The 288,358-nt window shown below is 42.2% G+C and overlaps 4 protein-coding genes, 2 non-coding genes and 1 pseudogene across 12 annotated transcripts; 2 read left to right on the top strand and 5 right to left on the bottom strand.

Annotated features, from left to right (window-relative positions):
• Positions 1-113,494: 113,494 nt before the first annotated feature.
• Positions 113,495-122,741, bottom strand: TM2D3 (TM2 domain containing 3). 2 transcript variants are annotated; one of them, XM_033188809.1, is made up of 6 exons: positions 122,592-122,741; positions 122,037-122,114; positions 120,342-120,499; positions 117,046-117,220; positions 115,401-115,476; positions 113,495-114,246 (listed from the first exon to the last, which is right to left on the bottom strand). In XM_033188809.1, the coding sequence occupies exons 1-6, from the start codon at positions 122,680-122,682 to the stop codon at positions 114,081-114,083; spliced, it is 744 nt and encodes a 247-aa protein (XP_033044700.1). In that variant the 5' UTR covers positions 122,683-122,741; the 3' UTR covers positions 113,495-114,080. The 2 variants fall into 2 exon arrangements, with proteins under 2 accessions (XP_033044700.1, XP_033044702.1); XM_033188811.1 differs by lacking the exon at positions 122,037-122,114 and having other exon boundaries at positions 122,592-122,739.
• Positions 118,542-118,648, bottom strand: LOC117071693. Its single transcript, XR_004432449.1, has one exon. It is a non-coding gene; the product is annotated as a U6 spliceosomal RNA (small nuclear RNA).
• A 1,550-nt stretch (positions 122,742-124,291) lies between the features above and the next one.
• On the bottom strand, positions 124,292-213,033 carry TARS3 (threonyl-tRNA synthetase 3). 5 transcript variants are annotated; one of them, XM_033188806.1, is made up of 19 exons: positions 211,523-213,023; positions 210,524-210,595; positions 208,348-208,541; positions 202,081-202,204; positions 199,100-199,221; positions 196,004-196,121; positions 186,302-186,366; positions 184,489-184,567; positions 182,885-183,031; positions 181,706-181,804; positions 168,944-169,110; positions 167,129-167,291; positions 153,880-154,017; positions 149,629-149,706; positions 149,445-149,545; positions 131,046-131,150; positions 127,269-127,341; positions 126,405-126,519; positions 124,292-125,100 (listed from the first exon to the last, which is right to left on the bottom strand). In XM_033188806.1, exons 1-19 carry the CDS (start codon positions 211,817-211,819, stop codon positions 124,952-124,954), a joined length of 2,406 nt encoding a protein of 801 aa, XP_033044697.1. In that variant the 5' UTR covers positions 211,820-213,023; the 3' UTR covers positions 124,292-124,951. The 5 variants fall into 5 exon arrangements, 3 of the variants coding, with proteins under 3 accessions (XP_033044697.1, XP_033044698.1, XP_033044699.1); XR_004431773.1 differs by lacking the exon at positions 124,292-125,100 and adding an exon at positions 128,830-128,931 and having other exon boundaries at positions 126,503-126,519; positions 211,523-213,032; XR_004431772.1 differs by lacking the exon at positions 127,269-127,341 and having other exon boundaries at positions 211,523-213,033.
• LOC117071936 lies at positions 166,553-166,652 on the top strand. Its single transcript, XR_004432657.1, has one exon. It is a non-coding gene; the product is annotated as a small nucleolar RNA U13 (small nucleolar RNA).
• A 12,072-nt stretch (positions 213,034-225,105) lies between the features above and the next one.
• Positions 225,106-234,284, bottom strand: LOC117070114 (putative ubiquitin-conjugating enzyme E2Q2-like protein). Its single transcript, XM_033188805.1, is given in 3 exon segments — positions 225,106-225,343; positions 233,919-233,973; positions 233,975-234,284. Coding segments are annotated over 3 exon segments (285 nt in total). The 5' UTR covers positions 234,043-234,284; the 3' UTR covers positions 225,106-225,181.
• LOC117070113 lies at positions 227,075-228,787 on the top strand (annotated as a pseudogene). The gene has a single exon (XR_004431771.1). The product of XR_004431771.1 is annotated as a transmembrane protein 98-like (transcript).
• Positions 234,285-255,861: 21,577 nt separating the features above from the next.
• LOC117071068 (WASP homolog-associated protein with actin, membranes and microtubules-like) lies at positions 255,862-256,575 on the bottom strand. The gene is made up of 2 exons (XM_033190854.1): positions 256,185-256,575; positions 255,862-256,106 (listed from the first exon to the last, which is right to left on the bottom strand). The coding sequence occupies exons 1-2, from the start codon at positions 256,573-256,575 to the stop codon at positions 255,862-255,864; spliced, it is 636 nt and encodes a 211-aa protein (XP_033046745.1).
• Positions 256,576-288,358: the final 31,783 nt, after the last annotated feature.

Genomic DNA, 288,358 nt, shown 5'->3' with positions numbered 1-288,358 from the left:
GTGCAACTTTGTGCCAATGTATTTGAATTGAGGCTGCTGGGCCTGCAGGTGACAAGGCGCCACTTCCCCAGAGACATCTTTCAGCGTTCCCGCGGCATCAGGAGAATGCACGGCAGCAGAGGAGAAAGAGGAGCAAGGAAGGGCTGGGGAAACTGCTCAAATAGAGAGGTGTGGAAGGCAGTGTCTCCATGAGATGTCAGGGCCTTGGAAGAAAGGACACTCTGATTGGAGGGGCTGAGCGGGAGGAGGGGACACTAAATACCAATGGCAACCATGGAATTATGTGTGTGAAGTGCTGCCAGCCACAGGGCTCAGCCACGCAGCTGGGTGGGAGGGTGTGTGAGAGGGTCCTGCTTAGACAGCACCATCACCACCCCTAGGAGCTGGGCTTGGATCTGACAAGAGTCTGTTTCCTAGACGATGAGCAGTTCCCGGGGCTGGCCACTGAGGATCTGGGTCACACAGGCCACTGTCCTCCCCTTATGAAGGTTGCAGTCAAGTTAGGAAGATGACAGGTAATGGGGTCCACACCACATAGCATGGTGTGGCATGTGTCAACACATTTGCCGACAGAACCAGTGCATGAATGAATGCATGGGGGCACAGAGCACCTCTCCTGTCTTGCCTGAGGTGTCCCCAGGAGCAAGCCTGAAAGCCAGCTGGGCCACCCTGTGAGACCAGGGCCCACTGGAGCCCTTCCATGAGGAAGACTCAGCTGGGCGTCTGCACTAGCCGAGAAGCCATGGTACTGCTGGGCTCCTGGGCCCGCTGGGGGAGTGGGCTGCCAAGCACCCAGTGAGCTGCAGCTTAAACAGTGATGACATTTTGTCATCTCTGTCAACACAACAAGAACTTGGGAGGCAGGCAGGCCCCCGCCATGCACAGTGCCCAGTACTGTCACCAGAACCTCTCCTTTATCCTTCTCCTCTGTCGCATCAGCTGCTAGTGGCTCCTCCTTCCCTGGCAGTCACAACACAGCCACCTCGTTCTATGCATCATGGCCTCAAACTGTTCCTCCCTGCTCATCAGGGAGGGAAAAGCCAATGTTCCCTGTGTCTCATTGGCCATAAGGTCACCTGCCCTGCAGGGTGCTGAGACAGGGAGTCTGGTCACAGGGGGCTGTTGGAACCCTCCCTCCTCAGAGCTTTGCAGGTTGAAGGGATGCGATTAGACTCTGTCGACACATCTGAGAGCTCCAACGTGTGCAACAGAGAGCCAGACTCTGTCTCAAAAGAAAAAAAATCAATCTATCCACCGTTGTAACTTTAGTCAATATGCCTATTCCATCACTTCTTCATTTGTCATCCTTTAACAGTATCTACTGATTCTGTACTACTAAAAAATGAGAATTTCACTCATTTACCACCACCCCCCACCTCCTCTCAGTCGTGATTTTCAGTTTTCACATTTGTTACATTTGCACCTATAACTATAGACTTGAACATTTACTGCTTTTCCATCCAGTTGAGACTGCCGAATCTTCAGCACACAGTGGAGGCCCCTGAAGCCCTGTCCCATCCTGTGTCTCCCCTCCCCTCTTCCCCTTCTCTTCCTCCATCTGATGGGTTTTTCTTTTGCAGCGCCAAGGATGGCATAATATTCTGTTTGATAAGCATAATTAAGTTTTCTGTTCTTTGTTAAGTTTTATCTGTGTTGAAAACAAGTCAATGGCATTCGCATTTTTACAACTTTGTAAGTACCATTCATGGCAGCCAAGTGGTTTCCTTCTCTGTGGATGACGGCTTTCCTGGGGCCACATGAGAGAATGACTTCAGTGTCAAGACTGAATGTATTCTGTCTCTCATAAACTTTCTTCTTGCTCAAAACCATAACATGGCCGGGCACAGTGGCTTATGCCTGTAATCCCAGCACTTCGGGAGGCCGAGGCAGGCGGATCATGAGGTCAGGATATCGAGACCATCCTGGCTAACACAGCAAAACCCCATCTCTACTAAAATCACAAAAAATTAGCTGGGTTTGGTGGCACGTGTCTGTAGTCCCAGCTACTCAGGAGGCTGAGGCAGGAAAATTGATTGAACCTGGGAGATGGAGGTTGCAGTGAGCCAAGATCATGCCACTGTACTCCAGCCTGGGGGACAGAGCGAGACTCTGTCTCAAAACAGAAAACCATAACATATTTTTAGTTTTTTCATGATTAGACTGTGGCTTTCATAGACAACTTTTTGATATTCCCCCCTCCCAGATGTTTGAATTACCTTTCATTTTTCTCGTGGACAAAGAATAACTGCCTCTTGATTGCGCTTCTCCATCTTGAAATCTGTGCTGTTTATTTATCTGTCGACATAGCTTCTAACTTGTCACTCTATACTCTAATTTGTAACTGCCAGGGCTGGAAGCCTATGAACTATATTCCCAGCTTCTCTTGATGCGAGTTTCTGGCCAATGAGAGGCACTGGAGGCCGGAAGGCTGGATCATGGGAGAAAGCATGTCCCCTTCTCCAGCTCTGGGAGCAGCTGGCAGCTGAGAGTGACTACAATCTGCAGATTGGTGGTGGGTGTCACAATAGTGGTGGAGCTACTGATGTTTAGGCTCCGAAGCAGCAGCCAGAGGGCAAATCCTGGTTTCTGGATGAGAGACAATCATGCTCATGAGCTCCCATAGCTCCACTTTCCATTTCATTCTCCAGTCCTATAGGCGGTTAGTGGCCTCCTGTAGCTGCTGCTCTCTGGGTGTTATGGAATGAATGTTTGTGTCCTTCCAGATTTTTATGTCAAAGCTCTACCCCCCAGTGCAACTATATTTGGAGACAGGGCCTTTAAAGGTAATTAAAATTAAATGAGGCCGGATGTGGTGGCTCAAGCCTGTAATTCTAGCACTTTATGAGGCCGAGGCGGAAGGATCACCTGAGGTCAGGGATTTGAGACCAGCCTGGCCAACATGGTGAAACCCCGTTTCTACTAAAAATACAAAAAATAGCCAGGCATGGTGGCGCATGCCTGTAATCCCAGCTACTGGGGAGGCTGAGGCAGGAGAATCGCTTGAACCCAGGAGGTAGAGGTTGCAGTGAGCCAAGATCATGCCACTGCACAGCAGCCTGGGTGACAGAGTGAGACTCTGTCTCAAAAAAAAAAAAAAAAATTAAATGACAATCTGGTAGTTTGTTAATTTTTTTTCAAAAGAGCCTTTTTTTTTTTTTTTTTTTTTTGGCGTGAGATTGTAATCACTGTATGCCTGGGGTGGGAAGGCTGACTGACAAGGCAGCTTTCTCCACAGACTTCCAGCAACAGTCCTGCCCTGGCTGCACTCCTCTCCCCCAGGCCTCCAGGCCACCAGCTTGCAGCCTGTGCTCCTCTGGGGTTCAGGAGGGATTCCCCGCTCCCTCACTCCCAGCCTTGCCCTGACAGTGATCTGAGTTGCAGAGTTTGGCTTTCTCCTCCATCCTCACCTGTCCATTTGCCCTCCAGCTCGCAGAATCATTTTCTCAAAATTTTCAACTGCTAATGACCCTGTCACCAGGCCACCCGGCAGGGAAGCCCACTTGTCCCTTACCAATAGGCCCATGGCATTTTGGAGGCTTTTCTGGTCTCCTGAGACAAGACAGCTGCCCGGCTTGTAGCCAGGACTGTGCCTGTAGCCCACCTGCTGTAAGCTCACGCCTGCAGGCACTGAGTTTTACCAGCAAGATCTAAGTTGAACTGGGGAGAGTGAGATGCAGACAGCCCCTCCCCCGGCCCTAGGCGGAGCACAAGACTCGCTGCAGGCTCGTGAACTGTGCCACCTGCCCTCCTGAGGCCATGTTCTTCTCACAGGGGGTTGCCCTGTGGCCTCACCTGGGCCAGATGGGAATTGCAAACTTGAAACCACTACTGCTTTTCCCTGTTTTTATTTTAAAAAGGATATTAAAAGAACATATCTTTTAAAAATTAAAGTGAATTGAAGTTCATTTTCATTTTATCCTGAGAACTTCACAGTAGCTCTTGAAATACATGAAAATGACTTTAAATGAGTTTTGTTTTGAGACGATCTCAGTAGCTCTGAGGACATGCATAGCTGTCTTGGAGTCTCACAAAACTCGGCTGGAAATCTCTGGCCCCACGTGGAGGAAGATAATTCTCTGTTTCTACCTGAGGCTTTCCTTAGGCTCCTGGTCAGGAAGGGAGAAGAGACCCCGGGCAAGGGGTGAAGAAGTGGGGGTGGGAGAGGCTTGTCCCTTCCTCTGGACGACAGAATCCATTTCTAGAGGGAATTTCAATGGTGTTTCCAACCCCAGGTCTCAACCAGGAAGGAGGAATCTAAACAAACTCACATGCCAGTGGCTCCCCTCATAGTGACAATTTGAGGCCAGATTCACTGAAGTTTTCACAGCTGAGTCTAGGTAAAGTTGTGGGGGTTTTTGTTGTTGTTGTTTTGTTCTTTTTTTTGAGATAGAGTCTCACTCTGTCACCCAGGCTGGAGTGCAGTGGCGTGATCTCCGCTCACTGCAGCCTCCACCTCCCGGGTTCAAGTGATTCTCCTGCCTCAGCCACCCAAGTGGTGTGAGCCACCATACCCAGCTAATTTTTGTATTTTTAGTAGAGACAGGGTTTTACCATGTTGCTCAGGCTGGTCTTAAACTCCTGAGCACAAGCAATCTACCCACCTCAGCCTCCCAAAATGCTGGGATTACAGGCGTGAGCCACCGAGCCCAGCCAAAGCTGTGGTTTTAAGCAGAGTGTTCCAAAGTCCAGTGGTTAAGACCAAATGTCACACAGAGACAGAAGCCTCCCACACAGCCCCAACTCCCAGCAGCCACGGTGTTCCAGGTCCTCCAAAGTCAGCTTCTCCTCCAGGAGGCCCCTGAACTCCCCGGCCGTGGGGCTGAGGCCGCACAGCCCTGTGTGATTCATCTGCCATCGGGGCCCTTCGTCCTCTTCTGAGCTTCACAGTTAGCCCAGGGAAGAAAACAGGCGTGTCTTCCACAAACCCTGAAGGGAATGGAAAGTGCCAACAGTGAGAAGGACTTAGACGTAAAGGATATACACAGTGTCACGGCATTTCCACAACCCTCTGGACACAGGAGTACACATGTGTGCACACATAGATGGGGGCGAGGGGTGGGGTGCAGGCCCCAGCTGTTCACACCTAACCAAGTGCATGTGAGGCAGCAACACTTAAAGGCCACTTGCTTCCTGCAGCATCTGAATGGAGCAGGAGCCTGCCCGGGCATCTCCACGCAGCCTGGCTCAGCACCCAGGACTGAATGCATCCCTCAGCGTTTACATTTTTTAGTGCTATTCACTGAGCAACAGAGAGACAGTGATAGAGACAGGAAAGGACAGAGACAAAGAGAGCAATGGGTGGAGAAAAAGCAAGTAAGCAGGGAAGTTGGACATTTCACACGACGCAGTCACCAGGGAGGCAAGAACACTCACAGAACAGTTTGAGCCAAAGAGTCACTCAGGGACAGGAACAGCAATTACTTCAATATTTAAAGCAGACACCCTGTGAGTGGCTGTGGAGGCGGCTCTTTGTTAATATTTAACACGAGCTGGGCAGTCGCCGGGAAAACAACTGTTTACGGGAGAGATTAACCAATATTCACCACTGCTCAAAGCTGTGGGGAGGCTTCAGGGGACAGGCAGCTGCCGGTATTTCTAGATTACAGCAGCTCAAGGCCACAGAGCTGGGGAGGCTCACGGTGTCCCCAGGGTGCAAGAAAACTGTAAACAGGCAGTTCGAGGTCACCTACCCTGCTTCAGAACCATGGTTTGCAGGAAACCCAGCCCTGCAGCTGGGCCTGGGTGGTGGCTGCTGGCCGGCCAGCCAGCACCTCGCTGGACAGCTGTGTCTCATAGCCCCAGGCTGGGCTGTCCTTCAGGCCCATGTACAGTCCCAAGCAGACTCCTTGTATACTCCCTGCGTGAAGTCGGGGGCAGGTGCTTGAAAGTAGAGGGGCTCCTACTGATGGAAAGTGTCACCAGCCTGCTTGCAAATCCTCCAGCTCACACTTGGGCTTGTAGGGACACCAGTGAGGACAAGCTGCCTATTTTCAGGGGCTGTGAGATGTGAGTGTTGTTCATGACAGCTTTCTCCTCTGTGTGCCAAACCTTTAAGAGCCTGGCCATTTTCACCCAGCCGCATAGCCTGGATGAATCAGGCCTCACTCCCCTGTACTTACTTCCAAACATTCGATCACTCCCAACACCCTCCACCCAGGCCTCATAGAACAACATACAGATCACGCTTGGGCCCAACTGGATGTGGAATCCCAGCTCAGGACCAAGCAATGCTGCTGCCCTAAATTCTGATGCTGTCTCCACAATGCCCTAGACCCGTGACCCTGGGCACTTCCTGGCATACCACTGCCCACTCTGCCCACACCACAGCTGACTTTGACTCTCTAATGGCTCTTCAAATAGTTCTTTGCACACCTGGCTATTTATTGTAAACGGAGAAGTACTGAACAGCACGTGCTGCTCTGAGGACTCTGTACAAGAATTGGGGCTCTGCATATGAATCTTTGCTAAAATGGATTTAGTTTATTAGAGCCAGTGTTTGGGTATTTAGGTTTCACAGCATAAATATATTTTTCTCTACTCTGAGACCAATGGCACAAGGCTGTCTAAGGCATTAGAAGAACAGTCCTAAATCTTTCTGTGTTCACAGCATAATTCTGAATACTAGAAATCTAGAGGAATGCTTGAAGAGGTTTTTAAAAAAATTAAACAACATTAAAGCAGTCAGCAATGATTTCCATCTCAGCAAAACAGGGGCCCCCAGGGTCTAGAAACGTCTGTGGCCATTGAACAGTCACTTGGTCATTCTTGTGGATGCTTTTTTTTGAGATGGAGTCTTGCTCTGCCACCCAGGCGGGAGTGCAGTGGCGTGATCTCGGCTCACTGCAACCCCTGCCTCCCAAGTTCAAGTGACTCTCCCACTTCAGCCTCCCAAGTAGCTGGGATTATAGGCATTAGCCACCACGCTTGGCTACTTTTTGTATTTTTAGTAGAGATGGGGTTTCACTATGTTGACCAGGCTGGTCATGAACTCCTGACTTCAAGTAATCCACCACCTCTGCCTCCCAAAGTGCTGGGATTACAGGCGTGAGTCATCACGCCTAGCCTTGTGGTTGCTTTTTATTTTGTGGTTGTCCACCATCAGGACAGTCTTTTAACATTTGAGAAGTGAACTGTCTTGGTGGGAGGCAAAACCCTGCTTCCTTCTACAGAAGCCTAAAAGGCCAGGAATGTGCATTTCCTGACACCTGGGTGAGGGGAGCAGGGCTCTGCAGTCACATGCGCAGGAAGCACGGAGACTTCAGAGTCCATCCCTCCATTCCCAAGTGGCCAGAGCAGTGCCTCAGTGTCCTGTGTGCAAGAAGTGGCTAGCACGTGCTCAGCACCAACAGTGTCCTAACCACATGTCCTGGGGCTGTAGCTGTGGCCACTCGGCACCTACAGGTCCCTGACCCTTCTCCACAGTGATTCAGCAGGCAGTTGTCTGTGAGCCACTTGATACCCTTTTGCAATATTCCCCCCTTCTGATGATTAACCAGAAGTGCTTTGCAGGCGGGAAGCCTGGTGTGCACAGTCAGGGTCTGCCCTGTGCTGCTGCTTGAGGACTGTCTCCTGTCCTGACAGTGCTCTTCAAAGCTGCCGCGGGCCTGCTTGATGTACTGCTCACTTCTGACCTCTTTGCCCATGCAAGGCACACCCTGCCCTGCCCTGCCTCCCACCCCCTTCCTCCTTGGCATTCTGATGGACTCAGTGGTCCCCAAAATTGCACACATCAATTAAACCAGCAGCATGCTCATGGAGGGTGGGTGGCACCCAGAGTGCTGCTGTGTGCCAGCTGTCAATCACCATGGGCTGGAATGCCGATTACAAGCCTGGAAGGGGTATAGCAAACTCAGGGTTTAGCCACAGTGTACAAACAGCTTTTCCACCTTTCCTTTCCTGAAGGCCACAGCAGGGCCTGCTCTGCTCCCTGAGGCAGCAGTCCTCATGCTTAGCCAAATGACTAGGCTCACTCGCAGTTACTGCAGGGCCACTGTGTCCCTGGCTGAGCCTCGTACCCCAGAGAATTGGTCAGAGAAGAAGGCAGCTTAGAGAGGGTCACGTTGGCCTGTAAGCTTGAGCCCCTGCACTGGTGGAGATTAAGTCCTCGTTACCTGGTGGTATTGGGGCTTAAAATTAAAACCAAGTTCAGTTACTGAAACATAGAGAAAGGGCCACTTTTATGGTCCTGAGGTCGGAAGTGAGGTTTACCCCCCGGAGATCTGAAGGATCGTCCACTGGGCTTCCCCAAAGGGGCATTGTGCCATTTCTCCTGGCTAAGAGAGGTCTCCCCCTTCCCAATTCCCATCATTATTCTCACTCAGCAGAACCTATCTGAGCACCTACTGTGTGCATGAGCCCAGCGTGGGTGGGCCACGGGCCAGCCAGGATGGGATGAGTGTCCAGGGCAGCTGGGATTTGGACTCCACTCCGCCAGGCCACACAGGGGAAGGGGAAGCCCAGACAGCTGTCAGGATATTCGTGGGAGCCGGGGGTTTGGGAGGGCTGTTGGGTGTGCTGGGGCACCGGCTAGGCTGTGGGATGGTGACTCTCCTGCCGCCTTGGGAGGCTACCCTGAGATCACCTGTCACCCCACTGCCTGCTGCTCATTCCTGATGCTGCACTCTGGCCTTGGGCAGGGAGCGCTGTCTGCCATGTGCTGTGGTCCATAACCCCTTTGCCTGTTTAGTTTTCTTTTGTGCCCATCCCCCTCAGTGTTCTAGTATTTTAATGTGTGTCCTTTTATTTGCTTGTGTCCCAGTATAAGACACTATTCTATTTTGGTTTTTAAAAGTATTTCTTTACTACATTGAAACTTCTTAATTTTATTTTTATTGTGGTAAAATATATGTCACATGAAATTTACCATTTTAAATATTTTTATACGTACAGTTCAGTGGCATTAAGTATGTTCACACTGTTGTACAACCATCACCACTATCCACCTCCAGAACTTTTTCATCTTCTCAGTCTGAAACTGTTGCCATTAAACACTAACTCCTCATCCCACCTCCACTCAACCCCTAGAAGCCACCATTCTTTTTTTCTTTTTCATTTCTTTTTTTTCTTTTTCTTTTTTTTTGAGATGCAGTTTCGCTCTTGTTGCCCAGGCTGGAGTGCAATGGCATGGTCTCAGCTCACTGCAACCTCCACCTCCCAGCTTCAAGCAATTCTCTTGCCTCAGCATCCCAAGTAGCTGGCATTACAGGCACCCGCCACCACACCCAGCTGATTTTTGTGTTCTTTTTAGTAGAAACGGGGGTTTCACCATGTTGGTCTGGCTGGTCTCGAACTCCTGACCTCAGGTGATCCCCCTGCCTTGGCCTCCCCAAGTGCTGGGATTACAAGCGTGAGCCACCTTGCCCGGCCCCCACCGTTCTGCTTTCTGTCCCAGTAATTTTGACAACTCCACGCACCTCACATACATGGAATCACGGAGTATTTGTCCTTTTGTGCCTGGCTTATTTCACTCAGCATAAGGTCCTCAAGGTCTGTCCATGTTGTAGCACCTGTCAGAATCTCCTTCCTTTTCGAGGCTGAATCATATTCCCTTGCCTGCATAGACCACGTTTTGCTTATCCACTTATTCCTTGTCACTCAGTACTGTTTTGTACTCTTGACTTACATAAGGACTATTTCACTCTTGGCCTTGATGGGTTTCTATGTTCACTCAGCACCAGAACCACATAGTAGGTTCCTACGTCTCTGTGCACATCTAGGTTGTTGCTTCTAATGGGGGCCTGGCATCCCGGGTGACTTACCCTCTTACCCATGACACAAGCCCCCAGCCTGGGACGTTCCTGCTGCAAGCCTCAGTGTGCAGGTCTCATTTATCATTATTTGTATTTCCGTATTTTATGTTTCCAACCCTTCATGTTTCCATTTGGCTCTTTATGGTTCCTCTGTCTGCTTTCTATTATTAATACTGCCCCTTAGCTGAGAATACTTATTACACTTAGTTTAGATTCCGATCTGCCTGGTGCTCCTGCTCCACAGGTGACTGTGGCTCAGTGTGTTTTTTCCCTGTGAGAGAGAAATGCTCTGGGGCCTGCATTTGCCTTGGTCTTAGATGCATGTCCTCCTGGGGGCATCTGCAGTCCTGTTTGGGGACAGGTAATGGGGAAGGTGCTGAAGCTCAGGCCCGGGTGTCTGTGGCGCCCCCTGAAGGGGGTTATGAGATGGGGGATGAGCCCTGAGACTATGAGATTGCTTCTGTTGCCAGAACTTTCCCTAACTCACAGTTGTAGGTGGTCCTGAGAAGAGGTGGGTTTTCCAGGTTTCAGCCCACCTGCTCTGGGGAGCAGAGGGGAGCAGCCAGGAGGGGTGCCCGAGGAAGGCTGCCCGAGGAAGGCTGATATGAATGTACCCAGCCTCTACCCATGCAAGCCTGGGAATGGACCCTCACCAACACAAGGTGGCCAGGCTGGGAATGCTGCTGTCCTGGAGGAACAGAATAAAGTGGGGTGGACACAGGAGCAGGACTGCCAAGCTCTCCCCACCACTGCTCCCTGCCCTGGCCCTGGGGATGCTCCCACCCACACCCCTCAGGGGTCCCAGTGGCCCCAGGCTTCCCTGGGGCTCTGTGGTTTCATGCTCCCTCTCCCCAGTGTGTCTCCAGGGTCAAGCTGGGCAGGGGTGCAGCTCATACTTTCACTGAAGCCTGTGGCTCTTCCAGTACCTCCACCGATTCTAAGCCCATGGTGGATGCTGATGGGATCCCTGTGGACCACCTGTACTTTCTGTTCATCCAAATGGTGGAAGGAAGGAAAGAAGGAAGGAAGCAAGGACTCCCCATTGAGCCCAGCTTTAGCACTCTTGGGAGGGCCTTCCATACACTGGGCCTCTTCATCCCCTCATTCCTGGCTCTGTCCTCTTCTGAAAACTTATTTCCTCCATCAGTTCCCACCTACCTGGCAGGCAAAGGACAGCCAGACCTGGGTAAAGTTACCTAACGTGAGTCTGCTTAAATGGAGAGCAAATTTCACAGTCAATAGTGAAACAAAACAAATGGTTTGACTGGAACCTAAGTAAACAATGAAGCACATTTGTGAAAATTTATATATTATATAATATATAAATATATTGTGAAAAATTGTATTTAAATAAATTACTTGATATGCAACTCTGAACCAATTCTTAGAATGAAAGATGAAAGGAAGCTATTGTTAATTAGTTTTTTTGGCATAATTTTATATGCTCGTACAAAATTAATAGCAAATACTTAATACCACTTACTATGTGCCAGACACCATAGATGTGCATCTACACTCTTCTAATGCTCACAGCACTCACCGAGACAAATCCTATTTCTATCTCCGTTGCACAGATGAGAAAGCTGAAGCACAGAGAGCTTCCTTGCCTTGCCAGGTCACACAGCCAGTGTTAGGAGGGCTGGGGTCTGAGCACTTACCCCCTGGGCTCTGCTGTGTCCTTTAAGTTTCTGACTTCGGCATCCGATCATGAATAGGGTCATCTCGCAAAGCCCTAAAGTCTTTGTGGGGTTTCCCCAGGCCCTCTCTGAACACTGTGTCTTGGAAGCTGTTCCCTTTGGAAGTACTCATTGGGCCAGGCACCATCTTTGTCACTTCTCTCCTCTTTGGCTGTAACTGACCTGCCTCCTGGACTTGCTTTTCGTGTGTGACCCCGGCAACTCTGCCCACTCTGCACTTTGCTTTTCAATGGATTCTCCCAGGTTACACTGTGTTCTTCCATGCATGAGATCCAAGAGTCATCTACTATAGATCGACTCTGACGCTGAGTAATGGGCAGGACGGGAGCTTAGAGATGCTGGAGTGGGACTGACTTTATAGGTCGTTTACTTCCTCACTGAGCCGGCTTTGTGTCTGCTCTGATCGGGGCCCCACGGAGGCAGCCACAGCCCCCCGTTTCCATGGAGAGGACATTCTGTTACATTGAACAGAGGGACACACACACACACAGATAAGAAGGGAAACAAAGCAGGTAAAGAGTAAGGAAGTGCCCAGGGTGGGCTGAGGGGTTGCAATTTAAATAGTTGGGCCAGAGAAAACATCTCCAAGATGGAGAAATCCGAGTAAACATTGAAGAAACCCAGGAAGGGGGACCCCGAGGGAACAGCAGGCCCTGGAGTCGGGGTGAGGGGAGGAAGAGCTGAAACTGGAAGCAGAGAAGCAGAAGGCGAGGGCACTGGGGTGACAGGGCTGGATCTCGCAGCCTTGCCACAGCATCAACACTTTGGCTTTGTCTCTCATGGGACAGGGAGTTGGCGGATGGTAGGGCCTTCAAACAGCAAAGGGACATGTGGCTTGTACGTGAAAGGGCCACCCTTTCTGCGTGTTGAGGCAAGACTGCAGGGGCACGTGTGCATGCAGGGAGGTGAGGCCAGGCCACTTGCAATGTTCCAGGCAGGAGGTGGTGACCACAGAGCCCGGGGTGGTGGCAATCATGGGGGCAACAGTGGTCCCATGGAGGGCGCACTTCCATGTCCTAGAGTAATGGTGTGGAAGGAGGGGAGCCAAGAGGACTCAAATGCATGGCCCATGCAATGGAACTGCCATTCTCTGGGGCAGGCAAGACAAGGTGGAGCAGGGGCCGGAGACCCGAGGGGCCCAGGTGTGCAGGAGAGGCCAGTGGGAGACGTGTGGGGTTGTTTGCACAGATGGTATTTCAGGCCAGGAGAACTCTGGGCTTGTGGGTAGAGGGAGTGTTGATGATATGGGAAGTGGCTCCCATGGAGTCCCCGGTGCTCAATGGGGAGAGGAGGAGGGAGAGACCAGCAGCCAGAGAAGCCCAAGGCAGGCAGAGACAAGGATGAGGACCAGACCGGTGCTGGGTGGAGCAGCCTGGAGGCGAGTGCTGGCCTTGCCAGAGCCGCTGGGAGGTGTGCAGGGGGTGAAAGCCAGGCTGCTTTTTACAGAGGAAGGAAGAAGAGGACTCGGAGACAGCAGGATAGACAGCCTATCAAGGAATTTTCCGGAAAGAGAAAGAGAGAAATAGGGCAGTAACTGGGGTGGGGGGTGGGGGGTTGGTAGGGAGTGACTCAAGGGAGGATTTCTTGTTTGATGTTTGTCTTTTAAGACATGAAAAAAGAGAAAATAACCATGTGTTTCTAGCCGATGGCCGTGGCCCAGGGGGAAGGTTAGGAGGGCTGTCCTCCAGAAGCAGGATCTGGGGCCAGGAGGAGGCACTGGTCTTGGGGGACAGCAGGGGCGGCGGTGGACGGCGCAACCCAGACACAAGGGGAAGGGCAGAGCCTTGGGGTTCACAGGCAGCAGTGGGGGTATGGGGACTTCTCCCATGGCCTCTGCTTTCCCAGAGCAGAAGGGGCAGGCTCATCAGTAGAGAGAGAGGAGGAGGCAGGAAGGGACCCGCCCCGAACCCCAAATAGCTTGCTCACTCTGTGGGGTATGTTGTGACTGCCATGCTCTCTTTCCACAAGAAGGTGTCCCAAGTGGACCCTAGACCAGGCATGGTGGGTGGCTGGAGAAGGGGTAGCCTGGAGTCCACAGCCTCCCCTGCCACTGGGAGGTCCCACGGAGCAGCCTCCTGCTAGGCGGGCCCAAGGCCAGTACAGAGCTGTAGGAGCAGTGTGGGGACAGAACCGGGGAAGGTGGTGGAGAAAGAACCCCAGTCGGGTGGTGGGTGGTCCTCAGCTCACCACTGTCCTGGGGCCAGTGATTTGGCCACCAGGCCCCAGCTTCATTGTCTGGGTCTTTCTCGCAGGGCAGTAGTAAGGAGTTCTATGAGCTAACAGGAGTGGCATGCCTGTCATTTCTCATCTCCCTGATGTGAATCAATTTCTCCAAGTCCCTCACCTAACAAAGCAGAAATGGTGACTTGAAGTCACACCCGGGGCTCTTAATCTTGCATGTCTGTCCCCCCTCATCTGCTGCTGCCTACATGGAACCCTCCTAGAGCCGTGCTGTAATGGGGCATAAGGCCCAGGGAGCCTCGCAAGCAGATCTTTCCTGTGTGGAGCCAAGGATGCAGCAGCAGATGTGCTCGTGGCAAGGTGTCCCTCCTGGGAGGCAGCTCTTCAGGGTTTGGCAGAGGAGAGGAGTGCAGTGATCACCCAGCACTGCCCTAAGTTATGCAGGCATCCAGGAGCGATAATGGTTCCATGGGCAGGCAGAGGCCCAGAAGCACTTGGCAAGCTAGCTGGTCCCATCTCTGGATCCCAAGACATTCCCTTCTGCTGTTATTCCCAGCTGAGGAAGGCCACCGGGATCAGTCAATCACTTGTGTTCCTAAAAGGTGCTGCCTGCAGGTGCCCTTCTGACAAATGTGCAGGCCCACAGTGAAACTCTGCAGGCTTTGCCTTCTGCTTCTGGGAATGGCACTCTCATCCTATCCTGGAGTTACTGCCCGGGTTCCCCTCTCATGCTGGCCCCACCTGTGTCCCAAGCACAAAACTCCCTCTCCCTTGCCATCTCATGGCTGAATGATCAGGTGGGAGCTTCTGAGGGCTGCCTTTCCATGCCATTTAATAGGGAAGGGGCTTTCTCTCCAATTTTTCTTGCTTCCCATTTAGCATGGTCTTTCCATTTACACAATGTGTTCTCCAATCTTGGATAGCTTCTGTTCTTATTTAAACTTTTTAAAAAGTGATTCAAACTCAACATACAAATGAAGAATGCAGCTGAAACTGGGAGACGTGAGGAGTAGCTTTTTTTTTTTTTCAAGTCAGTGCAAATATTTTTGGAATTTAATTTTCCTTAGAAAAAAAACGCCTTGCAGACAGAGCGTCTGCATCCTGTGTTTGAGCACCAGTGGCCTCTGGTGTCTTTATTTGTAAACTCAACATGATGATATATGACCCCACAAACCCTGACTTCCCCCCTAGCAAAATTAGAACAGTGGCTCCTCTCTTCCTCCTGCCAGTCTTTCCCCTCTCCTTCCCCCTCTCTTCCTCAGGCCTCTACCCTTTCCTCCCTTTCATCTTCTTGTTTGGTTGTAGGCAAATATGATGACACCCTTATAGGAAACACTTAGAACTAACAGACAAGGAGAGTCTATAAAGCAAGCCCGTGACACTTAATTGCAAAGTACATTTCAGCCCAGACATTCTGAAGGGACACAGACAGGTGAGAAATGCCATCCACTCAGAGAAAGCAGAGATACAGGAAAGCAGTGTGAAAGGCAGGCCACCATGCCACCACATATGTTCAACCTCTGGGACACGGTCTTCCTACTGGACAAATGGGTAAACAAATCTCCTTTCCAAGTCATTCAGGCCAATCCCAGGAGGATCAAGCCATATATATGCCTTGTGGAGGGCCCATCTTCCCTTGTGACCAGTGTTGTCTGGCCTGCAGCTGGCCCCATTACTGTCCCCAGGAAACCCAAGGTTGGGGGTGAAGGCAGCCAACTGTTTTCATGAGGTGGGTCACAGTGACAGGGCCCTTGGGCAGAGCCATGGTATATGATCATTTGATTTTCCCTCATGAATGTTGTAAAACCCTTAAAGGCCCAATACCACAAGTTATTGGTTAAATAAATGATGATATTTCCATATGTATGTGAACCATACAGCTATTCAAAGTGAGTACTGGCATGGTTAACTATTAATAATGCATGTGGGAAAAACACAGGCTGGAAAACTCATCTTTAGTGATAAAAGTCAGAGAGTGTGCAAGGGTGGGGAAGAGGGTGGATGTTGACTAGGAAGGGGCATAAGGAGCCCTCCAGATGCCAGAAATGTTCTCTGTCTTGATGGGTAGGGGGATACAAAGGATTATAGACTTATCAAATCATTGGGCTGTATACTTGAGATTCGAGCCCTGCATTGTGTGAATGTTATACCTCAATAAAAGAGAAGTTGTATGTGTAGCATGACAATATTCTGAAACTTTAACATGGCAGATTGTATTTTCCCAAAATGGCCATAGCAGTATTTCTGGTCCTGAGCGCATTTGCAGAACTCTGCCACTCTCTGTCTGAAGGTGGAGTGTCTCTTCCCTCCCCTTGAGCCTGGCAGGTCTTTGCATCTTTCAGCTAATATGAGGTGGTAAAAGAGATGCCCATTACTCCTGAAGTTAGGTCAGAAAAGCTGTTTTTGCCTGGCTCTCTCTATCTCTTGGGACACTTGCCCTCAGAACCCAATCACCATGTTGTGAGGAAGCCCTGGCCACTTGAAGAGGCCAACAGCAGCAACTGGCCACCAACTCGTACCACTGACCTGAATGAGGCTTCAGATGATACTGAGCCTCCAAATGTCTCTCCTGAGACTGCAGACATTACTGGGCAGAGAAGAACCTTTCCCATTATGCACATCCAAATTCCTCTCATGGATAATAAACGGTTGCTTTATGCCACTCTGTCTTGGAGGTAATTTGTTACACAGCTATTGCAACTGGAAGTGTGTGTGCGCATGTGCATGCATGCTTATGCCTACACACAGGAAGATTTCTGAATATCTTGACAGAGGAATTGAAGTTGCTATTCATTTGTTTTCTCCTATTCTCTAATGTTTCTCCAATAAGCTGGTACTATTCATGTAATAAAAATAAAACTTAAACAACGTGAATAAATGTCTCAAATGGAAACAGGACCGCAGCGGTGATTCAAGCGTACTGCGCCGGGTCAGCCTGTGCCCTGCTGCCCTCCAGGCGCTGGGGCAAGTCCATGGAAGTGTTGAGAAGGACGGGATGAGCTCTGGCTGAGAGGACGCTGCTGCAACACCGCTTCCCGCTGGAGTGGCTTCTGCATCTGTGTTTGTTGAACAGCAAGCAGGCTTTGTGGAGGGGATTTGGGTGCATGTGTCTGTGCCTGCAGAGGTGGAAGGGGTCCCCTGCTAGGCCAATAATGCATTCCGGCCAATAATGCATTCCTGGTGAAACTTTTTCTCTCCAAACAGATTCCAAAAATCACATTAATTAAGGGGTAGCCTTGAACGCTACCTCTAAGAACAGTATTAAAATATTCACATAAATGCCCACATCTTGAGTTTTAGGAATGCAAATCACCAGGTGATGATTCAAAGAGACTTCAACACAAAATACAGTGTGTTCAACATGCCCCTGGCCATGAAATAATAAGAGTCAGGTCCAGGGCCTGCCTTACAGTATCTGGAGAAGCAATGGGCCCTCGCCACTGATTCCTGAAACCAGGGTGGTGTCTTGTACGGACCCTTTATTATCCCTGTCCCTGCCTCCCATTTCCTAAAGCTCCCTCTAGCATCCCACCATCTGCAGTGTTCAAAGGTCGAATAGCCACTGAAAGCTTAAGAACCAAGGAAGCCTCTGCTTAGGATCCACGCTTTAGTAGGAACAGAGGAACTTGAAACCCCTTTGTCTTTCTATGCTCCGTTGCACTCCATCATTTACCCAGGTTGGAATTTCCAAACAATCTGAGCCAATCAAGGTGGGTTTGCTTCTTGACCTAAGCACTTGGAATGAGGCATGGAGCCTGGGAGAATCACCATACTTTGGTTTCCGAGTACTTGGGTTCTTTTGTTTTTGTTTTGTAGAGATGAGGGTCTCACTATGTTTCCCAGGCTGGTCTTGAACTGTCCTGAAGTGATCCTCCTGCCTTGGCCTCCCCAAATGCTGGGATTAGACATGAGCCACCATGCCTAGCCTATTTAAAAAGTGGGTGTCTACCCGGGTTTCCCAAGGTAGATTGCAGGGAATGATGTGTGGGTGCTGGAGACAGCCCATCAGCAAGTCCACCTCCAACCCGATGCTAGGAGTGCTATTCACCAGAGGCCGCCAGGGGATAATAGTGCAGAGGGCCCAGGGTCATGGCTCTCCAACTAGGAGGACAAGTGCTGCCACAGAGAAGGTCCGGAGCCAGCCCTGGGGATCTGGCCTGGAGACAGGTGGCATCACATTCCATTTGTTGGGGCTGGTCTGGGAGTGGAGCACAGGTCTCCTAGGTGCGTCAGGGATCAGGGACCCCACGGAGGAGCAGGGAAGCTGGAGCTTTCTGTAGGTCAAAGGCCAGTGCAGGGGCTGAGAATGCAGGTATGAGCAGCCAAAGTCTAGGGAGGTGCCACTCCCTGGGCAGGAACTAGAAAGCCAGAGTGAACCCAAACTGGCCTAGGCTGCTGGGGGTGCCGGGGGCACGTGGAGGGGAGGAGGGGTCCAGGAACAGCTGCAGGAGTCAGCTGAGGATACTTGTCCCCACACCCACCATGCACCTTGCATACCACGGAAGTCTGGTGCCTACAACAAGCAGAGCTCCCAGGGCAGCCCAGGGTCTCTGTGAACAGACAGAAAGAGATCCAGGCTACTCTTTGGGGGCGAAGAGGGCATGGCCCTTGGCACAGAGAGACCACCAGGACCCTGGGAGCCTGGAGGCTGCGAGCAGGGTTGGGGGTCTCTGAGATAAGACCACCCAGATGCTCCCGGGCCCTTCCCGAGGGGAGACCAGGTGAGGTTTTCCATGTCAGTGCAGTCACCTGTGGGCAAGGGTGTGACAGGGCCGCATATGGACTCTGGGTAAGGTTTTGATGGACAGAATAAAAGAAAGAGCACTTCCTTTGAGCTGTAGGGTGGAAATGGCATGGAGGCAGGAGAGCACAGGTCTTACCTGGGCCAGCGCACGGTAGGATGAGGCCCACCGACCTAGGTTCATCTAAGCCTCCAGGCCTCCAGTGCTGTTTTCCCTGCACTCTCAAGCTCCCTTCCATCCTAGTCTTCCTCCCAGGCCCCCTCGCTGTCCTGTCTGCCCCTCCTCCTGCCAGACACTAGGTCTTCACGGGAATCCCCAGGACCGCACTTTCCCCAGAATTGGGGGAACTCCAGCGGCCCCCAAAGAGCCCCTATAGCCCACACTCCCAGGCTCCCAGGCTTGCAGTGGGAGGCCCAGCTCTGCAGTTGTTAGCCCCTGGGTCCTGGCCATGTTCTCTGTCCCCACACACAGCTGAGGGACTTCATTTTGCTCTTTCTCCTGCCTGAGGCTGAAGGACTTCCCCTAACCCCCCACTCAACCCCAACACTGCTCTCCCAGTCTTCCCCTGCCGTCTCCAGCACCTAAAACCACCGTCCTCAGGTAGGGAGACCCACTTGGGCAGACTTTTGTTTGGTGGTTGCTGTCTGCAGCCATGAGGGAGGAGGGATCCTGGGAGCCTAGGCTGGGGGGATTCTAGGGGCTGTAGTCCTCACTGCCCTTGGGCATGTCCTGCCTGTTGTCCCTCAGGGTGTAATTTTCCCTGTAATGAGGCCTGCCCCAGGGAATATCTATATCTGGAGTGTGTCTGGGAGTGGGTGGTATTCAGAGGGGGTGGCACTGCTGTCAGTGTGGACTCCTCACACTGAATTCTGGAGGGACTCTGCCTATAGGAGTGGAGGGCATGGGGGCAATCCCCATCCTTTCTCCTTCCGCTTCCCTTGCTCTCCTGCCTTCAGTACGTTCCTTATATTATCCTAGGAAGCAGGCAATGGCTTATCCTAGCCACAAGCAATGGCTAACATCTATCAGACACATATGGTGTGCCAGGCCCTTTTCCTAACATTGACGCACTTCCCACAGGGAGAACCTGCTACCTTAGTCCTTCTACAGCTGAGGAGGTGGAGGTACAGGCAGGGCGGGTGAGCTGCTCAGCCAGCAGGTGGGACAGGTGGGATCTGAGCCAGGCAGGCCGGCTGCAGAGCCCAAGCACCAAACCAAGACCCCAGACCGCCTGGGGCTTAGTGCATGGCATTTCTTATTTTACTCTAAAGGAAAACATCTAGACGTCATGGTAAACCACCTTTTATTGTATGGGGTTCTGAGCAGGCTCCTGTCTCCGAGGTCCTCAACAGCTGAGCCAATACAGTCCATGTTCCACAGCAATGGAGGATTACAACAATGACCCGGAACCCAGGTGACCCAGGCTTCAGGAAAGCTAACGTTCATGTCCCTGGACTGATGAAAACAAGGAAGGCTTCACTTTAGAAAGCATTGTTCACAGCACTGCTTGCAGCCAGTAGGACTTCCCAAGGATGTCCTCAGTCAACACAGAACTGGCACTGCCCAGGAGTCCCCCTGCCCCGTGCATGCAGGGTCTCACCAGTTCTGTCCCCACACCACATCCTCCAGCTCTGCTCATGCTCCCAATAGGAACAGGTGGCCCAGAGCCCTCTGCTGCCCGGAAAGATGGTTGGGGAGCTTTAATTCCCACCCCAGTCTCCTGGGTCTGATGCCTTCCAGTCCACCCCGCCTCCCACCCATCCGTGTGACCTCAGCCTGTGGCTCCTCGCCTCTGCTGCTCACCACGCCATGGCCACTGTGGCCAGAAGCCAGTCCCCCAGTGTCATGGACCTCCCTGCCCACAGAGACCGTCTGGACGGCCAGTTCTGAGCAGCCATATGTGTGGGTGGAAAGGAGTCTGAAGGCAAAGCCAGTCTCCAAATAACAATATGGAAAAAATGTTAAAGAGACGAGCACTAACCTAGGATCGCTGCAAACCTCATTCATTAAAATAAGGAGGAAGGAAAATTGGCATGGGAATAAGGAAAATTACAGGGTGTTTCCTGCGAGGAATATGGGACATCCTTGGAAATTTCTTGAGGCATAATAAATTTACCGTTCCTTTTCTTAAAAAGAAAATATTGCTATGGCTCACCTGTCCCTCCTTCCCCTCCCCAAAACAGTTATTTATGGGTGTAAAATATTCCTTGTTTCAAGCAATGTAAGAGAACAAATATTGCTGTGAGAAACTCCCCAAGCAGTGAAGAATTTGGCACACAGTCAGGATCTGAGGTTTGGCTATTTGCTTTTAGCCATTAATTGCTGTAGAAAGCCTTTGAAAAAAGCCCTGTACCTGGGAGTCTCCTGCTATAAAAGACCATTTAGAACCAGTGGGAAGCCGGTCTTTAAGTTCTTGTCGACAGAGACTACAGTCTCCAAGCAGGAACTCCCAATTACATATTTACTTGATAAAGATATAGGGGCTACCTGGGGGGTAATTCAATGTGAAAATCCCTCTTTGAACCTATCACTGTGGGATGCCCGAATTTGGCCATAGAGCTGCTACATTTGTGACCACAAGGGAGTCCAAAGAGAATCGTGGGATTGAGAAGAACAGAAAGGTTTCTTTCTCCCCCTCCTTCACTAAGAATGCTTTGACCTACTCTCTTATTGTAAAAATTATTAATTAAATGCCCAAACACAGCCACTTTGGCACAGGAAACTATTTAGAAGGCAAACACCGAAATTAAGCCCAGACACAAACTCATTCTCCTGCAGAAGATGCTACTGATGCACCTTTTGCGTGAGACTGTGAGGAAACTGGGTTTCTGAGACTGTATATGCCAGGCATGTTGCTTGGCATAGGATGTAGTCTGGGTTAAGACAATCCTCTTGCAAAAGCAGCATTCCTTTTGCCTACTGTGGTGATGGTCCTTGAGATGGAAAGAAGAGTGGAAATGGGGATGCCTGTCCACTCTGAACCTGGTTCGTTTCTCTTCTCCGCAGGATTTGTGGTGTTGATTCTGTTTCTTCTCTTATCCCTGCATTTATTAGAGTCCTTAACCCTCCAGAACCTGGCACCCACCTTGTGTGAGGACCCAACCTTTGTGGTCAGGATTGCAGCACCCCGAGCCCACCTTGAGACCCACAGGTTTAACTGTGAAGTGGCTCCCATCGGCAGGGGACCTGGTGTTGGAGTCCTTAATAAGGAGTGAGCCCTGAAGTCTGGAGACATTGCAATTGCCCAGGTCACTGGGTGAACCTGTAACCAAGAGATTGCTGGCCAAAAACTCATCAACAGCTTGTGTTTTCCAATTTCCATCTCTCATATCCATAGGGCAATGTTTAATGCATAAGGTCCAAGTGAACGTTTGCACTAAGAATATTCTGTTGAGTAAATACAAACAGCCATTAAACATATAAAGTAAAGCCCCACCTCACTAGGCATCAGGGAAAGGTCACAATTAAAGCTTCTCCCATTCTGAAGCTAGCAAGTGGCAAAGATACAAAGATAAATTGTCTTTGGTATAGACGGTGACACCCAGTGTTGGTGGGATGTGGAGAAAGAGGTTCTCTTGCCCACAACTAAGAGCAAACATGGATGCCATGTTTCCAGAGGGCATCTTGGCACTGTTTTCAAAAGTATTAAAAATATGTGAAACAATGTGTACTTCCAACAATATTGGACTAACTTATTTCAGATCACCCTCCTATCAAGAACAACTAGAAAAGCTGTAGACAAATACATAAATCACCTGCTTGAAATCGTGGGAAAAGCCCCAGGACAGTGAGCACTCGAAAGGCCCAGGTCCTGGAGAGAAGAGAAACACAGTAGGATTAGCTGGAAGTTTGGTGCCTATTTCTCTCTCAAGGCAGTTGCTGGTTCTCTCTCAGCTGCAGCTGAGAGGTTGAGAAGCTGAGCAGCAAGCAGAGATGGAGGGGCTGAAAGAGCAGGTGGAACTACTGACAATCTCATAAAACAAGGGAACAAAAATTGGCATAGAGGGTATGCAAAGGAGGAGTCAAAGGTAGATACCCCCAGCCTTCATTTCAGAGGCCCAAAGAGCTACCTAGAGTGACCAACCATCCTGGTTCGTCTGTGACCGTCCTGGTTTTAGCACTGAAGGTCCCCTGTCCCAGGAATCCCCTCAGTCCAAGGCAATCCAGGGTTCTTGGTAACTGCTGTGGTTTGAGTGTCCCCTCCAAAACTCATGCTGAAATTGAACTGCCATTGTGACGGCATTAGGAGGCAGGGTCAGATGGGACATTTAAGAGCTGATTTGGTCATGGGTCTCCGCCCTCATGAATGGATTAATGGACTATGGCTTGTCATAGGAGTGGGTTAGTTATTTTGAGAGTGGGTCTGTTATAAAAGCCAATTTGACTCTCTGTTGTGCACCCCACTTACCCTGTGTACCCCACTTATCCTGTGATGCCTTCTGTCATGGTACAAGACAGAAAAAAAGGTCCTCAGCAGATGCAGCCCTTTGACCTTAGAATTTCCAGCCTCCAGAACTATAAGAAATAGATTTAGTTTTATTATAAATTACCCATTCTATGTTTTTGATTATAGCAATGGAGAACAGATGAAGATGGTCACCCTAAATATACCCTGGGGACTAACGTTGACACCCAGGTTCAAATCCTCTCAGGCCCGAATTAAGTTAGGTGATCTGCCCTTCCTTGATTATGACCAGAAGTAAAAGTAAATATTCTCTACGAAAAGATACCACCCAGGGTCTTGAGTCTTTTCTGCAATTTTTATACACAATAGCTAACACTCCATCAAAACTAACTAGGTATGAAAAATGATAAGGTTGGAGCAAGAGGGAAAAAATAAACAATAGAAAAAATCCTCTGGAGATTCTGATATTGGTGTTATCAGGCTTTTAAAAACTAAAATAACTGAGATTAGTATATTCCATAAGGTAGGTATTTTCAGTAGCATCCTGGAAGCAATAAATGGAAATTTTAGAACTTAAAAATATGATACTAAACTTAAGGGAATAGGTAAGTTTAACTACAGATTAGACATAGCTGAAGAAAATAAGTAATTGTGAAAATAGTTAGAAAAATATATCTAGTCTGAAGCACAAGGAGAAAAAAAATGAAAAATACAGAAAAGAGTTTAAGAGAAAATATGTAATTAGAGTCCAAGAAGGAGAGAGGAGAGAGAATAAAAGTAATATTTGAAGAGACAATAGCTGAGAGATGACAAAAATTATGAAAAACAGAAATGTACAGATTTCGGAAGAGCTGTAAAGCACAAACAGTACACATTAAAAAAAACACACCTAGACACATAACAGTAAAACTCCTGGAAACCAAAAAGAAAACTCCAAAAGCAGTCATAGAAAAAACAGCCATATTTCCTTCAAAGAAAACAATGAAAGCTAATGGACAATGGAACCATATGTTCAAAGCACTGAAAGTAAATTGCTTCCAACATATAATTATATACACAGCAAGAATATCCTTCAAAAGTGAGGGTGATGAGAAGACATTTTCAGACAAGTGAAAACTAGAAGAATTATTCACCAGAGCACCTGCACTAAAGAAACTAGCGAAAGAGTTCCTTAGGCAGAAGGAAAATGATCCTAGATGAAAGCACAGAGATGCAGGGAAGAATGAAGAGAAATACAAAGATTTAATATGCAGGTAAATCTATATCAAGACCGATTATACAAAATGACAATAATAATGTTTTGGGAATACTATATGGCATGTTGTAATGATGAAAGACCAATTCACCAGGAAGACAGTAATTCTAAATTAGCCTCAAAATTGTGAAGAAAAAAATTGACAAAACTAAAATGAAAAATAGACAAATCCACCATTATCCTGGGAGATTTTTAACACAACTTTCTAACTGAAAAAACAAGTAGACAAAAAAAAGTTAGCAAGGATACAGAAAATTCAAACAACACCTTTAACAAACTTGACTTAATAGATATCTGCAGAACTCTCCACCCACAAATTGCAGAACGTGCCTTCTTTTTAATTGCACATGGAACATTGGCCAAATTTGACCATATTCTGGGAAATGATACAAACCTTAATACATTTCTAATGACTGAAATCATGCAGACTGTGTTCTTCCACTACATTAAAATTAAGCCAGCAATCAAAACTAGGAATCCCCAAATATTTTTAACTTAAGTTATATGTTGCTAAATAACCCCTGGGTCAAAAAGAAACTCAAATAAAATTTCAAAAATATTTTGAACTGAATGATGAATATGGGATATAAAACCTTGAGATGAAACTAAGCTATACTGAAATGGATATGTGAGAGAAGTAAAGAGGCTAAAATTTAATGAGCCAAGATAAATACGAAATGATTCCACTTATATGATGTACTTAGATTGGTCAAATTAATAGAGATGGAAAGTAGAATGGTGATTGTCGGGGGCTGGTGGGGGCAAAGGAGTTAGTATTTCGTGGGTACAGAGTTTCAGTTTTGCAAGATAAAGAGTTCTGGAGATGGATGGTAGTGATGGCTGCATAACACTATGAATGTACTTACTGTTACTGAACCCTACACTTCAAAATGGTTAAGATGATACATTTTATGTGTATTTGACAATTAGCATTTTTTAAATTAATGAGCTGAGCATCCATCTCAAGGAAATGGGAAAATAACAAATTAAACCTAAAGAAAATAAAAGGAAAGGGGTAAAAAATATAATAGCAGAAATTAATGAAATAGAAAGCAAATGTGCAAATAGAGGTGTTAAATAAAGTTAAAGTTTCTTTTTGAAATGAGTAATACAGTTGGTAGTCAGTTGGGTTTCCTGGGCGGCAGATTCTGAGATGAAGAGCACAATGCTGAAAGGTTATGAGGGAGTGTTCTTGGAATCCAAGGAAAGGGAAGAGAAGAGAAAAGAAAGGTAAGAAACCAGGATTGGGTAGAGGAAGAGGTTGAGCTGTAACTCAGCCTCAAAGGATGCCTCGGCCAGCTACTCAGGGAGGACGGAAGCTGACATGACCCTTGAGAGTCATCCCAAGTCGGGGGGGCCAGGGGCAGACCTTTATATCCCATAGTGAGCAGTCATCCTGCAGGCTGCCCTGGAAAGGACACATGACATTGGGCGTCACCAGCATTCTCAGCAGCTGGGGCAATGAACACCTCATTTCTGAAGGGGGATTCTGGTAGCTCTTCACCTTACGAGCAGGGGATGAAGAAAGAAGTCGCAGATTGCCAGTATCAGGAAAGCAATGAGGGACAGTGGAAGGTGTTACAGACCACTGAAAAGAAAGCAAGAGGATTTTGTGGACATATTCAGGCCTATCTGCTTGAAAATTCAGATGAAATGAACAAATCCTCTCACCCAAGCAACTTTTGAAAATGAACATGAGAATAGAAAATCTGAATAATTTTATATCTATTAAATGTTATAATTAGAAAACCTTCCTATAAAGAAAACTCCAGGCCCGGATGACTTTAGTGCATTCTTCCAAATACTTAAGGTAGAAATAATACTAATCTTATAAAAACTCTTCCAGAGAATAGAAAACAAGGAAACGCTGCCCCGCTTATCATGAGGCAAGCATAACTTTGATACCAAAATCTGAGAAGGTCATTACAAAAAAGTAAAATGGCAGGTCAATCATTCTCACAAACATAGGTGTAAATATCTGAAACAAAATATATTAGTTAAGCAAACCCAAGATATATAAAAAGGTATTCCAGGAATATGAAGTTGGTTTAATGTTCAGAAAGCAATGGAATTCAGCACATTAACAGAATAAAGAAGGAAGTCCTATAGTAATTATATTACTGGATGAAAAAAAGGGTGTGGTAAAATCCAACACCTGTTCATAATGGAAACTACAGAAGCTGTGAATGGAAGGGGATTCCTTAATCATGGAGGCATGAAAGGAAAATAAATCTCCCCAAAATCACTAAGCCAAAGGCAAAAGTCAAGCTAGGAACTGCCTCCCATTCTAGTCCTAAATAAGATAGCTACAAAGATTAACAAAAATTACCTACCTCCCTCACCATTTGCCCACAAGGAAATTCCTTGTGGACAAAGAACAGGCAGAACTCAAGTCATCTGTCTGCTCACGTGAGACAAATGCATGTCTGATTGCTTCCTCTTCCCTATGGTTTCACTAAGCCAGACTAAAGCATAAGTCTGTACAGTGTACATTCAGTATACTATTCCTGTACAGTGCACATTCAGTGAAAGGCTAATCAGAAACTCAAAAGAATGCAACCATTTGTCTCTTATCTACCTATGACCTGGAAGCCCCCTCCCTGTTTCGAGTTGTCCTGTCTTTCCAGAACGAACCAATGTACATCTTACATATAATGATTGATGTCTCATGTCTCCCTAAAATGTGTAAAACCAAGCTGTGCCCCAACCACCTTCAGCACAGGTTATCAGGATCTCCTGTGCTGGGTCACGGGTGTGTCCTTAGCCTTGGCAAAATAAACTTTCTAAATTGATTGAGACCTTTCTCAGACACCTTTTGGGCTACAAAGGGTATCTACACAAAAACCCCTATAACAAGCATCATACTTAACCATGAAATAGTGAACGTTTCTCCCTTGAGACCAGAAGACACAATTCAGACTAGAAAGAGAAAAATCCACGGATGACCTCCTGGCTTCAAGGGAGAGAGATTCTTCTGGACTTTGGAAGGGCACCTGGGCATGTGAGTGTTGGAGATAAGTCCTCTAGCCTCAGAAGAGGGTGCAGAGGATTTTTGAAAGGTGGTCAGGTGGTGTTATCACAGCTGAGATGAAGGGAATGAGCTCTGGGCAGACTTTGACCACTCTCTCCTTACTCAGCATGGCTGGCCTTTTGGAGTAGGGAGCGCCTGAACCCCAGGATGTTGTTGGAGCTCGAGGCCTGGGACAGAAGAGGTACACAGGAGTGTGCCTTGTGGAAATGGTGACCCTGAGGTAGCATAGCTGCCCAGGCTAAGTCGGGACCATAAAGGCCTGAGCTCCAGGCAAGGCTCTTGTGGTTGAGCTCAGCACCAGGCAGTACTGCCACTTAGGTGTGTCTGCAGGTCCAGGCAGGTGGTGGCAGACCAGTACCCTACAGCAGCACTACGTGGTCTCACAAAGCAGCCCCATGCCGGGCCTGAGCAGTTCCTAGGGCACTCCCACAAGCCCCTGTGGCTTTTGTTGGACCCTGAGGTAGGCAGCAGGCCTCCTGAGTGATCTGCATCCCATACCCATGTGGGTAGTACCAGTGGGGGCAAGGCAATTCAGAGGCAAGTCAAGCATTATGCATCTTTAATTAGAATCAAGAGAGATCGGATATTGTGCTGCTAAATTCTGCCAGCGGGGCTAACTATAAAACCCCATGGCTGCTCATGGACCCTCTGAAACCAGGAGAGGAGGGAGGCTAGTGCTGGAGCAATCTCTGCCATGGGACTTGAGGCCCCATTATCCCCTCAGAGGAACAGCCTGAGTGCAGCCACTCCATCCTCAGGGTGTTGGGGACACTGGGACCCTCCAGTTCCCAAGCACTTGCACCATGGTGAGGTGACCGTTTGCAGACAGGGTTGCTTTTGCAGGAGCTTAAACTCCAGGAGAACGGGCAGTGGTCTGAATGCCTGGGCACCCCGGCACCCAGCAGTGACTGAGCTGTGGCTTGAAGGAGAGGGAGTGGATGCCGAGAATAAAGGATGGGTGCAGTTTTTAGTTCTCTCCTCTCGTGAACTTGTGAGCCAAGGAGAGTCCTCGAGGGGATACTCTCCTTCTGCCTGGCATGCCGTTGTGGCATTTTGGCCTCCAGAGGAGTAAGAGAGAACGGTCTTTCTCCCAGGGGTTCCCCTGCCCAGGGTTTAGAAAAATCAATACAATTGATTAAAGAAAGATGGCGGCAGAGGGATGCTTCATCTTTCTTCCTCCCTGACCCAGGAACCCACAGCAGAAGCTCAAAAGACGAAGGCTCCCGGCCCCTCCCTCAACACCAGCCTCCCCAGCGGGACCCTTGCTCTCCAGCACACACCCAGGGGGCTCTGGTTCCATCGCAGCCTCTCCTTACTATCCCATTTTGTAGTCTTCGGGGATGTGCCTTTTCATAAGCTTTCCCTTAAATCTAAAGCATTACAAGATCATGGTAGAAAACATTTTAAATGTGGAGAAGCTGCAAGTAAGCTAAAGAATAAATTCCTCACAATACTTTTTTTTGCTATTTCTCCTTCCAGAGATTTTTCCTGTGTGTGTGTGTGTGTGTGTGTATATGTATAAAATCCCTATGCTTTGCTTTTTTTTGTTTTTTTTTTTTAGAAAAATGGACTTATTCCCTACATACAGTTGTATATTTTGTGTCTTTCATTCAATAGCATGAAAACTCCACATTATTCAATATTCTTAACACTTTTGGCAGCACAGTATTTTATATTTGGAATTATAAACAATCAGGCTAGTACCCTATTGTTGGGCATTTAAATTGAAAACTGTTCTGAAAATTCTTTTGCCCTTGACCCTAAATTATTCCGTTCTTTCCTGTGATAGTTCTAAAAATTATCTTGTTGTGAACACTCTGATTAGTTCACTATTCTGATCGTACTGTGCACCCATCTCCACCTCCCAGGTTCAAGTGATTCTCGTGCCTCAACCTCCCAAGCAGCTGGAATTACAGGTGTGTGCCACCATGTCCAGCCAATTTTTGTATTTTTTGTAGAGAGGGGGTTTTGCCATGTTGGCCAGCTGGTCTTGAACTCCTGACCTCATGTGGTCCTCCTGCCTCGGCCTCCCAAAATGCTGGGATTACAGGTGTGAGCCATTTGCTCAGCCAACAGCACAGATTTACTATTTTACAGTGCAACAGATCAAAAGACATGGGTCTCAGTGGAATAAAGTCAAGGCCTTGGCAGGCTGTGCTGTCTCTGGCGGTTCTGGAGGAGAATCCACACCCTTGTCTTTTCCAGTTTCTAGAGGCTGCCCTCATTCCTTGGCTCCTGGCCCCTTCCTCCACCTTCCAAGTCTCTCTGTGCCTCTCCTCCACAGTCCCATCCTCCTATGACCACAACTGAGAAAGGATCTCCAGTTTTAAGGATTGTGCGATTGGATTGTTTTCGCCTGAAAAATCCAGGATCACCACCCCATCTCAAGCTCCTTAACTTCAATCGTGTCTGCAAAGCCCACTTTGCAACATGGCATGACTTAGTCACTGTCTCTGGGAATAAGGATGGGGGCAGTATCTTTGGGGGACCATGATTCCACTTCCCACAATGCTAATAACTCCCATTTATCAGGCAGCTGCTATTATTGTCAGGGTTGAACTGGGCACTTCACAGGGATTATCTCATTTTACCCCAGCCCCAAATCCACAAGGCGGATACTATGGTTATCCTCACTTGGCAGATGAAGAAAGTGAGGCAGAGAGCAGTAGTTTGCAAGCCAAGGCTAGTCCGCATGAGTAACACAACTCAGCAAAAACTATGAGCCTTCTTGGTTTGTTTATTTAAAGACAACATTGAAACCTTAATATAGACCTGGAATTTTCTGAGGAATTGCTATTTGTAAATGCTGAGCCAGCCAAGTCTGTTTTTACTCCTCAGTGTTTGCTAAGTGTCATGAAGTCCTCAGGTGGAAGCTGTGGGGTTGGGCCCATGTAGCTGCCTCCCACCGCTGAGGCAGGGGCTCGAGCCGCTATTTGCCAAGGATGACATACTTCTCATGGAACCAGATGTGGTTCTGTGTGACTTGCAGATCCCAGTGGCACTTGTGGAAGCTGTTAGGTTGTGTCCTTGGGCCCTTGTAAAAAACTTTTTCATAAAAAAATTTTCAAAAAAATGTTTTAAAAAGAACTGAGCGACTCCACTCCCACCTCGCTGGCGTGAGGCGGTCATATTCAGCCGGAGAGGAGGCTTCTTCTATGGAGTGGAGGTGAAGCACATTGCCGTGACCACAGCACAACAGAGCCTGGAACTCGGTCCTGGGAAGGGACTACTTTCTGTTCTCAGATGCCAAGTCGCCACCCAGCAGGGCAATACAGGAAACATAGTAGGGTCAAGTCCTTCAGGGCCCTCTGGGGCAAGTGGACTTTCTCTTCCCCAGAGGAGCCACAGCGAGGTCCCGTTAGCATCTCTGAAAGGAGTGTTGTCAGATTCAAGTGGAATAAAAACAGGACTCCCAGTTAAATTTTTTTTTTTTTTTTTTTTGAGACAGTTTTGCTCCTGTTTCCCAGGTTGGAGTGCAGTGGCGCGATTTCGGCTCACTGTAGCCTCCGCCTCCTGGGTTCAAGCGATTCTCCTGCCTTGGCCTCCCGAGTAGCTGGGATTACAGGCACCTGCCACCATGCGCGGCTAATTTTCTTTTGTATTTTTAGTAGAGACAGGGTTTCACCCTGTTGGCCAGGGTGGTTTTGAACTCCTGACCTCATGTGATTCACCCGCTTCGGCCTCCTAAAGTGCTGGGATTACAGGCATGAGCCACTGCGCCCAGCTATATTTGATGTGGATTGTATTTCAGAGAAACAATTAACAATTTTTAGTGTATGTTTCCAAAAATGCATGGCTTCATATTTACAAAAAATATTATTTGTTGTTTGTCTGAAATTTAAATTTAACCAGGCATCCTGTATTTTATCTGGCAGCCCTACTCAGGAGGCAAGATACACGTTTCTAATTCAGGCCCCAAATTCAGGGAATCCAAGCCTTGTGGTTTAGCCTCCCTGACTCAAGGGAAAATAGTTCCATGCCCTCTGTGTCTCACAATGTTCTTTTGTCTCTTCCCTCTCTGCTGCCAATCTAAATTTGTTATGATCAAACTCACACCTTGCCTTGCCTCCTCCTCCAGGAAGTCTCTCCTGATTGCACTTCACCCTTTTAGTTCAAGGCTGAGGGAGGCCTCTGGTGCTTCCAGGACTGTGCACTATCCCAGGCTTACTTACTGTCTGGTGAAAGAGGCAGATGTAAACAGAAATATTCAGAGGATGTGAAAATGCATTAAAAGATGTAGCAGGATATTTGGGTGGGAAAGGAAATGATTTGATTTATTTATTTATTTATTTATTTTTGAGACAGAGTTTTACTCTGGTCGTCCAGGTTGGAGTGCAATGGTGAGATCTCGGCTCACTGCAGCCTCCTGGGTTCAAGTGATTCTCCTGCCTCAGCCTCCAGAGTAGCTGGGATTACAGGCTCCTGCCACTATGCCCAGCTAATTTTTTGTATTTTTAGTAGAGATGGGGTTTCACTATGTTGGCCTGCTGGTCTCGAACTGCTGGCCTCAGGCGATTTGCCTGCCTTGGCCTCCCAAAGTGCTAGGATTACAAGCGTGAGCCACCAAACCCAGCTGGAAATGATTATTTAAAAACACCTGTCCACTGCCACCTTTGATGCAGAGTATCATCCTTTCTGTGAGTCAGATCTCTACCTGTTTTTCAGAGACAGTAGGAGGAAGAGAGAAGGAACAAGGGATTCCTCAGAGCTTCTGCTGTACCCTCAACTCCTCTAGAAGCTATCCCTACTTTAGCTGAGCATCCATTGGTGAGTATTTACATATATGAGGGTAGGTGCAGTGAGTAGTGGGGGTGAAATTTCTCTGCTTAAACAAGCCAGGGACTTCGCAGGTGTGGGGAGACTGGAAAGCAGTTAGAAAACTTGAGGAGTGCAAAGATTATTAGAAAACTTGAGAGCAGTTAGAAAACTTGAGGAGTGCAGAGTCACAGGCTGGGTGGCCAAGCAAGGTTCCAAGCGGCAGAGCCACCAGGGCCTTGGGGCATAGAGGGGTCTGGGTTCCAGGTTCCAGCTACCTTGGTCCACAGCATCACCCCTCCTCTGCTCACAGCTTCAACAAAGCCTGCTCTAGAGCGCAGGTCTCCTGTGCGTGAGGTACCTCCAATAAAGAAGGCTGGATTGCACTGCCAGGGCCACACAGAGCAGGTCCTGCCAGTGACAGGAGGAATCACTGAATCCAGACTAAGAATAGGAGCCCTTGTAAGAAATCAGGCACCGACAGACATCTTGAGGAAAGCGTGGAGAAATCCTTGTCAGCAGCTCTGGAGGAAATGTGTTAGTTTTTATCGCTGGTCCTAACTTCCCCAGGTTTGGAAACTGAACAAGACTAAAATTCCTTGGGGTTTAAACATTTGACTTGACATAGCTTTTTTTTTTTTTTTTTCCTGGCTAGGAAGTATTTACATTTGAAATAGAGAATTCAGTCTGATAGCCCAACTACTAGTCATCTAAGAGGTTGCCAGAAACCAGTGTCCTAACAAATGTGTTAATAGGACAAGCCCAGGACTTAATTGAGAGGACAGAGCTGGAATTCTGAGGACAACCAATGATGACATCGTTCTTTATGTGCCCACACGAATGGCCCAAGTGCTAGCCTGGTGATGGGCCTGGCCGAGGAGGACGTGTGATTTGGGGTCATTAAGAACTCCTCACAGATCCTGGAAATGCAGTATGTTTTTAAGTGGATTGCTTTACCAGTGAGCATTAAAAGTGTTTGAGGATGCTACACATACCTGATGAATGATCGTGCCCGTGCCGTGAAGAAGCAAGGCAGAAACTTCCACTCAACTGGGTCTGGTGCTCAGAGGCAGGCAGGACGGCCATGTGTACCCAAAGCAGCCTCTTGGTGGGAATCCCACCGGCACCTTAGTATGTGTGTCACTCACTTGGTGTGTGTGTCACTCACTTTGAGGCCTCTAGGGTTCTCCAGAAAGGTAAGTGCCCCTGCCTGTGTGTCCATCTGGGAAAAACTGTTTCTGCTTCTTGAGGAGTTCACGCACCCTAACTCTATCATCTGGGTTTGGAGCGGATGCCTCTTGGAGCGGTCACTCCTGTTCTTCGCCTTCTCCTGGATTCTGCCAGCCACTATGGGCTCGTGAATAGAAGCCAAGCCTCACAACTACATGAGAGAAAGCATTAGTCCTGGCCAGACAGCGGGGCTCCTATCAGATTTTAAGTGATGAAGTCCCAGCTACTGGCAAATTCTCTTTGCCCAGCTATGCATTAAAAAGCTGTAGCCACTTTCATGGAGGAACTGGTGGCCAGATATCTTCGGCTTTAAAAATATTCCGCCTTTTACCTGTAATCCCAGCACTTTGGGAGGTCAAGGTGGGTGGATCACCTGAAGCCAGGAGTTCAAGACAAGCCTGGTCAACATGGTGAAACCCCGTCTATACTAAAAATATAAAAATTAGCCAGGTGTGGTGGTGGGCACCTGTAGTCCCAGCTACTTGGGAGGCTGAGATAGGAGAATTGCTTGAACCTGGGAGGTGGAGGTTGCAGTGAGCCGAGATCATGCCACTGCGCTCCAGCCTGGGTGACAAGAGCAAAACTCTGTCTCAATATACATATATTCCTCCTCCTGAACATTGCAATGTCACAAAAAGCCAACTTCAGGGATTATCCTCTTGTGACCCCCAAAGACAAATATTCTTAGGAGAGTATTTTCTGCCTGAATCTTGGTCCTTCTTTTGTGGGTGTATTAGGGACATTGGAAACACAAATTCTTGAATCCGTGCAGAGCCCTGCAAGCTGGGCAGGAAATGCTTAGGATTTACTTCAGGTTCACTGTGGTTGTTATTTATGCACTGCAAACCTCCAAAAAAAGTTGTCTGGCCTCATTCAACCAACCAACCAGCTATTTTTGAAAACCGCAGAGCAATGGATGATTGTGTCGCACAAGTTTCTGTGGACGCACCAACAGGTGGGAGCAAACCAGGGCACACTACCATCAGCCATTATTGAAATGTTTCCTGGAGCATTTGGATTCTGGCTATGGCCCCAAAGCCAAGGACAACAGGATTGAAGTACCTACCACACTTATAAAAGAGCACGGAGCCACTAGCCACCAGAAACCCACTCTCAGGCTTACTAAGAAGTCTAAACTGGTTTTGCAACTCTTACCCAGTGGCCCAGCCAATCAGCTGTAAAGAATGTGTGAGGAATTAAGAGAAATGGGGCAAGAAGGGGTCTTGAGGGGAGCAGTAGGTCGTCACGCAGTGGGAGTGCCAAGAGGTGTCCCTCGAACCAGGTGACGTGATGCCAAGAGATACTCTTAGAAATCAGGGTGCTGCCAGAGGGGACACGGCTGTGTGCTCACCCTGTGCAATTAGCTGGACAGTCCCTGGTGACGATGTTCCCGAGAGATATTTGGCGAATGTTTGAAAGTAGAAATGAGCAGAAATAATGATGCCTGCTCCTCTCCTAGAAACCTCTGAGGATGGGAGACTGGCTGGAGCAGCCAAGTATCAAGGAGACCTGCCAGGTGCAGAGAGTAAAGGAAGTTGTTAGTCAAGGTCCCAGCAGAAATTCACCCTACATGGTTAAAATAAAGAGATTTATAAAAATTGAGTTTATTGAGACAAAATCTATACAAAATGAAATTCATTCTTTTAAGGGGCCCCATTCAAGGAATTTTGTCAAATATTTCCAGTAGTGTGGCCACTATCACAAACAAGATCTAGAACATTTACATCACCCCCAAAAAAGCTCTAGTAGACACACCAAAGTTTTCTCCAAAATGTCCACACCATGCTACACTGCCTCTAGCAGTGCAGGGGAGTTTTGGTTGCTCCACATCCTCACCAACACTTGGAATGGCCACCATGTTTATTTTAGTCATTCCAGTGAGTGTGCGACTATCTTTCATAGGTTTTCACTTGTATTTTCCTGATGGCCAACAAAGCTTAACTCTTTTGCATGAGACACATGCAGGAAGATATTCTGATGTGTTCTTTCGGGAGGTATCTATTCAAGTCTTCAGTTCCTTGTATGTTGGGTTGCCTTTTCTTCATTGATGTGTAGGAGTTACATAAATATTCTGAATCTGAGTCTTTTGTCAGATGTATATATTGCCAATAGCTAGTGCTGATATCCCACTCTGTGTGTTGCCTTTTGAAGAATATTCCTGAAAGCACCCCTTCAGGTGGGGTGTTAAGGGACCCAGGGACTAGTATTAGCAGGGAGCCACTCCCACTCATGTTTGAAGGGGAAACAGGATGAATTGTTGTCTTGTGAGCCCAGTGAGGACTGGTGGTGGGGAGGTTGGGCAGCCCAGCCAGGGCTGTGGATGTGGGGGTCACACTCTGGCCAGATGCAGCCCTGCAGCAGAGACAGGGGGTGAGGAAGGCCTCAGACTCCTCTTTCTCTCCATCCTCCACTCCCCCGCTGGGACCTCTATTGGCTAAGCCCAGAAGTCATCCAGGAAGAAAGCTGAAAGATGCAGTCCCTGGGAGTCAGCCTCCTGGGACAGAGAAAGACAAAGATGGGAAGGCATGGATCAGGAGAAGGGTACAACGGAGAATCCCCAGCAAAGAGGGACTGCAAGAGATTATCCAAATAATATGTCTCCTAGGTTAAGAAACTACACAGGGTGCACGTCCCCATGGGGCCTCTGAAGAAACCACAAAACATGGTCCTGACGAGAGCCAGCGTTTGAGTGGTTGCTACATGAGAACTACAGCCGCAGAACTAGTTAAGTTAAAAGGGAAAAGATTTCTTGCTTACTTCCTCTAATCCCCCATCCCCCTGTCCTGCCTGTAAGGGCAAGAAGAGGGAGGGAAAGAGAGAACTAGGAAAATAACACACCTTGCCCCTTCCCTACCCCTGGCCCAGACACAAGCCCAGCCTGTGCTGGGGGCTGTGGGAGGGGGAGTTTGACATGGATGTCAGATTCAAATCGACTCTTTAATACATAAAAGTGAGCCATTCTCACAAGAAGCAGCCTTTTTCTTGACTAAAAATGCCTGCAAACAGGTGAGCCGGCTAGTTGAGTTGTCATAAGGGGCAGGGAAGGCTGACAGGAGTAGTCTCACCTGAAGCTGGGATGTAAGGAAGATCAAGCAGTTTCCTGTCTGCTTCTCACTGAGTTCAGACTTTCCCACAGCCAGTTTTAAATCATCACTCAAATCCCTCTTTCCTCTACAAGCACGAGGCTACATATTTTTCATTCATTGTCTTAGTAACCATCATGACCACTCTACAGTTCAGTACTATTACTATCCCTGCTTTACAGATGAGGAAATTAAGGCAGAGAAAGGTTAAGTGACTTGTCCAAGTCCACACCAACCTGCTGTCAAGTCCAGCAAATCTGATTCTAGAGCCTAAGCTAAAGGCTCTGTGCACACTCTCCATGCCTCACACAGCAGCTGAGAGGTGTAGAGTTGTGACGTTGTCTATCTGGTTAGGAACCTCAGAGGCTAGGCTGGTCCCCAGAGTCCATTCAGGCTGGTGGGCAGCTAAGAAGTGGGGGCTTACAGAGCATCAACCACAGCTGATTGAGGGTTGGGGGAGACCCCACATCCCCAGGGGATTGGAGGAAGACCAGGGCCTCCTCATGCAACCCACACTATAGCAGCAAAACCCCCCTGCAGTTCATGTTGCCACCCCTAGCTTTCAGGTGGAGCAGGGACTGGTCCAGGGAGCCCTCCCAGACCCTCCCTGTGGGGTGCACAGTCACATCCACAGAACCCCAGTCTGTAGAGCTCTGCATGTGGCTTATCAGGCATCAGGGACTTCTGGGGCCAAGACTGGGAAGAGTTGGGGTGCAACTCCCAGTGGCCAGTGCTCAGGGAAGTCACGCAGGGAAGTCCTGGGAGGCCTAGGCTGCCTCATGGAGAAGCTGCATGGATGAGCAGGGGACAGGCACACAAAGTTCTGGGGCCTAGGAGAACAGAGGGGGAATCATTACCATGTGGTCGGGCTGCACAGGCTCTGTAGCAGAGGAATAGGGAGATGCAACCAGTAACGGAGGTGGAAGCCAGAAAGGCACCAGGTGTAAGCTGGGGGACAAAGGAGCAAGCAGACAACAAGGGCAATGTCATGGGGAGGCAAGAGGCACAGGAGGTTTGAATTGCCTCCTGCCTGTGATGTGCTGCCTGGTGGACTCCGCTGCCCTGGAGCTCCATGCAGGGGCCAGCACTCATGTCCTGAGAGTGCGGGCGGCTCACAGCACAGAGGACTTCCACTGTGTGACCACACCACAGAGGTGGCCACGCATGAATGGCCTCATCACTTAGATTAGCTACTGAGAGGGCCTCACTTCCTCCACCCACAGAAGCCAGAGCGCAGCTAAATCAGCAAGGTTTCTTACTCCTGTGCTGCCATTCACCCAGAGGGCCCTGTTTTGGACATGTATCATCTGTGTTTGAATGCAGCCCAGAACCCAGTCCCAACTCAGTCTCACCTTTGTAGGCAGTCAGATTGTCTCCAGGAAGCCCTGGCCTCCCAGAACTTCCCTGAGCACTAGCTGCTGGATGCTGCACCATACCTCTTCCCAATCTTGGCCCCAGAAGTCCCTGATACCAGCAAGCCACACACAGAGCCCTCCAGACCAGGGCTTGTCTTGGGGTATGGTTGTGCACCCCACAGGGAACCCACCAATCCATAACACATAACAGGCCCCTGTCCTGTTCACAAAGATGTGTAACTTGGTAAAACACCATGTGGAAGTAAACACCACTATTGCAGTGACGTGGCCACGAGTCCAGTAGGGAAACCGTTTTCCACGCTCTTCCTCTGTGGACACCATCTGGTTACTCATCCTCCTCGGATGTGACTAGGGATTGGAGGCTACAGCTTCTGGAGATCACGTGTCTTTCTTTTTTGCTGGTGAATTCGGACAACATCTACTCTGCTACAGGCTTCAGCCCATCTATTTGCCAGAATTCACCTCAAGAAATCAAGAACAAAGTGTCATCTCTCACTTCGAAATGTTCTTGGAGGCACGTGGTTTCCAGGCCAATGGCCTGCGGAGCAACAAGCCGGAGTCTGATTGTGATTACCGCTTGCACCCGTGACTCTCCATCTGCGAGAAAGACACAAGGCAGTGGTGGGGAACACAAGGAGGATGTGAAAGACCTCCACCGGAAAGGGATGAAAGAGCAGGTTCCGAGCTGATGGACGGGACAACAGCTGCATTTCAACAAGGAAAGACACCTCTTGCTCCATACTCCACTCCTCCTCCTGCAGGGGCAGGGATCCCGCTCCCCACAGTGTCCAGGTCCTCCTCGCCACCTGGTGTGATGCCAGCATCCTCTATGGGGGGGTCCTACTATGATGCCAGTGACAGGCCCACCTCCTCCTGAGGGTGATGCCAGGGGACCCGCTCCTGCAATGAGGCCACCCATGGGATGTCACATGCCAGTGTTACCTGGGCCCTCAGGATGAGCCCTCCCACCCATCGCATGGTGGTGCCCATGCAGCCCAGAATAAGTAAGCCAGACAGATTAGAACAGTGGAGAGATCTCGTCATATCAGTTTTTTATTTGTTCTTCTCCGGGAGACCATGGTGCTATGATGCTGGGTGTTTCCTTAGCAGCATAAGGAAAACCTGCTCCCCTTTCCTATCAGAGAATAGTTTTGGAGGGGAGAAGTGAGACCAAAAAAGTACAGTTTTCATTTGTATTGTGAAATGTGAACATAAAATTGCCAACTCTTTTAGTTTTTTTAAAAGAAAGTTCTTGGAAAAGCAAATAAAAACCACAGTGAGATACCACTTCACATCCACTAGGATGGCTATAATTTTAAAAACAAAAAGTAAGTGTTGACAAGGTTGTGGAGAAATTGGAACCCTCGTACTTTGCTGGCAGAAATGTGAAATGGCTCAGTCACTGTGGAAAATAGTATGGTGGTTCCTCAAAAAGTTAAATATAGAGTTCCCATATGTCACAGCAATTCCACTCCTAGGAATATACTCCAAAGAATTGAAAACAGATACTCAAACACGTACCCCATGTTCACAGCAGCACTAATCCCAACAGCCAACGTGTGGAGTCAACCCAAATGTCTGTCAGCTCATGAATGGATAAGCAAACATGATTTATCCATACAGTGGAATATTACTCAGCCTTAAAAAGGACTGAAGCACTAATACATGCTCCAGCATGCAGGGACCTTGGAAACATGATGCTAAGTGAAAGAAGTCAGACACAAATGGCTACATACTGCATGATTCCACTTACAGGAAATGCTCAAAATAGGTAAATCCATAGAGACAACAACTTAGTCTTTGCCCAGGATGGAGGAAAAGGGGAATGGGAAGCAACAGCTTACCAGGTACAGAGTTTCCTTTTGGGTGATAAAAATCTTCTGGGCTTAGATAGAGGCGACGGTTGCACAACATTGCACATGTACCAAATGCTACTAAATTGTTCACATTAAAATGGTTAATTTTATGTTCTGTGAATTTCAAGTTGTCAAGTAGTGGGGTTGAATCTGGAGACCTAAGGTCACTTGGGATCTCTAAGTATTATTTTCTTAGCCTTTCTTCTTCTTTTTTGTTTTTTTTCCTCGAGATGGAAATTTTGCTCTTGTTGCCAAGGCTGGAGTGCAATGGCACGATCTCGGCTCACTGCAAACTCTGCCTCCCGGGCTCAAGTGATTCTCCTGCCTCAGCCTCCTGAGTAGCTGAGATTACAGGTGCACACCACCATACCCAGCTAATTTTTGTATTTTTAGCAGAGACAGGGTTTCACCATGTTGGCCAGGCTGATCTCAAACTCCTGACCTCAAGTGATCCACCCGCCTCAGCCTCCCAAAGTGCTGGGATTAAGACGTGAGCCACCACACCCAGCCAGCCTTTCCTCTTGAGATATAAACTGGGTGCTGAATTAGAGTCAATCATTGCTATTTTTCCAATGGGTTGTTGTATATAAATAATCTGGGATATTTTATTAAAAATTCAGGGTTATAAAACTTGCATAGAAGGATTCTATAATTATCAGGCCTGGAACAAAAAAAGAGTCTTGGTGTCCCAGTAGAATGCTGAGTGGCCAGGGCGGCACCACCAATGGCTACCAAAAGGCCCGCTGGAGGCCAGCATCAGTTCTGTCTGACCGCAGGTCCTGAGGGTATGGGACCGTTGGAAAGGAGGTTTCTCTAGAGGACACCAGTGTCCAGACGAGGTTCTAGAGGGTCTGAAGGAGCACACTGGTGCCTTTGCTCTTGTAGGATGCTGTGGAGAAGGATCCCTGTATCTTATGTATAGGTTTAATGATCTCTAGAAGCACCATTGCAAGCCCATTTTACAAATAGGGAAGACAGGAGTGAGGGGGCTTGCCCAGGGCCACTTGGCTAGATACTCAGCCAGGCCAAGCTTGCTCAGCCCTGCCGACTCACTGTCACCATCCTTCACTCCTGATGACCACAGCCTAGAAGGACAGGTTGTGTAACATTCCAAGAAAATCATGCTGCCATGCAGGAAGGAGACAAGGAGACAGACCTAGACTCAGTCAATAGGAGCTGAGGGGTAAAGTTGCTTCAGAAGAATTCTTGGCTTCTTGGTATTGTTTGGTTTGCCCAGAGACTCCACTCCTCTTCTTCTTCTTCTTCTTCTTCTTCTTCTTCTTCTTCTTCTTCTTCTTCTTCTTTCTTCTTCTTCCTCTTCCTCTTCCTCTTCCTCTTCCTCTTCCTCTTCCTCTTCTTCCTCTTCTTCTTCTTCTTCTTCTTCTTCTTTTTTTTTGAGACCGAGTCTCACTCTGTCACCAGGCTGGAGTACTGTGGTGTGATCTCATCTCATGGCAACCTCCAACTCCCTGGTTCAAGGGATTCTATGCCTCAGCCTCCGGAGTAGCTGGGATTACAGACGTGCACCACCACGCTCAGCTAATTTTTGTATTTTTAGTACAGACGGGGTTTCACCATGTTGGCCAGGATGGTCTCGATCTCCTGACCTCATAATTTGCCCACCTCGGCCTCCGAAAGTGCTGGGATTACAGGCGTGAGCCACCGTGCCCAGTCTCCACACCCCACTTCTACCCTCTGCTACTCTCCTGTTTGGAACATTGCTTTCCTCTGTTTCCAATGGTTATCATACGGATGGCTATTTGGTAAGTTCCAGTTCCAACCCATCACTCTCCCAAGGAGGTTGGAACTGGGACTTAGACCCCTGTGGGACCTGGATTCTAACCTGTAGAACTCTAATACTCCTGGAAGCTGTGTTACTCCAAGGTAGCAGCCAGGCAGACAGAGGCAGAGGAAACAAGGAGGTAGAGATGACGTCCTCACCTTCCCACAGTGCCCAGTGCCCAGCTCCGTCCCTAAGGCCCAGCTCCACACTGCCCACAGATTCTGTGGGGTCCCCCAGGATGCTGCTATGGCAGGCCCCACAGACTGGCACCCTCACAACCTACCCAGTGTCTTCCCAGGAATCTAGAGGATGGGAAGCCTCAGTCTGCATTTCCCAGACTCCCTTGCAGAGAAGGTTTCACATGTGACCTGGGTCCCACCAGGCAGAGACACCTGCAGACTTGGGAGTTGGAAATGAGCACGCCAGGGTGGTGGTAACACTCAGGGAGATCAGACTTTCAGCAAGCAGAATGGCCCAGGTGCTTGGCTATTCTGAGTAGCTGGGGTGGAGGGTCTATTGTCCCAAACCGAAGCCAAGGGCAGCAGCAGTGGCAGTGGAGTTTTCAGAAGAGTCCTGTGAGCTAGGCCTGTATTTCTCCTGGCTGTAAGGTCTAAGCTTGGGTCCTTGACCTGTCCAGAAATTAACAAACCACATGACAGGCTGTAATAAATTCCTTTCTCTTAAATAAACTGGAGGGGATCCTGTAGTCTGCAACTAAGAATCCTAATTTATATACTTGCCAATAATAAATTCATCTTGTTGATAATTTGACTTGACTGTCTGTCACTTGCAAACAATATAGTCATAGTACGATAGCCAAAGTAATCATCCAAACTGTTTTTTAAAAAAACTTTAAAATGGATAAAAAGTGTCCTTATCCAAATAACAGATGTCTCCATTTGCAGGCAGCTATGACTGTACCCTCTACATTGAGACATCAAGACATCCTAAATTTCATTTTATAGCTTGGAAATACATGAATATTACAAGTTAACTGACCTGTGGGGAACACTGAATAGTTGGAATTCCATCTAATAAGAGATTTAAAATTAAAATATTTTAAATAAAAATGTTCACACTTGTTGGGTCACTGGTTCCAATATTCTCACTTCAGTCCTGAAGACACAGAGGCCTGGGGTGTTGCTCAAATGCACACAGAGTCAGTAACAGGATTAGAACTAGAAGCCCTATGCTAAGCTTAATACCTAGGTGATGAAATAATCTGTATAACAAACTCCTGTGACATGAGTTTACCTATGTAACAAACCTTCACCTGTACCACCAAACCTAAAATAAAAGTTAAAGAAAATAAAGTAGAAAAAAAAGTAAAGAACAAGAAGCCCTATCACTGAACCCTACACTTGTCTCTCCACCACAGCACAGTGTCTCCGGAGGCAAAGATTTCAGAGCTCATGACTTGGCCAGAAAATACAGAGGAGGAAAAAAAGTCAGGGCCCCATCACATATTTTGTACTTGTGACCATGCTCATGGAATTAGAAGTCAGAAGAGTGGAGCTGTGAATGATGCATCGGGCTGAATTCTCACTTGTAATTCCTCTTCTGTGGGGAACTGGCAATTCAGAGGGGGAGAGCATGAGTTCACGGTCTGTTCCACCCCTCACCGTTGCCAGCAATCCCCACACTGGAGGAGCTGGACCTGGGTTTCTCACGCAGTCCTCCACGTGGACTGGGGACTAATGCGTCTAACAGAAATTTCTGCCAAAAGAGGTTTTGCTTCTTCCCCCAAAACACATGCTCCAATACAGATTTTATTTTATTTAAGCAAAGCATGCGAACAGTCTGTAGCAATTGCCTTAGGTAGAGATGCTCCTAATAGCTGGGAAGGGTGCTGCTGAGATGGACAGGCTGACTGGAATCATGGATTTGTCTTCATGTGGTGTTCTGAAAATAGTGCAGATGCAGAGGAGAGAAGTCTGTTGCTGGGCACCCGCCAAGGTGTTTGAATGAAGCTCTTGGGTTTCTCCATCAACCTAGCTGGTAGTGACTGTTACCAACAGTCAAGAGAAGCCCAGACAACAGAATGCCAGTGGGGACCCACCTGCAGGGGTCTCCTCGGGCTGCATCACCATCAGGGGTTGTATGTCAGGGCACGGCCACGATGTGAAAATTTAAGAGTTTTTAGTACTTACAAGCTCCAGGGGGTACACGACACACCTGGAGGACACACACACACACACACACACACACACACACACAGAAGGAGGTCAGCGAGTGCAGACAGAGAGAGATCAGGGATCTATGGGCCAATGTCTTTACTGGGTCCAGGGCGCTACCCAAATAAGCTTCCCAAGGGAGCTTTAGTTGGTGGGTTAGCAGGCAGGCACAGTTCAGGAGGTCACACTGGGACCCAGAAGTGATCACTTTAAGTCCAGGGGCAAGAATCTGAATCCTTTAAAGGAAGAGGGGATCCCAGCCTGTCAAGAGGGAGAAATGCCTCTAAGTTTTATCTCTGGCCACACACTGGAGCCATTCCAATGAGGGATAGTATTAGAAACTCTGTCGAGAGTGACTGAGCTCTGCTTCTGTTATAAAAAAGTTAAATTTGTATTTAAACATTTTTTTAAATTACTTATTTTTTTTTTAATTGTAGAGGTGTGATCTCACTCTGTTGTACAGGCTGGAGCTCAGTGATGCAATCCTTCCTTACTGCAGTCTTGAACTCCTGGGCTCAAGTGAGTCTCCTGCCTCAGGCTCCTGAGTAACTGGGACTACAGGGTGCCCCACTACATCCAGCTAAGTTTTTTTGTTTTGAAATAAAGCCTGTATTTCTCACTTCGGGCTGGTCTTGAACTCCTGGTCTCAAGGGATCCTCCTGCCTTGGCCTCTCAAAGTGCTGGGATTACAGGCGTGAGCCACTGTGTCTGGCTTAAACTTGTGTTTCAAAAATAGATGCCAAGGCTAAAATTATAAGTACTCACTACACAGGGCCTTACAGGACCCTGAGTGTAAACAAAGTCAGCAACCGGCTTAGAAAGTGGGTCCATTCCTTGCACAAATGCTCCTGAAGGTCCTCTCGGAAGAGAGGCAAAGACTTCGCTGGAATAGAAGAGAGGGGAAACAATTGCTTTTGTCCTGGGCAAATCACTGAAAAACAAGAAGAGCTGTTCCTTATTGGATGTGTCTTCTGGAGATAGATGGCATTGCATAGAGTCAACCAAACAGGAAATGAATCAGTGCTTGAAATAACAGTCACTGCAAAAGATTTTTCTTAATTCCCTTCAGACTCAAGACCAGTAGCAATATCAGTGTCCAGGAGATGCAAGTCCTCTGTTGCGTACGGAGGAATCACATCTCATTCAACTGCATGTTAGAGGGGTCTGGGAATTGGATGTGGGATCTCACGCCTTATTGTGATCCTTAACCACCTATTTATCTTTGCCAGAAAGACCCAGGGTTGCAGAAATGAAGAGCTTTGCTTTGAATGTCCTTTCTCAAATGGATGCTGGTAGCACTGTAGGACCATTTTTCAATAATAAAAATCTGGGAAGTCATACTGCCTCATTTGAGCTTCTTCCCCTCTTGGGGGGGCCTTTCCCCATAGGATTGGACCATCTCCAGCCAGCAAGCTGGGAACATGCTTATGTGTCCAGACCAGGGCAGGAGGGCTGGGGCATGGAGGGGAGCTGCCAAAGGGAAAAGCCACCACACAGGCCACCAGGAAAATGTCCTGATGATCTCTGGCAATGATTAATGTAGTTTCTAAGGGCAGGGCGGGCCTGAGGTGCAGTCCGGGAGGAGGAACATACAATCACAGATTTGTTGCAGGAAGAACAAAAGAAGAAAAGGCAGAACAAGAAGGACAGAAAAGCAATTATGAGAGGCAGAGAAGATCTGCCTTGGGGGAAAGGTGCCTTGATGGCCTTGAGCTCACTACCAGGAGGCCAGCACAGATGCCGTAGGACAGAAAGGCTGGCAAAGTAAGTTCCTTGAATCGGGCAGTTACTGAGCAAACTTAGAACCTACAGAGAGAAGCCCAGGCAAGATAGGGGAAGGCTGACATCTGGGCTAGGGGCAGGCAGGGTGGAAGGGCCACTCCCGGCTCCCTGGTTGCTCAGCGTTTACACATCTACCCTGGCCACATCAGCCTCCCTGCTGGCCTCATAGTTAGGAGGACCACGGTTGAAGTGAGGTGGAACAATTTCCACCTCATAAGTCTGTGCTCAAACTATCAACCAAACGTAAGGGTATGATAAATGCATTTGCAAATATTCATGTCTGCAATATGCTCTTTCATGCATCCTTTCTCACAAAGCAACTGGAGAATATGCCTTATCAAAATTAATGAGTGATATAAACCCAAGAGCATTGAAAACACATGTCTACATAAAAAGTTCCACAAATTCTGTAGCAGCATCATGCGTAATAACCCCAAAGAAGAGACAACCCAAATGTCTATCAACTGATAAATGGGTAAATAAAATGTGGTATATCGATACAAAGGAACAAAGTACTGACACATGCTACAACATAAATGAACCTTGAAAACATTATGCTAAGTGAAAGAAGCCAGCCACAAAAAGTCATGTATTGTATCGTTTCATTTATTCGAAATATCCAGAATAAGCAAACCCATAGAGACAGTGGTTTGCAGGATCTGGGGAGAGGGAGAAATGGAATGTGACTGCTAATGGGTATAGGATTTCTTTCTGGGAAAAGTAAAATGTTATGGTATTACATGGTGGCACAACTCTGTGAATATAATGAAACTACTGAATTACACACTTTGAAGGGGTGAATTTTATAATATATAACTTAGGCTTCAATTAAATGAATTTTCTATTTCAATTTTAGTTAAAAATAAATATGTAAATTGAGAAAGGCAAATTTTGGAGGGTCTTCAACATAAGAGACAGGCAAAGGGAATGCCCAGGATAATATGAACATCCCAGGACAGCTGTGCAGCAGTCTTGGAAAGTAACACTTCAAGATTAGAACAGAAGATAGAGGACTCTGAGAAAGATGTCTCCAATTCAAAAATGAGTTGGTATTGATGAGTTTGAAAATATTCAAAATAATTTTATAATACAATCAGTTTGGTAATAAATTAGTGATTAGTACATAGAAAACTAAACAGAAGGAAAATGAGAAAAACTATTAAATCTAGAAAAGACAAAAAGCTAAACAAGAAAGAAATTATAACTAGAGTACACTATATGACTCAGCTGTGATTAATAGCTGCACAGTTATAATGTAAACACAAATACATACAGAACTAAAAACTGATATACAATATTGGCAAGAGAGGAAGTCTATGGATGTTCCGGCAGAGGAGGTAAAATGGATTATCAGTAGATAATATCTAAAATCAAAAACTCAAAAATATCAGTGTAGTCAAATATAGTATATAGAAATATAGATATAAAAGCCAGAAAATAAAACACAGCTAAAGCGGTTAAAAGCATTTATCTCAGAGGGGTAAATATTAGAAGTTTCATGGATGAGGAAGGAAAAGACTCTTTATTATTAGCCTAGGTAAACTCCTTGATTTTTAAAAATACATAGATAACATTATTAGAAATTTGAATTTTATTTCGTGTCATATAAGAGAATGTGTACTGTCTGTTGAAAGAATAGAAGGTTCTCTCATTCTCATATTTTCTCTCTACCTCTCTTTAACCAAGTTCATGCACAGTAAGTTCTTGACGTCATGGATAGGTTCTTGGAAACTGTGACTTCAAGTGAAAGGATGTCTAATGAAAACAAGTTTTGCATAGGCTGGTTGATATATACAAGAGTTAAGTCTCTATGTATATTTCTGGCCACAAAAACATTACAAACTTCTAAATAAAGACCAAAACACTTCCACTATTAAACACTGAAATAACTGTGAGCTATACATCCATTTAAGATAGATTAATAAAAACAAGCAAGGTAATTATTTACCCAATTATTCCAGATCAGGGTGGTGGGTGACCGGAGCCCGTTCTGACAGCTCAGGGCCAAGGTGGCAACCAGCCCCGGATGGGACACCATCCCTTCGCAGGGCACACTCACACGTGCCCACACTCCCTCACACTGGTACCATTTAGACATGGTGATCACCTCACATGCACTACTTTGGGGTGTGGGAGGAAACCAGAGCACCTGGGAAACCCATGCAGACCTGGGGAGAACGACGTGCAAACTCCACACAGACAGGGTCCCCACCCCGGCTGGGAAGCCACGTTTTTGCCCATCAATATTATAAGGAAACAACATTGAGCAAAACGTTATTCAAGGACCTGCTGTATGATACTTTTCAAAAAATGATACAAGAAAATTTCCTAGAGTTAAAGAAGACAATTATTTTGGTTGATAATTGGTGTCAGAATTTTGACTTTCTATATTTGAAAGAATGAAATAAAAATTGAAAAAAAATTAAAAAGCAGAAATGGCCTACTACTGAACAGCCATTCCTCCCTCCTCCTTTGTAACAGAACCTGATTGTTTTAGGTCTTCCTGTTCCTCGGTGCAGCCCCAGCCCCAGAGCCTGGACCTGTGTTGGTCTACATCCACCATGATAATTCTAATCACAAGCACAGAAAGAGGCACGTGACTCAGTTCTGGCTGATCAGATGTTAGAAAAGTCTCCCAGGAGGGAGTCTGTGATGGATTTCTTGGTTCTTGAAATAAGACACAAGGAAAAGAGAGTTCCCTCTTCTGCTCTGGACATTGCATGGCAAGAATGTGTTGCCTGAACTCACTGCAGCCCTCTGCAGCTAGCTGACATGTTGAGGTTGGCAGAGAGAGACAATAGGGAAAAGATGAGACTTGATGGCAAGGCCCTGGGACTTCACTACTTTGGGAATTCTTATTATATGAACCAATAAACTCCATACTATTTAAGGTGCCATGAATTGGCTGTTCAATTACTTGCCGCTGAAAGCATTCTGAATGACACAGAGATCCACATCTAAACTCACATGATGAATTTTCAGAATAGCCAGGATAAATCTTAAAAAAAAAAAAAAAAAAGAAGAAAATCCTAAAAAGTGTCCAGAGGGGAGAAAGACAGATGGTCCTCAAAGGAATGCGAATGAGATAAGCCAGAGGCTGAGAGCATCGCTGGATACTTGAATACCATGGAGCAGAGCTTTCAGAGACTTAAGGAAAGTGGCTGCAACCTAATCGTTCATCCAAAGTGACCTTCCAGTGTGAGGATACACTACAGAAGTTTCTGGATATGAGGGAATTTTAAAAGTTAACTGCTCATGCATTTTTTGGGAGGAAGTAACTAAAGAGCATACTCCAGCAAAGTAAGGAAATGAACCAAGAAAAGGGACAAGAAAAACTCTAGAAAACAATAGTTTTGAATCCCAAAGAGCCACCAGAAGACCCAGGACTGCATCTGAATAGCAAGCCTGGATATTAACCATTTCACTGGAGTGGGAGTTCAGAAGGCTCTGGAAGGAAGGACCTGTGAGAAACTGGGCTCCTTAGAGACTAGCATGCTTGAGACACTGCAGCAACCTTAAGTTATGACAAACACAAGCAATGTAAGAGGAAGCCATGAAAAGCAAAGGGATGCACAGTCATGTATGACGCACCTGGTCCAAATTAGTCAAGGATTTGGATAGGATTCAAGAATAGGAATGAAATGGACCCTGAGCAATTAGAATTTTAGGAATCAGGAAACTAGGAGGCATTTGTTGGGTAAGGTGAAAGCTTCTTCTCTCCAAAAGAAAAACCAGCTGAACATACAAGATATAATCCAGATTTGCAGCAAACCAAAATATATCTTGATTTTGAGCAATTGACTGTGTGAAACACAATCAATTGAAAATATTTTCCTTTCATGACTCAAGGACACTGACAGTCGAACCACACAGAAGGGTATGTCATTCTAGAGTGTGGCTTGACTCAGCAGTGAATAGAATTTACAGTGAAAATCATGTCAACATGATATTGCTTGTCTCTTGGCTTTTACTTTTGAGAATCAACCTACAAATAAATTCAATATCAATATTCAATACATGATAAATGTTATCAATCTTAACAACATAGAAATGTGTTGACAGAAACTGGGAAGTAGAACTGGGATGAGTAGAGGTAACAATGTCCTCATTCCACCGAGGAAGGAAGCAAGAGACAGACCACAGTCGCTAGAGCAAGAATGAACACAGATAAGATGTTTATATCATTTAAATGTCTCCTTCTGATTTCAGTGGTAATGCTTACAAAGTTTCACCAGTAAATATCATGTTTCCAGTGGCTTGTCTGTTTATTTTTTTTTTTTTCAGGCAGAGTCTCACTCTGTCACCCAGACTGGAGCACGGTGGTGCTGTCTGGGCTCATTGCAAGCTCCACCTCCTGGTTCAAGTGATTCTTCTGCCTCAGCCTCCTGAGTAGCTGGGACTACAGGCACCCGCCACCATGCTCGGCTAATTTTTGTATTTTTTGTAGAGATGGGGTTTCTCCATGTTGGCCAGGTTGGTCTCAAATTCCTAGCCTCAAGTGATCTGCCCACCTCGGCCTCCCAAAGTGCTGGGATTACAGGTATGAGCCACTGCACCCAGCCCCTCTGGCTTGATTTTTAAAAAATTTTTATTTCTGGGAAGTTTTAGTTCTACAGAAAAAATTAAGCAAAAAGAGAGAGCTCCCATCCCTTGCTAATTTCCCCAATTTTTTTTTTTTTTTTTTTTTTTTTGAGACGGAGTCTCGCTCTGTCGCCCAGGCTGGAATGCAGTGGCCGGATCTCAGCTCACTGCAAGCTCTGCCTCCCGGGTTCATGCCATTCTCCTGCCTCAGCCTCCTGAGTAGCTGGGACTACAGGCGCCCGCCACCTCGCCCGGCTAGTTTTTTGTATTTTTTAGTAGAGACGGGGTTTCGCCGTGTTAGCCAGGATGGTCTCGATCTCCTGACCTCATGATCCACCCGTCTCGGCCTCCCAAAGTGCTGGGATTTACAGGCTTGAGCCACCGCGCCTGGCCTCATTTCCCCAATTTTTAACATCTTGCATTAATGAAGGCTTTGTTTGTTTGTTTGTTTGTTTATAATGGGTGAGCCAATATTGACACTGTGGATTGTTTCTTTAGGTTGAGAAAGTTTCCATATATTATTAGCTTTTTGAGTACTTTGATCAGGCTGGGTGTCAGGTTTTTAAACTTAAGAAATGTATCAAGATGAATATATTTCCCCCTAATATGCTAGCGAAGTATGTTAATAGTTTTCAGTGTTGAATAATAACAGTAAAAAAATTGGATTCATTAGTAAATAGTGTTCGGATGTTTTGGAGGAAAAAATAACTTAGATCTACACCTCACACACCACACCCAAAAGCAAATTCCAGGTAGACTAAAGATCTACATGTAAAAATCCAAACCATGAAAGAGTCAGAGGAAAATATAGAAGAATGTTTTTACAATCTTGGGATGGGAAGGCCTTACTAACCAAGATAAAAGGAAAAGATGAGGATATTTTATTATATAAAAATGTAAAATATGTTTCCTACACCCCATCCCACCTCCCAAGCTGCTACTAACAAAAAGGAAAAATATAAAAAGATCACTGGGGCTGGGTGCAGCGGCTCATGCCTGTAATCCCAGCACTTTGGGAGGCCGAGGCAGGTGGATCACAAGGTCAGGAGATTGAGATCATCCTGGCTAACATGGTGAAACCCCGTCTCTACTAAAAATATAAAAAATTAGCTGGGCATGGTGGCGGGCGCCTGTAGTTACAGCTCCTCAGGAGGCTGAGGCAGGAGAATAGCATGAACCCGGAGGTGGAGCTGGCAGTGAGCCAAGATCGCACCACTGTACTCCAGCCTGGGTGACAGTGCAAGACTCCATCTCAAACAACAACAACAACAACAACAAATCAGTGGTAGCCTGGGGTTGGGGGAGGGAGGGATGAACAGGTAGAGCACAGAGGATTTTTAGGACAGTGAGACTATTCTGTATGATACTATAATGATGGATACATGTCAACATTATATGTTTGTCCAAACCCATAGAATGTACAACATTGGCTGGGTGTGTGGCTCATGCCTGTAATCCCAGCACTTTGGGAGGCCAAGGTGGCTGGATCACTTGAGGTCAGGAGTTCGAGACCAGCCTGGCTAACATGGGAAAACCCCATCTCTACTAAAAATTCAAAAATTAGCAGGGCATCATGGCGCACACCTGTAATCCCACTACTTGGGAAGCGGAGGCAGGAGAACCACTTGAACCCAGGAGGTGGAGGTTACAATGAGCTGAGATCGTGCCATTGCACTCTGGCCTAAGGGACAGAGAGAGCGACACTCTGTCTCAAAAAAAGAGAATGTACAACACCAGGGTGAACTCCACGGTAAATGATTGACTCGGGGTGATAATGCTGCCTCAGCACAGGTTCATCAACTGTTACAAATGGACCACTCTGCTGGTGGATGTTGGTAATAGGGGAGGCTATGCCTGTCATGGGAGAGGGTGTATAAGAAATCTCTGCACCTTCTGCTCAATTTTGCTGTGAACCTAAAATTGCTCTAAAAAGTAGTTTATTTTTAAAAAGCTAAAGGACAGGCTGAGATAAAATATTCACCATATATAGTAGACTTAGGATTAGCATGCATAATATATAAAGAGGCTCTGCATATTGGCAAAAGAAGAAACAACTTATTAGAAAATGGATGAAGGTTAGAAAAAGACAATTCACCAAAGAATTCCAACTGCTTGTAAATACGTGAAAAGATGCTCAATATCAAAATGTAAGCAAAACACTGAGAGACCTATCGGAATGCTAAAAATTAAATGGATGGTATGTCTAGAAGGCAACAGAAAAGGGTGAATAGTCAGGGAGAGTCCACCTTGGAAAACGAGGGATGCTGCAGGACTTGCCTTGCTGCTCCTTGAGGCCAGTGCTGGCTGTGGAGGGTGAGTAACAGGTTTGTGTGGTTCTGAGTCTTTCCAGCAAGGAAGACAGGCGGGAAGCTCCAGGTGGTGGAACCACAACTGAGCCCACCATGGCAGTTGAGGGTGACCCAGCATTGGTCAGGGATGGATGACATCCATCTGTCAGGGTGGATGACAAGGGTTGTTTAGGACAATGGGGCCCAGCCCTTCTGAGCAGCCTCCTCTCACAGCCTGATCTTTCTCCCTGTCATCCCCGACCCCATAGCCCTTGCCCCCCTTTCTGAAGGCAGGGAACCCCACACTCCAGCTGTGTCCCAGCTTTCTGCATCCCTGGCCCACCCCATCCCCAACCTCCACCAGAGCAGCAGCAGATAGAGGAAAAGAAAAGGGGCAAAAGGAAAGAGGGATGGGAAAGGAACTCCAGTATCATTTCTTTCCTCTACATTTTGTCCTGCTAAAGACAGTTTTTTAAAAAATAATTAAATCTACCAGTATAAGTTCATTGGGAAAAAAATTAAGGATAAATGGACCATGATGGGTCAATTTAATAATCTATGGTTAATCATACTAGCCCAGCAAGTGACACAACCTTGATTTCATTTCATTTGGAGGCTTTTGGATTGGAAATATGGGTGGTTGGGCTTATCCCTAGACCCAAAACTAATTTTTTTTTTTTTTTTTTTTGAGAGGGAGTCTAGCTTTGTTGCCCAGGCTGGAGTGCAGTGCTGGATCTTGACTCACTGCAACTTCTGCCTCCTGGGTTCAAGAGATTTTCCTGCCTCAACCTCCTAAGTAGCTGGCATAACAGGCACCCACCACCATGCTTGGCTAGTTTTTGTATTTTTAATAGTGACAGGGTTTCACCATATTAGCCAGGCTGGTCTTGAACTCCTGACCTCAGGTGATCCACCTGCCTCATCCTCCCAAAGTGCTGGGATTACAGGCGTGAGCCATCGCACCTGGCCCAGAGCTAATTTTTAATCCAGCAATGAGGAGGGACAGATAAGGATCACCCCAGGGACAGAGGACGCCATTTGCCAGGGACACCACTTGCCTCCATTCTCTGGTTCCTGCCTTTAGCTGCATCCTTGGCAGGGGCCCGGACCCACTCTCCTCACTCCCTGCCCCTCTTCAGGTCCTTCCATGAGCCCTTTCTCTTGGCCTGAACATGTCCTGTTTGACAATAAATAATCTCCATTCCTTCCTTAATCTTTTCTCATGTCTTTTTCTACTTGTTGGTCTAAACTGGCCTGATGTCTCCTCAGGGTCCCCGTGCTGGGCAACCTTCTTAAATGGATATGTTGCCTTCCCGAGTCCCAGAAACAGGAGGGAGGGTCCACACGTCCTGGAGTTGTGTGCCGAACATTGTTTCACAGTCACCTCTCCAGGCTGTCCTCCGTGGATGTCCACACCATCCATTGATCCGCCCTCTCCCTGTCAGCATCACTAAGGCACCTCTAGACCCAGTACAATTCTTCCTCACACAGCACCCTTCAGAGTCCCAAGTCCCCTGGAACATGTCTCTCCCTCAAGTTCGATGACCTCTCCTGCACCATTCTCATGTGCCCCCGTGATGCTTGGAGCTCATGTGCAGTCCCAGAAACCACCCTCAGAGGTGTATGCAGAAAAGGGGTAACTGAAGGCTTAGGTATGCACAAAGTCATCTGGGCTGGAGGTGCAGGCCCTCAGTGTGGCTTTGGAACTGGTCCTCACACTGCAGAACTGGAGCTGCATCTCTGACATGAACAAGAGGTGGGGAGCGGGGAGGAGGATCAGCGGCTGGCTCCCCATGCAGAGCCGCTTTGCGGAGGAAGCTCAGCTGCCTCTCATGCCCAGGATGCTGGCCCCTCAGTCGTGATCCACACCAGCCACACAGACGCCCTCTGCCTGCCTCCCACAAGCATGAGACCGTTGTCTCCACTGCTGCAGAAAACCAAGTGCCTTCTCCACCATCTCTGCTGTCACAGCAGAATGAAAGCAATAGGAGCAAGGCCTCAGTCTCACCTCCCTGTCCAGGTGACATGCATCTGATTGTCAGGCCCTTGCTGACAGCCCAGAGGCAAGTGGGTCTGAGAAATGCAGGTTTGAACTTTCCAGTCCCCAGAGGATATCCCCAAGGATGCCAGAGTGGAGGGAGGCTGGTCAAACATCTGCCACACTCACCACAGTGCCCACCCTGCCAGGACTCACTCCTTTGAATCCATAAATAATTTTGATCATGCCTCCCAGGATGTGTATATATATATGTATATGTGTGTGAGTGTGTGTCCCCTTGTGTAGAGGGTCTGTGTGACTGTGTCAGGAGGGTGAGGGGGAGAGAGAGAGACACACACACAGTGATAGAGACAGGGAGAGAGAGAGAGAGCCCACAAAGGGGCTGTGCATGGGGGAGCCAGTAGTTGACCCCCCTTCCCACTTCTTGATCATGCTTTAAACCTCCTTGAAGACAGGAGAAGGGCTAGACTCACTTGCCTGCGCAGAGCAGGAGGCTCAGTGACTTTTGCTTAATGGTGCAGCTGGAAGTGCTCTGGGGGAAGGAAATCAAAGAATATAAGGAGCCCCAAAGTGGGGAAGGGAGCTGACTTTCACAGACAGCCGCATGGCAGTTCATTTAGATGGGGTCACGTTTTGGCCATCAAAAGAAGCTAGGAAAAATCTTCCTTTCAGAGCTCTTTGAACTTAGGAATCAGAGATAAGGGATGGTCAGACATTATTATTTTGAGTTATTTCTGGTTTCCCACTTAATTCTCACAGGTCTCATGGGTTAGCAACTCATTTTATAGGACAGAAAATGGAAGCTGAACCAGAAGGACTGTCCTGGGATGCTCATGGTAGGTGTGGGCTGAATGGAGTGGCTAAGCCTCTTCCAACACTGTTCAAACACCTGTCTATGGAAGAAGAACTGGGAGTAGGGGGCCAATGCTTCTGTCCCGAGGAACTCCTAACATACACCCCAGATTTAGTATTCGAAAGACTCAGCTATTACTCATGACTCATTTGCAAGTGACAGAATTCCAACTTACAATAGCTTATAAGTTTAGGGGCAGGTGGGGGACTTACTGGTTTGAGTAATGGGGACTTCCAGTGAAGCACAGGGCTTCAGGCATAGCTGGACCCAAGGAGTGGGCAGCCTGTTGCCCAGCAGCTCCAATGAAGGCAATGACTGGCCCAGCTTCGATGGTCTCTCCCCATGCCAAGGAGGGTCAAATTCTCTGACTGCCTGGATCTGAGTCACGTCTCAAACTCTGTCACCAGAGGGTGGGGTCAGTGCTAACTAGAAGGGTTAACCTCCTAAAGACAGCTGGCCAGACAAAAGTCATACTGGCAAGGCCACACCATGCACTCACTAACTTAAGCCCCAACTTGGCCCGACACCAGCAAAGGAGAGAGGAATTCTTTCTGAGGCCAAAAATCCTTTCACGGGGTGGGGCACTCTTCTCTAGTACCCATTTCTCTCCTTAACCTGAACATCACACTCGGCACGTCTGCAGGGACATATTAAAGTATAAAAGCCACAGAAACAAAATTGAAAATAAAATTTATGACCCTTTTTCAAGCCAATATCCTAAAGCTGACCAAGATAGCCAACCAGATGTGGTCCCGTAAATTGCGGGAGAAGTGTAACAGGCACTTCCGTGAAAGCACGCATATACAGGGGGACTCTGCTCATTTTCTAGGTCCCCAGGGAATGGATGAAGAATGTCTCAAAGATCTTGCTTCAGATAGAGAGATGAGGTACACTTGCCAACAATCAGTTCATCTCTTCCTTATTTCTGCTAAACTCATCAAAGCTCATTTGTTTCAGCTCCTTGGGCCACCTCAGCAGGACCGTTATTGCTGCAGAAAAGTTCTGATACAGCCTGAGAACTTCTGTTTCTCTGGCTTAGAGATGCCGGTGGAGAGGCAAATATCTGAGTCAGATTCTGGTCAAGGATGTGCCATTCTTTTTCTTCCTTTTTAAGTCTTTTATTTGCATCCATTTTATGCTGAACTTCTTCCCACACCATAAATATTTGTTTCTTGAGATTCTTCTGGGATATCATTTTCCTCTGTGCAACCTCCTTTTCTGGGTTGGGAACAAAATTTTTTTTTTTTTTCTTGAGTAAGGATCACCTCATGGGAGTTCATGCATGCGTTAATCCCAACGTGAGCTCTGTAAATATGGTGGTGCCAATATCTTGGGTACTTTGTTCACCTAGACATGTTCATTGACCAGAGAATTTACATCTAAGCCCTTAAGTTCAGCATTACTCTCTGTGTTTTTAAGCAGCTGTGGCAAAAATTTCACACTCTTTTGGAGCCACTGACCCTGTGTCCAGCCCTACTGTTGGCCTGGGCACACCTCCCAACTCCTCCATTGGAAGACAGAATGGCGCACATTGCTTCAATGAAGTTATACCTTTCAGACACTTGGTGGTTTTCCAGATATGCACACCTGTGATGGCCTTGCAGTGTTCTTAAAGTGAATACAAATATTTAAACCTCTTGATGTGCATGATTTCGTGGGGGTTTTCTGCATCAAGTGAATAGTAAACCACTTTGACAGGTCACCAGAGACTGCTTACAGGCAGAGTTCCCATTCTCTTCAGATGTAACCTTCTCCTCTGATTGATGGAACAGGGGCCATGGTAAAAGCTGCCCACAAGACCCAGAAATGCATGTGTGAGCACACACGCGCATGCACACACACACACACTCCCCCGTGGAGAGCCTCTCCAACCAGAGCAGAGGGAAGACAGGACAGACTTTTCAAATGGAAGGCTCAGAACATTCCATAGGCAACTTTCCACTATAGCAGGCCTGTTTCGTGTCCAGCTAACACCTTTTCTCTATTGTTTCTTGCTAAGAGAATAGTGTCTGATGACAATGTGCTCAGGAACAAGGAATGAATTATGAGTCCCTCCACCAGTGAGTTGACGGGGAAGGGTAGAGATGAGCATGTGACCAATTCTGGCCAATGAAACTCAAGGATAGGTCTTCTAGGAAATTATGGACTCATTTTTTACCCTGATTAGAGAGGCACAAGGGGGAAAATATTTCTTTTTTGCTGTCTCCTTTTCTCCAGTTTTGTGTGCATGGTGTCAGGCAGAGCTGCTTCAAGCTGCTGCTACTATCAGACCAGAGAATCCCAAAAAGGCCAGCTTAGAACCAGGGGTCCACTGTGAAACCGCTCACCTCTTTGCTTCTTGATAGGTTAGATAATAGTACTTGTATCATGTGAGATGGTGTTATATTCTATTACTTGCTGCTCAGAGCTACCAACAGCTATACTCATGGCTGCTTGTATGACTTGAGACAGAACTGGGAAAAGACGTCACACCATCCTACTTACTTGGAATTCCACTTTTGAAGGTTTTCCACACCTGTTTGGAGCATGCACCATGTAACTGATACATTCTTGCCTTGGGGTCACATCTCCACTTCCATCCAGACATGTTTGGGATAATTCCTGTGGCAGTCACCATGGCCTTGTGTCTAACACTATTTAGCACGACTACATAATTTTGCATTTCTTTTGCTTTTTTTAAAAAATTAAACTTTTTATTTTGAGCTAATTGTAGGTTCCTCTGCAGCTGTAAGAAATAATGCAGAAAGATACAATGAACCCTTTACCCAGTTTCCCCCAGTGGTAGCATCTTGCAAAACTATAGCACAATATCACAACCAGGAAACTGATACTGATAAAGTAAGATACAGAATATTTCCATCTGCACAAGAGTTCCTCATGTTTTTCTTTTACAGCCACACATGCTTCCTTCCAGCCCCCCAACCACCCCCGCTCCCAACGCACTCAGTCCTTAACCCCTGGCAACTGCTAATTCATTATATGTTCTCCATTCATATGATTTTATCATTTCAAGGCTGTTACATAGATGGACTCATATAGTCTGTAACCTTTTTGGGTTTTTCAGTCAGCATAACATTCATCCTGGATATTCATCCTAGTTTTTACATGTATCAGCAGTTCACTCCTTTTTATTTCTGAGTAGTATTGCATAGTATGACCATACCACAATTTGTCTAACCATTCACTCATTGAAGAACATCTGGGTAGTTTCCAGTTGGGGCTGTTATTAATAATGAAGGTATGAACATTCATGTACAAATTATTGTGTAAACATAAGTCTTGATTTCTTCAGGATAAATACCCAGAAACACAGTTGCTGGGTTGTATGGTAGTTGCACGTTTATTTTCTTAAGAAACTGCCAAACTGTTTTCCAGACTGATGGTACGAGTTTATATTTTCACCATCTATGTATAAGTAATCCAGTTTACCTGCATCCTTAGCAACATTTGGTATTGTCTCTGGTTTTTACTTTAGCCATTCTGATAGGTGTGCAATGATACCTCATTTTGGTTTCAATTTGCATTTCCCTGAATGGCTAATGATGTCAAACATCTTTTTATATGCTTATTTGCCACCTGTATGTCTTCTTTGGTGAAATGTCTGTTCATGTGTTTTGCCCATTTTCTAATTAGGGCTTTTTTTTCTTTTTTCTTTCTTTCTCTTTTTTTTCTTTTCTTTTCTTTTTTTTTTTTTTAACTGTTGAGCTTCAAAAGTTCTTTATATATAATAAATACTAGTCCCTTGTCACTTATGTGGTTAGCAATATTTTCTCCTGGCCTGTAACAACTTTTCACCTCTTAACAGGGCCTTTTGTAAGGCAAAAGGTTTTTTCTTCTTTTTTTTTTTTTTAACTTTAGGTTCTGGGATACACCTATCAACCTGTCATCTAGGTTTTGAGCCCCATGTGCACTAGTTATTTGTCCTGGTGCTCTCCCTCCCCTTGCCCCTGACCCCCAACAGGCCCCAGTGTGTGGTGTTCCCCTCCCTGTGTCCATGTGTTCTCATTGTTCAACTCCCACTTATGCGTGAGAAGACGTGGTGTTTGGTTTCCTGTTCCTGTGTTAGTGTGCTGAGGATGCTGGTTTCCAGCTTCATCCATGTCCCTGCAAAGGTCATTAACTCATTATTTTTTATGGCTGGATAGTATTCCATGGTGCATATGTGCCACATTTAGGTTTTATCTTTTTATTAAGTCTAATTTATCAATTTTTCCTTTATGATTTGTGTCTTTGATATTAAGTTGAATAACTCTTTGCCAGACTCTATTTCCTGAGCCAGGCATGGTAGATAGAGCCTGTAGTCCTAACTATTCAGAAGGTTGAGGATGGAGGATTGCTTGATCGAGGCTGCAGCAAGACATGATCACACCACCACACTCCAGCCTGGGTGACAGAGTGAGATTTTGCCTCAAAAAAACAAAAAAGTTTTGCATCCCCAAGATGTTTTCCTATGATATTTTTTCTAAAAGTTTTAGTTTTACATTTATAACTATCATCCATTTCAACTTATTTTCTTGTATAAATGAGAGGTTTAAGTCAAGATTCTATGTTTTTTTAAATGGATGCCTACTTTATCCAGCACCATTTATCAAAAAGGCTATCCTCCCTCCATTGAATTTTTTTTAGAGACAGGGTCTCACTCTGTCACAGCTCACTGCAGCCTCAAACTCCTGGGCTCAAGCAGTCCTCCAGCTTCAGCCTCCCAAGTTGTTGAGATTATAGGTATGGGCTACTGAGCCCAGCCCTCTATTCAATTCTTTTGCATCTTTATCCAAAATCAGTTGGGCATATTTGTGTTGGTCTATTTCTGGATTTCTCTATTTGATTCCATCAAACTATGTGTGTACCTCTCCATCAATACCATAGAGTTTTGTTACTGTATGTCTTGAAGTTGAGTAGGCTGATTCCTCCAGCTCATTCATCCTCCTCAAAATTGTTTCAGGTCTTCTAGTTTCTTTGCTTTTCCTTATACATTTTAGAACATTTTTATCTATGCATAATTTATTTTTTCAAAAACCTTGCTGAGATTTTGATAGAAATTACATTTAGCCAATAAATCAATTTGGAGAGAATAGGCATCTTTACTATGTTCAGTCCTCCAATCCATGAACTTAGTATGTCCCTTGATTTAATTAGAGCTTCTGTCATCAGTATTTTGTTGTTTTTAGCATACAAGTCCTATACATGTTTTATGACATTTATGCCTATTTCTTTTTCTTTTCTTGTGATTATAAATAACACTATATTTTAAGTTTCAGCATCCATGTGAATTAACAGTATAAAGAAATTAAATTGATTTTTGTATGTTGTTCATCTTTCTGTGTCCTTAATAAATGCACTTATTAGTTCTAGAATTTTTTCATATACTTCTTGGTATTTTCTGTTTAGACAATCATATATGCAAATAGGAACATTTTAACCTCCTTTTTGATTTGTATACATTTTATTTCCTTTTATTACCTTATTGTAATGGCTAGGACTTCCCTACTATGTTGAATAAAAGTAAGAGTGGATATTCTCACCTTATTCCCAAACTTAGAGGGAAACTATTCAGTGTTATTATTATTATTCAACTAACCATTAAGTATAATGTTAGCTGTAGGGGTTTTCTTTTTTGGTACGTGGTCTTTCTCCAACAGAGAAAGTTCCTTCTAGTCTTTGTTTTCTGTAAGTTTTTTTAAATCATGAAAAGCTGTTGATTTTTGTCAGATGCTTTTTCTGTACCAGTTGATATGATTATGTGATTTTTTTCCTTCAGCCTGTTAATATGGTGGATTACATTAAATAATTTTTGAATATTGAACCAACCTAGCATCCTTGGAATAAGTTCCACTTGCTCATGATTTAGAATTTTTTCTATACTGATAAATTCTATTTGCTAAGGGTTTGTTAAGAATTTTTATATCTGTATTAAAGGAGGATGTTGATCTTTAGTTTTCCCTTTTTAAAATTATCTTTCTGGCTTTGGTATTAGGGTAATAGAAGCTTTATAAATGAGTGGAGATGTGTTCCTTCCTCTTCTATATTTGGAAAGAGATCATATAGAATTCGTTTTAAATATTATTTAAATGTTTGAAGAACAATCTTCAGTGAAACCATGTGTGTCTGGAGATTCCTTTCTTGGGAATTTTTAGTTTAAAAATTCAATTTCCTGACTTTTGGTTACCAGTGCAACATGTAAAGAGCTTGAAAGTTGTTATTCCCATCTCCACAGTAAACAAAACAATGAAAATACCAAACAACCTGAAAATCAACAACTCTTCTTAGTTCCTTCAGGGAATTGAAGCCACAGGACAAACTGTCACTTTGAAAATTAGAGTGACAGATGAGTATTGAAATTTATAGCTGAAATCACCTTACTTCCCCTGCCAGAACTGTCTAAGAAAACTTAAAGGTAGCTGACTGATTGAGACTGACCACAGACCAGCTTGAGAGCTAAGCTTCTAGAACCCAGCTTAGTGGGCCCCCACATTCTCATGAATTTTACTTCTAGGAGACGTACCAGATTCTCACTGGAAAGACTGGAGAAAATCCCAAAATATTTGGTGATTAAACAAATTATAAATAATACATGGGTCAAAGAAGCCTGAAGAAAAATGTTAAATTATTTTGAACTAAAGGAAAATAAAAACACAACTTATCAAAATTCATAGAATGAAGCAAAAGTAGTTATTGGGGGAAATTTATAGTATTAAATTCATTATCAGAGAAAAGAAAGATCTAAAATCAATAATCTAACCTTTTACCATGGGGAATTAGTAAAAGAAGAGCAAATTAGATTTAAAGTAAAAATAATAAAAGAAATAATAATTAGAGCAGAAATTAGTGAAATTGAAAACAGGAAAAAATAGAGAAAATTGATAAAATCAAAGCTGATTTTTTTTTAAAAGATCAATAAAATTGGTAAGACTCTAACCAGGCTAACCACAAAAAACATATCAGCAATGAATAATATGAATGAATAATATCAGAAATGAAAGACGGATCATCACTACAGAGCCTATGGACACTAACATGATAATAAAGGAATATTATGAACAACTCTATTTAACTTAGATAGAATGGACCAAGTACATGAAAGATATAATCTATCAAAACTCACACATCCAGGCAGTGAGCCTGTAATCCCAGCACTTTGGGAGGCAGAGGCGGGTGGATCAATTGAGGTCAGGAGTTTGAGATCAGCCTGGCCAGCATGGTGAAACCCCATCTCTACTAAAAATACAAATATCAGCCAGGCGGGATGTCAGGCGCCTGTAATCCCAGCTACTTGGGAGGCTGAGGCACAAGAATCTCTTGAACCTGGGAGGCAGAGGTTGCAGTGAGCTGAGATCAAGATTGCACCACTGCACTCCAGCCTGGGCAACAGAGCGAGACGCCATCTCAAAACAAACAAACAAAAAAACAAAAAAACTCACACAAGGAGAAAAGTATAAATAGGCCTATATCTGTTTAAAAAATGGAATTAATAATTAATAACTTTTCCAAACAGAAAGTACCAGGTCCAGGTGGTTTAATAGATGAGTTCTACCAAATATTTGAGGAAGAAAAGATTTCTATAATCTCTTCCCTAAAATAGAAGCAGAAGGAATACTTCCTACTCATTCTATGTGGACAACATTATCATCATAACCAAAACAACAAAAGACATCACAAGAAAGAAAAGCTACAGATCAATATCTTACAGGAACATAGATGCAAAATCCTCAACAAAATATTAGCAAATAGAATCCAACAATGTAGAAAAAGTATATATATTACAACACAATTAAAAATGCTCAGCAGGCCTGGTGCGGTGGCTCACTCCTGTAATCCCAGCACATTGGGAGGCCAAGGCAGGTGGATTACCTGAGGTCAGGAGTTCAAGACCAGCCTGACCAATATGATGAAATCCCATATCTACTAAAAATACAAAAATTAGCCAGGCATGGTGGCATGTGCCTGTAGTCCCAGCTACTCGGGAGACTGAGACAGGAGAATTGCCTGAACCTGGGAGGTGGAGGTTACAGTGAGCTGAGATCGTGCCACTGCTCTCCAGCCTGGGTGACAGAGCGAGACTCTGTAAAACAACAAAACAAAACAAAACTCACAAATGAGGAGGAATAGAGAGAGATGAACTTCCTCAGCTTGATAAAGAACATATTCAAAAAGCCTACAGCTAATATCATACTTAATGGTGAGAAACTAGATGCTTTTCTTCTAAGATTAGAAAAAGACAAAGATGTCTTTCTTTCACAACTCCTATTTACCATTGTACTGAAAGTCCTAAGTAATGCTTACAATAAGATTTTAAAAATAGAATGAAGATAAACTGATTGGGAAAGGAAGGAATAGAACTCTGTTTGTTCACAGATTATGTGATTGTTTATGTAGAAGACATCCAAGAATAACCACAACCACAATATTCCTGGAACTAATAAATGATTACAGCAAGATACAAAGTTAATATACAAAATTCAAAAAAGTGTTGTCCTACATTTCAAAGAATAGTTGGAATGGAGATTAAAAACTCACCATTTATATTAGCACCAAAAATGAAATTCTGAGGTATAAATTTAACGTAATATTAGTAATATCTATATGAGAAAAAACTACAAAGTTTTAATGAAAGAAATCAAAGAATACTAAATAAATGGAGAGATATTCCATGTCCATGGATAGAAAGACTTGATATTGTTAAGATGCTAGTTCTTCTTAACTATACTTTATGTATAGATTTAATGGCAGCGAGTTATTTTGCAGAAATAGACAAAACTGATTCTAAAGTTAATTTGGAGGCCAGGAGTGGTGGCTCACGCCTGTAATCCTAGCACTTTGGGAGGCTGAGGCGGGTGGATCACCTGAGATCAGGAGTTTGAGACCAGCCTGGCCAACACAGTGAAACCCCATCTCTACTAAAAATACAAAAAAAAAAAAATTAGCCAGGCATGGTGGTGACTGCCTGTAATCCCAGCTACTCAGGAGGCTGAGGCAGGAGAATTGCTTGAACCCAGGAGCTGGAGGTTGCAGTGAGCCAAGATCATGCCATTGCACTCCAGCCTGGGCAACATGAGTTACCCTCCATCTCAAAAATAAATAAATAATAAAATTTATACGGAGAGGCAAAAGATGCAGAATAGCCAACACAATATAGAAGAAAAAAACAAAGAGAATTGACACTATCCAACTTCAAATTTTACTAAAAAGCTACAGCAGTCAAGATGGTGTGATATCAGTGAAATAACAGGCAAGCAAATGAATAAAACGAAATACAGAACTCAGAAATAAATTCAATGGAAATAGTTGGAAATATATTCAACCGATCTTTGGCAAAGGGGATCAAAGGCAATTCAATGGAGAAAGGGCAGTCTTTTCAACAAATTATGCTGGAAAAACAACTGGAGACACACACAAAATGAATCTAGACAGAGATCTTACACTCTGTCTAACACAGTGTTTTAGCTTAAACAAAAGCTAACTCAAAATGGATGAGCAAAACCATACAAATTTTAGAATAAACATAGTAGAAAATCTAGGTGACTGGGTTTGGCAGTGACTCTTTAGATATAACACCAAAAGCAAAATCCATGAAAGAAAAGATTTATAAAATTGATTTCATTAAAATTTGAAACTTCTGCTCTGCAAATGACACTGTGAAGAACATAAAAATACAAGCCACAGATAGTGACAGCTGATAAATGACATGCATCGAAAATACACACACAAACAAAAAGAACCTCTTAAAATTCAATAATAAGAGAACAAACAACCCACTCAAAAAGGGGGCAAAGACTCTGAACAGACACTTCACCAAAGATGGTATACAAGCAGCAAATATGCATATGAAAACATGCTCACCATCATATGTCATTAGGGAATCGCAAATTCAAACAACAATGGGGTACAAGTAATCAGTAATTTGGCCAGAATCCAAAATACTGACAACAGCAAATACTGGCAAGGATATGGAGCAATGGGAACTCTCATTCACTGCTGGTGGAAATACAACAAAACACAAATTCGGAAGACAATAGGGCAGCTTCTTTTTTTTTTTTTTTTTTTTTTTTTTTTTTTTTGAGACGGAGTCTCGCTCTGTCGCCCAGGCTGGAGTGCAGTGGCCGGATCTCAGCTCACTACAAGCTCCGCCTCCCGGGTTCACGCCATTCTCCTGCCTCAGCCTCCCGAGTAGCTGGGACTACAGGCGCCCGCCACCTCGCCCGGCTAGTTTTTTTGTATTTTTTAGTAGAGACGGGGTTTCACCGTGTTAGCCAGGATGGTCTCGATCTCCTGACCTCGTGATCCGCCCGTCTCGGCCTCCCAAAGTGCTGGGATTACAGGCTTGAGCCACCGCGCCCGGCCAGGGCAGCTTCTTACAAAGCTAAACATAGTCTTACTATACAATCCAACAATCATGTTCTCTGGTATTTACCCAAATGAATTAAACATTTTGTCTATACAAAAATCTGCCTACAGATGTTTATACCAGGTTTATTCATACTTGCCAAAATTAGGAAACAGAGAAGATGTCCTTCGGTAGGTGAAAGGATAAATAAACTGTGGTACATCTATACAATGTAATATCATGCAGCGTTAAAAAGAAATGAGCTATCAAGCCATGAAAAGACATGGAAGAGACAAAATGATGCATATTACCAAGTGAAAGAAGCCAATCTGAAAGGGCTACATACTGTATGATTTCAACTACATAGCATTCTGGAAAAGGCAAAACACAATGGAGAAAGTTGTTGCCGGCACGGGGGGCGGGGGAGGGGGGAAACTGAAAAGGTGGAGTACAAAATTTTTAGAGCAGTGAAACTATTTTCTATGGTAATGGAACGGTGCATATATGTCATTACACATTTGTCAAGATCCATATATGTAGAATACCAAGAGTAAATTTTAATATGAAGTATGGACTTTGAGTAATAATGATGTCTCAATGTAGGTTCATTGATTGTAACAGATGTACTATTTTGGTGGGTGAGGAGAGGAGATGGTGATAGCAGAGGACGCTGTGGATGTGTTATGGGACAGTAAATATATGAACTCTCTGTACTTGCTACTCAATTTTGCTATGAACATAAACCTGATCGAAAAACGTAAGTTGATTGATTGTTTTTAAAAGGTCAGTTTCTTAATAGTTACAGAGCTATTCAAATTATCTAATTAATATTGGGTGAATCGCTACAGCTGGTACATTTCAAAGAATTGGTCTATTTCATCTCAGTTGTCAAGTTTATGTGTGTAGGATTGTTTGTAATATTCTTTTATTTTCATTTTGATATCTGCAGTCTGTAGTGATATCTACTCTTTGATTGGTATTGATTGATTTTCTATAGATTGGTATTGATTGATATTGGTAATTTGTCTCTTCCTTTGTTAGTCTTGTTAGAGATGTGTCAATTTTATTGATCTTTATTTCATCTTTTTGGATCATTTTTATTGATTATTCAATTGTTTATTTGAAAAAATCTATTCATTTTTTTTTCAAAGAACCAGATTTTGGTTTATTTGATTTTTCTCTATTTTTTTTCTGTCCTCACTTCTATTCATTTGTGCTCTTTAGTATTTCCTTGCTTTTACATGCTTTGGCTTTATTTTGCTCTTTTTTTTCTAGCTTCTGAAGTGAGAGCTTAGATTATTAGGAGACATTTCCTCATTTCTAAAGGAAGCATTTTGTGTTTACTTATTTGCCTGTTAGTTATTTAGCTGCATTCCACAAATTTTAATATGCTGTATTTTCATTTCATTCAGTTCATTGTTTTTAGGTTTTGTTTAAATTTTCCCTGGTAGCTTCCTCTTTGATCCAAGGATTATCTGAGAGTATGTTGTTCAATTTCTGAGTACTTAAACATTTTCACACTATCTTTCTGTTATTGATTTCTAGTTTGATTCTATTGTGTATAGAAAAAAAATTCCTGTATTATTTCAATGTTTTCTTTGCTAAGTTTTTATTTTAATAGGCCAGAATATGATCTATGTGGCTATATGTTCTGTGGGCACTAGAATGATATGTATTATGCTGTTGCGGGGTAGAGTGTTCTACAAATGTTAGAGATCCTGTCAGTTGATGGTGTTATTGAGTTCTTTTATGTCTTTGCTAATTTTTTCTCTAGCTGTTCTATCAATTGTTGAGAAAGGGGTATTGAAATCTCCAAATATAATTGTGGACATGTGTGTTTCTCCTTTTAGTTCTATCAGTTTTTATTTCACATATTTTTGCAGCTCTTTTGTTCGGCACATGCACATTTAGGATTGCCATGTTTTCCTGTTGGATTAACCCTTTTATAACTGTAATTTCCCTCTCTGTCTTTGGTAATTTTATTTTCTCTAAAGTCTACTTTCTTTGCTATCAACATAGCTACTCTCTCTTTTGTTGATATTGCATGCAGTATCTTTTTCCATTCTTTTACTTTCAACCTACCTGTATCATTAATTTGAGGTGAATTTCTCTTTGACAACATATTATTGAGTCGTGTTTTCTCATACACTCTGCCAATTTGTTTCTTAATCAGTCATCACATCATTTACATTTGATGTAATTATTGATATGTTGGGGCTTTTTATTTTTCATTTCCTGTTACTTCTGCTTTTAGTTTCTCTGGTTTCTTTTTTCTTTTATTTCAAAAGGCATTGGGGGAACAGATAGTGTTTGATTACATGAATAAGTTCTTTAGTGGTGATTTCTGAGATTTTGGTGCACCCATTACCTGAGCAGTGTATACTGTACCCAATGTGTAGTTTTTTATCACCCCTCCCACTCTTTCCCCCAAATCCCCAAATTCCATTGTATCATTCTTATGTCTCTGCGTCCCCATAACTTAGCTCCCACTTGTGAGTGAGAACATACAATATTTGGGTTTCCATTCCTGAGTTACTTCACTCAGAATAATGGCCTGCCCTTCCATCCAGGTTGCTGCAAATGCTGAGCATTTCTATGGCTGGGTAGTATTCTATGGCATATATATACCACATCTGCTTTATCCACTTGTTGACTGCTGGACATTTGGGCTGGTTTCATATTTTTGCAATTACAAATTGTGCTGCTATAAACATACGTGTGCAAGTATCTTTTTCGTATAATGACTTCTTTTCCTCTGGGTAGTGGGATTGCTGGATCAAATAGTAGATCTACTTTAGTTCTTTAAGGAATTGCCACACTGTTTTCCATAGTGGTTGCACTAGTTTACATTCTTACCAACAGTGTAAAAATGTTCCCTTTTCACCACATCCATGCCAACGTCTATTATTTTATGATTTTTTATGATTTTTTGATTATGGCCTTTCTTGCAGGAGTAAGGATGACATTGTAGTTTTGATTTGCATTTCCCTGATAATTAGTAATGTTGAGCATTTTTTCATATGTTTGTTGGCAATTTGTATATTGACTTTTGAAAATTGTCTATTCATGTCCTTAACCCACTTTTTGATGGGACTGTTGTTCTTTTTCTTGCTGATTTGTTTGAGTTCCTTGTAGATTCTGGATATTAGTCCTTTGTCAGATGTATGGATTGTGAAGATTTTCTCCTACTCTGTGGATTGTCTGTTTACTCTGCTGATTATTTCTTTTGATGTGCAGAAGCTTTTTAGTTTAATTAAGTCCTATCTATTTATCTTTGTTTTTGTTGTGTTTACTTTTGGGTTCTTGGTCATGAACTCTTTGCCTAAACCAATGTCTAGAAGGGTTTCTCCAGTGTGATCTTCTAGAATTTTTATGGTTTCAGGTCTTAGATTTAAGTCTTCTATCCATCTTGAGTTGATTTTTGTATAAGGTGAGAGATGAGAATCCAGTTGCATTCTTCTACATGTGGCTTGCCAATTATCCCAGCACCTTTTGTTGAATAAGGTGTTCTTTCCCCACTTTATGTTTTTGTTTGCTTTGTCAACGATTAGATAACTGTAAGTATTTGGCTTTATTTCTGTGTTCTCTTTTCTGTTCCATTGATCTATATGTGTGTTTTCATACCAGTACCATGCTGTCTTGGTGACTCTGGCTTTATAGTATAGTTTGAAATCAGGTAATGTAATGCCTCCAGATTTGTTCTTTTTGCTTAGTCTTGCTTTGGCTATGCAGGCTCTTTTTTTGGTTCCATATGAATTTTAGGATTTTTTTTTTTCTAGATCTGTGAAGAATGATGGTGGTATTTTGATAGGAATTGCACTGAATTTGTAGGTTGCTTTTTGCAGTATGGTCATTTTCACAATATTGATTCTACCCACCCATGAGCATAAAATGTGTTTTCACTTGTTTATGTCATCCATTATTTCTTCCAGCAGTGTTTTGTAGTTTTCCTTGTAGAGGTCTTTCGCCTCCTTGGTTAAGTATATTCCCAAGGTTTTCTTTTTGTTTGTTTGTTTTGTTTTGTTTTGTTTGTTTGTTTTTGCAGCTACTGTAAAATGGGTTGAGTTCTTAATTTGATTCTCATCTTGGTCGCTATTGGTGTATAGCAGGGCTACTGATTTGTACTGTGTACATTAATTTTGCATCCTGAAACGTTGTTGAATTCATTACCACTTCTAGGAGCTTTTTGGATGAGTCTTTAGGGTTTTCTAGGTATACAATTATGTCATTAGCAAACAGCGACAGTTTGACTTCCTCTTTACTGATTTCGATGCCCTTTATTTCTTTCTCTTGTATGATTGCTCTGGCTAGGATTCCAGTACTATGTTGAATAGAAGTGGTGAAAGTGGGCATCCTTGTCTTGTTCCAGTTCTCATGGGAAGTGCTTTCAATTTTTCCCACTTCAATATAATGTTGGCTGTGGGTTTGTCATAGATGGCTTTTATTACCTTAGGGTATGTCCCTTCTATGCCCATTTTTCTGAGGGTTTTAACCATAAAAGGACACTGGATTTTGTCAAATGCTTTTTCTGTCTCTTGAGTGACTATGTGCTTATTGTTTTTAATTCTGTTTATGTGGTGTATTACCTTTATTGACTTGTGGATGTTAAACCATTCCTGTATCCCTGCTGTAAAACCCACTTGGTCAAGGTGGACTATCTTTTTCATATGCTGTTGGATTCAGTTAACTAGTATTTTGTTGAGGATTTTTGCATCTCTGTTCATCAGGGATATTTGTCTGTAGTTTTTTTGTTATATATTTTCCTGATTTTGGTATTAGGGTGATACCAGCTTCATAGAATGATTTAGGGAGGGTTCCCTCTTTCTCCATGTTTGGAATATTCTCAATAGGATTGTTACCAATTCTTCTTTGAATGTCTGATTGACAGAATTCTGCTGTGAATCTGTCTGGTCCTGAACCTTTTTTGTTGACAACTTTTTAATTACCATTTCAATCTCACTGCTTGTTATTTGTCTGTTCAGAGTTTCTATTTCTTCCTGGTTTAATCTAGGAGGGTTGTATATTTCCAGGAATTTATTCATCTTCTCTAGGTTTTCTAGTTTATGCACATAAAGATGTTCCTTAGTAGCCTTGAATGATCTTTTGCCTTTCTGTGGTGTCAGTTGTAATATCTCCCCTTATATTTCTAATTGGGCTTATTTGAAATACAAGCCCTTTTCCGTCTTCTTTTCTTGGTTAATATCACTAATGGTCTATCAATTTTATTTATCTTTTCGAAGAACCAGATTTTTGTTTCATTTATTTTTTATTGTGTTGTCTGTTTCAATTTCATTTAGTTCTGCTCTGATCTTGATTATTTATTTTCTTCTGCTGGGTTTGGGTTTGGTTTGTTCTTGTTTCTCTTGCTCCTTGAAGTGTGACCTTGGATTGTTTATTTGTGCTCTTTCATGCTTTTTGATGTAGGCATTTAATGCTATGAACTTTCCTCTTAGCACTGCCTTTGCTGTATCCCAAATGTTTTGATAGGTCGTGTTGCTATTATCACTCAGTACAAAGAGTTTTAAAATTTCCATCTTGATACCATTGTTGACCCAGTGATCATTCAGGAACAGATTATTTAATTTCCATGTATTTGCAGGATTTTGAGGGTATTGAGATATAAGGTATTATTCTATTCATCATGCTATTTGTTGCCTGAATACCTTGTTCTTTTTTTTCATTATGTTGTTGTTTTATAGGTCCTGTGAGATTTATGCTTTAAGGAGATTCTATTTTGGTGTATTTCGAGGATTTGTTTCAAGATTTAGAGTTTCTTTTAGCAGTTCTTCTGTGCTGGCTTGGTAGTGGTGAATTCTCTCAGCATTTGTTTGTCTGAAAAAGACTATCTTTTCTTCATTTATGAATCTTAGTTACATTGGATACAAAATTCTTGGCTGGTAATTGTTTTGTTTAAGGGGGCTAAAGATAGGACCCCATTCCCTTCTAGTTTGTAGCATTTTTGCTGAGAAATATGATAGGTTTTCCTTTATAGATTACCTGATGCTTTTGCCTCACAGCTCTTATGATTTTTTTCCTTCATCTTGACTTTCGATAACCTGATGACTATGTGCCTAGACCAGTATTACCCTAACACCAAAATCAGGACAAGACATAACAACAACAACAACAAAACTACAGACCAATATCCATGATGAACATAGATGGAAAAATCCTCAACAAAATACTAGTTAACTGAATGCAACAGCTTATGAAAAAGATAGTCCACCATGATAAAGTGTTACAGGGATGATTTAATCTCATGATCTTTTTGTGACAAATTTCCCAGGCATTTTTTGAGCTTCTTCTATTTGGATGTCTAGATCTCTAACAAGGCTGGGGAAGTTTTCCTCTATTCCCTCAAATATATTCTCCAAACTTGTAGTTTTCCCTTCTTCCTCTGGAACACCAATCATTCTTAGGTTTAGTCATTTAACATAATCCCAAGCTTCTTGGAACCCTTGATTTTTTTTTTTTAATTCTTTTTTCTTTGTCTTTGTCAGATTGGATTAACTTGAAAGCTTGTCCTTTGGCTCTGAAGTTCTTTCTTCTACTTGTTCAATTCCCTTGTTCAGACTTTCTAGTGCATTTTGCAGTTCTCTAAGTTTGTCCTTCATTTCCAGAGTTATGATTGCTTTTTATTTATGCTATTTCACTGGACATTTTTCCATTATATTCTGTATCTTTTTTTGATTTCTTTAAGTTGGACTTCATCTTTCTCTGGTGCCACCTTGATTGGCTTAATAGTTGACCTTCTAAATTCTTTTTCTGGCACTTCAGAGATTTCATCTTGGTTTGGACCCATTGCTGGTGAGCTAGTGTGATCTTTTGGGGGTGTTAAAGAACCTTGTTTTGTCATATTATTAGAATTGTTTTTCTGGTTCCTTCTCATTTGGGTAGACTATATCAGAGAGAAAATCTGGGACTCAAGGGCTGCTGTTCAGATTATTTTGTCCCATGGAGTACTCCCTTAATGTGCTGCTCTCCCCTTTTCCCTAGAAGTAAGGCTTCCTGAGAGCTAAACTGCAGTGCTTGTTATTTCTCTTCTGAATCTAGTCACCTAGCAGAGCTACTGGGCTCTGGTCTGGTACTGGGGAGTGTCTGCAGAGTCCTGTGATGTGATCCATCTTCAGGTTTTTCAGTCATGCACCTGCTCTGATGGAGGCAGCAGGGGAGTGAAGAGGACTCTGCCAGGGTCTTTGTATTTTTATTAAGGCGCACTGGTTTTGCGATGGTTGGCCTCTTGCCAGGAGGTGGCGCTTTCAAGATCGCATCAGCTACAGTAGTGTAGGGAGGATCAGGAAGTGGATGGGGCCATAGAGCTCCCAAGATATATTATGTCCTTTGTCTTTGGAGTTCCTCTGCTGTCCCATGGAGCCTTCAGCTGCAATCCATCTTCTTCAAAGGGTTTGTGGATTATCTCGGCTTTCCTAGTATGTTCCTGCAGTAGTTCTTGGAGCCAAAGTTGACAATGTGGGTCTCCATACACTCCTCTGTCCATACACTGCTCTGTCCATCTAACTTGCATCCAAGTGCAAGTTAGTCCTGCTTGCTGTCTGCCGTTTTCCCTCCCAGACCCCCAGTATCTCTGCTTTCTTTTTCCTGCCTTCCTGTGAGTTAAGTGAACATTTTTTTAGATTTATATTTTGATTTACCTATAGTGTTATTAAGTGAATCTTTTTTTTTCTCTTTTAGTGAATATCTGTATAGTTTTTTAAGTGGTTTGTTTTGGGTATTAAATTATATATAAATAACTTATCAGTCTACTGATGTCAACATTTTGCCAATTTGAAAGAAGTATGTTAATCTTACCTTCCCTTACATCTCTCTGTCCTATATCATTTATAGTATAAGTAACTATTTCTTCTACAGTACATTTAAAACTTCATCAATGATGTTATAATTTTTATTTCAACTCTCAAACATAATTTAGAAAACTCGAAATGTGAAGAAAAATGTAGTATATTTAACCTAGCTCTCCACTCATTCTATTGTTCTTTCTTCTTTCCTGATGTTCTAAGATTTTGTCTTTTATCTTTTATCTCTTAAACACTTTCTTTGTTTGAGATTTTCCTTTAGCCACTCTCTTATGGTAGGTCTGCTGGCAATAAATTTTCTTGGTTCTCATTTATTTGACAATGACTTGATTTCCCCCTAATTCCTGAAGGATATTTTCTCTAGATATATAATTTTGGGTTGGGACCTAAGAGATCAAAATAGATGCCCCTTTATCAACTAAGATGGACCCCAAGGTTAAGGTGAGTTACCTTCAGGTCGAGGAAAGGCTCAGCTGGCATGGCAACTTTCTAAATTCATACAACCAAAAGAAAATCACACTCTTGCTAAACTCCCTAACAATAGGAGCTATGGGGCAAATTCTCAGGCCCTTCTTAACTTTGATTTACAATCCAGACCACTACAACTTTGAATGAACAGAGGACTGGCCTTACAGACATTATTTCCTGATAAGCAACTGCAGACCTTAAGCCAATTTCAGCGGCTTATAGAGACTGCATACAAATGGTGTTTGCCCCCTATATTTCACCTTTTGATGTAAAGAGCCAGATTCCACTCTATTTTAATGCTAAAAGCCTACCCCAAAGTGAACATGGGGTATGTATTACATATATATTTACCCATTGCACATGTGTCTAACTTCCCTCATTAATATGAACAGATTTTCCTCCAAATCTGCTGAATATGTTTGACTCTATTGTGTGATACAGGCCCTGTAAGACATAAAACCCAACCTTCCCTTTTCCTCTTCAAAGAGAGAGCACCTTCAGTCCACACCAGACTGTCTCTTCCCAGTTTACAAATTGGTATTGCCAGTAAAGTTCTCCTTTCTACCATGTAGCCATCCTGGGTGGTCTTTGCATGACAGCATTGACAGTTCTTTTCTTTCGGCACTTGTTAAATGTTGTGCCACTTCCTTCTAGCTAGCCTCCGTGGTTTCTAATGAGAAATGTTCTCTTTTAGATTTTTTTTCTCTATAGATAAGATGTTTTTCTCTTGCTGCTTTCAAGCTTTTTTTCTTTGTCTTTAGTTTTCACAAGTTTGATTATGATGCATCTTGGCATGGATTTCCTTTAATTTATTCGTTTTGGAGCTCCCTCAGCTTTTTGAATCTGTATTTTGCCAAGTTTCTGTCTTTTGCCAAGTTTGGGTTTTTTTTTTTTTTTTCAGCTGTTATTTCTTCAAGTAATTATTAAGCTACATTCTCTTTCTCTTTCTTTCTGGGATTCTGATGACACAAATGTTAGATCTTCTATTATCTAGTTCTCCAGGTCACTGAAACGATGCTTATTTTTTTCCAGTCTACTTTGTCCCTGTAGTTTAGATTGGGTAATTTCCATTGTTCTGTCTTCAAGTTCACTGTTTTTTTCTTCTGGCCCCTCCATTATGCTGTTGACCCCATCCACTGAGCTTTTTATTCCCAACGCCATATTTTTAAGTTTTTTTTTCTATTTTTTCTTCATGTCTTTTCTTTCTTGAGATTTTCCATTTGTTACTGAGACTTTTTCAGTTTTCACTTGTTTCAAATGTCTTTATAATTGTTCATTGAAGCATTTTTGTCATGGTTGCTTGAAAAATCTTTGTAGGACAATTCTAACATCTCTGTCATCTTAGTGTTAGTGTCTATTGCTTTTTTCATTTAAGTTGAGATTTTCCAGGTTCTTCGTATAGCAAGTGATTTTCAATTGAAACCCAGACACTTTGAGTATTATGTTATGACGGCTTGAATCTTATTTAAACCTTCCATTTTAGCTGGCTTTCTCTGACACTACTCCTGCAAATGAAGAGAAATCACTGCCATGTTATTGTCAAGCCCAGATTCCCTTCTGGCCTTCATTGACACCAAGAAGGGAAAGGACTCCTTGTTACTGCCGGGCAGTGGTGGGAATTCCAGCTGCCTACTAGCCCTGGCTGGGATGGGCAGGAGTGCTTCACCACTGTTCTCCACATGGCCTCTGCTGACACTGCAGGTGGGAGGGGGTGCCTCATAACTGCTTAGCATAGATGAAAGCCCTAGCTTCCTGCACAGCCATCTCTGACACCTCTGCATCATGGGAGCTGGAACACCTTGCTCCAAGCCTGATCAGGGTGGAAGTCTACACTCACCCATTCGGCATGGGTGGAAGGTGCCAAGGTTTTTCTGTAGAGTTTGGTTGGAGCAGCAGTCACTAACTAAATGTTTTCCATCCTTCTAGGCTTCCGCTCTCCTGGTGCTTTGATTAAAGAGAGAAAACTTTTGTTGTTGTTGTTGTTGTCTGTAGCCATTGGTGTTTCCAGTTTGCCTGCTTCTTTAAGCTCCACGTCTGAGATAAGTGATGCAAAAGGAGAGTCCAGGGAACTCATCATAGTCATTCCCTGGGTCCTGAGGTCCCTGGTCCATTGCCTTCTTCCCTCAATCTTTTGGATTCTTCTTATGCTACTTTTATTTATAATAACCCGTGTTTTTCATTGCACTTAGTAAGAGGAGTAGGGATAGCATGTCTATGCCATCTTCCTGGACAATTTGCATTTTCAAGTGTGAATTTTCCTGTTTCTACCCAGGATTGGGCACCTAAGTTGATTGATCACACTACAAAGAGGCTGCTCTTTACCTATATTGCAGATCTCCATGACCACATTATATTGCTTTGCTTCTGAGAAGAAATTGCAGGACAGAAACCATCCAAATTTTACTTTAGAGTTAGGATGTAGAACCATGGTATAAAACCCATGAATACATGAGACAATTTACTGAGAATTTCAGGGTACTAATCAACTCTTTCTGGTTTGATTCTTACACAAGTCTCAGAACAAATTGCTGTATTAAATATTATTATTATCATTATTATTTTGGAGATAGAGGTAGAATTAGAGTGATGCTGAGCATGTTTCGGAACTCCCACTTTCATGGGCCTTTCTGAATCCCTAGTTCACATGGTTACACATTTTATACAATCTGCAAGAATAAGGGATTTTATTTGTAGTTGGTTATGACTACTTTTTGTTGCCATTCTGATATCCTCTCCATTATATGTCCCCTCTTGTTGGGTAGCTTTTTGAAGTGGCTATGAACAGTTTGGGGATTCATTAAGGGGAAGGGAGTGGGGGATACATTTAATTCAGGTTTAATGAGATGTATTTATGTGATTCATACTCACTTCCATCTATAGTTAAATTGTTGGAAGTTATCTGGTATGAAAATGTTTCAAAAATTTCGTTACTGCCCACTGTGTTGACTTGCTGGGCAATGTAACAAGAAAATATTGATGACTAATTGAATAACAAATGTTATCAATTCAAAGTATATTTCAGGCTGGGCACAGTGACTCACGCCTGTAATCCCTGCACTTTGGAAGGCTGAGGTGGGCCAATTGTCTGAGCTCAGGAGTTCAAGACCACCCTGGGCAACATGGTGAAACCCTGTCTCTACTAAAGTACAAAAAATTAGCTGGGCATGGTGGCGCGCGTTTGTAATCCCAGCTACGTGGGAGGCTGAGGTGGGAGAATTGCTTGAGCCCAGGCGGGGGAGGTTGCAGTGAGCTGAGATCACGCCACTGCACTCCAGCCCAGGTGACAGAGTGAGACTCCGTCTCAAAAAACAAACAAACAAACAAACACACAAACAAAAAACGTATATTTCAGATAAGCCATTGCTCAAGAAAACTTGAAATGTCCTGAAATCTCACAGCTCAGATATCTCAGAAACTGGATAAGGATTTCTCTAAACTTGAAATAATCCAAAACTTTACATGACATTTTGTTAATGACAAGGTATGAAGCTGAAAACTTTTCTAAACTATCAATAAAAAATATCAAATTTTAGGCCAGGCGTGGTGGCTCATGCCTGGAATCCCAGCACTTTGGGAGGAGGCTGAGGCAGGCAGATCACATGAGGTCAGGAGATGGAGACTAGCCTGGCTAACATGGTGAAACCCCATTTCTACTAAAAATATAAAAAATTAGCCAGATGTGGTGGCGTATGCCCATAATCCCAGCTACTCGGGAGGCTGAGACAGGAGAATCGTTTGAACCCCGGAGGCAGAGGCTGCAGTGAGCCAAGATCGCGCCATTGCACTCCAGCTTGGGCAACAAGAGCAAAACTTCATCTCAAAAAAAAAAAAAATCAAATTTTAAAGAACAGTGTTAAAGGAAAGCCTCATTTATCTTTTAATTCTCTCTATAGAAAATGCCATTGCAAAATATTGTCAAGAGCATAAGAAAGAAGTGTCCTAGAGGTATGTTGAAGTAGAAAATTAATTTGTAAAATTTTATATTTTTAAGATATTGTGATATTTGAGGTTTAAAATTTATAATTTCTTGGATTTATTTTCTCATTAAATATTCACCTTTGTATGTAGTTTTGTTTGTAAAACTTTATATTTTTTTACTTTGTAGGATCTTTCAACGATAGAAGCGTTGGGCCCCACACAGCTGGATCTGCTCCTGTGCAGGCCTTTCTTCAGGTCTATAGACATCCACGGCACTGGCCAGGGGCCTGGTTGGAACCAATGGAAGCTAATCAATTTGGTGTCAGCAGGAGGGGATTTATTGATTAGTTTGAGAAATCTCACAGTTCTGTCGGGGAGGATTGAAGGACTCAACTCGGGGCGGTGCCTCCGGAACCACAGAATAGTAAAGCCGGCCTTACTGCCCTCAAGGCCACCTGCCTCTGCCATGCTGTTCCTGCATTCTCCACATGGATGCCCACCCTGCGTGGTGCTTCCTGACCCCATTCTGAGCCACAAACTCACACCGTGTCTGATGGGCAGGTGCCAAGTCAGGCTGGGAAAAGATGTCAGTGTGAAAGGCAGGGTTGACAAAATAGGGGGTTGTGAAAACGTCTAGAACACTTGTAAAAAGATGATGGGCCTCCCTACTGACCAATGTCCACTACACCTACTACATAACAAGAATCCTCTGGGTTTCAAGCACAGATGGGTAAATAAGGCAGAGTCCCAACTTCCAGAACACCCAGGAGCGTGGGGCAGACACAGTGGTACCCAGACGCCCCAAAGGAGAGCGTAAGGGTTCCGGCCACAGGCGCCATACTCAGACTGTGATTTATAGGAAGGGAGGACCATGGACTGGCGGTTTTCCAGCTGATTGGTCATGAGAGAGTAGAGTCAAGGGTTGTCCTCACTGGCACCAGGGCAGGCAATCTCCAGCTTAGAGTTACTGTTGCTGCTGTGGCTACTGCCTTGGGAATTCTCAGTTTCTGGTAAATGTTACATTCCATCACATTTGCAAAAAAGAAGAGAGATTTAAAAACCTAAAAATATAATATATACCAAACAGGCTCTTCTTCCCTCACCCACATAGGCACAGAATATAAATTAAGGTGTTCTTTCAGAGTTTCTAAATTTGTATATATCTACAGGATGAAAAAATGAAAGGATAACTAAAATTTTATTTCAAAAATACAATCTCCCAGCAGATGAAACATAAAACATTTGTTAGGAAACATTTGTTCCTTCTGTAATGCAGGATGGGGAGAGAATACACAAAATAATAATGATTATTTCAAATATAAAGACCACGAAGACAGAAATAGGTAGAAAGATGCTGCTGATCCAACTCGATATTGAAACTGTTTTCCCTTGTGCTGGGATATCATCTGCTTTGGAAAAGGGCCAAAGAAAGTGGCATTAGGTTCCATAATATACATGACAGGCCCTGGATACCTATCATGTCTGTTGTTTGGAAATTAAAAGACTAGGGATTTCTGAGACATTCTGATTTTTCAATCAGTCACGCCCAGCAGCCCCTGAAGTCCACCTGCCGGATTCCAGGTTCAGATATTTGGTCTGGAAAATGTGATCACTATAACTTAGAGGTAATCAAGAAGACAATTGATGTGCTGAGTTATTACTCTACACCAGACCCCAAGCATTACTTTTCATGAGGCATCTCACTCCCTCCTCTTTGCCCCACTGGGAGGTGGCTCCAATGACAACCTGGCTTCCCATTTCAGTGAAGAGACAAACACCATCAGAAAGTGCTTCTGCAAGTCTCCACCCACCCCTTTCCGTGCCTGCTCATCTTCCCACCCATCCTTCCCACCTAAAGCCAGCCTTCTGCCTACACACCAGACATTGGCTTCTGCCTGCTCAAGGATGTGTCCAGCAGGTCTTGCTTCTCTCTCCTGCATTATTCATTTCCCCTTTGCCGGATCATTCCCATCAGACACATGGATGAAGCTTAGACACCCTTCCCCCAGTCCTCTCTGGCTACTGTTTCTTGTTCCCCTTTACAGCATAATTGAGGAATGTGAAGGAGCATTATTCTCCAGTCCTCTCCTCCAGCATAAACAGAGCCCACACTACTCAGCTTCCCTCACCCTCCTCATCCCATGGAAATGGCTCTAGTCAAAGTCACTAGATGCCCCTCCACTGGCACTCCTAATGTGAACTCTCAGTCCTTATCTCACATGACTCATTGGCACCATGGGAACCCGTTGGTCTCTGACTCCTATGTAAAGCACTTTCCCCAGGAGGCTCCCAGGACTATGTACTTTTCCAGCTCTCTTCCAGACCCACATCCATTCTTCAGGCTCCTTAGTCTTTCCTCCTCAGCTCCCAGGCCTCTTGATGTCATTGTGTCTTGGCTCAAGTTGGTCATCTTCTCCCCTCAATCGCAGTACCCCTGAGGCCTTCCATCCACCATGGCAGTGAACTTGGAAGTGTGTTCTCCCCAGGCAAGCCTTCAGATGAGACTGCAGCCCCTTCTGACACTTTGACTGCAGCCTTGACAAGTGAGAGACCTTGAGTCAGAAGCAGCAAGCAAAGTCATACCCAGATTCTCACCCAGAAAAACTGAGAGATAATAAATGTTTGTGTTTTTAAAGTTTTAGAGTAATTTATTGCACAGCAATAGATAATACATTCTTCCATGACCTAAGCTTTGCCCTATTTAAGCTTCGAAGCTTTTCCCTAATTCTAGCATTCTGGCATCTAGAGGATAAATCTGTGCCTTCCTCAGTAGGTTCCCAGAATATAAGACAAGTTTGATTTTAGAAAGAAGATAATTTCTTCTGTCTGAGTGTGGTGTTTTATGCCTGTAATCCCAGCACTTTGGGAGGCTGAGGCAGAATAATTGCTTGAGACCAGGAGTTTGAGACCAATCTGGGCAACATAGCGAGATCCTATCTCAAAAAAAAAAAAAAAAAAAAAAACTAAAACTAAAAAGTTAGGCATGGTAGTGTCCACCTGTAGTCCCAGCTATTTAGGAGACAGAGGACTGGGGATCACATGAGCCTAACAGTTCAAAGCTGCAGTGAGCTATGATCAAGCCACTGCACTCCAGCCTGGGCAATAGAGCAAGACCCAGTCTCTATAATTTTTTTTTTTTAAAGAAAGGTGATCACTTTAGATAAGCAACTTTCTCCATGTGTTATGTTATTAGAGATTTAAACTGGACTCAGAGTTCAGCAGAGGGGAGGAATCTGTGTCCACTAATGTCTTGTTTTCTCTTCCTGCATGATTTGCAGCAACTTTGAAAACTCCCTTTTTCTTTGTGTGCCAAAAAGGCTGGCTTCTCAGTCTCATTCCCAAACAGCCTTCTCTGGGTTATGGAAGGACTCAACTTGCCTCTGGAGGAGGGCTACACACAGGTGTCCACCTCCTCACATATCTTGTAGGACCATGGCATGAGGCAGAGCCCTGGCCAAGTACTCCATGAACCAGATCCAGCTGAAGTAATTTTTGCTTTCCAAGATCCAAAATGTATCCAGTTATGGCAACAAAACTTCATCTTAAGTTCCAGTGGGAATGGCTGCTTGGAGTGCTCTGTGGAGAAGGATGTAAAGGCCAAGTTCACACTCTGTGGGAAACAATGCCATGGTCAGTGATCAGCTAGTGATATCTGTCATGATCACAGGAATGGGAAGTGGAGGCAGGTTTTCCACTGATGATGCTCCCTCCATTTCTTACAAAATCTTTTACCTTTGTCCTGAAGGCCTTTTGAATGAGCTCTGCATCCAGTTGAATCTAGGTGTTTTTTAAAACAGAAAGGGCACAATCGGAAATGGCAGCCCAAGGCCCACCCAACCCAGGTTAGGTCCCACTGATCTTGTCAACTGTTCATTCAAGAAAGGAAAGGCAGCTGAGTGCAGCAGCTCACGCCTGTAATCCCAGCACTTTGGGAGGCTGAAGTGGGCAGATCACCTGAGGTCAGGAGTTCGAGACCAGCCTGGCCAGCATAGTGAAACCCCGTCTCTACTAAAAAAATAAAATTAAATTAAAAAATCAGCCGGTCGTGGTGGTGTGGACCTGTAATCCCAGCTACTCAGGAAGCTGAGGCATGAGAATTGCTTGAACCCGGGAGGCAGAGGTTGCAGTGAGCCAAGCCGAGATGGTGCCACTGTACTCTCGCCTGGGCAACAGAGTGAGACTCCTTCTCAAAAAAAAAAAAAAAGGAAGGAAAGGCAGGCTAGATGGGAGGTGCGGGAAGTTAGGCAGGAACCTGCAGGCTTGTGTTGGGTGGGAACATGGGGGTGATAGTAACCTGACATAGACCAGCCATAAGCAGTGAAGACAGAGAGAGCAACAACCCCCCATCGATGGATTGTATTGGGAAGAAATGCAGAAAACTCACAGCTTCATCTTCCGCTGACACACAGGCATCCATGGAGGTGGTTGACCCAGATCCATTTAACCATCTGTGGATGGAGGTAGCTGACCACTGTGGCTGACAGGCTCATCATAGAGCTCGGGGCTGCAAGGTCCACCCTTGGGTACAAAGAACACTTTACCATTTCAGGGGCCTCAGGCTCCCTCTACCTCCCTACTAGAAATAAGTATTAAGCAGTGGTGGGCTGATAAACGCTCAACAGCTGGCCCTCTGGAGGAAAAGATTGTGTGTGTGTGCACGTGTGTGTGTGTCTGTGTGTGTGTGGTGTAGGTACACATATAAATGAGGAGATAATTTATTATAAATGTTACTGATATAAAGAATGAATAACAAAACATAATAAAACATACCGTATCCTTTATTATAAGCTGCATATAGTTGATGGATCCTCACAGAATGCCTTTGTCGAGCTTTTCCAAACTCTTGTATCTGCAGCCTATGTCTGGTTGCATATAATGACTAAGTGTGCTTTACACATAAGGGTTGGCTATTTTCATTTCATTTCATTTTCACGAGGTTGATATTTTCATTTATGTTAACAAGTAAGACAAAAGTGAGACAATGAAGGCAAATATCAGAAGTTCACTTATTCATCAATATCACAAGTATCTACCTTGCTGAATCAATCAGGCCACAGTTTTTAAGTACTGGAAGAATACATCCTCAATTTTTTTGCTTGTCACAATATAGGGGTGCATCAGTGTAGTAGGTTAAATAATGGCCCACAAATAATATATCCAGATCTAAATCTATGAAGCCTATGAATGTATCTTACGTGGCAAAAGGGACTTTGCAGATGCGATTGAGTTAAGGATCTTTAGAAGGAGACATTATCCTGGATTACCTGGGTGGGTCCCAAATGCAATCACAAATGTCCTTATAAGAGAAGGGTAGAGGGAGATCTGACATAGACGAGAAGGCCATGAGAAGACAACATGGAGAGAGTTTTGAAGATGCTAAGCCACTGCCTTTGAAGGCAAAGGAAGAGGCCATGAGCCAAGGAATGCAGCTCTAGAAGCTGGAAAGGCAAGGAAACAGAACTCCCTGGAGCCTCTGGAGGGAGTGGCCCTCATGGCACCCTGGTTCCATCCTAGTGAAACTGATTTCGGACTTCTGATCTCCAAAACTGTAAGAGAACAAATGTGCCTTGTTGTAAACACCAAGTTTTTGGTAATTTGTTACAGCAGCCACAGGAAGCTCACACAGTCAGTTTTCAATTTATTGCATCTCAGCTCTGAATGCAGCTTTCAATATGTGCTTTAGGACAAAGATTGGAACCTTTTAACCATGTCGCCTTTAAAGTGAACATGATGTGAAGCTTTCCAGTAGACGGTGCTGAAAGGACTTTCCTGCAATTTCCAGGTGGCAGGGAAGGGTCAGCCATGTGGAGACTCTATCCCATGGAGTCCACCAGAGACTCAGGGACAGAACACAATGACTCTGTGGCCATGCCTGGTGGTGACTGTCTACACAACAGCTGGTCCCGAACCTCCCCACACAGCCTGCCACTTCCTCTGCAACCTGCCCACCCCCCATGCAACCTCAGCACCCAGAAGGCCTTCTGCCCTGGGGGCACTTGGATTCCCACTGCGGTCCATGCCTTTGGTTACTAATCACCTGCTCCCTGCCTGCCCTCCAGAGGGCAGCCTATTGCGTGTCCGCCAACTCCAAACCAGCTGTAGCTGTGCTCTGGCTAAATTTCATTGCTATCCAGTGGCTGAACCACACCCTCTCCAGCTAAGTCTGAACCCCTAACAACTTCATTTTTACTTTGGTAGCTCCCTCAGCCCTAGGATACTGCATAGAGCTTCTTTTTATCTTACTCTTCTCTTCTTTTTCTCTCTCTTTTTTTTTTTTTTTTTTTTTTGAGATGGGGTCTTGTTCTATTGCCCAAGCTGGAGTGTGGGAGTATGATCTTGGCTCACTGCAACCTGTGCCTCCTGGGTTCAAGTGATTCTCCTGCCTCACCCTCCCAAGTAGCTGGGATTACAGGCACCTGCCACCACGCCCGGCTAATTTTTGTATTTTTAGTCGGGATAGGGTTTCATCATGTTGGTCAGCCTGGTCTGGAACTCCTGACCTCATGATTCTCCCACCTTGGCCTCCCAAAGTGCTGGATTACAGGCTTGAGCCACCGCACCCGGCCTATCTTACTCTTTTATAACAGTTAATAATTTTAACTTAAATTTCCCCTGTTTAACCTACTGTGTGATTTCTGTCTCCCGATTAGACCCAGACTGCTACCAATGACCCCAGACACAACCCACTTGTAAGTTGAATCTGTATTATTAAGAATTTTTAATTACTTTCTTAAGTCTAGAAAATCAGCAAAACAATAAAACCAGCTCTGATTTGCAGTGATTGCCAATTTCCATGGTGTAAATACTCCTATCATGGCCAATCCCAGGCTTTCAATGTGACATAACAGATTGTGGGCCTGGGAAGAGATGCCCAGTAGCCACCATTTTATACTCTTCCCACTGTATTGATATAATAGATGCAAGTAACACTCAAAGCACAGAAAACAGCAAAAGTAGTACAACTCATTAGGAATAGATGTTTGTTAACATATTTGATTATAAGTTCATGTGATTAATTGTGAATAATGCTTTTATTTACAACTGGCTCACAAAATCGGAGACCATTTAACACTTGGTTCTATTGAATGTTACAAGCCAGCTCCAGCACAGCACCGGGATTAAGGGCCCCCCAGCAACAAACCAGGGGGAGCTCCACATTCTTTGGGCAATTGCTGGCCTCCTCTGGCATCAAGACAGGTCTTCGGTTCGGCCTGCGGCATTGGGACAGGATGGTGGAGGAGGGACAGAGGAGAGGGTGCAGACAAGAGTTTCTCTGTTGCAGGCTTCACTGAGCACCTCCCATTGCTCCTGTTTTCTGCCCTGACATTGATGCCCTTTCATTTCCTGGCCTGAGCATGGAGGCAGCAGCCTTCCCCTGGACCCTTTCCAGGATGGTCAGACCTGCCATTTGCCATGCATCTGAGAGTCCTTGTGGTCATGGCTGCTGCTCTTTTGCCCCCAGTTGAGGTCACTGAAGGAGACAGTGAGGGAGTGGCTGTAGGTATGGTGGTTAGGAGTCTAGTCCCGACATTACTCCTGGCTGGTGGAAACACTGTGGGCCAGTCGGTCACATTCCCAGACCTGAGGCCCCACCTGTGCGGTGAGGGTGGGCCTGATGCGACCCTGAGGACTGATGACCCTGAGGCTTCTTCCAGCTCCAGGATGAAGTCCTGCCTCAGGTCCACCTTGATGGCAGGCACAGCGATGCCACCTCCCAGGATCTGGCAGCTGCAGGGGCATCAGCAGGTGCCGCGGTCCTGCTGGGGAAGCCTATCCCTGGGAACTGGCCCCAAACCCTGATCTCAGGACCTGCCATCAGATAGCTCAGCCTTCGCCAAGAGAAAACAAAACGCAGGCAGGTCATCGGATCTTCCTCTTCCACTTTCCCAGGGACCAACCAGCCTCTATAATAGAACCTAGAGGAGACAGTCCCTTCCCAGAGATAAAACCCTTCCCAAGCCCTCCCCGCTACTAGGGAAACGCTAGGCGCTGGGCGGCTGGCAGGGAGCCCCAAGAGCTCTCCGCCAAGGGGGCTGGGCTGGTGGGGCCAAGGTCCCAGAGGCTGCCTGCCCAGAGCCTGTGCTAATGAGGGAAGAGAGCTACACTCTGCTTTGGTGCACATCACGACAGAGGGGACACCTTGGGGTCGGGGGTCAGCATGAGGGATGTCTTCAAGGTTCAGTGTGCAGATAGGACCAACATCTCCCACAAGCAAGATGCTAAGGGAAGACCCCAGAAACAGCAAGTCCAGGACATGTGAGTATGGGGGTGATGCAGAGAGCCTCAAAGTACCCAAAGACAGGGTCTGAAAGACCTGAGGTGAGTGGACACCCCTGGCCTGGGATGCAGCCTGTAGATTGTGGGGCCAGTGACAGTCCCCTCCTCACAGGTGCAGTCCTTCCCTTCCTGCTTCACCCTCTGCACACCCCTCTCCATTCCTGCTGTCATGCTGGGGCCAATGTCCCAGGTCTAACTAGTGAAGCCTTTGCAAGCTCCACGCTGCATTCTTAAAGAGATCCTGCTCAAAAGCAGTGCTCAGAGTGGACTTTCTTAGAAGAGACTCTCTTTTCTCTGACGCCCTTCAACAGTGCCCTGCCCCCACCCCACCCCCTACTTGCTCATTTTATCACCTGCCCCTCCTCCCCACTGTTCCTCCAGGCCTCAACCAAAGGCCCTCCTTCGGGTCATCCTTTCTTCCTTAAAACAGCATCTGATGTCTGACGTAGTTCAAGAAAGCAGTTGCTCAGTGTCGGAGGAGTCCAGTCTGTGGTCTGCCCTGGCCACCCCTAACTGCGTCTCCCTGTGCTTAAACAAAGTGTCACTAAGTCATGAATTCACCGGCCTGTTAGCGGCTTGGCTTCCATATTCCCCCTTTCATGGTCTCACTAGTGAAAGGTAGATGAAAGAGCCGGGCACGGTGGCTCATGCCTGTAATCCCAGCGCTTTGGGAGGCTGAGGTGGGTGGATCATGAGGTCAGGAGATCAAGACCATCCTGGCTAACATGGTGAAACCCTGTCTCTACTAAGATACAAAAAATTAGCCGGGCGTGGTGGTGTGCACCTGTACTCGGGAGGCTGAGGAAGGGGAATCGCTTGAACCTGGGAGGTGGAGGTTGCAGTGAGCAGAGATTGCGCCACTGCACTCCAGCCTGGCGACAGAGCAAGACTCCATCTCAAAAAAAAAAAAAAAAAAATGAAAGAAGAATAAAGCATAAAGCTAAAATCTAACTCGCTAGGTTATTCAGGAGGGAGAGAGGACAGAAATTACAAATAAATATTGATATGTATACATATACTCATACTGTACATAGGCATGTGTGTATACACGTGCATACGACTGTATATTATGCATATACATGTGTGTGCACATGTGTGCAAATGTGTGTATATGTACATATGTATTTATACACACACATATCAACTCCTGTAAATGCACAAGGCTCAACCTGACCTGTCATTAACCAAACACCAGGCAGTGCCTTCCCAGAACATTCTACCCTCAAGGCAGAGTGCCTCCGTGACATGCAAGGCAGGTGGCCAGCTGCAGGCGGCAGGCTAATAGGATGAATGTCTCAGGTTTTCACGACCCTGGTGGCAGGGCAGGCCACTGTGGGCCCTGCTCTCTTCTGACCTTGCTGTCACTTTAGTCACCATAGGTGCTGAGGACTCTCAGTTTGCACTTCCAGCCCAATGGCTCCTGGGCTCTAGACCCAGAGACTCAGCACTGCTCGACATCTGCTCTGGGCCCAAAAGTCCCCTCTACCATCCTCCTGCCACTGTGCATCCAGAAGCCTGGTTGCTCCTAGACACTCCTGCCCCCCACATGCCCATCTCCCACCATCTGCTTGTTTTTCACTCCCGAACAGTCCTTGTGTCCAGCCACTTGTCGGCATCATCACTACCCTGGGTCATACCCACTCTCACTCTCCAATTAGTGCAGCCAGGCTGCTCTTTGCAGAACTTAACTCTCATCCCACCCACTGTGGCTGCCCAGCTCCTAAGGTGGCACTAGGGCCCTGGATGGGCCCTGCAAAGGCTGTGAACCCCAGAGAGCTCCCCCTCTCCTACCCCAAGCTCAGGGTTGGTCCCTCCTCTGTCCTCCAATGCCCCAGCCTCCTCTCTGGGTGACTGCTCTATTACCACCTGACCCCTGTTCCCCAGGGTAGGGACTTTCTTAGGAGAGACTCTCCAGACAGCCAAGCACAATTGGAAACATCACCTCCTCAGATCTTCCAAACTGAGGCTGGGTGAGGCCTCCATTGGGAGCACTTCATTGACAAATGTTTGAAATTCCAAAGATGACCTCCATGGGTGCTAGGGAGGGGACCTGGGGCTTGAGTGAGGCCCTGTAGCCGGGCACCTCCGGATATTGGCTGGGAGGAGACCCAGGGCCGGCTGAGGCCCCAGGTTGCTTTCTGGCCTCTCCTGTGAGTTGGGATCCCACAAAAACCATGGGTGACCCCTGTGCAGGGGCTGGGGCTGCTGGGACTGTGCATGGTCCCCCCAAGCCCGATGAGGTGCATTTCCCAGGCATGGTGGCACCTTCCTGGGGCTGTCCCTTGTGCATGCACTCTTACTCCAGCAGTCTCCGGTTCCTCTAGCTTTCTCTAGTGGCCCTCGGGCTGAGAAACCATGAGAGTGTGTCCAAAGCAGGCAGCAGCCTTAAAGAAATGCCAGCCCACCTCCTCCCCACCAGGTGTCCAAAAGAGCTGCATTTTGGACGCAAGGGTCTGTGCAGCCCTCCCCTCTCTCCTGGCACATCCCAGCTGGGGAGCAGATTTGCCTGTGCAGGTCTGCATGGGGGGGTTGTGCTCCCTGGACCAGCAGTCACTGGTGCAGACACCCAGGCCTGGCATCCCCTGTTCCTAATTCACATGAAGGTACCTTTAGTGTAATGATGGCTCCACCTACTTGCATAAGGACTGAGGCATCAGCCAGGAAAAGACGAAAAGACGTCAGGCTTGGCCAGCTCCATCTGGCAAGACATTCCAGGTCACTGGGGAAAGGGCTTTTCACTAAAGCCTCCAGGGAGCCTTTGAAACATGAGCAGCACAGCTTGGAGACAAACCAACAGAGCATGTGACAGTGAAGAGGCAGCCATGCACATTGTCACCCAAGCCCCAGGCCACAGTGTCTCACGGGAGAGACTTTCCTGTAGCACTGAGTGTTGGCGGTAGGGAAGAGAACAAACTTAATCCTGGGCTGTTATGGGAAGCCCTGATAAGCCCCAGAAATAGCGCACTGGGGACTGCAGGAAGGGTCCCAGTGGCACTGGGGAACCCGAATTTCCACAAATGCTTGCTTCCCACCACCCGGCTTCCTGGTCCCACACGCCTCGCCTGTTGTTCCAGTCTCTGCGCCTGCTCGCATCTCTGGGGAGTCACCCGGTGGGGCTCCCCAGTCCGCGCAGCAGTGTGTCCCTCTGACCCGCAGGGCCCTGCTCTCCCTTCTGTGCTCAGCAGTTGTTTCGGATTGGGAGTCAGGAGGCCATTCCCACACTTGAATCAAGGCTGCAAGAGGAGCTTGAGCAGAAACAGCACATCCTGAGGGCAAGGTGACATGTTCATTGCCCTTGCGCCCTTCCTCCTTCCCCAGGAGCAGGTCTCCTGGCCACTCTGACTGCACGGGGGACTGCTGCCATTTATCAGTCTTCAAATTTGTGCCTGAATCACCTGCTTCCAACTCCTCAAATACAGACTGGCTTAGCTCAGCCCGACTAAGACCAAATTAGGAAGGGTCACTGTATTCCACGGGACTCCACCAGAGCCCAGGGAGCCAGGCAGAGGGCAGGAGGATCAGGCCACCAAAGGTCACCAACACACAAGCCCGTACTGGTGACATCATCATGGATGGAGGAGATGGGCTGGCAGTTTTTAAGGCTGGCCCCCTGCTTGGGACACATTCTGCTGGTTTCTAAGCCTATGGGTCACTGGGGAGAGCTGGAAGGAGCCAGGGACAGCCACAGGGAGGTGCCACCACACCTGGGAAACACCTCGTGGGTCTGGGCTGCAAGTGATCACCCACAGTCTCAGCCCCTGCACAGGGGTTGCTCCTGTTCCTTATGTGGTCCCGACACCCAGGCACCAGGACACACTCTTCCACAGATGCAGGTAAGATAAGAAATCACCCTCAGGACTCTCTTACATGTCTTTTCACACCTGTGCACAAATAAATAGGCAAAAGATCTCCTCCCAACCTGCAGTGACCTCAAAATTCCATACCCAAGACCAGGGTTACTTAAATAATTTGAGCTCTGCAATGGAAACCTACAAAGCCACTAAAAGAAGCAGAGCATGCTGGTGAGCAGCTGTGAGTAGTAGCTGAGATTCATTACAGTTCCGTAGTAGGACTCGGGAAAGTGCTTTTGTGTGTGTAGCAGGCTGTGATGGGGCATGTGGTCCCAGCTGAGGCCCCCACACTGAGAGCAATAAGAGCTGAGTGTCTCACATCTTAAGGATGCCGGTCCATGCACGAGAGCAGATGGTCTATGAGACCTTAACAGGGGCTATCCCATCCAGGCAGACTTGCCAAGAGGTCCCTAAGCCATTTTGAGCCCTTCTAGAAGGGTGAGTTTGATCAGGGAGCTGGTGAGGGAAGAGTCCTTGTAGAGGAAATTCGGGGACAGTTTGACAGGAGCTTTGGGGATGTCAACCTTGCTCCTACCATGGGGAGTGCAGAAGGGGGCTTCCTGCCCACCTCTCCTCACATCCGCCCCACCTCAGCCCAGAACAGAGGCAGGGAGGAGAGCCTTGAGGAGCCTGGCCCTGGAGCTGGGTGCACTGACTGGATCTTACCCTGAGAGGAAGAGGAGGGCTGGCCTAGAGGGGCTGCAGGGGAACAGCAGAGTTGCTCAGCAGGACAAAGGAGACACTGTGGAAGGGGTCTGAGTTCAGGTCATCTTGACTGGCGTCCTCAGCATGGCCCATCATGAGGCAAAACTCTAAACACTGCATCAAAGTCTGGGAAGGGAAGAGGCTGTTTGGTCCTTGGCTAGAGTCCTGCCAGCTGTCCTGTGCCCTCTAAGTATTGCATACACTGTGGACGTAGTGTCCCCTCTGCCTGGTCCTCCTATGTGAAATCCCCTTCCCAGCCAGCCAGCCTCCCAATCTGCCCTCCTGGCCCCACCCTTGAGACTCTATCTGGGGTAGTTCAGCTCTTCTGCAAGACCTGTGTCTGGGCTTCCCTCCACCCCAGCTCAGATCCTCCCAGGGGCCCATGCCCATGTCAGTAGAATGCATGAGGGACGCCCAAGCCCATTTGGTCCCAGGTGCCTCCTTCGAGACAGAGCCGTGCAAGGCCCTGGAAGTCTCCAAAAGGGACGTGGTCACAGGAACCACGCCTTCAAGGGCAGGAACCAGAGGAGGGGCAGGAACCAGAGGAAGAGCAGGCCACATGCCGACTCCGCAGGAATGAATGGACAGAGTTGGGAGGAGAGGGGAGTTTCTTGGAAGTAAACTCTCCCTGACATTGAGATAACTGGTTGAGTGTCCCATCCACAGAGTACGTGCCTGTTAGCAGGGCAGGAGGCCAGAGGGTGCGGACTCGGAAACCTGCCCAAGCTCACGAGGGACTCCACTGCTCACAGAGCAAGCAGCCTGACTTGTTCAGCTTGGAATCTTGGCTGGGACCACCAGGGTCAGCAAAGCAGACCTAGGAGAAGTCCTATATAATATCAGACTATCAGGATCCAATAGAATATGTGTGATATTGAGCTCATTGCATAAAAGCTACAAGTAAACATTGGGTTTAGGCCACTCAGGGAAAAACGACAGAGCCTCATTTCCATGAGGAACTGGCCTCATTTGAAGGCTTTCCACTCCGCCTCTCTCCTCACGTCCCCCGCGCTCCTTTCCTGCTTCATAAACTTTCACCACTGCCATCGACCAAAAAGCAAACAGAGACTTGGAAACCCCATGTACAACATGTACACTGCGATCTGACTGATTGCAATTGGGTAAACTAAAATGTAGCTTACCACCCAGGGGAGGCGTGATGTGTGAGTGCGCATATGCACATTTGAGTGTGACTGCGGGTGAGTGTGTGTGTGTGATGGTGATGACAGAGGATAAGGCGTAGTCCCTTATCCTGTATCTGAGAAGATGCGTGGTTTGTAGAAATAGACAAATCTCTTAATTTCAGGATGAATGGCTCTGGCTGCTGTGAGCCCATTACCCTCAGATCATGCATCATAAAGGAGACCTTGTGGAAAGAGTGAGTTTACTGACTGACATCTCATTAATTCAGCTCTGGCAGGAAACAATGAAATCTAACTTTTCTAGATATCATGAGATACCCCTGTAATCACTCAAGCTTACAAATGAGTGTTTTGTTGGAAACATTTTTATCCTTAACTAAAGTATTCAAAGCACAATTTAATTTTCCTTCAGACTCGGTCCTCGCTGTGGAAGATGGGCCATTCCCTGGGGCTGCAATCAGGATGACTCCAGCAGGGTGCCCACTTGGCCCCTACAGAAAAATGGCTCTAGGTCAACCGCATCTTGCAGCCTGGTATCTACTCGTAATGGTCAGTTGTAACCGTGTGGATGAAGAGATTCACAGTGGCACACGGGGATCAATTACAGCAAAATGGCCAAGGTGAACATCATACTAATCAATTGAACTGCTCTGGCTCAGCTGACACATAATCGATCGTGTCGTAATCCATCTAGTTAAAAGTTTGCAGAAGCGAGGAGAGGGGGCTGGAGCCAGATCCAGGGAAGCAGGAGTTTGCACCCATCTCTTAACCCTGGGCAGCCACAGGTCTATGTTGTGGGGCCAAAGTTATTATATCTGTAAGTTCTGACCGAATTTACACACCACAGCCCTCTTGGAGTTACTGGTTGGCTCTGACCCCACCATATTCCGCGCGAGATTTGATGTGGCAGCCACTTGTTGCCGTGTGCCTGGAGTCCTTACCCTCCAGGCAACCCTCTGAGCTCCACTGGCTGCACTGGGAAACCAGATTTTAAACAGATGGCTGCCTGTCAGGGGTATTTGCAGCTGGCGGGCCATGCTTATCTGCGGAAATGCTGGCATTTGTACTGTTCTGTTTCTGCGGTTGCCTCCAGGACCTGGAAGACCAGTTCTCCCCGACTGCTGATGCTCCTTTAGGGATCTAGACTGAACCAAGAGCCAGGAGCTGCAAAGCTGAGGCCCAAACCCTGGCTCTTGGTGACTGTCACCCTGGAGGGCCTGGTAAGCTGTGGAAATAAAGATAGGTCCTTGCTGCTAATAACAGTAAAAGCACAAAAGGTGGCAAACGTTTTGTGTTTATAAATTAGAGTGGATTATAAATATCATATGAGGAGATCTCGAATTGTGTTTTTACATAGATTGTGTCATTTGCAATCCCATGAGGTAGCTACTGATAATCCCTCCATTTTATAGACGAGAAACTGAGGCCTTGGTTAGCTACAGACCACACTGATGTATCTGAGAGCCTGGGGCCTTGGCTTCCCACCAATTTGCCACGTGCTTCCTAGTGAGCCGCTTCTCCCCACCTCCTTCCACCCCCCCACCCCGTGTCTGTTACTTGCTCACTTGCCTCCTGGTGCAGGAGAGAGAGGGCTGGAGTTACACTGCCCTGCTAGCCAGGACCGTAATCTGCAACTTCTCTCATCAGGGTTACAACCAGAAAAGATTTTTTTAGTGTCTGATTTGATTATCTACTTAACAAAATGCTTTCATGACGATTACATCAAAAATTAGCTGACTTATTTTTTCTCCAAGAATTTCCTTTCCTACATGGCCAACATTAGCCATATCCACGACACACTGTGGCTGACCCCAAAGGGCCAGGCCAGTTAGGAGTGGCGTTTGGCTGCTGGTAGCCAACTGTGGCTTAAACAAGAAAGAATTCTTTTTCTCTCTGGTGGGAAAGAAGGCAGAGCTGGGGTGGAAGCTCCCTGTATCCTTGGGGACAGTATATCTTTCTTGTCTGCCTTTCTGTGACAAACACATCCTTACTCCAACCCAAAGGAAGGAGAGAAGAAACAGGCAGAAAGGACACACACTGCTTCCAAAGGAGTGGTGTGTGTCTGGTCCCATACAAAAAAACAAAACAAAATAAAACAAAACCGGAAGCCACACAAAGCCTCTTTTGGTGATGGATGTTCCGGTGGTTTTGGATTGGTGGGCTTCAAGAAGTGGGACTTCCAGCCCGATTCAGCCAAGATCTCCAGTCCCAGGCATATCAAGTAAAAAGAGGTGAAGATGAGTAGTTGGGAGACTGAGAGGAAAAGGAGCAAATGTGGCTGCTGTGGTGACCCTGATATTGGTGACTGCAGGAGGCAGCTGTGATCCTTGGAGCCGAGGGAGCTCAGAGGAGGTGCTGGCGCTGTACCTCTGAACCCAGTATGCTGAGGCCGGCGGGCAGAGGCCTTGCCATGGCCAGGGCCCTGGCGGTGGCCATGACTGTCCTCTGCTCCCAGAGCAGTGAGGCTCTCCAGGGCACCTGTTTGTGTACCCACAGCCAACAGCTCTGAGCAGTTAGTGGGAAATTATAGCAACCAGTAAAGTCAGAAGCACTGAGGCTTCAGACACACACAAGGGCAGTATCTCCCCAGCTGCTAGCTAAAGACACTGACCTCTTTTGGTGATGGATGTTCTGGTGGTCTTGGGTTGGTGGGCTTCAACAAGTGGGGGTTTTAGCATGAGTCAGCCAAGATCTCCAATCCTGCAGCCTGGGACCCTGACTTGGTAAACACGAACACATCTGACACCCCTTGAGTCACCATCTATAGGAGGTATGTGTGAGTCTGAGTTCCAAATATTTTATCAAGCCCGTGAGTGAAGCAAGCGCTGTCTGTCTGCAGGAAGATGTCTGTGGGGAGAGAGCAGACCTAAATCCAATGAGTCCCTCCTGGAGCCAGCCTCCAAGTCCACCCTCCCCCAACAGATGTCCTCTTGCAAATGAAAAACACTCAAGACATGGAAAGCAGACAGATGATGAGTCTGGTCCTTAGCCCGGACTGATGACAGCTGGCTCTGGGCCAGGTTCTGGACACAGGATTGCGGGCACACAGTTCGGACCCACCCCTGCGGTTCTTGTGGGATGGTCTTGGTCCAAATGCGAGCCCCTCTCAGGCCAAACACCTGCCTACTCCATATTTTCATGTAATAATTTTAATTCATGTAAATGACATTATTTCATCAAGGACAATTGAAGTTATGGTTGGCCACTTTGGGTAATTATTTATTTATTTATTTATTTTTTTGAAATGGAGACTTACTCTGTCCCCCAGACTGGAGTGCAGTGGTGTGATCTCGGCTCACTGCAACCTCCGCCTCCCAGGTTCAAGCAATTCTCCTGCCTCAGCCTCCTGAGTAGCTGCTATTACAGGTACCCACCATCACGCCTGGCTAATTTTTGTATTTTTAGTAGAGACGGGGTTTCACCATGTTGGCCAGGCTGGTCTCAAACTCCTGACCTCAGGTGATCTGCCTGCCTTGGCCTCCCAAAGTGTTGAGATTACAGGTGTGAGCCACCATGTCCAGTCACTTTGGGTAACTTTTAACGTAGACAAAATAGTTATTTTGAGAGGCATCCTAAAACAAATAGAAAAAAAAAAAATCCTGACTATCCAATGGCCTATATTCTTTAGTTGACATAAGGAGACTTCTAAACTCAATTCAGATTCTAATATTATCTACCTAAGTTATTCTACTCAGGTCAGAAAAAAATTTCAGTGACAAACTGAGACTTGTGCAGGGCATTTATATTCTAGGCTTTTCTGACTTCCTCTGACTGATCCATTTCCCAGGAGATGCAAAGCCTTGCTGGATAAAAGCTAAGTGGCATGACCCTGAAAAGGACACAGGGTTAACACATCCTAGAAAACACAAACACACAAACAACAAAATAGAAACTCTTTTGACAGGAACACTTGGCAATATTGCGAACAAAAGAATAACTGGAAAGTAATATCCCATCCTAATTATAGAAAAAAAGAACTCGTGAGTTCTGAGGGACTCTGAAGGGGCTTCCAAGGAAGACTGCAGCTAGCCCCCTCTCACCTTCTTTTCCCCTTCTCTTCCTCTAGCTCTTGAAAGACTCTGGAGGTTAATTATAGCAACTGGTATTTTCTAAAGATGGCCTCTGTGTGGTTTCTAGTTTCATTGCTTTTCCGGAATCTTCCTGCCCTCCTGCCCCCCCATCAGAGCAGGTTCATGTCTACCCCCCTTGGCTTCGGGTGGATCTTTGTAGCTCACTCAATTAATGGACTGTGGTAGAAGTGCTGCAGCATGGCTTCTGGAGCTGGGTTAGAACAGGCAACACAGCTTCCACGTGGCTGGCCAGCGTGCTGGAGGGGAGCCCAAACCAGACCTGTGTGGAGAGACCACATGGAGAAGCCCGTGTGGAGAGGATCCCCAGGCAGATGACTAATGAGCCTTTGGTTGATTCCACCTCCCATCCTCTGAGTCTCCCAGCTGCGGCCCCAGGCATCACAGAACAGAGACAAACCATTCTGCTGTGCCTGTCCAAATGTCTGATGCACAATATCTGTGAAAATATGTGACTGTTTTACACCACTAAGCTTTGAGGTAATTTGTTACACTGCCATAAAACTCAGAACATTAAGTAATGACACAAATGTTCCATCGTGATGTGCATACTCTAGAACTAACTAGCACAGATAAACAGATCTCCCACAAAAGAAAAATAATACATATTACAAGGTCTATTAAAATCAATGGGAGATGCTGTCCTAATTGGTTACAGAGAGTTTATATAAAATTAAAATAGATAATGCAAGAGATTCCAGAGGATAGAGAAAAATATTAACCTTCTCATTACGTGTTGATTCATTTTTATCCAAAGGAAAAAAGTTTAAGTATGACTTTCATTAATGACTTTGGTTACTAGGTTACAAAAGAAGCAGACTATTCACAGCTTTTAAACATGGCTGGAAATGCTTTAAAATCATTCTATAAATATAGAAGAATGTATTTAAAAGTTCATATAATGTTCTTGATAGATGGCTTTGTAGACAAACTAGAGTGAGATGGTGATTTTGAAACATCTCATTTTAAAACATCTCATTTCTGCTTCCATGTGGGATGTAGAAAGCTGCAAAGAATAATAAAAAAATCTGGCTAGTGTACCAAAGTTATAATTTTTCTTGAGTCTATCAAAGATCTAAGATTGCAAGGCAACCAAATAAGCAGAATTCCAAAGAGGGAGCAGGCACTCCAGGGAGACATGAGACACATGACGTTTCTCACCTTTGGCTCACACAGGAAAAACATGAAGCTATCAGATAAAATGTCAGTAAATCATTAAAGTCCAAATGTGGCCTAAGATGTAAGTCTGGAATAACTGGGAAACCCAGGGAGTCACACTCACTCACAAAATCACTGAGGGCCCTCAAGAGACATATTAGGAGTGGGCAGGAAACGGGGGCTGCTCCTTCAGAGGCACAGGTATGTGGGTTGCAGGACAAGATCAGCTGCTGTTGGAGGACAGGAACAAAGCCCCACCCACTTCCCCTGGATCCTTCCTTTCTAAGCAATAAATGCCTTAAGACATTGAGGGAAGTGGACCGCATCCTCCCACACACAGGGCACAGGCAAAAATCCATTGCTCTTATAGAAAGAGTAGAAGAAAAACCTACATGCCTCTGGAACAGGGGAGGAAAACTAGCCCCAAGGACACTGTAGAAAATCCTTTGCTACTGTGGGAAGGGTAGATGCAAAAACTTCCTAGTTCTGGGATAAAATTAAGAAGCTATTCCAGGCCCAGGATCCTATACCAATACCAACCAGAAGTCTGCTACTACTGAGGGAGGGGAGAGCAGGACACTCCTGTCCAAGACCATCACAGTTACAAGGCAGAATTTAATTGCCATAGGAAGGAAGAGCAGAATTGCTGAGACAGCCCCACCCTAAGGTTTATATCTGTCTAAGAATGAGGTTGCAGCAAGATGACAAAGAAACCCCTATCTCACCATAAGCCTAGCACAGAGTAACAAGTAAAGAGAGTCTATCCCTGAAGAGGTGAGAGTATAGATAGAGTCCCTTTGTGGCAAAGGCATGCATGAACAGCTAAAAGGTAAAGGGAGTATCAGGAACACAGAAGAAAACCACCTAACACTCCAGTCCCCAATCTAAGTACAAGATATTATAGAAACATTTCATATTTACAGAAACTTGAAGTCTTAGCAGCACTGAAGATAGCAATAGCAACAAAGTAAACCCAAACCCAGCTCATCTCCTAACTAGATCAACTTAACCTTGTACACTAAAAGTCAGACATAATAGGCATAATAATTTGGAGATGTAAATATTATTTACCTCAGTCTGTATTGTTAACACACAATGTCTGGCATTCAATCAAAAATTACAATTTTCTTAAAAAGCAAGGTAAAACAATCTAGAGATAAAGAAATCAACAGAAATAGATTTGATGACCCAGATAGTTGTAACCATTAGACAGAGATTTTAAAATTACTAAAATAAATATGTTAATGCATCTAATGTAAAAGGGACAACAAACACAAACAAGGAATTTCACTAGCAAGAGGAACACTACAAGAAAAAGTAAAATAGAAATGCTAGAAATTAAATATATGACATCACAGATAAAGAATTCTTTTGACAGGCACATGAGTAGAATGAATACAACTTTGGAAAAATCAACAAATTTGAAAATAGGTCAACAAAAATTATCCAAAGAGAAACACGAAGAAAAAATAATGGCAAAAGCAAAGCAGAGTATTCAAGAGCTGTAGAACATCATCAGATGGGCTAATGTATATGTTATTAGAGTCACAGGAGAAGAAGGAATGAAGAGGAAGAAATATTAGAAGAGAAAATAGTCAAGGATTTTCCAAAAGTAGTAACAGACATTAAACCACAGATCCAAGACTCTCAGAGAACCCTATGCAGAATAAATACCAAAAATAAAAGAAAGGAAAAAGAAAACACCAACACTACCACTAGCAAAAAATCCCACTTAACTGTACACATCAAAAAAGTGGAAGATGAAGAGAAAAGCTTGAATATAGCAGAGAAGAAAGGGAACATTACAAGCAGAAGAGTAAAGATCAGAATTACAGGACACTTCTGATCAGAAACTATGCAAGCCGGCCGGGCGCGGTGGCTCAAGCCTGTAATCCCAGCACTTTGGGAGGCCGAGACGGGCGGATCACAAGGTCAGGAGATCGAGACCATCCTGGCTAACACGGTGAAACCCCGTCTCTACTAAAAATACAAAAAAAAACTAGCCGGGCGAGGTGGCGGCGCCTGTAGTCCCAGCTACTCGGAGGCTGAGGCAGGAGAATGGCGTAAACCCGGGAGGCGGAGCTTGCAGTGAGCTGAGATCCGGCCACTGCACTCCAGCCTGGGCGACAGAGCGAGACTCCGTCTCAAAAAAAAAAAAAAAAAAAAAACTAGCCGGGCGAGGTGGCGGCGCCTGTAGTCCCAGCTACTCGGAGGCTGAGGCAGGAGAATGGCGTAAACCCGGGAGGCGGAGCTTGCAGTGAGCTGAGATCCGGCCACTGCACTCCAGCCTGGGTGGCAGAGCAGACTCCGTCTCAAAAAAAAAAAAAAAAAAAAAAAAAAAAAAAAAAAAAGAAACTATGCAAGCCAAAAGACAATGGAGTGACATTTTTAAAATGCTGAAAGAAAGGGAAAAATATCTCTCAACCCAGAATTCTATATTAAGTAAAAAAAAAAAAAAAAAAAAAAAAAAATATATATATATATATATATATTTTTTTTTGAGACGGAGTCTCGCTCTGTCGCCCAGGCTGGAGTGCTGTGGCCGGATCTCAGCTCACTGCAAGCTCCGCCTCCCGGGTTTAGGCCATTCTCCTGCCTCAGCCTCCCGAGTAGCTGGGACTACAGGCGCCCGCCACCTCACCCGGCTAATTTTTTTTTGTATTTTTAGTAGAGACGGGGTTTCACCGTGTTAGCCAGGATGGTCTCGATCTCCTGACCTCGTGATCCGCCCGTCTCGGCCTCCCAAAGTGCTGGGATTACAGGCTTGAGCCACCGCGCCCGGCCAAAAATATTTTTTAAATTAAGGTAAAATAAAGACATTCTCAAACAAAGTCTGAGACAATTCATTCTTGACTCATTTAAAGAAATTTCTTCAGAGAGAAGGAGTGTTTTATGATCACCTTGAGGAGGATGGGATGGGCCCCTCCTCAATGGAATAGTTTAAATGTCAAGAATGATAAGGCCATATGAACCAAGAAGATATGGAAATGTTTCTTGCTCATGCCATGGGACTTTCTGAAGAGAAAGGGTCAGGTGCAAGTCAGTACAAATGGTGGGAGTGAAGCAGAGTTAATGGATTTGGCTTGTATTGTGAATAGGTGGTGGGACTGAGGAAAAGGTTCAAGCACAAAGGGTGGGGCTTGTGTGGTTCAAACTTCCTGCTGACACCAAGGGAAGAAATATGCAGGTCTCTGTAATTGGAGAAGGAATGAGGTTTGAAAGCTATCAAAGGTCAAACATAAAAACTGGAGTCTTACTCTTTATTGCATGCAATATGAGAGCAGACAGAAGTTTGGATCTACACCAGGGGTGTCCAATCTTTTGGCTTCCCTGGGCCACACTGGAGATAGAATTGTCTTAGGCCACACATAAAATACGCTAACCCTAAGGATAGCTAATGAACTTTAAAAAAAATCACAAAAAAACCTCATAATGTTTTAGGAAAGTTTATGAATTTGTGTTGGGCCACATTCAAAGCCATCCTGGCCCTCATGTGGCCCATGGGACATGGTTGGACAAGCTTGTTTTACACAAAGAAATGCAGAGCATCAGAAATGGTAAAAAATGGAAGTAAGTATAAAAGATTCCTCTCATTTTTATTGGAGTAACCACATTCCATCTTATATGTCCCACTATTTACAACCAAACTGTGGATGAAATTTGTAAGGCAACCATCAGAAGACTGAGAGGCAGAGAACAGAAGGTGAATTGGCCAGGGATTTTGTGACATGAGGAACAGCCAGGTGGTGAGTTCCTTGTTATTATTTCCCTCCCATATATCTTCATTTGAGCACCAGAGAGGCCCACACTCAGAAATACCAACAGGTACAAAAATCAAAGGCTCCAAGGAAAGCTCACTTTCTCTGGGCAAAAGTATTGATAAAGGGCAACCCTGAGAGATAGAACAGATTCGACTCCAGATGACAAGATGGTATCAAAAAAGCAATACCATCCTCCACCCCCACGCAACACTGCAGCTGCAGGGACTGAGAGCAGAGCCCTATCAACCATTCCTGCCTCTCCCCTAATGATCAGGCACCCTTTTTTCTCCCCACTTGGAGTATACGGTCAGGGAGACTGTATTAGTCTGTTCTCATGCTGCTAATAAAGACATACCTGAGACTGGGTAGTTTATAAAGGAAAGAGGTATAACTGACTCACAGCTTAGCATGGCTTAGGAGGCCTCAGGAAATTTACAGTCATGGAAAAAGGGGAAGCACACATGTCCTTCTTCACATGGTGGCATCCGGGAGAAGTGCCAAGCAAAAGGGGGAAAAGTCCCTTATAAAACCATCAGATCTCATGAGAACTCACTCACTATCAGGAAAACAGCAGCATGGGGTAACCGCCCTTATGATTCAATTATCTCCCACTAGGTCCCTCCCATGATATGTGGGGATTATGGAAGCTACAGTTCAAGGTGAGATTTGGGTAGGTACACAGCCAAACCATATCAGAGACTATAGTTGGAGACCTGTTTGGCCATTTCTGTCTTGCTTTAAGGAGAAAGAACTCTTCCTCCTCTATATCAGGACTTTGAGCAAACTTCAGGGTGAAGCCCTTTCAACTGTTCTAATCCTACACTATCATGGGTAGAAGTGGCACCCCTCCATCCGTGTCTATTACTGTGGAGACTGTAGAGTGAATCCTTTCTACTATCCCTCTGCTGCACTAAGCAAATGTTAGCAAAGAGGTGATGCTCCTCTCCCACTCCACTGGTGCATAGTCTGTGACCATCCCCACCATGCACGAAGCAAACAGCAGCATAGAGGCAGCACCTCCTCCCCTCCTAATTAGAGCAGGGGTGAGTAGGATTACAGAGAGCAGATAATCTGTGTATTAATTCCTGGGCAGACCCCCAAGCAGCCTATGTATGCCTAATAAGAATCAACACATTAAAAGATTGGAGAACTGAGCTGCAGTGTCAAATACTGCTATCATTTCACATTGGCCTCTGGGCAACGCATAAGCTGGGAAGACCACGGTAGCAAACTAAATTGGCATTTCAATCACAGCCTACAAAAGTGTATCAGAACATACATTCTGAACCTAAAGAGGTTGATTGCCTGCTGAAAGAAGATTTAAATAGAAACCAGAACTTCATCACACAACACTCAGAATGTCCTAGTTACAATCCACAATTACTCATCATACTATGACCAAGGACATCTCAATTTGAATGCAAAAAGGCAACCAACAGACAGCAACACCAAAATAATACAGATACTATAATTGTCTGACAAAGGTTTTAAGGAACCAGCAGAAAAATGCTCCAGAAAGTAAATAGTAACACTGTGGGAGAAAAAAATAAAAAATAGAAACTTTAAACAAAGGAAAAGAAAACTTACCACAAAATTCAGAAATGAAAAATAAAATATGTGAAGAAAAAGAAACTGTCACTGAATGGGTTGAATAGCAGATGGAGATGACATTAGAATCAATGAATCTGAAGCTAGATCAATACAAATTATCCCATCTAAATAAGGAGAAAATAAGACTTTAAAATGAATAGAATCTCACAAACACGTGGGACAGTAACAAAAAAAAAATCTAAAATTAATGTGATCAGAGACTCAATGGGAAAAGAGAGTGTGGTGCCCAAAAATATTTGAAGAAAAAATGATTGAAAATTTTCCAAATTGGGCAAAAGACATAAGTTGACAAATTCAAGAGATTACGCAAACTCCAAGCAGGATAAATCCAAATAAATCCATGCCCAAATACATAATAATCAAATATCTGAAAACTAAAGATAAATTTAAAACTTTTGGAAAGAGCCAGAAAACAATGATTATTACCTACAGCACTAAAACTATTCAAATGACAGCATATTTCTTAGCAGAAATCATGAAGGCCAGAAGGATGTGTCATAACACTTTTCAAGTGCTGAAAGAAACAGAAAAACTGTCACCCAGAATTCTATGTTCGGCAAAACTAACTTTCAAGTATGAGGATGAAATAAAGGTATTCTCAGATGAAGAAAATCTAAGAAAATTTGTTACCAGCAGAACTGCCTTAAAAATTTTTTTAGCAAGAGGAAGTTCTTCAGACAGAAAAGAAATGATAACAGAAGGAAATGTGGAATGTTTGGAATGAAGATGAGCCACAGAAAGGATATATTACTTTCCTATTGCTTTATAACAAATTACCAGAAACGTGGAAGCTTGAAACAACACAGTGGATGAGTATTCTGGGCATGGCTTAGCTGGATTCTCTGTTTCAGGGTCTCACCAGGTTACAACACAGGTGTTGGTGGGACTGTGTTCCTTTCCGGATCTTGGAGTCTTCTTCCAATCTCATCTTGTTGTTAGAAGAATTCAATTCATGGCCGGGCGCGGTGGCTCAAGCCTGTAATCCCAGCACTTTGGGAGGCCGAGATGGGCGGATCACGAGGTCAGGAGATCGAGACCATCCTGGCTAACACCGTGAAACCCCGTCTCTACTAAAAATACAAAAAAAAAACTAGCCGGGCGAGGTGGCGGGCGCCTGTAGTCCCAGCTACTTGTGAGGCTGAGGCAGGAGAATGGCGTAAACCCGGGAGGCGGAGCTTGCAGTGAGCTGAGATCTGGCCACTGCACTCCAGTCCGGGCGCTACAGAGCGAGACTCTGCCTCAAAAAAAAAAAAAAAAGAAGAAGAAGAAGAATTCAATTCCTTGCAGTTGTAGGAGTGAGGCCCTCAGATCCCACAGGACACTCACAGATTTTGCAATGTGTTCCTAAATAAGCAGTTCCTATCAGACCATCTTTCTTCTTCAAGGACTGCTGTGGTTAGGTGACACCCATCTGCAACAACACAGTGTAATTCAGCACTCCACCCTTTTCAGGGTGATGTCAATGAAGTCCAACAGTGAGCTGAACATGAACCCCCACCTGGACCTGCAGACTATACCCAAAAAGAAGAAAAACTTAAAAGAAAAACAATTAGTTCTTACAACATAATATCCAAAATGTCCAGGATACAATAAAAAATCCATATAACAAGAACTAGGACATTCACAACTTGATTGAGAAAAGATGATCAAAAGGTGCCAACATTGAGATGACTCAGATATTGGGATTATCTGACAAGATTTTTAAAGCAGCTATCATGAAAATGTTTCACCGAGCAATTACTAACACTGTAATACAAATAGAAAGTAGAAAATAAATGGAAGATATGAAAAGGTACCAAGAGAAATTATGTAACAAAAATATAATTGAAATTAAAAACTCACTGGATTTGCTGCCTCAGTAGTGGACAGGAGATGATAGAGGAAAGAAAAATCGATGAACTCAAAAACATATCCATAGAAATGTCCAGTCTGCCAGGCATGGTAGCTCATGCCTGTAATCCCAGCACTTTTGGAGGCCAAGGTGGGTGGATCTCCTGAGGTCAGGAGTTCAAGACCAGCCTGGTCAACATGATGAAACCCCATCTCTACTGAAAATACAAAAATTGGCCAGGCATTGTGGCACTAGCCTTTTGTCTCAGCTACTTGGGAGGCTGAGGCATGAGAATTGCTTGAACCTGGGAAGCAGAGGTTGCAGTATGCTGAGACTGCACCACAGCACTCCAGCCTGAATGACAGAGTAAGACCCAGTTTCAAAAAAAATTTCCAGTCTAAACAAACAGAAAATTGACAAAAACAAATGAACTAAATAAACAGTGCTTCAAGAACCTGTGGGACAGTAACAACAGTAACAAAAAACCTAATGTTTGTATCATTGGAGTCTCAGAAGAAGAGGAAAAGGTGTGGAGTTGAAAAACATATTCAAAAATTGGCTGGAAATCATTTTTCAAAATTTCAATTAGTCCAAAAATAGGCCAAGAAAAGAGAAAAATGAGGACAAGAAACAGATGAAACAAATAAAAAACAATCAACAAAATGGTAGATTTAAATTCAATCATATTACTAGTGACATTAAACATAAATGGTCTAACATCTTCAATTAAAAGTCAGAGATATCAGGGTGTGGTGGCTCACACCTGTAATCTCAGTACTTTGGGAGGCCAAGGCAGGCAGATTGCTTGAGCCCAGGAGTTCGAGACCAGCCTGGGTGACATGACAAAAACCCCATTTCTACAAAAAAATAGAAAAATTTGCCAGGCATGGTAGTGCATGACTGTGATCCCAGCTACTCAGGAGGCTGAGGTGGGAGAATCACTTAAGCCCAGGAAGTTGAGGCTGCAGTGAGCCATGATCATGCCACTGCCCTCCAACCTGGACTACAGAGTGAGACCCTGTCTCAAAAAAAAAAAAAAAAAAAAAAAAAGAGCCAGAGATTGTCAGATTAGTTGAAAAACCAAGACTCAATACATGTGATCTAAAATTAATTTTGTTTAAATATAAAGACATAGATAGATTACAAAAGTAAAACAATGGAAAAAGATATATCAAGCAAAAACTAATAAAAGTGCGAGTGGTTATGCCAATATCAGAAAAAAATAGATTTCAAAACAAAGAATAATAGTAGGGATAAAGAGGGACATTACCTGATAATAAAGGGATAAATTAATCAAGAAGACATCACAGGTTCTTCAAAAAATTAAATATAATTACCATATAAGCCAGCAATTCTACTCCTGGGTGTATTTCCAAAATAATCGAAAATTTGAAAGCAGGGACTCAAGTAGATATTTGTGTATCAGCATTCATAGGAACATTATTCACAATAGTCAAAAAGTAGAAGCAACTCAAGTATCCATCAATAGATGAAGAGAAAAGCAAAATGTGGTATATATGTACAAAAGAATATTATTCAACCTTAAAAAGGAGTGAAATTCTGACATATGCTACAATGTAGATGAACCTTGAAGACATTATGCTAAGTGACACAAAAGGACAAATATTGTATGATTCCACTTATATGGGGTACCTAGAGGAGTCGCATTCATAGAGAAAGAGAATAGGACGTTGGTTGCTAAGGGTAGGAGGTGAGTATTGGGAGTTATTATTTAATAGGGACAGAGTTTCATGCTGGGAAAATGAAAAAGTTCTGGACATGAGTTATGGTGAGAGTTGAACAATAATGCAAATGTGCTTACTGCCACTGAAATGTACACCAAAAAAAATGGCTAAAACAGTACACTTTATGTTATGTAAATTTTGTCACAATTAAAAAGGAAGACATCACAAGCCTAATTGTGTATGTTTAAAATAGTTTCAAAATACATAAGCAAAAATTAATAGAACTGAAAAGAGAGGTCAGGCACAGTGGCTCACACCTGTAATCCCAGCACTTTGGGAGGCTGAAGCAGGTGGATTACTTGAGGCCAGGAGTTCAAGACCAGTCTGGCTAACACGGCACAACCCTGTCTCTATTAAAAATGCAAAAATTATTTAGGTGTGGTGGTGCATGCCTGTAATCCCAGCTACTCCGAAGGCTGAGGCAGGAGAATTGCTTAAGCCTGGTAGGTAGAGGTTGCAGTGAGCTGGGATCACAGCACTGCACTCCAGCCTGGGCGACAGAGCAAGACTCCATCTCAAACAAACAAACAAACAACTGAAAAAAGAAATACAGAAAGCCACCATTAGAGTTGGAGACCACAACATTTCTCTGTCAGTAATTGACAGAATATGAACACAGAATATTGGCAAGGATATAGAAATCCTGAAAAATACTATCAAGGAAATTGATCTAATAGTCACTCATAAAACACATGACCTGGAGGAGTAGAATACACATTATTTTGAAGCGCACATGTAACATTCAGCATGATAGACCGTATCTGAGCCATAAAGCAAATCAACAAATTTAAAATAACTAAAATAATACAAATTTTATTCTCTTACACAGTGAAAACCAATTACAAACTAAGTACAAAAATATATATTGAAAATGTATTTGAGGACATTTTAAAAACAAATAACTAATTTAAACAATTATCTTTAAATGATTTATTTAAAAATTATATTTTGGGCCAGGTGCAGTGGCTCATGCCTGTAATCCCAGCACTTTGGGAGGCCAGGGCAGGAGGATCAGTTGAGCCCAAGAGTTCAAGACTAGCCTGCGCAACACTGTGGGACCCTACCTCTACAAAAAAATTTAAAAATTAGCCCACCATTGTGGTGCACACCTGTGGTCCCAGCTACTCGGGAGGCTGAGGTGGGAGAATCTCTTGAGCCTGGGAGGTGGAGATTGTAGTGAACTGAGATCATGCCACTGCACTCCAGTCTGGGGAACAGATCAAGACCCTGTCTCAGTAATAATAATAATAGTAATAATAATAATAATATAAATCTTTTGACTAAAAGGAATTCAGAAGTGAAATTATAAAATACTCTAAATTGTACACAATAGAATTTGTGAAATGTACATCAAAGTTCAGAGGGAAATTTATAGCATTACTTACAATACTTATATTAGAAAGGGAGAAATGTCTCATATTAATGACCCAAGCATCCATCTATCTATCTATCTATCTATCTATCTATCTATCTAGTGGGAAAAAAGGAATACTGTTTGCAATCTGTGAGCATTTTTTGTATTTAGTGATTAAAATAACAGCCTGGCTACTCTCAGGGCCATTTTCCACTTTCTCAGCATGAACTCACTCTTTCTATCACATTTCTTTTGCTGCGAAATAAATTCTTTGATCAGAAGCAGTTTCGTGTGAAACATTGAATAAAGCTAGAGAAGACAAATTCATGTTCAAAGTAAGTGTCTATTCCAGTGTGGACAAATCAACGTTCCCTGCTTGATGGGAGGGATTCAGTGGAATCATGTCTTTGTGCTTATATTTTTGTGCACAAGAATATGACACGCTTCATGAAAGGAAGAACTCGCTTAGTGCTAAATCCCCAGGGCTTAGGAGGGTGCATGTCATATAGGGGCTCAGTACTTTTGCTGAATGAAGGATACACTTAAGTGTTCTATAGCACAAAGTTTTCGCAGGGGCTTTTCTTCTGTTTCTTGGATTAAATTTTCCTCAAAATGAACTCTTCATCTTTCTTTTGCAGACTGTTTCTTCCTGCCTTTCCAGTCATCTGGGTTTGTCTCTCATTCCCCTTCTATCATATGTATGTGCGGTTGCTGAGCCATTTCTTTTTTTAAAGACCACTTTATTGAGAAGTAATTTATATGCTGTAAAGGTTATCAGCTTAAAGTGTAACTGGCTTTCTTCCCTTAGCACCATGTTTTTGAGGTTTATTCATGTTATGGTGTGTATCAGTTCTTCATTCCTTTACATGATGAAATAGTATTCCATTATATGAATGGACTACATTTTATTTATGCATTATTCATCAGTGGGACATTTGGGTTGTTTCTGCTTTTTTACTATGAATAATGGTGCTGTAAACAAGTTTTTTAGTGTATGTTCTAAAACCTAAAATCACAATAGATAGGCTCTCCATCGGTTTATCTGGGATTAGCAGGGGATTGCAATCCAAGATACCCATGCCACAATGAACCAAGAAACACCTGAAGACCCTGGGGTCAAGGCAAACTTTTAGAAAGACAAAAAGGAGAAAGTTATGTAAGCTGCTTTGAAACAAAAACTATTGACTGTTGAAGCTCATAGCTCCTCATTGGCCACACTGGCTGTTGCTGGGGAGATGTCTTCTCAGAAGCAGCTTAACATGGAATTTTTATGGTTTCCAGAGAGTCCTTGTAATAGTTCTTATTACAGGCACATGTGTATGAGTACTCCTCCTTCAGGGCCTCCTGGGTCCATTTTGCTAGGGTTTGACCTAAGTGACCCCATTTTGGTGCTGACAACTTTCACAACATATCTCCACTTCTCTTGGGTGTATACCTAGAAGAAGTTTTGCCAAGTCACATGGTAACTCTATGTTTAACACTTTTACTAACTGCCAGACTGTTTTCCTGGGTGGCTGCATCACTTTACATCCCCACCAGCAACATATGAAGGTTCCAGTTTCTCCACATTCTCATCAATACTTGTTATTGTGTTTTTTCTTTTGTTTTTTAGAGACAGCGTCTTGCTCTGTGGCTCAGGCTGGAGTGCAGTGGCGCGGTCACAGTGTCGATGAAGAGTCCAATTCTAAAATATTTGAAGAGATTTATTCTGAACCAAATATGAGTGAGGCACAGTATTAAGAGGTCCTAAGAACATGTGCCCACGGTGGTCCGGCTACAGCTTGAATGTATACATTTTAGGGAGACATAAGACACAAATCAATACATGTAAGATGTAGACTGGTTCCATCTGGAAAGGCAGGACAGCTCGAAGCAGGGGCTTCCAGATCACGGGTAACTTCAAGGATTTTCTAACTGGCAATTGGTTGAAAGCATTATTGTCTATAAAGACCTCTAATCAACAGAAGGGTGTGTCTAGGTTATGCTAAGGGATTGTGGAGACCAAGGTTCTTATCATGCAGATGAAGCCTCCAGGTTGTGAGCTTCAGAGAGAGAAGATTGGAAATGTTTCTCAGACTGAAAAAGGTGCCAGATTTGTGACCGATTCTCTGCTGTGTCAGGGAAAAGACCTGGAAAGGGAAGGGGACTCTTTGCAGAATGTAGATTTTCCCAAGAGACAGCTATGCAGGGCCATTTCAAGATATGACAAAGAAACATATTTGGGGTTAAAATATTTTGATTTCTTTATCTGTCATGTGACGTTATGCCAGAGTCAGGGTGGAAAGTAAGCCACATCATATAGGGTTAAATAAATTTGCATTGAGATTTTATGATTTATAGGGTGCAACTCCCCAGTCCCTTAGATAGGAATTTGGGCAAGAGGGAAAAGGTCAGAGTTTAGTCCTCAGTAGCTAACTGGAACTCCACCTCCTGGGCTCAAAGATCGCTCCCACCTCAGCCTCCCAAGTAGCTGGGACTACAGGCACACACCTGGATTTTTTTTTTTTTTTTTTAGAGACAGGTCTCACTATGTTGCGCAGGCTGGCAGGCTGATTAAGAATTCCTTTTACTATAGTCATTCTAGTGGGTGGTGAGTCATTTCATTTTGTTCTTGTGTAAAAGGACAACTTCATAATATGTGAACAAATTCCCTTGGTTTTCTCTTCGAGCATTTTGCAAGTTGTATTTTGTGTTCTATTCTACATTCCGTGACCTGATACCTAGTGGTGAGGCAGGGAAAAGCTCAGCTGAGACTATATCTTTGCTAGAATATCTGGTCTCTGGTTTCTTAACTAGGATTTTCTAAATGTCCTGAATGAAAGTTTCCTTCCCAGGGAGTGATGCAATGACCCGTGGGGGTCACCCTAGGCTTTAGCTCCTTTGTCTGGTTCAGCAGGGAACCCCTGAACCCATCAGAGTCCCTCCTGTTTATTCATGAGCCCTCTCTCACTGGTCTCTTTCCAGCAGCCCTTTTCACTTCCCCCAGCAGTAACAGGAGAAAGATACAGATACCTCTCCTCTCTTCTCCCAATTAACCTGTTTTTCTCACCAGTGAGACCTTTTTTTTTTTTTTTTGAGACAGAGTTTCACTCTTGTTGCCCAGGCTGGAGTGCAATGGTATGATCTCGGCTCACAGCAGCCTCTGTCTCCCAGGTTCAAGCAATTCTCCTGCCTCGGCCTCCCAAGTAGCTGGGATTACAGGCACCTGCCACCATGCACGGCTAATTTTTTTGTATTTTTAGTAAAGATGGGGTTTTGTCATGTTGGCCAGGCTGGTCTCGAACTCCTGGCCCTAGGTGATCTGCCTGCCTCGGACACTCAAAGTGCTGGGACTGCAGGCATGAGCCATTGCGCCTGGCCACCAGTGAGATTTTCTGAGTTTTGCTGAGCCACCAGGGCTATTTGCAGGAGTAATCTTACACACCTGAGCAATAATTTTTTTCCCCTGTATTCACCATTTTTTTTTTTTTGACATTTTTGGCATTTGGCTGTATCCTTTTGCTTGTTTGCTGTGGAGTTTCCTTTGTTTGCTGGTTTTGGGCAGGAAGGAGGTGCTGGCTTTTACTATAGTGTGTTCATCATTTAAGTATTTGAGAAGGGAGATGCTGTAATCCAGCTGCACAATACTGCTTTAAAAATTCTCCGCAATACTGAGAATTGTGTTTAGTTTACTCCCAGCAATTCCTCCTTACTCATTCATCAAACTCCTACTCACTGTGCACCTGCTGTATGGCAGGCAGGGCTCTCAAAGCTGAGCTACAGCAGAGAACCAGAGCCCCACCTTCATGGAGCCTTAGTAAATTATGTCCACATGTCTCCATCAAAGCTTATTTTGCATAAAAATGATGTGTTTATGGAAGATAATTTCAATACTTTACATTTAAGAATTTAGATCAAACTTGCCTAGGTTACAAAATAAACCAATAGGTCTAATGTATAGCATGAGGACCATAGTTATTGTATTATAAATTTGCTGAGTAGATTTTAAGTGCTCTTACCATGAAAAAAAAGTATATAATGTATATACAATAAAAGTTAAAAAAATGTATATACCCTCTAACATTCATGTGACACTTCATACTCTACCAAAAGTGCAGAACAGAGGGGAGGCTTTAGAGCAGGAGTAGAGGAATCTGCCTTCATTTTTCCTGGGTGTTGTTTTTTTTTTCCTTTTAATGCCTATTCTGCTTATGTAGTGCCTTCATTTTTAGGCTTTTTCAATGTTGTATTTGAGAAGCTGCATCAGGTACAGCTCATTTTCCACTCATTGCTTACAGGATGAATTAAAATCATTTGCATATTTCTTAGCTGATGATATGCCCAAAATAAATGCAAGTCTGGCATAAGGTATTAAAAAAAAAAAGTAGAGAGAAATGAAGTTGTGTGGCATAGAGAAGCTATTTTTACATTTTAAAATCTTGAAGCATAAGATCTTTGAAAAAATCTTTTCATAAGCACTATAAACCAGAGTTGTTCCTCAGCAATTTGCAGAAATCAGATCAACATGGTGTTACAAATATTTACTTGAAGCCAATTTCTGTATATTATCTCCCTGCAGCCACCTCAACTGCCAATCCCTGGAATTGTACACAGTCCCTTCCAAATCTTCAAGACACCCGTGGCATTAACTCAGCAAATAAACGAGAGCCTCTGTGTGCAAGGCATTGTTCTAGGGATAATGGAGGTGATAGAAACAACCCAGCACTTTCCCATGAGGCATTACTGGGGTAAATGAAAGAGTGTTGACAAAGCAAGGTAGATTCTTAAGGGGAAATCAGGACAGATGGCAGGCTGTAGTGATAAATTGTGAATATCTAGAGAACTATCAATAGAGGATGGTTGACTGATACGGTTCCCAACCTGTGTGAACAGGATGGCTATCTAATCATATCCCTTGGTCAGAGCCCATAGCTCACACAGGATGGACTATTTGTGTCCTTTCCACCCCAAATTCACATGTGGAAATCCTCACCACCATGATGATGGTATCAGGAGGTGGGACCTTTGGGAGGTGATTAGGTCATGAGGGTGAGCTCTCAGGACTGGGATTAGTGCCCTTATAGAAAAGGCCCCAGAGAGATCTTCCCTGCCTCCACCACGTGAGGATGTGAGATGTTATGAGGAAGAAGGCCCTCACCAGATACCAAATTTACCAGCACCTTCATCTTGGACTTTCTAGCCTCCAGAACCCTTTAACAAATAAATTTCTGTTGTTAAGCCACTCCGTTTATGGTATTGTTATAGCAGTCCCGAAAATCTAAGACAACAGAGGAATAGAATCTGAAGTTCAGACTTCAACATGATATTTTGCTGCCAGCAGAGGCCCATGGGATTTGCTACAAGAGACTGCACCCACATTCCCTGGTGCCCTTTGAAAGTATAGTTTTATTTTGCAGTTTCTTTTTGGGGCTGTGTAGGAGTTCATCGTTCATAAATTTGTTTGTACTGTATTTGAAAATCTCTTCGTATTTCCTGCTAGTTCTGTCTCAGGCCATCCGCTCTATCAAGTCCTTGATCAGAAGCATTCCTGAGTGGCTTACATCCTTTAGGTTCCAAGGGCTATGCCCTTGTGCAAACTTTTTAGGATTTGGGAACAAGTTCATTCATGTCTCCTTTCATGGATTCTGAATCTTTGCGCTTTCCCCTCTCAAACACTGCAGTTTCATTATGTAACTCAGGCCCCAGAGCCACAAAAATGGTTAATCAAGGTGTTAACTATTTTCACCAATGGCAATGCATACTTCCTACTAACTTCCCACTGACTCCCTGGCTCCACCTTGCATGGTTGCTCAACAGGGAAGTATTAGATTCTCTTCTACATAGAGCTACGTAAGGAGACTCAGGGGACATTTTTATTACAGTTAGGAAAGGGGCTGCTTCTTGAAGAAAAGACCCTCATCTAAAGAAACATCTGCTCAATCAACAGTTTCATGGATACAAAAAAGTGTGTATTTGTTCTCAAAAAGAAAGGTCCACATAAACCAGCTTACTCCCATCCTGAAGCACTGCTCATGCTCTGTGACAAGTTCCTCGTAAAACAAGACACAAAAAACCAACCAAACAAAAAAAACAATTTAAGAGTGGCTGTTTCTGGAAATAGAAAGGGGAAGCAAATATAATGGGGATGCGCCACCTAGTGATCAGAGATGGAACTGTCACTCAACTAAGCAAAGGGCTATGCTTCGTAAGAACAGTGAGTGATCACTCAAGTGATTTAATTCACCTTTCAGGTAAACTGAAATCAAAAAAATCATCTGGTGAATGAAATATGCAGATATTTTATAGCTTCTAGATATGATATGTGGTTAACAGTCTTCTGGCTAATACATACAAGTGTTTAAAAAGCAGTAACTCAGATATCCATATGTGAAAGAAAAAATGCTAAAAGTTTTTAAATGTTTCAAAAGCAAACTTGAATAAAAATATTTTTGAATAACTGGGTTTTTCCCCCAATAAAGGCTCTATAACAGATCCATACTCAAAAATATTTACATATTTCCACTGTGTCAATAAAGCAGCCAACTATGACTGTTACAATACCCTGAAAAATAAAAATGTTATTCTTAACAATAAAAGTAAGTTGTAATGATTATTCCAGATTATATTTAATATAGAAAATCAGGCCCACAATATTTCTTAACTTGCAATTTTATTAATTTTTCAGTACTCTTACCTTTTATACACTACTAAGAAAATTTAAACCATAACTAAACATTCTGCAGTTAAATTCAAATTTTCTTATATATATAACAGACCAGACTACATACTTACACTGCAAATCTTACACAAGACTGAAGTTGAGCCAAACAACTTCAATCAGCTAACAATAAAAACACTTTCCACTTCCTGCAATCATAGCTTAAAGGCTTTGCAAGGCAGATTACATTTGAGCTAGAGATACAAGTGATGTAGTTTGACTTGAGCAATACAAAACAAAAGTCATAGGAATTAAATGGATTTTCAATCACTGTAGAATTCATTCTCTTGGCTTAAGTACGTTTTAATTTTTTCACAGAAAAAAATATATTTCAGGCAAATAAAAACAAATTCCAGATTAGCACAGTTCAGTGTTTCATTTATTTTACCTTTATCAAGGCAAACAAAGTACAGATGCTGTACATTAAAAACATAGAAATGTATCACTCACACCACATCAATTCCTATGGACAAAAGGGCTTTTTCTGAGCATTGCTCCTTTCTGAAGCACATAACACAACTAAATGTACAAAGAGCCATCTGCTGGTCCAACGTAGCCAACTCCAATTAGCAGGACGTCTATCAGCGTCCATATTCCCAGACCACCGAAGCTGAAGAGCTTGCCGAGGCCTTCTCGCCACTGGCCCAGGTAGAAACGGTCTGCTCCAAACCCACCGAGGGTGATGCTGTGATGGCAAATAGGATTCCATGAGACCCGTCCACCCCAACTGCGGCCAGTTATGGTTTAATCACTGCGTTACGTCAGATTTGAGAAAGGACTTCCAATGATCACAGCCCTTAATTGGAACACAAGTGACTATTTCACAAATTGACACCACCAAATAATTATGGGCAGGAAGACTGTTTAAATGTCAAAAGTAAACATACAATTTTTAGCCGTACTAAAAAACTTATTTTTGTGAATCTCATTTTCTATCCTGGTGTCCTTTTTTACTTTTCAGTTATGCGTTTCCTGCCAGGCAAGATCCTTCTTTCCTCAGCCCAAATTCTAATGCAGTGGTTCTCAGCAAGGGGCAATTTTGTCCCCTAGGGGACACCTGGCAACATCTGGAGACACACTGTCACAACTGCAGGAGATGGGGGGTTTGCTACTGTCAAGTAGTAGGTAGAGGCCAGTGATGCTGCTAAACATCCTACTATGCACAGGACAGCCCCAAGACAAAAAATCATTCAGCCCAAAATATCAGCAGTGATGAGGCTGAGAAAGCCTGCTCTATGGCTGCAATGCTGCAGGCCTCAGGGTCTCAGGCACGAGCTCAAAACTTCAACTGTAGGCAGCATAACCTTTTCACTAGTCAGGTAACCAGGGTCTCACCTGCTCTTCCCTTTCGTGGGAAGAATTGCTACAATTTCTTAAAGTACTGTGGAGAAGTTTAACAAACAGCACATTTCTATGTAAGAAATATAAGCCTATAATTATCTCAGATGGTGGTAATTTTTAACGTTTTTGTCATTTTCATTTTTCCAGTTTTCAGTGTTCAGCATGTATTACTTTTTATAATAAGTTATTTGAAATTAAAGATATACATCATAAAACTGCCTATTTTAGATAGTCCCCAGCATTTTACTGATTCATGGTACATTCAGAACGGGAAACTCAATGTGCAGGTACCTTGGGAGAAAAGCTAACATGCCTGCCAGTCAGCTCCACGGGGGTACTGGTCTGATCACCTAAACTCTTCCAGCAGTTTCCTAGAATCTAACACACGTGGTAGGATCTGAGAGAAGAATGAAGTGGACTGAGCTCAATGTCTGGAAGATTCCACCAAACCCAAAGAAATCTAAATGGCCTTTTAAACTTATTAGTAACAAAGCTTACCTTAGAGCCAGAGCAGTAGACCACTTATAGCCTCCAGTCCAATTGCAATATAGCATTTTGGGAAAAGTACGGTTACCTTAAAAAAAAAAAAAAAGAAAAGAAAGAAGGAAAGAAAGAAAAATACAGGGTATAAAAATACTCTCAGAAAGACTTAATTATAACAAATGGCCTCAAAATTTAAAATGTGAAAAGTCAACTCTCTTTACAGTAATACATGTTGAAGTGAAGAGTACAAAGCCCTTACCATCTATCTGTACAGATGTAATATTTAAATTAGCTAAGTGAGGATTACAACGTGAAGAACATGAAACGCTCAACTACATATCAAGACTTACAGGGAAGTTACGAGGATACAAGACAGTGTAGTCCTGAGGCATAAAAATCACCCAATAGGAAAAGAAGAGAAAGTCTAGAACCAGAAACATACAGACACTTCATGTATGACAGAGGTAACACACGGATCAACAGGGAAGAGTTGAGACAAGTGGCCATCCATGTGGGGGGACAATTAAAGTTGAATCTACCTCCCACCATCTACCAGGACCAATTCCAGGGGGATTCTAAACTTAAATGTGAAATGTTAAACTTACAGCTTTCAAAAGAAAATGTAGCAAATTGTCTTTATAAACCTGGGGTAGAAAAAGATTTCTTAAAACCACAACAAAAAAAGACTAATAACTTAAAGTAATTATACTTTTAAAGTTTTGTTTATGAAAATATACAATAATGTAAAAAAAAAAAAAATCAAAATCTGGGAGAGGGTTTCAGGGACAGCACAGGTAACATCCAAAATATAAAAGAAGTCTAGACAACTTCAAGACCAAATTTAAGAATAGCAATTCTTGGAGAGAATATGGATCATTAGGAACAGTTACATAGCGCGGGTGGGAATGTAAGTTAATACAGCCATTTAAAGAGTAACACACACTGGAAAGTACATGCTAAAGAAGCTCTTGCACATGTGCCATCAGGAGACAGGCAAAGAAATTTTAAGAGTCACAACAGCAAAAAACAGCACATAACCAAATATATTGGAGAATAAACTGTGATACAATCTTAAAATAGATTATTACACAGAAGTAAAATAAAGAAGTCATATGGATGAATCACAGAGCCATAATGTTGACGGAAATAATCAAGTCCCAGAAGAGGACATAGCCTGAAATCATTTTATACAGTTGTAAAACATGCATTATTGAATATTATATGGTACTATTATTTTATTACATATATACAATAAAACTATAGAAAAAATTTAAAAGGAAGTGAAATAAAAAATTCAAAAGGATGGTTACCTTGGAAGAGGAGGTAGAGCAACCAAGTGAAGGCAAGCACTCAGGTGGCTGCAATGGTATTGGTGCTGTTTTCATTGTTATTTTGGGTAAAAGTCAATTACTGTGTATTACGCTGTATACTTCACATATTTTTCTTATTTTATCAAATATTACATTTAAAAAGAGAATTGCAGTTTTCTGGATGCTTTACTTTAGTATGTTGAGTTTACTGATGATGCTTGGCACATCTAAAAAGCTGCTGATAAACATTTCTAATTAAGTAATTTAACTCTCAAATTTCTGGTTAAAGTCCCTTCAATCAACTTAGAGAAAAACACTTTGTTGACAAATGTCCTTGAACTTGGACTTACCCAAGCAGTGGACATGGTCCCGCACCGTGCAGTTGGCAGGGTAGCGCTGCCGAGGACAGGACACCGTCATGCAGCTGGTGGAATTGGTACACTCATAATCTGTTTCAGGAAGCTGCCAGCAAAATCTGCAAGTCATGTTAATGATGAAGTTCTTTTGGGATTTGAAGTCTTGATCCTATGCAGCAAATTGATGACACAAAACTCATCAATCACAATGGTGTAGTCTGTTAAGATGTCAGTAAGACCACACAGTCACATGGCACAAAATTCCTAAAACGTTTGCATTTTAGGACCTAGAGTAAGTACCAGAAAAAGTTACCAAAACAGTATGTATGCAAAACAAATGTATATGATGTCACCCCATAATCATAAAAATATACACCCAAATATATGTACCTAAGGGGAAAAAAGCTAGATAAATTCACATCAAAACAGCAAAGGTTATTTCAGGGTGATAAATTTCGTAACTTTTGCTTAGCTAAATTTTTCATAGTAAACGTGTACTTTTATAATGCAGACAAGAGGAAAATTTATTTTAGAAAGTCACAATCACGGATGGCTGGAAGGAACTGATGAATGCATTTGTTGAAGGTCACTGAGCTTCAAGTGAGGAGTGGAATCCAGGTTCCTCAACTCCAGCCTGATGCTTCTGTAATGGTTAACACACCGCCTTGCTTCTGAGTTGCCAACCTTCCCTAACATCTCCTACCTTGCACAGCCTGGCAACTCAGGGTTGTTACAGCTGCTCATACCACCAGGGCATGTGGCATGTTTAATCCAGAGGCAGCCCAACTCAGAAACACCACATGATGTGTGGAGGGTCAGTGAGTGTTCACTGGTGGCCAGAGATTTTTTTCATTCCAATTTCAAAAGCCATTATTTTGTATTCTGCTTACAAAAGTACCATGTTCTTTGTATGTTACATATTTGAAGATTATAGACAAAAATCTATAGGTGTTCAGAGCTAACCACTTTTAAACTTCTTTACGTTTCTTCTATGTGTATATTTATAAATTTACTAAAATAGAATTATACTGAAAGCACTTCGTAGTCTTTTTACTGTACCTGACATTACATTGCAATGCATATTTTTCAAAATCATTTTTATGTGGTCAATCATCTCTGGAAGCATCATATATATATATATGTATGCATATATATATACACATACACACACACATTTTTTTTTTCTTTTTTCTTTTTTTGAGATGGAGTCTCGCTCTGCCGCCCAGGCTTGAGTGCAGTGGTGCAATCCCAGCTCACTGCAACCTCCGCCTCCCAGGTTCAAGTGATTCTCCTGCCTCAGCCTCCTGAGTAGCTGGGATTAGAGACGCACATCACCACGCCCAGCTAATTTTTGTATTTTTAGTAGAGATGGGGTTTCACCATGTTGGCCAGGCTGGTCTCAACCTCCTGACCTCAGGTGATTCACCTGCCTCGGCCTGTCAAAGTGCTGGGATTACAGGCATTAGCCACCATGCCCGGCCCATATTTGTTATTTTTTTTAACATTTCACAAATTTGCATGTCAGTTTTGCACAAGAGCCATCCTAATTTTATCTGTATGGTTCCAACTTTGGCACATGCACTGATGAAGCAAGTACTATTAATTTTCTTATCAATGCAAAAACCACTTTTTATGGAAAACATTTAAATATGGGTAAGGCGTCACTTGATTTAGGCAAACAGTTGGATCTGTAAAAATATGTTTACATCTGCCTATTTTCAGTGATGTGCTTAAAACACGTTTTTTAAAATGGTTTTTTAAAAAGCAGGTGACACATGTACACGGTACACATTTCAAGACACAACAGGACAGTGAGAAGTGAGCCGGCCTTGTGTGGCCTGGGCTCTGGGAGCCACTGCCCTCCCCAGGCCAAGTGCCCTCTGTACTTCCAGAGAGAGCTATTCCACACACAGGCAAATTTATGTCATCAACATTTAACGTTCCCCAATACTTTCACTTGATTTTGTATATAAATCAGTACATTATCTCTAGAGCTGTCTAGTTCTTTTTAATGGCTATAATGTGTTTATTCTATTGCATGTGTACCATAAATTAAGCAGTTCTTAGACATTTCACTTCTTTTGAATCTTTTGCTTTAATGAGCAATACAGCTAAAAAATAAGCATACTTATTTGCATCTATATATAATGATATCTATAACATAAATTCCTAGATGTAGAACTGCGAGGTCAATGATTATGTGTGTGTATAAGTTTAACAGATATGGTAAATCACCTGCAAGAGGTTGATCAATTTGATTACCTATTAATAAGATATGAGTATCTGACCCTTATACTCTCATAAACTCAGAGTTAATCAAATTAAAAAAAATTGCCAATCTGAGGGTTAAAAATGTATTATTTGTATTTAATTATAAGAAAATTTATACACGTTTTTCATGTTATAAATCTATTTGTATTTCCTTTCCTATGAACCATCTGCTCATGTCCTAACACTGTTTTTCTACAAGACTGTCATCTTTTCCATGTGGGTTTTTAGGAAGTGTTTGTATATTACTGATATTAGTGTATTATTTGTCACATATGCTAGAAACACTTTTTCCTAGTTTGCCACGTCTTTTGCCTTTATGCTTTTTTCTTTAGGTCATGCAGAAATCTCCAATTTTTAGTAGTCAAATGTATCAACTCTTTCTTTTATGGCTTCTAAACTTTATTTCATACTTAGAAAAATATTCTCCATTTGGGGATTATAACAACAACTATCTCGTGTTTTCTGTGGTACTTCAGGGTTTCATTTTTCACATTACATCTTTGGACTATCTGGAATTTATTCTGGATAAGACAGGCGTTCCACTTAATTTTGTTCAAGAGAGCTACCAGGCATTCTGGCATTTACTGAATCCATCTTCTCACCACAGATGCACAGTGGCCCTTCAAAAGCTCATCTATGGCAGAAAGACATTGCCACCTCCTCTGTATACTAGCTGTCACTACTGAGAACACAGAATCCATCGGAACGAATTAGATTTGCTTCAGATATGCTAGTAGACTGAGATCTTCTCCAGTCCTACAAAGCAACATTCCTGTCAAGCGCATTTCCAGCAGACATCAACTGGCTTGACAGTTATCATTATAACTAAAACAGTAGTGAGCTGATATGGAAGGGTCGATTGGGTTTTTAAACTTATTTCTACTTACATACTCAACAGGGCAATCATAAAAGAATATAAGAATTATTCAGAATTTCTTCCCAATGGTCAAGTCTGAATTGTTCTTCTAACTTGAAGTTTACAGTGAATTTATTTAGAATAAGTAAGCTGCAGTACTTACAACACAGGTAACAGATGGTTTCACTGCACAGTCAAAAGTGACAGGCTTCCCATAGATACAGGAGAAATTTGTTGTGCAGTCTATACAGTCTGCAGGAAGTCTGCTACATAAACCATTGCTTGGACACTTCATCACATAAGGTGGGATTTCAGTACTTTCTGTGAGAGGCAAGAGAGAAGCTTATTCTCCCATAACACTGATTCGAATAACAGAGAACTATCTTCTAAGGTTAAGAGACATGACCATTAGCAAGTAGACACTGCGCTGGAATGAGAGAAGCATGGCACTGGAGTCAGAGACACCTGCAATTAAAGCAGAATTCTGCCAACAGACAGCTGTGTGACCTGGTGAGCACCACACTTGCAAAACATTACTTCATTCCTGCCTCTCAAGTAGCCATGAAAACTAAAGGTGCTCATATACAAATAATGCATAGAAAATTCTGGGTATACATTAAGGGCTTAAAAAAAGACTATCATTTTGTAAGTGGAAAAACTAAAACAGTAGGGTCTGTGCAAACTCTTAGAGGAAGTCTGTGGCAAAACTGGAACTAGAACCCAAATCTCTTCATTTCCAATCCAATGTTCTTTTCATGTGAATTCACTAATTTAGAAATGAAACCACTGACATCCTCAGGGCATCAACTTGAAAATGCCATTATCTCACAAGGGCACTTCGATAAGCCACATTTGCTAATACAATATTTAGTTTCATGCTACCAAAGTTCAAAATACTTCTCTATTTTAATAACATCTTCAGTGAGCTGCAACTTATTTCCAACCAACCTCATCAGTGTGCAATGTATTTTTACCAACTGAGAGGATCAACATTGCAAGTATTCCTGAAAAGAAGGGCTTTTAAAAGCCTGCAAGAGTTAAGAACTCTTGTGCTTTCTCTAAAAAGTAATCTGAGTTTAAAATTAAGTGCACTGCTGTTTTTTACACCCAAATAAGAATCCGTAAAACACCTCTGCCAGTTTCAATTCACTGAAGTAATGTCACTCTAAAGTGATGAAATTAGACTCAAAGCCTCCACCTAGCAAAACAACTAATGCTTGTTTAAAACTAGTCCTACTTTACTCACTGTATTAAGTGAACAACTCTACAAAATACTCTTTTCTTTGATCCCATGACTATGTGGCTGGAAGGTGGACACTTAGAATCACAAAGCAGAAATGACTTTAGGCCGTTAGACCAACCCCATCGCTTTAAAGGTGAGGACCAAGGTCCAAAGGGGATAAATAATTTGTTCAAGATCCCAGTAGCAAAACCAGATCTAGATTTCAAGACTCCATCAGTCCCTCTGTAATCCTTTCATTTCACACAGTCCTGGGGGAGCCTTTAATATCCAACATCAGGAACAGGGTTCTAGAAGTAGAGGAAATTTGCTGAAGGGAAAGAAACACTGACTGAAGGTTATTTTGATGGATGAAGTGGAAAAATAACAGAAATAAGGAGACAAACGAGCGCGCGATTGGAAAAAGAGATGAGGCAGAAACGTCAAAAGGTATCCAAATACCAAGACTATCCACTGAAAATGGCTGTGTATCTGCCCTTAATTCACACCATCTAAAATACAATAAAATATTCAAAAATGGAAAGTGACTTCGTATACTAAAGGACACTTTTATCAAAAACAAAGAGAAACTACTAGATGTAAATACACATATTTGCCAGAATAGAAAATGTCTAGTACCTGCTGCCCTGGGAACTACTGTGAATGTGCGTGTTGGGCCCGGATCCTTTATTGACTGAGCCAGCGCCTGCGATTGCTCTAAATTTAAGGATCGTACAATTAGAGAAACATGTTATCCCGGGACAAGAAAACCTTGTTTTGTGTGGTTAACACGGCGGGTCTACACCAGGTCAATAAGCCGCTCATGAAAACCTCACGGCTTGGCAGCCAGAAAACACAAAAGCTTAGGGACGAAACGTCAACGGGGTAGACACCAGAGACCGAAGGATGGCATCGTGCTCCAGTTCCGCCTTCCCGACCGAGCCCCCAAGCGCTCCATCTCCGTTCCAGGGCCTCTACAGCCGCGATGGGCGGCTCGGTGTCGCTGGAGCGGAAGGACGGCCTCGGGCCAAGCGGCCAGGGCGCTAGAGTCCAGATGCAGCGACATGCCGCCCGGAGCCCGGCACTCGGCCTCCTCCCCGCGTCAGCCTCTGCCCTTGGGCCCGGCCTCCTCGCAGCTCCCAGGGCCCTGCTGCCACTCAGCCCCACCGACGCTGAACCCAGCTTTCGACTCACCACCGCCCGACAGAATGCAGAATTGCGAGAGGAAGAGCAGCACGCGACACAGGGCGCGGAGGCCCCGCAGCGGACGCACCCCACCTGCCATCTTGTAAGTGCGTGCGCACTTCCAGGCCTGGGGGCGGGCCCTGGAGGCGGCGCGCGGGCTGGTGCATGGAAGTAAGCGGGCGGGGCGGAGCGGGCGCGCCTGGGAGCTGGAGCGTGAACTGGACGCAGGCGCGATGCAGCTCCGGACGGTTGCTGTCTGCGCTTTCGCTGACCCCGCGCGGGTCGCGGGTTTTCTTCGGGTTGCGCCCTCCGGGAGGTCCCCGAGGAGTATGCGAGCCTGGGAGGTTGCTCCGTTTCCACGCGACCCTCACGCCCTTGGACGAGGCCTTCACCCCTCCTTCCACTGCAGGAGACCGGTTATGCACAGCCAAAGCAATGAAGTGCAGAGGCGGGCAAATGTGGGAGGCAGGCCGCTCCAGTTTATGGTCGGGTGTCGAGCGCTGGATCCTGTGCGAAGGTTCTGAAGACAGTATCCCTTGGCGTTTCATTCTAAAGACTTATCTACAGTCGGGGAAGCGGCCCCTGGACGACGGGGGCCTGAGGGACCCCTCCCTTGGGGCCAGCGCTCAGGCCTGCCGCTGCTTTCACTTCTGGCCAGCCCTTTGAAGATACGCAGCACTTCTAGAAAGTTCCTCTCAGACCCGGAGAAGCAGGATGGCCCGAGGCGCTGGGAATCGAGGGGAGGGTCCAGAGCACAGCCCTGCCTGGGGAGGTCGGCCGTCTGGGTAGCCGCGCTCAGGCCCCAGCTCATGGAGACCCTTGCCAGTTTCTATCACAGCACACCTAGAAGGAACATGCTGGTGACATGTTCTCTCCTCCCACCCACGTGCTGCAGGATCATTCATTCCGGGGTCTTCTACCACCCCCTCACGTGCATGTTTGCTGAATGATTTTTTAAAAAAATACATGGAAAAGTGCCTGCACATAAGCCCTGAATGTTAGTTTTAAAAATCGTATCACGGCTGGGCGCGGCGGCTGACGCCTGTAATCCCAGCACTTTGGGAAGCCCAGGCAAGAGGATCACAAGGTCAGGAGATCGAAACCATCCTGGCTAACACGGTGAAAGCCTGTCTCTACTAAAAATACAAAAAATTAGCCCGGCGTGGTGGCACACGCCTGTGGTCCCAGCTGCTTGGGAGACTGAGGCAGGAGAATCGCCTGAACCCAGGAGGCTGAGATCGTGCCACTGCACTCAAGCTGGGCAACAGAGCGAGACCACGTCTCAAAAAAAAAAAAAATTGTAAAAAAATCATTTATCACACAATCTGCACCTAAAACAATTGTATCACAACCTGCACGTTATACTACTACACAAGTCTGATATATATTGTTTTGTTTGCCAACTGTTTCACTGTTCACATCCCTCAGGAAGTTAACTAGATGATCAGTATATTGAAAAGAGATAATTTCTTACATTTCTTTTGAATTTCACAGCATATTGCAAACTAAACAATACTTCCTGTTTGGTAGCTGAATTCTCTGTTGACATAATGCCGTTTTAATTCAGTTCTGAGCAAGTAAAGCATTCCTCTCTAAAATCCATTTCAGTATATAAATCCATGGAATGTCATACCATCAAAAGTAATTTAACTCTAGGTGAGCAACTTAATTGTGGTAGAAGCCCACAGCTGAAATACTGGAAACACTGATGCAGTTCATTCGGGAATTTATTTTTTCCTAAAGCTGAACAAAACCTAATTATGAATTAGAAACATTTAAATGGCAACTCTTAACCTATAGTGCAAACACCAGATTCCACAAAACTGAATTCCTTTGTCAGTAATCCAATATTTAGTAGTAGCTGCTGCTTTTGTGGTTGTTGGTTAAAAGTAAGTAATGATTCCAATTTTGAAGATAAAGTTTCAGTGTGAATTTTAGTAAAACAGTCATAAAAATACCTGAGACATACTAGAAAATAAGATTTTCCCTCATGTTACAAAAAAAAAACTCTGCAGACTTTTATTTGAAGCCCATGTTTTGAAAATCAAAAATCTTAGCCCTAACATTTCATAATCATTGCCTAGTGTTTTGTTTCACTTTTTCAATGAATAATATTTCCCCATTTAAATTTCTCAAGGCATTGATTGCTGGAAAATTTCCCACACGTGCCTTCTGATTGTCCCTCATGGACATCAGTGAATTAAACTCGGTACATGTCAGCTACACATTCATTGTCTCCTTTCTCAACTGAGCTCGTGAATGAACCCCCATCAAAGGCTCCAAAGTCTTAGAAGTACTAACATGTTAAGAAAAATACATTTTTAAGGGTCAAAACAAAGTTACACAGAAGCAAATATTAGGGAAGGACTTCAAAAGTCCTCCTCAGCAATGAGTGTCCGTGACTTCTTGAGATTCTTCAGTTTATCAATGGCAGAAGTTACTAAAATCTCTCCATGAATTTTGTTGTCTCTTGTTCGCACGTTTACAGCATTATTTATCTTTTCCTTTTCTCCAACCACTGCAGAAAAGAAAGGTAAAGAAATGTATTTTAAATCAGCAATTTGCCAAACGTTAAGTCAGCAGTCCCATGACAAGTTTTTATCAAGTTTTTATTTGTTGTTAATAAATATCATCTAATGAGCATTAGGTTCATCCTCTGATAGTTAAGTTTCTTGAGGGAAGGAATGACTTCTGATCCCATCTCTCTATTGTCCACTTGAGAGAACAGCTCTTGTGGTCCTAGGGTGCAAATGAGAGCAGGGAGCTCTTACAGAGTCACTGACTCCACCTGGCATACCTGATGAGCCAAGAGGTGGACACCAGACCCATGCGAGTCAGCCAGAATTTTCTGGAATGTGGGTAAAAAGTTTGTTCTCTCTAGTGACCCATATTGTGAGATGATGCAGGAATCTACAGCCATGCTTCTTGCCATACAGAAGGAGGAAACCGGTCTGCAGATAAGCAGAACAAAGCAGATATTCAAGAGAAGCATAAAGAACCAGAGCGAAACAGGAACCAGAAATGGGAAGAAATAGTCCTGGTGAGGGTTGGGCTCCTGATTGCTCTTCTAGTGGTTTGGCTATTTAATTCTACCTTTCATGTCATGGGACACTCCAAGACCCTTCCAATAAATGCTGTCTTTGTCTAAACCAAGTTGAGGTTTCTGTCACCATAAGAAGCCTGATTTAAACACCACAATACCTACTATGATGTCAAACATTATCAATGAAACGCCGTCAATAGAACAACACTATGCATATTTATTTTGCCTTCTACAGACTCTCAACTTACAGGAAATAGCAATACTATGCCTGCAGTTATATCAGTGTTAGTTTCTCTTAATTTTGGAATCATTTTTAAAGCCTAAATTTTAGATTCTGCATCTAATTAGTCATGTGCTAAAAGGACATTTTACTTTTCATCTAAATCTTTTCCTTTGGATCATTTTAAATTTGGGATCTTTTCTTTCCATTAGTTTAAACTTTCTTAATAAGCCAGAAAAGTGAGGGAAAATATTACAGGCCTGTGAGGCTAAAATATAAAGTATATAATTCTACTGATGGGATCATTTTCATAGTTGTTTTCATTGTTGGCTTGCAATACTAACTATTGCTAGTAAAACTATCCCAGAGGATTCAGGTGAAACCTTATAACTCTTCTTCCAGCAAACAATAAAGAATACCTAGGAACAGCTAAGCCAGGAATGCTATGGACTCTTCTTTTTGTATAAGTATTAAGTAGTTGAACCATATTTATTTGGCCTTTTGGAATTGAAGTGAAAAAAAAAAAGCATTTGGAAAAATATATACAAACTTAAATTACCCAAAATAAAATTATACTGAGCCAGCTGTGCATTTCGTATTTTCTTATTTAGTGTACAATTATGATCTAAGTCAACGTCAGCCATAAATCCTTCTTCAAAAAATTCACTGGATACCTAGAAGAAAATGAAACACCTTTATTGTTACATTATGGTACCTAGCCTCCAAAAAGACCCCTGTTGTTCCCCACTCTTGGTATTCACACCCTTGTATAGTTCCTTGCTCACTATACCAGAGAGGGTCTCTGTGACCATAAAGAAGTACGGAAGTGTTGGCACATCATTTCTGAGACTAGTTTATAAAAACCTGCAGCTCCCATCTCTTTCAGATCACTTGCTCTGGGGGAAACCAGCCATCATGCCGTGAGGACAGTCAGGCCACTTGTGAAGAAGCCCAGGTGATAAGGAGCTGTATCCACCAACTGTGAGTGAGCTCTGAGGCCTGCAGCCCTGGCCAACAGCCTGACTGCAGCCATAGGAGATGCTCTGCGCCAGAATCCACCAGCTGAGCTGTTCCCAGTCCCTGACTCATAGGAACTGTGAGATAATAAATGTTTGTTGTTTAAAGCTGCTAAGTTTTGGGGTCACTTGTGATACAGCAACAGATAACATTCTTCCCTAATAGAGCCATGTAGAAATGAATACATATGTTTTAAAATACTAATTTCTCAAAAACATTAAGAAATGAAATAGTTCTGATACAGCTGCAGAGACATGATTCATGTGTTACCACCAACTGCTGAAAACATGGTTTAAGTTAATGTGTCAGTTCTGCAATATTTTAAAGCATGAAGGACATTCCAAATTGATGACCTACACAGAATACATACAAGATTATTATGTACTTTAAACATCTCTGATTTTACCTGAAGTGCATATTTTTCACAAGTTGGCCCCACAGGGATGACCATTACCTGACGAGGAGATAGCCAGAAAGGCCTGAAAAATACATAACATATATATTTTCAAAGTATAATAATGGTTACTTATTACATGATTTTCAAATAACCAAAGATTCTTTTAAAGACTTCACAAGAGGACAGTTTCAGTAGAGCAGCATGGAAGAAAACCAAATTATATAAAAGTTTGAAGGCAGCAAAGTAAACAAAAGGATAATTTTGGAATTTTGATAGCACAAGTGTAGGTAGAATGAGCTGGCAGATAGCCCAAAGGGCTGATCATGCACTTACTGTATGCCCCAGCAACTGCACTCCCGGGCAGTTGTCCCAGAGAAATGAAAGCATATGTTCACACACGATACTGCACACTAATGTCCATAGCAGCTTTAATCAGCAAAAAAAAAAAAAAAAAAAAAAGGAACCAACTCATTTATCTCAAAACAACATGGATTGCTTTCAAGGGAATTCCACTGAGTGAAAAGAAGCCTACTTCAAAAGTTTGTGTACTGTATAAATTCATTTATGTAATATTCTTTATATGACAAAATGATGGAGCTAGAGAACACGTTCATGTGTTGTCTGATAAGAGGACAGGGGTGGGATGGTTTGAGTGTGGGGAAAAAAGGGGAGCAGGAGGGAGCCTTACAAGTTATGGAACTGTCCTGTAACTTGACTGGTGGTATTACACCATCTGTCCATGTGACACAGCTAAATACACATTCACACAAATGAGTGCATGTGAGGCTGGTGAAATCTGAACAAGGTTGGTGGATAGTCTCAGTGTCTAGTTCTTGGTTGTGATACTGTATCTAGTTTTGCAAGATGTTACCATTGGGGAAAACTTGGTAAAGAGTGTGCTGAACCTCTCTGTATAACTTTTTTTTTTTTTTTTTTTTTGAGATGGAGTCTTGCTCACCCAGACTAGAGTGCAGTGGTGCGATCTCGGCTGACTGCAACCTTCGCCTCCTGAGTTCAAGTGATTCTCCTGGCTTAGCCTCCTGAGTAAATGGGATTACAGCCATTGCCACCACACCCAGCTAATTTTTGTATTTTCAGTAGAGATGGGGTTTCACCATGTTGGCCAGGCTGGTCTCGAACTCCTGACCTCAGGTGATCCATCCACCTCAGCCTCCCAAAGTGTTGGGATTACAGGTGTGAGCCACCACGTCCGGCCTCTGTATAACTTCTTACAACGACGTGTGAACCTATGATTATTTCAAAATACAATTTTTCTAAAAAAAAAAAAATGGCAGGGTAGGTATAAGCAATGTCCACTGTGGGGCATGTTTGCCTTTTCCCTGTCATAGTGAGTATTTAGTCTGAAGGTGAAAGGATATGCAAAGAGGACTGTTTCAGATAGCACTTTATGAATGTGCATATTTATATATTTATTCTCAAATTACAAACACAAAATAATACATGATAAATGGTAAAACACAGAAATACAGGTTATATAATGGAAAGTACATGTTTTCTTTTGAGCTCTGTCCTTACCCCATCCTCAGCCCTACTTCCCTAAAGGACTCACATTTTAGCCATCTTTACTTTTGGCTTCTGGGGAGATTTCCCCACAAGCCTAACTGCTGTCTGAAGTCTGGATGTATGAAGTGCAGGGATTATACCTCAGTCTCTGCGACAAAGGAAGGCATGCTCAGTGCACTGGCCCAAACCACCTCCTGTCTCCCACTCCATCTCCTATTTCACTAGTTGTCTTTTTTTTTTTTTAAAACCACTTTCACTGCAACCATTCTAATGCAAGACACCATCATCTCTCACCTATGGTAAACTGTTTAAAACCAACTGGAAAGAAATATAAACATGTAAACTCATACTCAGGTGGCACACATATTCATATCCATACTTTTGGGTTAACTGTAACTTCAATAGCCTAGAAACTCCATGATACCTAACTGTATTTCTCTTTGATCACAAAATATCAGTAATATACACAGACTCTCCAGCTACCCAGGACTTTTGGAAGACACTTTGTTTGGGACACTTCCCACCTTATGTTTCCTGCTCAAAAATTTGCTTCCCCAGCCTTACTGGGCATGAATGCTAGTATGCATGGGTGTGATCTAGGTTCTGCTAATGTATAAACATGGCACTTTGACTTAAGACAGAGTGGAGAAGGATGCACCACATGGAATCCATTCTGGCAAGGAAGGGTGATGCAGAGACATGGAGCTTTTGGAGGAAATGGTTGCAGTGACCCTAGCAGTATCATCCAGTACCCAGTGTCCACAATGGGAGCTGCAGGGACTGCGCCCAGCAATAGTAGCAGTGGGGGCAGTAGTTTCTGAAAAGAGAACTAAATTGCATGAGCAGATGCTCAGCCAATTTCTAAAAATGGAATGGGAGGTAGAAATTTCACAGGTGGTTACTGGTTTGCAGCATTTCCACACACTAGGATGCATCATCACAAGATGTTGTCTGCCAGCTGGTGCCATAACTGCTAGTAAAGCCACTTGCTTCTGAATGCATGGTGATAGTAGTGAATCCCATAATGTCACTGCAATGCTTTACTTATTTGCTATAAAATCTCTTTCATAGTGAGAAGCACTGTTGTGTTTCTGGCAGCACATAAGTATATACTTGGTGCCACTGGCAGAAGCATGGCAGCAAAGAAGAGCAAAGCAAAATCCACAGAGGGTCTCTCTTCAGTGAGAACGAGGCATTGGTCCTTATATGACGAAAGGGATTCAATGTAATCAACCTGCTACAAGACCACTGGCTGTTCCCCCAGGTTATGGTACCATCCTGGGGGATCACAATTAATCACTACTGATGGCAACCAGAATCCTCAGAAGAGATGGAGCCAGATGGAACTTAGTGTGGCAAAGTCCATATTGTTGAGCCCATGCACATCCACCAGTGGCCACTTTGCTCATGAGCCACTAAGCAACAACTAGGGAAAAAGAATAAGCTGATTTTTAACAGAATGGGTCCTCTTGTATTAGAATATTGAAAAATTCCTCAACAGTGGGAGCCTTTTGATGGCAATACCATCTCTGTTGGCCCATTCTGAGTGATCATCCACATTTCTGCTTCCCAAATCTATGTAATTTATTTTTCAGTCTAATTACTTCTAGATCTTTGACCTTGTGGCCAAAGCAATAACTAGAGCCCATGCATCCATGTAGCTCCATACCTCCAGCCATTCTTCCTTCCAGGCAAAAAGGACAAGATGCACCACTCAAAATTCTGCACTTTAGGACACTTCCTTTCCCCACTGTCACCCTAATTGGGCTGTGCTGCTAAGTCATCCTCTTTGAGTTTGTGCCATTTATGAATCAGGTTTACATGTTTTCCTCCTCAGTGGCTGTAGGGAACCCCAAAGGCAAACAATATGGGTTGAAGGAAGGATGGCTGGAGAGCAAGAGGTGGTACCTAGGAGTGTGGGTCACATGTTTTCAAGATAGCAACTAGATCTCTGAAGGGCTTGAAATAGGCAAAAAGATAACTTTAATTCTACCGAGTCCCGCAAAAGGTAAATGGTACATTTTTATGCCACTCTCCCTTAGTTTTTGTTTTCTGATCTGGCAAATGGAATAAGAATTCTTTATTTGTTGTTTGGATACTTGCTAATTATAAGGCAGGAAATGCCCTTTCTTTTGTTACTACTTTTATTTTTTACACATGATTTTTTAAGAATAGAAATATTTTTAAAAAGGAAAAATAAGTAAATTAATAAAAATTAAAAAGAATAATAGACATATAGCTTTTTTTTTTCATATCACTTACCATTTTCCCCCATAGTTTTCTGAAAGAATGGCTATCATTCTTTCCACTGATCCCAAAATGGCTCGATGAATGATCACAGGTCTCTTCTTATCATCCCCATCCTTACTAAAAAATGAAAATTATACGTTTAAGTCTTTTCCTAAGAGTCAGTAACTATCTTCTAGCCTTATATTTTGAGAATAGATTTAGATTAGTGATATCAGATATCTCTCCATTAACCTTATTTGTTCTGTGACTGTCTTGTTTTCTCATTGCTTTGTTTGCTAATCTTTTTTTCTTTTATTTTAAAAACTTTAATTAGAGAACACTGAAACATATACAAAAGTAGAGAGAACAGTATAATGAACTTCCACATACCCTCTCTCAGCTTCACAGAATGTCAACTCCCAGCCAATCTCATCTGATCTAAATGCACCCCCATTCTTGCCACTATCTCCCACATTATAATCTTCATTTTAAAAATGTTCCTGATATGTGTTCTTGAAGTCCACTGGTCAAATTCCCTGAAACCCTCGTGAGGTATACCTTACATTTAATTATTCCCTCTCCCCCTTAGGAAAAAAAATGAAAAAAGCAAATGATGACTTAATTGTAATGAAGTCAGCCATTTCAAGATCTCTGCACAAGTTTCTCAGAAAGATAAATTTCACATTATTGCAACAAATGTAACATGTGACACTTACAAAGTTCTTCTGACAAATTTTTATCTAAAACTTATACCAGCTAGCTACTACTAAAATAAAAAAAACAAATTTAACAAATAAATAATAAAGTAAAACAAACAAATAAAAACAGAGAAACCCATTCATTAAACCTACTTCAAATGAGTTATAACTGGATATCATCACTGCCAGCCATTTCTGCTAAGAGCCATTATAAAATAACTGCAGGCAAAACCCTCTGTCTAGACCCTACAGGAAGCTTTGGGGTGGGGGTGGGCGGCTTGAGTCCATTTCTATGCAGGTATATGAAGAAATTAATCCCACAAATTAAAACCAGTATGAAATATTACTGAATATTACATCATGTTGATTTTGTGTGGGGAAGAAAGAGAAGCAAGCTGATCCTTTCGCAGAGCCTGGGTATCCAAAATTTCTGTCCCATTATCTCTTTTAATCATGTCTAGACTTAAGAAGAGCAAATAGTGACATAAACTATGATTACACATCTATGCTATCAGATAAACGTTGCAATGAATGCCAAATTCCCCCAAAATAACCCCAGTGGATTTGCTTACAATTGGATTAATAGATAAGTTTGAAGAGAATAACTTCACAAATGTTGATTCTTCTCATCCCAAAGTGTGGTATGAATCTTCATTTAAATAACTCTTTTTTATGGTATTTGAGAAAATTTTATAGTGTATGCTTATAAATAACATCTATAGTCATGTGTTGCCTAATGACATTTTGGTCAACAATGGAATGCATATGATGGTGGTCCTATGAGATTATAAAGAAGCTGAAAAATTCTTATCATCTAGTGATTTGTGTTATAAGCACCTACAGCATTCAGTACAGTAACATTCTGTAAAGGTTTGTAGCTAGGAGCAATAGGCTATCCCATATAGCTTAAGTGTGTAGTGCCCTCTTATCATCTAGGTTTGTGTAAGTACACTCTGTGATGTTCACACAACGACACATTTCTCAAAACATATCCCTGTCATGACTATATTTATGGGGACGCATGACTATATTGATATTTATTGTTAAGTTTATTCATATTTTCTATTTTGTTGTTGCTGTTGCTTCTGAAATGATTTTTCCATTGCATTTCCTAGCAGATTATTGCTAATATTATAAAGCCAAATTGATTTTTGCATTTCTACCTTCCTTTATTATTAGTCCCCATTTTCTCCATTTGATTCTGTTGGATTTCTCTATATTTTAACATCTACAAATAATTTTATCTCTTTTTTATCTCTTTTTATCTCTTTCATGTATTTGTAATCCCAGAATAATTTTGAGTAACAATACAAATAGCAGTCATATTCATCTTCTTCCCAACTGTGCTGAGATGTTATTGCTGTTTTCTGATAAAGGCTCTTTATCATGATAAGGAAATTTTTGTTCATTTCACAGGAATGAATGTTAACTTTTATCTGATGCCCTTCTGCATGCTGAATGTAATGACTGACAACAGCACACTCTCATCCATCACTGCTTTTTTAGGGAAAAACCCTTACTCAAGTATGGTGATGACCTTGATGCTTCTCTCTCCTCTTATACATAAGCCTGAGCAAATCACATCAGTTCTTCCTCCAAAATACACTCCCAGTACCCCTACTTTGTTCATCTCTATGCCACCTGGCTCCAACTGTCATCGTTTCTTACCTGATCTGCAATCCACTGCTTTCACCTTTGCTTGCCTACTCACCATTTGCCACACAACACCTATGATGGCTGGCTGGGCTGATTTGTTTCTCCTCCACATCCTCCTTAAATGAAGAGTTTCACTTGCATTCTGATGGCCCTAAAGAATTTTGTTGTAGGACTGATCCTGAAGGTTTGACTTCTTACTAATAGTTGTGACCCTTGTTCCTCCAAAAGGGAGAGATTAGACTTTTCAGAGTTCTACTAACTCCACTGGACCAATCAACAGAAAGTTAGGGGTCAAATCCCAGCTTTTCCATTTTGGCACATGGTGTGACCTATGGGACTTGGCCAGTGGGTGGCGAACACACGGAACAGATCTGAATATCACTATAAAGGCTTCGATAACTGACCTGACACCGAACCACAGCCCACAAAAATGGGTTGGAAATTTCCACCTGAACCTAACCAGGCAGATTCACTGCCAAAACAAGACAACCTCCTTAGGATTTAAAGAAGATACAGCATCTCATAACATAATATTCAAAATGTTCAGGATACAATCCTAAACTACTTAGCGTATGAATCATTGGAAAATTCTCAATTTGTGAGAAGAAAAGACAAACAACAGTCCAGCGCAAGAGAACACAAATGATGGAATTACCAAAGGCTAGAAACAGCCATTATAACTGTACCCTAAAAAGTAGGGTAAACACACCTGGAGTGACTGGAAAGGCTTAAAGTCTCAGCAAGAAATATAAAATATGAGCAACAGACATTGTAGAACTGAAAACTACAATGACAGAAAGTTTTAAAGAGTCATTAGATGGATTCAGTAGCAACAGAGATGATAAAGAGTTGGTGAATTTGAAGATAAGTAAATAGGATGTATCCAATCTGAAAGATATACAATGAAAGACCGAAGGAAGCATAAACAGCCTCAGAAAACTGGAAAAATACCAAAAGGCCTAATATTCAGGTCACCTGAGTCCCAGAAGAAGCGATATAGCAGAAAAGAAATATGGAAAAACAATGGCTGAAAACTATCCAACTTTCACAAACCAATAACTTACAGATCCAAGAAGTTCAAACCTCCACAACATAAACTTGAGTAAGTCCACAGTCAGACACATCACAATCATGTGACACATAAAGGAAAAGTGACTCAAATTACTGCATATTTCTCATCAGAAACCATAAAAGCCAGAAGGATGTGTAACAATATTTTTTGTGTTTTTACTTTGCAAGAAAATATACAACTTAAAAAATAAAATCCCCAAACTAATCAATTCATCAAAAATATTTCAGCCTACAGCCTACAGAAACTGCTACCATTTAGAACTGTACAGCATTATCATCTCAGTGTGTAGTGGCACACATGCAAATAGAATAGACCATATGAGGACACATTACAACTTAGGAACTCAAATTTGTTCAACACTGTAAACAACATATAGTGTAGATGACAGGAAAGCTCTCAGGTAATGTTTATTTCACAAACATGACCTTGGAAGAATTAATAAGATAGCATCTCAGTTATTTACATAAAAATAGAAAAATCAGCTTGAGTTTAAGGTGGCAAATCTTTCTGTAAAACTAGCCAATCTTTCACCCATTGAAGTTTTAAAATTTGCTCTTTGAACAGGGATAATGACATCTTACTGCAAATAATGTAAAACATTTTTTAACTACTCAGGTCATATTTTGTATTAAATTTAATAAAAAGTAAAAGTAAGAAAGCTAAGTTTTTACTTTGGGAAATACTAACATTTATGCATAAGATGAGAACAAGACTTAAAAAAACAACTTGATAGAACTCAGGAACCCCTCCAATAAATGTAAACATTGGAAGACTTCAGAATTTATTTCAAGATCCTCACTAAATCATTGGAGCAGTAATGTTCTAATATTCATCTCATGGTAAGCATCAAAATTGTTCTATATTTTCACTACATAAATTTTATTTCATGTCTACTCTGGAAATGAGATGCAACAAAGGTTAACACAAAAATGGATGTCTCTGTTTTTAAATTAGAAGATGAATGTTCTGGGCCAGGAGCGGTGGCTCACGCCTATAATCCCAGCACTTTGGGAGGCTGAGGTGGGTGGAGTTAAGGAGTTTGAGATCAGCCTAGCCAACATGGTGAAACCCTGACTCCACTAAAAATACAAAGTTTAGCCAGGCATGGCGGTGCATGCTTGTAGTCCCAGTTACTCAGGAGGCTGAGGCAGAAGAATTGCCTGAACCCAGGAGGCGGAGGTTTCGGTGAGCCAAGATTGTGCCACTGCACTCCAGCCTGGGCAACAGAGCAAGACTCCATCTCAAAAAAACAAAAAGAACATGAGTGTTCAAAGTTTGCATTAACCTCAGAAGTATCCTCTTGCCATACTACTAATTGAATATATATTTTTAAACAATATTTTTAAAATATTAAAAGTAAGTAACTATCAACCCAGAATTGTACAATCAAAGAAGAAGGTTATTTTCTTTGAAAGTACAACAAAATAAAGACATTCTCACATGAAATAAAATAAGGCAATTCATCTCCGACCTGCTTTAAATAAACCTTTTTTTCTGTTATATCTTCAGATACATGAGAAATGATACTAGAGGGAACCCTGGAAATCAAGAATGAAACAAGATCAACAGATATGGTAAATATTTGATAAATAATAATGTTCTCCTAAGCTCTTTAAAACAGGTACTATGATTGAAAACAAAAATTATAATATTGCTTATGAGGTTGTTAATGTGTATGACATGTAGTATGTAGTATGCCTTCCAAAATTAATTTTTTTAAATAACAAGACTTGAAAGTCAAAATTATGCCTTGATCCATGGGCTGCAGAATGGATGCTGTATTAGCAGACATGAAAAAACATTAATCTCCTTGTACATCTCCATCAGAGCTCTTGGATGACCAGGTGCATTGTCAATGAACAGTAATCTTTTGAAATAAATCTTTTTTTTTTTTCCCTGAGCAGTAGGTCTCAACAGTAGGTTTAAAACATTCAGTAAACTATGCTGTAAACAGATGTGCTGCCATCTAGGTTTCGTTGTTCCATTTCTAGAACACAGGCAGAGTAGATTTAGCATCATTTGTTAAGGGTTCTAAAATTTTCTGAATGGTAAATGAGCATTGGCTTCAAGTTAAAGTCATGAGCTGCATTAGCTCCTAATAAGAGGGTGACCCTATCCTTTGAAGTTTTGAAGACAGTCATTGACTTTTTCTCTCTAGCTATGAAAGTCCTAGAGGGTATCTTCTAATAGAAGGCTGTTTCATATATATTGAAAATCTGTTGTTTAGTGTTGTCATCTTCATCATTGGTCTTAGCTAGATCTTCTGGATAACTTGCTGCAGTGTGTACATCAGCACTTGTTGCTTCACTTTGCACTTGTTGCTTCACTTTGCACTTGTATATTATGGAGATGGATTTTTTTTGTTTTTTTTTGAGATGGGAGTTTCACTCTTGTTGCCCAGGCTGGAGGGCAATGGCATGATCTTGGCTCACTGCAACTTCTGTCTCCTGGATTCATGCGATTCTCCTGCCTCAGCCTCCCAAGTAGTTGGGATTACAGGCACCCACCACCACACCCAGCTTTTTTTTGTTTGTTTTTTTTTTTGTATTTTTGTATTTTTAGTAGAGACTGGGTTTCACCAACCATACAGGGTTGGCCAGGCTGGTCTCGATCTCCTGACTTCAGGTGATCCACCTGCCTTGGCCTCCCAAAGTGCTGAGATTACAGGCATGAACCAGTGCACCTGGCCCTGGAGACGGCTCTTTTAACTTCATGAACAAACCTCTGCTAGTTTCAAACTTTGCTTCTGCAGCTTCTTCACCTCTCTGTCGTCACAGAATTGAAAAATTAGGGCTTTGCTCTGGATTAGTCTTTGGCTTCAGGGAAACTTACTCCACATCAGCAAGAAGGCTGTTTCACTTCCTTATCATTTGTGTTCACTGGAGTAGCACTTTTAATGTCCGTCAAGAGCTTTTCCTTTGCATTCACAACTTGGGTAACTGGTGCAAGAGACTGAGCTTTTGGCCTGTCTGGGCTTTCAACAGTCCTTCCTCACTAAGCTTAATCATTTCTAGCTTTTGATTTAAGGTGAGAGACTTATGACCCTTCTTTACACCTGAATATTTAAGGGCTGTTGTAGGTTATTAATTAGCCTAATTTCAATGTTATTGTGCCTCAGGGAATAGGGAAGGCTGAGGAGAGGGAGAGAGATTAGGGAGTGGCCAGTGGAGCAGTCAGAACAGACAACATTCATTCAGAAAGTTCACCATTTTAAATTGGCATAGTTCATGGCGCCCCCCCAAAATTACAATTGTAATATCAAATATCACTAATCACCATAACAGATACAATAATAATGAAAAAGTTGAAATACTGCAAAGATTACCTAAATGTGACACAAAGACATGAAGTAAGCCCATGCTGTTGGAAAAATGGCACTGATATACTTGCTCAACACAGGGTTGCCACAAACCTTCAGTTTATAAAAAAATGCAACATCTGTGAAGTGCTATACAGTGAAGCACGATAAAACAAGGTGTGCCTGTATATATATACAGTCATGCACTGCGTAACAGTGTTCTGGCCAACAACAGAGCACATATATGACAGTGGTCCAGTAAGATTATAATGGAGCTAAAAATCTTCCCATTATTCAGGTGTTTGTGGTGATAAAACTACCGCGCTGCCAGCTGTATAAAAGGACAGCACCTACAATTATGTACTGTACATAATACTTGATAATGATAATGAACAACTATGTTACTGGTTTATGTATTTACTACACTGTACTTTTGTTATCTAAGGTAAGTATTCTTTCACTTACTTTAAAAAAAAAAAGTTAGCTGTAAAACAGCCTGAGGCTGGTCTTTCAGGAGGTATTCCAGAAGAAGGCACTATTATCATGGGTGATGACAGCCCCAAGTGTGTTACTGTCCCTGGAACCTTCCAATGGGACAAGAAATGGAGGTGGAAGACAGTGATATTGATAACCTTGGCCTTATGTAGGCCTAGGCTACTAGGCTGATATATGAACTAGGCTGATGTATGTGTTTGTGTCTTAGTTTTCAACAAAAAAAAAAACTTAAAAAGTAAAAAATTTTAAAACTTTTTAATAGAAAAATGTTTATAGAATAAAGATACAAAGAAAATATTTTTGTACAACTGTAATGTATTTGTGTAAGGTGTTATAATAAAAGATTCAAAAGTTTTAAAATGTCAAAAATGTATAAAGTAAAAAAGTTACAGTAAGCTAAGGTTAATTTACTATTGAAGAAAAAAGTTATTTAAATTTAGTGTAGCATAAATGTACAGTGTTTATAAAGTCTACAGTAGCATACACTAATGTCCTCGGCCTTCACATATACTTACAACTTACTCACTGACTCGCCTGGAGCAACTTCCAGTTATGCAAGCTCCATTCATGGTAAGTGTCCTAAACAAGTGTACCATTTTTTATTTTTATTTTTATTTTTTTTTGAGACGGAGTCTCGCTCTGTCGCCCAGGCTGGAGTGCAGTGGCCAGATCTCAGCTCACTGCAAGCTCCGCCTCCTGGGTTCACGCCATTCTCCTGCCTCAGCCTCCCCAGTGGCTGGGACTACAGGCACCGGCCACCTCGCCCGGCTAGTTTTTTTGTATTTTTTTAGTAGAGACGGGGTTTCACCGTGTTCGCCAGGATGGTCTCGATCTCCTGACCTTGTGATCTGCCCGTCTTGGCCTCCCCAAGTGCTGGGATTACAGGCTTGAGCCACCGCGCCCGGCCCCATTTTTTATCTTTTATACCTATTTTTACTGTACCTTTTCTATGTTGAGATATGTTTTGATATATAATTACCTTATCACTGTGTTACAGTTGCCTACAGTATTTAGTACAGTAACATGCTTTACAGGTCTGTAGCCTAGAAACAATAGTCTAGACCATATTAGCCTAGGTATGTAGTAGGCTCTACCACCTGGGTTTGTGTAAGCACGCTGTGTGATGTTCACGCAGTGACACAAATCACCTAAGAATGCATTTCTCTGAACATATCCCTGTTGTTAAGCAACACATGAGTGTATACATAGTAATTCCAGAGCAACCACTAAAAACTATACAGAGATATAGCCAAAAACTTTCAATAGCTAAATAAAGATGAAATACTCAAATATATCCAAATAATACAAAAGAAAGTAGGAAAAGGGAAATAGATGAATGCAAAAGTGAGAGAACAAACAGAACAAATAACAAAATGGTAGGCCTAAATCCAAATATCAATAATTTGGATAATAATAATTTAAAGGAAATTTAATAATTTAAAGGAAATGGTCCCACCCAACATCCAGAGATTGATTTTTTTTATTTTTTCATTAAAAAAATTTTTTTTATTATACTTTATGTTCCAGGGTACATGTGCACAACATGCAGGTTTGTTATATATATATACATGTGCCATGTTGGTGTGCTGCACCCATTAACTCATCATTTACATTAGGCATATCTCCTAATGCTATCCCTCCCCACTCCCCTGACCCCACAACGGGCCCCGGTGTGTGATGTTCCCCTTCCTGTGTGATATTGGTCTAAGATTCTCTTTTTTTGTTGTGTCTCTGCCAGGCTTTGGTATCACGATGATGTTGGCCTCATAAAATGAGTTAGGGAGGATTCCCTCTTTTTCTATTGATTGGAATAATTTCAGAAGGAATGGCACCAGCTCCTCCTTGTACCTCTGGTAGAATTCAGCTGTGACTCCATCTGGTCCTGGAATTTTTTTTGATTGGTAGGTTATTAATTATTGCCTCAATTTCAGAGCCTGTTATTGGTCTATTTAGAAATTCAACTTCTTCCTGGTTTAGTCTTGAGAGAGTGTATGTGTCCAGGAATTTATCCATTTCTTCTAGGTTTTCCAGTTTATTTGCGTAGAGGTGTTTATAGTATTCTCTGATGGTAGTTTGTATTTCTGTGGGGTCAGTGGTGATATCCCCTTCATCATTTTTTATTGCATCTATTTGATTCTTCTCTCTTCTTCTTTATTAGTCTTGCTAGTGTCTATCAATTTTGCTGATCTTGTTAAAAAAAAAAAGCATTCATTGATTTTTTTGAAGGGTTTTTTGTGTCTCTATATCCTTCAGTTCTGCTCTGATCTTAGTTATTTCTTGTTCTTTTAATTGTGATGTTAGGGCATCAATTTTAGATCTTTCCTGCTTTCTCTTGTGGGCATTTAGTGCTATATATTTCCCTCTACACACTGCTTTAAATGTGTCCCAGAGATTCTGGTATGTTGTATCTTTGTTCTTGTTGGTTTCAAAGAATATCTTTATTTCTGCCTTCATTTTGTTATGTACCCAGTAGTCATTCAGGAGCAGGTTGTTCAGTTTCCATGTAGTTGAGCAGTTTTGAGTGAGTTTCTTACTCCTGAGTTCTAGTTTGATTGCACTGTGGTCTGAGAGACAGTTTGTTATAATTTCTGTTCTTTTACACTTGCTGAGGAGTGCTTTATTTCCACCTATGTGGTTAATTCTGGAATAAGTGCAATGTGGTGCTGAGAAGAATGTAAATTCTGTTGATTTGGGGTGGAGAGTTCTGTTGATATCTATTAGGTCTGCTTGGTGCAGAGTTGAAGAGTTCAATTCCTGGATATCATTGTTAGCTTTCTGTCTTGTTGATCTGTCTAGTGTTGACAGTGGGGTGTTAAAGTCTTCCATTATTATTGTATGGGAGTCTAAGTCTCTTTGTAGGTCTCTAAGGACTTGCTTTATGAATCTGGGTGCTCCTGTGTTGGGTGCATATATATTTAGGATAGTTAGCTGTTCTTGTTGAATTGATCCCTTTACCATTATGTAATGGCCTTCTTTGTCTCTTTTCATCTTTGTTGGTTTAAAGTCTGTTTTATCAGAGACTAGGATTGCTACCCTTGCCTTTTTTTGTTTTCCATTTGCTTGGCAGATCTTCCTCCATCCCTTTATTTTGAGCCTATATGTGTCTCTGCAACTGAGATGGGTCTCCTGAATACAGCAAACTGATGGGTCTTGACTTTTTATCCAGTTTGCCAGTCTGTGTCTTTTAATTGGAGCATTTAGTCCATTTACATTTAAGGTTAATATTGTTATGTGTGAACTTGATCCTGTCATTATGATGTTAGCTGGTTATTTTCCTCGTTAGTTGATGCAGTTTCTTCCTAGCCTCGATGGTCTTTACATTTTGGCATGCTTTTGCAGTGGCTGGTACCAGTTGTTCCTTTCCATGTTTAGTGCTTCCTTCAGGAGCTCTTGCAGGGAAGGCCTGGTGGTGACAAAATCTCTCAGCATTTGCTTATCTGTAAAGGATTTTATTTCTCCTTCACTTATGAAACATAGTTTGGCTGGATATGAAATTCTGGGTTGAAAATTATTTTCTTTAAGAATGTTAAATATTGGCCCCCACTCTCTTCTGGCTTGTAGAGTTTCTGCCGAGAGATCTGCTGTTAGTCTGATGGGCTTCCCTTTGTGGGTAACCCAACTTTTCTCTCTGGATGCCCTTAACGTACTTTCCTTCATTTCAACTTTGGTGAATCTGACAATTATGTGTCTTGGAGTTGCTCTTCTCGAGGAGTATCTTTGTGGCGTTCTCTGTATTTCCTGAATTTGAATGTTGGCCTGCCTTGCTAGGTTGGGGAAGTTCTCCTGGATAATATCTTGAAGAGTGTTTTCCAACTAGGTTCCATTCTCCCCATCACTTTCAGGTACACCAATCAGACGTAGATTTGGTCTTTTCACATAGTCCCATGTTTCTTGGAGGCTTTGTTCATTTCTTTTTACTCTTTTTTCTCCAAACTTCTCTTCTCGCTTCATTTCATTCATCTTCAATCACTGATACTCTTTCTTCCAGTTGATCGAGTCAGTTACTGAAGCTTGTGCATTTGTCACGTAGTTCTCGTGTCATGGTTTTCATCTCTATCAGGTCATTTAAGGACTTCTCTACATTGGTTATTCTAGTTAGTCATTCATCAAATCTTTTTTCAAGGTTTTTACTTTCTTTGCACTGGGTTCATAATTCCTCCTCTAGCTCGGAGAAGTTTGATCATCTGAAGCCTTCTTCTCTCAACTCGTCAAAGTCATTCTCCGTCTAGCTTTGTTCCGTTGCTGACGAGGAGCTGTGTTCCTTTGGAGGGGGGAGGCGCTGCAATTTTTAGAATTTCCAGCTTTTCTGCAATGCTTTTTCCCCATCTTTGTGGTTTTATCTACCTTTGGTCTTTGATGATGGTGACGTACAGATGGGGTTTTGGTGTGGATGTCCTTTCTGTTTGTTATTTTCCCTTCTAACACTCAGGACCCTTAGCTGCAGGTCTGTTGGAGTTTGCTCGAGGTCCACTCCAGACCCTGTTTGCCTGGGTATCAGCAGCGGAGGCTGCAGAAGAGTGAATATTCCTGAACAGTAAATGTTGCTGTCTGATTGTTCCTCTGGAAGCTTTGTCTCAGAGGTGTACCCGGCTGTGTGACGTGTGAGGTGTCAGTCTTCCCCTAGTGGGGGATGTCTCCCAGTTAGGCTACTCGGGGGTCAGGGACCCACTTGAGCAGCCAGTCTGTCCATTCTCAGATCTCAAACTCCGTGCTGGGAGAAGCATCACTCTCTTCAAAGCTGTCAGACAGGGACATTTACATCTGCTGAGGTTTCTGCTGCCTTTTGTTTGGCTATGCCCTGTTCTCAGAGGTGGAGTCTGCAGAGGCAGGCAGGCCTCCTTGAACTGTGGTGGGCTCCACCCAGTTCGAGCTTCCTGGCCATTTTGTTTACCTACTTAAGTCTCAGCAATGGCAGGCGCCCCTCCCCCAGTCTTGCTGCTACCTTGCAATTAGATCTCAGACTGCTGTGCTAGCAATGAGGGAGACTCCGTGGGCGTGGGACCCTTTGAGCCAGGTGCGGGATATAATCTCCTCATGTGCCATTTGCTAAGACCCTTGGTAAAGCACAGTATTAGGGTGGGAATGACCCGATTTTCCAGGTGTTGTGTGTCATGGTTTCCCTTGGCTAGGAAAGGGAATTCCCTTCCCCCTGGCGCTTCCCAGGTGTGGCAATGCCTCGCCCTGCTTCGGCTCTCACTCGCTGGGCTGCACCCACTGTCCTGCACCCACTGTCCGACATGCCCCAGTGAGATGAACCCGGTACCTCAGCTGGAAATGCAGGAATCACCTGTCTTCTGTGTCACTCATGCTGGGAGCTGAAGGCTGCAGCTGTTCCTATTCAACCATCTTAAGATTGTTTATCCCAGATTTTGATTTCTAAATATCGTATTGTATTTCTTGGTTCTACAATTTCCATTCCTCATTGGAAAAATGACTGAATCAAAAGCTGGGCCAGGGAACGTACAAGATGAGCATTGAACACCTTACAGTGCCAGTGAGTAAAGCAAGTGCTTTAAAAAAAGGAAAAAGGATGACATATGTTAAAGGGCCACAGGAGCCAACATAAATTACCTCCCAATGGCAAAGGCTGGCATAATTTGAGCAATTAAGATTTTTAATGTAGTATTTTATTATAACCCAAACTATAAAATATTTGCAAGTCATACTTATATAAATTAATAACTGGACAAAAAAACAAATGGAGAAGGGATAAATCTTCTTTATAGAAGAATTATACAAAATATGTGCAGATATTCCCTTCTCCAGAAGGTGAAGCATAAGTGTAAGCTTAAATGTGGGTTGGACTCAATAAAGAGTATGGAAAGGGAAAAACAGTAACTTTACAGGGGGAAGCCTGGCAAACATTATTTTAAGTGATCAAGGTTAACATCACTAGTTATAAATCATATTGTACATGCACTTATGTGATATGATGAGAAGGACCTTACTTCATCTCTGTAGTATTCTTTCCAGAAACCCATAACGCTAGTCTAATCATGAGAAATGTATTAGACAAACTCCAATTGAGGGACAGTCTACAAAACACCTGACCAGTGCTCTTCAAAATTGTCAAGGTGGTGAACAAGGAAGGACTGAGAAACTGTCACGTATCAAAGGAGACTTGGGGATAGGTTGACTAAATGCAAAGTGGTATCCTGAGTTGGATCCTGGAATAGCAAAATGACATTAATGAAAAACATGAAATCCAAGTAAAGCCTGCAGTTCAGTTTATAATAAGGTACCAATATTAGTTTCTTAGTTTAGAAAACATAGCATGATTGTGTAACATGCTAACTTTAGTAAAAACTGAATGGAAGATATATGAGAACTCTCGTACTATCTGTATGACTTTTCTGTCAATCTAAAATTATTCAAAAATTAAAAGCTAAGTTCAAAAAAGTAAGTTTTTCAATGCACCAATTACAAGAAAGATTGTCATAATAGATTTTTAAAAAACCAAGACACAACAATATGCTGTCTAGAAGAAACCCACTTTGCAGATTAAAAGCAAAAGGATGGGAAAAGACATAGATATACCATGTGTGCAAATACAAATCAAAATAAATCTGGCTGTATTAGTGTCAGACAAAGTAGACTTTACAGCAGAAATACCAGGGATAAAGAGGGACACTGCATGTTATGATAATGGAGACAAAAGAGTAAATTCACCAAGAAGATCTAAAAATCCTAAATATGATGCACCTAACAACAGAGCTTCAAAGTACGTGAAGGAAAAACTGAAAGGCAAAAACTACAAGTCCACAATTACCGCTGGAGACTTCCACACTCCTTTCTCAGTCATCAATAGGAAACAGATAAAATCAGTAAGGATGCAGAAGAACTGAACACTATCAACAATCAACAAATCTGACTGACTTTTGCAAAACATTATACCCACGAAGAGCAGAAAACACATTCTCTTCAAGTACACCTGAAATATTCAAACCTGAACACATTTAAGAGCACTGAGACCATACAAAATGTTTTCTGACCTAGTGGGATTGAACTAGAAATAAATAACGAAAGATAACTGCTAAATCATCAAACACCTAAATATTAAAAAACACATTTCAAAACAATCCATCAGTCAAAGAGGAAGTTTCAAGGGAATTAAGAAAATATTCTGAACTGAATAAAAATGAAAACACAAGATATCAAAAGTTGTAAGATATGTCTAAAGCAGTACAGAAGAAAATGTATAGTATAAAATAAGGGACAGCAAATTATGGCTTATGAGCCAATTCCAGCCCATATCCTGTTTCTGTAAATAATTTTTTTTGGAATACAGCCACATTCATTAGTTTATATATTGTCTATAGCTGCTTTCCCACTACAGATGCTTTCCCACCACAATGACAGAGCTGAGTATTTGCAACAAAGATTGTATGGCCTACAAAGCCTAAAATGTTAACAACCTGGCCTTTTATAGACTGTAAGCCTCTGTATTAAATTATATTATAAAAAGAGATAGGCCTCAAGTCAACAATCTAAGTGTCTACCTTAAGAAATCAAAAAAACAAAAGCAAATAAACCCAAAGCAAGCAAAAGGAAGAAAGTAATAAAGAACAGAAATCAATAAAATTGAAAACAAAAATAGAGAAAAATCAGTGAAATTAGAAGTCAGTTATTTGAAAAGATAAATATAATTGATAAATCTCTAACCAAGCTGACTATATATATATATATATAAAACTATATTGTAATATTACTAATATTATGAACGAAAGGGGAGATATTACTATAGGCTCCACAGAAATTAAAAGTATAGTATGGTAACATTATAAACAACTCTATGCATATAATTTTGACAACTTAGATGAAATGGATTAATTCCTTGAAAAGAACAATCTAAATTTTACCAAGAATAAATAGGTAACATGAATGTTCTCTATCTGTTCAAGAAAATAAACTCAGGCTGGGCATGATGGCTCATGCCTGTAATCCCAGCACTTTGGGAGACTGAGGCAGGAGGATTGGTTGAGGCCAGGAGTTTGAGATAAACCTGGGTAACATAATGAGACCCCATTTCTATAAAAAATTAAAATTAGCCGGGCATTGTGGTACATGCCTGTAGTCCCAGGTGCTGGGGGGCTGAGGTGGGAGGATCGCTTGAGCCCAGGAGTGTGAGGCTATGGTTAGCTATCATCACACCACTGCACTCCAGCCTGCGTGCCAAAGCAAGACCCTGTCTCAAAAATATAAAATAAATACAAAAATAAAATAAGTACAATAAAATTTTAAAAAATAAAATAATAAACTCCAAGTTTAAAATCTTCCCAAAAGGAAACCTTCAGTACTAGATCGTTTCAATGACAAATTCTACCAAAATTTGAAAAATAAATACCATCAATTCTGCATAATCTTTTCCAGAAAACAGAACAGTATAGAATACTTCCCAGCTCGTTTTATGGGGCCAGCATACTCAGATACTAAAAGCAGTTAAAGACAGTACAAGAAAAATACAGAGCAATATCCCACATTAACATATGTGCAAATGTTCTCAACAAACTATCAGGAGATTGAATCCAGCAATATATAAAAACAATGACACAGCATGACCAAGTGGATTTTATCTCAGCAAAGTAAGGCTGGTTCAGTATTTAAAGTAAATGCAATCCATCATATTAATAGGCTAAAGAAAAAAAATCACATGATCATATAAATTGATGCAGAAAAAGAATTTAACAAAATTCAACATACATTCATAATAAAAACATAGAAAACTAAAATACAGGGAAACTTTTAAATTTGATAGATAATACCTACAAAGGACCTGCAGCTAACATTACACAGTAATCAATGGTGAAACACCATCTGCTTGTCTAAGAATGGCAACAAGGCAAGCGTGTCTACTCTCATACCTCTCATTCAACATAACACTGGAAGCTCTCACCAGTGTGATAAGGCAAGAGAAGGTCATAAAAGTCATATATCAGAATGAGGATCACTGAGGAAAAAAAGTCATATAAATCAGAAATGATGAGTTAAACTGTCCCTATTTGCAGATGGCATGATTGTCTACATAGAAAATCCCAAGAATTCTTAAAAAAAAAAAAGAAAACTTTCCTAGAACTAGAAAGTAAGTTCAGCAAAGTCTCAGGATACAGGATCAACAGAAAAAATCTACTGTATTTCCTTATACTGGCAATGAACACGTGGATATGAAGATTGAGAATTAAAACCACTTATAATAATCACTCAAATCACCCCGAAGTGAAATACTTGGACATTTCTACACCTACATTTACTTCTGCATCTAACAAGATAGGCATAGGGCTTCAATGTCGAAAGAAGGTCATGGATTAAAATAATTAATGTAGTTAAGATGTCAATTGGAAAAACTATCCAAACTGATCCCTAGATTTAATGCAATTCCAATAAAAATTACCACCAGAATTTTTTGTAGACTGTATTAACAGCCAAACAATTAGAATAGCCAGTGAAAGCAATTCTGAAATAGAAGAATAAAGTATTCACATTACCTAATTTTAAGACTTCCTATAAAGTTACAGTATTCAAAACAGCACAGTATTGACAAAGGGATAATCAGTGGTCCCACAGAACAGAATTTGTAATCTAGAAACAGACACACATACATATGTCCAACTAATTTCTGACAAAGATACAAAGGCAAGTCAATGATGAAATAACGGCCTGTTCTCACATCATCTGATGTGTGAACAATTAGACATTTAGATGCAAACAATGAATCTTGACCTAAATGTCACATCGCACCCAATGAACTCAAATCAGATCTTAGAATTACAAAACTTTTAATATAAAACATAGAAGAAAATCTTCATGACCTGTACTTAGGCAGAGCTTATAGATGTGATGCTAAAGCATGATCCATAAAAGAAAAAATTGAGAAATTAAACTTTATTGAATTTAATAACTCAGGATGAATGGGAAAGTAAAGATATTACAAAAAATGAAAAAGCAAGCTACAGACCAGGGTAAAATATTTGCAAATCACATATTCCTCCAAGGGCTTATATCTAGAATATATAAAGAATTCTCAAAACTCAACAGTAAGAAAACAAATCACTCAATTAAAAATGAGCAAAAAGACTTTGGCAGACATTTAACCAAACAGGATAAATGAATAGCAAACAAGCACATGAAAACATGTTAACATCATTAGCCACTAAAAACATGTAAAATCAAAACATAATTAAATACTACTACACACCTAGTAGAACTGCTTAACAAACAAAACCTGACAATACCAAGTACTGGCAAGGATGTGGAACATCTGGAACTCTTTACACATTGCAGGTGAGAATGCAAAATGGTGCAGCGACTCTGGAAAACAGTTTGGCAATTTCTACAAAGTTAAATATCCGATTATCATATGACCCATTCCCAGGTATTTAACCTAAAGAAATGAAAACTTCTATTCACACAAAAACCTACACACTAATACCTACAGCAGCTCTATTCATAATCACCAAGAACTGGAAGCAACCCAAACACCCTTAAATGAGAGACTGGATCCACAATGGCATACTAGTCAGTGATAAAAAGGAACAAACTAGCAATACATGCAAAACCATGATGAATCCCCACAGCACTGTGCTACGTGAAAGAAGCCAGTCTCAGGAGGCTCTATACTGCATGACTCCATTTACACGACATTCTGGAAACGGCAAAACTATCTTGATGGGGAATGCATTAATGGTAGTCAGGGGTTAGGAGTAGGAGGAATGTGTGACCACAAAGGAGCAGCACAAGAGAATAACAGAATCATAATCATTAAGCTGTACACACACACACACACACACACACACCCCCACACACAGAGTTAATTCTACTCTATTTTTTTTTTTTAAAGAAGTTGGCTTACAGTGATAAAATTGCCTTTTTTTCCTCTGCTTTTTCAAGAAAACATCTCATCCTTAAGACACAGACCCAATGCCAGCATTTTGTGAAGTCTTCCCCTCTGTAACTCAGGGAGAGTCAGCAGCCTGGATCATGTTTTCATGGTACTTTGTTCATATCTCTATGCTCATGTTTAGTTATCTTCCTCCCCCTACTAGACCAGAAAATTCAAGTTGATTCCCAACTGGATTATGATCAGGTAAACAAATATATATTGAGTGTATAGTACATAAACTAGACATTCACTAATGTTTATTTCTGTATTGCTAATACTCAAATGACAAACAATTAGAATATTAGTACTATAATATTTATCACATTCACTCACTCACCTAACATATGTGAGATTAAATCTAATAGGCAGTTGGAAGTCCAGCTGAATTGTAGCACATTGATGGTATCTGCCAATAGCATCCTTGATTTTTATGTCAATCTACAAATTAAATAATGTTTTCTTAGAGAGGGTATTTACTTTTCTTTTAAATTTTACTTAAAAGAAGCATATGGTCTACTTACTTTAGGGCCATAAAATGCTCCATCACCTGGGTTCATTTTCCATGGTTCTCCAAATTCCATCAAGCTATTCTGTAGTTGCTTTTTCAAAAGAAGAAAAAAGATAAAATTATACATTGTATTTTTTTTTACATACAGCTCACAAAAGTTACTATAACTCTTCATTACAGTCTATGTTAGTTCAACATGTATTTATTAAGCATCTTTTACATTCAATAAACTATTGAGCAGGGACTACACAGAGATGATTAAGGTGCCACCTGCTCTCAAGAAACATAAACATTTTAACTGGGGAGAAAAGATCATTTATAAATTGTTCCAGTGAATTTCAGGTAAGCACTAGGGAGGGGACGCTTGGTCCTCTTAACACAGGTCCCCTGTGCCCTACACAACAACCAGCTTCTGCCTCCTGGTGACGGTTCCAAGACCCATTCCTCTTGTAGGTGGGGCCTCCACACATGAAAAAGCAGGAAAGGCCGGGCGCGGTGGCTCAAGCCTGTAATCCCAGCACTTTGGGAGGCCGAGGCGGGCAGATCACGAGGTCAGGAGATCGAGACCATCCTGGCTAACACGGTGAAACCCCGTCTCTATTAAAAAATACAAAAAACTAGCCAGGCGAGGTGGCGGGCGCCTGTAGTCCCAGCTACTCCGGAGGCTGAGGCAGGAGAATGGCGTAAACCCGGGAGGCGGAGCTTGCAGTGAGCTGAGATCCGACCACTGAACTCCAGCCTGGGCGACAGAGCGAGACTCCGTCTCAAAAAAAAAAAAAAAAAAAAAAAAAGCAGGAAAGCCTTGATCTCACTCCCTCTTCCACTCTGAGTCTGGGTGGGTAAGAAGGCCAAGAGGGCAGGCCTCGCTACTTCTTTTTTGCCTTTCCTTCACCTCTGCACATGTCTGGGAGGGTCACTTATAATTTATAGGGGTATGGGAGCATGAGGCTCTACTTTTGTCTCCAGCCTAAGCCACTACATGCCTTCAACTTAGCTTGTAGTGAAGATGTTCCACATTGAAGGTGAGGGTGCAAGTGTGTATTAATGAAAAATTTCCCAGAGTCTTCCAGTATTCCCGTGAATCCAGCTTCCCTGGGAAGTACGTGGGCATTCCTAAGTCCTTGGCCAAAGTACTGCCAAAACACGAGCCAAACTCCCATCATCGCCTCCATCATACTGGTGCCCATGAGGGGGCAGATTTTTGGGAGTGATATGCCTCATGGGGAAATCAAAGCAGTGGCAGTCTTAGGGCCAAAGCTGCCATCATCAAGAAAGCTGACTCCTGGAGTCCTGGAAGCCTTTCCCAGGACCTCAGTCAGGATATGATCTTGAGAGAGATGGAGATTTTATTTCTGGGATCCTGGGAGTGTCCCACATAGGCCTGATCTTACAGAAGCAGCTTCTTTTCTACTTAGGACCAGAGGAAGCCACCCCCATGGAGACATTTCCTGGGCCTGGAGGCCATGCTCCGCTGTTCCACTCTGCTTCTAAAAGGAGAAGGAACACAGGTACCTGTTTCCAGGACAAATGAGGCCCTCCTACAGCAGATACCAAGTGATGGAAAGAATTCTGGGGACTGCAAGAGGCTAAAAAGCCAAGGAAAGGCCAAGTTTTGGAGAAGAGGATAAAGCAGGGGTCACTGCTGTTCCTTGGGCCTTGGAGGACACAGAACAGGAGGGCACAGTAGGAGCTGCCAGAGCCAAAAGAGCATTGGATTCATGCAAGATGTGTCTCTTTCAAACTGTTTCAGACACTTCTGAAGACAAAATATTTAAATGCTCATCTCAGTGATTTCCAGACCAGGGTTAGATATTTGAGAGAAATATCCCAAAAGCAGAAGCAGGTCCATCCAGTCACACCCTTGGGTGACCTCAGGCTTGGTTGCTAAACTATTTACTCCCATCAGTTAAGAAAAGAGCAAAAATGCTGGGACTTCCAGCCTCTCCTCTCCATGCCAGGTCTATACCTGGTCCATCCCTTTTTCAGCTCCCCATACCCCACCAAACTTCAAATGAATAGAGTAATGACAATGATACCAACACCTAACATCTACTGGGCACTTACATGTGCCTGGCATTATGCCTGACACTCCTGTAAATTACTTCATTTAAGTTCACCACACCCTCAGGAAGTAGGTGTTATTGCTACATCACCACCACCATCACCACCACTGTCTCATCATCACCATTTCATGCTTGATCCTGATGCTTAGAGATCTTCTATAATTTCCTCATGGAGATAAAGTACTTTCAGACTTTAAAGTCTGGAGTAAAATGGCTCCAGAGCTGGGCTCTGTGTCCTCATTTCCTCTTCCTGCTTCCACATGGCTGTTAGGTAAACTGAGTCTGCATCCTTCCCAGGGTAGATAGTCTATCTCATTTGGCCCTCTTTGTCCATGCAGTGGATGTGGAAGAAGAGCTTAGGGTGGGCACGGGTCAGTGGGGAGGAGAAGGCCCTCTTTAGAGCTCAAGGCTAAACTGCTTTTGTGCAGCCTCTGCTTGGCTTCTGTACCTATTAATCACGTAAAAGTAATTGTTACACTATTAATCCAGTGCTTCTCTGATTCGTATTTCTTGTATTTGTGTGTTAAGCTCCCATGAGCACAGTAGTCCCCCTTATCTGTGGTTTCATTTTTCTCAGTTTCAGTTACCCGCAGTCGACTGAGGTCTGAAAATATTAAATGGAAAATTCCAGAAATAAACAACTCATAAGTTTTACACCGTGCACTGCTCTGAGCAGCAGGATAAAGCACTATCCTACTCTGTCCTACCTGGGATGTGACTCGTCCTTTTGTCCAGAGTCTCCATGCTGGGTGCACTGCCCACCTGTTAGCCACTTACGAGCTGTCATGTTTCAAATCAACTGTGCAGTATCACAGTGATTACATTCACATCACCCTTATTTTCCTTAACCATGGCCTCAAAGCACAAGAGTTGTGTTACTAGCAATCTGGATATGCCACAGTGAAGCCACAAAATGCTTCCTTTAAGTGAAAAGGTGAAAGTTATCAATTTAATATGGAAAAAAAATCCTATGCTGAAGTTGCTAAGAGCTATGGTTAAAAAAAAAAATCTTCTATCCATTGGGTAAGTTGTGAATTAGTGAAGAAGGAAAAAAAAAATTCATGCTAGTTTTGCTGTTGCACCTCACACTGCAAAAGTTCCAGCCATAGTGCATGAAAAGTGCTTAGTTAAGAAAGCGCATTAAATTCCAGCACTTTGGGAGGCCGAGGTGGGAGGATCAGGAGGTCAGGAGATAGAGACCATCCTGGCTAACATGGTGAAGCCCCGTATCTATTAAAAATAAAAAAAATTAGCCGGGTGTGGTGGTGTGCGCCTGTAGTCCCAGCTACTTGGGAGGCTGAGGCAGGAGAATGGCGTGAACCTGGGAGGTGGAGCTTGCAGTGAGCCGAGATCGCGCCACTGCACTCCAGCCTGAGCAAAAGAGCAAGACTCTGTCTCAAAAAAAAAAAAAAAAAAAAAAAAGAAAGGGCATTAAATTTCTGGGTGAAGGCACGAACAGATAGGTGTCCTAACCTGATTGCCGTCAACTTGGTACCATCCAGGGTTTCAGGCATCCACTTGGGGTCTTATTCTCCATGGATAAGTGGGGACTATTATATTCCAAGGAGAGTACTAACAGGCAGAGCAGGATATCTGGCCATGACACCATCCTCATTTTTAATAAAAGCGAACACAGGAAACACACTATATCCTTTGTTTATTAAGGAAAAAAAGCAATGTGATGAGCTCCTTATCTTGGTTTTGTAAAGCTTAGATGTAACGTCTTTGAGCGTGGGTGTCTTCATAGAGACACAGGGCAGGGCATGACAGGACATGACTATGAAGGGGACTCCAGCATCAAGTATGCACATCTACATCTAGACCATGCAGCCCTGGGACTCTACAGTTGAACTAAGATGACTCAACAGGCAATGGTTTAAAATAAACCTCACAAACCGAGAGTTATAGCAATCAGAGGATTTCTTTAAAAACCTGAACCAGTTCTTAGTGACCAGCACTGAAAGACTATAAGTAAAAGCCAGATATGAACTTTTAAGTGTGAAACAAATGTAAGGTATTATTATTATCACCATCACAAAGAAAACGGGATAACCTCATTCTACAACCTATACATTTATCCCACAATTTCCAGTTTCAAAATTTCTATTACAAATTATTGCATCCTCCTGCAAAGAAGCGCAGCCTCTCAGGTGTTTTCCATACGACTAAAATGAAGAGGAAGTGCAAGGTGTGTCTCTTACCTTCTCAGCCTCATTCCACATCTCAATCTCTCCTAGGAAGTTTTCCGGCCTTGTTGACAAGTTTAATTGAAAGGAGAAGCCAAATGTTGAGTAAACAGATTGCAAAAACTGCAAACACCCCTTTATTTCTTCTTCAATCTGAAATCAAAGCAAATGAAACATTCAAAAAGAACGTCAAATTAAATTCATTTATGTTTTAAAAAATAAATTTCTTCATGCCAGACAGAAATAAAGTATGTTTTTAATGGAGTACAGTTGGTGACCCTGTTTTGGTTGTTCATCCAATCCTGAGTTGAATCTTCATTTGAGTGCTAGGCACATGCGGGCTGGCAGATTCTCCAGGCCAGAGCAGGGAACGGAGGAGTAGGCGAGGGAACTGTACTGTGAAAAGGCAGCGCCACGCACAGGAGAACGGCAAGGAGGGGCTGCCCAGAGGAAGTGAGACTGAGCTGCAGCAGGGGACAAGCAAACGCTCTGCATGGAGTGGTAGCTCAGGAGCTCTGTGAGCAGAGGACACCTTGAGTTGAAGGCTCAGTGGACAGAGGAGCAGACTAAGTCAGGGGGCTGCATGTGATGGGATGAAGGGCAGAGGGGCAGCGTGGTAGGTGAGCAGGCTAGAGGCAGGAAGGGGCCAGAGAAAATTAAGTGCTTTCAAAGCCAGGCGAATGTATGGATTTTTTAGCCTGAGAACAATGGGGAGGCAATGAGGGGTTTTTTTGTTTTGTTTTGTTTAAGCAGGGGACTAACATGACCCAATGTGTTCTTTCTTTCACAGTATGTGGAATGAATTGGCAAGATTAGAAGACAGCCCCGTCAGGAAGCTGGCAGAGTCAATTAGGAGCAAGATGATGGTGGCTTAAACCAGAGAGAAGTACCTGAAATGCAGGGAGTTTTATGGATTTGAGATATCAAGTCTTTCTTTCATTAACTGCGATGGTTAGTTTCTTGTTTTGTTTTGTTTTTTGAGACAGTCTTGCTCTGTCACCCAGGCTGGAATGGAGTGGTGTGATCCTAGCTCACTGCCACCTGCCTCTCGGGTTCAAGCGATTCTTATGCCTCCGTCTCCTGAGTAGCTGGAACTACAGGTGCTCGCCACCATAATCGGCTAATTTTTGTATTTTTTTTTTTTTTTTTTAGTAGAGAAGGGGTTTCGCCATGTTGGCCTGGCTGGTCTTGAACTCCTGGCCTCAAGTGACTCACCCGCCTCAGCCTCCCAAAGTGCTGGGATTACAGGCATGAGCCACTATACCGAGTCTTTTTTTTTTTTTTTTTTTAAGTTCCTGGGTACATGTGCAGGATGTGTAGTTTATTACACAGGTATATGTGTGCCATGGTGGTTTGCTCCACCTATCAACCCATCACCTAGGTATTTAAGCCCAGAATGCATTAGCTATTTATCCTGATGCTCTTCCTCCCCCAGATTCCCTCTGACAGGCCCCAGTGTGTGTTGTTCCCCTCCCTGGGTCCATCTGTTCTCATTGTTCAGTTCCCACTTGTAAGTGAGAACATAGGGCGTTTGGTTTTCTGTTCCTGTGTTAGTTTGCTGAGGATAGTGGCTTGTGATGGCTGCTTTTAAGTGTCAACTTGACTGAGCTAAGAGATACCAGACAGCTGGCCACCTTTACAACATTTATTTCTGGGAATGCCTGTGAGGGTGTTTCTTGAAGAGATGAGCATCTGAATCAGTGGAATAGGTGAACAACTTCCACCCTCCCCAATGTGGGTGGGCCTCATCCAATCTGTTGAGGGCAAGAATAGAACTCAAAGGTAGAGGAAGGGCAAATTCTGTCTCTTTTTGAGTTGGGACATTTATTTTCTCCTGTTCTCAGACATTGGAGCTCCCGGTTCTCAGGCCCACCAACTCTGGAACTTACACCAGCTCCCTCCTCTGCTCATCCCACTGAGGCTTTTGGCCTCAAACTGGGAGTTACACCATCAGCTTTCCTAGTTCTCCAGCCTTTTTTTTTTTTTTTTGAGATGCAGTTTTGCTCTTGTTGCCCAGGCTGGAGTGCAACGGCGCGATCTCAGCTCACCGCAACCTCTGCCTCCCGGGTTCAAGTGATTCTCCTGTCTCAGCCTCCCAAGTACCTGGGATTACAGGCATGCGCCACCACGCCTGGCTAATTTTGTATTTTTAGTAGAGACAGGGTTTCTCCATGTTGGTCAGTCTGGTCTCGAACTCCCAACCTTAGGTGATCCGCCTGCCTCGGCCTCCCAAAGTGCTGGGATTACAGGCATGAGCTACCATGCCTGGCCTTTCTCCAGTTTTTAATTGGCATATCATGGGACTTCTCAGCCTCCAAAATCAAGTGAGCCAATTCCTGTAATAAATCTCCTCATATATCTATATATTCTACTGTCTCTGTTTCTTTGGCGAACACTGACTAATACAAACATAATATAAACAATAACTTCCCACATGCTAAGCACTCTGCAGGATGCAGAGAATTCAGGAAAGAATGAAATTACCAGGAAGTAATAATATGTTTAGGTACAGTGATCAATAGGGCTTATAGATTTCCTGTTATCAGCCAGGTATGTTGGCTCATTCTTGTAATCCCAGAACTTTGGGAGGCCAAGGTGGGTGGATTACCCGAGGTCAGGAGTTTGAGACTAGCCTAGCCAACATGGCTAAACCCCGCCTCTACTAAAAATACACACACGCACACACACACATGAATTAGCCAGGCATGGTGGCGCACACCTGTAATTCCAGCTTCTCAGGGGGCTGAGGCAGAAGCTGGGAGGTGGAGATTGCAGTAAGCAAGATTGCACCATTGCCCTCCAGCTTGGGTGACAACAGCAAAACTCCATCTCAAAAAAAAAAAAAAAAAAAGATTTCCTGTTACCATCCTGCTATTGATTTTTACTTTAATTCCATGGGGTTGGAAAAAACATTTTGTATAATTTCAACTTTTAAACTTGTTGAGGTTTGTTTGATGGCCCAGGATATGATCCACCGTAGTTTAAATGTTTTGTGGGCACTTGAACAGAATATGTGTTCTGCTGTTGTTGGGTGCTCTACACAAGTCAGTTAAGTTGATTGTATAGTGGAGCTCTTCTATATCATTGCTGATTTTCTGCCTAGTTGTTCTGTTCTTTTTTGAGAGAGGGGTGTTGAAGTTTCCAAATATAATTGTGTATTTGTCTATTTCTCCTTTCAATTTATCAGTTTTTGCTTTACATATTTTGCAGCTCTGTTGTATGATGCCCACACATCTAGGATTGCTATGTCTTTGTGGTGGATTGACCCTTTTATCATTATATAATCTCTGTCTTGAAGTCTATTGTATCTGATATTAATATAGTCATCCTAGATTTCTTTTGATTATTTGTATAATATTTTGCCATCCTTTTATTTTCAATCTGACTTCAGTGTTATTAGTTGGAGTGTATTTCTTGTAGGAAGCATATTGTTGGGTCATTTTTTTTTTTTTTTTTTGAGATGGAATATCACTGTTGCCCAGGCTGGAGTGCAGTGGCATGCTCTCGGCTCACTGCAACCTCTGCCTCCCAAGTTCAAGTGATTCTCTTGCCTCAGCATCCTCAATAGCTGGGATTACAGGTGTGCACCAACACACCCAGCTAATTTATGTACTTTTAGTACAGATGGGGTTTCACCATGTTGGTTAGGCTGGTCTTGAACTCCTGACCTCGTGATCTGCCCACTTTGGCCTCCCAAAGTGCTGGGATTACAGGCGTGAGCCACCTCGCCCAGCCTGGGTCATATTTTTTAATCCATTATGTCAATCTCTTTTAATTGGTTTATTTAGACCATTTACACTTAATGTAATATGTTAAGGCTTTACACTGCCTTTTTTGTTTCCTTCTTGTCCTCTCTTGTTATTCATTTCTGTTTTCTTTTTCCTGTCTTCCTATGGATTACTTTAACATTTTTTTGGAATTCAATTCCAATTTGTCTATAGGTTCTCTTAGTGTATCTCTGTCTATAGCTTTGTTTTTCAGTGGTTTTTCTAGGTATTATATAACTTATCAGTCTAGATATTGTCACTTTACCAGCTCAGGTGAAGTACAGAAACTTTTATTACTTTTACCCTTCCCCATTTATAGTATAATTTTCTTAAACATTTCTTCTACATACATTTAGAACATCAGAAAGAGTATGTGATTTTTACTTCAACGATCAAATATAATTTAGAAAACGCAAAAGAAAGAAAATATATTGTATTTACCCGTTTTTATTTTCACAATCTTTTTCTTCCTAAAGTTCCGTGACTCCTCTTTTCATCATTTCCTTTCTGTTTAGAAAAATTCCTATAGCCATTCTTTTGGTGGGTCCAATGTCTTGATTCCCCCTCAATTCCTGAAGGGTATTTTCTATAGACATAGATTTCTGGGTTGAAAATTCCTTTTTCTTTTTTCTGCACTTGAACAGTATTGTGCCACTTCCTTTTGGCCTCCAGGATTTTTTTTTGTTTTTGTTTTTTAATGAGAAATTGCTATCAAATTGTTTTTCTCTTTAAAGGTAATGCATCATTTTTCTCTCTCCTTGCTTGCAAGCTTTTTCTTTGTCTTTAGTTTTCAGTTTACTATGATGTATCTTGGTGTAGGTTTCTTTGAATTTATTCTGAACAGTTTCTTGAATCTGTAGATGTCTTTTGTCAAATTTGGCAAGTTGTCATCTATTATTTCTTTGAGTACTTTTTCACTCCCACCTTCAGTCTCCTCTTCTTTCAAAATTATGATGATATGAATGTCAGATATCTTGTTATATCCCACTGTTCTCAGGCTCTGTTCTTTTCTCTTTCAGTCTGTTTTCTCTCTGTTTTTCAGACTGGGTAATTTCTGTTCTTGTCTTCAAGTCTGTCCTTACCATTCTGCTTATGAATCTATTCACTGAATATTATATTTTTCAGTTCAAAATTGCCATTTGGTTCTTCTTTATATCTTCTATTTCTTTCTGAGATTTTCTGTTTATTTGCTGACTTTGTAATTTTTGTTTGTTTCAAATGTGTTAGTAATTGCTCATTAGTTAGTAATTGCATTTTTATGGCGGTTGCTTTAAAATATCTGTCAGACAATTGTAACATCTATGTTATCTCAGTGTTATTGTTCATAGATTGTCTTTTTAAATTCAAATTGAGATTTTTCTTGTTCTTAGCATGATGAGTGATTTTCAATTTCTTAAACCTGGACATTTTGGATTTTATAATAAGCCGCTGGATCTTAAATGTTGTTTTAGCTGACTTCCACTGATGCTCTTCCAGCAGGGGGAAGACAGTACTGGCCAGTTACTGTCAGGTGGGAAAAGCAGTCCAAGTTTTTGGAAAGGACGGGGAGAGGAATTCCTCATTACTTCTGGGTTGCATGGGTGTTCTAGCTCCCCCTCCATGGCCATTACTGCACACAGAATACATGGGCTCATGACCAATGGGCAGTGAAAAAGTCTTATCTTTCCACTAGATGTCTTCTGATACTACTCAAGCAGGAGTGGAAGAGGCACCTCATTACTTCCAGGGGAGGGTGAAAGTCCAAGCTCCCCACATTGTCTTCACTGACACTGCTGGGTTGGGGTAGGGGGATGGGGATATCCTGTTAATGCAGGAGTAAAAGTCCCAGCTTCCTAATAAGCCTTCTTTTACCCATTCCAACAGGTGTTGGGGTACTTATTTAGAGCCTGGTGAGAGTTAAAATATAAGCTCCTCAATCAGCCTTTGCTGGCATATAAAGGGCCACAGTATTTTTCTGTGGTGTCTGGCTAAAAAAAAGTTTTAGATATTGTCTAAAACTTTTCTATCTTTCTAGGCTGCCCCTTTCCCAGTCCTTTGGCTACAGCAAGCAGACTTCTGTTGGCCTGTTTTATCTATGCCTGTTGGCATTTGTTGGTTGCCAAGTCTGGAATATACGTGGCAAAAAAACAAAACAAAACAAAAACACCTAAGGAACTCACTACCATGTTGTTTCTTAGGTCTTGATGTCCATAGCCAGTGTGCCTTTGTTCTCACCACATTTCAGAGTCTCGTGTTTGTTTTATATATACTATCCAAGGTTTTTACTTGTACTTAGAGGGAAGGATAGGGAAAGCACTTACTTCATCTGCCCCAAAGCAGGTCTTTGTTGCTCATTGTTTAACTGGGTTGTCTGTTTTCTTATTGAGGTTTGAATATGCATTAAGTATTCTGGATTTAAGTCCTTTATTTGATATATGCCTCACAAATATTTTATCCCAGTCTGTGACCTGTCTTTCCTGTGTCTGATCAGTATCTTTTGAAGAGCAGAAGTTTTAAATTTTGGGGAATCCAATTTATCAACTTTTTTCTTTTATGGATTGCCCTTTGGTGTCATATCTGAGAAATCATCACCTATCACCTAATCGCAAAGATTTTCCCCAATTTTTATTCTAGAAGTTTTGTATTTTTGGGTTTTACATTTAGACCTGTGATTCATCTTAATTTTTTCATATGGTATGAGGTATGAATCCTCATACCTCATGTTTTGCATATGGATATACAATCATTCCAGCATCATTTATTGAAAATATTATCTTGCCTCCATTTTATTGCCTTTGAATCTTAATTAAAAATCAGTTGTCCATATATTTGTGTCTATTTCTGGACTCTATTTTGCTGATTTGTCTAACTAGACCAGCATGATTACTGTAGTTTCTAATAATTCTTGAAATCAAGCATAGTGAGCCTTCCAAATTTGTTTTTATTTTTCAAAGTTCTTTTGGCTATTCTAGGTTCTTGTGATTTCTATATGAATTTTAGAATCAGCATGTGAACTCTTACAGTGAAAAAGAAGTCTGCTTGGGTATTGACTGGGATTGTACTGACTTTATAGATTAATTTGGGGATAATTGATATTTTAATAATATTTAGTCTTCCAACCCATGAACAAGGTATATTTCATTTATTTAGGCCTTATTTTTTTTATTATACTTTAATTTCTAGGGTACATGTGCACAACGTGCAGGTTTGTTACATATGTATACATATGCCATGCTGGTGTGCTGCACCCATTAACTTGTTATTTACATTAGGTATATCTCCTAAATCTGTCCCTCCCACCTCCTCCCACCCCACAACAGGCCCCAGTGTGTGATGTTCCCCTTCCCGTGTCCAAGTGTTCTCATTGTTCGATTCCCACCTATGAGTGAGAACATGCGGTGTTTGGTTTTCTGTTCTTGCAACAGTTTGCTGAGAATGATGGTTTCCAGCTGCATCCATGTCCCTGCAACGGACATGAATTCATCCTTTTTTATGGCTGCGTAGTATTCCATGGTATATATGTGCCACATTTTCTTAATCTAGTCTGTCACTGATGGACATTTGGGTTGGTTCCAAGTCTTTGCTATCGTGAATAGTGCCGCAATAAACAAACGTGTGCATGTGTCTTTATAGCAGCATGATTTATAATCCTTTGGGTATATACCCAGTAATGGGATGGATGGATCAAATGGTATTTCTAGTTCTAGATCCTTGAGGAATCACCACCCTGTCTTCCACAATGGTTGAACTAGTTTACAGTCCCACCCACAGTGTAAAAGTGTTCCTATTTCTCCACATCCTCTCCAACACCTGTTGTTTCCTGACTTTTTAATGATCGCCGTTCTAACTGGTGTGAGATGGCATCTCATTGTGGTTTTGATTTTCATTTCTGATGGCCAGTGATGATGAGCATTTTTTCATGTGTCTGTTGGCTGCATAAATGTCTTCTTTCGAGAAGTGTCTGTTCATATCCTTCACCCACTTTTTGAGGGGGTTGTTTTTCTCTTGTAAATTTGTTTGAGTTCTTTGTAGATTCTGGGTATTAGCCCTTTGTCAGATGAGAAGACTGCAAAATTTTTTTCACATTCTGTAGGTTGCCTGTTCACTCTGATGGTAGTTTCTTTTGCTGGGCAGAAGCTCTTTAGTTTAATTAGATCCCATTTGTCAATTTTGGCTTTTGTTGCCATTGCTTTTGGTGTTTTAGACATGAAGTTGTTGCCCATGACTATGTCCTGAATGGTATTACCTAGGTTTTCTTCTAGGGTTTTTATGGTTTTAGGTCTATCATTTAAGTCTTTAATCCATCTTGAATTAATTTTTGTATAAGGTGTAAGGAAGGGATCCAGTTTCAGCTTTCTACATATGGCTAGCCAGTTTTCCCAGTACCATTTATTAAATAGGGAATCCTTTCCCCATTTCTTGTTTTTGTCAGGTTTGTCAAAGAGCAGAAGGTTGTAGATGTCTGGTATTATTTCTGAGGGCTCTGTTCTGTTCCGTTGGTCTAGATCTCTGTTTTGGTACCAGTACCATGCTGTTTTGGTTACTGTAGCCTTGTAGTATAGTTTGAAGTCAGGTAGCGTGATGCCTCCAGCTTTGTTCTTTTGGCTTAGGATTGTCTTGGCAATGCGGGCTCTTTTTTGGTTCCATATGAACTTTAAAGCAGTTTTTTCCAATTCTGTGAAGAAAGTCATTGGTAGCTTGATGGGGATGGCATTGAATCTATAAATTACTTTGGGCAGTATGGCCATTTTCACGATATTGATTCTTCCTATCCACGAGCATGGTATGTTCTTCCATTTGTGTGCTCTTTTATTTCACTGAGCAGTGGTTTGTAGTTCTCCTTGAAGAGGTCCTTTACATCCCTTGAAAGTTGGATTCCTAGGTATTTTATTCTCTTTGAAGCAATTGTGAATGGAAGTTCATTCACGATTTGGCTTTCTGTTTGTCTGTTACTGGTATATAAGAATGCTTGTGATTTTTGCACATTAATTTTGTATCCTGAGACTTTGCTGAAGTTTCTTATCAGCTTAAGGAGATTTTGGGCTGAGACAATGGGGTTTTCTAAATATACAATCATGTCATCTGCAAACAGGGACAATTTGACTTCCTCTTTTCCTAATTGAATACCCTTTATGTCTTTCTCTTGCCTGATTGCCCTGGCCAGAACTTCCAACACTATGTTGAATAGGAGTGGTGAGAGAGGGCATCCCTGTCTTGTGCCAGTTTTCAAAGGGAATGCTTCCAGTTTTTGCCCATTCAGTATGATAATGGCTGTGAGTTTGTCATAAATAGCTCTTATTATTTTGAGATATGTTTCATCAATACCGAATTTATTGAGAGGTTTTAGTATGAAGGGCTGCTGAATTTTGTCAAAGCCCTTTTCTGCATCTATTGAGATAATCATGTGGTTTTTGTCTTTGGTTCTGTTTATATGCTGGATTACATTTATTGATTTGCAGATGTTGAATCAGCCTTGCATCCCAGGGATGAAGCCCACTTGATCATGGTGGATAAGCTTTTTGATGTGCTGCTGGATTCGGTTTGCCAGTATTTTATTGAGAATTTTTGCATCGATGTTCATCAGGGATATTGGTCTAAAATTCTCTTCTTTTGTTGTGTCTCTCCCAGGCTTTGAAGGCCATTCCATAATGGTAAAGTGATCAATTCAACAAGAAGAGATAACTATCCTAAATATATATGCACCCAACACAGGAGCACCCAGATTCATAAAGCAAGTCCTTAGAGACCTACGAAGAGACTTAGACTTCCACACAATAATAATGGGAGACTTTAACACCCCACTGTCAACATTAGACAGATCAACAAGACAGAAAGTTAACAAGGATATCCAGGAATTGAAGTCAGTTCTGCACCAAGCAGACCTACTAGACATCTACAAAACTCTCCACCCCAAATCAACAGAATATACATTCTTCTCAGCACCACATTGCACTTATTCCAAAATTGACCACATAGTTGGAAGTAAAGCACTCCTCAGCAAATGTAAAAGAACAGAAATTATAACAAACTGTCTCTCAGACCACAGGACAATCAAATTAGAACTCAGGACTAAGAAACTCACTCAAAACTGCTCAACTACATGGAAACTGAATAACCTGCTCCTGAATGACTACTGGGTACATAACGAAATGAAGGCAGAAATAAAGATATTCTTTGAAACCAATGAGAACAAAGATACAACATACCAGAATCTCTGGGACACATTTAAAGCAGTGTGTAGAGGGAAATATATAGCACTAAATGCCCATAAGAGAAAGCGGGAAAGATCTAAAATTGACACCCTAACATCACAATTAAAAGAACTAGAGAAGCAAGAGCAAACACATTCAAAAGCTAGCAGGAGGCAAGAAATAACTAAGATCAGAGTAGAACTGAAGGTGATAGAGACACAAAAAACCCTTCAAAAAATCAGTGAATCCAGGAGCTGGTTTTTTCAAACGATCAACAAAACTGATAGACCTCTAGCAAGTCTAATAAAGAAGAAAAGAGAAGAATCAAATAGACGCAATAAAAAATGATAAAAGGGATATCACCACTGATCCCACAGAAATACAAACTACCATCAGAGAATACTATAAACACCTCTTCACAAATAAACTACAAAATCTAGAAGAAATAGATAAATTCATGGACACATACACCCTCCCAAGACTAAACCAGGAAAAAACTGAATCTCTGAATAGACCAATAACAGGCTCTGAAATTGAAGCAATAATTAATATCTTACCAACCAAAAAAGTCCAGGACCAGATGGATTCACAGCCGAATGCTACCAGAGGTAAAAGGAGGAGCTGGTATCATTCCTTCCGAAACTATTCCAATCAAGAGAAAAAGAGGGAATCCTCCCTAACTCATTTTATGAGGCCAGTATTTAGGCCTTCTTTAAATTTATCTCAGCAATGTCTTAATGTTTTCACTGTATAGGTTGTGTACGTATGTATTACTAGCTTGGGCTGCCAGAATAAAAAACCATAGGCTGTGTGGCTTAAATAAGAAGAATTCATTCTTCACAGTTCTGCAGGCCAGGAGATCCAAGATCAATGTGCCAGCTGATTCAGTTCCTTGGTGAGGGCTTTCTTCCCAGTTTGCTGATGGCTGACTTCTCACTGTGTCCTCACATGGCAGAGACAGAAAGGAAGCCTCTGGTATCTCCTTAAAAGGCACTAATCCTATCATGAGGGATCCATCCTCATGATCTCATTTATACCTAATTACTTCCCAAAAGCCCCATTTCCAAACACCATCACATTGGGGGTTAGGACTTCAACATATAAATTTTGGGAGTCACAACTCAGTCCACAGCAACATATTTGTCAGTTTTATCCCAAAGTATTATCATGTTTTGTGATACTATTATAAATTGTTTCTTATTTGCAATTTCTAAGGGTTTATTGTTGAGAAATGCATATAAAATTGATTTTTATATATTGATATTCCATACTACAATTTTTCTAAATTCACCTTACTTCTAATAGCTTTTTGTAGATTCCATCTAATCTCTACATAGATGATTATGTCATTTACAAGAGTTTTAATTCTTTCCAATCTAGGTGTTTTTTATTTTTCTTTCTTAACTTTCTGCATCAGAAAGTACCTGCAGTACAATGATCAGAAAAGTAATGAGAGAGTACTTACCTAATTCCTGATTTTAAGAGTAAAGCATTCAGACTTTCACTAATAAGTATGAGAACCGTAGGTTTTTCATAGAGGCCTTTTATCAGGTTAAGAAAGATCCCTTCCATTTCTAGTTTTGAGAGTTTTTATCAGATATGGATGTAGAATTTGGCCAAATACTTTTTCCTGCATCTACTGAGAAGATCATATGTTTTTTGTCTTTTTGTTTTCTTTTTTTTAGTTTGTGAATGTGGGGAATTACAATATTTCATTTTCTAATGTTAAACTAACTTTTCATTCCTGGGATTCAGTCCATTTGATTAACATGTCCTTCTTAAAAAATTACTAGATTTGACGACTAAAATGTTGTTTAAGTTCTTTGAGATGTTCAGTAGCTTTTTAAAATTTCTTTGTCTTATTTTTCTATCAGTGCAAGATTAGCTTCATTAGCTTCATAAGGTGGTGAAGATTTCCTCCTCTGCAATTTTCTGGAAGAATATCTCCAGATTGGTATTATTCCTTCTTTAATGTTTCGTAGAATTCACTAGTAAAACCATCTTGGCTGGAATTTTCTGTGTAGGAAGGTTTTTAACTATTAATCAAATTTCTGTAGTAGACACAGGGCTATTCAGATGATCTACTTCTTCTTGAGTAAAGTTTAACAGTTTGTGTCCTTCAAGGATTTATCCATTTCATCTAAGCTGTCAAATGTATTAGCATTAAGTTATTCATAAAACTGCCTTATCTTTTTAATACCTACAGAATCTGTAGTGATGACATCTGTCTCATTCCTGACATTTTTATTTGTGTCTTCTGTTTTTCCCCTCATCAGTCTGACTTCTCAGAGAACCAGCTTTTGTTTTATTTATATTCTTCATTTTCTTTTTCTATTTCAATGATTTCTGCTCTGCTCCTTCTTATTTTATTTCTTTTGCTTCCATTACATTGGGTGTAATTTGTTCTTCTTTTTCTATCTTAAGTAAAAGCTAAGTCTTTGATTTTTCTTTTCTAATGCAGGTATTCACTCCTGTAAACATCCCTCTAAATACCACTTAAATGGCATCCCACAAATTTTGATGTGTTTTATTTCATTTGTTATATAAAATTATCTAATTTTCCTTTGGGATTTTGTGTTATCTATTTTTAATTCTATTGTGCTCAGTCAGGATTAGGGTTAAACATTTGGGTTAATTAAACATTTTGTTTTAATTGAATCTCTTTCAACTTATTGAGACTTGTTTTATGGTCCAGAATATGGTCTATCTTAGTAAATATTCTATGTGCAATTTCAAAAAACAAGCACTCTGATCCTTTTGTAGTTCATAAGCGTGATGATTGGGTGTATACACGTGTAAGATGTGCTTCCTTCACACCTTGGTACAACATTAGCATATTACCCATCCAACATGAAGCACATTGGATACAACACTGGCACATTAACCATCCACTATGAAAACCAAAGAATGTATATTCTGCTGCTGTTATATAAACACCAATCAGGTCAAACTGTTTGATATTGACCCTTTGCATGGTAATTTTAACTTGAATTAACACAAAAACTTGAAAAAGTAAATTTTAAGTTCTAGGCAATATTGAAAAACAAAACATCCAGAATTCCACCAAATCCCTTAAAATACTCCACTTAATGGAATTTAGGTTAATAAAATCACTGAAGGCAGCCAAAGAAAACGTAACACATTTCATATCAAGAGGTGATTAACCTGTTGACCTAATTTAGAGAATCACAGCAGGTTAGAGCTGAATGAGATCTCAGAGACTAGACCAAACATCTATGTTTCAGTAACTCTGAAAGAATACAAGATGTGTTCAGGGCATCACACTGAATTTGTGACCACCATGCTTCACTCTGTGTTATTGTTTACCTGCTCCACTGTGCAAAAGATGTGAGCATCATCCTGCTGGAAGCGCCTGACTCTGGTCAAGCCGCTGAGAGTCCCCGACAGTTCATTTCTATGCAGAACTCCAAAATCAGCAAATCTCATAGGCATTTCCCTCCAAGATCGTGGACGATGGGCAAACATTAGACTAGAAAAGATGCAGTAACACACAGCTTTTACACAGCACAGAAAGATTAAATAATTATCTAAATATAAAGAAATTACAATTAAGCCTCAAAATTCATAAACTCATTATTCCAGTTCTTAGATCACCAAGTTAAAGAAAACATTTCTTCCAGAAATTAGTGAACCTTGCATTTACATCACTGCAGCACTCTGAGAAAGAAGCTTGTCTATTATCTCTTCCCAGAAATGCTGTTCCCTTCCCTCATCCACACAGTGAATCACCATTTACTGTTTAATTCATTTCAAAGGCTACTTCTTAAATGAAGCCCTCCTAGACATTTCCCTAGACAGGATTAGGCAGTTTCTCCTCAGGCTCCTGGAACACCTCAAACATGCCATCATTATGGCACTGGTCTTTTTATAACAGATTGTCTACATGCATGGCCCTGCCCACTCTGCTTATGAGCTCCATGAGGGAATGGTTTGTGTCTTAATCACCTCTGCACTTCTAGCTCCAAGCACAAAAACCACTCAGCTATGTTCTCTGTTGAATGAAAGACTTCTTTCGTGCAGAAAGCACTCCTGGCTTCCATATCCCACTGCCTCTAAGCCATTGTGGTCTTGCTTCCTTATTCTGAGGTGTAAAAAGACAAACTTAAATTATAGCTAAAGTGTGAGGCTATAATTTTAAAGGATGCCTTTGAGAAAATGAGTTAAGAAGTTGTTAACGCAAGTGTTTTACAATGCAAAACGCTAGCGTAGCTTCTACCTTCTGCTTAGAAAGAGAAGGTACAGAATGTTTACATGCCAGTATTCCTAAAATTAAAGTTATATGTATTTTTTACATGACATCATCATAAAGTTAAATTTCTACTTGTCTTCACTTAAAAGGGCAAAGAGCTTTCTTCAGTGTTCAGTTATCGGTTTTAATAATTATCTTCTATGTAAATTTACTTGAAACTATGTATGTTGATAATACAAAAACTATGGTTGTTGGGATTTTTTTGGTGGACAATTATGCCTATTCAATTTCAGTTGTAAAATACGTTTGTCTTACAAGGTTGAATTTGCATACCAACTTTATGATAATTAGTCTTTCATAGAATCAAAGACAGCATTGATTGTAAAATATATCTTTATTTTATGTGCTACAAAGAAAGAAAATAACCTATTAATTAAATTATGACATAATGCTAAGATGCCACCAACTATAAGATGCATTTCAACTTCAGAAGTTGAAATGCGGAAGAAAAACGGTATCTTGGAATTAGTGAAATCCAAAAACCCATTGATTATGACCTCATTGATCTTCTTATAATCCACCCAAACAGTATGAAAGAACTAAATATTCTGCAAATATGAACATCTGAAGTGCATTACTATAAGACAAATATTACAAAACTTATAAAATTGACACATAACATTACCCTTTAATCGGCACAAAAAATGCAATGGTTACCAGCTAACATTCCATACCTGCCAAAGATCAAATATATTTTCAAAAGTAAATCCATTCTCTAGAATGAAACAATTTAGTAAAAATTAGTTATCACCACTCTTCAGATTAAAGGGATTCTTTCATTCCACAAAGCAAACTAATAATATTAAAAGCTAACTGTGACGAAGTGTGCTATGTGCTCTCATGAAAAGGTCTGCTTCACTTTTAATACTCACCAGTGACCTGGACAATTCATGGGTTTGAGGGCAAAAGTGTCCTTTTCAATCTCAAAGGTAAACATGTTCTCGCTGTAATGCTGCCAGTGGCCCGAGGCTTCCCAGAGTTTACTGTTGTACATGTTGGGAGAGAGCACCTCCATGAAGTCACGTTTGTGATATTCCTCCTTCAAGATACATGCATTCAACATTAAAATGTGCTAGGACAGATCACAATTCCATGCAAAGTAACACTATGAGCAAATATTTTCAAATTGGGCTCAGGTTCTATATTAATTCATGATTAATGTACCCTCAGTTTTAGGTGTGGTGGTTTCTGGATCTTGAAAGAAAGATTTACATATGCTCAGTATAATTTCTATTGAGTATATTTATTTTATAGTATATAACAGTATATAGTATATAATGTTTTAGTTCTTTGAAAAGTAGTAATTGAAATACAATATATATAGAAACTCACTGTAACTATAAATTCCAAAGTCCTTCTAGATAAACAGCTTTTTTCCTTTTAAGCAGCAGAAAAAATTCATAATTTAATAAGCCTGAATGCCATGTTGCATGTTATAATTTTGATTTATTTAGTTTTAAACAAAAATAAGAATTTTAGTGTATAACGATTTAAGCAGCTGATATCTATTAAGTTGTGAGCTGGCCTCTCTCCCTCCCTACCTATTAACAGCTTCCCTAATTGAATCACTGGAGACAGGAGAAGAGAGTTTTTTCCCAAGCAAAGTTTTAATTTTATTTAAACTTTCTTTAAAAACAAAACAATTAGGTCATCTTTGTTGGGTAAATATTTTATGTACACTTTCCAAAAATGCGTATTCTGCTGTTGTTTTATAAATGTCAATTAGGTCAAATTGTTTTGACAGTATTTGATAGGGACCCTTTGCATGACAATTTTAATTTGGATGAACACAAAAACCTGAATAAGTAAGACTTCTGAGAATCCTTAGATTCTCAACATTTGTAAATCACTTAATGGACATCTGGCACAAATCTAGAATGCCATACATACTTTGAGCAAATTTTAAAAATTTTTCACAGCTAAAAAAACATAAAACATAACATTTTAAGATGACTAACAATGGTTTTATATAACTGAAAGGAATGTTATCTGTCATTCTTCAGCAGGGCATTTTGCCAGTCCATGGTAGACAGCCTGGGTCTCAGCCATTCGGTGAGCTGCTTTACCTACTCTTTGTTTTTACTAAATTAGAAAACGTTAACAGGTAGGGTGTGGTGGCTCACGCCTGTAATCCCAACACTTTGGGAGGCTGAGGTGAGTGGATCGCCTGAGGTCAGGAATTTGAGACCAGTACTTCAGAATGTGTCCTTATTTGGAAGTAGGGTCTTTATAGAGGTAATCAAATTAAAATGAGATCATTAGGGTAGATCCTAATACAATATGGCTGGTCTCTTTATAAAAAGGAGAAGTCTGGACACAGAGACAGATGCACACGAGGGGAAGACAATGTGAAGACACACAGGGAGAACATCACGTGAAAACAGAGGATGGGAATGATGCTTCAACAAGCCAAGGAACACTAAAGATGACTTGCAACCACCAATAGCTAGAAGGTAAGGAAGGATTCCCCCACGGGTTTTAGAGGGAACATAGCCTCGTCAACACCTTGATTTCACACTTCTGGCCTCCAAAACTGGGAGACAATAAATTTCCGTTGTTTTAAGTCACCTAGTTTATGGTATTTTGTTATAATACCCTAGGAAACTAATGCACCTACCAAATAAAACACTGCCCATCTGGGGTGCCGCCAGTATAAGGGGAACATGGAATGAGTGATGGAAAAAGAAGGCTCTGATGTATCAGTTTGGCCCTAGCGTCCATCTACAGAGGCTGGGGCTGAAACAGTTACATTTAGTTATGCCTTTTCCTTGCATTCTTACATGAAGGGCACTCATGGTGGCCAATGTCACAATTCAGATTTAGGTGAAATTGAAATGACATCACCACATGATGATACATTGGCTGATGGGAGCTTGTGGGAGGAAACCAATGTCCTCAATGTCCTCCAAGCAAAAGGTAAGAATGTGCTGAGAGGCACAGGGGATGAGTCGGGCTGGTTACTCTCCATTTGCCACTGCCTGTCTCGCCTCATCTTGGCCCATTTTCCTTCCTTCTCTGCCCTGCACTGGGTCCCCCAAAGCTGACTCCTATTGGCTCCACAGAAGGCTTATTTGCTGTGATTATTTTTTTATTTTACAAAAGATATACTTTTATTTTAAACACAATAGTATAATACGATATGCTTAAGTTATGCTTCATGTGAAAAAAAAATAAGGTGTACAAAGAAAACCTTAACATTTTTCTCTCATTACACTCTTTACCGCCCTGAGATAATGCCAATGGCTTGGTGTTACTGTATTTCAACCCTCTTCTACATGACTGTGCAAACACAAAACACACATACAGGATTTTGTTGTTTTTTGCTTTTATCTAAAAAAAAAAAAAAAGGATACACTATACATTTACTCTGTAACTTCCAGTTTTCAACGGTAAGGTATACTGAACCCCCCTTTAAATTAGTATGCATAGATGTATTTTTGTAGTAACTGCATAGTGCTTTATTGTGTGGACATATCATAAAGTATTTAACCCTTCTACAACTGAGAAACATTAGACTTTTCAGTTTTGAATACTACAAACTATTCTTCGGTAAAGTTTTTCTATGTGATTTTAATTGTATATTTTAGATTCCTCTCTAAGAATATTGCTAGGAGTGTGCATTTTTTTCCACATTAATATTTATTACCAGATTGCTTTAGCAGCAATTTAAACTTTCTCCATAAGTATATGATAAGTGTTTCCTCACATTTCCTTCAGCAATGAAAATTATTTAATGGGTACCAATCTTTTTTTTTTTTGAGACAGAGTCTCGCTCTGTCACCCAGGCTGGAGTGCAGTGGCGTGATCTCAGCTCACTGCAAGCTCCACCTCCTGGGTTCACGCCATTCTTCTGCCTCAGCCTCCTGATTAGCTGGGACAACAGGCACCTGTCACCATGCCCAGCTAATTTTTTTGTATTTTTAGTAGAGACAGGGTTTCACCGTGTTAGCCAGGTGGTCTTGATCTCCTGACCTCGTGATCCGCCTGTCTCATCTTCCCAAAGTGCTGGGATTACAGGCATAAGCCACTGTGCCCGGCTGATGGGTACCAATCTTATAAGTAGAAATATTACCTCAGCATTTATCCTTTTTTTTTTTTTTTTGAAACGAAGTGTTGCTCTGTCTCTCAGGCTGGAGTGCAGAGGTGCAATCTTGGCTCACTGCAACCTCTCCCTCCTAGGTTCAAGGAATTCTCCTGCCTCAGCCTCCTGAGTAGTTGAGATCACAAGTGTGCACCACCTCGCCTGGCTAAGTTTAGTATTTTTAGTAGAGACAGGGTTTCACCATGTTGGCCAGGCTGGTCTCGAACTCCTGGCTTCAGGCGATCCACCCCCATCAGCCTCACACAGTGCTGGGATTACAAGCTTGACCCACTATGCCCAGCCTTTTAAATTTTCAATAAATTTTGTTACATATATTTGAGATTCACAATATGATATTACAGGACACAAATAGTAAAAGGGTTACCTTTTGTGTGTGTGTGACAAGAGCAGTTAAAATCTAATTAACAAAACTCCCTGATAAAATATAATTTTGTTAACTTTAGTCCTTATGTTCTACATGAGATCTCAAACCCTGTTGATCCTAGATATCTGCTATTTTGTATCCTTTGATCTACGTCTCCCCATATCTTCTCCCAGCCCCTGACCATGGTAAGCGCTGTTTAATCCTCTGTGTACGTACCTGAGCTCTCTCCTTTTTTTAGATTCATCAGCTCCCCTGGCTCTTAGGCCTCTGCACTCAGGCTAGAATTGCATCTCCAACTTTCTTGGACCCCCAGATCATGGGATTTCTTGGCCTCCATAATCACACAAGCCAATTCCTCATAATAAATTTCTTCTTATCTGTATCTCCTGTTGCTTCTGTTTCTCTGGAGAATCCTGACATGCTAATATACTTTCTGTATGGTTTCTGATTGGGTTTGACCAATGGTAAATGCAAAAGGATTCAGAGGGCAGTGGAAGAGAGAGGTCTGGATATTTCTTTCCCCTCCATGGTTCTTCCCTACTGTGGGTTTATTCAGGCTGTGGCTGCATTCTACAGTTACAGCTTCTGTTGAGTGGCCTCTCCTCCATGGCTCCAGGCTCTCTGTGGGTTCTGGTATTACTACTCCATTTCCACACTTCTGCAGGCCTAGTGATGGAGAGGAAGGGATTCTTGGCTGTTGGTAATCCCTGGGTGATCTATCATTGCTTGTTAGTTACCTTAGCCAGGCCCTTACCTCCATAAATATTTCCTTCACTAGACTCTCTTCAGTTAAACCCTTGGAGTGCATCTTTCAGGACTTTCCCTGCAGAAGAGCTGAATGTTTTGAGGCCTGCTATGTTCACAAAGACAAGCTTGGTTTAGAAATCCACTGAATCTAAGGTTGTGTGAAGAGGAAGCAAAAATTCCCCAAGTGGGTTATTAATTAACAAGAGGGTTATTAATCCCCAAGTGGGTTATTATTAACAAGTGGGTTATTATTAACAAGAGAAAAAACTACCCTCCCCACTCCATGGTTTCAAGACATGCAACAAGTCAGGCAGATTCCAGGAAATGCAAAAGGTGTGACTGAGACGAGCTTTACGAAAGCAACTCTCATATATAGCTGGTGGGAATGCAAAACGGTAGTCATTTTGGAAAATAGTTTGGCATTTTCTTATAAACCTAAATTTACTATATCTATTCTCACACTGCTAATAAAGACATACCCACGACTCAGTAATTTATGAAGGAAAGAGGTTTAATGGACTTACAGTTCAGCATGGCTGGGGAGGCCTCACAATCATGGTGGAAGGCAAAGGAGAAGCAAAGGCACATCTTAAATGGCAGCAGGCAAAAAACTGTGCAGGGGAACTCCCTTTCATAAAATCATCAGCTCTCAAGAGACTTATTCACTACCACGAGAACAGTATGGGGGAACCACCCCCATGATTCAATTATCTCTACCTGGCCCCACCCCTGATACTTGGGGATTATTACAATTCAAGGTGAAATTTGGGTGGGGACACAGCCAAACCCTATCACCATATGACCCTGAAATCACACTCCTAGGTATTTATTTACTCTAGTAAAATGAAAACCTATGTTCATACAAAAAACAGTACATGAATGATAATGGAAGTTTTCATAATTGCCAAAAACTGAAAACAACCCAAATGCCCCTCAACTGCGGGATGGATACGAAGCAGGAGTATGTTCATATGATGGAATACTGCCCAGGGATAAAAGCGAGGCCCATGGGGGACACTCAACTTGGATGCATCTCAAGGATGTTGTGCTGGGTAAAAGCAGTGTTTAAAGCTTTATAAAATTATGATTCCATTTATATGGCAATATTTTAGGGATGGAGAAAAAAAAATCAGCAGTTCCCTGAGATCGGGGTGGTGGAGGGTTTGATTTTAAAAGGGTGGCATGAGAGAGTTTTGAGGGGTGATGGAAATGTTCTGTATCTTGATTGTTGAGGTGATAACACAGTTCTGTATGTTATCAAAAGGGCGTAAATTTTACTGCATGAGAATTTTTTTTAAAAGATTTTAATTTTAAAAAAAGGTAAGAAAGGTACAGAATCAGCTGACAGATATTTTCCAGAATGCAAGGAAAAAAAAATTCAAGGAGAGTCACAAAAAGATCTATTCATTCACTATCAGTTGTCCACACAGTCAGTAACCAATATACAAACAAAAGTTCACTTCCCTTTACTTAAACCTAAGTGGAAGTCATTTTACCTAAGTCAAAAACTCAGAAATCGTGGAATTTCCCTCAGTGGGAACGGTGTGCACATCCAGCCTATCCTGGCCTCCTACATCCCTTACACAGAAAAGCAGCAGTTCCATTTCTGAGGAAAAGGATGCTTCCTGGTGGAATGCAGCCATATATTCCACTGTGCTCAGCACACCATGTTTCCCCAGCACTCTGGCTACTACTGACTAGACTAGGACTCGGCACCAAGCCAAAGGCTACTGATATTGGACCAGACCACAGCCCCTGAGACAGCCCAGCTGTGACTGACAGTCTGTCCCACAAGCACACCCTCTACTGGCTGGTGACTAACAGAACCAACTGGAACCTCAGGGAGGACCTTGAGGCACATGGAGGAGGGCAGAGAGGAAAAAACACACAGGCAGATAGACTGAAAAAAATTAAGACCCAACAGTATTCTTTTCTCCAGCAACGTACTTTAAATATAGAAACAGAGGCAGAAAATAAAAGGATAGGAAAAGATATATCATGCAAACACTAATGTTAAGAAAGCTGGCTTGCCTATGTCAATACCAAAGTAGACTTAAAAAAAATATTTTTATTACAAAAGGTCAAATAGCCTATGAATCCATTTATATGTGGCACCTATAAATAGTCAATTTCATAGCGAAAAAAACTAGAATGGTGGTTACCAGAGGCTGGGGGAGGCAGGCATGGAAGTTAGTGTTTAGTGGGTACAGAGATTAAGTGTAGGATGATGACAAAGTCCTGGAGAGTTTCAGATTTGCAAGATGAAAAGAGTTCTGGAGGTGGACCATGATGGTTGCATAACAACATGAATGCACTTAGTGAGAATGAATTGCACACTTACAAATAGTTAAAATGGTAAATTTTTATATTATGTGTATTTTACCACAAAATGGCTTTATTGAGGTATAATTTACATGCCATAAAATTCACCAATTTTAAGTGTACAATTCAGTAACTTTTGACAAATATATACAGTCATGCAACTTCTGCCACAATCAAGATATGGAACATTTCTACACTCCAGGAAGTTCCCTCCTGACCCTTTAGAGTCAATCCCCTCTCCCCACCCACTGGACTCCTGATCATCTTTCTGTCACTACAGTTTTGGCATTTCTGAAATGTCATATAATGGGATGGTGCCTTGTGTATTCTCTGTCTTCTTTGGCTTAGTACAATGCTTTTGAGGTTCCTCCTTCATGTGTATATCAGTATCTCACTGCTTTTAAACGCTGAGTAGTATTCCACAGCATGGACTTAAGACATTGTATTTATCCTTTCACAAGTTGAATTTGGGGTTGTTTCGGGTTTTGTGCTATTATAAATAACGCTTCTATGAACATCCAAATACAAGTCTCTGTGTAGATGTGGGTGTATGTCTTTATTTCTCTTGGGATAATTAGAAGTGGGGGCCAGGTGTGGTGGCTCACGTCTGTAATCCCAACACTTTGGGAGGCTGAGGCGGGTGGATAACCTGAGGTTGGGAGTTTGAGACCAGCCCGACCAACATGGAGAAACCCCATCTCTATTAAAAATACAAAAATATTAGCTGGGTGTGGTGGTGCATGCCTATAATCCCGGCTACTCGGGAGGCTGAGGCAGGAGAATTGCCTGAACCTGGGAGGCGGAGGCTGCGGTGAGTTGAGATCATGCCATGGCACTCCAGCCTGGGCGACAAGGGCAAAACTCCGCCTCAGAAAATAGAAAAAAAAAAAGGCCAGGCGCAGTTGCTCATGCCTGTAATCCTAGCACTTTGGGAGGCCGAGGCAGGCAGATCACGAGGTAAGGAGATCAAGACCATCCTGGCTAACATGGTGAAACCCCATCTCTACTAAAAATACAAAAAATTAGTCAGGCGTGGTGGTGGGCACCTGTAGTTTCAGCTACTCGGGAGGCTGAGGCAGGAGAATGCATGAATGCAGGAGGCGGAGCTTGCCGTGAGCTGAGATCATGTCACTGCACTCCAGCCTGGGTGACAGAGCAAGACTCTGTCTCACAAAAAAAAAAAAATAAGCGGGATTGATGGTTCACATGTTACGTGCATGTTTATCTTTATAAGAAATGCCAAACTGCTACGAAGTAGCTCTACCATTTTACATTCCTACCAGCAATAAGGGTTATACTTGCTCCACATTCTTGCCAATGCCTGATGTTTTTAGTCTTTCTACGATGGGAAGGGGACATTCTTTAATCAATAACCCTGGCATGAGACTCTACCAGAATACAGTCATGTAAGGGACCCAATCCAAGAACCACCCACCTGGCATGAGACTCTACCTGAATACAGTCATGTAAGGGACCCAATCCAAGAACCACCCAGAGGAGCCTAAAATTTGGAACTAGGAGAGACAGTAATGATGAAATGGCAGTTTTAAACTATTAAGTTCTGGGATACTTTGCTATGTTGCAACAGCCATCCAGAACAGAATTTTGCACTGGATGTCGGTACTGCTATAACTGAGAAATAAAAATAAAATCCTAAGCGCCCCAACTGACTGAACAGACACCCTCTTGGCCAAGGACCCCAGAGAAACCTTAAAAACTGAGATACTGGTAGTGACAGGAGGTTGGACATGCCTAATTATACCCACTCTGTCACTAACAACCATTAGGCTTTCTTTCTTAAAAGTTAAGCCCTTTCGAAAGACTTGCTCCACCACTGATTTACACAACTGACCAGCATTCCTTCCTGATAAAAGATCACTAACCGTGTACTGGTTCTGGTTGGTTTATAAAGGCCGCACATGGGATGCCTCTGTGTCCTCCATTTGACCTTTTGGTTATACAAACTAATTTTAATGCATTAAGTCTTCACCCCAAAGTGAACAAGGGATGCATGTAGCATGCATGTTTGCTTACTATGTATGTACATGTACCCCACTTTGTGAATATTCATAGCTCTTCTTATAACCTGTTAAATATTTATACTTGGCCAATCTCATCAGCATAAATTCCTGTCTTACTCTTCCCTCCCTTGAAATGCCTGCTTCTGGTTTCTGGCAGAAGCTACACTTCCCAGCCTGCAGGATTTCAGGCTGCAACCCTTCAGAAGAAATGAAGGTCTCCTTTATGATTTTACGAACCTCATGATTCTTCAGTTGACATAACAATAACCTGAAACATGTAGCTTTGGGGCCAGGTGGTGGGCAGAAGCTAGAAGGGATTCTTATTACAAGGTGCCAGAAACAGATGGTGGGTAACACTGTCACCAGAAGTAACACGGAAAACAGAAAGGGTACCCAAAGAACTCATGGATTTAGCTGGGGAGATGTCCAGGCAGAATGTAGAAAGTGACAACTGATTTCTGGTTCCCTATGGTAAAATACAAGAAAAGAGGTATAAACCAAAGGTGAAACTAATTAACTTTTTAAGCCAAGTTTAGAGGAAATATAAAGCCACCAGGACCTGCTGGGTTCAAAAATGAAACTTCTTATCCTTATACTGTCCCAAAAAAGACTCAGGAGGCTTCAGGACATGGATCAAATTCAGATTATAATCATCAAAGCATAACCTTAGGGTAAAGACCTTAAGGTTGGGGCTGTAAGATACTCTGTGAAAACCTCAGAATGATCTACTATAAGAGCACCTAGTAAGCCTTCTGAAAGTCTTAGGCTTTGTAGACTCTTTCCGTTAAACACAAAGGCTTTGAAGACTCTGCTGTGTACTGTTGTCTCACAGTAGCCTCCTAGGTAAAGAAGGATCTGTGTCAGAAATATGTGGATGTGGCTTTTATCTAACCATGTTGATGATAAATTTATATAAAAGGCCTCACAAAGTTTTTAAAGGAATTGTACTAGCTTAGATTGAAAGCACAAAACGAAATGAGGGCTTTGGACCCCCTCAGCCTTCTAGAGGAAGGAATCAGGTTGAGAACAAAGCTACTCCAGGCCAGGTGCGGTGGCTCACGCCTGTAATCCCAGCACTTTGGGAGGCCGAGGCAGGTGGATCGCAAGGTCAGGAGATTGAGAGCATCCTGGCTAACATAGTGAAACCCTGTCTCTACTAAAAATACAAAAAATTAACCTGGCGTAGTGGCGGGCACCTGTGATCCTAGCTGCTTGGCAGGCTGAGGTAGGAGAATGGCGTGAATCTGAGAGGCAGGAGGTTACAATGAGCCAAGATCACACCAATGCACTCCAACCTGGGCGACAGAGCGAGACTCTGTCTCAAAAATAAATAAATAAATAAAATTTTAAAAAAAGAAGAAGAAGAAGAAAGCTACCCCAAGGCACACATGGGTCATTTCTTGTGGAAGAGAAAGGAAGATTCAGAGGGCAGAATCACAGCTAGGCAGAGCAAAACTGGATCTTCATCAAAGTGTATCTTTCGACCCTGGGGCAGTGATGACTGGTAGATACCAGAATTTCTACAGACGGTGACTACTACTATGTGCCTCCTACTCTCCCCCACTCCTTTTTGAATAACACTATCCACTGCATTATTTTATAATGTGGATATTTTATCACCATTTTATAATGTGAGGGAGATGGGAGGATGAGGTGGCTGATAGATAACTTGTGATTTTAGTTCACAGGTCTTAAAATATAGAGGAAATGTACTTGATAATCTATTCCCAAGAAACTGCACCCGAGGAGCCTCATCTGCATCTAGGCCTGATTCAGATGACATCTTGGATTTCTGAGCCAATGTAGTAATTAGATGAGCCTTGGAATTATTTGTTAAGAATAGAACACTTTGGAAGAGTAGAATGGGCTTTCCTACAGTCCTTTGGGGCTGAAAAGACATAGACCCACCAGCCAGTAAATTGGAAACCCAACGGGGTCATGGCCTAGAAACAGGAATGAAAAGTAGGTTGAATCTTAATTAAATGGAAGCCAGCCCTAACCCAGTGCAATCTCTGACTGAATTGAATGATCAGTCTTCAATACTGGCAGAGGGTGAATGCTCCAGTTGGAGATAGCATCACCTAGAGCCTCTACACTTAAATTAAATATAATATTTGGCATACAATATTAATAGATATGGGAAGAGACACGACTGTAATAACAAAAAACCAACAGAAAAAACAGCTGAGTTCCCTAAAAGGTTTTATTCATGGTAAGGCCAATTCCTTCAGACAAAGGTATCTAGAAATTCAAAGTTCTCAGTGTCGTCTGTGTCTGTCAAATATTCCCATTCCAAGCCTCAGGGACCCATGCCTTCCCAACCACTGCCCTTACCTTAGAATAAGAGATCATTGGATTTGTGTATTTAAATGGCTTTACAATTTGGTGACCCACACAATCAGGCCCTGCTCCTGTTCATCAGCCACATCTGTCTTGCATCTATAAAAAATAAGAGATCCCCTTAATGCCACCGTAAAGGCCTTCTGTTCATTCTCCATCTACTGTACTCCCAACTTGAGAGTACAAGGTACCAGGGGCCATGTTGATTTTTCAGAAAAGATAGCACATCCAAATCAGCAGCTGTGATGGTCATCACTACCTGTCTAAATCTAAATCTCTGATAATCTTCAGTGATTCTTCAAGTCTCTCCCCCTACCCTCTGATCTCCTACCGCCTCACATTGGCCAGCCCCTACTGGAAGATGGGTACCCCAGGTGATAGAATCCATAGAGGTCAGCCTCCAGGAGCACAGCGCAAGAAGAAAAGGAAGGAGAACAAGACTGGAGAAGCAAACAGAGAATAACCAGCACAGGCCACATGCCATATATTCTTTTCTCAGAAAGTTACTGAAGACAGTGATCTCCAAATGAGAATTAAAGATAAGCAATGAAGAGATAGACAGGGATCAGGAAAAGGAACTCCACATAGGAAGAGACATGAGGGGAGTGGCCAAGATGACGACGAAAAGAAGTCCTAAGATATCAGTTTGCAAGAATCTTAGTAGCAAGTTAATTCTGGAGTAGGACCAAATTTGAAGAAAAATGTACTGAGCAATTACCTGAATCATTGCAGAACATGTTGCAAGCAGATTTGTAGTTTTTGAGAGAAATCTGAGCATGAATTAGTGGTAGGCACATAAAAAACTAAGTAAATGAAAAATTTAGGTAATGATTATAGGAAAGACAAAACAGTGCAAGAATGGAAATGTAATCCTAGTAGTCCACCTGGATCACCTCTGAACACTATCTACACAGTCCTTATCATGTAAATACTAAAGACCTTCCCATCTACGAACTTGTATTACAAGTAGGTATTTTGCTCTATTGGTTTTTTTCCTCTTTCCTCTGGAGCTGCCAAATCACCTGGGAGTCATGCTATAAGCAAAGGGAAGCACCAGTGGCCCATGGAGCACATTTGGAGAAGCAATGCTTCATGGTTTAACACTCTGTGCCAGAGACGACACTTTCTCCTTTCTTTTTCACAGGGAGTGCCACACTTAGTCTAATGCTTACCTTTATATTCTACATGCTTTAGAAACTAATATGGGCAAAAAGTGAATTTTATGAAATCCAGGAATGTATTCAGGGAAAACAGAAATTATCTCCATGTTATTATTAGAAGGCACAATCTAGTATCTCACTTTTTTTTTTTTTTTGAGACAGAGTCTTGCTCTGTCACCAGGCTGGAGTGCAGTGGCACAATCCCGGTTCACTGCAACCTCTGTCTCCCGCGTTCCAGCAATTCTCCTGCCAGCCTCCTGAGTAGCTGGGATTACAGGCGTGTACCACCATACTCGGCTAATTTTTGTATTTTTAGTAGAGACAGGGTTTCACCATGTTGGTCAGGCTGGTCTCGAACTCCTGACCTCAGGTGATCTGCCCACCTCAGCCCCACAACGTGCTGGGATTATAGGAGTGAGCCACCGCGCCTGGCCAGTATCTCACTTTTAACCTCAAAATTCTTATTAATGTTACCAAAGTAAAATTAATGGAAATGCTTGACCATTTTATTATAAGAGAAAATAGTAAAAATATAAACTGGAACTGAATAAGAATAAAACATTTTAAAGTTAACTTACTCGTATGAAATCCGTAAGTGTATTATAAATGAAGGCTCCTCTGGGAAGGAAAAAACAGCTTCCGGGACTCAAATCATGGAAAAAGAAAAGTTCTTGTTCCTAGATTGAAACAATAATTGCATTTCAAATGTCATCTGCTGTTGCTTAGTATTTACTGCACACACATGATATGCTGGGAATAAAACATATAATACTCAGTTATTTCTATCTTCTCTAGTAATAGACATTCCAAGGTCATTCAACACTTATACCTAAATATATGTAAAATTTCCACTCATATTTATGGCTAATTAGCTTTGAACTTAGCTTTTATGTCACCTTCAGCTATTTTCTGCTAATTTTCTTACTTGGCACACTTGGAGTATGGCACTCATGGGGAGACAATGTGGTAAAAAGACCAAAAAAGTTCATTGCAAGAGGTAGGCTTTAAGTGATGATGATGACCATCATGGCTGTCACTTTACTGACAGCCTGCCCTGTACCAGGCACCATCATCCAGTTTCTGTCTTCACAGCCACCCTGCAAGGCTACCCAGCAAGGAAGACAAGGATACAGAGCTTGCCCATCATCTAACACAGCTAGTGAGTACAAGCACCGGGCCTAAAGCTCAGGCCTAGCTGTTTTCCAATCTGATTTTTTCCTTCTACATGCTGCTCTGTCTCCCAGATACAAAGGATTCTATAAAGTGCACAGAATGTAAAAAACAACTTTTTTTGTTTGTTTGTTTTTTGAGATTGAGTCTCACTCTGTCACCCAGGCTGGAGTGCAGTGGCACAATCTTGGCTCACTGCAACCTCTGCCTCCCAGGCCCAAGTGATTCTCCTGCCTCAGCCTCCCGAGTAGCTGGGACTACAGGTGCGGGCTGCCATGCCCGGCTAATTTTTTTGTATTTTTAGTAGAGGTGGGGTTTCACCAAAAACAACTTTTATTTTTATATCATGACAAAAATAAGAGAAGGGTACAATTTTCAAAAATTAATAAAAGATATAGGAAGGAAAGAGGTTAGAAGACATCTGGGGTATCAAAATGAAAGAACTCAGCAGCAGACTATGAGTGCCAGCAAAATAGGAGAGAAGAAGAAGAAACTTATTGTTAAAGCAATTTAGTTTTGTGAGACAGAAACATTCCTATGTTGGTTTATGATTACATCTCTCTAGTGATATAAGATGTGGGGTATACCTTCCCAATCTTCCTGTGATCTCGGTTCTTTGCTTCCTCTTGGAGCTTTTCCCAGGTCCTCATCATCTTGTTATCAGGAAAGGATATTCCATAGATCCTCTGCAATGTTTCCATTTCGGGATTGCCCTCCCAGTATGTTGAGGAATTCTAAATATCAAACAGGATTTTGGTAAATATATCAAACATTTGGTTGTAAGTAAAACTGCTCTTAAAAACGAACGCAATTTTCCACTATAACACCAACAAAGCAGCCCTGAGCCATGGCTCATGCCTATAATCTCAGCAGTTTTGGGAGGCCAAGGTGGTCAGATCATTTGAGCCCAGAAATTTGAGACTAGTCTGGACAACATGGCAAAACCCCATCTGTACAGAAAATACAAAAATTTGCCAGGCATGATGGCACATGCCTGTAATCCTAGCTACTTGGGGGATTGAGGCAGGAGGACTGCTTGAGCCCTGGAGGCTGAGGCTGCAGTGAGCAGTGTTTGTGCCACTGCACTCCAGCCTGGGTGACAAAACAAGACCTTGTCTCAAAATCAATCAAACAAACAAACAAACAAAATCAACAAAGCTTAAAGAAGACTTTTTGTAGTGCTGGGAACAATCTTAAAATGGATTCTAACTAAACCTTCCCAGCCTAAATTATACCATTAACCAGCAAATTATGTAGAGTCTGCTATGGATTCTAGGAATGACAGTGACAGTGCACGGAAAGGAGGGAAGACTAAGCAGGAATCATAATCACCAAGGACGGGGCAGAATAGACAGTAGGTATAGGGAAGTAAAGGTCAGTCTTGCTGACCTACAGTCAATGATTAAGAACAGTGCCATTAGCCAGCCCCACTTTACCTGTAAGAAAATCAAAGCCAAGAAAGGCTGGGACTGCCAAGTCAGTCCCATGCCTCCTAATTCCCAGAGCGATGTTTTCTCCATTACACCATCATATCCCCTTCTGCTGTTTTCTTTATCCTGCAGTACATTACTTTCACATGCAGACAAATATTCTTGCTCACATCAGGGCTATTCGAGAAAACCATAGTATATGGAACAATATTTTAAAATAGCGTAGGAAAAAGGCCAGGTGCAGTGGCTCATGCCTATAATCCCAGTACTTTGAGAGGTCGAAACAGGTGGATCACCTGAGGTCAGGAGTTTGAGACCAGCCTGACCAATGTGGTAAAACTCCATCTTGACTAAAAATACAAAAATTAGCCAGGTGTGGTGGTGCACGCCTGTAATCCCAGCTACTCAGGGGGCTGGGGCAGGTGAATCACTTGAACCCAGGAGGCGGAGACTGCAGTGAGCCAAGATTACACCATTGCACTCCAGCCTGGGCAACAGAGCAAGACTCTGTCTCAGAAAAATAATTAAAAAAAAATATCGTATGGAAAAGAAATGTTACAACACTTACAATAAGGTAAAATGATAAAAGCTACCTATAGTGCTCTAATTATCAAAATTCTAAATGATTTTATTAGTTTTAGTCAAATAAGAATGAAATATTTTAAAATATCATGATGTTCACGCTACAAAGGATATGAGTGAAATCCCTTAATAGCTAGTGCACCTTAAGCTTACTATATTTAAAAAAAATCAATCCTTACCTTAAAAATTTTGATGGTTTTAATTTTTCCAGTGTGTCTTACATGTGGACCTTTGCAAAGGTCAATTAATGGACCGCACCTATAATGAAATATTTAGGACATGCTCAGGCACAGTTATAGTTTTTTGGACTATTCATTGTAAGCCATAATATCCTATGTTTTAGGTAGAGCTTCACTTATTTATATGTGGCAAGGCCATTTTTGATTTAGGGTGAAGGAGAGAGGCGATTCATCTAGCCTCAGAGTCCACTCTGCCCTCTAGATTCAAAAACCACAGAACATCTTCTGAAAGAAACTATGCAATTCTCTGATTAAAAACTTAAAAATTACAATGAATACAAAAAGGGACTGGCTTACTGACTGACAAACACAAAAATGTCATCTCTTTCAATGGCCAATCTTTGTGTATTGTTCTCTAGGGAGAGAGCTGGTAAGCAACACTCAGATGAAAGGAAGGAATGCCAAATTAGCATGAAAGGCTTCAGTACTCTAACCTTTAAATAGAAAGCCACAGGGCCAGTGCGGTGGTTCACACTTGTAATCCCAGTACTTTGGGAGGCCAAGGCGGGTGGATCACGAGGTCAGGCGTTCGAGACCATCTTTGCCAACAGAGTGAAACCCTGTCTCTACTAAAAAATATAAAGTTAGCTGGGTGTGGTGGCGGGTGCCTGTAATCCCAGCTACTTGGGAGCCTGAGGCAAGACAGTTGCTTGAACCTGAGAGGCGGAGGTTGTGGTGAACTGAGGTCGCACCATTGCACTCCAGCCTGGGCGACAGTACAAGATTCCATCTCAAAAAATTAAAAAAAAAAAAAAAAAGAAATCCACTAAAGAAAAGCTTTACTTTTTTTTCCCAAAAATTAAATACAAGCCATTCAAATTGAAAAACTACAAAAAGTGTCAACGTTGACCTAAGTAAGGTTCTAAAACCCAACAGCTCAAGCATTAGAAGCCAGAAATTTAAAACTGAGCCTGTTTTCTACATTTTCATTTATTTTTAAATTTTAAGAAATGCACTGTGCATAGCTTTGCACAAAGGGGATATGATTTACTTACAGTACAATTAAACCAGAGAACCATAAGTCCTTGACTGTGGAAAATAAGTACCACAAGGGAGAATATCTGTGGTTGTAATTAAATAAATACCAGGTCTTCTAAGCTGGTACTGTGATGGTCCTAGCAGCACCCAGATGGATGGAACACACAACAGCAATTATGTATAAGGTGTATAAACATGGATAAATAAAAAGGTGCTCAGGAACCTGAGGTTAAACAAATAGAACTAAGTGATTCTGGTATTAATTTCACTTCCCTCCTCTTACATTTGATCCTGCCTTTGTTTCCCAGTATTTTCTTTTTGTCTCATCATGAGTATCCTGCTAATGCATAAAGATTGTACACTTGGACTCTGGACAACGGGGCAGACTCTTCTACACTTGCACTCTGGAGAGTAAGTATGAGGCAGAGAATCACTGCCGAGGAGATGGCCTGTAATGGCCCCCACTGCCACATTAATAAGAACATGGGAGGACAGAACAGAAACTCCTTTCCCAACAGTATCACTCACATGGAGAAAAATCCTGTTATAGCTGACACCCAGAAAACAAAATATGGGTCTCAGTACTGTCCTGATTATTAAAAAGGGGAAAATAATCATTTCTCTTTAGTGAAAACATTTTGAAGATTGTAACTAAAGTAGAGTATCAACTACACAACTTGAAAAATAGATCTCCAACCAGAAAACAAACTCCGCCTCTACTGCTAACACCTTCAAGTTTACCACTGAGCAGCGTTTAGCATGTGTGGACACAAACCTGTACACTGTGGTAGTTGCAGTATCAACTTTCTCATTCAGAATGCGGCATTTAAATTTATTGTACTACAAAGAAAAATATATTTACACATTATTACACACAATGTTTAAATGAACAAAACAGCTCTACTTTTTCTCAAGAAACATCGAAAGAGCAGCTACTGATGTTCTAGGTGCTGAGACACGAGGGGTACAAACAGCTCACAGCCTTGAGCTACACCATGCAGCCTGGAGGCCACAAGCCACAATGGCTACTGGGCATGTCAAATGCCACTAATTTTTTTTTTTTTTTTGAGACATAAGTCTCACTCTCTCACCCAGGCTAGAGTACAGTGGTGCCACCTTGGCTCACTGCAATGTCTGTCTCCCTGGTTCAAGTGATTCTACCTCAGTCTCCCAAGTAGCTGGAATTACAGGCACGTACCATACCACCATGCCTGGCTAATTTTTGTATTTTTAGTAGAGACTGGGTTTCACTATGTTGGCAAGGCTGGTCTCAAACTCCTGACCTCAAGTGATCTGCCTGCTTGGCCTCCCAAAGTACTGGGATTACAGGTGTGAGCCACCGCACCTGGCCTCAAATGCCACTAATTTGAAAGAAGGTATGCAGTGAGTATAAAACACACTGGACTTAGGAAGTATAATGTTGCAAAAAGAAGAATAAAATCATTCATTAATCATTCTTTATACTGGCTACCATTGAAATGATACTTTTTATATATTGGGTTAAAACATTTCTTAAAATTAATTGCAACTTTTACTTTTAAAATGTAGCTGCCATAAAATTTAAGGTTACACATGTAGCTCAGACTTGTGGATTCCATTATGTTTCTATTGGACAGTACTGTTCTAGAAGATCTAATTTTAACTACATTAATCAATAAAATTCTGACAAGGACACAGCTATGTTATTTGTATAAAAACAAAAACAAAGTTTATAGTAATGATGATATATTTATAAAACTAAGATTTTTTTTTTTTCCTTTTCCTTTCTTTTCTGCCTGCATCACTATTATCAGGGTATACAAGGCACTTTATATTAAATAACTACTTAAAGTAGGTAGTTGTTGGGAGAAAAATCCTTATCTGTATGATTTAACTGTTTCATATCTATATATTCACATCAAATCATTTTCCTTAACAAAGACTGTGTTCAGTTCTTAAAAGTAGCTGCAAAAAAAAAAAAAGGCAACCTACAGAAATAAGTATTTGCAAATCACATACCTGTTAAGAAATGGATATTCAGAATATATCAAGAACTCTTATAACTCAAATACAAAAAACCTAATTGAAAATGGGCAAAAGCGCTAAACAGACATTTCTCTAAAGACATTTCTCGGGGGGCGGAGCAAGATGGCCGAATAGGAACAGCTCCAGTCTTCAACTCCCAGCGCGAGCGACACAGAAGACCGGTGATTTCTGCATTTTCAACTGAGGTACTGGGGTCATCTCTCTAGGGAGTGCCGGACAATCGGTGCTGGTCAGCTGCTGCAGCCTGACCAGCGTGAGCTGAAGCAGGGCGAGGCATCGCCTCACCTGGAAGCGCAAGGGGGAAGGAAATCCCTTTTCCTAGCGAGGGGAACTGAGACACACAACACCTGGAAAATCGGGTAACTCCCACCCCAATACTGCGCTTCAAGGAAACAGGCACACCTGGAGAATATATCCCATACCTGGCCAGGAGGGTCCCACGCCCACGGAGCCTCCCTCACTGCTAACACAGCCGTCTGCGGCGATCTATCCCCAAGGCAGCAGCGAGGCTGGGGGAGGGGCGCCCGCCATTGCTGAGGCTTAAGTAGGTAAACAAAGACGCTGGGAAGCTCGAACTGGGTGGAGCTCACAGCAGCTCAAGGAAGCCTGCCTGTTTCTGTAGACTCTACCTCTGCGGACAGCGCACAGCTGCAGTCCATTAGGGGAAGAGCGGGGCCGTGGCAGACGCGAACGACTCTGTCTGACAGCTTTGGGGAGAGCCGTGGATCTCCTAACGCGGAGGTTGAGATCTGAGAACGGACAGACTGCCTGCTCAGGTGGGTCGCTGACCCCTGAGTAGCCTAGCTGGGAGACATCCCCCACTAGGGGCAGTCTGACACCCCACACCTCACAGGGTGGAGTCACCCCTGAGAGGAAACTTCCAAAGAAAGAATCAGACAGGTACACTCGCTGTTCAGCAATATTCTATCTTCGGCAACCTCTGCTGCTGACACCCAGGCAAACAGGGTCTGGAGTGGACCTCAAGCAATCTCCAACAGACCAACAGACAGTCCTTCTGACTGTCAGAAGGAAAACTATCAAACAGGAAGGACACCTATACCAAAACCCCATCAGTACGTCACCATCATCAAAGACCAGAGACAGATAAAACCACAAAGATGGGGAAAAAGCAGGGCAGAAAAGCTGGAAATTCAAAAATAAGAGCGCATCTCCTCCTGCAAAGGAGCGCAGCCCATCGCCAGCAACGGATCAAAGCTGGTCAGAGAATGACTTTGACGAGATGAGAGAAGAAGGCTTCAGTCCATCAAACCTCTCAGAGCTAAAGGAGGAATTACGTACCCAGCGCAAAGAAACTAAAAATCTTGAAAAAAAAGTGGAAGAATTGACAGCTAGACTAATTAATGCAGAGAAGATCATAAACGAAATGACAGAGATGAAAACCATGACACGAGAAATACGTGACAAATGCACAAGCTTCAGTAACCGACTCGATCAACTGGAAGAAAGAGTATCAGCGATTGAGGATCAAATGAATGAAATGAAGCGAGAAGAGAAACCAAAAGAAAAAAGAAGAAAAAGAAATGAACAAAGCCTGCAAGAAGTATGGGATTATGTAAAAAGACCAAATCTACGTCTGATTGGGGTGCCTGAAAATGAGGGGGAAAATGGAACCAAGTTGGAAAACACTCTTCAGGATATCATCCAGGAGAACTTCCCCAACCTAGTAGGGCAGGCCAACATTCAAATTCAGGAAATACAGAGAACTCCACAAAGATACTCCTCCAGAAGAGCAACTCCAAGACACATAATTGCCAGATTCACCAAAGTTGAAATGAAGGAAAAAATCTTAAGGGCAGCCAGAGAGAAAGGTCGGGTTACCCACAAAGGGAAGCCCATCAGAATAACAGCAGACCTCTCGGCAGAAACTCTACAAGCCAGAAGAGAGTGGGGGCCAATATTCAACGTTCTTAAAGAAAAGAATTTTCAACCCAGAATTTCATATCCAGCCAAACTAAGCTTCATCAGTGAAGGAGAAATAAAATCCTTTACAGATAAGCAAATGCTTAGAGATTTTGTCACCACCAGGCCTGCCTTACAAGAGACCCTGAAGGAAGCCCTAAACATGGAAAGGAACAACCGGTACCAGCCATTGCAAAAACATGCCAAAATGTAAAGAACATCGAGGCTAGGAAGAAATTGCATCAACTAACGAGCAAAATAACCAGTTAATATCATAATGACAGGATCAAGTTCACACATAACAATATTAACCTTAAATGTCAATGGACTAAATGCTCCAATTAAAAGACACAGACTGGCAAACTGGATCAAGAGTCAAGACCCATCAGTCTGCTGTATTCAGGAGACCCATCTCACATGCAGAGACATACATAGGCTCAAAATAAAGGGATGGAGGAAGATCTACCAAGCAAATGGAGAACAAAAAAAAGCAGGGGTTGCAATCCTAGTCTCTGATAAAACAGACTTTAAACCATCAAAGATCAAAAGAGACAAAGAAGGCCATTACATCATGGTAAAGGGATCAATTCAACAGGAAGAGCTAACTCTCCTAAATATCTATGCACCCAATACAGGAGCACCCAGATTCATAAAGCAAGTCCTTAGAGACCTACAAAGAGACTTAGACTCCCATACAATAATAATGGGAGACTTCAACACTCCACTGTCAATATTAGACAGATCAACGAGACAGAAAGTTAACAAGGATATCCAGGAATTGAACTCATCTCTGCACCAAGCGGACCTAATAGACATCTATAGAACTCTCCACCCCAAATCAACAGAATATACATTCTTCTCAGCACCACATCGCACTTATTCCAAAATTGACCACATAATTGGAAGTAAAGCACTCCTCAGCAAATGTACAAGAACAGAAATTATAACAAACTGTCTCTCAGACCACAGTGCAATCAAACTAGAACTCAGGACTAAGAAACTCAATCAAAACCGCTCAACTACATGGAAACTGAACAACCTGCTCCTGAATGACTACTGGGTACATAACGAAATGAAAGCAGAAATAAAGATGTTCTTCGAAACCAATGAGAACAAAGATACAACATACCAGAATCTCTGGGACACATTTAAAGCAGTGTGTAGAGGGAAATTTATAGCACTAAATGCCCACAAGAGAAAGCAGGAGAGATCTAAAATTGACACTCTAACATCACAATTAAAAGAACTAGAGAGGCAAGAGCAAACACATTCAAAAGCTAGCAGAAGGCAAGAAATAACTAAGATCAGAGCAGAACTGAAGGAGATAGAGACACAAAAAACCCTCCAAAAAATCAATGAATCCAGGAGTTGGTTTTTTGAAAAGATCAACAAAATGACAGACCGCTAGCAAGACTAATAAAGAAGAAAAGAGAGAGGAATCAAATAGTCGCAATAAAAAATGATAAAGGGGATATCACCACCGACCCCACAGAAATACAAACAACCATCAGAGAATACTATAAATGCCTCTACGCAAATCAACTAGAAAATCTAGAAGAAATGGATAATTTCCTGGACACTTACACTCTCCCAAGACTAAACCAGGAAGAAGTTGAATCCCTGAATAGACCAATAGCAGGCTCTGAAATTGAGGCAACAATTAATAGCCTACCCACCAAAAAAAGTCCAGGACCAGATGGATTCACAGCTGAATTCTACCAGAGGTACAAGGAGGAGCTGGTACCATTCCTTCTGAAACTATTTCAATCAATAGAAAAAGAGGGAATCCTCCCCAACTCTTTTTATGAGGCCAACATCATCCTGATACCAAAGCCTGGCAGAGACACAACAAAAAAAGAGAATTTTAGACCAATATCCCTGATGAACATCGATGCAAAAATTCTCAATAAAATACTGGCAAACCGGATTCAGCAGCACATCAAAAAGCTTATCCACCATGATCAAGTGGGCTTCATCCCTGGGATGCAAGGCTGGTTCAACATTCGCAAATCAATAAACGTAATCCAGCATATAAACAGAACCAAAGACAAGAACCACATGATTATCTCAATAGATGCAGAAAAGGCTTTTGACAAAATTCAACAGCCCTTTATGCTAAAAACGCTCAATAAATTCGGTATTGATGGAACGTACCTCAAAATAATAAGAGCTATTTATGACAAACCACAGCTAATATCATACTGAATGGGCAAAAACTGGAAAAATTCCCTTTGAAAACTGGCACAAGACAGGGATGCCCTCTCTCACCACTCCTATTCAACATCGTGTTGGAAGTTCTGGCTAGGGCAATCAGGCAAGAGAAAGAAATCAAGGGTATCCAGTTAGGAAAAGAAGAAGTCAAATTGTCCCTGTTTGCAGATGACATGATTGTATATTTAGAAAACCCCATTGTCTCAGCCCAAAATCTCCTTAAGCTGATAAGCAACTTCAGCAAAGTCTCAGGATACAAAATTAATGTGCAAAAATCACAAGCATTCTTATACACCAGTAACAGACAAGCAGAGAGCCAAATCAGGAATGAACTTCCATTCACAATTGCTTCAAAGAGAATAAAATACCTAGGAATCCAGCTTACAAGGGATGTAAAGGACCTCTTCAAGGAGAACTACAAACCATTGCTCAGTGAAATCAAAGAGGACACAAACAAATGGAAGAACATACCATGCTCATGGATAGGAAGAATCAATATCGTGAAAATGGCCATACTGCCCAAGGTTATTTATAGATTCAATGCCATCCCCATCAAGCTACCAATGACTTTCTTCACAGAATTGGAAAAAACGGCTTTAAAGTTCATATGGAACCAAAAAAGAGCCCGCATTGCCAAGACAATCCTAAGTCAAAAGGACAAAGCTGGAGGCGTCACGCTACCTGACTTCAAACTATACTACAAGGCTACAGTAACCAAAACAGCATGGTACTGGTACCACAACAGAGATATAGACCAATGGAACAGAACAGAGTCCTCAGAAATAATACCACACATCTACAGCCATCTGATCTTTGACAAACCTGAGAGAAACAAGAAATGGGGAAAGGATTCCCTATTTAATAAATGGTGCTGGGAAAATTGGCTAGCCATAAGTAGAAAGCTGAAACTGGATCCTTTCCTTACCCCTTATACGAAAATTAATTCAAGATGGATCAGAGACTTAAATGTCAGACCTAATACCATAAAAACCCTAGAAGAAAATCTAGGTAGTACCATTCAGGACATAGGCATGGGCAAGGTCTTCATGTCTAAAACACCAAAAGCAACGGCAGCAAAAGCAAAAATTGACACATGGGATCTAATTAAACTAAAGAGCTTTTGCACAGCAAAAGAAACTACCATCAGAGTGAACAGGCAACCTACAGAATGGGAGAAAATTTTTGCAACCTACTCATCTGACAAAGGGCTAATATCTAGAATCTACAAAGAACTCAAACAAATATACAAGAAAAAAACAAACAACCCCATCAAAAAGTGGGCAAAGGATATGAACAGACATTTCTCAAAAGAAGACATCCATACAGCCAACAGACACATGAAAAAATGCTCATCATCACTCGCCATCAGAGAAATGCAAATCAAAACCACAATGAGATACCATCTCACACCAGTTAGAATGGCAATCATTAAGAAGTCAGGAAACAACAGGTGTTGGAGAGGATGTGGAGAAATAGGAACACTTTTACACTGTTGGTGGGATTGTAAACTAGTTCAACCATTATGGAAAACAGTATGGCGATTCCTCAAGGATCTAGAACTAGATGTACCATATGACCCAGCCATCCCACTACTGGGTATATACCCAAAGGATTATAATTACTCTACTACAAAGACACATGCACACGTATGTTTATTGCGGCACTATTCACAATAGCAAAGACTTGGAATCAACCCAAATGTCCATCTGTGACAGACTGGATTAAGAAAATGTGGCACATATACACCATGGAATACTATGCAGCCATAAAAAAGGATGAGTTTGCGTCCTTTGTAGGGACATGGATGCAGCTGGAATCCATCATTCTTAGCAAACTATCACAAGAAGAGAAACCAAACACCGCATGTTCTCACTCATAGGTGGGAACTGAACAATGAGATCACTTGGACTCGGGAAGGGGAACATCACACACTGGGGCCTATCATGGGGAGGGGGGAGGAGGGAGGGATTGCATTGGGGAGTTATACATGATATAAACGTCATGCACATGTACCCTAGAACTTAAAGTATAATAATAAAAAAAAAAAAAACACTTAAAAAAATAAAAAAAAAATAAAAAAAAAAAAAAAAAAAAAAAAAAAAAAAAAAAAAGACATTTCTTCAAGAAAAACACAAATGGCCAAAAAGCACATTAAGATGCTCAACATTACTATGTCATTAGAGAAATGCAACGAGTTCTCAAAAACTTAAAAACAGAATTGCCATAGGATCCACCAATTCCACTTCTAAGTATATTCCCAGAATAAGTAAAGCCCAGACTCAAACAGAACTTTACACATCCATGTTCACAGCAGCATTGTTCACAATAGTAGCCAAAAGGTAGAAGCAACCCAAGTGTCTATAGATGGATGAATGGGTAAACAAAATGTGGTCTGTCCGTACAATGGAATATTATTCAACCTTACAAAGGAAGGAGATTCTGACACATGCTAAAACATGGATGAGGCCAGGCGCAGTGGCTCACGCCTGTAATCCCAGCAGTTTGGGAGGCCGAGGTGGGTGGATCACCTGAGGTCGGGAGTTCAAGACTAGCCTGAGCAACGTGGAGAAACCCCATCTCTATTAAAAATACAAAAATTAGCCAGGCATGGTGGTGCCTGCCTGTAATCCCAGCTACTCGAGAGGCTGAGGCAGGAGAATCGCTTGAACCCGGAAGGAGGAGGTTGCAGTGAGCTGAGATCATGGCATTGCACTCCAGCCTGGGTAAAAAGAGCAAAACTCCGTCTCCAAAAAAAATAAATAAATAAAAAATAAAATAAAAAAACATAAAACATGGATGAATCTTTTTTTTTTTTGAGATGGAGTCTCGCTCTGTCGCCCAGGCTGGAGTGCAGTGGCGCGATCTCGGCTCACTGCAAGCTCCACCTCCCGGGTTCACGCCATTCTCCTGCCTCAGCCTCCTGAGTAGCTGGGACTACAGGCGCCCGCCACCGCGCCCGGCTAATTTTTTGTATTTTTTTTTTTTTAGTAGAGACGGGGTTTCACCACGGTCTCGATTTCCTGACCTTGTGATCCGCCCGTCTCGGCCTCCCAAAGTGCTGGGATTACAGGCGTGAGCCACCGCGCCCGGCCAAAACATGGATGAATCTTAAGGACATTTTGCTGAGTGAAACAAGTTAGTCACAAAAGGACAAATATTGTCATGATTCCACTGATATGAAGTGCCTAGAGGAACCAAATTCAGAGATGGAGAGTAGAATGGTGGCGGCCAGGGACTGGGGCTGGGGTGGAGGGGCAGAATGGGGAGCTAATGTTTAATGGGTACACAGTTTCTGCCTGGTAAGATAAAAAGTTTTGGAAATGGATGGTGGTGATGATTGACAACATTGTAAATGTACTTCATGCCCCAGAACTGTATACTTAAAAATGATTAAATGGTAAATTTTATATGTTATATATTTTACTGCACACGAAAGAATACTGCAACCTTTTACCAAAACCAACTCTATTTTTTATTAAAGCCCACAAAACTAATAATACTGTGTTTTCAAAATACATGTTTTTGGTTGGGTGCGGTGGCTCATGCCTGTAAGTCCAGCACTTTGGGAGGCTGAGGTGGGTAGATCACTTGAGGTCAGGAATTCAAGACCAGCCTGGTCAACATGGCAAAACTTCGTCTCTACAAAAAGGATACAGAAATTAGCCAGGCATGGTGGCACATGCCTGTGGTCCCAGCTGAGGGACTGAGACAGGAGAATCACTCGAACCTAGGAGGCGGAGGTTGCAGTGAGCCGAGATAGTGCCGCTGCACTCCAGCCTGGGAGGCAGAGAGAGACTCCGTCTCAAAAAACAAACAAACAAACAAACAAAAAATGTATGTTTTCTCCAATATGTATGTTTTAAAACATAAAATCAGGAATATATTTAAGTACATTGGTCAAAAAAATATAAAGAGAAAGTTACCATTTTATACAGATTACTCTAGGTTAAAATCTGAAAAAAAAAAGTTAATAGAAAACTCCCAAAGAAAAGAGAAAAAGGCAGCCTTTTATATGGGATTATAAATATTGTTGAATTTAGGGGACAGATATTCACAATACTCAGAATTAATCAGATTTATAAACACACATATAAAAATTATTCACCTGGCCCTTTACCTACCTATGTCTGCCCTAAAATGTTCAGGAAATAGATGAGGAGGGAAATGTCACAGCAAGTAACTGGTAACAACCTCACAATAGCTTAATAGAATTAGAACAATTTGGTGAGCAATGGCTAACTATTTGGGGGAAGGTGGAGAAGCTAGTCTACATTGATTTTTAATATTCCTAGTAAGATGTTTAGGAGTTTCCCTAAGTTACCTTAAACATTTCCAGGAGGATTTCCTTGCTGACTTCTAGTCTTTCAAAAGGTTGCTTTTCTTTTATGATGGCTTCACATATATTCTCCAGGGCTGACAATTCTGTGCTGGACACTGCTCTAAAAAGAAGAGCAGAGAACTGACATCGATCTTCCAGACATTATGCATTCCCTCTTTCCTTTGTCCTGAAGACTCAGCAGTGACATATTTTCTAACTTGAATCTGGTGTCTTATTGTTCCAGGACTTCAGAAAGTCAAAGGTTCATACAGTCACTACTCTTGTGTCTCAAAGAGGGAGACTGGGGCATCAACAGGTTCCACGACCTGCCTCACTTCTCCTCTGCTGCAAGGTGAGCAGGAAGCCCTGCTAGGAGACATCCAGGTGGACTGTGAGCTCCTTTGAGGCTGGTTCTTCTGTGCGGTCTTCCTTATCCTTCACATACTTTAGTTTTGCTCAAGAGCCAGATAGAGTGCTCATCATGTCCCTGCCCTCACTGGCTTTGGAACCAAGGCTGGGAGAGATCTGTGTGGACTGCAGAGTCCCGGTGCTCCTAGCAGCACTCAGCCTCCACTATGCATGGACTGACTTCCTTTGAATCACCCCCTGGTCAGTGCTCACTCCCTCCTGCTACACTGGCTTCCTTGCCACTCCTCAAATAAGCCACACATATCCCCACATCAGGACAGTCCCACAGAGGCCTGGAACCTTCTCCCTGCAAATGTCATAAGTATCCTTGTCCTCAGGGCTTGCTCCCTCACTCTACACTGGTCTGCTTCAATGCCATCTGCCCCTTCCTGCCCACCTGCCTGTTATGGCACACACCTCCCACACCTGGCTGATGTTCCTATATTCATCACCACCAGGCAGCAGATGGCTGCTTGTGCATTTGCTGTCTTCCCCCAACCAGACTGTTAGCTTCATGAGGACAGACTGGTTCCTTCACTGCCGAATCACCAGCACCCAGCACAGAGCACACAGCAGGGAGCAAAACATCTTGTTGAACGAATACTGGAGCCATGTTAACAAGAGATGAACTGGATGTGGTACTGTGATATAATAACAAACATACATTGGTCTTCATCCAGATTTCTGGCACAGGATTTTTAAGATCCTGAAATCTCTGGAGTGATACGAGTGTCTTTTGTGTGCTGATGAGATGACTGGTGGCTAGGTCCCCTAGGTAGCTTCAGAATGGGAACTGGTCACCAGAAAGACCAACGCACGATTAAAGGGTTGGGAATGTCAGCACCCCTACCTGTCTCCTTTGGGGAGAGGAGAGGGACTAGAGATTGGGTTATCACCAATGGTCAATGATTGAATCAATTGTGCCTCTACAATGAAACAAACCTCCATAAAAAGCCCTAAGCGAGATTCACAGAGCTTCCAGGCTGTTGAACACATCCAGGTGCTTGGGGCATGGTGCCCAGAGACACATGGAATCTCTGCACCCCCTCCCACATACCTCACCATAAGCACCTCTTCCATCAGGCTGTTCATCTCTATCCTTTGTACCATCCATTATAATAAACTGGTAAGGTAAGTAAAGTGCCTTCTTGAGTTCTGGGAGCTAGCCTAGCAAATTATTGAAACCAAGGATGGGGTCATGGGAACTCCTGATTTGTAACCTGCAGGTCAAAAGTATGGAAGACCCAGACTTCCAGCTGGCATCTGAATTGAGGGCAGTCTTGTGGGACTGAGCCCTTGACCTGGAGGATTTGCACTAACTCAGGGTAGAGAGTGTCAGAATTGAGTCCAATCATTAGACACCTAGTGAGAGTCGAGAGTTGGAGCACTGGCTGTTGATGTGGAAAAAAACCCCACACCTTTGAGATCAGAAGTGGTGTAGGTAAACACAGTTCATGGTTGTTGAGGAATAGTGATTCAGAATGGACAAGCCTCTAAGTAGCAGCTACAGAGCGTTGGGTGCTTGGCTGGGGAGGTCATTAAGCGGTATGCAGGAGAAGGTAAAGATAAAATGCACCATAGTCATCCAGGCCAGAGATGCCATGGGGCCAAGTTAAGGCAAAAGTGAGAGAAGGAGAGGGGCGTGGGAGAACTATTTAGGAGATAACACTGGCAGAACTGGATGGTGGGGTGGTGGTGAAGAGCAGGGAGGAAGTAGAAGGATCAGAGGTTTTGGTTGTGGCAACTGGAGGTACCCTTAAAAGCTATGAGGAGTTCAGGGCAGGAGTTGGCTGGGGCTGGCTGTTTGCTAATGATTCAAGCATAGGTCTATGGAATGTGAAGCCTCTGTGAAACATCCCTGTCTGGCACTCAACTATGTGAGATGTTTGGCTGAGGTTAATGATGCTCTTGATTATCATGGAGCAAATTAAACTAAGCTCTCTCTAGGAATTAAGCTTTCGATTCTGGTCTTAATTAATACCATGCTCTAGCAAGTCCAAGGTTAGATAAACAGCATATCATATTATTCTGGGGACAAAAAAAAAAAAAAAAAACAATGTTAGAAGTACTTCTTGAATCTAAACTAGATTTGACTAAAAATAATTTTTAGTTAAATGGCTTAGACCATCTAAACTAAAAATAATTTTCAAAATTGGTCAACCAATCTATAACCATATTATGCAATACAGTTGACCCTTGAACAACGAAGGTTAGAACTACATGGGTCCACTTATTTGTGGATTTTCTTCTGCCTCTGCCACCCCGAGACAGCAGGATCAACCCCTCCACTTCCTCATCAGCCTACTCAATGTGAAGATGAAGAGCTTTATAACGATCCACTTCCACTAAATGAATGGTAAATATATTTTCTCTTTCTTATGATTTTCTTAACATCTCTTTTCTCTAGCTTATTTTAAGAATACAGTATATAATACACATAAGATACAAAGTATATGGTACTCAACTGTTTATGTTTTCATTAAGGTTTCTAGCTAACAACAGGCTATTAGTTAAGTTTAGGTGGAATCACAAGTTGTACTAGATTTCAACTGCATGGGCATCAGTGCCCCAATCCCACATTATGTAAGGGCCAACAGTATAAAGTTACTAAGCTAGTAGGTAGCTTAGTAACCATTACAACACAATAAAATTGAAACACATGCATTCACAAGCTAGTGTTCAGTGTGTTACCTGTCTTCAATGAACATGTCATAATAAAATCCATTTTCAATGGGCGGACCGTAGCACAGGTGGCCTCCATAGTAAAGTTCCATGGCCTCCCCAAGAATGTGAGCACTGGAGTGCCAGTACACCTGCATGGCATGGACAGAGAGGCCATTAGCTGCCAAAAGTATGTCATGAAAAATTAGTAGTAAAATGATGTAAACAAGTAGAACATTTCAAGGAGATAAATGGCAAGACCAAGGGCAGCAACATCAACTTGAAAGGAAAATCTTCAATGCCCACTTACAAGAGAATGCTTTCTGAGCCCTCCCTGACATTCCACCAGAGCCACTTGCTCAGTGCCAGTGTGAAGCCACTCTGCTGAGAGTGGCAGCTAGAGGTCAGCTACAACCCCATTTCCTCTGTGCATGTCAGCCACAAGGGATGAACACCTCTCGGAACACCCAGCAGAGCAGCTGTGTGCAAATCTGATTGAAGCTCAGAGTGGGAGGAAGGCCGAGGAGTGCCAGATGCTAGCTCTCTTCCTTTTTCTCCAGGGGCACCCTCTCTGAGCTGGACACAGAGCACTGAAGTGTTCCTGACACCACTAGAGTTAATGAGATTCTGCATCTCCACAGCAGTCTTCACGTGCTGAATAGCATGTGACTGTGGAAGTTTGAAAGATGGCTCAGGAAGAAAAAAGTGTTGCCAGGGAATGTCTGCTGGCTGCCTGGGACCCCTGAGAAGTGTATACACGAGTTCATTAACCACAGTCCAGAGCCCGGTTGTCAGTCCTCCAAGTTCAAAAAGTTGATAAGGTTTTCAGTTCCCAAGGAATTCATTTTAGTTTATGGATAAAATGAAACTAACCAAAGTTACCAAATAGATATAGGTACCAAAAGAGTAAGATAACCAAGTCATCTGTCAGCACTTTCTTTCCTTTTATTAAATAGAAAGCAAGTTACAATTAAAGAGCTGTTTGATAAAATGAATCAGAGCAGAAGGAGTTAAGACGATGGACCACTATGTGCAATCCCAGCCCACAGCAATAGGCTGGGATATGATTTGCAGACAGACCCAGAGGGTCAGTCCTTAGGGCACAGCACTTCTCCTTTGGATGCTGCTAGGATGGCAGGCTGACTGCCAGTATCAGCCCAAATGTCCTATGTGGTGCACTGTCCACACCTAGATATTTGTTGAGCCAAATACTGTGTTATGTGCTGGGTTACAATAGTGAAACAGACATACTCACAGCCCCCACACAGGTGCAGCCTATTGGGGAATACACAGGCAATAAACAAACCTGGAAGTGCGTAATTATAAGATGGGAAGGATATTTAAAAGGAGATGAACAGGGCTTTGTAATAAAGAAAAATGGTGAGTGTCCTACATTCATGGGGACTTGGGAAGGCCTGTGTGACTAACACGTAACGGATGGGACAAAGCATAGCTTGAGAAAGGTTAGAGAGGTAAGGAAGGGCCAGAGACCATGCAGGCCTTGGGGAGGAGCTTGCATTTTACTCCAAATGCAATGGGATGCATTAAAGGGTTTTAAGCACAATGATTAAATTTACATTTACACACATCATTTGATAGCTCGATGGGAATGAATTTCAGGGGACAAAACAGCAAGTAGGCAGTTTCTTGGGTGGGTCTATAACAAGGTGAGTGCAGATTCTCAGGCAGTGGCAATGGAGAGGGAGAAAAGTGGACAGATTCTAGATACTTTAGGGGGTAAAATCTACTGGGCTTACCCCTCACTGGAGATGGAGTTGAGGGACAGGGAGGAATCACACAAAACCTCCAAGGTTCTGGGTTGAGCAATTGGGTATGTGGTGGAATAATGCATTGACTTAGGCAAACAGGAAAGAAATAAGTTTTGGGGTTAAAATAGAAAATTTCATGGTGAATGTACTGAAGATTCTTGTAAAATTTCTACGTGCAGATATCACATAGGCAGTAGTGCATAAAAACTGAGGCATGGCTACCTATGGCTGGAGAGTTGCGAATTCAGTTTACAGTACTGAACTTTCTGAAAATCACTTTTAAACATGGTTTTATTAATAGTGTACCGTTTAGATATTTGTTATACTTTGCATATTTTAAACAGAAATTAAAATATGGTTCTTATAGTTTAAAGAAATTTAGCATAAGCCTTGCAATTACTGTAACCTAAGCTAATCATAAGTTAGGTTTTATGAAGATAAAGGACAGCTTGAAGGGCGACTGCAACGTTCAGGCGACAATGTATATCAGAAATCATATATTACATGCATATGTGAAAAATGTGGTATTTATTTTATAGAAAATTATATTAAGTATTTAAAGTATATTTGAGTCTTATAATTTCTTCAAATTCTTCGATACAAATTAAATTATAAAGTAGACCCATTTTTAACAGTCTATTAATTCATTTCAAACACACATTGATTTAATAACCAAAGAATTCTAACTTAAGGAAATGATTATTGTAAGAAATGATAAGGCTGGGCACAGTGGCTCACACCTGTAATCCTAGCACTATGGGAGGCTGAGGGAGGCATACTGCTTGAGCTCAGGAGTTTGAGAACAGCCTGGGCAACATGGCAAAACCCTGTCTCTACAAAAAATATGAAAAATTAGCTGGGTGTGTAGGTGCGTGCCTGTAGTCTCAGGTAGCTGGGAGGCTGAGGTGGGAGGATCACTTGAGCCAGGGGAGGTTGAGGCTGCAGTGAGCCATGATTGCATCACTGTACTCCAGCCTGGGCGACAGAGTAAGATCCCATAAAAAAAAAAAAAGAAAGAAAGAAAGAAAGAAAGAAAGAAAGAAATTATGGGCTACTTTAAAAATCGACATGTATTTGTAAACATTCATGTCACAAATATTTATTAAACATTAATATTCAAATTTTAAATCTTAGAAACTCCCAAAAAACTCAACATTTGTGACTTCAATATGTGGCTTCTTATATAATGTAGTTTACAACATAACTACCCAAAGTTTGGCTGTCTGGATTTTAAATACTCACAGCTTGAGCTTCCTCATTATCAAATGTAAGCAGCTCTAGAGAAGAGTCCCCTTCCAACGGGCGGTCCAGGTCCCACAATTCACCATTTACTTTGGCTATTACTGTGCTTTCAGCCAGTTCCTGACTAGGAAGAGAAAAGCCACTTGGGAGTTAACCTTATCATTGTTTCAATGATTCCTTAAAAGATTAAAAGAATTTCTAGGGTTGTTTTTTCTTTTTTTTTGAAGTGTAGAGAAAGTACAAACGTAAACTAATAAGACAGATACTTATTGTTTTGTAATATTTATTTTATGGCCGGGCGCGGTGGCTCAAGCCTGTAATCCCAGCACTTTGGGAGGCCGAGACAGGTGGATCACGAGGTCAGGAGATCGAGACCATCCTGGCTAACACGGTGAAACCCCGTCTCTACTAAAAAATACAAAAAACCAGCCGGGCAAGGTGGGGGGCGCCTGTAGTCCCAGCTACTCGGGAGGCAGAGGCAGGAGAATGGCGTAAACCCGGGAGGCGGAGCTTGCAGTGAGCTGAGATCAGGCCACTGCAGTCCAGCCTGGGCGACAGAGCAAGACTCTGTCTCAAAAAAAAAAAAAAAAAATTATTTTATGTAGAAAAGTAATACACATTCACTGTTTTAAAAAAATTGGAAAACTGAGAAAGCACATAGGATAAAATAAAAATCACACATAAATATCATAAATCACTACTTACAACATTTTGGTACATTTCCATCCAGTGGTTTTTCTACCTCCATCCACCCACCCACACATATGTGCTGTCTTTAAAAGCAGTTGCCAACATAATTGTATAGCTTGTGTTTTCTCTCTCATGCCTCAGATAACCTTCCAAATACTTCCCAGTCTGGAAGTATTGTATTTATTAATGAAGCCTCCACTGCTGCACACTGAGGTCGCCTAAGTTTTGCTCTCATAGAGTATACCACACAGACATCTGTACATAGGCATCTTGCGACTTCTGTGACTGTTTTCTGGGAATACGTCCACAGAATTCGAATTACTAGATCAAAGGTGATGTACCTTTGAAAGATTTCTGATGTCATTTGAACGCATCACTTCCATGTACCCCAATTTTTAAAAATCTTTGTCTATGTGACATTGAAAATTGTTGTTTTGATTTAATTATTAATTTTGGTTCATGTTTACAAGCTCTTTTTACTTTTATGAACTATCCGATTCCTTCACTTCTTTTCTTTTTTTTTTTTTTTGAGATGGAGTCTCACGTTGTCTCCAGGCTGGAGTCCAGTGGTGCGATCTCAGCTCACTGCAACCCCTGCCTCCTGGGTTCAAGCGATTCTCCTGCCTCAGCCTCCTGGTAGCTGGGACTATAGGCACACGCCACCACGCTCAGCTAACTTTTGTATTTTTAGTAGAGATGGGGTTTCACCACATTGGCCAGGATGGTCTTCTAGTAAGGTGTTGATCTCTTTCTTTCTCTTTTTTTGTGTATCTTTTAAATAAATTTATTGTTTGAAAATTGTTGACAAAATTACAAGTTAAGAAAGGAAACCTGGAAAGCATAGAAAAACACACACACACACACAGTCACCTATAATTCCACCACCAAGAAATGACCATTGATGTTTTGTTTATATCTTTCCACATTATTTAATATATAGGAATAAAAAATATTTAATAGTATCATAATTATGTCATTTTATAACCTACTTCTTAAACTTAACAATAAATCACAGCATTTTCCCTAACAGGAGACAGACTTCTAAAACATGATATTTAATAGTCACAGAGGAACCAATATTTGCTAGGCATTTTAATTATTTTTATGGGTATTTTGGGGGACGAGTAGTAATGAAAAATAATGCTGCAATGAACATTCTTGAACATATATCTTACTCAATTATTTTCTCAGGAAAAATTCTGGAGGTAAAAGTGCTAGTCAAGGGAAATGCATTTTCAGTGACTTCTGTCAGAATATACTGCAAAATTTTCCTACTAGCAGAGTTACAAGAGTATCTTGTCTCTGAGTTCTCATAATGTTAGGTACTATTAAATTATATCAACTCTACAATTACTATTTTTTTTTTGAGACAGGGTCTCTGTTGCCCAGGCTGGAGAGCAATGGTGCAATGTCGGGTCACTGCAACCTCTGCCTTTCGGGTTCAAGTGATTCTCTTGACTCGACCTCCCGAGTAGCTGGGATTACAGGCACATGCCACCATGTCTGGCTACTTTTTGTATTTGTAGTAGAGACAGGGTTTCACCCTGTTGGCCAGGCTGGTCTCATTCCTGACCCAAGTGATCCGCCCACTTTCACCTCTCAAAGTGGTGGGGTTATAGGTGTGAGCCACCGTGCCCAGCCTACAATGTAATCTTTTAATTTACCTTTCTGTGATTAACTTGAGCAGCAGTATAGCATTGTGGTTAGGAGCACACAGGTGAAAGGCCAAACTGGGTTTAAATATTGGACAATTTACTCAGCTTTTTAGGCCTCAGTGTTCTTATCTACAAAATGGGGATTACAGGACGTTCCTCATTCACTTATACTCAGGATTACGTAATGTGTACATATGATAACAATAACTTAATAAATGTTAGATATTATTAATCAAGTAGAACTTTCATTTTTACTGACTGTCACAGATGGCTACATGTTCCGCAAAGCCATTCTGCCCTTCTTCTACAGATGGAGTTTTCCAGCCTTCCTTGCAGCTAGATGTGGCCATATTTGGAGCCAATGGACAGAAGGAGAAGTCATGTGTAACACTTGCGTGTCTCATCATTAAAACAGTGGAGGGCACTTCTCTATCCTCTCTCCACCTTCTGTAGATGGGAACCCATGTGCTGTTCTTTCTGGACCATGTAGACAAGGGCAACGTTGTACCAGACAGATCAGCACGATGGGAGAAATCTGGGTCCCCGAATGACTGTATGGAGATATGTCACCCAGTCAACCTGGCCATCCACGTCTAGACTGCTATATGAAAAACAGACTTTGACCACATTCAAGCGACTGAGTTTTCTGTGATGTCTTTGTTGCAGCAGCTTAGTATATGTCTTAAGTAATACAGAAATAAGGACCTGGAAGTAAAAATCCAAAACATGTGGCATTGGCTTAGCAGACTGGCAGTGAGTAACAAGGAAACAGACTCTAACATATGGAGAGCCAGTAACCTTTGTGATAGTATAACAAAACATTTGATAAAACTTGCAGGCAAACCATGTGTTACAGTGCTTGTAGCACACAAGAAAGCAGATATAAAAGGGAAGAGTAAGGCCAGGTGCGGTGGCTCACACCTGTAATCCCAGCACTTTGGGAGGCCGAGGTGGGCAGATCACCTGAGGTTGGGAGTTCGAGACCAGCCTGACCAACATGGAGAAACCGCGTGTCTATTAAAAATACAAAATTAGCTGGGTGTGGTGGCGCATGCCTGTAATCTCAGCTACTTGGGAGGCTGAGGCAGGAGAATCCCTTGAAACCAGAGAGTGGAGGTTGTGGTGAGCCGAGATGGAAAAAGGAGCGGGGCACGGGGGGGAGGGGACAGTGTTGGTATACCCTGGGTAACTCTTGTTGCTTTTAGCAAGAAGCTACAAGAATGCATTTATCTCAGATGAAAATAATCTAGTTTGCTAGCAGAGATGGAAGGGATAGGGAGGCTCCCTCTGCCTGTGTCCTGTAATTCAACTGACTAAAAGTTCAGAAACATGGAGCTATGCAAGATTGGAAAGACAATCTTCCTTCCCAAACAGCAGGAGGGACAGGCACTGATAGCCCTTCTCAAAGGCCACACATAAATCCAGACAATAGAGGCCAGTGGAACTGCAAGAATTAGAGAGCAAGACTGCCTCCCTCCCACAAGTCTTTTGCTTTATATGCTCTCAGTCCATTAAATGAGGAAATAGGAGTAAGCCAAATTAAAAAGCCATGAAACAACAGGGTGAGAAGTCTATCTAGAAGATTCTTTAAGTGAGATTACTTTCATGTGGAACGGATTAGCTACAAACAGACCAGAAGCCTACTATGGCTAACTGATGATGGAAATTATATTGTCAAACAAATTATAAGCCCAGCTTACAAATATCTGCAACTATGTGATCCTTAAAGGAACCCTCAGGCCCCAAGTGTACACCACAGAACTGAGCTGTGCAAACTGCACAGACCCCAAGAGGACAAACTGTCGTCACTTCAGATGTGACAAATGAGGGTAATGGACAACTCTGAACTTTCCAAAGTGCAAAATCAGGGCCCATGGGGGATCACGGACAAGACAGCTGCTTCCAGAGAACGAAGGATGAATAGGTGGGCTGACACAAGCACTAACCGCTGCCAGGCTGTGGGGCCTCACCATGGCTTCCAGCAGAATCTGATGACTTCTCTGTACCAGTCCCTGCTATATTTCTCCTCTTTCTTTTTTCCAAGCACACACTTTGTGATTGTCTTCTGTGTACTGCATACACGTGTGGTGTGAGCAGACTTGTCTGTTAGTTTATTTGTTACTAGAATGCAAGTGGTCAGCCTGATGGGGGGTGTTCTGTACATCACTCAGAAATCCCAGGCTTTGAGCTATGGAACAAAAGAGTTGTCTCACTTGGGGAGTGAGTGTGTCAGATGTTGAAAGAAGGATACCTAGAGATATCTGGATATCAGAGGGGCAGACTGTGGCAGACTCCCTGTTGTTCCATAAACCATTCCTCTCTTCCATGGTATGAATGCTTTAGCTGGACACGTGTCTGGGTGGACAATGGAGCTATATTCCCATTCTCTCTCACAGCTAGGCATGGCCATGTGACTAAATGAGAGCTAACAGGACGTGAGTGAAAATTGAAGCCAGCCCCTGTGGGGTCTTGGCCTCAAAGCATCATTGTTCTGCAGCTTCTCTTCCTCCTGACTGCAGGCAGGCCCATGCAAGGACCCAGCTTCCACCGCTAGACACAAACAAATCCTACCTAGGGGACAGCAGATTAACAAGATGGAAGGAAGCTGGGTCCATAAATAACTGCATGGGCCAGAAATGTTCACTAGGCTGGACTGGTCACTTCTAGATGGTTAGTTTGCATCAGAAGCCCCTGGAGGCCTCATACAAACACAGATAGCTGATCAATTCAGGGTGTTTGAGGTGGGACCCCCAAATTTGCATGTCTAACAAATTTCCAGGTGATGCCTTTGCTGCTGGTCTGGGGACTACACTTTGAGAAATACTGACCCAACACATTTAACATGCAATCTGACTCTCCATGAGAAAACAAACTTATTCTTGCTTCACAACCTGTTTTCTCCTAGCACATCATTCCCCTTAGAAAACATGAAAACAGGTTGAGAGAGCATTTAACAATATAACAGGATGAATCAGAAACATAATCTTAGCCATAGTTTTCAAAGAAAATCTGAGAATTTCAATTGTTGAAAGTTTGTTTTTTAAATGATAAACATTTATTTACATGGCATTAAATACAACTGTATAGAAGCTATATAACTGCATTTATATAATAGCTTCTAATGCTAGGAATTAGCATTAGTCAAAACAATATAACTTCACTAATGTATCTAATTCCTAGAAAGGTCAATGCACTTTTCCAAGACTGATAACAGCTCTAACACATATATCTTCAATCTATAATTAAAAGACCTGTAAAAACTCACGGAAGTTACTTGATTGATGAATAAAGTCAGTGTAAAATGGCCTGTCAAGACAGATTTTTTTCTCTCCTATATATTTTTATGAGAACAGGAAATGATTGTGTTCTGATATTCAACTACTTATTTACATGGCCCTTGGAGAAGCCAGAGGAAAAAAATTAAATACATTTAATTTATGCAACTGAATAAGAAAAAAAAATTAGCTGATATGGTTTAGCTGTGTGCCCATCCAAACCTCATCTTGAACTGTAGTTTCCATAATCCCCATGTTTTGTGGAAGGGACCCAGTGGGAGGTAACTGAATCATAGGGGCTGTTACCTCCATGCTGTTCTTTGGTGGTGACTGCGTTCTCATGAGATCTGATGGTTTTATAAGGGGTTTCCCCCCACTTTGCTCTGCACTTCTCCTTGCTGCCGCCATGTGAAGAAGGACATGCTTGCTTCCCCTTCTGCCATGATTGTAAGTTTCCTGAAGCCTCCCCAGCCCTGTGGATCTGTGAGTCAATTAAACCTTCTTCCTTTATAAATAACCCAGTCTTGGATATGTCCTTTTAGCAGCGTGAGAACAGAGTAATATATTAGTGGTCCCTAAGAAAACATTTTCACCAGGCTCCAGTATAATTACCGAATATTGAATATCTTTTCCACACTATAGTTTACCTAATTTCAGCAGCCACTTGGTAAGGCGTTGTTTTCCAGACTTCCCCTTGCACTGTTTGCCCATCAGCCACTCTCACTGTGATGATATTGCTTGTATCCTCTTTTTTTCCATAAATGTAAAGTAAGAGCTGATGGTCTTTCTTCAGTATTTCAAAAAGCTTCAATCTTTCTTTTATGAAAATTGGTTGTTTCACCTGAAATTATAATGAGTTTAATATATACAGCCTACTGTTTTCTAGCTGCTCAGCTCTGAATCAGCTTCACCCCCTCACTGCCTTCTCAGCTCTACAGATGCTCCCAATGTACCGCGGTTTGAATTACAATTTTTGTTGTTGTTGTTGCTTTTTGGTTTGTTGTTGTTGTTGTTGTTTTGAGACAGTCTTGCTTTGTCATCCAGGCTGGAGTGCAGGGGCGTGAACTCAGCTCACTGCAGCCTCTGCCTCCCAGGTTCAAGAGATTTTCCTGCCTCAGCCTCCCGAGTAGCTGGGATTACAGGCAAGTGCCACCCTGCCAGACTAATTTTTGTATTTGTAGTAGATGGGGTTTCGCCATGTTGGCCAGGCTGGTCTCGAACTCCTGACCTCAAATGATTTTTGGCCTCCCAAATTGCTGCGATTACAGGCGTGAGTCACCATATCCAGCCACAATTTTTCAAATTTAATGATGTTGTGAAAGTGATATGCATTCAGTAGAAACTGCACTTTGAGTATTCCATACAACCATTCTGTTTTTCACTCACTACAGTATTCAGTAAATTACATGAGATATTCAACACTTAATGATAAAATAGGCTTTGTGTTAGAGGATTTTGCCCAACTGTAAGCTAATGTAAGTGTTCTGAGCACTTTTAATGTAGGCTAGGCTAAGCTATGATGATCACTAGCTTATGTGTATTAAATACATTTTAAACTCACATTGGTTTTATTGGGACATAACCCCACTGTAAGGCTAAGAGCATGTGTACTTCCCACCTCCAAAAAACTCCTCTCTGCCTATCTAATTTCTCCTTAGCTCTAAAGGTCTACCTCAAAGCCCGCCTCCTCCACCTATGTTACCCACTGGCACCTCCCCTCCCTTTTTTTTTTGAGACGGAGTCTTGCCCTGTCACCAGGCTGGAGTGCAGTGGCACAATCTCAGCTCACTGCAACCTCCTCCTCCCGGGTTCAAACGATTCTCCTGCCTCAGCCTCCTGAGAGTAGCTGGGACTACAGGCGCCAGCCACCACGCCCAGCTAATTTTTTGTATTTTTAGTAGAGATGGGGTTTCACCATGTTGACCGGGATGGTCTTGATCTCTTGACTTTGTGATCTGCCCGCCTTGGCCTCCCAAAGTGTTGGGATTACGGGCATGAGCCACTATGCTCAGCCACACAGCACCTCCCTTTTCTACTGTTTACAGAATGGGTACACAGTCACACATTACAGCACTTACCTGTGCACCACTGTACTCTGTTCTCTAGTTGTTTGTCCCCAGTCTGCCTGAATTCCTCAACCAGACTAATTTATTTGGGCCCAGATATTCCTCCTTCACTCCTACCAAATGTTGATGCTAAATACTTACTGGTTGTTTCAATGCTTTATATACAAAAGCAAAGTAGCTAATTTCCTGAATACAAAAAAAATAAAAAGGCTGGGCGTGGTGGCTCACGCCTGTAATCCCAGCACTTTGGGAGGCTGGGGCAGGCAGATCACGAGGTCAGGAGATGGAGATCCTCCTGGCTAACACAGTGAAACCCCATCTCTACTAAAAAAATAAAATAAATAAACAAAATTAGCCAGGCTTGGTGGCATGCACCTGTAGTCCCAGCTACTCAGGACGCTGAGGCAGAAGAATGGCTTGAACCCAGGAGGCGGAGGTTGCAGTGACCAAGATCATGCCATTGCACCCTAGCTTGGGCAACAAAAGCAAACTTCCGTCTAAAACAAAACCAAAAACTAACTAACAAACAAACTGCTAGCACAACTTAAATAGATTAAATACATATGTTTATTAAATATGGGCAGCTCATTTCTCAAGACATCTCATATTTACAGTTTGAAAAATTTTAAATACACTAATGTGACCCAAATAATAATTTAATCAGTAATTTTTAAATTAGAAATCCTAGATGATTAACTATATACACATATATAAAATTACAGGTAGTATTTTATATTGTTTCCATAGCAACAACTACCTCACTGTCAGGCTCGCTTTCCTTCATTTTCTTGTTTTTCATGTCCTCGTCTTGGCTTTGACTAGAAGGACGCTGAAAGATAAATTATAAATGACTCACATCAATGGCAAAAAAAAGCAACATATCTTAAGAAGAGAGTCATGCCAGCAGGCTGCAAGTGCCCCGTGTTTAGGGCTCTCCTGACCACCACCTACAACTCTCAGTGGGCAAGTCATCCTCCAGGGTTCAGTCCTTCCTGTCACACTGTTGCTAAGCACATTTAATATATTTTGCCCTTGAAAACTTTTTGTCTTGAACTTTAAACAAATAATGTGGCTGGAAAATGTGTGGTTGCTGCCTGCCACATCAAATGCACTATTTCATGAAGATGTTGCTAGTTCACCACAGCTGTTCTTCCAAAAGGACTGCAGAACATCTCACAGCCTGAGAAGCTTCAGGACTCAGAAAGTTTATGATGTTAAAAGAAGATAATTTATCCTTTCTAAAATCATAAAATACTGTATTAAATAAAAATGCTAAATATACAGTTATCCTCTCAAGATAAACCACCAAAACAAGGGCACAAAAAGCTAAAACTTCTCGTCCAAAAAAAACCCAACAACAACAACAAAAAAGAACCAGAGAGATGAAAGAGTTTACATACGCAGCTCTTAGTCTTTCTGCCCAAGGAAAGAATAACGAGTTTTAAACACTTCAGCATTTTTTCAAACAAATGAAAACACTATTTCTGCCCCTGAAAAAGATGTGTGGCAGGCTCTTTAATGGACGAATTGAGAAATCAACAGCGTTTGGTAAGTCTGGCGACGCTGGAAATCCAGCGGCTCCCCAGGCCACCACACGGGAGCACACAGCAGGACAGGGCGGGCCACCCGCAAGGCACTGGGCTGGCTCTACCCCGGGGCGCCCCCGCACCTGTCCCCAGAGTTGAAAACCGCTCGGCGCGCACCATCTCGGCCCGCCCCGCCCGCGTCCTCCCCTGAGTCCCCACCGCCAGGTTACCTGTGCGCCGGCCTCCTGCGCCCCCGCCAGCTCCGCGCTCTCCAGCGTGGCCTGGCGGCTCAGCTCCTCGGCGAGGCACAGCCGCAGGCGGCACAGGCGGTGGCGCAGGTCGCGGTTCTCGGACCGGAGCTGCGCCACCTCCCGCGTGAGGCACGGCCCCTCCGCCTGGCAGCTGTAGGGCTCGTTCAGCTGCTCGTCCCTCAGGCGCTGGACCTCCGCCCACAGCCAGCGGATGTCCTCCTCCTGCCGCTCCAGGCGCGTCGCCACGGCCTCCGCCGCCGGGGTCTCGGCCGACATTGCGGCCTCCCTCAGGCACCGACGCCGAGCGGGGTGCCCACGACTGCAGCGAAGGCGATGCGGACACTCAGCGCAGGGCAGAAGACAGGGAGCCCGGGAAGGGGAGGGGCGATAGGGCGCAGCCGGAGCCAAGGCCTACATGTTGCAGGGGCGGGGAGCTGGGCGGGGCGCTGGGCTGGGAGGGGCAGGGCCTAGGTCAGATACCCTCCAGGGGCGGGGCGGGGCCTGAGGCCGGGCCCACCGTAGGGTTAGGGACAGTGGGGAAACGGGGTCTGAAGGGCCTCCCCTGCCTTTCCAGGCCTGTCTAGAGGTTACTGGCAGTAGCTTTTAGTCCGTTGAAACGAAAATTTTCCAAAACCTTGCAAAAAGGCCATCATCTGCGTTCTCCAAAAAGGCTTCACCCTTTCCTCCTCTTGAATTCTGGCAGCCACCATTCTTTCGCCTTGCAAACAGGTTCTAAAAAGTGGCAATTATAAATGGACTTTCTGGCCTTCATGCAAAGTTGTCCAAGTACAGAGGCCGCTGGACCAGGGCATACAGAAAATCTCTATGAAATCTAAATCTGACCAGCACGAAATTGCTAGCTCCTTGAGTCTAGGCAAATGCCACATATATCTTGTATCCCTCCTAACCATGAGCGTGAAACTTCCTGGAGCAGGAACACAAATTGATTTTTATCCCTATTCTTAGGGCTTAGGATGTGACAAACACTGTTCTAAACTCTGTAATAGTAGTAACTCCTTTAATCCTCGTAACAAGAGATACTGTTATATCCACTTATAGCTGGAGAAACTGAAGCACAGAGAGACTGTGTTACTTGACTAAAGTCACACAGACACTATATGACAAAGGTGGAATCAAACTCAGATAGTCTGACGCCAGTTTCTACGCACTTAACACTATGGTACTTTTCAACTTTGGCAGAATTTAATCGAGCATGTCATATAATGTAATACAGGTAATAATGCCCTAAGAGTCCTAAAATGGGAGAGCTTAGCTTAGACTGGTGTGGTTTGAGAAAGGGAGAAATCGCTCTGGAAAATAAAGGCTGGGAGATGTTAGCAAGGAGGAAAGGCAGGTAAATTCCACTCTAGGAGCAGAATCAATGCAGGAGAAGGAGCGGACGGGGACAAGCTCATTGGATTAAGCTAAGTGGAATCCCAAACAGCATCTGGAAGGAGACTCCATAAAGTATGTTGCTAACCAGTATCACTGTATCTTTCTTAGTCCTTCTGTAGCAGGATGAACCGCAGACAAAACTCTTCAGACACCGGATTAAAGAAGGAAGAGGTTTTTTATTCGGCTGGGAACATCGGCAGACTTGCGTCTAAAGAGCCGAGCTCCCTGAGAAAGAAATACTTGGCCTTTTAAAGGCTTACAACTTTAAGGGGTCCACGTGAAAGGGTTGTGATAAATTGAGCAAGCGTGGGAAACGTGACTGGGGGCTACATGCATCAGCTAACAGAACAGAAAGTTTTACAATGCATTTTTCATACAGTGTCTGGAATTTACAGATAACACAAGCAGTTTAGGCCAGGGGTTGATGTTATTATTATTACTTTGTTTAACTCCTAGGGCCGGGTGGTAGTGCCAAGGTTGTCTGGCTATCTTACTTTTGTTTCTTTCTCTGTTTACTCCTGTCTTGTGAACTAGGCAAGGTGGGGGAGGAGGGCAGCAGGAGTAGTAGTGGTCTCCTTCCTTACTTCCTCAGGAAGCCTCTGGATACAGTTATACAGGACCCACTGGCTCCTCATTATTCATCATTTCTCAACCCACTGCCATTGAGTTTCTGCTTCTGCCGTTCTGCCATGACCAACACATCATCGAATGTCACGGACCCACTTAAGCCACTCCAGAATTTCCTTGGGACCCTTTGGAATTTGTCTCTCTTGGGCCTCCACTCCCAATCCCTAGGCGACCACCAGTCTGCTTCCTGTCACTATAGGTTAGTTTGCATTTTCTAGATTTTCTACAAATGTAACCACACAGTATGTCCTCCGTTTGTTTAGCTACTTAACTCGGTACAATAATTTTGATATTTACCTATGTTTGTGTGTATATATTGTTATTTTTTTCTGAGTAGTATTCCATTGTATGGATACCATAATTTGATTATTCATTTGTTGATTGAAAAATTGGGGTTATTTCCAGGTTTTAGCTAGGATCACCCAATACCAGTGAGCCCATTGGGTTTCCAAACTCACATTGTGGTTATTTCCTCAGTTCCAGAATGCAGAGTTTGAATAGACAAACTCCAAACTAGCAGAATCCCTACAATGTTTCCCTGACACTGGGACATAAGACTATTCTGGTAGAAAAGGCCAAGCAGAAACCACTAGAACTTTGTCAACATACACAAATAGTACATCAAAAGCAATACTGCATTCCTGAAGGAATTGTACAGATTACTGCTGCCCTCAAGAACTTGAAAGATGCAGGGGAGGAGATTCTCATCACATCCCATTTACCTTACCTTACTATCCCATTTACATTTAGCCTGTGTAGAAGACAAATGGATGTTAGAGAATTATAGTAGATTAATATAAATTTAATTAGATGGTGATTCCAGTTGCAGCTGCTCTTCCAGATATGATTTCATTGGTGGAGTAAATCAGCATAACCCCTAGCACCTGATATGTACCTATTGAGCTGGCTAATACTTCTTTTTTTATACCTATTAGTTAAGGGCAGCTATCAAGTGCCTTTTATTTCAGCTGACAAGACTGGCAATACACCTTCACAGGGTATCACCTCTAGACAATATAAACTCTTTAGTTTTATGTGATAATCTAGTCCACAAGGACTTTGAATGCACTGTATTCCATAGGATATCATGCAGGTGTCCTATCATTGATGATAGCATGCTGACTTTCCCTGATGAGCAGGAAATAGCAAATACTATAGTCACCTTGATAAGGCACGTGGAGGTCATAGAGAAGGAAACATATCCCCAAATGTAAAAATTCAGAGGGCTGTTCAGTGAAATTTCTAGGCATTAAGTAGTTCAGAACATTTAGAGATGTCATTTCTCTTTTTACTAAAAGGCATAATGCCTAATTGGGCCTCTTTGGAGGCAAGATATACCTCATTTGGACATGTTTTTCTAAACCAATTACTATGTAACTCAAGGCTGCCAGTGTTAAATAAGACTGAGAACCTAAGAAGATTCTGAAACAGGTAATGCTGCTATGCAAGCTACTTTTCTATGTGGGCCACATGAACAACAGATCTGATGGTGCTTGAAATGTCTGTGGAAAATAAGAGTTACCCAACCTAGAGTACAGTGGTGAGATCTTGGCTCACTGCAACCTTGACCTGCTGGGCTCAAGCAACCCTCCCACCTCAGCCTCTTGAGTAGCTGGGACTACAGGTGCATACCACCATGCCCAGCTAATTAAAACAATTTTTGTAGTGATGGGGTCTTGCTATGTTGCCCAGGCTTGTCTTGAATTCCTGGCCTCAAGTGATCTTCCCACCTTGGCCTCCCAAAGTGTTGGGATTATAGGCATGAGCCACCAAGCCTGGCCTATATAGAACTTTTACTGGGTCCTTTTGGGTGAATCACAGCATAATCCTTTGGACTGGGAGAAAATGTGTCATTCTCTGCAGATAACTATTCTGCTTTTGAGAAGCAGCTTCTGGTTTGCTACTGGGCCATAGCAGAGATTGAATGCTTCATCAGGGACCAGGAAATTACCATCCTACCCGAGTTTCCCTCCATGAATTGAATGTTATTTGACCCATCAAGCCATAAGGTTGGGTATATACAGCAGCATCCTATCATTAAATAAAAGAGGCATATGATCTGTCTCAAACAGATTATGTACAAGTTTTTGGCATAAACAAGTCACCCAGATGACCACAACTCCTGTGGCCTCATGAAAAGCTTTATATGCCCAGTTGAGTGAGGAAGGTAAAATGTGACCATGATTTACAGATGGTTCTGCACTCTTGTGGAGCAGAAGCTTCTTTAAGTTGACTTCTGAGACATTTAATTGCTTCCTTGACATTCAGTTTGATAAAATGTTCCAGGCTCATCTTATATTCAAGGAATCTATCATTTCTCCAAGGTGGCCCAGTACTTTTTTTTATATTATTTATTTATTTATTTTTTTGAGACTGAGTCTCGCTCTGTAGCCCGGGCTGGAGTGCAGTGGCCGGATCTCAGCTCACTGCAAGCTCCGCCTCCTGGGTTTAGGCGATTCTCCTGCCTCAGCCTCCCGAGTACCTGGGACTACAGGCGCCCGCCACATCGCCTGGCTAGTTTTTTTGTATTTTTTTAGTAGAGACGGGGTTTCACTGTTTTAGCCAGGATGGTCTCGATCTACTGACCTCGTGATCCACCCGTCTCGGCCTCCCAAAGTGCTGGGATTACAGGCTTGAGCCACTGCGCCCAGCCAGCCCAGTAAGTTTTAATAGGAATTGTAATTTAAATCACACAATGTGGGTCCTGGCAGCAGTCCTTGTTTCTAGGACTTTTCTGTATTTAGGATTGCCAGATAAAATATACAGTGCCTATTTACATTTGGACTTCAGATAAACAAAAAATAATGTTTATATAAATATGTCCCATGCAATATTTGAGACATATACTAAAAAGTTATTCAAGCAAAAAAGCATTAAATGAGACAAAAAAGGACATTTTGTAATGTTAAGTGCCACATTCCACAATGAAAATATAGCAATTATGAATATCTATGCACCTGTAATTTGGAAAAAACCACAGGAAGCTAAAGGAGAAAGAAACACACGAATAAAAGGGAAATAACAAGGCTGGACACGTTGTCTTATGCCTGTGATCCCAGCACTTTGGGAGGCCGAGGTGGGCAGATCACCTGAGGTCAGGAGTTCGACACCAGCCTGACCAACATGGAGAAATCCCATCTCTACTAAAAATACAAAAAATTAGCTGGGCATGATGGCACATGCCTGTAATCCCAGCTACTCGGGAGACTGAGGCAGGAGAATTGCTTGAACCTAGGAGGTGGAGGTTGTGATGAGCTGAGATCGTGCCATTGCACTCCAGTTTGGGCAACAAGAGTGAAACTCCATCTCAAAAAAAAAAAAAAAAGGAAAATAACAAACCATTCTGAGTACATTCAAGTGCACACACAAAAAAGTAAGGATGTAAAAGATCCAAACAATATAATTAAAAAGTAGATATTTTGAATATATTCACATTATCAGTATGTATATATAAATATCTAACTATCTATATAAACTATACCCTGAAAATGGAAGATGCATCTTCCTCTTAAATAAATGTATGGATTCTTCATATAAATTAATCATACAGTAGGGCTCAAGAAAGACCTCAGTAGTTTCATAAGGTAGAAATATTAGGCAAAACACTCTCAGCCCCTAATGCAATAAAATTAGAAATTAAAAACAATAATAAAAAGCCTTTTCACATGGAAATTTTAAAACTCTTAAGCGTCTCTTTATTGAAAGGGGAAATGAAAAAGGAAAGTACAGACTTTCTTTAAAATAATGGTAATGAAAATACTACAAATCTATGTAATACATAGATCAGTAATCAGGAAAAATTCATAACTCTAACTCCTATATTGTTAAAAACAAAAGAATGGAAATAAATTCTCAATTGAAAAATCGAGAAAAATGACAGCAAAATAAAGCAATGACAATGTTCTAATAACACTAAATATACATTTCTTTTTCAACCCAGCAATCCCACTTCTAGAAATTTATTCTGAAGATACAAGAATGCAAAAATGCATATGCACACAAATTCAATGTAAGAGTATTTGTAATTATAAAGTACCTCATAGGGGATTGGTTCAATAAGCTATAGTACACAAACAAAATGGAGCACTATGTAGTTGTTAAAAAAATAACTAAGAAGATCTCTGAACTGATATGGAATGATTTCCAGGAGATATTATGAAGCAAAAAACGTAATGTTCAGGCCGGGCAGGGTGGCTCACGCAAGTAATCCCAGCACTTTCAGAGGCCAAGGCAGGCAGATCACAAGGTCAAGAGATCAAGACCATCCTGGCCAACATGGTGAAACCCTGTCTCTACTAAAAATACAAAAACTAGCTGGGCGTGGTGGTGCACGCCTATAGTCCCAGCTACACAGGAGACTGAGGCAGGAGAATCGCTTGAACCCGGGAGGCAGAGGTTGGAGTGAGCCGAGATCATGCCACTGCACTCCAGCCTGGCAACAGAGTGAAACTCTGTCAAAAAAAAAAAATTTTTTTTAAAGTGTACACACGTAGTATGTTACATGGTGTATAAGAAAAAAGAGAAAATAGAAAACATGCATATATCTGCTTACCATCACAAAAAGAAACAGAAAATAAACTAGAAAACAATGAATTTGGTTATTTACAAGGAGATAACCAATAAATAAAGGTCCCGATTACTAATACGTTTCCCCATTAAAGGGCTCCTGGCAGAAAGGCCTATTTCAGAGCTGGGACATTGTCGTAGTCCATTTATGTTGCTACAAAGAAATACCAGAGGCTGGATAATTTATAAAGAAAAGAGGTATATTTGGCTCACACCTCTGCAGGCTGTACAAGAAGCATGGTGCCAGCATCTGCATCTGGTGAGGGTTTCAGGAATCTTCCACTCATGGCAGAAGGCAAAAGGGAGCCCATCTGTACAAAGGTCACATGACAAGAGAGCAGAAGCAAGAGAGAGGGGACAGAGATGCCAGGCTCTTTTAAACAATTAGTTTTCACAGGTGCTAAGAGCGAGAACTCAATCATTACTATGAGGACAGCACCAAGCCGTTCATGAGGGATCTGTCCTCATGATCCAGACACCTCCCACTAGGCCCTGCCTGCAACACTGGGGGTGAAATTTCAACATGAGATTTGGAGGGGACAACTGTCCAAATGATATCAGACATATAGGTTCAAGATAAGCCTAGAGCATCTTGTTTTGCTGGAAATTAAGGAAGCACTCTCCACAAAAATGATGGGCACATGATACAAGGACATAGGAACCAGCTTAAAGGGATCCCACCAGCCAAACCAACTGAACTTCAAAAATAATTAAGTAATGAATTGTAAACCATTAAAAAATATGGTAACTCATGAGCCCAAATAATAATAGAAAAAATGGGAGAGAAGCCAGAGCTCAGTTTATAGTCTATGCCACGGACTAAATGGCAAACACAGAGGCAAATGGGAAATTAGAAAACCATCACTTTGCCACCTTCATAGTAAAGACTGGATCAGACAAGAATAATCATGCTCAACCTAGGGAATAGTGCTGAAAAGCAGCAGGATACTGACATGGACATAAAATGTTCCCCCACAGGCTGTTAACCAGTTGCAAGGGAGAAAACAAAAAGTAATTATACAATAGAGAAATCAGGCAATACCTTGATCAGGTGATCAAAATGAACATCACCGATGAGGAGCAGGTGGACTTTATGTACCTCCAGATGTGATATTCTAAAGAAGGTATGGACATCCCTGTATAGAATTTATAGCAAGAATACATAACCCCAATCTAATCACAAGGGAACAGCACATAAACACAAAATGAGGAACATTTGTTTTTAATCGTGGAGGGGAGAAACTGTATTCTTCAAAAATGTTTATATAATGAAAGACAAAATCTGGAATGCTCCAGATTAAATGATACTAAAGTCATGATGATTAAATGCAATACCTCACCCCAGATTGGATCCTGGAGGGGTAAAAATTGCTATAAAGAACACTGTTAGACAAACTAAAAAAATTGGAATACAGATGGTATATCAGATAAAAGTATTGTGTTCATGTAAATTTATGAAGTTGATAATTGTTCTAAAGTTATATGAGATTTCCACTCTTAGTAAAAATAAGCCAAAGTATTTAGTTATGATGTATGTAACTTACGTTCAAACTGTTCAGAAAAAAAAATTATAGAAGGAGAGAGAACGAATGTTAAAGCAAAGGATAAAACGTTTGCCTCAAACATAAGCTTCTTAAAACATCCTTAAGATTATGTTTACTCCCCTGGGTAAAACTATTACGAGCTTTCTACTGCAAATAAAGTAAAATCCAAATTCTTTATCAGGACCTACCAGGCCAGCAAGATCGAGCCTCTGACGGCCTCTCTTAGATTATACCATGACCCCCACACCCTGCAACCCCCTGTGCTGGTTCATGGAGCTCTCAGATCCTCAGAAACATCCCTCTCTCTCCTGCCTCTGGGATTTTACACATTCAGTGTCTTGGCTTGATAATATCCTCTGTCCACTCTTTATGTCTGACTTCTTTTCATCCTGGCAGTTTTAGCTTAGTGCCACCTCCCCACTCTATTTAAGGTAGGTCTGCCCCCATTCTCTCAGTATCCTTTTCTACCATATCATAACTGTTACCCAACATCCAGGTGCTTAGGAAGGTTATATAATCTGCAGAGTTCACATATCAACCACTTCAATTGCTGACGAAGCTACAAAACACATTTCAGTAAATAAGCATGTTAAAGAGCCCTTAGAAGACATCAATAATGTTGACTACTGTAATCAATCCAGTAGGAAATAAAAATGTTTGTTATTGCCCAACTGCAGCTTACAGTTTTAAAAAAATACTCTTCAAAATATTTTCAGGAGCCTCTAGTTTAAGAAAGTTACTATGGCTTGGGGTACAATCACTACAACTGATACCTAGCAGAATGACAACAGTAAAGGCTGAGGAAGAAGTTCCAGACATTGTCCAATTTCTCATTGCTACCTTGTTTTCTTAGAAACTTACAACTTCAGACAAGAGAACATTAATGCATTAATAAGGCTACCAAAAAAAAAAGAAAGAAAAAAAAAGCCACATAGGCAGTGTTGTCACACATGGATTATAAAATTATATATTCCAGTCATAGTCAGTTAGAAGTACATAAGCAAATGTGATCTAGCAGACAGAGCCTGGGAATCTAGAGGACCTTGGATATCGTATCTAATTCCCTGAGTTTGAGTCTTGCCATCTGTAAAACAAAGAAATGAAAACTTTCCCAGAACGGTTAAGATTAAATGAAACCTGTGGAAACACTGGATACTTTGTAGGCTTTTAAGTGTCTGTCTAAAAAATAATAATTCACTAGGAAACTGCAAAGAATAACTGTAAATTTCCATGTTTTAGTCCAAATTGTGTTGTAGCATATTTACTTTAAGCAAGTAAGCAAGGTAAACTATGTGCACAAGTGTGATTTTCGTTGTTTAAAATGATTTTCAATGTATAAGGTGACTCAAATGGGATCTAATAAGGCACCTCACTTCACTTGGTCAGGAACAATTTCCTGGGTGTCTCTGACCAAGAAAAGAGATGAAGAGAAAGAAGCAGGTTTACAAAGGACAAAAAAGGAAGACACAGGATTAGAATGGGTTAACAAAGCAAAGAATAAACCTTCCCAAAGTGAGCAATGAAGCAAGTGGAAACAAGGAAGGTTGAACAGTAGATTAGGTTCCACCAAAAATCCTCATGCTTAAAAGGAAGCCGAGCCCCATTTGTTATGCACCCAATACGCTCTGTTTGTGCTAACTACATAAAGAAGATGAGGTGGGGCAATCTGGACACAGACCTGGACACTCTGACCTCTGGCACAGAAGGGGCTGCAGGAGTGCTGGGGGAGAGAGGCAGCAGGGTAGTGGAGTCATACCAAGCAACAAGAAAGACAAGGTAGTACATTTTCCACAAATTTCAATTTTACTCCCTTCCCTCACGACACACACACAAAAAGCATTTGAAGGATGGGAGGAAGAAACTGAGATCACAGGGAAAATAGTAAGAGACATTGAAAAGGGCAGGTCTTAGAAATTTACTAGTTTGGGGAGGTCAGAGAACAGCAGCATACAAAAGAACGCTAACACAGTTCTCAGGTTTAGGCATGGGAGACTAGTTTGATTATTTCATTTTGTCCCACTCACAATGACAAGGAGAATTATTGAGGGAACACATGATGGGGCTGATAGAGTGCTAGGAGGTGGATACATGAAAATGTAATTGTCATCATTTTGAACAGCCATGTCACTCCAAGTGAGATTCCCTAACATATATGATATACAGACAGATATATGAGTTTGAAACTCTGGAGATGAATGCGAATTTAGGAATCCCTGGAACACAGGTCATGACTTCAGTAATGGGAGTTAAAGATTACTCAGAGAAAGCACAGAATGAGAAGAGAATAAAAAAGTAGTCCAAGGAAGAAGGGATCAGAGGAGACCAAGGCAGGGTAATAAGATCAAAACAGAAGAAAGGAATATGATGGAGGTCCCATTAGATTATCATGTCCCTTCCCAGAGGACAGGGACATGCCTTTTTTTGTCTTTTATACCCAATTATCACAGGGCCTGGCACAGAAGCCACTCAATGTTTTTTTAATTGTATTCTACTATTCACAGTTTGCTGTATCCACCAGGTGAGAAAAAGTAAGTATAAATAAGCACAGATATGGATGTTTTAATACTGTATACTAAAGGGGCCAGATTATACACAATATTTTATGCCTTACTTTTTTACTTAATATATCTTAGAAGTTTGCACATGCTTATGGAAGGACTGGCTGCATTTCTTTTGATCTACAACAGAATATTCTATTATAAAACTGCACACTATAATTTTTATTTAACCAACGCTTTATTGGTCGACATTAAGAATGGAGGAATGTTTCCACAAGGGAACAATCAACAGTATCAAAATACTGCAGAGGGGTCAATTTGGGGACTAAGAGAGGAGCCACTAGATTTGGCAACTAGGAGATAAATTTTAGTGCAATGATGAGGGCAGAATCCAGATTACAATGAATTCAGTGAAAAAAGGTAAAGACATGTAGCTGATTCTCTCAAGAAACTAGGCTATGATAAACTGGCAAAGTCTGTAAGAGTGGAAGGTGAGTTGTTTTCTCCTTCATGTAAATATATTTACTTTTTAAAACACTAGGCCCAATTTTATATCCTACTTCATTTAACTTTATGAACATGTTTATGTAATGTTTTAGACGGTGAAAAATAACTCATTTCTGCTATTATAAAACTGTTATCTTTAGATGTTCACAAGCAACTTCCTAAAAGGAGGTAGCAGTAATGGAGCTATGTCTATCATTCTTTCCCATCAACCCCTTTCTGGAGATGTAAACATGTGTCTATCTAGCTTTTAATTAATTTTTACCTCTTATCTTCATGGCTCTCCATATAAACCTTAACTCTTTTTATGTATATGTATATCTATATCTATATCTAGAGAGAGAGAGAGAGAGAGACAAGAGAGGGTCTTGCCATGTTGCCCAAGCTGATCTCAAACTCCTGGGCTCAAGCACTCCTTCCACCTTGGCCTCGCAAAGTGCTGGGATTATAGGCATGAACCACTGTGCCCAGCCTCAGCCTTAACTCTTAAAATATCTTCAAACCCATGTTCTTCAGTTCTTATTTTTAAGAACATTTGTGTTTAAACCAACTATAATTTATTTTGACAAAAATTGGAGTTAAGACTCAAACTTCCTCAAATGGTCAGCTCTCCTAAGACTATTTACAGAATAATCTATCTTTTCCCTATTAAGTTAAAATACCATCTTTATCTTATACTAAATTATCATTAGTATGACTCTGGTTCTAAACTTCCATTGCCTTTATCTGTCTGGCCCAGGGCTATTCCACAATATTTTATTTAATATCTGGTTGAACAAATCTATTCTTTATTATTTTTTATTACTTACTCTTCTAAACAAACTTTAGAGTCATTTTGTCAAGTTCCAAAAATAAATCTACAGGGATTTTTTTTTTTTTTTTTTTTTAGACAGGGTCTCATTCTGTCACCTACACTGGAGTTCAGAGGCATGATCTCGGCTCACCACAATCTCTGCCTCCCAGGCTCAAGTGATCCTCCCACCTCAGCCTCCTGAGTAGTTGGGACTACAAGTGTGTACCACCACACCTAGCTAATTGTCATCTACCTGCCTCAGCTTCCCAAACTTTTGGGATTACTAGTGTGAGACACTGTGCCCAGCAGAAATTACATTTATAAATTAATATGAAGACATGGTGATAACTAACATATTTATAATATGAAATCTACTCATCCAGCGACATAGAATGCAAATCTTTCATTCCACTCAGCAAAATTTTGTCATGTTCTTGATAAAAGTCCTGCACATGTAAGTTTATTCCTAGGTATTTAATGTTTGCTGAAAGACTTGAAAAAATACTTTATCACTATGTCTCCTATGTGATTATAGCTAATATTGGGGAAGGCTATTGATTTTTATATAACAGAGCTTTTAACCAGCAATCTTAAAAATTGTTTTTTTTTTCAGTTGGTTCCTTTAGATATTTTTAGGTAAACAATCATGTCAACTTAAAATAATGATTGTTAGTTTTCTATAAAGATTATGACATCATAAGAAAATACAGTAAATGCTTTTTTTTTTTAACTTTTAATTTTTTAGAGATGGAGTCTTGCTCTGTCGCCCAGGCTGGAGTGCAATGGCATAATCTCGGCTTACTGCAAGCTCTGTCTCCCAGGTTCACACCATTCTCCTGTCTCAGTCTCCTGAGTAGCTGGGACTACAGATGCGCCTGCCACCATGCCTGGCTAATTTTTGTATTTTTAGTAGAGATGGGGTTTCATCGTGTTAGCTAGGATGGTCTCGATCTCCTGACCTCATGATCTGCTTGCCTCGGCCTCCCAAAGTGCTGCGATTACAGGCGTGAGCCACCGTGCCTGGCCTAGTAAATGCTTTTTAAAAGAATATAAAACTATAGAGACTATGACCTCAACTATTTAAACATATGTATAAGGGTTTTGTATTTTACTAGTAAAGAAAAAATATACAAGGGTAGAAAATAGCCATCATGTCAACAGTGATTATATTAGGTAGAAAAATTATGAGAGACTTTATTTTTTTCTTTTCTTTTCTACATTTTACAATAGATTGCTTATGAGTTTTATATGCTTATGGTTGCTTATGAGTTTTATAATAAAGGTTTTTAAAATTTTTGCAACATGGAAAGTTATACTTCTTTATATACTAAAAACAAAAACAAAACTTCCTATTTGAATACCTTTGACTTTTACTGCAGACTTACAGACCCTTGAAAGAAAAGGCAATTCCCTCACACTAGTTCTGGTGTGACTCTACCCATCTCTCCCTTCACTTCTACCTTGGTCTTTTTTCCACCTCCCACCTTGGCTAGTCGTCTCTACCCAAAATGCTTGCTTGGCTTAATGGTTAGAATTCAGGGAAAAAGAGATCTTGAATTCCTAATCTAAACTAAGGTTATACGTGAGGGAAATAATAATAAAGAGAAACTAGGTAGTAAATAAGATTTGAAGGACTTAAAATACCCAGACTTTAATTCCTCTAAGATTATAGTCATTAATCATGCTTTTATATCATATTATCTCTTAACATTTAATTTCTAAATATAATGTTCATGAGGAAAAGAGAAAATAGCTTGGATTTCTTCCTTACTGAATGGTTGTTCTTGGTATCTTCTAGGTGTTCCAGAACTGATGTCAGATTTGGCTCATCAGAGTCCACAAACCATATTGGTGAAGACGATTAATAGGATTCCTGTTTAGCACAGAGACACCTGTGTTAAACGTTTACATACAGACTAACCCAAATATGCAATTAAACCACACCACTAAATGGCAAGATGACCATGGATTTAAACAAAATGTATGGGGGAAAAGGCAACACATTAAAACCCATGCGAGGAGCTGGACTTTTGAGACAGCCATTCTCCTTGCATAGCACTGTCTGCTGCTATAGCTCATAGAAGTCAACAATTTTCTTCAACACTGGTAGGCAGCCTCTAAATGGCCCCGATCACCCTCACCTCCTGCCATTCATACCCTTGTAAAATTCCTGCCCCTGGACCTAGTGACTCACTTCTAACAAAGAGAATGCAACAAAAGTAATAACATCACTTCTGAGATGAGGCTACAAGGAGACGATTCCTGCCTTGGTCACCCTTCTCCTGCTCTTTCCATTGCTCCCTCTGATGGAAGCCCGTTGCCATGTGATGAGTTGCCCTATGGAGAAGCCCACATGGCAAGGTATTATAAAAGTCCTCTGACCACCAGCCATCTAGAAATGGAGGCCCAGTCCAACAGCCTGGGAAAATCCTGCCAACGTGAGCTTGGAGATGGATTCTCTCCCTATCCTGCCTTGGGATGATCATAGTCACGACCAACACCTTCACTGCCTGGTGAGAGGCCAAGCCAGTGAACCCAAGGTAAATTGCACAGAATCCTGACCCACAAACTGTGAGATAATGTTTGTGGTTTTAAGCTGCTAAATTTGTTACAGAGCAATAGATAACTAATTCAAATACCATAAAATTATAATATTTTGTTCTATCACACAAACCAAGTAATACCAAGAAATGCCATTACTATACATATATTTTTGAAACACAATTACATGTGATTTCTTTTAAAAAGCTAATGAACTAAGCATTATGTGCTTTTACCCACTAACAGACATTTACTCTGTTACTTTGTATTGTTTTCTATTATAAATTGGGGAGAAGCCATTATTATATATTAGCTTCAGAACAACTAGGTTCAAGTCATGGAAAACAATTTCGCACCAACAACTTTAGGAAACACTGCTTTGAAAACTATAATCTGAATTATAGCTGAAGCCACAGAAGCCAAATATTTACCAAAGGTTCTTTTAAGAAAAACAAGTTGGCCAGGCATGGTGGCTCACGCCTATAATCCCAGCACTTTGGGAGGCCGAGGTGGGTGGATCACGAGGTCAGGCGATCAAGACCATACTGGCCAACATGGTGAAAACCTGTCTCTACTAAAAAAAAAAAAAAAAAAAAATTAGCCGGGCATGGTGGCACACACCTGTCGTCCCAACTACCCAGAAGGCTGAAACAGGGGAATCGCTTGAACCAGGGAGGTGGAGGTTGCAGTGACCTGAGATTGCACCACTGCACTCCAGCCTGGTGACAGAGAAGGACTCTGTCCCCTCGCCAAAAAAAAAAAGAAAAAAGAAAAACAAGTTGTGTTGAAGGAGGACATCATTAACAGTATATCTCTTCAATAATGGTTTAGTTTACTATTCTCATTCTTCTCATTCCTCTCTTACTGTGTCCCAAATCTCTTTACAGGCTAAAACAAACTCTTCAGAATTAATCCTATTCATAAAGAACACCACTTACTGAGTATTACACTTTCTTCTTCAAATTCTTCAGCATACATTGGGAATACATCCTATGGATCATTTTTATGTGTTTAGTTTTGGGGGTTTTTTTTATTTTTTATTTTTATTTTTTGGCTAAAGAAACTGCAACTCGATTTAGGACCTCATTCCATTAGGTTAGTATTTGTCTAGTAAAGTTCAGCATAAGCAAAATAAAATACGTGTTGTTGCTCTGGACTAAAACCCCTCAAAACCATATTTTAAAAATTACAAGAAAAATTAACTGAAATCATGTTTTTAAAAATCTTGCAGGCAGGCCCGCGCCCACGCCCGGACTTTGCCATCGGCGGGACTGTCGCGGGATGCGCCCCGGAGCCGCAGCCTGAGGCCCTCAGATCTCTGCAGGTGTCCTGGAGGAACCTAGCACCTGCCATCCTCTCCCCCAATTTGCCACTTTCAGCAGCTTTAGCCCATGAGGAGGATGTGAGCGGGACTGAGTCAGGAGCCCTCCGGAAGCATGGAGACCGTGGGGATTGTTGCCATAGGTGTGCTGGCCACCATCTTTCTGCCTTCGTTTGCAGCCTGGGTGCTGGTTTGCAGGCAGCGCTACTGCCCGCCGTGAGACCTGCTGCAGCGCTATGATTCTAAGCCAATTGTGGACCTCATCGGTGCCATGGAGCCCAGTCTGAGCCCTCTCAGTTAGAAGTGGATGATGTCGTTATCCTCAACCCCCACATTGAGGCCATTCTGGAGAATGAAGACTGGATCGAAGATGCCTCGGGTCTCATGTCCCACTGCATTGCCCTCTTGAAGATTTGTCATACTCTGACAGAGAAGCTTGTTGCCATGACGATGGGCTCTGGGGCCAAGATGAAGACTTCAGCCAGTGTCAGCGACATCATTGTGGTGGCCAAGCGGATCAGCCCCAGGGTGGATGATGATGTGAAGTCGATGTACCTTCTGTTGGACCCCAAGCTCCTGGACGCACGGACAACTGCCCTGCTCCCGTCTGTCAGTCATCTGGTGCTGGTGACAAGGAATGCCTGCCATCTGATGGGAGGCTTGGACTGGATTGACCAGTCTCTGTCGGCTGCTGAGGAGCATTTGGAAGTCCTTCGAGAAGCAGCCGTAGCTTCTGAGCCAGATAAAGGCCTCCCCGGCCCTGAAGGCTTCCTGCAGGAGCAGTCTGCAATTTAGTGCCTACAGGCCAGCAGCTAGCCATGAAGGCCCCTGCTGCCATTCCTGAGTGGCTCAGCTTAGCCTTCCACTTTTTCCTGTAGAGTTAGTTGTTCTCCATGGCTCAAGAGTTCACCTGTGTGTGCAGAGTAAAGCAGGAGATCTGCGTCAGTTTATGCCTCTGTTGCAGTTGCAAACTGTGGCTGGTGAGTGGCAGTCTATATATCTAATACTACAGTTAGGGGAGATGCCATTCACTCTCTGCACAGAGGAGCATTGAAAACTGGTGGACTGTCAGCTTTATTTAGCTCAGCTAGTATTTTCAAGAAAATTGAGCCAGCATCTAAGAAATCAAGAGGTTTCACATTACAATTAGAATTTCTGGCCTCTCTCGATCAGCCAGAATGTGTGGCAATTCTGATCTGCATTTTCAGAAGAGGACAATCAATTGAAACTAAGTAGGGGTTGCTTCTTTTGGCAAGACTTGTACTCTCATCTGGTCTGTTTCATTTATTTGTATTATCTGCCTGGTCCCTGAGGCGTCTGAGTCTCTCCTCCTCCTTACAGGTTTGGATTTGAAACTGAGGAACTACAAAGTTGATCATTTCTTTTTTATCATTATGCCTGCAATTTTACCTAGCTACCACTAGGTGGATAGTAAATTTATACTTAATGTTAAAAAAAAAAATCTTGCAGATGAAACGATATGATATAAAGTAGGTTTAAGTACCTATTTCAATGGTTCCCAAAGTGCGGCCCTCAGACGCCCAGGTCCAAACTATTTTAACAGGAATACTAACATGGTGACATTTGCTGTAAGGGTGCAAATACAATAGCGGGTAAAAATGCTGGTACTTTAGCACAAACAAAGGCAGTAACACCAAACTACTAGTAGTCATGGTATTCTTCACTATGCACAGGAAAGGTTTAAAAAGGAAGGGCAGGCCAGGCATGGTGTCTCACACCTGTAATCCCAGCACTTTGGGAGGCTGAGGCAGGTGGATCACCTGAGGTCAGGAGTTTGAGACCAGCCTGGCCAACATAGTGAAACCCTATCTCTACAAAAAATACAAAATTTAGCTGGACATTGTGATTGTATGCCAGTAGTCCCAGGTACTTGGAAAGCTGAGGCAGGAGAATTGCACCCAGAAGGTTGAGGCTACAGTGAGCTGTGATCATGCTACTGCACTCCAGCCTGGGTGACAGAACAAGGCCCTGTCTCAAAAATAAAAAGAATGTCTATGATGAAGCAGTGAAAAATTTACTACATTTTTATCCTTGAATATGTCTTTTTAATATTTCAAGTGATGAAATTGGAAGTACACAGGAGCATTCCTACAGACTGCCTGAGAAAAAAACCCTCGTGTCACTAAGTCGTGAAGTGAATTAACCACTTTAATGGAATACCATTTTTACTTGAATGGATGACTGACAAACAATATTATTTCAACGTGGGTTTTTGGGAGACATTTTCTCAAAAAATGAGATTCTGTCATTTCAAGAAAAACAACAGACAGGCCATAATAAAATTCAATAATAAAATTGCTAATAATAAAATTCAAGCTTTTGAACAAAAAATTAGAATTTTAGAAAACATATCCGCCATAGCTTTCCAAAAGTATTCTGATGAGATTGATGGTGATATTGATGAATGTATTTTGATACCGTATAATCAAATGTATCAACATGTAGAAGATCTCGGTGAACCATTATTTTCTAAATGACCAATGTATGATGTTATAATGTCATGCAAGGGTAAAAGATCCAAAGTTCAAGAAAAACCAAGTTTTGATGGAGTATCAAAAAAGAAGTCTAGGCAACATGGCAAAACGCTGTCTCTACAAAAAGATACAAAAAATTAGCCAGGTGTGGTGATACACACCTGCAGTCCCAACTACTCTGGAGGCTGAGGTGGGAGGATCACCTGAGTCCCTGGAGACTGAGGCTGCAGTGAGCTGTGATCAGATCACTGCATTCCAACCTGAGAGACTGGACATTGTTCACATTTTTTCAAGCAAATATCACACAATAAATTGAATGCAGATAAAAATGACATACCAAACATCAAAGAAATTTGCAAAAAATGTAAGATTGTGCTACTACTTTGGGTTTAGAAATTTTCTCATAAAAGCATTTATAACAAATGTGGTGAGCTTTTAAAGAATAGTTTAAGTATTTCCGATTAATTTCTAGTGATAAATACCAATACATATAACCTACATAAACCAAAGCTCCTTGGGCCCTCAATATATTTTTAAGAGTGTAAAGGAGTCCTGATTCCAAAACTTTGAGAACTGCTGCCTTCTCCTCCACTTTCCTTCCTTCCCTAGAATTTCTTCCTTGGAAGAAACATCCCTTTGCCATTCTATATTAACTTATAGAGTTCCACTGATGTCAGTTTTGCTACATCCCTCCCATCTTTCCACCTCCCTCTCTGGACATAAAACCTGACCACAGGACTTGACCAGCCCACCCATTTCCAGTGATCAGCTGTCAAGGTGGGCTAAGCCAAGAAAATCTGGGTTTTCCCTGAGACTAAACTTCTCTTTCTGGGAGATCTGGAATCACAAGGACAAGGTTGTCCACCTTGGGGTAGACAGAATTTATCTTGCCTAAATGGAGAGAGGTTAGGCAAGTTTCTAGAGAGCCAAACTGCTTTCTAGAAAATCAGAAAATACTTTCTGCCACGACTGTGAGAATGCCCATTTTATTGCACACTTTCTAACATTTTTACCAAACTGATAAATACAAGTTGGTACCTAGAAGAAAAAATGCCAGGCATGGTGGCTCACACCTGTAATCCCAGCACTTTGGGAGGCCAAGGCAGGCAGATCACCTGAGGTCAGGAGTTAAGAGACCAGCCTGGCCAATAGAGATGGTGAAACCCCGTCTCTATTAAAAATACAAAAATTAGCTGAGTGCGGTGGCAGGCACCTGTAATCCCAACTACTGGGGAGGTGGAGGCAGGAGAATCATTTGAACACGGGAGGTGGAGGTTGCAGTGAGCCGAGATCATGCCATTGCACTCCAGTCTGGGTGACAAGAGTGAGACTTCATCTCAGAAAAAAGTTTCCATATAATTTGTTTCATCTCTAGAAACCAATTCAGCAATGAGAACTGAAAGCCACCACTTGGAAGGTTTCAAGCATTTAGCTCTACCTGTTGATGTCTAAAGCATTAGTTAAGGTAGAAGCACACACACACACACCCCCCCCATGTATTCAGTACCAGGAAACATGACTGACTAGATGGTACAGTCATCCAACAGAAAGTGCACAATAACTGAAGCCACTGTAGAGAAGTAAGTTATGACACGGATCTACAATATTGTTGAGTGAATAAGCAGATTACAAAAAAAATCTGATTTTTCAAGGGAGAGGGAACATATACAAGCATAGGAGAAAAGAGATGAGCAGATGACTCGAAAAATACAAAATTCTGATAGTGGTACTTTCTGAGTGGTAGAATTATTAGTAATACTTTCTAGTTTTACCTAAAAATTTTCTAAATTTCTTAAAATAAGAAGGTTTTGTTGTCCATATTAGAAAATATCCACCACCCCAGGAAACTTAACCTTCAGCACAAACTCTGCAATATGTTAAAAGTTTGTTCAGTTTTATATTTAAGAGACAATCTATTTTGAAAGACATCTAAAATGATGACCAATATTTAAACCTATGCATTAATATTTTTCAATCGTATGCTTCAAATTTTGTAATTTTGATAAGGTTAAGCTTCATATCCATCTTGAAAACATAAGTTTTCCATTTGTCTTTAAAATATGACCTGCAATATGCCAGTTTTTAAACAGCAAATGGGGCTCAAAAATCTCAATATAAATTCAGGCAGTGTTCCTTACATAGAATGTTTAACTGCTTCTAACACTGCTCTTTTTCATCGGTTATGAAAACACATTACAATTATCTAAGCATCTAATTATTCAGGTCCTTTGTTTCTCCTCCATTCTATTAGTTTTATAGTAATTTTAAGGCCTGTGAGGATGAAGTTGTCTGTGATGGCTACCACAAAGGTTACTGTAAGTGGACAAATTTCAAACAAGTTTATCACCACTACCATCCCCACTATAAAACTGTCTTAATCAAGAGCAACACATTTCAAGGTTAACCAAGACAACCTCTTTACCTGTCACTGCTTAAGAAAAGGATTTTTTGGTCTTATTTAGAAATAACTTTTTGTATCTATTTTTCCCTATAAATCCACTGAGACCAATCTGTGGCTCTATCTCAAGCACCAGCAAGCTAAACTGCTTGCCAGAATGTTCAGTTTTTGTATCTTTCCAAAGGTAGGACACAGCTCTCTTTTGATATCATAATTTTTTGAAAATTGATGCACGAACTTCTTCTTGAAAGTTCAGCTAGGCATGGTGGCTCGCACCTGTAATCCCAGCACTTTAGGAGGTTGAGGCAGGTGTATCACGAGGTCAGGAGTTTAAAACCAGTCTGGCCAAGATGATGAAACCTTGTCTCTACTAAAATTACAAAAATGAGCCAAGTGGTGGCAGGTGCCTGTAATTCCAGCTACTCAGGAGGCTGAAGCAGAACTGCTTGAACCTGGGTGGCGGAGGTTGCAGTGAGATGAGATTGTGCCACTGCACTCCAGCCTGGGTGACAGAGTGAGAATCCGTCTCAAAAATAAATAAATAAATAAATAAATAAATGAAAAAGAAAAGACAAGAAAGTTCAGACATACAGCAGCTGTAATTCTTCTGAAGGCTGGTTATGGGACACATTACTTTTATACTTTGTTGTTCAATAAATGTGGGGTGGAGAATAAAGTAAACTGACAGAACTATCATATAAACTAAAATTCTAAGTGCTCTGACAACAAAAGAAACTTAAAATACACACACACACACACAGAGAGAGACACACACACATGGTTTTCCCTGCTAATCATTTTACAACTAAACAACCAAGTAGCTAACCCAGAGCCCACAAAAGCAGAGTAAAAATTCTAACACCTGGTGAAATAAAAATGCACATATACCCCTGTGAGCTAAAAAAAAAAATGCTTAAGTCTTCAAAGACAGCAGCAACTATAGCTACTGAGAACATCATTGTAAGCAAACCGAGGCAGAGAAAACAAAGGTGCTGATGGGGAATTAAACCACCTAAGCTGCAGAAACCTACTGGATGGTTTCCTAGGTTCCGAGTTGGCATTATCTTTCAGAATGATTTCTGAAAGAGACACATAATACTGTTACAAAGGATCTGGAGAAAGGGATGCCTGCTTTATCACTCTGGCTCTCCAATCATGCTTTACATTTTCACTTCTTACACTCTCTTTCATATGAAGTCAATTTACAGATTTCCATCAAGCCCTTGGAGACCTTTTTGTACACAAGTTCTTGATGTTATCTCTGCACTTTTGACAAATTCTTAGCAGTTAACTTACAAGGCAGTTAAGATTTTTGTTCAAGTACAATATAGTTAGAATAGGTTCATATACTCAATAAAACAAATATTTACTAAGCATTTATTGAGTGGAAGATAAAAAGCATAAAGCATCATTATAAAATATTTTCCCCTGCCACCATAAAAAAAACGTAAAAAGGCTTACAGAATATAGCATAACATGACCAAAGCAAAAATAGCAAGGACTAAAGAGAGGAGGAAGGGAAAATACCAGCATGACCTGAATATGACCCAGAAGAGCCTTGATGGTCAGACCTGTAAAGACAAATTGGGTAGGGTTAAGGGGTGGAGGTCAGGGACACATTCTACAGGGGAAAAACAGCTGACACAGAAGCCTGAAAGGAAAAGCAGGCAGAGCACCTGTACAGGACTCTTACCTGCCGCCTCGACGGTACAATGGGCCTTTCCCGAACACAGCAGCGGGATCGCAGAGGGATGGCTCAAACAGCACCAGAGGCGCAATTCTAATCTTTCCTCCGACAACAACGAGTCCGTTTTCATTGTTAGTTTCTCCTTAAACACAGACTTAAAAACAACTGGCTGAACACGCGGGAACAAGGAAAACCTGACTGAAGAATGAGGCCTTAAAACTTAAGGGCCTTGGGTCCTGGTGCCGTGGCTCCTGCCTGGAATCCCAGCGCTTTGGGAGGCAGAGGTAGGTCATTTAAAGTCAGGAGTTCGAGACCAGCCTGGCCAACACGGTGAAACCCTGTCTCTATTAAAAACACAAAAGTTAGCCAGGCGTGGTGGTGGGTGCCTGTAATCCCAGCTACTCGGGAGGCTGACGCAGGAGAATCGCTTTAACCGAGATCGCGCCACTGCACTCCAGCCTGGGCGACAGAGTGAGGCTGTCGGGGAAAAAAAAAAAAAAAAAAAAAAAATCTGCCTCCCAAGTAGCTGGGATTAAGGCGCCTGACACCATGCCCGGCTAATTTTTGTATTTTTTAGAAGAGACGGGGTTTCACCATCTTGGCCAGGCTGGTCTCCAACTCCTGACCTCAGATGATCCGCCCGTCGTGGCCTCCCAAAGTGCTGGGATTACCGGCGTGAGCCACCGCGCCCGGTCAAAACACCCGAAAATCTTAAAGGCCTTTTCCCTTCTGCGCCTGGGCTCAAACGACGCCAGAGCCGCCCTGCCCCGCCCTGTCACGGTCCCGGGAGCGGGCCGGCTGACTGAGAGAGACCTTGGGTCCCGAGAGGACTCCTGCCGCGCGGGCTCCCACCTCGGGGAGCGGCGACCGAGGCCAACTCGGGCCGGCAGCCCCCAAGCCAGCCTCCGAGGAGCCGGAGAGACGCGCCCTCCGCCTCCTCCCACCCAAGCCTTGCGCAGTCCCGGAGGCCGGGGCCGGGCTAGTCGCGGGAGAAAAAGGCGGGGAACCGAGGCCTCTCCGGGGCAGGCTCCCCTTTGTCCCGGGACTCCGGGCGCCCACTCTCCGCCCTCGCCCTGCCCGGCGAGGCCGCCGCCAGGCGCCTCGCCCTGATATTGCAGTGGAGTCCTGAGCAGCAGCTGGGCTCCTGGTTCTTGTGGAAGACAAAACAGCCAGCAACTTCAGTTTGGCCTTAAACCCTGACATCTTCCTCTCCTGTTCAGCGGGAGGGGCGCGGAAGGGGGAGCCTGTCGGGGGCAGCTGTCATTGCCGCGACCACCCCGGCAACCGAGCTCTGGAGGCTCCGCCTCTCCCAGCCGCCTCAACCTTTGTGGGAGCGCAGATGGAAAATGGCAAGGGGCACAGAGGCCTCTGCGGGAAGCCGTGTGGTGGCCTGGGGGGCTGCTCCCTTTATAACCGACTCCACCAACAGGAGGGGCGGCTCCTGTCAAGCCGCAGCTTAAACGGGCAACAGCACCACCGTCCCCACCATCGCTTGGGAAAGGGCGTGAGAGAACTAGTACCCCAGCCCTCTTGTAGGGTCAGTATCTCCCTTTCTTCCGCATGGAGGTTCTGCCTGATCATTTTCATTTTCTCGCTTTTCAATTATCACACATCCACAAATGTACACTTTCACTCTCATATTGTAATAAAACTTAATTTGCAGAAATTTCAAGTGAATTTGTAATCAACAAAAACAGTGGGCTTTTTGCAATAAGATCTTTATTAAAATTCTGGTTTTTTTTTAAACTATACTATCCTGATGTCTTCTTAAGTTTGCTTATCTCTTTCTTCGCTTTCTCTCACTTGCCTCCTCCAACATCCACATGGAAGTGTTTCATTTAATAATATAAATCCCTTTCTTTTTAGTCTTTTTCTGGGAATTCATCCTAACAGACTGAGCTATCACCTGTATACAAATTACACTTAAGTCTTTATCTGCAGCCCTTGTTTTGCTCTGGAGTTCACCTCCAAGCAGCAATTGGAAGTGAGATGAACTCTACCACTTTCTATCTTAAAATAAAACTGCTCATCTCCACTATTCGTGTGTCATTACAGTTTATCTTCCCAGCTCCCTCATTACAGGGACCATTAGTCTCTCCTACCTGTCCGGAGCCAGGAGGCCCGGAATTAGCCGACCTCTGTTGTTGATCTCGGCAAAGCAGAGGCAAGATGGCACATTTCCGGGTTCTTCATTAACAACCTTTCCCGCGCACGCCTAAACTTTTCTGGTGTGCGCCTAAATTGTTCCCGCACAGTGCAAACATTTCCCGGGCGCCCACCAACGTTTCCCGCACTGCGCAAACTTTTTCCCGCCCAGGAAGATATGCAGCCTACTGCGCAGGCGCCATCCCGCGCCCGGGAAAATTACCAACCAACGGCGCATGCGCAATTGTAATTTGAGAAACCCCGGCCCCCCTCTTACCGCCCAGGCCCAACCTCTTCCCCTGCCAGCCTATATAAGGCATTGCACCGCCACCATTAAACGAGACTTGATCAGGCTAATTGTCTTGTCTCCATTTCTCGTGTTTTCTTGTCTCCTCCATTCCCACTCCCCCTTCCAGGGTCCGTTCGACCGTCCGGGACACCTGGCGCGGGAACAGGGACCTGGGAAGAAGTGAGGAAGAAGGCACTAAAGTCGGCCTAAAGTAAAAGTGGAAGAAATTCCTCCGGACGTCGGACGTCGCGGGAGCCTGCTGCGTTGGAACCAGAGGTGAGTAACAGTGTCTGATTATGGGACAAGAATTGAGCCAACATCAAATTTATGTAGGGCAATTAAAAGAGGCCTTAAAAACACGAGGGGTAAAGGTTAAAAGTAATGATTTAAGTTTTTTGATTTCGTAAAAGATACCTGCCCTTGGTTTCCACAAGAGGGAACCATTGACATAAAGAGGTGGCGTAGGGTGGGAGATTGTTTTCAAGATTACTATAGTACTTTTGGACCAGAAAAGGTTCCGGTAACAGCCTTTTCTTATTGGAATCTAATCAAAGATATAATAGATAAAAAGGAAAAAGAAAAAGATCCTGAGGTAATGGCGGTGGTTACTCAGACTGAGGAAATATTAAGAGGCAGTTCCCAAACCAACCTCGAAAAATCCATACCTAACAAAGAAATAGACCTTATATCGCTACAAAGCGACGAGGAAGAGGCTGGGGTCCCCTCGATAACAAATATAGAAACATCAAATAAGGAAAAGGCCAAAAAATACCCAGTTTTACCTACAACTAATGAAAACAAAAGTAAAAATAACAACCCTTCAGAAGTAGACTGGGATAATTTAGAGGAAGAGGCAGCAAAATATCATAATTCTGACTGGCCACAAACTCTTACTTATCCCCCTCCCTATAATAAGGCTTCTGCCCCTGCAGTTATGGCAGTAATAGACCCAAAAGAGGAGCTTAGAGAAAAATTTGCACAGCTTGAAGAGCAAATAAAGCTCGAAGAACTACAGTCTTTAATCACTAGATTGCAGAAATTAAGGACAGGAAGTGAGAGCGTTCAATACCCTAAAGGAATAGAGAAACACTCTCACCCTCAGAGACCCAGACAGCATGTCCCAAAAGGAAGGTCACTTGGTAGTAGGGATAGGGAGGATTCCTCTCCTCGAGATGTTTTTCCAGTAACGGAAACTACAGATGCGCAGGTCGAGCCTGGAGACACCACAATGGGTTTGAATTTACTGTAATAAAAGAACTAAAAACCGCTATCTCGCAATACGGAGCTACTGCCCCGTACACCCTGGCCATAGTCGAATCTGTGGCCGAAAATTGTCTCACTCCCATAGATTGGAATACCTTAGAGCAGTTCTTTCCGGAGGCGACCATCTGATTTGGAAGTCAGAATTTTATGAAAATTGTAGAGATATGGCCAAGAGAAACCAACAAGCCGGAAATGGTTGGGATTTTGATATGCTAACTGGCTCGGGTAACTACACAGAAACCGATGCTCAGCTGCAGTACGATCCCGGACTGTCTTCTCAAATCCAAGCAGCGGCTACCAAAGCCTAGAGAAAACTCCCTGTTAAAGGGGGTCCAGGAGCCTCGCTCACGGGGGTCAAACAAGGACCTGATGAGCCCTTTGCAGACTTTGTACATAGACTTTTAACCACGGCCAGCAGAATATTTGGAAATGCTGAGGCAGGGGTGGATTATGTAAAACAGCTAGCTTACGAAAACGCTAACCCGGCTTGTCAGGCAGCAATCAGACCTTATAGAAAGAAAACAGACTTAACAGGCTACATCCGCCTCTGTTCAGACATAGGGCCCTCATATCAACAGGGCTTGGCTATGGCTGCTGCCTTTAGTGGACAAACCGTAAAAGACTTCCTCGCTAGTAAAAATAAGAATAGCAGGGGGTGCTTTAAGTGCAGAAAAATGGGACACTTCGCTAGGGATTGTAAGGGAGAGCTAGCTAAGACCTTAGAGGCAAAAGCTCCAGGCCTCTGCCCTAGGTATAAAAGAGGAAAACATTGGTCCAACGAATGTAAATCTCAAACTGACAATCAAGGAAATCCCCTAACACCTCAACAGGGAAACGGATTGAGGGGCCGGCCCCAGGCCCCAAAACAAGCTTATAGGGCAGTCAGTTTTGTACCAACCAACCACAATCCATTTCACAACTTAGTAGAGCAACCCCAGGAAGTGCAGGATTGGACCTCTGTTCCGCCTCCCACACAGTATTAACCCCTGAAATGGGACCCCAAGCCTTAGGTACTGGGGTATATGGACCCCTACCCTCAAACATGTTTGGATTAATCCTAGGGAGAAGCAGCATCACCATGAAAGGCCTACAGGTCTTTCCAGGAATAGTTGATAGTGATTATATAGGAGAAATCAAAATCATGGCCAAGGCTATTGACAACATCATTATTATTCCTCAAGGGAATAGAATAGCGCAGTTACTCCTGTTACCATTGCTAAAAACAGCTAATAAAGTCCAACCGCCCCTAAGGGGAAAGGGAGGATTCGGATCCTCAGACATCTACTGGGTACAGCCCATTACTAATCAAAAACCCTCTCTCACCTTGTGGCTAGACGGAAACTTATTTACAGGACTGATAGACACAGGGGCCGATGTAACAATTATTAAACAACAAGATTGGCCCGCCAGTTGGCCCACTTCAGAGACCTTAACAAATTTACGAGGAATCGGGCAAAGTAGTAACCCTAGACAAAGTTTCAAATATCTCACCTGGAGAGATCAAGAAAGTAATTCCGGTCTCATTAAGCCATTTGTTATCCCTGATTTGCCTGTTAACCTTTGGGGTAGAGATCTTCTCTCCCAAATGAGGGTCATGATGTGTAGCCCAAATGATATAGTGACTGCACAAATGTTGGCTCAGGGTTACCACCCTGGGAAAGGGTTAGGAAAAAGAGAAGATGGCATTTTACAGCCAATCCCAGCCATAGGAAAATTGGATAAAAGGGGGCTTGGAAATTTTTAACCGTGGCCATTGACATGCCTGCACCCCAAAAAAGTGCTGACCCAATCACTTGGAAGTCAGATGAACCCATTTGGGTTGATCAATGGCCACTAACCAATGAGAAGCTTGCCGCTGCCCAACAGTTAGTGCAGGAACAATTAGAGGCAGGACACATTATAGAAAGCAACTCTCCTTGGAACACCCCCATATTTGTCATAAAAAAGAAATCCGGAAAGTGGAGACTCTTACAAGATCTAAGAGCAATAAACACTACCGTGATACTTATGGGTGCTCTGCAGCCCGGACTACCCTCTCCGGTAGCAATCCCTCAAGGATATTTTAAAATTATCATAGACCTTAAAGATTGCTTTTTTACAATTCCCCTTCATCCTACTGACCAAAAACGATTCGCCTTTAGCTTACCATCTATAAATTTTAAAGAACCAATGAAGCGATACCAATGGAAAGTGTTACCTCAAGGTATGGCCAACAGTCCCACCTTGTGTCAAAAATATGTGGCTACAGCCATACACTCAGTTAGAGAGACATGGAAAGAAATATACATTATACATTACATGGATGATATCCTCATAGCAGGAAAAATGGGAGAACAAGTTTTACAGTGTTTTGCTCAACTCAAGCAAGAACTAACCACAGCGGGGTTACAAATAGCTCCAGAAAAAATACAACTACAAGACCCTTATACATATTTAGGTTTTCAAATAAATGGACCTAAAATTACCAATCAAAAAGCCGTTATCCGTAAAGATCAGTTACAAACACTTAATGATTTCCAAAGGCTCCTTGGAGACATAAATTGGCTCCGGCCATACTTAAAACTCACCACAGGAGACTTAAAACCTTTATTTGACACCCTGAGAGGTGACCCCAACCCTAAGTCCCTTAGGTCGTTATCAAAAGAAGCTCTTTTATCACTTAATAAAGTAGAGGCGGCCATTGCTGAGCAATTTGTTACTAACATAGACTATTCACAGCCATTAACCTTCTTAATATTTAATACAACACTGACGCCTACTGGTTTATTCTAGCAAAATAACCCTATTATGTGGGTCCACTTGCCTTCATCACCCAAAAAGGTATTACTCCCCTATTATGATGCCATAGCAGATTTAATTATTTTAGGGAGAGACAATAGCAAAAAATATTTTGGAATTGAACCCTCTACGATCATACAACCTTATTCTAAGCCGCAAATCCATTGGCTAATGCAAAACACTGAAACGTGGCCGATTGCTTGCGCCTCTTATGCCGGTAACTTAGATAACCATTACACGCCAAACAAGCTTGTCCAATTTTGTAAGCTACATGCTTTTGTCTTTCCTCATGTCATCAGTAAAACACCTTTAGACAATGCCTTATTAGTATTTACTGATGGGTCATCCACAGGAACTGCTGCATATACCTTTGCTGACACCACTGTTAAATTCAAAACCAGCCATACCTCGGCTCAGTTAGTAGAATTACAGGCCCTAATCGTGGTGCTGTCAGCCTTCCCTAATCAGGCTCTTAATATTTATACCGACAGTGCATACTTAGTTCACTCAATACCTCTACTTGAGACAGTAGCACAAATTAAGCATGTGTCACATATAGCTGAGTTATTTTTACAATGCCAACAATTAATACATAATAGAACAACACCCTTCTTTCTTGGACACATTAGAGCTCATTCAGGATTACCAGGACCTCTATCCCAAGGCAACCAACTGGCTGATATGGCAACCAAGACGGTAGCCATAGCTACAAATACAAACCTAGCCCAAGCACAGGCTACTCATGCCTTATACCATCTTAATGCTCAGACTTTGAGACTGATGTTTAAAATAACTAGAGAACAAGCAAGACAAATAGTTAAACAATGTCAGACCTGTATAACATACCTGCCAGTCCCTCACTTAGGAATTAACCCAAGAGGACTAGTCCCAACATGATCTGGCAAATGGATGTCACTCATTATTCAGAATTCGGTAACTTAAAATACGTCCATGTATGTATAGATAAATTTAGTGGATTTATACTAGCCACCTTACAAACAGGAGAAGCTACCAAACATGTCATAGCTCATTTACTACACTGTTTTTCCATAGTTGGAAAGCCTAAACAACTAAAAACAGACAATGGTCCTGGCTATACATCCAAAGTCTTTCAAGACTTCTGTCTTAAATTACAAATAAAACACATTACTGGAATTCCATATAACCCTCAAGGACAAGGAATAGTTGAAAGAGCACACTTATCCTTAAAAACCACCATTGACAAAATAAAAAAGGGAGAATGGTACCCTACTAAGGGCACCCCTAGAAATATCCTTAATCACACACTTTTTATTTTAAATTTTTTAAATTTGGACAACCTGAACAGATCAGCAGCCGATTGATTTTGGCATTCCGAGTCCAAAAAACAATTTGCCATGGTTAAATGGAAAGACCCCTTAGACAACACATGGCATGGTCCAGGCTCAGTTTGTGTCTTTTCTCAAACTCATGATGCAGCCAGATGGCTACCAGAGCGACTGGTGAGACAGGTACCTAACAATAGCCAATCCAGGTAGTAATTTTCTCCCTGAGAGTACTCTTTTCCTCTATTGCAGAGATGAACTCCAACTACAAGCCCCTCTGGACCATGGTGATGATCTGCCAAGCATTCCAGGTTCATGCTGGCTTTGGTAATCCCCATGAGGCCCGTACATATATACAACAACGATACGGTAAGCCCTGTGATTGTTATGGGGGATATGTGACCTCCCCTCCAATTAAGTACCTCTCAACTGTGTCCTGCTCCGCTTACACAGCATACCTGCCTAGTAACTCCCTTAAGTGGAGGTGTGTGTCAACCCCAAGAATATCTAGCGGAGGGGGTACCACAACCTGCCCTTGTGACACATTTAAGGCTGCTATGCATAGTTCCTGCTACACTACTTATCAAGAATGCACCTCTGGCGGTAAAACATACTATACTGCTATCTTAACAAGAACTAGAAATCCCACTATAGGGGCCAGCAATGTCCCTACAGTTTTAGGAAATACCAATAACCTTATATCAGCTGGCTGTACTGGAATTGTAGGACAGCCTGTCTGCTGGAATATTCGCCCCCCTCTTCATATCTCTGACGGAGGAGGACCACAAGACAAGGTCCAAGAAATTATGGTATACAAAAAACTTGAGGAGTTGCAAAGGTCCCTGTACCCGGAAATTCACTACCACCCCTTGGCCTTGCCCAAAGCCCGAGGGAAAGAGAAAATTGATGCCCAGGCCTTTGACCTCCTCACTGCTACTCATAACCTGCTTAACAATTCCAACTCTAGTCTATCTAATGACTGCTGGCTGTGTCTGCAATCAGGAGATCCCATTCCTCTTGCTATACCCAGCAATGACTTAAATTATACATCCAATACCCTTTGCACCATAATTCCTCCCCTTAAAGTACAACCTTTAGAATTTCCTAGTTCCTCTTGCATCTACTCCCCTCCCCTTAATAACACTTAAGACCTTGATGTAGGATTCAATGAGTTCAATAATTGTTCCACCATAGCAAATATTTCCCAACCGTTGTGTGCCCCAAACAGCTCAGTTTTTATATGTGGCAATAATAGGGCTTATACCTATTTACCTACTAACTGGACAGGACGCTGTGTCTTAGCCACACTTTTGCCAGACATAGACATTATCCCTGGAGATGAACCTGTACCTATCCCAGCTATAGATCACTTTTTAGGAAGAAACAAAAGGGCAATACAATTTATCCCCTTACTTGCAGGATTAGGCATAACTACCGCCGTAGCAACTGGGGCTACAAGTCTAGGGGTCTCTGTCACTCAATACACCAAATTATCTCGCCAATTGATCTCAGATATGCAGGCCATCTCAAGTACTATACAAGATTTACAAGATCAGGTAGATTCTCTGGCAGAAGTAGTACCCCAAAATAGAAGAGGCCTAGATTTACTAACTGCAGAACAGGGAGGCATCTGCTTGGCTTTACAGGAAAAGTGCTGTTTCTATGCCAACAAATCCGGGATCGTCAGAGATAAAATCAGGCGTCTACAAGAAGATCTAGAAAAACGACGAAAAGAAATAACCGATAACCCGTTTTGGACTGGGTTCCATGGACTCCTTCCCTATCTCATACCATTCCTGGGCCCCCTGCTTTGCCTATTGCTCTTATTCTCTGTAGGACCTTTGGTCTTCAATAAGCTCATGACATTCATTAAGCAACAAGTCGAGGCTATCCAAGCGAAACCTATACAGGTCCATTATCATCGCCTAGAACAAGAAGATTGCGGTGGTTCATACTCACGCCCATTATGACCACCTTACCTATGTGCTGAACTGGACAGCCAACGACGGGTAAGAGAGTATCATCTCTCACTAACCTAAGACAGGAGGGCGGTCATAAGCTACTGCCTAATCCCATGACGGGTACCAGTGAGGAGATGCATTACTCCAACCTAAGACAGGTGCAGTTCCCGAGGGACAATCTTCTAGCCACAATTATGTATAAAAAAGGGGGACCTGTCCGGAGCCATGAGGCCCAGAATTAGCCGACCTCTGTTGCTGATCTCCGCAAAGCGGAAACAAGATGGCACATTTCCGGGTTCTTCATTAACAACCTTTCCCGCGCACGCCTAAACTTTTCCTGCGCGCGCCTAAACTGTTCCCACGCGTGCCTAAACCGTTCCTGCGTGCGCCAACCTTTCCCGCGCGCGGGCACAAACTTTTTCGCGCCCAGGAAAATATGCAGCCTACGGCGCAGGCGCGATCCCGCGCCCGGGAAAATTACCAACCAACGGCGCATGCGTGATTGTAATTTGAGAAAACCCGGCCCCCCCCCCCCCCCCCCGTTACCGCCCAGGCCCAACCTCTTCCCCTGCCAGCCTATATAAGGCATTGCACCACCACCATTAAACGAGACTTGATCAGGCTATTTGTCTTGTCTCCATTTCTCGTGTTATTGTCTCCTCCATTCCCACACCCCCTTCCAGGGTCCGTTCGACTGTCCTGCAGGTCGGGACACCTACCCACTACCACCATATTATTTGCTTAAAATCAGTACTTTCACCATGTCATTTTTCAGCCTTACTGCTCTCTGTGATTCTTTTTTTTTTTTTTTTTTGAGACGGAGTCTCGCTCTGTCGCCCAGGCTGGAGTGCTGTGGCCGGATCTCAGCTCACTGCAAGCTCCGCCTCCCGGGTTTAGGCCATTCTCCTGCCTCAGCCTCCCGAGTAGCTGGGACTACAGGCGCCCGCCACCTCGCCCGGCTAATTTTTTGTATTTTTAGTAGAGACGGGGTTTCACCGTGTTAGCCAGGATGGTCTCGATCTCTTGACCTTGTGATCCGCCCGTCTCGGCCTCCCAAAGTGCTGGGATTACAGGCTTGAGCCACCGCGCCCGGCCCTCTCTGTGATTCTTTACTGTCAAAACCACTGGTTCCCAAAATGACATGTGTCGAGAGGAGAGACATCAGTCCAAAAAGATGGGTCACAGAAAGAGTGGTAAAATGTGGAAAAATGTTTGAGAAATGCATATCATGGCCCCTTTTCTTTTCCCCTGAAATAAACCCTCATGAGAAATTCTGCAGGAGGCAGTCTTGTCTAGTTCAGATTCATCTCACAATTTCTAAATGTACCTAAGAAAATTGCCGCTCCTCTTCCTTCACTCAACATCCACTGACATGCTTTTAGAAATGACGCCAAGAAAAAAGTTCAAATTTAACCCGGCAGTCAAGGTTCCATATTATGCATTATTTTGTTTTGCTTTTAAATTATGTCTAAACACAGCTCCCCAGAACCCACAGCTTCTACTGCAGAACCATCAATCTGTTCTTCCAGAAACTGTGTGACTTTGTGTCTAGAATTTTGCTTTTGCTTCTTTTACATTCTTCTCACTCCCAACTCTTGTTTTTCCTCCACATAGAAAACACCATTTCATTTTATTTTATCTCATTATCTTTAATTCAAGTTCAAACGCAAATACTTCTTTTTCAATCCCACACATATTTCTGTGATATTTTTAACTCTGTACCGTTTACTGGCACTTGCTTTCTCAAACTCGTCATGTCTTTCTGATTAATGATAAGTTTCTCAAACATAAGATCAGAATTCAACCATCTTTCCATCACCTTCCATCATGACTAGAGTAGTTACCACATTGTGGATGCTAAATACATATATTTTGATTTATTTATTTGAACTTGGAAATAATTTAAGCTTACCCTGCCTTCAATGCCCTCTATATCTAGTTTAATAAAGTCTTCTCACTTCTTGTAAAATAATCAGAGGCCCTGATGTTCTACAAAAACTTTGGTTTTACACTTATTCACTGACTGGCAGATGAACGGATTCTTTTTTTTTTTTTTTTGAGAGGGAGTCTCACTCTGTCGCCCAGGCTGGAGTGCAGTGGTGCAATCTCAGCTCACTGCAAGCTCCGCCTCCCGGGTTCACACCATTCTCCTGCCTCAGCCTCACGAGTAGCTGGGACCACAGGTGCCCGCCATCACACCCTGCCGATTTTTTGTATTTTTAGTAGAGATGGGGTTTCACCGTGTTAGCCAGGATGGTCTTGATCTCCTGACCTCATGATCCACCTGCCTCAGCCTCCCAAAGTGCCGGGATTATAGGCGTTAGCCACCGTGCCTGGCTGAACTGATTCATTTATTCATCCCATGAAATGAATTGAGCATATCCTAAATATAACACATTTTTGCTTTTGTTTGTTTGTTTTTGTTTTTTGAGATGGAGTCTCTGTCACCCAGGCTGGAGTGCGGTGCTGCGATTTGGGTTCACTGCAACCTCTACCTCCTGGGTTCCCGCCATTCTCCTGCCTCAGCCTTCCAAGTAGCTGGGACTACAGGCGCCCGCCACCACGCCCAGCTAATTTTTTGTATTTTTAGTAGAGACCAGGTTTTACCGTGTTAGCCAGGATGGTCTCAATCTCCCGACCTCATGATCTGCCCGCCTTGGCCTCCCAAAGTGCTGGGAGTACAGGTGTGAGCCACCATGCCTGGCCATAACACATATTTTGAAGGATAAACATCCATATGGAAAGGGAAGGCATAGCTGTGGTTCTCAAAAAGTGATTATTATGGCCAGGCGCCGTGGCTCACGCCTGTAATCCCAGCACTTTGGGAGGACAAGGCGGGTAGATCACAAGGTTAGGAGATAGAGACCATCCTGGCTAACACATGAAAGCCCGTCTCTACTAAAAATACAAAAAATTAGTCTGGCGTTGTGGCAGGTGCCTGTAGTCCCAGCTATCCCGGCTACTCGGGAGGCTGAGGCAGGAGAATGGTGTGAACCTGGGAGGCGGAGCTTGCAGTGAGCCTACATCTGGCCACTGCACTTCAGTCTGGGTGAGAGAGCAAGACTCTGTCTCAAAAAAAAAAAAAAAAAAAATTATATACTTTATTTCAAAGATGAAATTTATGACTATACAGCAAAATTAAATTGGTATTAAAAAATAACCTGAAAATTAGGAAACAGGAGAAACACTCTAAACATTTAGTTTTGTGGTCTTGCCTAATTATTTTTCTTATCGTCAATAAGGAATAATTTAAAATGACCTTATTGCTGAGTACCTGGAGACTTCTAAGAAGTTTTTAAAACAATTTTATGTCGAAGAATCATACCAAGAAATACTTCCAAGATATATTTGTGTTGCCATCCTAGTTACTATAAGCCAGAGAAAAATATTCTAACTACCCTTTTTAACGAATATGTACAAAAATGCTTCATTATAAATCTAGAATATAGGAATATGTTCAATAATTGATTTTTGCAAAAAATCTGTTATTATTTTTTTCCCTAAAGCAGGGAAAGAACTGTAGCTTCATGATCTGAGATATGAGGTAAGGAAGTCCTCCCCTATTCTTTCTTAAGAGATAAGGTTTTTACATTCCTCTCTCCAGTCCCTCAGACACAGCGTCAAATAACTCTCCTATGCTCTGTGCTCTTTTGGCTCCATCCTCAGGAGCAAGTGCTGTTTCACATCTTACTCGTAAATCATTTTTGAGAAACAGACATAGCTTCCACCAAAGAGGAGCCCTCCCAAGAGAGCTTTAATAACACCAAAAGGTTTCCATGTGTGCACCCTTAAGCAAACATACGTAAATGAAATGAATCTACAGATTGATAATGAAGCCAGTTTTTATAACTGACACGTGAATATCAGTCGTATTAGACAGGCCGCGTACTATAACAAATCTCTCTTCATTTTTATCACATACATGAATAGCTGTCCCATATATTCAGAAAATATAATATTTTTTTCTTGATTAATAAACTTCATTTTTTGGAGTAGTTTTAGGCTCACAGCAAAATTGAGTGGAAGGTAGAAGAGTTCCCATAGACTCCCTACTCCCATACACACACAGCTTACCCCACTGTCAACATCCTGCACCAGAATGATGTACTTGTTATAATCGATGACCCTACACTGACACATCACTATCACCCAGAGTCCATACCTTAGGGTTCGATAAAATGAATTTTTACAACTTAAATCCCCCAATAAACTTAACATTACTTCTCTGGGCCATACGTTTTTCTGCATCAGTAAAATGGGATAAGAATATTTATTTGGAGCTGGGAGTGGTTTTGCACTCCCGGTGTTTGTCTCAGATTCTTGGGAGGCTGAGGTGGGAGGATTACCTAAGCCCAGGAGTTGACGCTGCAGTGAACCATCATTACACTAAAGCCTGGGCAGCAGAGTGAGACCCTGTCTCAAACAAAACGAAACAAAATAAAACAAAGACAACCAAAAGGTAATATTTATTTAGAAGGTTTTGTGAGTATTGTTTGGGATACATTATGAAAAGTGCTAGCACATTATGAGTATTCACTTATGGTTAGTTAACTTTATCATTAAGATCGTTATAACCAGTAGGAGCTGGCACTGCTACCCCGATCCTGTCTTTGAAGGAGCGAACCCATATGGAAGTAACAATGACTGGCTCTGTCTACCTAGTTATAAAATGAACAGTGTTTTAAATTTTGAACCTATTCCCTGTCATGGTGGGTAGAAAATCGTCACTACACCCTTACTTATAAAACAATCAGAACAGAGGAAAAGATACAATTTTGAATTCCAGCCACACATTAATTGTGTGTCTTTAGGCAAATCACTTAAGCCTGTTAAAATTCATTTTATTCTACTGAATAAGAATACATGAAAGCACTTTATATACTTGAATGAACTAGGCTCATTTACAGGGTTCTGTGCGTGACACTGCATCCGTAAAATTGAGAAACCAACAAAATGAGGACAGAATGAAAAAAGGAAAAAACTTTCAGAATGTTCTTCCTTTCCTCAATGCCATTAAGTTTGTGCAGTCAGCTGATTGGCTGAAAATAGTCAGTTTTGATGACTGATGCTTCCTGTTTATGTTTAGTTGGTTTAGGAAGCTCATTAGAGATGCTGTCTTGGAGATGAGTCTGGTGGGTAGAATATCTGATGACTCTAAGGCAAATGTACTTCTTTCAGCTGGTGAATTAATTTCTCAGTAGACTCAATTTGCTTTTTACTAACTGTCTGGCAATATCCCATATTTGCAATAGCCTTTCACACACTTGCAATAAGATCTGGCTCACACATACAACCTGTTAGTGGTGAAACAGAAACATTCATCACATTCAAAATTCTCCAAACATGAGAGCAGTTGAATGTGCTTTAAGACAGTAAACATAATGATACATCTGTATTTTCCCCTTCCTCTTACAATCATTTACACAGATATATGAGAAGTAAATATGTGTTTAGAAAGTATTGGTCATCACAGATATACCTCCAGTCATCCATTCAAATGTAAACATGGTAAAATATGCAATTGTACAATTTTATACTATCAATGAGTATAGGTAGGTGAAAATTAGTGTTGCCAGAAAAAAATCCAAACCAGAAAACTGAAAGTACAGAAAAATTATACTTTTTGTTTTGTCATTGATAAACCATTTTAAAATAATATATCATGTATAGAATAAAAAATTCCACAAATATATACATGGGAATTATACATATATGTGAATTTAATTTTGTTAAAAGGTAATTGGCATCTGCAGTTTCATGGAGCCTAAGTGAAACCCACACAAGAAATGTGTATGAAATAGGAAAGTAACAAAATCTCCTAACATTTTAAAATTAGAAATCAGATTCAAAACCATCATGATCTATTTTAAATTTATCTCTATAACATTTCAATTGAGAGATAAAACACACTTTCTATAACATGCCTCACTATTTTATTTACAGCATAACTTCCCTTTCCCCAATCCCCAACCTACTCCCATCTATACCCCACCCCACCCAACTCTCACCTCTTCTATTAGCATTATTACAAATATATTTTACAAATCTTATACGAAGCCTTTCCACTCCGTCTCTTTTAAATGTAGAAAAATCTTATATATAAACCCAAATACCACATATCTTCAGATTTATATTTTCTAAAGCAGTTAAACCTTTATAAACAATTCTAACTAAAAAGCCAAATGCGCTTTACAATATGTCATGTTATGTTACCTTGACCAGACACAGAAGGCATTTCTGTCGGATTTCTTGTCGGTGTTTGTTTTAAGTTGGAGCTTTCTGATCTCGGCTCCTGTTGTGCCAGTAATTTGAAAGGTCACCTCTCTGTTGGTACTTGGTTTATGCAATGCAGTCTGGCAATTTATAAAAGTCTTGGCAGGGCGCGGTGGCTCACACCTATAATCCCAGCACTTTGGGAGGCCGAGGCGGGCGTATCACGAGGTCAGGAAATCGCGACCATCCTGGCTAACACAGCAAACCCCATCTCTACTAAAAATACAAAAAATTAGCCAGGCGAGGTGGTGGGCGCCTATAGTGCCAGCTACTTGGGAGGCTGAGTCAGGAGAATGGTGTGAACCCGGGAGGCGGAGCTTGCAGTGAGCCGAGATCGCGCCACTGCACTCCAGCCTGGGAGAAGGTGAGACTTCGTCTCAAATAAATAAAGATATGGAACCATGACCATTGTTATACAATTTTATCCATTACATAACAGCAATGGATGCTGTTTCTGCGCTGAACAGAAGGTGAGGGTCAGAGCAAGAAAACGGCCTACAAGGCCTCATTTACAGGGAAGTTTTGAAAAGCTGAAGAAACTCTTAGGAAAAGCATATATGCTTATTGGAATTAAATCATCTACAGAAAGTATGTTCTAAGGTGTTAGGATAAGCACCTAATTAAGCACCAGCAGGCTGAAGCAAGCAGAGAGATAATTGGAGCTACATGTTCACACCTGGCTGCTACTAAGAAGAAGCTGAAAGCAGTCTCTCTTTAGAAGTGTCAAGCATCCAGGTCTTTGAGAGGCCAAGAAGTCTGTGGCTGCTAAAAGCAAAAGGGCCAGCAGATTAAAAAAAAAAAAAAAAAAAAAAAGCGCTGTTTTTTAAAATCCAGAAAACGTCACTGTGAGCTGCAAGGTAAACCTCCGCAGCTGCTGGCCCGGGTGCCAAGCCCCTCACTGCCCTGGGCCGGCGGCTGCTCCGTGTGCAGGGCCCTCCGACCCCGCGCCCCCGCCCAGCCCGCGCCCTCCGGAACTCACACCGGCCCGCGAGCACAGCCCCGGTTCCCACCCGCGCCTCTCCCTCCATACCTCCCCGCAAACATGGGGAGGAGGCTCTGGCCTCAGCCAGCTCAGAGAGGGGCTCCCAGGGTGCCGTGTCGGGCTGAAGGGCTCCTCAAGCGCCGCTGGAGTGGAAGCCGGGACAGGAGGCCAAGGAGGCGCTGAGAGTGAGGGCTGCTAACACATTGTCACCTCTCAATAGTTAGACTCGACAGATTAAATTAGCAATTACTGTGTGACTTCTCATCAAAGAGCAGATGTGAGTTACAGCATCATCATGTATGATGGTGAACAGAGAAGCAGACCTGAACCAGAACTTCCACCCAACCCCCACAAACGTATCTCCCCACCGTGTGACTAAGCCCGTTGTCTCTGGAACAACTGGTAGGAAAGTGAGTGCGATCATCAAATCAACTACAAGAAAATCAAACAAAGAATTCTGAAGAGTAGAACTGAGGTTACAACAGAAATGTATTCAATAATGTGGAAAACAATTATGTCTATCTTTTTAAATGAAGTAATACCAATTTTACTTGGACATATTGTGGTTGAAGGAGAGGGGCTGTGGGCATCTCTACCCTCCCCTTGAATAGCAAGGTATCAGTAACTGCTCAATAGAAAAACTAGTGGTCTTTTCAGAAACATTACTCTTGGGATTAAAAAGTATGCTAGTGGATAGGAAATAATATTACCACAATAATTTCAAGATGACTTGAAAAGGCAAATGTTGAAAGCTAAATTTCATATTCATTTGAATATGAATTGATATTTACATAATGTGGAGTGAGGCAGAGCCTGCACAGAGCTGGACACCATAAGGGAAAGGACTATAGATTAACTAGATAAAATTTTACATCTCGATTTTCCAAACAAAATTTTATCCTGTTTAGTAAACAACACTTAAACACAATTTTAACATTATAAATATATCTATACATACACATGTATAAATGTGTTATTTATGCAAAAAGAAAATATTAGTTAAAACAGATCAACAGTAAAACGTGTTTTTGTAAGTAAGTGATTAACAAGGGAGGGTAATGTGTTTCTTTTCTCAAAAATATTCACTAGCCTGGGCGTGGTGGCTCACACCTATAGTCCCAGCACTTTGGGTAGCAGGAGTGCTTGAGTCCAGAAGTTTGAGACCGGCTTGGGCAACATCGTGAGACCCCTATCTCTACAAAAAAATTTAAAAAATAGCCAGGCATGGTGGCACACACCTGTAGTCCCAGCTACTCAGGAGGCTGAAGCAGGAGGATTACGTGAGCTGGAGGTCGAGGCTGCAGTGATCTATCATGCCACTGAACTCCAGCCTAGGTGACAGACCTCATCTCAAAAAACAAAAACAGTCATTAAAAAGAAAGGCACTGCCTCAAAAGAAGAAAGGCAGGGGATTTGTCATAGAGTCTAACTTTTTTTTTTTTTTTTTTTTTGAGACGGAGTCTCGCTCTGCCGCCCACGCTGGAGTGCAGTGGCCGGGTCTCAGCTCACTGCAAGCTCCGCCTCCTGGGTTTACGCCATTCTCCTGCCTCAGCCTCCCAAGCAGCTGGGACTACAGGCGCCCGCCATGTCGCCCGGCTAGTTTTTTGTATTTTTTAGTAGAGACGGGGTTTCACCATGTTAGCCAGGATGGTCTCGATCTCCTGACCTCGTGATCCGCCCGTCTCGGCCTCCCAAAGTGCTGGGATTACAGGCTTGAGCCACCGCGCCCGGCCGAGTCTAACTTTTATGAAGAGTTTACTTACTGCTGCTTTTAAAGTGTATCTTACAGTCTGTAAATTAGCAGATGTAATAATGACTTGTACTTCCCTCTTATGAGTAATTAAAGCAGCTTACTTTTGTTCAGTGCTTAAACACCTGCATTTACTGTCTGATTAGGCAACTTTCTAGAATCTACTATCTGCACACCCTCTTCTCATACGCAGATCTACAACCTGTGAATATAACATTCCTGATTATGTCACGACCACTCCCAGTGGGCTCTGCTGGTAGCTTGTTTTGTCTAAATACAGATCCAGTGCTTTTTCCTCATTATTCTTTTTATTGAGTGCTCTTATACATAGATGGTTGTGCAGAGATAACACACTGTCAATACAAAGATTTTCAGAATTTATTGGACAAAATGACACAAAACTTAAAAAATCATCTACACATGAAATTCAAAGAAAGCATTATTTTTCCTTACAAAATTGTGGAAAAATTAATTCAGATAGTAACATAGAACTAGTTCTAAAATTAAAATGCTAGTGTGAATGTATATAGGAGATATGGTTTGACTGTGTTCCCACCCAAATTTCATCTTGATTTTTAGCTCCCATAATTCCCACATGTTGTGGCAGGGACACAGTGGGAGGTAACTGAATCATGGAGGCGAGTCTTTCTCATGCTGTTCCCGTGAGAGTGAATAAGTCTCATGAGATCTGACGGTTTTGTAAAGGGGAATTCCCCTGCACACACGCTTTCTCTTGCCTGCCACCACGTAAGATGTGACTTTGCTCCTCATTCACCTTATGCCATGATTGTGAGGACTCCCCAGCCATGTGAAACTGTGAGTCAATTAAACCTGTTTACTTTATAAATTATCCAGTCTAAACAGTCTTGGGTATGTATTGATTAGCAGTGTGAGAACAGAGTAATACAATAGGCAAAATGAAGGAGTTTATTTTAAACCTGCTTTAAATAATTTAGTGGTTAAAGTATTTAAAACCTTTTCTTCTATTCTTAGGAAAAGAATGAGAAAGCTAAGCACACGTCTGACTTGTTATTCAACTAAAAATTATTTTAAAATATTTGAGTATAGACTTCTGGCACCAGCCAAGACAAAGCGTGCTCACCAAGGCCTATTTCTCCTTCTGATTGAAATTAAAACTCTGGACATAAAAAGCAACTATCAAGGACTCTTAAAAGTAAACAATAACAGATGGATTGAAAGCAAAATCAAAATACCAATAGTGACCTGTAACGGGTGGGTTTAATGGCTATTCTTTTTTTTTTTTTCTAACCCAGGTGTGCAAAATTTCTACTCTTTTTAGCTAGAGAACCAGGAATGTGGCCTCTGTAAGATGAAGCATATGTAGAGAAATAATCCTATTGTTTTTCTTTTTCTCCCCCAGCCAGCCTTGCCTAGAAGCCAGCTCTGGTTCTGAAGTTTCTGTCATGATGCTAGCAGTGCACAATGCACAGAACTTCAAGAGAGACAATCTCTCTCATTATCATTTCTTCTTTAAAGAAAAAAAAAAAGAGGGGTACAGGCACTTGTGAAAAAAAAAAAACACATGAAGACAAATATAAAAATACAATACTAAGAAACCAAATCTAGCAATATTTTTTAAAAAATACTTTACAAACAAGTGATTTATACCATGAATGCAAGGCTGGTTCAACATTCAAAGCTCAACAGATATAAACTGCAACATTATTAGGTAGATGAAGAATAAACGTCATTTCAGCAGATGCAGCAAAAGCATTTGACAAAATTCAACATCTATTCTTTATAAAAACTCTCAGCAAAATGAGAAAAGAAGGGAACTTAAGCTGATTGAGGGCATCTACAAAACAAACAACAACAACAACAACAAAAACAAAACTATCACTAAATTACACTTAATGGCGACTCTCTGACTGATTTAAAAGCTGGGTCCAAGGCAAGAAGTCAGCTCTTTTACCACTTACATTCAACTTTATACTGATAGTCCTAGCCAGATCAGTAATGCAGGAAAAAAAATCAATGTCATCCACATCAGAAAGGAAGAAATAAACCTGTTTCTATTTTCAGACAACATAGCAGTCTATGTAAAAGCATTCAAAATAACCTATTAAAATGCTCAATATGTGAGTTTAGTAAGGTGGTTGTACTCAAACCCAATAAACAAAATCAATCATATTTCTGTATATTGTCAAACGTTTGGAAATAGAAACATCCAAAAAATTATTTAGAATGACATAAAAAATAAAGTGTTTATGTATAATTTTACAAAAATATGTGCACAATTGGTATTTTTTCCTGAATATAAGCAATTTATTCTGATTATTGATAAAATAACATTCACATTCAAACCTATAAATCTAACAAATCACTATTCCATATGCACAGGAGGCCACAGTCAGTAGTCTAATAGTGCTGCTTACCCGAGTAGAGTCAACTTCTTTCAGAATCAGGGAACAATTCTAGATTACCCATGATGAGACATAAGTGCTCTTCTCTTAGGCCAGTGACACTTCGATGGGTCTTGACATCCCACCTATGGGCTGAGGTATGAAACTCTCATCCCTACTTCCCTCTCCAGTTTTAAGAGTCACTGTGTCACATAAAAGCTGCAGCATTGGCCAGGTGCGGTGGCTCATGCCTACAATCCCAACACCCTGGGAGGCCAAAGCAGGTAGATCACGAGGTCAGGAGTTCAAGACCAGCCTGGCCAAGAAAGTGAAACCCTGTCTCTACTAAATATACAAAAAGTAGCTGGGCGTGGTGGTGTGTGCCTGTAATCCCAGCTACTCAGGAGGCTGAGGCAGAGAATTGCTTGAACCCAGGAGGCAGAGGTTGCAGTGAACCAAGATCATGCCACTGCACTCCAGCCTGGGGGACAGAGTGAGACTCCTTCTCAAAAGAAAAAAAACAAAAGAAAGGCCAGGCGCGGCTGCTCATGCCTGTAATCCCAACACATTGGGAGGCCAAGGTGAGCAGATCATGAGGTCAGGAGATCGAGACCACCCTGGCTAACACAGTTAAACCCTACACTCCAGCCTGGGCAACAGAGCAAGACTCCATCTCAAAAAAAAAAAAAAAAGCTGCAGCATCCCACACAAGGCCCTGCTGGTCTTCCGGGGTGTTATGCGTCCTGTCCACCAGCACCCTGTTAGTGTGCTTTTCAATAGGTCTTAGCCTCACCCACTTTATTCAAGCCTACCGTGGCGGGTGCCTTTGTCAAACTTGAGCCTAATGGTCCCACTGGCCGGGGTCCTGCTCATCACTATCCTCCTCAGAGTCAGCAGACACCCTCTTGATTCTCTGGCACGCATCCTTGATGCTCCTCTCAAGGTCACTGGTGTGTCTGTTGATGGTTGGTTTGCTACTGGGGTTTGGGCCAATATCAGGGTAAACTTTCTTCAGTTTGACCCCTTGCCTTATGGCAGCCAGAATGTGCTCATGGACAGAGGTGTGGTGAGGGCACACCCCCAGCACTTCCACCTTCCAGAAAGGAGCTCTGCCATGCCTTAAGGAGGCCAACCCTTCGTCCATAGATCCTGGACATGGAAAACTTTCCAAGGAGTCACGTGGTCTCTCAGCAGGTGATTGGCACACTAGAGGAAGTGGTTGGTAATCTTTCACTGGAGCCCAGAAGCCTAAGTTCTGATGAGCTGCAGCTTGAGAGGATGAGGACAGAGCAGGGAGAGGAGGGGGGTGGCAGTGGTGGGGGTGATGGGGGGGTGGTGGTGGTGGTGGTGGAGGAGGTGGTGGCAGTGACAATTCCTCACTGGATTTGGAATGTGTTTGATCACCAACTGGAACAAAAACCTGGACAAGGACCTTTCCATGACAGTCTTGACACTTGGGGCTTTTCACGTTACCAGCTTCCGACAAGGGAACACCTCTAGTTTTCCTAGAGGACGGGTGAATTACTGACACCGCCTGGGAAGCTGGCAAGCACATCTGCTGGGAAAGGTCACCTGGCAGGTTTGGAGCCACAGGTTCTGAGCCAGAGGTGTTTCAGACAGATTGAGCTAGGCGTTTCTGAAAATGAAAAACCATGGTGAGGAATCTGCCATAAGTGCAAACCATCAAAATGCTGAAACTTTCTAGACATCTATAAACACATGCATTTCTACGCATGGATGGTCTAATTCACAAAGCGGCTCCTTCTTGTTTGTACAGCCATCCTTGCTACCGAATCCATTTTTCATGGGTTAAAAGATAAGCATTTATATCCTTTGATCAAGTATTACCTTCTCGGTAGTAAAATGAAGATATGAAAGCATACGTATAGAGGAAAATAGTCATCAATTTTTAGTATGGAAAATTAGAAATGCTAAAATACAAATAATAGGATATTAGTTGAAAAAATTATGACAAATCTATTCAAAATATTAAGTAGCCATAAAAAGTGATAACTAGTACAATGCCTGAAACATCTGAAAAAATCAGATGATACAGTGTTCAATGAAAACCAGATATAAAATAATATGTATTACGATTAAAAATGAGAAAACCTCTATGAAAAATGCCAGCACAGTGGACATCCAAGTGGCAGCTGTAACAGAGCCTGTGGATATTTCTTTTCTCTAACTTTTAGGCTTAGAGTTAATTTCATAATTTAAAAACGTAAATTGAAAAAGTTCTGGTCTTTCAGGTATTCATTTGATAAAGAAAAACCTAGTCCTACAAAGAGCTAATCTTGAGAGGAGGGCTGTAAAGAAGGCACTGATTAGCCAATAAAACATAAAATGTAGTACTATGAACTCATTAAAATGAACTAGCTCTGTACATATTAACATGAATATATCTCAAAAACCTAAGTTAAAGAAGTGGGCAAAAGATGCATTCGATATGATCCTATTAATGCAAACCTAAACACACACACACAACTATGCAATCCATGATAAACTCAAGGAATATTTCCATTTCCCTCACATTCTGCTCCTTTCAGGACAAATAGCAATGTCATGGCAACAAGTCCCCAAACCTCCCTGATGTAGACACAGCCATGCAGCTGCCTCCCTGCAGCCTTCTGTCAGAGAGCATGCCAGCAGAACTAGAATCCCAGAAACTGGGCCAGAGGGCTAAACTCCAGTGGTCATCCAACTGATCTCCATCCAACTGATCTCCATCCAACTGATCAGGTCATCCCTGATGTTGGGGCTCCCTGAACTACCCAAGGATGCCTTCTGTGGCATCCCAGCTGCAGCCTGTCACTGTTACTCTGGACTGTTGAGTTCTGCCTTTGTTTTTTTGTAGAGACGGGGTCTTGATTTGTTACCCAGGCTGGTCTCAAACTGCTGGGTTCAAGCAATCCACCTCCCTCAGCTTCCCAAAGTGCTGGGATTACAGGTGTGAGCCACGGTGCCTGGCCGAGTTCTGCTTTATACTTCACAGATAGTTCGTCCACTCAGGATAAATTGAAGCCTTTACCTCATGCAGCCCTTCAGATATTCGGAAAACTTCCTTGATCTCAACAGATATCATGTATCAAATGATTTTATTTCTAGTTTTCTCCCTCTCCTACTTCTTCCCTTCCATGTGCTCAAATTGGCTATGTCCCATTCAAGGGTGGCACTTCTTGGTAAACACAGAACTCCCTTATTCTACATGGGATGCCGCTGTCCATGCATCCCAAAAGCCCATGAGCTTTCGTCACACGGGTGACTCATTAAGCTGAAGGAAACTGAATTCTCAAATTATTTTACCCAAAATATAAGCCCCACAGACTTTCCTATCACCCCATGCAAGTGCATACCTCCATATGGGCTTTTCTTGGACTAGAACACCAATAATTTATCCCAATTTTGGGTGAACTTGTTAGCGTTTAACTAATTTTTCCAGTTTCGTTGGGAGCTTAGGATGCCTGATTCTGTCATCTTAAATCTGCCTACTCCTCCCATTTTCATATCACCCACACCTGAAAAAGGAATCTTCTGTATTGCCAAACAATTCCTTGATCTGAGTGAGGGCTAAGGAGGCACGCTGGCTGCCCTTGGATCCCTTCCTCCAGACTGACTCCATTCTGTTCATTGAAACTCTCTTGGTGACGGCGACCAGCCAGTTCCTCTCCACCTCACTGGCTCTGCATTCATCTGGTATTCATGCAGCTCCTTCAATTCATGCTTCCCGCTGCAGTTCACACCCAGGCCCTGATCCAGGGCAGTCACATCAGAATTTCTGTGGCTGGGGCTGGACCTTAGTACCTAGAAGAAGCTCTCCAGGGGATCTGGATGTGTTGTCCAGGCTGAGAAGCCCTGTGTGGCTCTGGAGTAAGACCCGGCTTCAATTCCTGCTGCTTAACCTTGAACTAAGTTGTATAACCAACCATTCTGAACCTTGGTTACTCATCTGTAAAGTGGTGATGAAACTGTCTCAAAAGGCTGTTTCAAGCAGTACGTGAGAGTGAATGTGAAGTGCCTAGCACGGTGCCTGGTATATGGAAGGCATCTGACACCTATTCCAGAATCTTTTCTGGGGTAAAGTGGGTTGTTTCCTTTTTTGGGGCTACAGTAAACTTGGGTCTTTGTGAAGGGGCTGGGGAATGAAAGCAGGTCTATGTTTTATAGTCAGTAAATTCAATGATATTCTTAAATAAGCCCCTATTTACTGACTGGTTTTTTTTTTTTTTTTTGAGACAGAAAAGTCTTACTCTGTTGTTCAGGCTGGAGTGCAGTGGTGCAAGCTCAGCTCACTGCAGCCTCTGCCTCCCAGGCTCAAGTGATTCTTGTGCCTTTGCCTCCCAAGTAGCTGGGACTACAGGCATGCGCCACCATGCACAGCTAGCTAATTTTTGTATTTTTAGTAGAGATGGGGTTTCACCATGTTGCCCAGCCTGGTCTCAAACTCTTGCCCTCAAGCAATCCGCCCGCCTCAGCCTCCCAAAGTGCTGGGATTACAGGCGTGAGTTACCGCGCCTGACTCCCTATTTACATTGTTTTAAAAATCCTATTTACCTTTAGATAAATGTTTGAGGTGATGAATATGCTAATTGCCCTGATTTGATCATTACACATTATATACCTGTATCAAAATATCACACTATACCTCATAAATATGTACAATTATTATGTATCAATTAAAAATAATAAAAGCAAACAATTAGTGTTTTGAATCTTCATAAGCAGCTTTTTTTAATTAAAGGAATGTATCTCTAATAATAAAGTCAAGAAATAGAAAAAAAATTACAGACTCAGGATCATTTTGTGGAGGAAATACAAATGTAGGCCTGGAACAGAGGGCATAAAAAAATAACATTATTCTCATAAGTATATACTTTAAAAAAAAAAGAAAAAAGAAAGTTGTAGATATAAAAAAAATTAAAAAACGCATTTTACTTTTAACAGGGCACTTTCACTACACTTATATCACAATGCTGCCTGGACAATATTTTAAAGAATTGTTTATTACAAATGAGAGGAAATGCCAGCTAAAGTCAAGGGAGTTGAACAGTTTTCAGTTTTCCCTGCCAATCTAAACCACCAGGGCCAGTTAGGACTACTCAGTGGGGAGTGCGGAGCAGGAACCCAAGCGTGTTGTGATGTCAAAAACAGCAGTTATTTTATATCATGGGTTTTGAACCATTTGTATTCTACTTTTGTTGTTGTTTTTTATTGATATACCAGAAATAATGGTATTTTTTAAACGTTTCATGTTCTGGATGACCTGTTCTATAATACTTTACACTGTCTTCTTTTTTTTAGGGTGGTCTTCATTTATTTCCACAGAAGTGTAGATGAGGTGACTGTTTATGGAACTTACATCTTAAAATGCTGTCAATCGTTGGAGTGTTTTTTGACATTCTTGGTTGATCCATTCTTTTTTCTTTTGCTCCTCTTTTTTTATCTTGTCTCTTTCCTATATTGAAACAAATGTATATTTGAAAATTGCTCCAAATTACAAAAAATGTCTTGGCATACAATAAAAATGTTTTGACAAAGAAAGAGGCTGTACCCCAACATTTACCACCCCAAGGCTGCGCCCAGCCTACAGGCCTGGAGGCGAATGGCTGTCAACTGCAGGTCCAGGGCAGTGCAACTCCAGTTTCCACAAGTCTAGGCCTGCATGTCACGCTACACAAACAGAACATTTTCCTTTGGAGGAGACTCACCATCTGAATACTGTGATGCTGACGAGAGCATCTTACGCTTTCTTCAGCCTGTTGCTATCTGAGCTGATGATTTTCTTTGCACTGATCCTGGTGGAATAATACAAATCACCCACATGGTTTTTCATATTACCCTGGTCTAGCATAAAAGGTTTAAGGAAAAAAGCACTGCATTTGGGCTGTAGTGTAAGGCATTCATTAATATTAGTTCTGACACGGCCCAGCGGTACTGTCTCCTCCACAGTCTACGATGAGAGTTGCCTGGCTGCTTGTGGAAATAATTTGTTCCCAGCAGGGTGCTTTAAGAGATGAAAAACAATCCGCCAACCATGAGAGGACATATAGGCAGGCCCCATTCTTAAATGGGATGTGTCCCAACAATGTTTTAATGTGATTGTTTTAAACATATTTTCCCACAACATTCTAAATACTAATTACATTTTCAAGCATACCTACAAAAGCAGAGCAACGAACAAATACCTGAAAAATTATGTTATAACTGTGTTTCACCCATGCTTAACCACTCACTGTACCAATATATAATGTACTATATGCACATAAAATCCTTGATCTATGTAAAACATAATACAGTAATACTCCCAGATAATACTAACATTTATTGACTAGGTTTTAGCTTCAATGCCAAGTACTTTTCATGCCTTACTCTACTTTATCCTCATATGAAATTTGTATTATTACCACTATCATCTTTTTTTTTTTTTTTTGAGACTGAGTTTCACTCTTGTTGCCCAGACTGGAGTGCAATGGCGCAATCTCGTCTCACTGCAACCTCTGCCTCCTGGGTTCAAGCAATTCTCCTGCCTCAGCCTCACGAGTAGCTGGGATTATGGGTGTCACGCCCGACCTATCATCCTCTTTTAACAGATGAGAAAACCATGAGCTCAAAAGAGATTGAAGTAATATGCCTAAGGTCACGTGGCTACCTAAGTTGCCAAGCTGTGATCTGAACCCAAGTTAAGAGCTCACCTAAACTACCATTCTGTTAACCGAGTGCCTTCCAAATTCCAACATTTCCAGAATCAGTGGAAAGAGCTTCTCTAAATGGGATAAGGGGAGTGATTATATCTTGAGAGTGAAGGTTAATGCTCCAAGTCTGGATAAGAGAAGGCATAGGAGATACATATATGTGTGTGTATATATATATATAAAAACACTGCCAAGGAAGTAGAGGCACCTCTTCCTCCACAGCAACATGGGAATGCCAAAGGAGACTCCTCTTGGGGCTCATGAGTTTTCTGAAATGTGGAGCAAAGGGCAAATGCCTATGTATCTTCAAATCCTCTGAATAACAGTTCCTAAATCCAGAAGTACAATTCTTAAATAGGAACATGCAAAGAATATACTCTTCTAACAAAATTTTTTATTTTTATTTTTTATTAGAGACAGAGTCTTGTTCTATCACCCCGGCTGGAGTGCAGTGGTACAATCATAGCTCACTGAAGCCTCAACCTCCTGGCCTCAAGCAATCCTCCTGCCTCAGCCTCTTGAGTAGCTGGGACTACAGGTGCTCACCATGGAGATGAGATCTCACTGTGTTGTCCCTGGTCTCGAACTTCTGGCCTTGAGTGATTCTCCCACCTCAGCCTGCCAAAGTGCTGGGATTACAGGCATGAGCCACGGCACATAGCCAAGTTCTTTTTAAGTATTTGTATTTACATGGAAGAGTAATTAACATTTTTGTAAGCCACAAAAGTCACAATTTGCATGTTTTCTTAATTCTAATAAGAAAATTGTAGTAGGCTGGGCACAGTGACTCACGCCTATAATCCCAGCACTTTGGGGTTGGGCTGAGGCAGGTCGATTGCTTGAGGTCAGGAATTCAAGACCAGTCTGACCAACATGGTGAAACCCCGTCTCTACCAAAAATACAAAAATTAGCCAGGCGTGGTGGCAGGCACCTGTAATCCCAGCTACGTGGTAGGCTGAGGCAGGAGACTCACTTGAACCTGCGAGGCGGAGGTTGCAGTGAGCCGAGATTGCGCCACTGCACTCCAGCCTGGGAAACAGAGAAAGACTCCATCTCAAATAATAATAATAATAATAATAATTAATAAGGAGAAAAGTATAGTAAATATGAGTAAATACATATAAAAGTCTGCATAAAAATGATATATATGAGCTTCCTTTTCTGTCAGAAAAAATTAAATTTCTCAGTGTTATCTTTTTATGTATTCATGGATTTTTAAAAATTAAGAAAAAATCACCAAATATAAGGTCTGAGGTGAGCTGAATATTGTTATCTGTAATTGTTTTGTGTACTGAATAATTTACAGTAAAATATATTTAGAATTGATATAGTTGTTTATTAGAAACAGAGTTTCTACCTATTGTGTTTTTAAAGTACCTGTGCTCCAGGAGCCATGGCTCACACCTGTAATCCCAGCACTTTGGGAGAACAAGGTGGGCGGATCACTTAAGGTCAGGAGTTCAAGACCAGCCTAGCCAACATGGCGAAACCCCGTCTCTACAAAATATACAAAAATTAGCTGGACGTGGTGGCACATGCCTGTAAACCCAGCTAGAATCACTTGAACCTAGGAGGCGGAAGTTGCAGTGAGCCAAGATCATGCCTCTGCACTCCAGCCTGGGTGACAGAGCAAGACTCTGTCTCAAAAAAATAAAAATAAAGTTCCTGCGTATGCAATGGGCATTCAACAAATAGTTGTTGAATGAATAAATTAAAAGCTTGAGATTTGCTAAATGCTTAAATCCCAAAAGAAATAAATAATATTTTTAAGAAAAATATTTAAAAGCATTTTAACTATAGCCATAGATAAAGACATAAGCACACAAAAAATTAATCACTGTGATGGTAAAAACCTTATTTCAATACCTCTTTATCCTTCATACAATAATAAATCTCTAGAAGAGAAAAGAAAAGAAAGCCGCTCTGAGCGTCCCTACCTTTCTACTCCTGAGAGAGGCTCTTTCGGCACAGATCCTGCCCTGCTTAGGCTCCAGCTGGTGGCACTGCCTTCTGAGTTCTTTCACTTCCAAATTCTTATCGTCCTGCAGCCCCACCACACAGTCAATGACTTTAAGTTCCTCTGGACTTTCACATGGATTGTCATAGACAACCTCATCCTGTTTTTCTAAAAATGTATTAATGGCTGTTTAAAACATATTTTATTATTTTTAAAAAATGCATTGAATTTTTTTAAATGTAAGGAAAATAAAGATCACTTATAATACTACCACTGAAAAGCACTATTGACATATATAAAAATATGTGTATACATGTAATATACACATACACATGTATACATACATGACTACATACATGTATGTAAGTAGCATGTATGTGTATATACATGTAAGCAGTGTATGCATGTATATAGATGTGTATATATAGACATATGTATATATACATATGCACACGCACATACACATACTACTTACATAGCTACACATATCAATGGAGTTCTAAAAGAACATTTTCCATGGGATGGAAATAAATTTTTAGGCCAGGTGCGGTGGCTCACGCCTGTAATCCCAGCACTTTGGGAGGCCAAGGCAGGCAGAACGCCTGAGGTCAGGAGTTCAAGACCAGCCTGGTGGCAAAACCCCATATCTGCTAAGAATACAAAAATTAGTTGGGCACGGTGGCGCATGCCTGTAATCCCAGCAACTCAGGAGGCTGAGGCAAAATAACAGCATGAACTTGGGAGGCAGAGACTGCAGTGAGCCGAGATCATGCCATGGCACTCCAGCCTGGGCAACAGAGCAAGACTCCATCTCCAAAAATAAAAAAAAAAAATTTAAAAGATAAATTTTAATGGCAGCATAGTATTCTCTAATTTAAGCAATCCAGGTTGTTAGGCTGTTCCAATGTTCCATTATTATTCATTTCACTGTGATGAACATCTCTATATAAATCTTTGTGTACACTTTTTATCATTTCTTTAGCAGATAAATATTTAAGGATCTTGATACCTGTTGCCAAATTGCCCTCCAGAAAAGCAACTTATATTCTACAAGCAATATATTATTAAGATGTCTTAGTGATATTTAATCTTGATTACATATTGATGTTTTTAAAGTCATGCTTACTGTAACAAATTCAAACCCTCCAGAAGTACATAAAATAAACGGTGAAATTCTCTTGCTCCTTCCCCAAACCTTCTGAGTCATTCTCAGATGAAAAACATTATGAACAATTTGGCATGCATCCTTCCAGATTAACTTCTTTTTTTAATGTAATTTTTTTCCTAAATATGTTAAATGCTTATAACCTGAAATTACTGCAAAGAATTCTGAATACTCAGGATTAAACTAAAAGTTCAGGATCTATGTGAAGAAATTTATTAAACTTGGAGGAACTTTAGGAAAAAAGATTTAAATAAATGGAAAGAGACAGACCATGTTCTTTGGTAGGAAGATTCAAAATTGCAAAGACCACTATTCTTCCCAAAGTAATCTCTAATTTTAAGCAAAATCACAATCAAAATTCCAACAAGTTTTTGTTTTGAACTTGATTCTGAATTTCATCTGGAAGAATAAAGGAGTGAAAATCATCAGAAAACGTGTGGAGAAGTAATGGGGGGGTACTTGCCTTACCAGACCCTAAAATGTGCCTCCAAGGTGTAGTCATGAGAACAGTATGGAGCCAGCAGCAGAAGCCACTCACAAACCAAGGGAGGAGAACAACTCAGAAACAGACCAAAGTCAATCTAATGTTTAACTTGAGAAATGTTAAACATTTAGGGAAACTGTTTTTAAAATTAGTGATTGGAACTGCTTAAGAATTTGAGGGAAAGGTTCAATTCCTACCACAATCAGAATAATTTACCCCTGGACTAGAATTAAACATTTTAAAAAGCAACATCATAAACATACGAAAACAAAACATAAGTATATAATGACATAATTTGGGGATAGGAGAATATTGCCAGACATAATACTAAAAGAAGAAGCCATAGGGGAAAAAAATGGATAAATGCGACTTCATAAAAATTAAATATTTCTGAAAGGCAAGGAAATGCAAATGACAAGGAGAGATTATTTGCAACATATGACAGACAATAGAGGATGTTATTCTTAATGTGGAAAGGAAACATTCCAAAGAAAAATGGACAAAGACTGTGAATAGGTATTTCATAAAATAAGTACAAATGGCTTGTAAACACACAAAATTTTGTTCAATATTCAATCATAATTAAATGAATGAAAATTGGAAGACTGCCATTTTCTGTCAAGTAAGCAAAAATGCAAAAGAATGGCATGAGTCTGGGAAACATACACACTCATATTCTGCTGATGGGAGCATCCATTTTCTTTTCTTCTTTTTTTTGAGACAGAGTCTTACTGTGTCACCCAGGCTGGAGTGCAGTGGTGCCATCTCTGCTCACTGCAATCTCGAACTCCCAGGTTTAAGCGATTCTCCTGCCTCAGCCTCCCAGGTAGCTGGGATTACAGGTGCCTGTCACCACGCCCAGCTAATTTTTGTATTTTTAGTGGAGACAGGGTTTCACCATGTTGGCCAAGCTGGTCTTGAACTCCTGACCTCAAGTTATCTGCCCCCTTCAGCCTCCCAAAGTGCTGAGATTACAGGCTTAAGCCTCCACACCCAGCCTGGAAATGTCATTTTAAATGTGCAACCTATCTAGAAGGCCATTATGTAGTATGAAATTTAGAAATCAGAAAATAATACGGACGTGGGGAAAAATGTATCTCAATTGATTGTTGTATTGTCATGTATCAAAATATAAAATATACATTGCCCTTGACCCAATAATTCCATCCTTAGAAATTTATTCCAAGGACATAATCTGTCCTATACTCAAAGACATGTGTAAAGGAAAGTTCACTACACTGCTGTTCAAAACAGCAGAAATTTGGAAATCACGGTATATCCATATAATGGAATACTATGGAGTCATTAAAATTTTGATACTTTTATTCTGTACTGAAATAGAAAGACAGTTATTATGTATTAAATGAAAAAGAGAGTATTATGCATTGCATGCCTGTGTCAAAATATCTCATGTAACCCATAAATATATATATCTACTATGTACCCATAAAAATTAAAAATTTTTTAAAAAGATGTTACTGAACTGGTTATGTAGTTTTGGTTAAAAATTTATATTTTTGTATATCAGCATATTTTATTGTTATTGTTATTGTTATTTTTTTGAGACCGAGTCTCTGTCGCCCAGGCTGGAGTGCAGTGGCGCGATCTCGGCTCACTGCAAGCTCCGCCTCCCGGGTTCACGCCATTCTCCTGCCTCAGCCTCCCAAGTAGCTGAGACTATAGGCGCCCAATACCGCGCCCGGCTAGTTTTTTGTATTTTTAGTATAGATGGGGTTTCTCTGTGTTAGCCAGGAGGGTCTCCATCTCCTGACCTCGTGATCCGCCCGCCTTGGCCTCCCAAAGTGCTGAGATTACAGGTGTGAGCCACCGCGCTCGCCTCCCCCCTTGTTTTTTAATCTTCACAAAGATGACTTATTTTATCCACTCTTACCCCACTACCTGTGTAATGCTTTCTAAATGGCGATGCTGAGCTAGTAAAAATTTATTCAAGAAATTAGGTAAATATATAGATTTCCGGGTCATATCAGGCAGTTTGAGTTGAGGCTCACAAGTCCGATTTTAAATAAAACAAACAAACACAAGTCATTTTAATGAAGAGTTGGACTAATGAAGCCATGTTCAGGGAACAAATGTAAACATATTGGGACACATTCTACTGTATATGAATTTCTTGCCACCAACATCCTGGAATATAACTCTAGTCATTGCTCTGGCTCCTTTGGTAGCTTCTGACATCCTAAGTGAGGATACAGCCTCTCAACTCTCAATAGAGAGACTTGCTTTTTGTTATTATAATGATTTATAAACTAAATAATTTTGCTTTCCTTTTCCCTTTCCTCCCTATGTCATTCTTACCACAGATATTCAAAAGGGTTAGTAGAGTGATAAGATTTTATTTTAAGTGAATCTTGTTTTAAGGTAGAAGCGCTCAATATTAAAAGACAAACAGGCCGGGCGCGGTGGCTCACACCTATAACCCCAGCACTTTGGGAGGCCGAGGGGGGCGGATCACGAGGTCAGGAGATCGAGACCATCCTGGCTAACACGGTGAAGCCCAGTCTACTAAAAAGTAAAAATACAAAAAAAAATTAGTCGGGCGTGGTGGCAGGTGCCTGTAGTCCCAGCTGCTCGGGAGGCTGAGGCAGGAGAATGGCTTGAACCTGGGAGGCGGAGCCAAGATCGCGCCACTGCACTCCAGCCTGGGCCGGCGACAGAACGAGTCTCCATCTCAAAAAAAAAAAAAAAAAAAAAAGGCAAACAAACAAAATACAAACATAAAATATGAAGTAAACGTTAGGCTGAAATCCGAAGCCAAATAAAGCACATGATAAATGATTCAGTGAAATTACCCAGCACAAATACATTTTAGATTCTTTTTCAGAAGAAACCCACTGAATTCAACAATTAGAAATTAATTTGGGAGACAGTCACCTGAAGTTAAAAGAAAATTATTCAACATAATAGCAATTGAAGAACTAGTTTGCCCCTCCCTATAGAAGCACAGCACTCTAACAGAAATATAAATGATGTAGCAGATAGCATTTGAATCCAGTTACTAAGGTCCATATGCTATATGATATTTAAACAGCTGGACCTGCTGTTTCTATATTAAATAATTAATTTGGTTTATGATTTATAGTAGTGCTACTGATTTAATGAGTCATAAGTTCGTTTTTATCTGGCGAGATTCCCCCTCCCATGCAAGCAGGTATCAACTATTTAAAAAATGTTAATCATCATATAATGTTTGGTTTTCAAACACAGATTATAATAGAAAGTCAGCCAAGCATCTCTACTTATCACTAGGAATGCACCTGCAGTTTGTAGTTGTTTTTTCCTCCAAATTGACACCTAACTTACTTTTTACTAACATCTATATTTCAAAAGAAATTCGAGCAGTTGGTTCAATTCCAGCTTTGTTTGTTATTAGTCATGTCCATTTTGATGAAAAATATTTTGCATATCGATGTTTTAGGTGGGAAGGGATAAGGCATATTGGCATTTGGTGGGGAAGGAAGGTAGTCTTGTCGGGGAAGGAAGGTAGTCTTGTCACTGAACCAGTGACCCTTGTGTGCAGTGTTGGATCTGCCACCTACTCCTTACTGGTTATCTCAGGGACGTCCATTCACTGCTTTTATTCATCTAGTATGTTGTTAAGTGAATTGGTAAGTGTTGTGCCTTTGCAATGAGAAATTGTGGAAATTCCCTTGAAAAAGTCTGGGAAGTCGTGGGAGATGGTTAAAAATGAAATAAGTTAAAGGTATTCAGATTCACTCCTTTCAACTGTTAAGTAGCTGTAATAATCCCTACATCAGAGACTTACAGAGACATTGTGGAAATGAAGTTAGATAATATGATAAAATGCTTGTGAAATCACCTTGTACATTTCAAACACTGAACAGAATGTCCTCACTTAAGGTTCTTGAAAACCGTCACTTTAGCCAAAACACTGTACAGCAGGGCCTCAAATAGTATAATTTCCTTCAATATTATCATTTCATTATAATTTTGATGAGAAAAAAATTGGTTTTGTTTCATATCACTTTGCTTAAAGTCAGTTTCCAAGAACTTATCAACAACGTTAAGTGAGAACATAATGTACAGTGTACAGGCAGTTTACCCTTTCACTAAAAATCGCATATGTGGAAATTAAAACCACCAAAAAGTGTTTTATTTCATTGATATTTCTATAATTCCTTTATTTCACTTTTCTCCTAAAACGAAATTATGTACTTATTAAAGTTGGAGATAAAACATCAGATATGACTCAATTATTTTCACATGAATCCTTTATGATTTCAACAAAGACTTGTTGTACAATTTAATTCATTGTTGACTGTAAAATCCAGTCCATTTTGCTTAGGTTACTGCAGTGCTGGCAGTCAGCTGTGAAGATAGTGGCAGGCTATGCACTGATCGTTCAAATACATACTTAAGTGAAATTCTTAGGAAGTTCTGTTAAAATTACTAAATACCCATGGAATCAAAACAAATCACTTGACACCTAGCCATCTGAAATTTTTAGATTCATAGTTTTGAAACATGTTGATAGAATGAATCTTTGTTATGGACACAGAGATAGTTTTTCTATTTCAGCTCCAAAAATGTGGTAAGCTATATATATCTAGTCACCAATATAATGTCACCAACTAATATCAGTTTTCACCAATAATAATTTTTCATTAATCCTGAAAAGAACAAAGATATTTTTAACAATATATTCTCATTAGATCTTACGACTGGCAACACTGGAGTAGGTATGCTTAAGAAAAATAAAGTATCAATATAATTCGATTATAAAATAGGATAATATTTTTATAAGGTAGCTGGACCTCATTATTTGCACGGCTCTATAGTCACTCAGATCCTGCAAATTCTATGATTAATGATTCAATTAAATATCTTCTTGGCCTGCTGCTTAGCTCAATACAAAAAAAAAAAAGAGGAAAAAAAGTCTTATTTTGTAAGATATCTTTAAGTAGTGTCTACATTTACCTTAGTGAAAGTATTGAGAACTCTGTTTTGCTCATAATTTACTTTTAAAAAATAGTCTGGTTTTGGACTTAGGAATTTATAATCTAATACATATGTTGCAAAATATGCAAAATATATGAATATATAAAACTATACATTATTAATAAATAATTTGCATATGTTATGAATAAAAACATCTGAATAAAATTTTTGTTCCCACGATAATATGCATTACTTCTCTAGAGAAACAAGGATTTAGAATACTTTAAGAAGGAAAGACAGATATGCTGGAAAAACATTCTTAGTTCTTTAATCCCCTTGTCTTTATTCACAAGAAATCATTTCTGTTACAATTCTACCTCCTGCTCAGAAGTGCTGTGGAAGTACTGTTTATACTTAGAGATCATTCAAATCTGTCCAGGATCCAGTATTTTACTGCAATAATTTTATTAAAATTACTGTTTTCACATGAATTTCGATTCAAAACAGCCCAAGAACCAAGACATTCACAAAAATTGACTTTAGGACAGAATTTTTCTATGTCACCTATGAAAATGTATGTATACACCAATGCTTCAAATAATTTTAAAAGTAATGATTTAATTGTGTGTTACCAGAAATATCAAGGATCATATTGACTTATGGTTGTATATAAAGAGATAACTATCTATAATAATAAATAAAACCAAGACTTATAATGGACATGCGCATGCTACTCCATAGACGATAGAAGTGTCTCATGGACAAAAAGGGTACACAATCCCTCTCCCTGTACATGCACTGGGCAAGTGCTGACATGGTTGGGCCTGTTCTTTGAGATCCTTACCTTTATTTCATAGTTTATACTACATGACCTGCAGCAAGCCAGACCCCAGCATCAGCTTCACCGACTACTTCTGATGTGGAATTCTCGCTACTTTGTCCTCTCATCTGCTTACGAGCTGATGGACTTTCTCCATCAGCTGAGCATGAGGAAGTGAAGGGAAGAAAACTAATGAAAAACAAATTTTAGACAGTTCCTTTCCTCCTTCTGAAAGTTTTAGTCTTTGTGTACACAGAAGTGTTCTGGAGGAGAGGTCAGGGGTGGAAGAGAAGAGAAAAAAAGAGTCACTTGAGAAGCCTCATCTTTGTCTTTTGTTCTTGAGACCTGTGTAGTCTTGGGGAAATCTGTCCAACTATAAATTAAGAATCTTAATTAGAATTTACTTAAACTCAAATATAACAATAAATAATAGAGTGAAGCAGCCATATTCTGGCCAAAGGGGGTCTTAAAGAGAAAAAGAAACAAAAAACGGGGGGAGGCAAAAATATGGTAAGTGAAGACAGTGTCAGAGGAAAGGGTAGAGATTAGTTCCTAAATACCTTTGCCACCGTAGACTTCATTTTAGAAAGGTTGCTTCTGATGTATGATGACAGGGAATAGATCTGAGTAAGCATGATGACTTTCAACTCTATTCACGAATTTAATAAAATCCTAAGGGATCATAAACTGGCAGCTGCTTGTGAAGATGAAATGCTAATGTTCACAATTATAATTTTTATACCCATAGCCATAAAAATTTTAAAGATATTAGGTTCTTTTCTAAGGCAATACATGTATGATTTATGTGTATTATAGCAGGTTAATTCTTCTGAGGTAAGAGGAGAAAAAGAACCACCAGTAAGTATGTATTTGGTCATTTGAAATATGCCTCCACAGTTTCATCTCAAAGGTTCTTAAGTAGATAAACACTTATTTGGAGGTAAGCATAAGAGGAATATTTTACCTGAAGCAAGAATCTTAATATACCACTCTAAAGAGAGAGAGTCATGAAGTATTGCATGCTGCTGAAATTGTAAACAATGTGGGATAAGAATAGAAACAGTTTTACTTGTTAAGAAACTTTATTATAGCTCATGCTGATATATTAAAAAGTCTTTTTAAAGGAAAGAAATAGGGAGAAGTGGGGGAAGCACCAGTGTGTTAAGAGATGAAGGGAGAGAAGTCTGGAGAATGACCACAACAGTTCCATGAATAACTGTATTTCCACTGGCAGTAAATTATCACAGGATAGAGAACTAGAAATCATTACTGTTTGTTTCTGGATCCAAATAGAAGAGCCATGCCAATATAGGTGTTTAAACATTGAAAATACATAAAACAAAAATAAAGTTTCCTACAAGAGGTCTAGGGGCTAATACCAGTGAAAACGGATGGATTCACAGGACTGTGCAACCAAATCAAAGAAGAAAGCATGGCCCTCTTTCTGAAATTAAATGTTGATTCATTAATTTATTAGGCACCGTAATTGATGCTTACGGGTCTGGGACTCAGAATCAGAATATAGACTTAAATTCTGGCCCTACCGTTTAAGACATATATAATCCTGTGGAAATCATTTCACTTTCTTTGTTTTTTTGTTTTTTTTTTTAAGACGGAGTCTCGCTCTGTCGCCCAGGCTGGAGTACAGTGGCCGGATCTCAGCTCACTGCAAGCTCCGCCTCCCGGGTTTACGCCATTCTCCTGCCTCAGCTTCCCAAGTAGCTGGGACTACAGGCGCCCGCCACCTCGCCCGGCTAGTTTTTTGTATTTTTTAGTAGAGACGGGGTTTCACCGTGTTAGCCAGGATGGTCTCGATCTCCTGACCTCGTGATCCGCCCGTCTCGGCCTCCCAAAGTGCTGGGATTACAGGCTTGAGCCACCGCGCCCGGCCTCATTTCACTTTCTTAAACCATGCTTTTCATTTGTGAAATGGGTACAATAATGTCACCTCATAGGATGTCTATGGGAATTAAATCAACTTGAGTTTTAAAACAATTCACAAAGTACCTGGAATTTATTGTCAGTAAATGACTTGATTCTACTTATTGAGTAAATACTATATAAACAAGCCTTGGGGATAATTCTGAAAGGCTTCATGTAAAATGAGGGCTATTTTCTAAGACTGACTAAAATGGTTTGAGGATACTAAATAGATCAATACAAAAATAGATTTTTATTGATAAATACACTTGATTAAAATACATTTATAAGTGTGTGTGAGTGTGTGCGTGTTCCCAGCAAAGGATCATTTTTAAGGAAAAACAGATCTAAGTTTCAATCAAAATAACATAGACACACCAAGTATGGAATCTCAATCTTGGCTGAATAACTCCAAAATCATAATAAAATGTAAGTGCTTCTCATTTGCTGAGAATAACAGCAAATAACAGTTTTATTCATTTCTAGTATAAAATGTTCAAGTTCATTTAATGAACCATGATATTCCTGAATACGCCTAGTGAACACAAATGTGACCATTTGTTTGTAAGCAATTTTGTATATATAGTATTAATTTTTCTTGACAGATGAGGAAAGTCACATATAGAATGAACAAATAAAAATTGTACTGGAAAAATTATTTTTAGGATCCTTTTGCTTAGCTTCAGTTTAATGACTTCTTCCAATCATTCATGTAATGTAATTTGATTTGAGACAACATAAAAAAAATTGACCCAGATCCTAACAAGAAGTCTCAAGCAAATAGAGGAAACTGAGAAAGAAATATATTCATGTAATGCACAGACATATGACACTTTCTTGGAAATTTTAACACTCTCATCACTTTGCTTATTCTGAAACATTTCTGAGACACTGTCAGGTGTTGTAATAGGCACTGAGAGAGTTTAAAGTAAGTGAAACACAAGTCGAACATTTTATTCATCATAATATTAAATAAACACACAGAACAGTATCTTATGTAAATACAGTGTTATACTCTGTATAAAGAAGCACCACATTAAAAATTAATTGAAACAGAGCATTCCTCTTTCTTAATTTGTTTAATAATGAACAAATATTTGAGTACTTACTATTATCATACACTTAATTTTAAGACCTCATTTGCCCTTATTTATATCAAGGAAGTTATTTTACAACATTCTATAAAGGAACGATAACAATTAAATTATTATCTCACACCCACAGATTCATTGCCTTTTAAAGTCATTGTTTCATATTTGTGGTTGATTTTGAAAATTCTAGTTTTATTTTTAAAAGTGGTAGATATAAAAAGATATAAACTAAACACTCTTTTATGTTTAAAAATAACTACAGGTTGGCCGGGCGCGGTGGCTCAAGCCTGTAATCCCAGCACTTTGGGAGGCCGAGACGGGCGGATCACGAGGTCAGGAGATCGAGACCATCCTGGCGAACACAGTGAAACCCTGTCTCTACTAAAAATACAAAAAACTAGCCGGGCGAGGTGGTGGGCGCCTGTAGTCCCAGCTACTTGGGAGGCTGAGGCAGGAGAATGGCGGGAACCCGGGAGGCGGAGCTTGCAGTGAGCTGAGATCCGGCCACTGCACTCCAGCCTGGGCGACAGAGCAAGACTCCGCCTCAAAAAAAAAAAACAAAACAAAACAAAAAAAAAAAAAAAAAACTACAGGTCTTAATATTTTATTATTTAATTTTTGATTAAAAAATGTATTCAGGGGTGGGTTAGGTGCTCATGCTTGTATCCCAGCACTTTGGGAGGCCGAGGCGGGTGCATCACGAGGTCAGGAAATCGAGACCATCCTGGCTAACACAATGAAACCCCATCTCTACTAAAAATACAAAAAGTTAGCCAGGCATGGTGGCAGGTGCCTGTAGTCCCAGCTACTTGGGAGGCTGAGGCAGGAGAATGGCGTGAACCCGGGAGGCGGAGCTTGCAGTGAGCCAAGATCGCAGCACTGCACTCCAGCCTAGGTGACAGCGTGAGAGTCCGTCTCAAAAAAAAAAAAAAGGTTTCAAATATTAATTTTAATATATGCTTTTATTTATTAAACACACAATTACTACGACCCACCATGTACCTGACTCATTGAAATTCCACGGGCACGCAGAGGTGAATAAGACAGTCTATGTCTTTGAGGTACTTACAAGCAAAGGAAGCCAACACCTGTTTAGGCGTCACCCTTTCAAACTACACTCAGTCTATTCATATGTTATTTTTACTTTTAGTAGTTTAATCCTATGGACTAAAAAAGGCTTCACAGAATCTCCCCGACAACTGCTACACAAGCAAAAGATTTCTGGGCCAAGCACAGTGGCTCACACCTGTAATCCTAGCACTTTAGGAGGTGGAGGCGGGTGGATAACCTGAGATCAGGAGTTTGAAACCAGTCTGGCCAAAATGGGGAAATCCCGTCTTTACTGAAAAATACAAAAATTGACTGGGCATGCTGGCATGTGCCTGTAAATCCAGCTTCTCGGGAGGCTTAGGCTGGAGAATCACTTGAACCTGGGAGGCAGAGGTTGCAGTGAGCCAAGATGGCACTACTGCACTACAGCCTGGGCAACAGAGTGAGACACTGTTTCAAGAATAGTAATAATAATAATAACAACCAAAAACAAAAAAACAGACAAAAAATTTCTGAAATAAATCAATGTCCCTGTGCTTAAAAATAAATCATGGACAGTTTGACTTAAATCTAAAACAGTATTATTGGAATGGTGGATGAAGCTTAAAAAGAAGAAGGGAAAATATGACAGAATGGATTGGCATAGATGAACTTTCTTGTTTTGGGTATGTTTATATGGATTTATACAAACTATACTATAATAATAAAACCCAGATAGATAAATGGATATGGATAAAACCTAATGTGAGGCTATTGACAGAAGTAGAATTATAACTATAACTAATATTCTTATGAATATTGCATGTATTTGTAAGTAGCATTTTTATTTTATTTTTGCAAGAACACTTAATACGATCTAGCCCCTTAACAACAGTTTAAGTGTACAACACATTATTGTTGACCACAGGTGCAATGTTGTACAGCAGATCTGTAGAGCTAATTCATCCTGCCTGACTGAAAGTTTATACTCATTGGTTAGAACCTTTTCAGTTCCCGGCACCTGGCAATCACTCTATCCTTTTGACTTTTTAGATATCTCATATAAGTGGAATCACACAGCACCTGACTTTCTATGACTGGCTTATTTTAGCATAATGTCCTCTAGGTTCACCCATGTTGTCACATATTGCAGAATTTCCTTCTTTTTAAAGGCTGAATAGTATCCCATTGCATGTATATACCGTATTTTCTTCATCTATTCATCTATTGATGGGGATTTCTTGTTTCCACATCATAGATATTATGAACAATGCTGGTAATGTCTCTTCAAGATCCTAATTTAAATTCTTTTGAATAAATCCTGTTGACTAAATCCTCAGAAGTGGAATTTCTGGATCATGTGGTAGTTTTACACAATTTAGGAGAAAATAGTTTCTTCAAAAAATGGTGTTGAAAATTAGATATCCACATGCAAAATAATGAAATTAGACCCTTATTTTACGTATACACAAAATCAATGGTGGGGTCGGGGAGTCCCTGGCTCCCACCCGGGGTGCATGTCTCTCCCCCAGCCGGGGACAACCAAAAGTGGCAAGAAGCCCCCCTAGGGGATGAGGACAGGCGGCAGGCATTTCAGCAGGAGGTTGAGGCAGGCCTGGGAAAAACCTCACGAGGCCGAACAAAAGGCCAGGGTGCCCCGCCGGAGGTCAGGGCCTTCCCAACAGCTCCCCGGCTAGACCGGGTGGATTGTAGAGTCCTTGGCTAACATCTGGGATGCATTTCTCTCCCACTGGGGGCACCCCAGAGCGGCAACAAACTCCTCCCTTGAAACGTAGAGAGGCAGCCACGCTTACAGGGGGAGGTTGAGGCAGGCCTGGGAAAAAAAGCTGCAAAGCCGAAGAAAAGGCTGGGGTGACCGCCGGAGGTCAGGGCCTTCCCAGCAGCCCCCGCGCCTGACAGGGTGCGGTGGTTGAATCCCTGGCTCCCACCCGGGGTGCGTGTTTCTGCCCCTGGGGGCACCCCAAAGCGGCAGGAAGGCCCCCGTGGGACGGGGACAGGCGGCCAGGGTTTCGGGGGAGGTTGAGGCAGGCTTGGGAAAAAAGCCAGCAGGTCAGAGAGGAGGCCGTGGTGCACCGCCTGGGGTCAGGGCCTTCCCGGCAGCCCGGACGCTGAACCCTGGGGGGTCGTGGAGTCGCATGTCTCTACCCCCTGGGGGCACCCAAAGTGGCAAGAAGCCCGGGGGCACAGGGACAGGCGGCCAGGATTTCAGGGGGAGGTTGAGGCAGGCCTCGGAGAAAAGCAGCGAGGCTGAACAAAAGGCAGGGGTGCACCGCCGGGGTCTGGGCCTTCCCCGCACCCCGCGGCTCGACCTGGGGGTTCCTGGAGTCCCTGGCTCCTATCCGTGGTGGGTGTCTCTCGCCCTAGGGGCACCCTAAAGTGGCAAGAAAGCCCCCTTCAAACATGGAGAGGCGGCCAGGTTTTCAGAGGGAGGTTGAGGTAGGCCTGGGAAAAAAGTGGTGAGGCCGAAGAGGAGGCCAGGGTACTCCTCTGGAGGTCTGGGTCATCCTGGGAGCCCACGTGCCTGACACGGTGGGGTCGTGGAGTCCCTGGCTCCCACCCGGGGTGCATGTCTCTCCCCATGTGGGCACCCAAAAGTGGCAAGAAGGCCCCCAGGGGATGGGGACAGGCGGCCAGGGTTTCAGCGGGAGGTTGAGGCAGGCCTGGGAAAAAAGCCAGGAGGCCGAAGAAAAAGGCCGGGGTGCACCGCCAGAGGTCAGGGCCTTCATGGCAGCCACCGCGCAGGAGCGGGGTGGGGGGGTGTTCATGGAGTCTCTGGCTCCCACCCGGGGTGCATGTCTCTACCCCTGGGGCACCTCAAAGAGGCAAAAAGCCTCTTGGGGGAAGACTACAGGCGGTCAGTCTTTCAGGGGGCCTTTGAGGCAGGCCTCGGAGAAAAGCAGCGAGGCCAAAGAGGAGGCCGGGGAGATCCCGCTGGAGATCATGGCCTCTCTGCCAGCCCCCCTCCCGCTGGACCAGGGGGTTTGTAGAGTCCCTGGCTGCAATCAGGGGTGTGTGTCTCTCCCCACCGGGAGCATCCCAAAGCAGCAAGAAGGCCCCCTGGGGACGGGGACAGGCGGCCAGGCTTTCGGGAGAGGTTGAGGTAGGCCTGGGAGGAAAGTGGCGAGGCTGAAGAGGAGGCCGGGGTGTCCCGTGAAGGTCAGGGCCTTACTGGCGGCACCGGGGCAGGACACGTTGGCATCCTGTAGTCCCTGGCTCCCACCCTGCGTGCGTGTCTCTTTACTGTCCGCTTAGCTGAGCAAGACTGAACGGTTTGCATTTACAATTCTTGCGGTCAACAACCTGCAGCCTGCAGCCGGCTAAGCGTTTTCATTGGACAGTGTTGTCACAAGCCATGATAAACAGTTCAACAAGTTGCCAGACTTATGTAGGGTAAACAATTGAACCTAAAATTTGCTAATTTTTTTCAACTCAGCGTTCTCCTACTGGTGTTATTGTTGAAGAGTAAGATCTTGTAGAGCGGCTTTTTCTTCCACAGACTGATTCACGGACTCTAACTCCTTATTTGGATCAAATTGCTTCTGTGATAGGAAATGGGAGAACTCAGATGGTTAAATTACATGGATATGATCCTGGAAAAATTACTGTCCCTCTCACGAAGGCACACATACAACAGGCTTTTATAAATAGTCTTACTTGGCAAACTCGGTTAGCTGACTTTGTGGGTATTCTCGATAATCATTTTCCTAAAATGAAATTGTTTCAATTTTTGAAATTAATTGATTGGATTTTCCCTAAAGTAAGTAAATTTAAACCAATTGAAGGTGCTGAGAATGTTTTTACAGATGGGTCTAGTAAAGGTTAAAGCTTCTTATTCTGGCTGGAAAGGTAAAGTTTTCCAGACGCCCTATACTCAGCTCAAAAAGCAGAGCTTGTAGCTGTAATCAAGGTATTGACTGCTTTTAATATGCCTGTTAATGTGATATCTGATTCTTCATGTATGGTTCATTCCACACTGAAAATGCTCGGCTGGGTATGGTGGCTCATGCCTGTAATCCCAGCACTTTAGGAGGCCGAGGTGGGCAGATCATGAGGTCAGGAGATCGAGACAATCAATCCTGGCTAACACGGTGAAACCCCATCTCTACTAAATATACAAAAAATTAGCCAAGTGTGGTGGTGGGCACCTGTAGTCCCAGCTACTCAGGAGGCTGAGGCAGGAGAATGGCGTGAACCTGGGAGGCAGAGCTTGCAGTGAGCCGAGATCACCCCACTGCACTCCAGCCTGGGCGACAGAGCAAGACTCCATCAAAAAAAAAAAAAAAACAACTCGGTTACGATTTCGTACAGATGAACAACTTATGACTTTATTTACCCAGTTGCAAACAGCAGGCAGGAGTAGAATGCGCCCTTTTTACATCACTCACATTAAGGCTCATATACCTCTTTCAGGACCTTTGAAGGGAGTCAAATGGCTGATCGCCTAGTTGCTACTGCAATATCTAATGCTAGACACTTTCACAATTTAACCCATGTTAATGCCTCTGGTCTCAAACACAGATACAGCATTACCTGGAAGGAAGCTAAAGCTATTATCCAGCAATGCCCAACTTGCCAAATGGTACATTCCTCATCTTTTACAGGAGGAGTTAATCCTCGAGGTTTGGAACCTAATTTTCTTTGGCAAATGAATGTCACACATGTTCCCTCGTTTGGGAGACTAGCTTATGTACATGCATGTGTGGACACCTTTTCTCACTTTGTCTGGGCTACATGCCAATCAGGAGAGTCTTCTGCCTGTGATAAACATCACCTTTTGCAATGTTTTCGGTGATGGGTATTCTAGCTTCTATTAAAACAGATAATGCCCCAGGAAGCTCTAGCTACATTTTTCTCTATATGGAATATTAAACACATTACTGGTATCCCATATAATTCTCAAGGACAAGCCATAGTGGAAAGAATGAATCTCTCCCTGAAACAGCAGTTGCAAAAGCAAAAGGGGAGAAAGAAGGACTATGGGACACCCCAGATGCAATGGAATCTCGCATTATTGACTTAAAATTTTTTGAGTCTGCCTAAAGGCCAGATGTTAGCAGCAGTTGAACAGCATCTGCAGAAACCAGCTCCAAAGACAGAAGCAGAACAACTGCTTGGCTGGAGAGATCTGATAACAAAAAGTTGGGAAATAGGTAAAATAATAACTTGGGGTAGAGGTTATGCTTGTGTTTCTCCAGGGCCTAATCAACAGCCAATTTGGGTGCCATCGAGACATGTAAAGCCTTACTATGAGCCAGATACCCAGGGAGAGGTTCTGGGAGGATCCCAAGGACCCCCTGGTTGCAACCATGTCGAGAGTGACGCTGAGGAGGACCCCAACTATCACGAGCAACACCCGTCGAACACAGCCACCCACCTGGGGACACATCAAGAAGCTGTCACAGATGGTGGAAGAAAACCTGAGGAAAGCGGACGACCAGGCACAATGAGTAATCTAATGGTAACTATGATAGTGGTGATCACCATTGTCGTGAGTATTCCTTCAACAAGGGCTGACACAGAGAACGATTATACTTATCAGGCATATTTATCAGTCTTGGCTGGCAATAATGCCTGGATGTAATCACTCTATGACACAATTACACATGCTTTGTGATCTCAATAATTACCATAATAAATCTGCTCCTATAATTGAGGCATACCACCCTCAAAAACCGATTTATAAACAGAATTGGACCTGGCCAGAAAAAATAAATGTACTTGTTTGGGAAGATTTCATTGCAGAACAGGCAGAGGTGCTGCGCAATGATTCCTATGAAATCATTATTGATTGATCCCCTAAGGGGATGTTTAGCTTGAATTGCACCTTTCAGTCTGCGTGCCATGGCCACGCTATGTTAAGCCAGTCTAAACAAAATGGTGAGATGGTAGAAATGGTAAGAAATACAGCAAGAGTTGGCCAGGCACAGTGGCTCACGTCTGTAATCCCAGCACTTTGGGAGGCCGAGGCAGGCGGATCATGAGGTCAGGAAATCCAGACCATCCTAACTAACACAGTGAAACCCCATCCCTACTAAAAATACAAACAAATTAGCTGGGTGTGGTGGCGGACACCTGTAGTCCCAGCTACTCCGGAGGCTGAGGCAGGAGAATGGCGTGAGCCCAGGAGGCAGAGCTTGCAGTGAGCCTAGATTGTGCCACTGCACTCCAGCCTGGGTGACAGAGTGAGAGACTCCATCAAAAAAAAAAAAAAAAAAAAACCAAAAAATAATTACTTAACTTTAGGATGCTCTAATAATCAAAACTGATAAGTGGCTTGTGAAAAGATAGATCACTTGAATAGAATAGCACCCAGAAATAAACCCAAATTATTCTGGGGGATTTTAGTATATTATAAACATAACATTTTAAATCAATGAGGTAAAGAAATCATTTGCAGCTCACCCCACCATAGGCAGCAGGAATAGGAAGTCATTGGCCAAATAAAAAGATGGGAAGAACAGAACAGAATTGTAGAACAGTACATTTCTTGCTTCCCAACTTTTCAGTGTTTTTTGCTTTTACACAAGTGTAAGTGTAATTTGATTTTCTAAATGTATACTAATCCTTTTGTCTCTTTCTTAGATGAATGAAAAAAATTACAGCTTTAGAAAAAGAGTTGCTAGAAAAAAAGCCTCGGCAGCGTCAGGGGAAGTGACAGCACAGACGAGACCAGAGAATAGCCTCCTGGAGGAGACCCTGCACTGTGACCATGCTGTCCGGATGGGTACAGGGCTCTCTTCTGCAGAGTGTTCACTTCTGTGCTTTTTCTATGGTTCCCTTTCATAGAAAGACTTGGGGTGATGTTTCTTTTCCATCAACTTTTTATTTTAAAAACATGCAAACAGAAAAGTTGATAAAATAATACAGTGAACATCTGTTGCTATTCAACTGGACTCGCAAATCAATGTTTCATCGTATTTGTTTTCTCTTTTCCACGTATGGAAGATTGTATATGTGCCCTTTTCCCCCTGAATCATTTCAAAGTAAGTTGCCAGTATCAGAGCATTTCACTGTTAAGTACTTTCCCAGATTATCTTCTAAGAACCAGGACATTCTCCTACATAATCACAATATCATTAATCCACCCCAAAAATTTAACATCACTACACTAATGATACCTACTGTATAGATTATAATAGGCTTTCTCGCGGTAATCTGTTCAGAAGGCTTGCATCCTGTCACTGTCCATTGATTAAATTTTGAACTCTAACTGGAAACCCTGGTCATCTCACTGCCTTCTTTCTTATACCCATTAAGTAAAACTGAGCTCTCATTTTCTTTCAATGGAAAAGAGGGGAAGAGTCCCTAGGTACCTGGGATAAAGTATGAGCACTTACTACCACACGTATTCTAGTTCTGTAGTTTTCAAACTCCAGGGAGCATCTCAAGGCTTATGAAAGCACAGATAGCTGTCCCTCTTCCCCACTTTCTGATTCAGGAGGTGTGGGGCTGTCCCAGGAATCTGCATGTCTAACAAGTTCCCACGTGTTGCTGATGCTGAGGGTGTAAGGACTACAATGCGAGAATCAGTGGTTTAGTGGATATCTACCTAATGAATACATGTTGTATTTCCTTTAGCACCTGTGATTACAAAGGAAACACCTTTCAACTGGAAGATATCATTAAACAGAGAATAAGAGATCAGGTCAGTAAGAATTAAATTTAACTTAATTGAAATGTCACTGAAATTTTTAGAAATAACATGACAGGCCAGGCACAGTGGCTCATGCCTGTAATCCCAGCACTTTGGGAGGCCAAGGCGGATGGATCACTTGAGATCAGAAGTTCGAGACCAGGCTGTCCAAGATGGTAAAACCCGCTGTCTACTAAAAATACAAAAATTAGCTGGGCATGGTGGTGCATGCCTGTAGTCCCAGCTACTCGGGAGGCTGAGGCAGGGGACTCACTTGAACCTGGGAGATGGAGGTTGCAGTGAGCTGAGATGCACCACTGCACTCCAGCCTGGGCAACAGAGTGAGACTCCATCTCAAAAGTAAATAAAACATACATTTAAAAAAATAAAAAATAAAGGGAAGATGGAGCAGATTTGTGTACTGCACGTCCTAAAAATGGGCTGATTTCCCTTAAGAGGCAGGGATTTAAGCTGTCTAGCCTACATGGGATACATATAGGAGAAAAAGGAAGAAAACAAAAAGAAATGTAAATATAAATAAATGAAAATAACACTTCTCCCTGATTATAAAGGAAATCACATTCTTTGTGTAATGATTTTGATGACAAAATGTAGAGAAAAATCTTTAATTTTTCCACTCAAAACATTCTGGTTCCTTTTTACACTTTTTATGCATGTAAACATTTTAAAAAGTAGAATCATAATATATGGTCTTTTGTCACTTACTATATTTTAAGCATGTTTCTATGGCAGAAATATATCCTGGCATCATCATTTTTAATAGCTGGATGTATGTTAAGTGAATCGTTGCCACCCCAGAGCTGAATTTCCTTCTATATACATTTTAATGGACTCGAGTAAGGATTTTTGCACTGAATTCATAGAAGTAGAATTTCTGGAGGAAAATAATATGAAACAGTTTTAGGGTTTTTAAAAGAAATATTCAAATGATCCTGTAGGAAAACTGGTTGAGTTTATACTCCCACCAACAGGGACGGAGCTCCAGGTTCCCCGTTCCATTTGTCATCTCTGCTGGCCTTTAAGCAGAACATCTCACTGTTTTCATTACATTTCTTTGATTTCTAGTGCTTCTGAATCTTTTTCATATGTTCATTGGCCATTTTTATTCTTGTGGGAAGGGCCAGTTTCTCCATTGCCCATTTTCTGCTGGAAATCATTCACTTTTTTTCAAGTAATTGTAAAGATTTCTTTATAGGCTAAGGATACAAACCTTCTATCTGTCATCGAGGTTACAAAGACTTTCTCCCAGTAAGTAATTTTTTATTTAACTTCATTTATTTATTTTTTGATAGTCAAGCACCAATGTCACATTTCACTTAATTTTTATCCTGCTGAATGAAAACATTTTAACTTAGTGATTTTAGTGGAAACAGGAGCAGGACAGAATGTAATATCTAGGTCTCGCTCTGTCTCCCTGACTGGAGTGCAGTGGCACGATCACAGCTACTGCAGCCTCAGACTCCTGGGCTCAAGCGATTTTCTCACCTCAGCCTCCCAAGTAGTTAGGACTACAGGTGTGTGCCACCATGCTCAGCTAATTTTTAAACTTGTTTGTAGAGATGTGAATTCTCTATGCTCCCCAGGCTGGTCTTGAACCCCTAACTTACCCCACCTTGGCTTGCCAATAGGCTGGGTGTACAGGCGTGAACTGCTGCTCCTGGCCAAGAGCTTACTTTTGTTTGCCAGGGGTGTTCTTGGTATCTTTTTATATTTGAGGCTTTCGTGCTAGTGCTGAAGTATTACACTCACCATCTGAAGTTTCAGGACTTTTGTTTTAATATTAAACAGAGAAAACTGTTTAGTTATGCAACTTTGCAAAATGTGCCTACCAGGACTCTGCTTTATATCCACTGAAAAGCAAGAAGTAATACGGTAAAACTTTGCCTGGCTAGAGGCTTTGAAAGAATGGAAATGGCTCGTTATGTTCTTTCTAAATGGAAATGGAACTGAAGCGTCTCCTCTATCCATTTACTGGAAGCGTCACATGATTAGATGATCCCTTGGAGCCTACGGCTTAGGTCAGTGGTTCTCTAGGCTGCACATTGGAATCATCTGAGAGTTAAAAACAAAAACCAGGACACCCTATGCCTGCGTCTCATCTCCAGCAATTCTGATGTGATTGGTCAGGGCTGTGGCCTGGACAGTCTGAGTCTCATCTCCAGCAATTCTGATGTGATTGGTCGGGGCTGTGGCCTGGGCAGCCTGGGTTTTGTTTTTTGAAAGGTCCCCGGTGATTCTGATGTGCCATCCAGGTTGAGATGCACTTTAGGCCCTTTCCAGCTCTTTAAACACATGTATTTATCTAGGAAAGTATGAAAGCATAAGTTTTCTTGAGACTGCCTTTAACATCTATAAAGGCTTTCTATAGATTTTTTTAATGGCTGAATATTTTTCAACAGGCAGCATTTGGGTTATAAAATTAGCTTTTGGTAGAGTTGACTTATACCACCTGCAGCTTTTGCTCTCAAAAATAAATACTGGTTCTTTTGGCACCCTCATGGTTTTAGCCTAAAGTTCCTCTTTGTAAGCCAGTTATTAAAAGTTGTGATGCAGCCAGGACGAAGTGGCACACACCTGTAGTCCCAGCTACTCGGAAGACTGAGGTGGGGGGATCGCTAGAGCCCAAGAAGTCAAGGCTGCAGTGAGCTGTGATGACACCACTGCACGGCAGCCTGGGCCACAGAGCGAGACTCGTCTCTTTAAAAACAGAGAATGCTGTGATGAAAGGTGATGCTCGCCTCTCCCACACCCTTCTACGGTTTAGGGATTGTATCTCCAAGGCTTCTGGACTGAGAACCCTTATCTTTTCATCTTTGCTCATTGACACTCTATCCCCATTCATCCTCCTGATTAGCTCCCCTTCGATGGACACATGGGTAGTCACGGTGCAGGTCTCAGAACTGTCCTTCAGGCTCCAGGTGATCAACCAAGGCCCTTGTCTGTAGTGTCAACTCATTACTGCCCCTTCCTAGTAATCCCCAGAATTTAGCTCTCCATCTCATAGTCTTTCCTTGGGTGACCATGGAAAAGTGACCATAGTGGCCAGGTGCAGTGGCTGAAGCATATAATCCCAGCACTTTGGGAGGCCGAGGCAGGCCGATCACGAGGTCAGGAGATTGAGATCACTCTGGCTAAAATGGTGAAATCCCACCTCTAATAAAAATACAAGAAATTAGCCGGGCAAGGTGGTAGGTGCCTGTAATCCTGTAATCCCAGCTACTCAGGAGGCTGAGGCAGGGGAATTGCTTGAACCCTGGAGTTGGAAGTTGCAGTGAGCCGAGATTGCACCAGTGCACTCCAACCTGGGCAACTGAGCGAGACTCCATCAAAAAAAAAAAAAAAAAAAAAAAAGGGACCATGGTACACTCAGCACGGATGAAATGAAACAATGTTGGTCAGGTGTGGTGGCTCACACCTGTAATCCCAGCACTTTGGGAGGCCAAGACGGGCGGATCACCTGAGGTCAGGAGCTGGAAACCAGCCTGGCCAACACGGTGAAACCCCATCTCTACTAAAAATACAAAAATTAGCCAGGTGTAGTGGTATATGCTTGTAATTCCAGCTACCTGGGAGGCTGAGGCAGGAGAATCACTGGAACCCAGGAGGCAGAGGGTGCAGTGAGCCAAGATCGTGCCACTGTACTCCAGCCTGGGTGACAGAGCAAGACTCTGTCTCAAAAAAAAACAAAAAACTAAGAAAACCCAAAAAACTACATATTAAGACAAGAAACAATTTAAACTGATGGATAGACTACTGCTTTGTTTTCAAAAGATACACTCCCCAAAAGTTCCTGGTCTAAAATACAGTAGTACTATCTGTGTTTGTTTAGTAAGAACCTGGCAACATAACAGTGTTCTTATATGTAAAATGCTATTCTTGCCTTTCATTTCAGAATATACTTTTTAAATGTGAATGTCTGGATTTTCATTTTATAGCATGTTTGTGTCATTAGTGAAGCTGGAAAAGCAAAATACAAAACAAGCCTCAGTTGAGAGTTCAAGTTGCGTTTGGAAACGTCTGGAGTCCTACGGACATCGCCAGTAAAATTATCAATGATCTAGTTCTGTGGCCATCTGCTTAGTAGAGCTTTTTGCATGTATCTTCTAAGAATTGTATCTGTTTTGTACTTTAGAAATGTCAGTTTCTGCATTCCTGAAGTATTTATTTGCACTATGAGCCTATAGACTATCAGTCCCTTAGGGTGGATTGTGGTTTAACTTGTAAATGAAAGAAATGACTTAAACCACACCACTGTTGAGTAAAACATTGAAATCATATCTGTAAGATATAAAGAGAAGATATATTAGTTTTTTCGTTGATATTTTAATTTTTATATACGCAGGAAAGAACAGAGGTGATTGAATATTGTTAATTATACCACCGTGTGTTTAGAAAAGAAAGAAACAGTCAATTTTCACATTAAAGACAGCATCTGAGAAGTTTTGTTCTGCCAAATAAACCTATGTCTTGGAATTATTTTAGTAGCGTTTCAGTAGTGTTGCCTGTAGTTTCCAACTTGTTCAGATTATTACAGTTTAATAATCTTTGTCAGCAGTTCCTTTCAAATGCAAATCAGTAAATTCCGACAAGTTTGCCTTACAGTATCCAGTCAAAATACTGTTTTCTAAAATTACTTATTTTCTTCTTCATCCCTCTCAGCATGGCCGTTATTTATAATGCAGTTTGGTTCATTAGCATTTGTGTTCCAAAAACACCCTCAGCCTTCCTATCCTAGTTTTAATGAATTATTAGGGTGAAACATAAGAAGATTCGGGGCTATACAGAAAGGTCTACTCGGAAGTGCTTTGTTTCCTCCTATTCTGTTCCCACCATTCCTACTTTCCACTCCTTTTTCCACTGACCCTGTGAGCATCATATTCATCCTTAATGGCAGTTACATTCTTACCAAGTGCTTCCTATCTGTAGGCACTTGCTGTGTATTGCTTCTTTTGGTGTTCACAGCGACCTCTTGAGGGAGGCACTATTATTATCCCCTCCCTTTTTTTTTTTTTTTTTTTGACAGAGTCTCACTCTGCGCCCCAGGCTGGAGTGCAGTTGTGCGATCTCGGCTCACTGCAACCTCCACCTCCCAGGTTCAAACAATTCTGCCTCAGCCTCCCAAGTAGCTGCAAGTATAGACACCCACCACCACGCCTGGCTAATTCCTGTATTTTTAGCAGGGACGGGGTTCTGCCATGTTGGCCAGGCTGGTCTCGAACTTCTGACCGCAGGTGATTAACCCATCTCAACCTCCCAAAATGCTGGGATTATAGGTGTGAGCCACCATGCTGACTATTATCCCCATTTTTTTTTTTTTTTTTTTTGAGACAGAGTTTTGCTCTTATTGCCCAGGCTGGAGTGCAATGGCACAATCTCAGCTCACTGCAACCTCTGCCTCCCGGATTCAAGCAGTTCTCCTGCCTCAGCCTCCTGAGTAGCTGGGATTACAGGCATGTGCCACTATTCCCGGCTAATTTTGTATTTTTAGTAGAGACAGGGTTTCTCCATGTTAGTCAGGCTGATCTCGAACTCCCGACCTCAGGTGATCCACCCCCCCCCACCTCAGCTTCCCAAAGTGCTGGGATTA

The sequence above is a fragment of the Trachypithecus francoisi genome, unplaced genomic scaffold (assembly GCF_009764315.1).
Source record: "Trachypithecus francoisi isolate TF-2019V2 unplaced genomic scaffold, Tfra_2.0 Lachesis_group3, whole genome shotgun sequence".
NCBI lineage: Eukaryota > Metazoa > Chordata > Mammalia > Primates > Cercopithecidae > Trachypithecus > Trachypithecus francoisi.
The sequence above is the reverse complement of the archived record's forward strand: the minus strand, read 5'-3'. Positions and strand labels throughout refer to the sequence as shown.

Excerpts from the sequence above, each read along its gene's own strand:
- TM2D3 (XM_033188809.1), bottom strand. The coding sequence starts at position 122,682 with ATGGCAGGTGGGGTGCGTCCGCTGCGGGGCCTCCGCGCCCTGTGTCGC. Across the intron at positions 117,221-120,341 it reads AACCATCTGTTACCTGTGTT|GATCAAGACTTCAAATCCCA; the intron begins GTAAGTACTGCA and ends TTTGCTGCATAG. Across the intron at positions 114,247-115,400 it reads TCTACTGCTCTGGCTCTAAG|CATCACCCTCGGTGGGTTTG; the intron begins GTAAGCTTTGTT and ends TTGCCATCACAG.
- TARS3 (XM_033188806.1), bottom strand. The coding sequence starts at position 211,819 with ATGTCGGCCGAGACCCCGGCGGCGGAGGCCGTGGCGACGCGCCTGGAG. Across the intron at positions 167,292-168,943 it reads ATGAATTGTCCAGGTCACTG|TCTAATGTTTGCCCATCGTC; the intron begins GTGAGTATTAAA and ends CATCTTTTCTAG. Across the intron at positions 149,546-149,628 it reads GAGCATTTTATGGCCCTAAA|ATTGACATAAAAATCAAGGA; the intron begins GTAAGTAGACCA and ends TTTAATTTGTAG.
- LOC117071068 (XM_033190854.1), bottom strand. The coding sequence starts at position 256,575 with ATGTGCTTGCCAGCTTCCCAGGCGGTGTCAGTAATTCACCCGTCCTCT. Across the intron at positions 256,107-256,184 it reads ACCACGTGACTCCTTGGAAA|TGCTGGGGGTGTGCCCTCAC; the intron begins GTTTTCCATGTC and ends GGAAGGTGGAAG.